The sequence below is a fragment of the Leopardus geoffroyi genome, chromosome B2 (assembly GCF_018350155.1).
Source record: "Leopardus geoffroyi isolate Oge1 chromosome B2, O.geoffroyi_Oge1_pat1.0, whole genome shotgun sequence".
Classification (NCBI taxonomy): domain Eukaryota; kingdom Metazoa; phylum Chordata; class Mammalia; order Carnivora; family Felidae; genus Leopardus; species Leopardus geoffroyi.
Genome location: NC_059332.1, coordinates 45,370,310 through 45,658,667, shown reverse-complemented (window position 1 = coordinate 45,658,667; position 288,358 = coordinate 45,370,310). Strand labels below are relative to the sequence as shown.

The 288,358-nt window shown below is 38.9% G+C and overlaps 3 protein-coding genes and 1 pseudogene across 7 annotated transcripts; 1 reads left to right on the top strand and 3 right to left on the bottom strand.

Annotated features, from left to right (window-relative positions):
* Positions 1 to 45,616: 45,616 nt before the first annotated feature.
* ADGRF4 (adhesion G protein-coupled receptor F4) lies at positions 45,617 to 69,202 on the bottom strand. 5 transcript variants are annotated; one of them, XM_045498478.1, is made up of 11 exons: positions 68,951 to 69,201; positions 67,757 to 68,047; positions 60,844 to 60,941; positions 59,598 to 59,652; positions 56,973 to 57,124; positions 55,924 to 56,175; positions 53,690 to 55,069; positions 51,463 to 51,535; positions 51,016 to 51,075; positions 49,926 to 49,982; positions 45,617 to 46,028 (listed from the first exon to the last, which is right to left on the bottom strand). In XM_045498478.1, the coding sequence occupies exons 3-10, from the start codon at positions 60,916 to 60,918 to the stop codon at positions 49,951 to 49,953; spliced, it is 2,079 nt and encodes a 692-aa protein (XP_045354434.1). In that variant the 5' UTR covers positions 60,919 to 60,941; positions 67,757 to 68,047; positions 68,951 to 69,201; the 3' UTR covers positions 45,617 to 46,028; positions 49,926 to 49,950. The 5 variants fall into 5 exon arrangements, with proteins under 5 accessions (XP_045354434.1, XP_045354436.1, XP_045354433.1 ...); XM_045498477.1 differs by having other exon boundaries at positions 45,618 to 46,028; positions 60,832 to 60,941; positions 68,008 to 68,047; positions 68,951 to 69,200; XM_045498476.1 differs by having other exon boundaries at positions 45,618 to 46,028; positions 60,832 to 60,941; positions 68,951 to 69,199.
* A 1,170-nt stretch (positions 69,203 to 70,372) lies between these two features.
* ADGRF2 (adhesion G protein-coupled receptor F2) lies at positions 70,373 to 112,893 on the bottom strand. Its single transcript, XM_045498475.1, has 10 exons — positions 112,666 to 112,893; positions 97,537 to 97,637; positions 92,715 to 92,754; positions 91,859 to 92,010; positions 88,928 to 89,161; positions 85,952 to 87,313; positions 80,229 to 80,270; positions 77,310 to 77,369; positions 74,792 to 74,868; positions 70,373 to 73,123 (listed from the first exon to the last, which is right to left on the bottom strand). The coding sequence occupies exons 2-9, from the start codon at positions 97,606 to 97,608 to the stop codon at positions 74,821 to 74,823; spliced, it is 2,010 nt and encodes a 669-aa protein (XP_045354431.1). The 5' UTR covers positions 97,609 to 97,637; positions 112,666 to 112,893; the 3' UTR covers positions 70,373 to 73,123; positions 74,792 to 74,820.
* Positions 112,894 to 147,130: 34,237 nt separating this feature from the next.
* LOC123608473 (CD2 associated protein) lies at positions 147,131 to 283,692 on the bottom strand. The gene is made up of 18 exons (XM_045498474.1): positions 283,213 to 283,692; positions 247,423 to 247,583; positions 230,243 to 230,396; positions 223,394 to 223,494; positions 220,036 to 220,156; positions 200,776 to 200,963; positions 198,361 to 198,439; positions 197,867 to 197,961; positions 195,645 to 195,749; positions 190,397 to 190,433; positions 188,286 to 188,348; positions 172,113 to 172,278; positions 171,576 to 171,718; positions 161,977 to 162,089; positions 161,165 to 161,266; positions 159,006 to 159,187; positions 154,338 to 154,401; positions 147,131 to 150,177 (listed from the first exon to the last, which is right to left on the bottom strand). The coding sequence occupies exons 1-18, from the start codon at positions 283,214 to 283,216 to the stop codon at positions 150,136 to 150,138; spliced, it is 1,920 nt and encodes a 639-aa protein (XP_045354430.1). The 5' UTR covers positions 283,217 to 283,692; the 3' UTR covers positions 147,131 to 150,135.
* Positions 255,673 to 258,022, top strand: LOC123608474 (annotated as a pseudogene).
* Positions 283,693 to 288,358: the final 4,666 nt, after the last annotated feature.

Genomic DNA, 288,358 nt, shown 5'->3' with positions numbered 1-288,358 from the left:
CAGCTAATCCCCTGTGCCCTTGCTGACCCCATGTTACTGTGTAATTCTTAAACAGAGAATGTTATGTTCATCATGTTTGTATGCTTCACACTTGCACCTTGCCTGCCTCCAAGGAAGCATTCCCCCCCCAAAAAAAGCATATTGAGTTAACAATAATAATAATTTAACATTTCATACTATGTAATACACCAGGGTCCTCATTTCCATTCAACCCGATCTCTAAACCTTCATTGCTGACATCTACATATTGTACGTACATTATAAACTCATGGTCGGAACTCAAGGACCTGAGTGGTTAGGTTTTATGTGAAGAATTTTACTCTAATTGCCTTCTGCTGATTCATCTAATGTGCAAAATGGAAGTTAGCATTTGGTGTGCGACAACTTCCTTAATTTACAACCGTAGACCCCGAGACAACTATTAGTATGATGTCATGGGGGAAGCATTCCTGGAAAGTGATGTTACTCATTCTCATCACCAATTTACATTTAAAGGTTGAAATCTCAAGCTCATCATTATAGATATACTTCCCAAGGCAATCACCTTGGGGTGTATTGACTTTGCCCTGTTCTCATTCATTCTCAAGTAATTCTTTTCTCCTAAATAAACTAATCACAGTCCAGAGGGACATTTACTTACTTTTATTGTGGCACTATTTTTTACATTAAAAACCTAAGATCCCATTAGCTATTTGGTCTCTGTTGGCTCTGAGACAAATTCCAATATGTGGGTAGGAGGGTGACTTCCCCCACCACGTCACCAAGCAATCCACCAGATACCGACAAGGTGCCTTACAATTCAAACCAATTCTGTTAGTATCTATCCAGAAACAGTATCAGATTCCACAGGTAACGGGTCGCTCCTACAAGACTGCTCCTCCCCCATTGCCCCCCTCAGCCTCAGAGGCCAGTTAAAAGCCAGGTTGTTATCTGCATGTGGGACCAACCCACAGCAAACTGGAAATCCCAACAAGGGGTAGTCCTCCTCAGGTTGGGTTAATTTGCTAGAGCCGCTCATAAAACTATGAGAGACATTTTACTTACTAGGTCATCGTTTTATCATAAAAGGAAATAACCGCCAGATGAAAGAGATGCGCCTGTGCAAGGTATGGGGCGAGGGCACGGAATTTCCATGCTCTCCCACAGCTCGCCACGCTCCCCAAATGTGCACGTGTTCACCAACCAGGAAACTCTCCAAATCCTGTCCTTTTGGAGTTTTGTGGAAGCTTCATGACATGGGCATGGTTGATTAAACACTGGTCATTCGCGGGGCGCCTGGGTGGTTCAGTCGGGTGAGCGTATGACTTCGGCTCAGGTCATGGTCTCACGGTGGGTGAGTTCGAGCCCCATGTCCGGCTCTGTGCTGACAACTCAGAGCCTGCTTCGGATTCTGTCTCCTCTCTCTGCCCCTCCCCACTTGTGCTCCGTCTCTCTGTCTCTCAAAAATAAATAAATGTAAAAAAAAAAAAAAATTTTTAAACACTGGTCATTAGGGGCCACTCTCCTCTCCTGAGGGGGGAGGGGGTTGAGACTGGTCACTCCACTGGCAACCAGCCCCAAACCCTAAGTCAAGTCCAAAAGCCACTTAGTTAACATTACAAAAGATATCTTTACTTGCTCTCATTACTTAGGAAATTCCAAGGTTTTTAGGAACTCTGAGCCACAAATAGGAATGAAGACCAAGTATATATTTCTTATTTTAAATCACAATCAGAGGTCACAATTACCATTTCAATGAGAATCCAGTTAAATGTAGCTCTGGGTCCTTTTCATACCAGTTTATCTGGTATTCTTTTGGAACTAAAATATAAATTATTAAAGGAACTATACCTTCTTATTAAATTTCTTTTTTTCTAGTTATTACTCTGAACTGTAGCGATCATTTTTATCACTCTTTTGCAAGCTCACCACCCTTCCAAAAAAAGGGTAACCCATAAATCCAACAGGAGATAAATGATTACACTATGGTACACCAATATCATGGAATACTGAGGGCTATTAATTGGTATTTATGAAAACAGGATACTTACATGAAGAAATGCTTCGGATGTAATATTATACATACAAATTAAGCTTTTCAAGCTTAATAAATGCTCATATGTCACAAATACATAAATGAAAGTTTGTGGAAGCAAATGTAAAAGGTTGATTCTAGGTGGTAAAATTATGGGTGTTTTTTTTTTTTTCTATTCGTGTTCTATTTTCCCAAATATCTTATACTCTCCTATTGATTTTTAAATCAAAGAAAATACTTGGTGCCCCGGTGGCTCAGTCGGTTAAGCTTCCGACTCTTGGTTTCAGCTCAGGTCATGACCTCACAGCTCGTGAGATTGAGCCCCGCACTGGGGAGCGGAGCCTGCTTGGGATTCTTTCTCTCCCTCTCTCTCTCTGCCTCTCCCATGCTCTCTCTCTCTCTCCCTCTCTCTCTCTCTCTCAAAAAATAAATAAATAAACTGAAAAAAATGTTTTAAAGAAAATGTTTTTTAAAATGAGGATGGAGATTTCAGATTATTATTCTGAGAAATCAGAAGAAAGTAATTTCTCCCAAAATGATTCCGATAATTCCCCAGTTCTTGCTGCATTGCTGTCTTCTGCTATATGGCCTCAAATGCGTTTTCCGGTTGATTCTCACCTCCTATTGAAAACCTATAGTGCAGTCACCAGGTATCTCACTGCTTGGTAATTACTGACCTGCTTTTGTGTCTCTAAGCTTTTGCACATATAGTTTGGTCTAGAATTCTTTCTACCGTTACCCTTATAATCCTACATGACATTCAAGAGCTACCTCCTTCATGAAACCCCTTCAGCTTGCCCAGCTGGAGATGTCTTTCCCCAGTCTTTATAACTTCCTGTTCATTGCCGCCTCTATGCCTCACTTTTTGCTTGCGCATTTTTCCTATGCCCTTCCCCATTTCTCCCACGTCGACCCTCGCACATCTATGCACTGATCGTGGGTAGTGAGTCTGTTCTGGGAGAAAGCCTGCTAGAAGAGTGACCCAGCAAGCTGACTTCTTTCTTAATGTGTATGATGGTCCTACTTTGTTGAGGAGTAATGTGCTTATTCCAGGTGGAGGAAAACAGGCTGAAGTTACTCGGAATGAAATCAGTAACAGCAAAACCCATATGATTGTCTCAGGCTCCGTTGTTCATGGGGGAAAATCCAGAGCCCAGGCTGTGAAGCAGGAGGAAGCTCGCCGGAGCCCTCCTTCTTTCCCTACCTCCCTCAGATTCTCAGGCTGCAAATTTCAGGAGCGTGTCGCCCTGATCTGCCAGTCTTGCTTCTTCTCACCAACGCTGCTCTTTACCTCCAATTCTCTGAGGACTCTTTCCAGTGTTCCATCACGATCTGCTCTGTTTCTATTGACCATTTCCAACTCCTCCCCTTCTGTCTGTCTCCAGCATTGATGACCGCCGCCATTTCTTCACCCCTGACAGTCTGCAGCAAAAAGTTTCCTCAGGTGATGCAACTCTTTCAGCCAGTTTTAAGTCATCAGGCTCTCAGTGGTTTTGTGCCCTCAAAAGGTAACCCTTAGCTTTGAACTTTGTGTCTGTTCCCTTGAGGGGCAGTTCTCAGGTCCCATAGAACCTGAATCTGGAAACATTCAAAATGACATTTCCTAACTGACTTCTTCTCAGAACCTGGACCAGTCTCCCAAATAAAATATATATCCCTTCACTCACACTTCCAGGAATCAGACCCAGTTCTTCCACAAGAACCCTTCCCCTCTCCTGCATGTATGCATCTTAATTCTTCTAGTTTCCAAGAACATGACCTGAGCCCAACGTGCCCTTTCTATGTTTCTCTCTTCTTCTCTCAAGCCCTCTGGGGTCCCAAGGAGAAATAAAATACCTGAGGTCCTGCTGTTACATTCTAGGGTTCTTGAAGCAGCAATGTAAATTTAGCCCTACAAATGTTCAAGGCCATCTGGAATATAGACAGCAATTGGGCTTCTAGAAGTTTGAGGCCGCTGTACATTGACAATATAAGAAATTAAAAAGGCAAATATTTGGAGTGGAAAAAAAAATCCCAACCCTTCCTGAAGTTTCCTAACATGTAGAAATCAATTATTTATTTGCTATTGAAATTAAGGACTAAATCATATTTTTAAAAGCTTACAGAAATGATGACACTGTATTCCAGGTACTTAGAGGTTCATTGTACTATTGTCTCTACTTTTTTCATATATTTAAAATTTTCTAGAATAAAACAGTTTATATATGTATATATATTCACATACACATATACCACATAACTACTTATTTAAGAAAATTGGACGTCAAAGAATCTATCACGATGAAATATGAGAAACAGAAAAAAATGTATGCATATGTATGTTCATCATAGCATTACTTCAAATAATAAAAAAGTAGAAAAAAATCTAATTGGGCACATTCATACTCTGCAATTACTAAGATATGTAGTAGCATATTATTTAATGAAACAAAAAAATATTTGATATATTGCTAAATTTAAATGAGTCAGATTATAAAAAGTATATATGGGATTCCATTTAGTCAAAAACCAAGATATGTATATAGCAGAGATAATGACTACATAGATAGATAGATAGTCAGCTCAGACTGTCATAACAAAATATTATAGACTGAGTGGGTAGCTTAAACAACAGAAATTGATTTTCCACAGTTTTGTGAGGCTGGAAATCTGAGATCAGGTTGTGCCAGCATGGTCAGGTTCTGGTGAGAATTCTCTTCCTGGCTTATAGGCAGCTGCCTTCCCACTGTGTCATCACATGACAGGAAGAGAGACAGAAAGCTCTCTGGTGTCTCCCTTAGAAGGGCACTAATCCCCTTATCACTTAATTACTTCCCAAAGGCCTCTGTCCAAATGCCATCACGTTGGGGATTAAGGCATCACATATATATTTTGGGTAGACACAAACATCTAGTCCTTGGAATACATGAATGTTAAAAGTAATTATCTGGAAGATGAATGACTTATTTTAATATTTTCTGAGTCTTCTACAGTGGCTACAACAAATAATGTATCCTTTATATAATCAAGAGGGAAAAAATCTATAGCAAGTGCTATTTTCTGTGGCTTAGAAAGGCTTTTGCTTCCAGCTATAAAGGTTTAACGTACAGAAAACCAAATCTCCTACTGAGAATAACTAGGGAAGTTTATCAAATACTAAAGAAGAAGAAGAAGAAGAAGAAGAAGAAGAAGAAGAAGAAAGAAAGAAGAAAACTCTGAATGCAAGTATCAAAATGCTATCCAGACAGCCAGGATTTTATAGGCAGAGATCAAACCTTCTTCAATGTTTTTCCCTTCAAGGTATTTGCTGGTTCATAAGTAATACAGGCAAAGAGACAGAAGCTGAGCAAAACTTGGATAATAGAAGAAAATCTGAGTAGACTTTCCAGTGGTTGGAAAGACATATTTCGAGCTCAGGGCTACCAATTCAATCAGAACTTGAGCAACCAAAATCCTATAGAGAGGAAAATCTCAGAAAAGTGAACTTGATATCTATGGTCAACAAAGAGTACTTGCTAAGAAGCTGATAATCTCAGCACAACCATTGGCAATCTCATTGTGCTGAGCAGATAAAAACTGGAGTTTACATCTGTGCTTCCTTGAAGAGATAAACAATCCGAGGCTTCAGAAGAACTGCATCCTAGAAATTAAGGTCTTTTAAAAAACTGAAATAAAACTTAGAATCAATTTAAGCCCTGGGTAAATTAAGATGATCTGCTTTTTGGAAGTAGAAAATAAGCATCCAGAACCTCTGGAAGAAAATAATCATCCAGAACCTCTACAACATTTCATACACAATAAAAAATCACCAGGCGTACATATGCAGAGAAAAGAAAAGCCATAGGATAGATGATAAAAATACAGGGATACAGGATATTGGAATTAATGAACAGAGTCATTTTAAAAAACAACAACTGTGATTACATGTTCAAAATTTAATAACAAGATAAAGAACCAGAGAACTGGAATCAATAAGAAGAGGTATAAAATGGGAAGTTCTAGAACTGAAAATATAATAACTGAAATTACAAATGCAATAGATAGGGGCGCCTGGGTGGCTCAGTAGGTTAAGCGGCTGCCTTCGGCTCAGGTCATGAGCTCACACTTTGTGGGTTTGAGCCCCACATCAGGCTCTCTGCTTTCTGCTCAGAGCCCGCTTGGGATCCTCTGTCCTCCTTTCTGTCTGCCCCTCCCTCACTTTTTCTCTCTCTCTCTCTCAAAAATAAGTAAATAAAAATTTATAAAAAAGAAATGCAATAAAGAGCAAATTAGATACTAACATTGCCTCAAATATTTAAAACTGACAGAATTAAAGGGAAAAAATAAAGTTTCCCAATCATAGTGAAAGATCTTAGCATACTCTCTATTTTTTTTTTAAAGGTATTTTTTTATTTTTTTTTTAATGTTTATTTTTGAGACAGAGAGAGACAGAGCATGAGCAGGGGAGGGGCAGAGAGAGAGGGAGACAAAGAATCTGAAGCAGGCTCCAGGCTCTGAGCTGTCAGCACAGAGCCCGACGTGGGGCTCGAACTCACAAACTGCAAGATCATGACCTGAGCCGAAGTCGGACACTTAACCGACTGAGCCACCCAGGGACCCCAGCATACTCTCTATTTTTGATAGAACATGCAAAAAAATATATAGAACAACTTAGAATTGTGCTGTCCAATTTATTAACCATGAGCCACCTGTGTCTATTGAACACTTGAAATGTGGCTAGTATAGGTATTTATCCAAAGGATACGGGTATGCTGTTTCAAAGGGGCGTATACACCCCAGTGTTTGTAGCAGCACTATCAACAATAGCTAAAGTATGGCAAGAGCCCAAATGTCCATCGATGGATGAATGGATAAAGAAGATGTGGTATATATATACAATGGAGTATTACTCGGCAATCAAAAAGAATGAAATCTTGCCATTTGCAAATATGTGGATGGAACTAGAAGGTATTATGCTAAGCAAAATTAGTCAAAGACAAATATCATATGACTTCACTCATATGAGGACTTTAAGACACAGAACAGATGAACACAAGGGAAGGGAAGCAAAAATAATATAAAAACAAGGAGGGGGACAAAACATAAGAGAAATATGGAGAACAAACAGAGGATTACTGGAGGGTTTGTGAGGGGGGGAGATGGGCTTAAATGGGTAAGAGGCATTAAGGAATCTACTCCTGAAATCATTGTTGCACTATATGCTAACTGACTTGGATGTAAATTGAAAAAAAGAAAGAAAGAAAGAAATGTGGCTAGTATAACTGAAGAATTGAATTTTTCATTTTATATATCATTTGAAATAATTTAATACAAGTTTTATAACCAAACGATGATAATTTTTGTTGTTGTTAAACACAATTGTGTTTTGGTAAAGCTGCATTTCACCTTTAACTGTTGCCTTAAGCAAGATATTATTGCCGTATATAGTAAATGTGTCAGGTGTTTGGTTCACTTCTAGTATAATACATGAAGATATTGATAGAGTTGGGGTCAATGAATTGGTTAAGTTCGAATGATGGTTTTCTGTAGGCCAATGTAACATTTTAATGTGTTTATTTGAATATTTGATGGAGACAGTAATAATTATTATAGATTGCATCAGTAATTAGTTCTAATGTAATTAAATTATTTTTTACTTTAAAAAAGTCAGCAAGAACAATTTTTTAATTTAAAATTAAGGCATCTTACAGGAGCATCTGGGTGGCTCAGTCAGTTAAGCATCTGACTGTGGCTCAGGTCATGATCTCGTGGTTCATGGGTTCAAGCCCCGCGTGGGGCTCTGTGCTGACAGCTCAGAGCCTGGAGCCTGCTTCCAATTCTGTGTCTCCCTCTCTCTCTGCTCCTCTCCCACTCATGCTCTCTCTGTCTCTCAAAAATGAACAAACATTAAAAAAAATTTTTTTAATAAATAAAATTAAGGCATCTCACAGATGCAGAAATGACTGTAGATGCAGAAACCAATGTTATAACTAATACAGTAATTTTTAAAAAATGGGAAAACAGATGCCGCAAATTTCACAATAAATGGCAATTTTAACTTTTTATGACAGAACAAAAGAAAAAAGCTGTTCGTTGGATTTAAAAGAATGTTTAAAGATAAAGTGAAGATATTAAGAGACATGTTCAGCATTATATAAGAAGTTCACTTTCAACAGTCAAAAAAGAATTGGCAAAATTAGCCACTTGAAATCAGAATTGAATGTCCAATAAAAAGTGTTAAACGATTTTTAATAGGAGCTAGACATGTAACTTTGTCCAGCTATCAAGCAGCTGAGATTTTGCACAAAATGGAAAATCACTTATAGAGAAATGAGAAAATTAAAATTTTAAATATGGAAATTTAGCTAGAAAGCTATTTACACAAAGTAAAAGATCTTTGATTAAGCCACCAAACCATTGCCCATAAAATACAAGACCATAAAATGCAAACACTTTTCTTTAGCTTTAGATGAGTGATACGACTCATATATAACAGACTCTGCCCAATTAATGTTTTGGGCATATATTGCCTCAAAGGACTTTCCAATTAAAAAAAAAAAAAAAGTTGGAAATTCTCAGCCTAAAATTCTGTACTGATGGCATAGATATCCTTTTTTCTTAAAATGTTTTTAAATGTTTTATTTATTTTTGAGAGAGAGAGAGAGACAGAAAGTGAGCCAGGGAGGAGCAGAGAGAGAGGGAGACAGTAGATCTGAAGCAGCTCTGCTCTGACAGAAGAAAATCCAATGTGGGGCTCGAACTCACTAACTGTGAGATCATGACCTGAGCCGAAGTTGAATGGTTCACTGACTGAGCTACCTGGTCACCCCAATATTCTGAAATCTTTTACATCTGTCAAAGAAAATTTTCAATTCAGTATTTAAAAATTAGTTTCTGCCACAGCAGATAGTGCTCCAGTAACTTTAGATCAAAAATCCATATTTATTGGAATTTTAAAGAAGAGATTCACGCTTTCTTCATTTATTCATTTTAATAGCATACATATTGAAAATATTTGTGCTCACCTTTCTGAAAGAGTCTCTATGATGCATACAAGTTGTTAAAATTGTTCAGTGTGTGTATATATATATATATATATATGCAAATGGTAGGATTCATTTATGACCTACTGAAAGAAATAAAAGACAGTGAATTTAATTATCTTGTGTTCTTTGCCAATGTTCATTGTGGAACACAAATGTTGATTGTATGATTAACTCTAATTCAAGATTTCCTTGAAACAAAAGGAATGCCTTTCAAATATCCCATAATCAAAGACAAAGATTTAGGAGTGTGATTTATATTTTCTCACTGATATCACACTGCATATGAATGAGCTAAATTTTCAGGTTTCAACGGAAGAAACAGCTTATTGTAATCTAGCTAAAAAAGGTATGATCATCTCTGTTAGTATCACAACTTTACATGATACAAGTCAATAATAGTTTTACACATTTTTCTAACATGAATTAACATATAGAAGTTTTAATTGTAATCAACACTGTTATATAAATTGGCTGCAAACACTAAAGAAAATTTGAATGATGCTTTCCTGGTGTTGATAAATTTTAAATTGCTTTTCAACTTTAGCAATATGCCTTTGAACTAATAGTAATATTATTGAGCTGTCACAAAAGTTAGTAAATTACTCATGAAACTTGAAAAGATATGGTTTTGAAAATTATATACTTTTACCTCAAAAGTTAAATCAAATATTCTAAAACAGAGAAGCCAGTTTTATTGAAATTAATATAAATATGAAAGAAAAATTATTTTTTGGCACTTAATCAAGATATTGAAAACTTTTAAGTTTGGCTAGAACAACCTAGATATGTGAGTCTGTATCCATTTATTAAACAGTAAATTTGTGAAATCTAAATAAGGATCAAAATCTAGCACTTGCATTGAAATGTGCTATGAATATCAATATACATCAAATTGGAGGATAAATATGAAAAAAATCTCATTAATTTTATACTAATTACACATTTAAATTATGATGTTTTGATTATATTACATTAAATAAAATATATAATTGAAATTAATTTCACCTATTATTTTGTTTTGCCATGTGCTTACTAGAAAATTTAAAATAAGAATTATAAAGAACTTATCAAACTCAACACCCAAAAAACAAACAACCCAGTTAAGAAATGGGCAGAAGACATGAATATACACTTTCCCAAAGAAGACATCCAGATGGCTAACAGACATAAAAAAATGTCCAGCATCACTCATCATTAGGGAAATACAAATCAAAACCATGATGAGATACCACCTCACATATCAGAATGACTAAAATTAACAACACAACACAAGAAGCAACAGGTGTTGGTGAGAATGTGGAAAAAGGGGAACCCTCTTGCACAATAGGTGGGAATGCAAACTGGTGCAGACACTCTGGAGAACAGTATGGAGGTTCCTCAAAAAACTAAAAATAGAACTACCCTACAACCCAGCAATTGCACTATTAGGTATTTACCCAAAGGGTGCAAAAATACAGATTTGAAGGGGTACATGCACCCCAATGTTTATAGCAGCATTATCAACAATAGCCAATTACGGAGAGAGCCCAAATGTCCACTGACTGATGAATAAAGAAGATGCGGTATATATACACATGTATATACACATGTATATATGTATATACATGTGTGTGTGTATATAATGAAATATTACACAACCATAAAAAAGAATGAAATCTTGCCATTTGCAATGACATGGATAGAGCTCTAATGTATTATGCTAAGCAAAATAAGTCAATCAGAGAAAGACAAATATCATATGATTTCACTTATATGTGGAATTAAAGAAACAGAACAGATGAACATATGGCAGGGGCAGAAGATAAGAAAAGGAAACAAACCACAATGGACTCTTAATGATAGGGAATAAACTGAGGATTGATGGAGGGAGGTGGGTGGGAGATAGGCTGCATGGGTGATGGGTATTAAGGAAGGCACTTGCTGTAATGAGCACTGGGTGTTGTATGTAAGTGATAAATCTCTGAATTCTGCTTCTGAAACCAATATTGCACTATGTTAACTAAAATAAAAAATTAAGAATTATACACGTGGGCCACATCATATTTCTATAAGGACTGTGCTAACATAGATTTGAATAGCAAGAATGACCAACTTCACCTAATTAACATGTATAGAAGACCGCATTCACCTGCAGAACCCACAGATTTTCACGTGCATTACTAAAATTTATCATACACTGAGCCCTCACGCTAGTCTCAATAATTTTCCAGAACTGGAATTACCGAAAGTATGTTCTAAAGCTTATGAGTAAACTTGCTGTACATTTATAATAGCGGAGGAAAAAAAGACAGAGAGAAAAATACCCAATGCCAATATAACGCTCAAGGAAACAAAAATATGCCAGGTGGACAAAGATTATGCCATCATTAAAATGGAAAGTATGAAGAGCATAATACAAAGTTACATATGAGAAATAAATTTTGCATAAGAACAGAACTCAGAGTAATACATATACCTACACATATGTAAACAGTATGTATTTTTCAAATAAATATTATACAAAAGGAACTTAAAGGGTGTTTTTGATATTTTTTAGGGAAATTGTTAAAGACTATTTTAAACAATTTTTTAAAACATGTTTTTGATTAGGTTGGAAAAATGGGATCTTACCTAATGGTATTCCTGAGTCACACAAAAGCTGAAAGACACTATAGCATCATGAGCAGCTATAATTTAAATGTTAAATGTTCCAATTAGACATTTTTTAAGTTCAACTTAATTTCTAATTGACACTGGTGAGACTTCTGAAATGATCATTCAGTATTAATCTACAAAAACCAGAACTTTCTACCCCTGGAATATAATAATGGGATTTGCTCTGTAATTAATGCATTCACAAAGTATCACGATTCATAAATAGATAAAATACATTTCCTTTAATTTCTGGGTCAATTGGTGGATAGTTGAAAGGGATTTTCTTTTTTTTTTTTTCCTTTTTTATTTCTTTTTTAAGAAAATAAAATAGACGCTACTTTTAGAGAAAAAAAAATGAACCATTCAGGTTCATTTGGGTTCAATACATGCAGAGATAGGATAGGAAACAAGCCATTATAGAAACTGACACTTTCCTTTATATTTGCACGTTCAGTACTTGTTTCACAAAGACCAAGAATGTGTGAATATTGTCCACCAGTTGGCTGATTTAGAAGAGCTGTGCTCTCCAAAGTCACTAGTAGCCTAAACTTTTAATTGGACGCTAAAAAAATATCACTTGCAGTAATCAGAAAGTTCAATGTTATAAGTAAAAAGGATAATAAGCAAGAAGCCATCAAAAAGCTATATTTATTTAAAGGGAAAAGATTAAATTGGCTTACTAGGGAGAGTAAAGTGAATGTCAGTAAACTTCCCCAGAGAACAGGCTCCCATTAACGCATTGGAAGAGTCTTTGTAGCAAGAACCAAAGAACACTTTTCTTCTTTCCCTGTGACTTCAGGATGGCAAAGAACATGGATTTCTCTGTTTTCTAAATTTCCCTCCAGCCGTCCTTGCTCTATTATCAATATTTTTCTAGCCTTATTTTTTTTTTTATGTATATGTTTCTTTTATTATCTTCTTTAGACTACCTCCAATCCTTTGTGGAATAGTATGGTCAATTAGTGAAGAAAAATTTCACAATAAGTGAGTTGAATATATATTAAATTTGCCTCTTTTCCTTACTGTCAAGAGCCTGTAAAATAAACTATTAGTTCTGCTTCTCAGGAAACATTGTTCATTTTTTTCTCTTCTTATCTTGACTTATAACTTATGTTACAAGTTTAGAAATATGGTGATCATCACCATTATGGCTGATGCCTCCTCTTGGATTCATTCATTCAATTCGTATTCACAAAGATAAGATTCTTAATTGGAAGGTAGGATGCCATGGAGAGTGCTGTTCTGTCCCGGGAGGGTGCCAGCACTATGGCCGACTGGCCCTATGCATATCCCTTACTCTTCACTCCTTTTGGGGGCTAAGCATTAGGTAAAGAGGCGAGGGTAGGGGTGGGGATCATTGAATAGGCAGTCCTCACAGGTAGACTTACAGAATTGGAAAATGTATGCAGAAGAGTTGGCAAAGAATGGAATGAAGATATGCTCACCAGCACATCACAACTGTGAATGTTGTGGACGTGGATGTGGAAAACTGAACCAGATTTCCAGTGAAAGAATGAAAAAAAAAAAAATCACAGGGGAGACAAGAATCATTGCTGTTGACTTTCAATCAGAAGATAATAAGTGGAGGGGCACCTGGGTGGCTCCGTGGGTTAAGCATCCGACTTCGGCTCAGGTCATGATCTTGCAGTTCAGAGTTTGAGCCCCTCCTCGGGCTCTGTGCTGACAGCTCAGAGTCTGGAGCCTGCTTCGGATTCTGTGTCTCCCTCTCTGCCCCTCCCCCACTCATGTGCACGTGCTCTCTCTCTCTCTCTCTCTGTCTTTCTCTCTCTCTCTCTCTTTCAAAAATAAATAAAAATTTTAAAAAATTTTTAAAAGAAGATAATTAGTGGAGATTGGTGTTCCGGTCAAGAATGCAGGAATGTCATATGAGTGTTGTGAATATTTTTTGTATATTCCTAATGTGTATATTCCTAATTTTGTATATCCCTAATTTGTAATTCCTAAATAATAATAGTGTTTCTGTTTATAAAATGGCCTGATCAGTGCTGCCTGGCATAATAGAAAGATCTAAAGGGACAACTCCGAACATCTTTCTGCCAGGGATGTGTGGGTGGCTCAGTCAGTTGAGTGTCCGACTCCTGATTTGGGCTCAGGTCGTGGTCTCATGATTCCTGAGTTTGGGCCTTGCATCAGGCTCTGCGTCGATGGTGTGGAGCCTGCTTGGGATTCTCAGTCTTTCCCTCTCTCTCTCTCCCTCTCTCTCTCTTTCTCTCTGTTTCTCCCAAAATAAATAAATAAACTTTAAAAAATAAGTATCATGTTTTTAAAAAATATCTCTGCTAATGGCATGTACCAGTTCCATTAATTACTATCTACTCCTCAACCAGGATATTGTAGACTTCTTTTCTCAGTGGTTCCAGGAAGAGCCAGAACACCTCTTTGCAGTGTGTCATGTCTTTCTTTATGCCCTCAAAATTGACTAAAAAAGCCACTTTGTAACCTCTCTTCGAAGGCATTTGTAAGTCTAGAATTAGTACAGTAATCCTGCATTCCTGAATCAGCGGATACCTGGGCCAAGTTATCATAGGACCAGCACTCTCATCCTTACCTTCTTGGATTTCCATACAACTTGCTATGAATTTGAACAACTCAGCATGGACTGTTTACCTGAAGAAAGCCCAGCAGACAAAAGATTTGACAACTGCATCAGGCTAATTGACAAGATGCCCCCACCTATGCTCATTCATTGAAAGGCACAAATGCTTCTCTTAAATCTTTGATGATCATCTTGATAGCCAATAACCCGGCTACAAACCATCCATTGAGAGGAGATCAGAAGTTACTTTTTGGGCTTCACATATGTATGCTGAATACTAGCTAGATTTTTTCCAAAGTGTAAAATATATCCTCATATCATTTATAATAGCAAGAGCAGTATAAATAAATGAATTAATATTAGCAAGAACAGCTTAATGCAAAGAGACATAATTATACCAAATCACAGGACCAGAGTCAGATATGAGACTGACGCCCTGCCTAACGCGCTAAGGAGGCACCTCGGAGTCACATATAAAACTTAGTAACTTCATCAGATCTGAAATGTTAAAGATCATCTTTCATGTGTTTTCTCTGAAACATACTAAAGTCATGGCCAACTACTAATTTTTGTCTTTAATGCTTTAAAGTAATAGAAGCGGGTGGGCTGTCCTTTAAGATCCCTGTAAGGTTTTTTTTTTAAACGATGCTCTATGAGGGACACCTGGGTGACTCAGTCGGTTGCGTGTGCAACTTCAGCTCAGGGCACGATCTCACATTTCATGAGTTCGAGCCCCACATTGGGCTCACTGCTATCAGCGCAGAGCCTGCTTCGGACCCTCTGTCCCCCTCTCTCTTTCTCCTCCCTCGCTAGCAAAAATAAATAAAATTTTTTTGGAAATGATACTCGATGAAAGGGAATAGCTATTTTCAGATATCTGTCCATTTTCATCCCATTATGGTTAAGCAGTGTGACTATTGGGTGTTGCGGGGTTCCCTATGTTCTGGATTGTTGAAGATCATTTGAAAACTCTTACCACGTCAAAATGCAGAATTTAAAAAAATTAAATACTCTATTCGACAGTCCAAAGAAGGTGAAAAGGCTACCATCTTAAAAATAAAATTGGAAAATATCCTAAAATAGGAAAGTTTGACTTGCGTTCTTGTTTGGTGGGCAGCGTGTACCCAAAATCGACTTTAAAAATATTTCCATTAACTTTTTATTAAAATAAGCATTCGAGGGAAGTTGATACGGCAGCTCTTTTCCTCAAAAGTAGTAACCTATTCCTTTTTGGAATAACATCATGTTTGGTCCATGTTAGTGTCCAGGACTCTTACTCAGTAAATCTTGGTGGTGACTTTGCCTAAAAGATCTTTAAGATTAAGGTCTGTGTATGTAATAAAATATGACCAAAGCCTACAGAAGTAAATTAAATTAATTTTACAGGTTCTCTTTCATGACAGAGAACAGCACTGGTTCTGTTATTTTTTAAATGAATAAATGATTTTTGATAGGTTTAATATTGCTTCCCTCAGTGCTGATTCCTTTTTTTTTTTTTTTAATTTTTTTAATGTTTACTTATTTTTGAGAGGGAGAGAGCAACCCAGAGAGGGGCAGACAGTGAGAGAGACACAGAGTCTGAAGCAGGCTCCAGGCTCTGAGTTGTCAGCATGGAGCCTGATGTGGGGCTCGAACCCACAAACCGAGAGATCGTGACCTGAGCTGAAGTCAGACGCTCAACTCTCTGAGCCACCCAGCTACCCCCTTCACCGCTGATCCCTAAAGAAAGAAACCATTCTTTATATTTGATGGACTGTTTTCAGAAAAATGTTAAATGTACAATAGTTGTCTAAAATTATATGTTTAGAAGGGAGTAGCTTAAATACTAGCTGTCAGAAGTCTGAAAAAGAGCAAAGAGGACCGACTGGGTCTGGAAAGCCAGGTCTGAAAATTGCTCATCACATTCTGAAGCTGTGAAGAAGAAATATTTCCACCCTGGATTACAAAATCCCATTTACAATTTTAAAATACACTTGAAACAAAGTGATAATAAATAAATAAATAAATAAATAAATAAATAAATAAATAAATAAAAATGTCACTCTATAGTTTGCATACTTACATGGACTTAAACCTTCACAGAAGTAGCTAATGGCATGAGAAGAATTATAAAACACTCTCTTGTTCCTGACCCGTGAAACCCACTGAAATCTGCTTTCTAGTGACTAACACATATTCTTACCAGAAGTTTAAATGTATGAAATTCTTGAAAGATAGATGATTTGCAAAGATAAACAGGCCAAAATACGTATTGACCCTGGCAGCCATGGATAGCTCCACTGTGCCCCTGTTACAGAGAAGCAGTGTGCCTGAACACTCTCTTGTTTCTTGACTGTGTTAGTATCACTGACATGACATAGGCTACTTTCATAGCAGTAATGATATTGTAGAATTAGCTACTAACTTCCTCTACCTTTTGACATTGATATCAGTAGGGGTTTTTTTTTCCCTTTATTGGGGTATGCAAAACATTGTACAAGTTTAAGCTATGCAACATGCAGCATACAACTTGATGTAGACATCATTCGTTTTTTGATTGAAGATAATGTAACCAAAATCAGATAAACAACCAAAACATGGTAATGAACTAGGAAATCAGACAGAGGTTCCACCTTCCAACCATGTGACTTTGGAGATGCTTTGTGATGTCACTAAATCTCAGTTTCCTCAGAAGGAATTCAATAAAGACATTCCCTTTCGCTTCACGTCTTCAACCACGCAAAACTCCTGACGAAAACTTTTTTGAACTAGCAGGACATGAAGATTAGTGCATTTGCCAGCAGTTCTGCAAACATGTTAGAATAGTCAAATGATGTTTTATCTTCCGTGATAGACTGAATTCTAACTTCCCGAAGATGCCCATGTTCTAATCCCAAGAACCTGTGGATATGTTCCTGGAGACTTTGCAGATGCCATCACTAAGATAAAGGATTTTGAGGTGGGAAAAGTATCCTGGATTAACCAGGCAGAACCAATGTAAACACAAGTCTTCTTAGAAGAGGGGGACAAGAGGATCTGAGAAAGAGAAGCTGTAGTGACAGAAGCAAATCAAAGACAGAAAGATCTGAAGACGCTGCACTCCAGCCATTGACGATGGAGGAAGGGGATGCCAAAGAAGGGCTTCAGGCAGCTCTAAGTGCTAGAAAAAGCAAGGAAACAATTTTCCCCTGGAGTATCCAGAAGGAAGGCAGCCCTGCTGACACTCTCATTTTAGGATTTCTAACATCCAAACTATAAGATCAGACATTTGTTTGATTTTAAGCCACTAAGTCCCTGGTAATTTGTTACAACAGCAATACATCTTTCAACATTAATTCCATTCAAGTAATTCTACACAGGATGATGCAACATTCTACACAGCTGATGAGGGAAACAAAGGGGGGAAAAAAAACATGTAGTTTAAATTAAATCCCCTTGGGGCACCTGGGTGGCTCAGTCTCCGACTTCAGCTCAGGTCATGATCTTGCAGTTCTCAAGTTCAAACCCTGCGTCAGGATCTGTGCTGACAGCTCAGAGCCTGGAACCTTCTTTGGATTCTGTGTCTCCCTCTCTCCCTGCCCCTCCCCTGGTCGTTCTCTCTCTCTCTCTCTCTCTCTCTCTCTCTCTCAAAATAAAATAAGAAACATTTTTTAAAAATTTAAATTAAATCCGCTTACAGCTTGCAGCCCACTGATAGATACCTGCAGCGGTAACATTCCTCAATGAGTTCACAGATGCCTTAATGCCTTAATGTTTACATTTCATTAAAAAATAGAAGCAACCTTATCTTGACAATAGCTACATTTTCAGGTTCCTGTAAGACCCTGCTTTCAGCATACAGAAATTCCTTGGAAACTAACATGATCTCTATCCCCACCCTCCATCCCTCCACTAACTTAAAAGTATATCATCAGTCCCTCCTCACAAGCCCAGTGCAGCTCCGTCTGCCCACGGGTCCTCCCGTGCTCTCATCAAGTCACGTTTTTGCACCAAAAATGTCTCAAGAATTCTTTCTTAGCCATTTGCTCACAAACCCCACTTCATAATTTCATCACTCGTGGTTAAGTTGTTGAAAGCAATTGGCAATATATGTCAACAGAGTGAAAATCTTTGCATTATTTGACTATTTGACCCAGGTGTACCACTTCTAGGCCCCACCCCAAAGAAATAATCATAAATTTGGAAATTTTCATCATGGCATTATTTATATTTTTTTTAAAAATGGAAGTAACATAAATATCCAATGATGGGGTGTGGTTACATAAATGATGTAGCTTGTAAATTGTATATGAAACATTATACAGCAATTTAAAATATATTCAAAGAGGGGCGCCTGGGTGGCGCAGTCGGTTGAGCGTCCGACTTCAGCCAGGTCACGATCTTGCACTCCGTGAGTTCGAGCCCCGCGTCAGGCTCTGGGCTGATGGCTCAGAGCCTGGAGCCTGTTTCCGATTCTGTGTCTCCCTCTCTCTCTGCCCCTCCCCCGTTCATGCTCTGTCTCTCTCTGTCCCAAAAATAAATAAACGTTGAAAAAAAAATTTAAAAAAAATAAATAAATAAAATATATTCAAAAAAATGCTAATGCCATAGGAAAATAATTATGGATTAATAAGAAACATAATAACAACACACAATTTTTATGAAGAGTACATCCTCACAGCATCTTTAAGGAAATATCTGAATAGGAATAAAATGACAATCAGTAGAAAATACAATAAAATGTAGAAAATACAATAAAATGTAGAAAACGGCTATCCTCTAGCTGAGTAATTTTTATTTTTTAAATAAATATCTTTGTTTATTTTCCAAATTTGCCATAATGAGCATGGATTACCTTTACAATTAGTAAAAATAAATGTAACATTATGTTGTCAACCCACGCCAGAATTCAATACGGAAACAGATGACTAATGAGAAAAGGACCCCCTGACATATAACAAAAGGAGCCAATCTGAAAGGAATCAAGGGGGTTCACTCCAACAGTAAACACGGGTCACAGACATCTCTCTGGAAAGAGGTCGTACACGTTCCTGACACCCCAGCTTCCACAGCTGTCATCTGCGGAATGGGCCTCTGGATTGCGGAGCTTCGGTAGCCAATAGGGCTTGCATTCGTGAGTCCCATTGGACTGTAATAAATAAAAAAGTGGTTCTAACTCCAGGCACGTGCAAGCACTTGCGGAAGCCATGCCTGTAGGGCTCAGTGTAGAAGCAGCAGGCAAAAACACCAATCTCCCAATCTTTCCCTGAATGAGGTTTGAATGAGGTTGATTTACAGGCTGCTGCCTGAGGGTCCACTTCTAATCTAGCACGCATCGTGGGGTTGGCCATGATTCTCTCCGGAGCCCAGAGGAGCCAGTGGACACGTCTACCACCTTGTCTACCACATTGTCTACCAACAATAAAACCAAGTTGCCAGTATCTCCCTTGAAGGAGCTTATTCACACACCTAGCACCCCAATTTCTACAACTGCTGCCCAAGGTACAGACCCCCAAATTACATAGCTCTGAGAGCCAATGGGGCTTCCATTTGATTCTTCCGGGTCTGTAGCAAACAGAGAAGCAGTTTCTCAATAAAAGAAGGAGCACCTCCTGTGGCTATACACCAGGGCCCAGCCCAGAAGAAGCAGGCAAAAACACGCATCTCCCAGTTGCTTTCCGGAAGCACCTTAACTATCTACTTTTCCAGCTGCTGCCTGAGGGTGTGGCATCTAATCAGCCTGCATTGAGGGGCTGATTGAGATCCTTCCCTTCGGAACACTGGCAGATCTTGACTTACTCCCAAATATGGGGAGCCACAAAGAACAAAGAATGTAGCTCGGACCATCACAAAAGTTTGAGAGACAACCAGGAACTCAGTCAGGGGTGACGGACAAGGTTCATCTCCTACATGAGACCAGTCTGTCAAGATTGAGAGAGGTGGCTGTTTTTGTCTAATGCTCAGAAACCGATGCAGTGAGTCAAGGAAAACACAGAAACAGGAGAATATGTTCCAAACAAAAGACCAAGGTAAATCTCCAGAGACTAATCTCAATGAAATGGAGATAAATGATTCACCCAATAGAGAATTCAAAATAGTGATCATAGAGATGTTCACCAAGGTCAGGAAAACAACGCATAAAAAAGTGATGATTTCCACAAAGAGAAAATATGAAAATGTACCAAACAGAAATCATAGAGATGAAGAATACAAGAAATGAACTGAAAAATCCAATAGAAGGGTTCAACAGCAGAGCAGATGAAGTGGAAGAAAGGTCCAGCAAATTTGAAAACAGGTCAATAGAATCCATCCAATCAAAGGAGGGGAAAAAAAGAATGAAAAAGAATGAAGATAGCTTAAGGGACTTATGGTACACCATCAAGAGGACCAATACAGGCATATGTCACAGAAAGAGAAGAGAGATGGGGGGGGGGGGGTGGGCAGAAAGCTGATTCAAACACATAATGGCTGAAACTTCCTTAACCTGAGGAAAGAAACAGACATCCAGATCCAGGAAGCACAGAGTTCCAAATAAGACGAATCTAAAGATACTCATAACGTAACGCATTATAATTAAACTGCCAAACGTTAAAGACAAAGAGAGATATTTATTTATTTATTTATTTATCTATTTATTTATTTATTTTTGAGAGAGAGAGGACAAACAAGGGAGAAGCAGAGAGAGAGGGAGACACAGAATCCAAAGCAGGCTCTAGGCTCTGAGCTATCAGCACAGAGCCCAACACAAGGCTCAAACTCAAGAACTGTGAGATCATGACCTGAGCCAGAGGGGGGGTGTATAAAAATGTAGAGCTTTTGTATGCTAAGTTGTTACCAGTTTAAAATAGACTGTTATAACCATAAGGTGTTTTATGTAGTCCTCATGGTAAGCACAAAGCAAAAACTTATCATACATATGCAAAAGATTAAAAAATTTAAAAATAAGTAATAAATAAATGAATAAATAAATAAATACTCTAAAGAGAAAGGAATCTAAGCATATGACTACAGAAGATAATCAAATCACCAAGGAAAATAGCAAGAAAGGAACAAAGGAACCAGAAAACAATTAACTAAATGACAATTGTGATTTCATACATATCAATAATTGCTTTAAATGTCAGTAGATTAAAGGGGGAAAAAAGAGAGAAAGAAGCAAATCATGAGAGACTCTTAAAGATAGAGAACATACTGAAGATAGGGGGATGGGCTAGATGGACGACGGGCATTAAAGAAGGCACTTGTTGTGATGAACACTGGGTGTTGTACGTCAGTGATGAATCGCTAAATTCTACTCCTGAAACCAATATTGCACTCTATGTGAACTAACTAGAATTTAAATAACAATTTGAAAAAAAAATAATGTTTTAAGAACAGAAATTAAAATATACAAAAGTGTCAATGGATTAAATTCTCCAGTCGAAAGACTTAGAGTGACTGAAATGATTAAAAACAAAAACAAAACAAAAAACAAAAAACAAGACCCAAATATACACCAATAAGAAATTTGCTTCAGTTTTATAGACACACATAGGCTTGAAGTGAAGGGATGGGAAAAGGTATTCTATGCAAATGGAAACCAAAACAAAGTAGAGGTAGCTATACTTCTACCAGACAAAATAGACTTTAAGCCAAAAAAGAGATCATGATATAATGATAAGGGGTCAATTCATCAACAGGATATAGCAATTGTAAACATTTATGCATCCAACATTGGAGCACCTAAGTACATAAAGCAAATGCGAATAGATTTGAAGGGACAAAGGGACAGCAATACAATAATCGTAGGGGACTTTGGTGCCCTACAGGGGCAATGAATAGATCATCCAGATAGAAAATCCAGAGGGAAACATTAGACTTTGGTCAAAGAAGAAATCAAAAGGGAAATTCAAAAAAATACCGTGAGACAAGTGAAAATAGAAACAGAGCATAACAAAACTTATAGGGTGCAGCAAAAGTAGTTCTAAGAAGTCTATAGTTACAAACACCTACAGTAAGAAGAATAATCTCAAATAAATAACATAACTTTAGAGGTAAAATAAAACAAAATGAAAGGAACCAAGAAATAATCTCCACATTAAGAATTACAAAATAATTTGAGGGCATCTGGAGCCTGCTTGGGATTCTCTCCCTCTCTCTCTCTCTTGCTCTCTCTCTCTCCCTCTGCCCTTCTCCCTTACTTGCGTGCTTTGCTCTCTCTCTAAAATTAAAAAAAAAAAAAAAGGACTTACAAAATATTTTTAAAACATAGTGGCACCTTATTAGTCAGGGGCCTAGATAATTGAAGACATTCAATTTATATTCTTACTACTTCAGAGATATTAATACGTTTATGGTGGAAATATTTGGATAATGTATTATGCATTTCTACCCATCATTAGATTAGGAGTAAAACAAATGATTTGTAGGATTATTTGATATTGGACACATCATTTGAGATTTTTGTATTTCTGATTCCTTACCTATAACCTTACAAATAAAACTTTATACTCTGGCTACCATTCAAGGTTTTTCTGAGAGCCAAATATATATTAAAGCATTTTCAAAACTGGAAATTACCATACAGAAATAAGGAATGTTAACTCTTAGCGGTGCCTGGGTGGCTCAGTCGGTTGGGTGTCTGATTTTGGCTCAGGTCATGATCTCCCAGTCCGTAGGTTCAAGCCCCACATCGAGCTCTGTGCTAACAGCTCAGAGATTGGAGCCTGTTTCAGATTCTGTGTCTCCCTCTCTCTCTGCCCCTCCCCTACTCATGCTCTGTCTCTCTCTCTGTCTCTCAAAAATAAATAAACGTTAAAAAAAAATTTTTTTTAAAGGGAATGTTAACCCTTATATCCTAGGTGATTCGGGGCTTTTGTAAATACCAACATTTTTTGGATACTGGCACGAACGACGTCTCATGAATTGTCTAACTGCTCAGTGCTTACTTGGTCTTCACTTCATAGGCCAACACACCATGGTTTTGTGAGTTCTAGAAGTCTTCTTTTTAGCATCTAGGCTCTGGTTATTAAATACATTTTAAAAAGGATCAAAATTAGTCTCAGCAAAGGACAGTAGGTTAGTTTTACTCATTTCACCAGGAATTACCTACAGCCATTGGACAGTGGGGAATGGTTCAGGCCTGGAGGATAGGTGATAGGCAGCAGGTAGGAGCTGAATACAGAGGATTGCATTTATATGTACGTGTGTGTATACACATACACCCTTCATTTTTGTTATCAACATTCTAACTATATTTCAAAGGGAGTGGTTGACTCTTCTTTAAAAGAGTACATGCTCTAGGGGCACCTGAGTGGCTCAGTCAGTTAAGTGTCCGACTCTTGATTTCAACTCAGGTCATGATCTTTCAGTTCATGAATTTGAGCCCCACATCGGGCTCTGCGCTGACAGTGTGGAGCCTGCTTGGGATTCTCTGTCTCCCTCTCTCCCTCTGCCCCTCCCGTGTGCGGGCTCTCTCTCTCTCAAAATAAACAAATAAGCATTTAAAAAAAAAGAATAAGTGTTCTATTTTCTGTATAATTAAAATTTGATTGCAAATTTTAAAATAGCCTATCCTGTATTCTGATGTCAGAGAAAAACGTAGGCTCCGATTTAGTGTCCTGTGAGACTCCTCTTTTCCACCCAAGTTCAGGTCTCTTGTGCTCGTATTTCTTCTACACAGGTGGACTCAGTTCTGAGAAGGGCAGCTATGAGAAATATAAAACTGTCACTGACTCCTTGGGAATATTTTATTTGCACTTTTCTGAGTCATTTTGATTCACACAGGTAAGAGTCAGGGTTTAAATTAGGCAATTTCTGGCTGGGCAAGGTATACTGTTCCTAAAATGGAACCTGGAGAACGGAGGTGTGACCGTAGTGTAAAATGACTCATCAGCAGCCACAATTAGACTTTCTCAATCGCCTGCCAAGTGCCCGACAGGCCTGGGCACACAGCCCCTGTTAAAGGCTCCCTTGACTTCTGGTAATCTTCTTCAGTTACTGAAAACTATTGATCCGGTTTCCACAAATCTCGATGTTAATCGGCTTGTCCTCAAGCATCCCCATGGACACCACAGACCAACTCGACCTGTTAAATAAGCCGAGTTGATTCCTATTAATATTTTCTCTCTTCTAAGTTAAGGGGTTAGACACCACCAACTGAGGCAACTTTTAATTTGTTCTAAAATAGGACAAACGTTGCCAGATGACCCATTCACATGAGTCCCTACATTTGACAGTGATTCAGCAGTATAATTGGCATTAAGAGAGATTGGCGGTACAGGGCAAGACCCAGATTGGGAAAAAAAAAAAAAAATCACAGGAGACACAAAATGGGCCATATGGGTTTTAAAATCAATGAATTTAAATCCCGATCGATCACTTTTTAGCTATTCGTGATGGTCTCTTACAATGGACGTATAAAATACAACTATTCAGTTCTCAATATATTCATCTTATGGATGCAGGAAGAAATTTCCGTTATGGCACATCAGCGTCTGGCTGCTGTGTATGTATTACCCGCATAATAATGATAAAATTAAAACTCAAAAATGCCTCCAGGAAAACGATACAAAGAATCAGAAATCAATCTCTGGGTTTTAGTTTTGTTTTCGGCTTTTGACGTGCTGATACTTTATGAAAGTCAGACTCTAGGAAAATAATAGAAGATAGATTTCAACAATATCCATTGTAGCCTGCGCCCCTCAGGACAACACTGGCTTTATATGCGATTCTTTCCATTGCTTTCTAACTGAGTCGGCTTCAAGGGCAGACAGGGTTACCCCTTTGTTGTGTTTCCTCCAGCATCCTGAACAGTGCTAGGCATGTAGAGGACCCTCAGCATCAATTGTCGAGAAGGAACTCAGAGTTCTCTCGTTCTCAGTACCTTTGAACACTTCCAATGACAGTAATGTAAATTTACTCCTTTCTGCAGATACCATCACTTGGGTGGGCCCTCTCTAAGGGAGCTTAACTCTGTCTCCTGACCTGTGGCTACTCAAACTTCATACTTTATTGTTGTGGAAACAAGGTGATGCCTTCAACCCTTAGTATTATGGGTAAAGAGAGTTGCAGTCGACATTACACCTGCTTCTCCAGGAATCTTCCAGGACATCAGTAAGGAGGCAGACCGAACAGACACCCTTGGGGTAATGGTGGAGTATGGGAGAACTGACATACTTGGTCTAAGAACATGCCTCCCTTCTACCTACCTACCCACCCCCATCATCAAGGAGAAAAAGGCAGTTCCAGACACCCACCTTCTCCAACCCTACATGGTGAAAGTCTCCCCCCAATCCCTCCCTTGGGTCCACACTGTTCACTTTATCTCTGTTTATGAGAATTGCCTCAAAATCCCCAAACCCCAAGGTCACCTCTCATCTCCCACACTAAAGTTCCATAAGGCTCTGTGTATCCCCAGTTCTGTCCATCTCTGTCGCTTCTGCTCTGATCCCAACATCTTTCCACCGTGCTGCCTAGATTCATGACAAGTCATAGAGAATAAATCCTCTCTCTTGTCATTCTCTTCTCCAATGTTTCCTCGCCTTTTCGTTCCAACACAAACCTGGTCCTCGGGGGGATATCCTGAGGTGCTGCTCCCTGCCGAAAACTCCAGTATTGGCTGCTTCCCCCAGACCTGGAAGGGAGTAAGTGTCCTCCTAGCCCATGCCCCAACCTCCATCGCTGCCTTCTGGCCACTTGCGTCTCTTCAATTCTGAATCTCACGGTCACCGCCATCTATTGATGCCATGTCATCCGTCATTGTTTTCCAAGGATTGGCTCGCTGTCTTGGTCCTAATCCCTAGTAACTTTAATTCACGTGTAGTAGAGAGGTCCTTTCCCTGGGTCACTCCCATGGCAGAGCCTAAGACCTCAGCATCACCATTATTTACAGAGCTGTACAACCTCAGGTGGGTATCTCTCATCTCTGTCCCCTGATGCTTTGTGTCAAGCATCCTTCCACCCCATTGACAACTATCATTAATTGATTCTTTTTTTTTTCTTTTTGAGAGAAGGAGTGCAAGTGGGAGAGAGGGGCAGAGGGAGAAAGAGAGAGAGAATCCCAAGCAGTCTCTGCACTGTCAGCGCAGAGCCTGACGTGGGGCCAAAACCCATGACCTTGGGATCATGACCTGAGCCAAAATCAAGAGTCAGACACTCAACCAACTGAGCCACCCAGGCACCCCCGATTCACTGATTCTTAAACCTCTTTAGTACTCCTCATCTTCTTGATGGTTTCACTCCCTTCCCTTCCAGGCTGACATGCCATAGTCCATCCTTGACCTGCACACTCTGCTCCCTTCTCCATCTCTCTCTTGCTCCCCGCATGCTTGGCAAGCCACAAATTTGATTAGAGCCCACTCACTGCCTTCTCTGCCCTCAACCTCTTTCAGCGTAGGACCATAAAAAGCAAGTAGCCCCTGTATGCTGCCTGGCAGCCAAAAGACACCCCACTCACTCTCCAAAATGAAAGCGCCGTGCATTCTCTCCTCCCAAATTCCCACACCTTCTTCCCCATCTTCCCTCTCATCCAATGACCTTTCTTCCTCTTTCTCTGAAAAACTTGAGGCAACCAGGAAAGAACTTACATAAAATCCTACCATCCCTGCTGCCCACCCTTCAGCATCTATAGTCAATGATGCTGCCTTTGTACTTGCTATCACATCTGCTACTATCTGAAGTCAACCCCAATCTCTACATACTGGATCACACCTATGAGAAGTGTTATATTTGCCACCCGCATTGATATTTCCCAAGTGCAAGAAGCTTCTGAGAGAACTCCCAGTGGACATTTCATAGCATTTTGGCAGACAGGAGATTTTACTATTATTCTTAATAGAGACAACAGATCGAGGAGAGCCAACACTTGTGTGAGCCTTGCACTGACCATGGGCAGCTGTAGTGGAAAGAACATTTGTTTAGAGTTTAAATGTTAGTGCTTAATCACCTTGGGAAATATTCCAGAGTCAGAACAACTTGAGCTTGAATCATAATTCTGCCACCAATTGGTTTTATGCTTTGGGAAAATTATGAAATAGCGAAGGTTTTTTTTCAGTGTCATGGACATGATTGCTCTGCCTCGTGTATTTTATGGAATGATGCATTGAATCACATAAAATGTGCCTTGTATGTATCCCTTTCATGTTGGGTTTCTTTTTCCTGTTTTGATTTGTTCATTTTTTTTAATATGGAAAACATTTACGTGGTTTAACTGCTACAAAAAATTATATCATTTCTGCACTGTGGGAGGCAAAAGAATGCTCACTCCCACACCTCTCACACACACCAGAAGATGTCCGTGTCTCAATCCTTGGAAACTGTGAATGTGGCACTTACACGGAGAAAAGGCATTACCCATGTGATTCAGCTTTTTTTTTTTTTTTTTTTGAGACAGAGAGAGAGCGAGAGCATGTTTGGTGGGGGGAGGGGCAGAGAGAGAGAGGGAGAGAGTGAATCTTAACCAGGTTCCATGCCCAGCACAAAGCCATACACAGGGCTCGATCTCACAAATGTGAGATCATGACCTGAGCCAAAAATCAAGAGTCAGAGGCTTAATGGACTAAACCACCCAGGTGCCTCCTGATGAAGGCTTTTGATACAGGGAGATCATCCTGCATTGTCTGAATGGACCCAAGGTAAACTAAAGGTCTTAAAAGTAAAAACACAAACAAACAAACAAACAAACAAAAAAAACTGCAGTGAGAAGGAGATATGACTACAAGAGAGAAGGTCAATGTGACTCCATGGGACAAAGACTTAACCCATCCTTGATGTCTCTGAAGATGAAAGAATGTCTGGGATGTGGGAGACTTGGGAAGTTGGAAAAGGCAAGGAAACGTATTCTCTCCTAGAGCCCCCAGGATGGACACAGCCCTGCTGACATCTTGATTTTAGCCCCTGGAAACCCATTTAAGAACCCTGGCCCCCAGAATTGTAATATAATAAATTTATGTTGTTTTAGGTAATTAAATATGTGGCAAATTTTTATAACAGCTACAGAAAAGGAATACACACGCCTGTTAAATTCAACCCATTCCTCACTGCCACCCCACCTATCAACCGTATTTCCTACTTTCTTCTTTATCTTTCCCATGGATATATTTTTTAAAAAACAAATATATATGTGTTTACTTTAAGTTTTCCTTCTTCCTTATACAAAGGACACTGAACTATATAGAAACTCTGCCCTTTGTTTTTTTTCACTTCTATATATTCTTGGGGGCTGTTTTCCCCTGCACAGTTGTCCAGGGAGAGGGTGTGCCGTAGTTCATTCAACCAGCCCTTTATTGATTAACATTTGGGTTGACTCCAATCTTTTGCTAATACAAATGGAGTTTCAATTAATAACTTGGTAGGTACGTTGTCTGATATTTGGGGAAGTGTTTCCGGGCACCTGAGTGGCTCAGTCAGTCGAGCTTCTGACACTTGATTTCAGCTCAGGTCATGATTCTCACATTTTGTGGATTCAAGCCCCATGTCAGGCTCCATACTGACAGTGAAGAGCCTGCTTGGGATTCTCTCTCCACCACCACCCCCCCACCGCCTCTCTCTGCCCCTCCTCCACTTGTGTTCTTTCTCTCTCAAAATAAATAAGCTTAGGAAAAAATATAGTTGAGGAGGTGCTTCGTCACACTAAATTCCTCGAAATGGTTCTACAGGGAAAACAGTAAACACACAAGTACTTTTGTCAAATATTGCCTGATCTTCCCCTACATCCAAGTAGAGGTCATACTATTTTTTATTGCAGCCAGCAATGCGTGAGAGTGCCCATTTCTTTACAGCACCACCAAGAACATGTGTTGTCAAACATTTGTATGTTTGCCAGTCTGATCTTTGGGAAATGGTATCTTAGTGTAGTTTTAATTTGCATTCCCCTAATTATGAGTGAAGGTAGGGCTCTTTTTCTTATGTTTAAGGACCCCAAGTTTCTTTATCTGTAAATTGTCTTTTTTTACATGTTTGTTTGCTTATTTTGAGAGAGAAAGAGTGTACAAGCATGTACAAGCAGGGAAGGGGCAGAGAGAGAGGGAGACAGAGAATCCCAAGCGGGCTCTGTGCTGGGCAAAGAGCCCAATGCGGGGCTTGAACTCAGGAACTGTGAGATCATGACCTAAGCCAAAATCAAGAGTCAGATGCTCACTGAGCCATCCAGGTGCCCCTATAAATTGTCTTCTTAAATATTTATCTCATGTCTTTATTTTTTCTTCCCAATTAAAAAAAAAAAAAAAGTCTTTACATATAATGGAAGTTAGCCTTGAACAGAACTATCTTCTATTCAGTGAAGTACAATTTCTTTAATAAATCATGTCCTTTTTATCTACCTTCTTCTGAATCTTTGATGCTCTTTTGTGTCATTAGAGACTTTTGTTCAATCGATTCCTTTTTTCCCTTCACCTCTAGGCATCAGGAGACTTGTCTCACCGCTATGTTTCTCTGTTTCCCCCAGACCAGGGCCTTCCTGAGATTACTGTTCCAAGTCACCTTCCAGACTCTTCCCTTTGGCTGACTCCCATTTCCCATTCTCTGCTCACTGGGCTTCAGGCTAGTTGACCCCTGCCCTTTGGGGTCAAATCTTAGTTGACACGATCTGTCCTCTTCTACCACTGACACCCACTGCCTGTTGGTCTCTTCTGTGCAAAGCCCTCTTAACCAACCCTTCTAATGCATGCTCTGGAAACGCCTTGCTGTTCTTGCATGAATATTTCCCTAGTGGTACATAAACTGAAGATTTGCAGTACTGTCTCTAATTATGTGATAAATGCGGGGTAAGAGGTGACTTCCTTTGGCCTCCTTGTAGATCTGTATGATTTGATGGTGGGAAGGGGATGTGAAAAGACATTGATATTTACACCAGCACAAACAAGACCTCTGTGTGTGTGTGTGTGTGTGTGTGTGTGTGTGTATTAAGATCTAAATAAGTGTGAGCAGTTATCATTAATTGTATTAAATAGAAAACACATGGAAATCTGAAGCGTCAGTATGGGGAAACCTGGATTGCTATGGGCAAAAACAAATAAAACTGGATTCCCACCTAACATCATATTGCTCAAGAGTGAACTACAGATCAGAGTTTCTTAACCTTGACACTATTGACAGCTGGGGCCAGGTAATTCTTTGTTGTAGAGGCCATCCTGTACCTCTAGATGCTAGTAGCACCCCCAACTCACACAAATCATGGCCATCAAAACGTCTCCAAGACCTTGTCGAATGTCTCCCATGAGGCAAAATCACACCCAGGGAAGAACCACTCTGAGAGGTGGAATAAATGCCTGAAGGTAAAAGAACACCTTTGTGATCTAGAGAGACAAAATAATTTCTTTAAACAAAACTTCAAAAGCACAAACGTAAAGCGGAACATTCATCAATTTCATAACATCACTCAGGTTACTTTGTTGGCCATTAGACTGTGCGGGGAAAAGAACCAAATCCGAAAGGACCATTTGAGGCAGTTCTTAAACTGAGGTATCCAAATTCACACAGCAGGCAAATGGTGGAAAGAGGATTCAGTGGTGGGAGCAGGTGTGTTGTCTGACTTCACACAGATGCTCTGCACCTCCACTTGCTCCTGGTTTCTGGAAAGTTAATATAAGGAAGGTTATAGGCTGGTGAAAAGACGAAGAGAATTAAGTCTGCTCAAATCCCGAAAGGTTTCCTTAGAATAGGTTAACATGGGGCGCCTGGGTGGCGCAGTCGGTTAAGCGTCCGACTTCAGCCAGGTCACGATCTCGCGGTCCGTGAGTTCGAGCCCCGCGTCGGGCTCTGGGCTGATGGCTCAGAGCCTGGAGCCGGTTTCCGATTCTGTGTCTCCCTCTCTCTCTGCCCCTCCCCCGTTCATGCTCTGTCTCTCTCTGTCCCAAAAATAAATAAAACGTTGAAAAAAAAAAAAATTAAAAAAAAAAAAAGAATAGGTTAACATGATTAAGTTCAGCCTCAAGACTCAGGGGTCTTTATAAAAGTTATAATAAAATTTTAATAAATTATAATAAAAGTTATAAAAGTTATAAATAATTTGAAAAATTATGATGGAAAGATCTGAGCATAATGTGACCGTGTATTTATACCAGCAGGAAGTGACCCACGGCCGATGGGAAAATTGGACTTTTGCAATGACTAGCAGAAAATCAGGTTAGAAGATAAGAGGGTTAAAGCTATGCTTTTGCAGTTGAGTCATATAATCTTTTTTTTTAATTGTTTATTTTTAAGAGAGAGAGCACAAGCAGGGGAGGAGCAGAGAGAGAGAGAGAAAGAGAGAAGGAGACAGAGAATCCGAAGCAGGCTCCAGGCTCCGAGCTGTCAGCCCAGAGCCCAACGTGGGGCTTGAACTCACACACCGTGAGATCATGACCTGAGCTGAAGTCGGATGCTTAACCGACTGAGCCACCCAGGCGCCCCGGTAGTTGAATCGTATAAAAATGGCACGAGGGAAGCAGCTCTTGGGACCATCTGAAAAGGGCCCGCTATCCGAGATATAGGTCCTGCTCAAATGCCACAGCTACCAACATGCCTCTCCAGCCTATAAGGACCTTCATGGAGCCTCAGCCAAAGACCTGCATGCCCTGTGGGAGGGTGGATTTGCCCTCCATCATCCTCTACTCTGCATGCCCCACCACCTTGCACTTTCCTTGTTGTAGTAAAAAACACACTTCATAAAATTTATTATCTTTTACCATTTTAATTTTTAACTAAGATTTTATTTATTTTTTTATTATTTAAATTATTTTAATGTTTATTTATTTATTTTTGAGAAAGAGAGAGCACAAGTGGGGAAGGGACAGAGAGGGAGAAGGAGACAGAGAATCCTAAGCAGACTCCAGGCTCTGAGCTGTCAGCATAGAGCCCGATGCGGATTTCGAACCCACAAACTGTGAGATCATGACCTGAGCTGAAGTCGCCTGCCTAAGTGACTGGGCCACCCAGGAGCCCCTAAGATTTTTTTTCTTCATGTTTATTTATTTTGAGATAGAGACAGCATGAGTTGGGGAGGGGCAGAGAGAGAGGGAGAGAGAGAATCCCGAGCAGACTCCACACTGTCAGCACAGAGCTGGATACGGGGCTCGAACCCATGAAACCATGAGATCATGACCTGTCTGAAACCAAGAGTCAAAGGCTTAACTGACTGAGCCACCCAGGTGCCGCATCTTAACCATTTTTAAATGTACAGTTCAGCAGGGTGAAGCATATTTACATTATCGTGAAACAAATCTCCAGAACTTTCTCATCTTGCAAAACTGAAACACCATGCCCGTTAAATAACAACTTCCTTTTCCCCCTCCCCCTAGCCCTGATGGGTGCTTCCAATTCTTTTCACATTCCCAGTAACACTAATGTTTCTGGGCGTTTTTAACAGGAGCCACCCTAGCAGGGTGGTTTTTAACTCAGCCATGCATGCTAATATGGGTCCAGATTTTCCCTATAAGAAAGGTTAAGGAGTGCTTTTGGGTGGAAACAATGCTATATTTTCACCATATTTTATATGAGTTTGGAAGAGTGTTAGTTGTCTATAACTAATATCGGGAGAGTCAAGGTCTGATAGACTTCATGGAGTAAGGTTTGAGTGAGAGAAAATTACCCCCAGCCATCTGCTGGCACCATCGCTGGCTAATGCTTCCTAGGAAGGTCTCAATAGGCTGCCTATTTTCTGTCACATGTCCTTGCAATAAAATGCAAGTTGAGGTCCTTTTTTCACTGTATTACTTGGCAATCCAATGAATCATTTCAACCTTTTTAAAATCATTTGACCAGAAACCACAGCTTAGTGCCATGCTTGGAGCACAACACTTGTATTCTCTTTAGGAAATAGCTATAAGCTGAGGTCATTTCAAATCATTTACTGCAAGATTTCAGCCACCAGGTGGCACCTAAGTGTTTTATTTTTTTAATTTATTAAAATCAATTGTCTGCATTGTTGGTTTGCCACATTTTAAACTCATTTAAATTCATTCATGACAATATAGTCATTATATAGTCATTATTTATGATTATATGGTTACAGCTACCATATTAGTTTTTTATTGTTGCTATAACAAATTACTACACATTTACTGATTTAAAACAATACAATGCAGGGGCGCCTGGGTGGCGCAGTCGGTTAAGCGTCCGACTTCAGCCAGGTCACGATCTCGCGGTCCGTGAGTTCGAGCCCCGCGTCGGGCTCTGGGCTGATGGCTCAGAACCTGGAGCCTGTTTCCGATTCTGTGTCTTCCTCTCTCTCTGCCCCTCCCCCGTTCATGCTCTGTCTCTTTGTGTCCCAAAAATAAATAAATGTTGAAAAAAAAAAAAAAAAACAATACAATGCATTATCTTACAGTTCTGCAGGTCGGAAGTCAAAAATGGGTCTCACTGCATTAAAATCAAAGTATCAGTGGGCTGCATTCCTTCTGGAGGCTCTAAGAGAGAATTCATTTCCTTGCCTTTTCCAGCTTTTAGAGGCTGCCTATACTCTTTGGCTTGCAGCCCCTTTTTCCATCTTCAAAGCCAGCAGTCAAGAATTTTCAGATCTCTGATTCTGACCTCCCCCTTCCACTTATGGGAACGCTTGTGAGGATCTGGATATTCCACCTGGATAATGCAAGATAATCTTCTTAGCTCACCTGGATTAGCAAATTTCATTCCATCTGCAACCTTAATTCCCCCTTGCCAGGTAACCTAACATAATCTCAGGTTTCAGGAAACAGAACATAGATCTCTTCAGGGTCCTTATTCTGCCTACCACAGTTACCATATGTTCTGAAATTTCTTTTTTTTTTTTAATTTTTTTTAATGTTTATTTATTTTTGAGACAGAGAAAGAGCATGAATGGGGGAGGGTCAGAGAGAGAGGGAGACACAGAATCCAAAGCAGGCTCCAGGCTCTGAGCTGTCAGCACAGAGCCCGATGCGGGGCTCGAACTCACAGATCATGAGATCATGACCTGAGCTGAAGTTGGACGCTTAACCGACGGAGCCACCCAGGTGCCCCATATGTTCTGAAATTTCTAATATGCCTTCATTTTTCATATTTTGCCCTGTCATGCTCAAGTCAAACAGTATGGTCCACATCTGACCATCAGATACCACATCTGAATACTCTGGAGTATTCAGAGGATCAATGGATAAATGGATGGGTGGATGGATGGATGGATGGATGGACAGATGGATAGATGGATGGATGCTTGGAAGGACATGCAGACAAGTGTAAGACAAGTGTAGTCAACGTTTTTTACACACACAAACGCGTTTTAACTTCATGACCTGTTCCCTTATCTCATTTGGACTTACAGACATGAATCATTACCATGGAGTCAAACATCAAATTCTTAGCTTTCAGTTGTGAAAAACCTAGTCTGTGGATAAAACAGAAAGATTTAAAATAGTACATGAAGAATTTATTTTCCAATTTCAAAATGGCTTTATTCCATCCACAGAGTAAATTAGGATTCTTCTGGGCCTGAGAGAGAGAAGAGATGGAGAAGAAGGAAAGTCATTCATTCTTATAAGATGTCTGAGTCCTAGGCCCTGAGGTTAAGTCCTAGATGGACAGATAGTGTGGAAAAAATCAAATGATAAGTTTGGGGGGTTCAAGAAAAGAAATACTTTGTCTATAGTCCCACCTGAAATCTTGGAAATTGAAGACTCACAAACATTCCCTCTGCTATCCTGGCAGAGAGTGTGGAGAAGACATGGCTATGAAGTTGTCAGAAGGGAGGGATAAAGCAACCTCTCTATGTTTCCCATGACTTCAGAGAGTCATGGGACAATAACTAAATCCTCTGCTCACAACTGAGGAAAGGGCATGGAAATTAGGAGAAGGAGAAGAGGAGAAAGAAAGTGGGACAAGCCATATGGCCAAGAACCAGATATATTCACGGAAGTCTCAGCAGATGCCAGCATGGAGGATGACTTATGCCCAAGGACCAGATGGTACACAATAGAAGCCAATATATGATAGAGCATGCCTAAGAGTTCAAGGTTTTCTTTCCATTGATGTATGAAGCTGATGGAAGTTTCTAGAACTTAAATGCAATCTCAGGAAGATAGGAATGGGGATGGGATAAGGAGAATATATCCTGAACTGATTGAAATTGACCTAGAGGGAATAGTTTACCTTAAATGGATATACATATATAAATATGGTTTATATGAAATATAAACTATATACAAATCATGTATAATATATAATAACATATATTTTTACTCAAGATGAGGCAATGCCCCAAAGGAAGATTAAATTGTGATTTTTAAAAAAGCTATTTCTGGTGCAGTTGAGTACGTGGGTTGAAACTAGATGTCTATTAGATGTGAATATGTATTAGATAGGTAGAAAAACATAACTATCAAGTCATATATCTCAATTTTTTGTTCAAAATTATGCAATCACATTGGCATGCTAAGTGAAAAATGATATACTGGAAAAACTTTGTACTAGTTAAAAAAAACCTGAATTTTGATCCTCAGTCACTATCCCCAGCCTTCTTTCTGTAGCCTTTACCCTCTTCTTCACTGAAAGAAATGATGATGTTTTTTCCATATTTCTACTGGTCAATAAATATCAGCCATGAAGTCAAGAAGTTACTTTGAGGAGTACATATCTAATGTCCATAAACCTGAAGATTTGAAGTATTCAGCCTTATACTCTATGAGTCTTAATCTTATATATTTCCACAATTGCCCCCACTAATACTTACCCAGGCTTATTTTTTCTTTAATTTTTTTTTATCTTTATTTATTTCTGAGACAGAGACAGAGCATGAGTGGGGGAGGGGCAGAAAGAGAAGGAGACACAGAATCAGAAGCAGGCTCCAGGCTCCAAGCTGTCAGCACAGAGTCAGATGTGGGGCTCGAACTCACAAACTGTGAGATCATGACCTGAGGCGAAGTGGGTCGCTCAACCGACTGAGCCACCCAGGCGCCCCCTTACCCAGGTTTAAAAAGAAAACAACAGGAGCACCTGGGTGTCTCAGTTGGTTAAGCGTCCAACTCTTGATTTCTGCTCAGGTCGTGATCTCATGGTTCGTGAGATCAAGCCCCGCATGGGGACACTGTCAGTGTGGAGCCTGCTTGGAATTCTCTCTCCCCCTCTCTTTCTGTCCCTCCCCCACTTGCTTGTGCTCTCTTTCTCTCTCTCTCTCAAAATAAATAAATAAATAAACTTTTTTCAAAAAGGAAGAAAAAACTAAAAAGCGAATATCAGGATTGCCATATAGAGTAAGGCATCAGCATTAATGCTCAACTAAAGACAATCTCAAGGAGAGTATTTACTAAGATAAATGATAGTGTGCCTTTCTCTGAAATGGGGGCTGGGTGCTACTTTGTAAGACCCCAGTAATTCTGACCTCTCCAGCCTAGTAATAAAGTGAGCATTGGATTTACCCAAAGTTAACCATTACTTGATTCTCTAGCCCCTGTGGGAACTATATAGGCCTCATAGCAGCATAGAGGGGACACTAAGGAGGTTCTCAAGGTATTATGGCAGTGTTGACTGCAAAAAAGAGAAGGCTTGAGAAAGCTTTTTAACAAATGCAGTCTCTCTCTCTCTCTCTCTCTCTCTCTTTCTCTCTGTCTCCCTCCCTCCCAGGACCCTCCCTCCCTTCCTCTCTCTCAAGCTTCTGAGGTGTTGTCTGTGAATAAAGGAATAAAAAATAAACACAAACTGGTGCTAACAAGTCTTCTGTGACCTCTGTGGAATAGAACGAAACCCTTACTAATAAATGAGTCATAGATAGAAGCTCTCCTATAGCTACACGGATCCAACTCTTAGCAACTCTGGATGCCACCCACTCCTAACGCTGGCTGACATCAGAGTGTAGGCCGCATAAGGGCCACTACTGAACAAGACTCAGTTCTAATATGGTAAAGACAACAGAAACTTGTGAAATCAGTCAAAGTGTACCCTATGACGCCCTAACTATGCTTCATTTGTTCAGATAATGAAATAATACGGAAACAGTAGGGCAAGAAAAAGAAATAAAAGATCTAAGTATTAGAAAAGAGGGAGGCTGTCTTTATTTGCATATAACTAGATTGCATATGCAGAAAAAAAAATCTAAAGATAAGCCATTAGAATATGTGAATACATTCAGCAAGGATTCTGGATATAAGAGTAATAAACAAAGATCAATTCTTTTCTTTCTACCTAACAGCAGTTATTTCTACTTAACAATTAGAAATTAATACCTCAAACTAACACCAACAATGTACAAAAAAGACCACACCAAATGCCTAAAAATAAATATAACAGAAAGATGCAAGACGCCTACACAGAATATTATAAAACATGTAGAGAATTTAAAGAAGACCCATGGGAGCTCCTGGGTGGCTCAGGCGGTTGAGCATCCTACTCTTGATTTCGGCTCAGGTCACGATCTCATGGTTCGTGGGTGCAAGCCCCACATCGGGCTCTGCACTGACAGTGCAGAACCTGCTTGGGATTCTGTCTCCTTCTCTCTCTGTCCCTCCACTGCTCTCTAGCTCTCTCTCTCTCAAAATGAATAAATAAATAAATAAATAAATAAATAAATAAAATATTAAAAAAAAAAAAAAAACTTATAAAGAAGATCCATGGACCAAAAGCCTAACATGGGAGGATGAACTCCGCTAATGAGTTACAAGGCACCATCTTGCAGAGCCACTAAGTCTCTCCCAGGTCAGTGGAAGTCCAACCAGAAGTCAGTCGGTTGTTTCCCTGTGAATCGACACACCGTACTTAGACCTGGGGTCGCACAAGATGAGGGTTACTAGTACGGCAAAGTCAGGCTGACCTGGGCTCTAAACCCAGCTCCACCCCTTCCTGCCTGTGTGATCCGGACCAAGTTACTTAACCTAGCTGAACCTTACCTTCCACATCTATAAAGTGGAGACAACGTCTCCCTCGTAGGGTTTCGAGAATAAAATGGGCCAATGTAGATAACATCTTTTGCAGAGTTATCCACTATTAGTATTTTCTAGTGAATTATCTCTTTCCTTTAGTACGCGATAAGCTCCTTGCAGGTGGAGACTGGGTTTGTTTTTCCCGCAATCATAAACACAGTGGAGATGCTCAGCAAGAGTTAAAGTAATAAATGTATTTGGAAATATTGAAATGGGAAATAGATGGCACTTCGAGCAAATACTGGGCAAGAAGGCGTTCCTGTGGAAGGTCAGGGAGGTTTCTGGGTAATGGGCAGAATTAGTGGTAAAGAACATCTGGAAACAGACATTGGCTATGGTCAGGAAGGAGCTAGAGGAAAAGAGAAGGTTGGAGAAGGTTTGGAACTAGGTGGAGACCCAGCTTTAGGTGGGCCTAAGGTCAGAGAAGTCTATCAACACAGGGCACAGGCTTGTTATTAGGCCTGCTACACTGTGCAAAGTAGGTCTCAGGAGAAATGTGGACCCCAGGTGCCACGACTGGGGCACATGGTCAAAAACAAAACAAAACAAAACAAAAAGACCTGTTTAGTTACTATTGAATCAGCTTGTTCACACAAGGCTTCTTTCCTCTGGATTAAGAACAAAATCAGTCCTAAAGCCTAAAGCCCGTCTGATCCTAAATTTTAAGATCAGGGGACCACAGCTAGGAGAAAACACCAAAGTCAAGTAGGTCCATCATGTACCAGAGAGCCTTGCTACCAACACTGATTAAGACATAAAATAATAGGGTCTTCTTCTGTTTTTCAAAAAAATCTATTGGGGAGAACTTGTTCTTTTTTTTTTTTTAATTTTTTTTTTTTTTAACGTTTATTTATTTTTGAGACAGAGAGAGACAGAGCATGAACGGGGGAGGGTCAGAGAGAGGGAGACACAGAATCTGAAACAGGCTCCAGGTTCTGAGCTGTCAGCACAGAGCCCGACGCGGGGCTCAAACTCACAGACCGTGAGATCATGACCCGAGCCGAAGTCAGCCGCTCAACCGACTGAGCCACCCAGGCGCCCCAAGAACTTGTTATTTTTAAGAACTTCTCTACCGAGCTCCGTTCTGGGACAGGGCTAGAAAGCAATAGCAGCTTGTGAGGTGGTAGGGATAAGGATTAGAAGGAAGAAAAAACTCTTTCTTGCAGTAGTCTGAGACCTCAGTAGAGAAAGCTAATGGGGAAGGAGAGGAAGCAAAGCTGGGCTGGACCCACAGGGAGTGAGCAGTCATCAGATTCCCAGAGTTCACAGGGGCTGGGTAACAGGTGCTTGACCTGGACCATGAGCCCTAAGGAGTCTAGGATACTACAGGGGGCAGCAGCCAAACATGCCTGGCAAGGATCATCAATCCCAAGTGGCTGACCAATGAAGCAGGGCTCCAGCCAGGACAGAGGAACTGTCCAGAGAGGAAGTCAGGGCTCTGGTCCTGCAAGGTGGACAAGAGAGTAGGGAACAGTCACGGCACGACAGATGTTCGGTAAACCTAACACCGCTGATCTAGGGGATAAAGGAAATAGAACAGGCTAAGACCCTCAGGATTTAGGACTCATCCTTGGCATACCTAACCCAGACTGATAGCTGCAAGTCCCATGCCCTAAGCCCCAGAGTGCATGATTCTCCGAGCGTGCTTTCCAAAATGGTTGGACTTAGCTTAGACGTGGGCACAGCTGAACTGAGAAGTAAAAGGCTTCAGTATCATAGCGACAGAGGCTGGAAGGCTGGGGCTGGAGCGGAGATCCTCTACAGACGGCGCAGGTCAGAGGTGACCCCACTGACCCCAGTGGTAGCAGAAGTAAGGAACCTGGAGCCTGCAGCTTGGGCCACCGTTCCAAGGTTGAAAGACAAATATTTGCTTATATTTGAGGCGCTTGTCTCCGAGTTCCTTTTAGGCATTGAGAGTCAAGATTAGAGGGGAAAGAAACCAAAGACCTGCGGCCTTGGGCCAGAAAAACAAAAGGTGTCTTGAGGCTCCCAGTAACATGGTCCAGCCCACTTCCCGGGTCTGGCTTCCCTGTGGGAATATTATTGCCCATTGAAGTGCTTGTGAGGAAGGGCGCTTGGGTGGCTCAGTCAGTTAAGAGTCTGACTTTGGCTCAGGTCATGATCTCGCGGTTCGTGAGTTCGAGCCCTGCGTCGGGCTCTGTGCTGACAGCTCGGAGCCTGGAGCCTGCTTTGGATTCTGTGTGTCCCTCTCTCTCTCTCTGCCCCTCCCCTGCTCACATTCTGTATCTCTCTCTCCCTCTCTCTCTCTCTCTCTTTGTCTCTCAAAAGTAAACATTAAAAAAATATGTTAAAAAAAAAGAAGTGCTCATGAGGAAGAGAAATAGCCAAAGCATTCCCCTTGCTTCTGAGCCTCTGACAACAGTCGGTCAAAGAAATGGAGATTTGGAATCACAGCCAACCTTCTTTCCTCTTTGTCCACAGTGACAGGTGAGGAAACAGATGAACAGGAAGGTTGACTTTTCTTAGGTCCCATGCTTCGTAGCACACGGGTGCTCTCAAGAGCTCATAGCAGGTTCGAGAGCCTGAGTTTTTCCTTGTTTGTCTTTAGTATATGGTCGCTCTAAAAATCAAGAAAAGCACTAGACTGCTTTCAAAGTGGCCTCACTCCTCGGGTAAGCAACCACATCCCAAAACACGTTGGGTGGCCACACTCAAGGTCAGGAGCCAGGCTTCCATGTTACAGGGTCCTAGAGCAGCCTGCAAGGTCATTGACTGGCAACTCTCTAATTATGGCTGAGGAACTTGAAATGTGTGGATCCCAGGTGACTTTGGCTGCCGTGGGCTTATTAAGAAAAAGTGACACTTCCTTTCAGAGGGCATGACCTATCATTAAATGCTAGAAAATTTTCCCCAATTCATTCCCTCAGTCTACCTTGCGGAAGGCTCAGACTGGCAAATACTTCAACTTCCTCTTCACAAAGAACAGCATTTGTGCATCAGTAACAACAGGAGACCGTGTGTGATGTCATTGATCACATGTCCGGGAACACAGCCGCTGAGATGGAGGTTCGCTTGCATGAAATTTATTGGGGAACGTTCACGGAAACACCCATGAGGGACTAAGGGGAGCTAGAGAGGGCAGAGAGAGGATCAAACTGTTGTGCAGTCACAACAGAGGCCTCTGCTGATCCCACAGGAAGTCTGGAGGTAGGTAGCCCTTCAAAACGTTCCCAGTTTAGGCAAGGGGGCTGGGCCATGCAGCATCACTCAGTCTTTAGATGCAAGCGGATTCCTGCATGACCTCCGGGGAGGCAGGGCACCCTTTGCAGGGCACCGTGAGAGAGGAACCTGGCTGCGAGCCATCAGCCAGCAACACGCCTGGCGGCTGGAGGAGCAAGTGTCTCTCTCAGTCCTGAAGGGAGAGTCCCAGCGGTGCACCGCGGCATCCACGACCAATGCTCCCTTCCAGAAGGTACACGGGCGACCCCTTTTCACAGCCAACCTTTTGCAGAATGGCCCCACATAGCCTTGGTCTCTACCCACTCCACTAGCTGCTCTGATACTCTTCCCCAAATCTTAGGATTAGATCTGTCTTAAGTAAAATCTGCCCCATTGTTGGCACTTTGTTATATTAATACTTCATTCTCCGTATGACACTATAACGATGGATACCTCTCGTTGACCATAGGCCCAAACCCATAGAATGTACAACACCAAGAGTGAACTTTAATGTAAGCTGGGAGCCTGGGGTGATTATGATGTGTCAATGTAAGTTCATCCGCTGTCACAAGTGTAGTGCTCAGGTTGGGGATGTCAGTAATGGGAGAGGCTGGCCATGTGTGTATGTGGGAAATCTCCACACCTTTCTCTCAATTGGGCTGTGAATTTAAAGTTGCTCTAAAAAATTATCTTTTTTTTTTTTTTTAATCTCTGGGCATGTGTATTAGTTTGCTAGGCGTGCCATGATACAATATCACAACATATATGAGGCTTAAACAACAGAAGTTTATTTTTTTCACTATTCTGGGGACTAGAAGTTTGGGATTAAGGTGTGGCAGGGTCCGTTTCTTCTGAGGCTTCTCTCCATGACTGGCAGTGGCCACCTTCTCTCTACATGTTCCCTTGGTCTTGCCTCTGTACTTATCTGTGTCCTAATGGTTTCTTCTCATAGGGACACCAGTCGTGTTCGTTTGGACCCACCTTTATGACCTCATTTTAACATAACCATCTCTAAAAAGACCCTATCTCCAAGCACGATCACAAACTGAGGAACTGGGGGTTAGGACCTCAACGTAAGAATTTTTAGGGGTGGGGCGCCTGGGTGGCTCAGTTGGTGAAGCGTCCAACTTGAACCCAGGTCATGATCTCACGGTTCGTGAGTTCAAGCCCCACGTCGGGCTCTGTGCTGACGGCTCAGAGCCTGGAGCCTGCTTCGGATTCTGTGTCTCCCTCTCTCTCTGCACCTCCCCTGCTCATGCTCCATCACTCCAAAAATAAACGAACATTTTAAAAAATGTTTAAAAAAAAGAATTTTGAGGGGACGCAACTGGCCCATAACAGCATGTGGGAAGGGCTCATACTTTTACTACCATCCTGTAGAGAAACTGAGCCCAGGCTATCAATAGCTCTGCACACAGCTCATGTTATCCATGAACTTCTTAACTGTAATGAAGTGTAAAGCTGCCTCTCCCTGAAGAGCCCTCAGTACATTCATTAGTTTTAGCACATGGAGTGCCCTTACCACTAATCTTCCACAAAGCTCGCTTTGAATTGTGGAATTAAGTGACTAAAATCATTCAAGGATGGACTTTATCTGGGTGGCTCAGCTGGTTGAACTTCCGACTTTGGCTCAGGTCATGATCTCATGGTTCCTGAGTTACAGCCCCACGTCGGGCTTCCTGCTGTCAGCACAGAGCCTGCTTCAGATCCTCTGTACCCCCCCACCCCTCCCCCACTCATGCTTGCTCTCTCTCAAAAATAAATACAACATTTTTAAAAATAAATAAATAAAAATTTTAAAACAAGCGGAATTTGTCTTCTCCATTACTCTGAAAATTATTGTTATCTCACACAGAATCCTTCACTCTCTTGCACCGGGCTCTGGATCTAGTTTTGATTTTTGTTCCTGAAGCAGATCACTTGCTCTGAAACCCTGCCCCATTCTTATCCTATGACTGGGCCAACCCACTAGAAAAGACGTTTGAAGCTCTCTTCCAGCTCTTGCTCTCGAGTCCAGTGAAAATCCTAGTATACAAGCCCTTGATTCCACTTCTCCAGTCCACACCCCCACCCCACCTGCTACACAAAGCCAAAAGCACCTTTGGAGAAAAGGCAATGTACTCACACTTCCATCCCCAGATGAATAGAAGGATGGGGAAGGGGAACTAACTTTTCTGAAGTTCAAGTCTCCCATCTGTTAAGACACTGAGGAAGGTACTTTCACAGACATCACCTTCTTCACTGTCCATGATACCATAAGGTATAGTTTAGATTACCACGACTTTAAGGATAAGCATTTTATGGAGACCCCTGAAGGCTAAATAACCTGCCCAAGTCACCCCTTAGATGTAGAAAGGACAGAATTGAAACATACATCTGGTTGTCTTCAACACCTGTCTTCTTTCCACTGGTCTACTCTGCGTATGTGTAAAGGGCATCCCAGAGCCCCAGTCCACACCTATTCTATCCAAAACTCCCCAGCCCAAAGGCTGAGATATTTACAGTCCTTACTCCCTGAAAGTCACAGCCCATGCCTGTGTCTGAACAAAGGTTCTATCCATGTCTTAAAACGTCTTCTGTACCTTGATTGTTTCCTGTTTAATGGGTTTCAACATCCTTCATGTGTTTTATCAGCTAAAATCTTTCCTGTGCTGGCTTCTCAGGTCCTGCCCTCAGAGCTCTTTAATCTTAGCAAGCCCCCTCCCATGGGAAGTTAAGGGAAAGGGACAGGATATGAGTTCCATTCTCTGGCTGCTTCTTTTAGTGCCACTCCTTGACCGACTATGTCCCAGAGATTCTGTATCTCTCTGGAAACCAAGGCCCCAGTCCCTAAACAGATTGCTACCTTTTGAGGAGCTGGGATGGCAAAGCAAACACCAAATAAAAGCCACCCCCTCTGTTTGTCATGCAAACTTTCAGGCACACTTCTAAATGAAATGAATGGGATATGGGAAGGTGGAAAGAGATGATAAAATATCACCTGGCCACATAATGAAGTTGAAAAATGGATTTCTTAATGGAAGTACAACCATTTAGTCACTGAGTTGTGTTCAAAGATGAGCATTACCAGGAGGGGAAAATTCCTAGGAGAAAATCTGCCTTTAAGCTGAGTTGCTCAGGGCTAAGATACTTCTGCCTAAGATTCTGCCTGGATGTTGGCATATTATATCCCGAATCTCACGTTTCCCATAAGTTCTGTGGGTCTTATTGCCAATTTTGCTTAGTGTGGTGATTTTTAGAAATGAATGTGTTCTGTTATTGCACAATTGGCTACTCGTACCACAGTTCCATTAACAAGATGGAGAGCTTGGGAAAATAGGGAAAAGAAAAGAGATTAAATGCTACTATCATGAGGAAATTATTAATTTGGCCTTGACACAATACCAAATAAATCTACCAAACTAAAGGCAATCATTGGGCTTGGAATTACATGAAGTTCTGGAATTTCTAAATCTCGGGGGGTTGAGAGAAGTAAGAAGTTGTTTCCATGATGGCTAGAGTCAAAAAGGAAATATGGTCAAAAAATTAATATTCAGGAAATTTGATAAATCTGGAAGTTAGGTTCATGCCCCTCATTATGAATAATTTATTTTAATTTCAGGAGAGGGGAACAATTTCCAAATGACTGAGATTTTTCATCACTAAAATAATTGCTGTTCGATTTGAAACCAGTCCCTGTCCCGGTTCCAAACTACCAACACTAAAGGCTCTGAAAGCAGGTCTGCAAAGAGGTACTTGTTTGGGTGTGTGTTGTGGAAAAACAATGACTTAACAGGCCTTTATGACTTCTGCTTTGGTCAAATTGCACTACTCATGTCCCCGTGGCCAGCTTCAGACCTATTGACTAGTTGACTGTTTAAAACCAAAATTGGCAATAGAAATATCACTGAGCATGTCTGAAAAACAGTAATGCTGTTTGCCAAGTTTTCCCGGGTTATCACCTTGTAAGCATATGGTAGGATTACATTCCCGGGTCTCCTGTGTGTCTGATCAAAGGGCTGAGGTCGATTGATAAAGGGGCTGATACCCAAGAATGTTGTGGTACACTGGGGCCATCTACCTTGAGTGAACTCACACATGAGCCAGCTGTGAAAAGTAAATGTTTTTATTTTTATTTGTAAAGTAACAACCAGAATCTGTTTTATGTATAGGGGTTTAAATACTCACACACACACACACACACACACACACACGCAAATAACAATACCTACAAGAATATTTTTTTTAAGTTTCACAAATGAGGAAACTAAAGCCCTAGCAGTTAAACTATTTTATTCAAGGCCTAAAATAGACTAAAATAATAAGCACGTTTAAAAGACCTTTTATTTTGCCTCTGTTGCCTATCTTTAGGAAACCTGCCATAACTTAACTGTTTCCAAAGTACTTCAGTATTTCTGCTGCCACCCCACCCCCAACACCCATGCCCACCCCCTACCCCTGAAACTGGATCTAACTCCCGTCCCCCAAAGTGCCCAGGATCCCTCCAGAGTGACAACGACAGGGCCTATGGAGCCACAGAGCAGGCCTTGGGAGTGAAAGCACACAATGTCCAGTAGAGCCCCAGGTGTGTCCAGCAGGTCAGAAAATGGCTCTTTGACTTAATCTTGCCAAGGCTGATCAAGAAGCCGGGCTCCTGCAAGTCATGGGCAGAGTCAGTGGTTCTACCTCCTTGAAGCCCCGTCACCAAATGGTATTCTTTTTCCTCAGCAAACATTTTCACCCTGACAGCTTAACTGTCACGCCTGGCAAGAAGAGAAAGTCTTCCGGGGAAGCACGGGTTGTCCCTGCATTCCAGTCTCCCTCTCCCAGACCTCAACTCTCAGTCCAAGACAGGGAACGTCCATGAGGAATGGAGCGGCCTAGGCAAAATGGTCAAAACTCGTGTTAACAGGAAGAACAACAGGCAATTACTGCTCATTCGAATCAGGAGTTATTCTGAGTCCTTAATATGTTAGCTCATTGAGTCCTGAAACCATCCTGGGAGGTATGTGTTATTACTAGCCTCATTTTACAGATGAGGATATGCACGGAGGCACGGACAATCTCCTCAAAGTCACACAGTAGGGAGGCTGTTCCTCCCCACTACCCCCCACCCCCACCAAGCTTCATTTTTTCTGCACCCTCTGTCTTCTCCATGCTGCTCCCTTAGCCCTAAACTTGGGGCTCGGTGCCCTTTCTTCCTCTCCAGCTATCTAAGCTTGGTCTCTGGAATGGCTGCTACTCTGAATGGACAACTTAACACAGAAAACGCTGTTGCTTTCCTCGGGGTATTTGTTCAGTCAGTCTCATTTCCCACTGCGGAATGAAGAGTTCCGCATCCTTTGAGGTGAATTCAGGCACAAACAAATATGTGGAAGAGATTTTACAGGAACCGAAGAGACTTCCTGGTGACCCAGGAATAACACTGGGTAAAAACAGGCTCCCTTTGGGTTGTAACAAAGGCCCGCCCTTCCTATGAACAGCAGAGGGCGCTGTGCAGCTGGCTTCACGGTAAGGCCGTCTTCTCCCTCCCTCCTCAGCCTCCAGGATGGGATTTCTCCAATTAGAATCTATACCTGAAGCAAACTGCCAGGTCTCCACACCTCTGCAGTCCTTCCCTGACCTCAAGACCTCCTGACAAAACTTTCCGGACCTTATTTCCAAGAGCAATCAAACCCGAGGTCACTGGGATATGAGGAACTGCCCCCCAGGCTCAGGGTCTCCAATCTTTGCAAGTCCCATTAAGACTTCCGGCCCCCTTTCTCAACAATGAAATCCTGCCCATCTCCTCAGACTGCATCATCCTTTGATTTTGTGTTCTGATCAAGGCCGGAAATACTACTCTTCTCCTTGTGATTGGGCCCTGCCTTGGGCTGCAACCTGACTTGCACTTACCAAACACCCTGCATTGCTGAGCTGTAACTCTGCCCTTAACCCGTGGCTGCAGGCCCTCTGTCTGCTGACAGAACTCCCTGGTTCTGCTGGGTTTCCATTCGCTTGCTGTAAATTTCCTGTCCCTGACCTCTAACTTGTTAGGCCCCTAAGATGGCCTGCCCCAGTGACAGCTACTGTTCCTGATCTTTCTGGTTTCACATCCATCCAGATCTAAAAGGCACAGCTCCAATTCCTGACAAAATTCAATAGGCACAGAGCCACCTGTGGAGGACACACTGAAAGAATGCGATCCTCGGTTCATCCCCCACTTCACAGGTTCAAAAACAGAAGTTGAAGGGGGAGCCTGCGTGGCTCGGTTAAGCACCCGACTTCAACTCAGCTCATGATGTCACAGCTAGTGAGTTCGAGCCCGCTGTCAGGCTCTGTGCGGACAGCTCAGAGCCTGGAGCCTGCTTCGGATTCTGGGTCTTCGTCTCTCTCTCTCTCTCTGCCCCTTCCCCACTTTCTCTCTCTCAAAACTAAAGAAGCATTAAAAGAAATATTTTTAAATAACAGAAGTTGAAGAATCATGTGTTGAAGAATCAAATGAGGATTTCTTTGGGGAGCTGTTAGTGCATTCCCATCTCCTTCCTACACTTCCCCCAAGTACCAGTGGAAGCTTTATGCACCTCCCCGATTCCAGGAAGTCGTGCAGCCCAGATCCTGGATTCTACCGGTTTTCTCCAGTTTTTACTATAGCCAACCAGGTATGCCCAACTGGCTAGATATTAGACTTCAACCATGCCTGTCTTCTCTAGGATGGTTAGAGTTAGTACCCCCCAGGAGGCAGAGCCTCCTCCCCTTGAGATATCTAATGAACTTCAGAAAACAGGTCAAACTGAGACCTTGATGGAAAGGTCAGCTTTTACAGGTCATCTGAATCACCTCTTGATTAGTGACTAATCAAGAATGTTATAGTCATGTTCCACTATGGAGGAGCTCTTTAGACTAGGAAATGGGCAGAGATGGGAGAGTTAACTTTTTTAAAACTCTACAATATCCCTCCTTCCCCCCTTTAAAGTTCTAATACAAAAACCCAAATGTGAGGAAGATTAATTAAGAATAGTATGGTGGTGTTTTCCTGGCCCCCCACACATGCCTGTCAACGTATATGACAAAGCCCTCTTTCTCTCCCTCCCTCTCCCGGGACCATGCACCAATGTCTCACAGCAGCGCAACGTGGGTTTGTGGGACCTGTAACATAGCAGGTCCCTTCATGATCCTACCAACTTAGAATGTCTTTGATGCCATGGGGTTGTTTCAGCTCTTTGCTTTGCCCCATTGTTCAATAGTCGGCTGTGACTCATAAAGAGAATGAAATGTAGAAGGAGATGTGCCTGCTGCCAGATGGTGTTTAAAAAAAAAATCTGAGACTCATCTATATCCATGTACAAGGGCCATGAAGACCTTACCAAGATTGATCACCCCTGCCCACACCCCGCCACTACCTCTCAGGCTTCTGGCTGCCATGCTGCAACTAATTGCCCTTCGTGGATGCCTAATATTTGTTTTCCTTCGATTTCACCTGTGGAGAAATATGTCTTATAGGTTGGCTGTTAGACAGCTAACTTGCTACAGTTCTACCCACACCCCCTTAGGGATGATTTTGGGCTCCAACTTCATTAGGGAGAGACAGGCTTGTTGCTTTGTGATTTCAATCAATTAAGGCTTCCTTCTAAACAATGAGGTTATTCTAAGTGTCACCACTCACTGACAAGATGAAATGAGGGTGTGTTGAGTGCTGTAGACAGTAAGGGTGTATGCTACATCAGTACAGATGCGATGATATCATCCTCTCACTGAGGAAAGAAAAGGACTCCTAAGATTTGGTCATATAAGAATACAAAAATAGTAGCTCAAAGTGATACATGCACCCCAATGTTTACAGCAGCATTATCTACAACAGCCAAATTACAGAAATAGCTCAAGTGTCCGTTGACTGATGAATGCATAAAAAAGAAGTCAGATAGATAGATAATGGATTACTCAGTCATAAAAAAGGAATGAAATTTTGCCATTTGCAATGACGCGGATGGAGCTAGAGAACATTATGCTAAGCAAAGTAAGTCAGAGAGAGACAAACACCATATGATTTCACTCATATGTGGAATTTAAGAAACAAAACAAATGAGCAAATGGGAGAAAGAGAGAGGGAAGCAAACCAAGAAACAGACTCTTTATTAGAGAGAACAAAATGAGGGTTACCAGAGGGACGGTGGGTGGAGGGATTGGCTAAATAGGCAATGGGGATTAAGGAGTGCACTTGTGATGACACTGGGTGTTGTAAGGAAGTGTTGAATCATTGTATTGTACACCTGAAACCAATATTACACTCTATGTTATCTAACTGGAATTTATTTTAATTTTTTTAATGTTTATTTATTTTTGAGAAAGAGAGAGAGCATGAGTGGGAGAGGGGCAGAAAGAGAGACACAGACTTTGAAGCAGGCTCCAGGCTCTGAGCTGTCAGCACAGAGCCCGATGGCCTGATGTGAAGCTTGAACTCGTGAACCGCAAGATCATAACGTGAGCCGAAGTCAGATGCTTAACTGACTGAGCCACCCAGGTGCCCCATGTTAACTAACTGGAATTTAAATTAAAACTTAAAAAAAAAAAAACGATATGGTCATGTAAACTGAGATGACATAGGTTTTAAATATGTGCATATTTTCATTTATGCACTGAGCAATGAAGAAGTTTTTAATCTCTGAAAGATATATCCTCCTGTTCCCTCCCCACCTCACTCCTACATCACATCGTCGGCAATAGTGTGCTCACAAGGAGCATTAAGGAGTTTGTCACAACTTGCAAGCAAAGCTTCTCCTTGAGTTTTTAATACTCACCTGTCATTTTCACCGATTCATTAATTTAGATCCATTGGTTGGGCTTAATGATGCATTCTAAATGGTGGGGGGGGAGAAGCAACACTGATGTCAGTGAATAAGGGCATTGACAAAATGTATTCATATTTATGTATATGCTTATCTAGAGATATAAATATGTAAAAATGGAAACAGGAAAAGAAGTACCCAAACTGACACAGCTACACAGAATTAAATTATCATATTTCACTGAACCTAACATTGTAAGCCACATCATTATTTTTTTATTCCACTAAGAAAAAGAAAGGAAAAAAATCTTACCAATTAAATCATGACATGCCACTGATTGTAAGACACAGTCCAATTTTAGAATTGTTAAAAGGTGAAGAAAATGCCTATCTTAGAATTGATGGACTATGGTACCAAAAGTCACACTCAGTAGTAACTGACTGTAAATGCTGACTCTCAATGTGTGCAGAAAACTTTTTGTTTGTTTATTAAGAAAGTAGCTCTTATTAAGAAACTGTTGGTTGAGTAAATGGCTTCTTTCTAACTAATATAACAATGATGGTAATTTTAGTTGGTACCTTACAAGACAGACAGCTTGGTCAAAAGTCATCTTCAAGATCAATATACATGTACTTCAGCCCAAGAATGTGGCTTACTGAAGAGTCTTGAGAAAGGAGCACGCTAACTCCCATGATTCTCTGGGAGACTTTGGGCAAATCTCATAAGTACACTGGGTCCTGGTTTCCTTACCTATGAAATGACTAGGTTGGACTAGAGTCTCATTTCTAACTCCTCTCTCATTTCCCAGTTCTAGTGTTTTATGAGTCTACGACCCTGGTTTCATGTTGTCCCATCTCAACGGTCCAGATGTCAAGTTGAAATACATCCAAGGTGGAAAATTCTCTTGAAAGGGATATTCTACTGACCTGAAGCTTTAGCAGGATACTCCAAATTTGTCAAGTGAAGAAATGAATGCTTGAATGCATGTCCTAATAATTCTCTGTGCTAACAAATCCTGAATAGTAAGCTACAATATTTGTCTCTTCATGACTCTGCTGAGGACACTGACCCTTAAGTATTGAGACTGAGAGGAAGGGCTTACCTCTACCGCCCTTGATCTCCCCTTCAGTGAAGACATCCTCATCCGCAAAGCATCTCTTATCTGAAGAAGCAAGGACAGTGAAGAAATGACAACATCCCCAAAACCCAGAACTTTGAGACCAATAACCCTGGCAGAAGCAACGTCAGAAGCACTATGCTTAGCCAATAGAAGCTGAGGTGTCATTATAATTGGATTTACGATTAAAGTTAAAATTCTGGTTATGGTTTTTATTCTTCTAGATACACTCATACACAACCTCCTGTTGACTTGATTAAATGCAGGAAAGGAAGGAGTATAGTTCTCTGTTTTCCTCCTCTGAGCTGATGCCTGAAGCACCCCCATAAAATTCACACCCAGGGACCAGGCTTTCTTCTCAAAGCTGCTTCATCCCCCTACTACCTGAGTCGTGTGAAAATGTTTACAGTGAGTGAAACAAATTCAAATTACCTTGTGGTCCATGATGGTTCCAAACAGCAAGATGAAGAATCCCTGTGGCAAAATTCAACCGAAGTATGAGGGACTGTGAGGCAGACAATATCCCAACTGTTATTTTAATATCACTCTTCTAGATATCTTCAAGGACAGTTATTGGGTACTAGAAACTTCAGCTTCTACTGATGCAGATAAAAATGCATTGGCAAGTATTCTCTGTGCTTGTACCTCAAAGAAAAAGGATCACCTTCATGTCTGTGCATGAGAGTTATTGATATTTACTTAGTGGCTACAGATGGAAGAAAGTATTTTCTACATTATTGTATCTGTTTACTTTCCAAACCTTAAGTAGCCGATCTTACTCATAATAACAGCAACATGACACAACATGACATGGAATCTTGTAGTTCACAGTGACAATCATGGAAGGTGTCTGAGAAATGAAACCTGTATTATAGTTTACTTTCAGTTGGAAGTAAAAGCCAAGACATAGCAGGGCCTCTGAGCTGGTGGAATAAGTTTATATATAAAAGAGAGAAAATTACAGAAATATAAAATGCCAGGGTCTGTTCAAGTTTAAATTCTTTGGTTTCCTATGAAGTCATAATAATCGATAGTCAATCTTTCTAAATGGTGGAAGTTGAACTTTAAGAAAATTCTGCATCCTTCCATGAGAGTGGAAGGAGCCTGGGTTTCTGAGGATAGTTTCATGGCAAAGAAAACTACTCAGAAGACTGAAATTTTTAAATGTGAGTCACAGGATAAGCTTGCTAAGAAAAGTTGGAGTGTATTTACCTAAAAGGTTTTCAGTGTTTTTCTTTTGAAAAAGAAACAGAATAAAACTTTCAGGGTTTAATTAAGTTGCAAAGTAAAAAATAAAATAAAATAAAACGAGATCATCAGTCACCAAAGTAACTTCAAGAGTTGGAGAGATTTACATGAGTCCAAGAGCTTTTGATTAAAAAAAAAAAAAGACGAAGAAACAAAAAACAAAAAAAAACCATAAGTCAAAGGTTTCTCCTTAAAAGCCATGCAAGGGAAAGAGTGGAATGTTCTCCACAGTTATTGAAGAACGTATGAGTAAGATATATAACTGATCTGAGCTGGCATTTCTTAAAAGCCTGCTTTCTGTTTTATATAACATTTTAAAATAGGGTAATAGGGACATGCTATAGGAATACATTGTTGCTTTACTAAGCAGTTATATTTATATATTTAAAGCAGTGGTTGGAAATTTTTTTTCTGTGAAAAACCAGGTAATGCATATTTTGAGCTCTACAGTTTCTGTTACAGCTAGCCAACTCTGCTATCGTAGCTCAAAAGCAGCCATAGGCAAAATGCAAACAAATGAGTATGGCTCTATTCCAGTAATACTATTTACAAAAACAGGCAGCAGGCCGTAGTTGGCCAAGCCCTGGTTAAAAGCCTAACTAAGGATATGAACTTGCCCAATTTGCTATTATTCGTAGGTATAAAAAGTGGTCTGGCTAGTGACGGCTTCCCAAAAGCACACGCACAGTAGTCACATAGAGTACAACAATTTTTAGAGGGATCATTTTGCCAAACCAAGTGTGGTTAAGGCAAGATAAAGACAATATAGAGGATTTTAGATTCATATCTTTATCTTACTAAGGAGAATGCCGAGGCCCAGAGAAAAGTGACATCTCTAAGATCAGGCAACATGTGCAAGATCCATTTCAGGGAATCACAGCCTACATTTATTTCACAGTGAAAGCAGGGAAGAGGTGTAAGAGCTCCTCACTGGTTAACATTCAAAGAGAATGGCAAGGGTTCTCTCTCCATAGTATGGAAAATGACTGTTTCACTGAATCCCTAAACTCCTTGAGAAAGGATAAAATAAACTGTGCTTGTTTTGAGGCATTATATGTGAGTGTAGACTCACACATCTTTGGCCAAAGACAAGTCTTTGATAAATGAAGGTAACCTTCTTCTGACATTGAAACGTTAGGAGGGATCAGGGAGGACGGAAGGAAGGAGATGCCCACCTAACCAGCCCGATCAGCTAAATCCAACTTGACAACCAATAGGGTAAGGGAGGCCACAGCCAAATGTCACTAAGACATGGAAAGAGTTAAAAAGAACATTTTGTATTCTATATTTTTAAATCATGGTCATAGCTTGTTGTATAGCCAGAATTAGAAATTATGAAATAAAAATATCTTATGAGTAAGACAATTAATAATAATAATTAGTAAAAATAAGTCTCCCTCTTGGAACTTACCTGGAAAGCATTGAGCAGGGCAAAGATTATATGGAATATCAAGGAAGTGCCTTCTATAAGTGTGGCTATTCCAAAACCCCAGGTCAGTCCCAGCAATGGGGTAAGGATGGCAACATTTTTGCTGATCCTCATAATTATGGCCAGATCCTGAGCCTTGGAACTGCCAATAGAGGGCCTCTGAGTGTTGACAGCAACAACCAAAACCACCACAAGGTTCACGGCCACAATGACCAAGGCTGGGATGGCAAATGCCAAAAGGGCTTTGGTGTTGTCCCAGTTAAGCCAGCAGGCGTCGGGTCTCATGTAGCCTTTCTCCGGGACTGTGATAGCAACTGTGGTGCCAGCAATGACCAACGGGCACCCGTAGCCAATGGCAAAGCCGATGGCCATCATGCGGGACTTCATCATCCTACGGAAAACAACCAATATCCCATAGACGATAAGCAGTGCTTTGAAGAACATCCAGAAAAACAGAGAGAGGTAGAAAAGGTGGCTGAAAAATGTCAGTGCAACACACCAGTTGGAGTCCTGGGCCTTTTTGTGAAAGTTAGAGTTTATGATGAACCACACGTTAGCAATCAGGAGCGACACGGCGATGTTGACGATGCACACGTGACGCATGTAGGATATCTCTGTCACAACCACCCGGGACCACACAGCGGCTTCAATGATCAGGCAAAGAATCAAGCTAAAGATGGAGATGCTGAGCCCAATGCAGGTGATGTAGTCCAGGACTTTGCTCTCAACAGATTTGGGGGACATCAAAATGGAAAAGGACATCACCATGCCGGTGTAGTTACACTGGCATTTTACTTTGTTCATGATCTCCAGCGTGGTTTCACACACATTTTCGTCCCACCTCCTTTTCCTGGAGTGCCAGCCAACACACTGGGCCCGGGCATTCTGGGATTTATTGATCTTCTCGAAGGTGAGTAAGACTTGCTTCAATCTTTCTGGTAAAATCACTGAAAGGACGAGACCATTTACAGGTCTAGGAAGACTCACATTCGGCAGGTGGACTTCTCTCAGTATGGCCCCCAAGGTGGGAAAAGCTATGCTAATGGCTTGGGATGCATTTGGTGGCAACTTCCACAGCTCTTGCCTGGGAATTTCTATCATTCCTATGATACCCTCTGTCATATTGTTCATGCTCGTGGAGAAGTTGAACTTTTTCTCTGAGGTATCATTGTTGATGTGAAACCCCTTTGTCTGAATGAAGAGTTCATCTGCAATGTTCTCAGAATCCTCGTGGATGTGGAGTTGCCTTGCAAACAGATTCATTGACTGCAAAAAATCCGAGCTGGTATTTTTGTCTGGAATGAAAGCCCAATTTGAAATGGCTGCTGTATCGAGGATGTGGTTGGCCACTTCGCTATAACTCTGCCATGGACAAAAGTGGAAATTTACACTAAGGATTTACACATTATTGTAGAAAGTCAATTTCTAAAATCTGAAACTTGTAAAGATCAAACGATCTGATCTTATTTAACAAATTTTTCTTCAAATTCCCTGTTTATTAGAATTTCATGCTAATAAGCCTGCAGAGAAGGCAAAAAAGTGAAACAATAATTAAACTCAAATAAAAGTCACAGGTATAGTTTACTTGCTTTATTATGTGCCCTGGGGCAGCATTTGTAAACTGCAGTCTCTATAACCCAAGATTCCCGTGAGATAGCAATGATTGTTTAATGGAGGGAATTGGGAATAGATTCTATAAAAACCTAAATTTCAGAAATACTGTGTGCCACATCCCGATATCCCCTACTCTTATAAAGAGGGCCAAACTTCGTTAACATATAAAAGGTTCTAAAAAGTCCCGCCATAAGGAAACCTGCTTAACTTTGTTTAACCCAGAATTCCTACATCTGCTATGTACAGAAATCTCCGTTAACATTTCTCGAAATAATTATGTTCTACAGAATGAAATTTGGGCAACACTAGAGTAGACACAGTCTTGTTCACAGCCATCCTTTTGTGACATTCCCTTGAAAATAATCTGTACAAAAACATGTATTAAAAATGTGCTAACTTCTCGAACACTTCCATAAACTAGAGTGAATTGATACACCAGGCTGAAATAAAATGCCCATCATTGTTATGGTTGCCGTGGTTGTCATACCTTGTACCCTGAAGAGTACACTTGAAACTGTTTAAATGCAAGATTTGTTTTAAAAAAAAAGAAGAAGAAAAAGAAGAAGACTGTCAGTTTTTTCAATGAAATGAACAAAAAATACCTTCATCTTCTCTGGGGTAACATTGTCGGACAAATCCATAGAAATATTTCTTAATAACTCCACTATAAATGCAATGTTTCCAGACGTGGCTTCTGATGATTTCACAACATCAATTATGCAGGCGTAATCAACTGGACAGTTCCTGCGGATTCCTTGGGCTACACTCTCCAGGGGCTCTGGAGCTCGGAAGTCAAGAACGTACAGAGGGACGGATGCTGCGGCTACGGAAAGGCGTAATGCACTATTGAAGTCCTGTTTTTAAAAATAAATAAATAAATAAATAAATAAATAAATAAATAAATAAAATAAAAATAAAAAAACAAAGTTGCTTTGTTCAAATGCTATTAAGAACCTAACATATATCAGAGTAAAGGAGCTAAAGGCACAATAAGCCACATGGGGAAAACAGAGAAGCAAGTGGTCCTGAAAAGTCGTTGGGATGCCGGAAAAGACCAAGAGGAAGGTGGAGTCACGCACAGATCAGAGGTTCCACCAAAATTGCCCCAGAGATCAGGATACTGACCTGTTGCTTCCAGGACAGTGATTTTAACTCGAGTATGATAACAAGACAGTTTTCTCCAGAGATGTGGAGAGATTCTAAAAACAAAATTTGCCTTTTTGATTTTTTTTAAGGGGGGGTCCCATGGAATTTAGGGGTGGGGTGGGGAATGGGTTTTTGGAGGTTGACAGGTCAAACAAAGAATTGCTAAAGTGTCATTTCAAGAAGTTTCAAGTTCACTAATTAGGAGAAAGTAAGCACAAATCCGTCTTTAGAGCTCACTCTTTAACCTGTAAGCATTCACCATTGTATGAATGAGTTTCAGATCTTATTTTTAGAAAAGATTCTGAGAGGGAGAAGAAGGGGGTGGGGGGGAAAGAGTACCGGAGAGTTTGGGTAAGGAAGGAGAAGAGACAAATTTCACCCACTGCACCATTTTCCCGAGTCCAGATGTGAGATTTATTGTCGTGCTGAACAGAACACATGAAGAATGCCTTTACCACATCCTGGGCTATGAGCCCCAGAAGCCAATAATATGCAAATGCATCACCTTAAAGAATGTTTCCACAGATAAGCTTGTACACGTTTCAGTTGATTTTTGCCACTTGTTTTGATGACATGTAAATCCTATTTCTCCGCGAAAGTGCTGAGCACAAGGCTGGCTGCAGTTGGAAGCAGTGAGGCAAGGTCCACGGCATTTCTCTGAAAAGGAAAGGGGAGGGGGCTACTCAGCATTTCTGCACTCTGACAGAGGCAGCTAACATTCCAGGGATTGGGGGATTGCTTTTCAGAGGAGGTGACATGGAACAGTGCCCTCAGCACCAAGTAAGGCTTGCCAGACGGACTGCAAAGCTGATGTCTAGGCAGAGAGAACAGCACATAGAAAGTAGAGATCACAGGTCATACAGAAAGGCTAGGTCAGAGCATCTGAGCAGGGTGTAGCAAGAGATAAGGATGGGAGAATTAAGCAGAGGTCAAGGCATGAAGGACCTTAAATTCTGTGCTAATATGGGGGTTACCAGAAAACATGATTGGAGTCGCTTTTGAAAGATAATTAAAGATAGTGTAGGCAGCCAAATTTTCTGTAAAGGGCCAGATAAAGTTGCCAGATAAAATACAGGAAACCCAGTTAAATATTGATTTTATTTTTCAGATACACTCGATTCTCATTATTTGCGGTAATTATGTTCTACTGCCACAAGCATCGAATGAGGGGAAATCAAGGCAGGTTCTTACGAGCTTCTCCTCGCAGCCTTTTCATCAACCAGTCAGTATATGGGCTTGTTTTGTGTGTTTCTATTTAAAGACACCTTATTTATGTTGTTGATTCATTAGCATTGAACTCATGGCCAATAGCACCATCACTCATAACAGCACAGGAACAAAGTTTAACTAACACATGCATTTACTCCTTAAGACACACGACAGGCTTCTTAGGAACACCAGAACTACCCTCAGGAGCCATTTTAAACTGCACCAATCACCAAAAACATCACCAACAAAAAGCACAAAAGGCAAAACATAGGGCACTACATACATCACAAAAAGAACACTTGTTTAGAGTAGGAGACCTGGAACAAGAAAGCAGAGAGCCACCTCGTTTGACTCGGAACTTGCACCTTAGCTAACTCAAATTATTTTTGTTTTTTCTGTCTGTGAATGATCCAGAAAGCATGGTGAGTAGAGATTGAGGAGTTACAAATGAATTTCAATGAGCAAGAGAATTTGCAAATACAGAATCCACAAACAACAGGGATCCACTGAAAGCATTCAGTTACACAATGAATAAGTTTTTAATATACACATGACCCATGCAATATCCTTCATTGTTTGTCCAACACGAAAGCTTAACGAGGCAGTCCATATTTTTAATTGCTAAATGACAACTGTGGCCAGAGAGTAAATATTTCCAGCCTTGGAGGCCATGTGGTCTCCGTCAAAACTACTTAACTCTGCCTTTGTGGCATGAAGGCGATCAAAGACAATACGTAAAATAAATGGGCATGGCTGTGTTCCAATATAACTTTATTTCTAAAACCTGGTGGCAGGCCTAATTTGGCCCTGGGGTAAAGTGGATTGACTTGAGGCAGGGAGCCCAAGAATGAAGTTGTTGAAGTAGTCCCAGGAAGAATTGCCTTAGGAGAGTGGTAGTGGAATGAAAAGAGGTAGATCATAATGAGAGCTGGTAAGGTGTTGAAATCAATAAGATGTAGTGAGTAATTGGCCGTGAGTCAAGGGATGCATCTATATTTGCGGCTGGGACAGCTCCGTGGTTGACTCCGTTCATGGAGAAAGGAAACAAGTAACTTTGCATTTTTCTTTACCATCTACCCAACTGCCTCTGGTTTGGCAAGTTATTTAAGCTGAGTGCTTCTCAATTTCTTTATCCAGACAATTGGAGGCAATGCCACAGTCTTGTTACAAACATTGAAGGAAATAGCATCCTGTCCAGCACTTAGAACGCTGTTGTCATAAATACTCAATGAAGGTTACCTATCTTTCTCTCTCTTTTCTCAATTCTGCATCTATGTAGAGATGTGTTTGGGCTAAAAATATAGTTGGCCATGTCTGTGGAGAATCCAGGTATCTCTACTATTTGGGGGAGAACCACATGTTTGCACTATCATAGCATGATTATCTCCATAGTTTATCTCTGACTTCTTGAGAGCAACCAGTCTCACCAACATGATACCTATCTTACATCACTTCAATAGACCTCTCAGAACCAGTGTTACATACATTTAAGCATTCTGAAAATATCTTTGTAGGAAGGAATGAATTCTGTCCTGTTCCTTCTTCTGCCTTGTGAGCTCATTAGTTCAAACACATTTCCCTTCGGGGTTTTAAAGTGAACACTTGCCTTCTACTCTAGAACACACGTGAATATTTGCTGAATTGCATCAGTGACTATGTCATAGATAATGTACAATTGTCAGCGAGTCTATCAATACTGGTAAACAATGAGAACTTGTTAGAGACTGTTATTCTAATTTTTTTTTAACATTTTATTTATTTTTGAGACAGAGAGAGACAGAGCATGAACAGGGGAGGGTCAGAGAGAGAGACTGTTATTCTAATTGAAAGCTCGTGGTCTGGGACATGCTTGGCGACAGCCAAGTCTTCCTTTACTCTGTCCAGTCTCCATATGGAAGAAGACTGTTCTGTAGACACATACCTTGTATCGTTCCAGTCTTGAGTTTCCCTTCAGGATGTTGATGTTTATCTCCATCCTGTAAAACATAAATTCCCAAAGGTCAGCTTTACTAGACTCTCCTCTCTCATCTCAACATAGAGGCTCCATGTGGATATGAAGTAAAAACATGTTCAGGACTAGGCCAGAAAACTGGCGTCCATGTATGACATCATGGGAACTTGCAGAGGGAAGCATAGAGGTGAGCACAGACAAAGAACAAACTATTTTCTGATGAGACTTAGAAGCTTGCCAGTGGTCACTTGGGCTCTGAAGGTCAGGTTAATGGACTGAATCCATATTTTGGAAAGCTTTTAAAAAAAAAAAAAACAATGAACATTACTCTTTTTTTTTTTTTTTTTTTTAGTTTATTTCTTTTGAGAGAGAGAGAAAGTGCAAATGGGGGAACAGCAGAGAGAGAGAGGGAGAGAGAAAGAATCCCAAGCAGGCTTAGCACTGTCAGCACAGGCCCAGTGCAGGGCTTGATCTCACAAACCATGAGATCAGGACCTGAGCTGAAATCAAGAGTCCAATGCTCAACCGACTGAGCCACCCAGCGGCCCCTGGAAAGTTGAAGTACCCAGGGAGAACACAGATGTAGCAATTGTAACACTAAGCTGGTCTCCATCTGTATTAACTGTAACTATGAAATGGAGCTCATATGACCCTCAAGATACCATTATATCCCCCAGAAAGGTAGAGATGAGCAGATGCTGAGAATAATCAGTAGGTGACAATAATAAAATCACAAACTCTTTTGCAGCTATAAAGGGCTATAAACATTATCTAAAAGAAAAAAAAAAAAAAAAAACACCCTGTAGGTTACAGATAAGGAAATTAAGACTCAGAGAAGGAAAGCAACTTGTGCAGCTAATGAGAAGGAAAGTTAAGGTCCGGAGCTGAATCAGTAGCTGCCAGGCTGGTACTTCCTCCTCCCAATGGCTGCCTGTCTACATTCTCTGGGGCTTGAAAAGTCATTTTCCTACTCTCCTATAGTTCCATGTCACACCCTGCAAATATACTGTTGCAAGGCCCAGCCACCTCTCAACGTTTCTTTGTTCCCTTTAAAACAAGAAACAAAACCAAAAAACTATTAGCAAGACTAAAACTATAGTCATTTGAACATTTATTTAAAATCACGTCCTGTATCATAAATTTAGCTATCTGGGAGAACTGACAGATTTCTCTACGGGACCACGTAAGAATGGATCAAACTTACTTTGATGCGCACCTTGGATCTATAGTGAGAACATTCTGTGGCCAGGAATAACATTAAACAGCAAAGCATCGTTTCCTGGGACTTCATTTTTCACACATTAGGATCTTCACCTGCAGGACAATGAAGGAGGATCCAGCTGAAGGTGATAAGGCTGAACAATGCAAAACTTAGCCGACTAACAAAACACTTGGTGACCCTACAGGGTACTCTGAGATATGCACACCAAAATGTCCTGCTCTAAGAAAGAACACCAATATCTACTTTCAAGTTAGCTAACATGTAAGAGAAAGAAAGAAAGAAAGAAAGAAAGAAAGAAAGAAAGAAAGAAAGAAAGAAAGAAAGAAAGAAAGAGGAGAAAGAAAAAGAGAAAGGAAGGAAGAAAAGAAAAAAAAGAAAGACTTTTTTTCAAATGTTAACTTTTCTACAAATAATACATGGGAATGATGGAAGCACCAGGAAAGATAACATGTTCACCAAGACATCGTTTCTGGTCATTTAATTGATAATTTTCTGCGATAGTAACATTTCTCAAGAACTTTTATTTCTTAGTCACTGTTCTGAGCGCTTCCTTTACTGTCTTCATTGTACCTGTGGAGAAGCTAAGGTACAAAGTGTTGAGCAGCTCTGAGCCAAGTTCATTCAGATAAAAAATGCTGGAGCCCAGAGTTCAACCCAGAGGGCGCAGCTGGAGAGCAGAGTCTCTCGGCAATGGTACCATTGACATTGTAGGCTGGATAGTTCTTTGTTTTGGGGCGGCTGTACTGTGAATTGTAGGATATATAGTAGCATCTCTGGCATCTACCCACCAGATGCCAGGAGCAGCCTCCTGTTTAGTAGTAACAGCCAAAAATGTCTCCGGATATCTCCAAATGTGCCCTGGGAGAGAAAATCACCCTCCGTGGAGAACAACTGTTCTACAGTGTACTGTCTCTCTAGGCATATGGAGTCAAGTAACTTAAAATGAAATGAATATACACTATTGTCTGCTACTGGAGCAAGCACGGAAACTCTCTCATAGATAGATCAACTACTACTCAGAGAAACTAGAAGCACTAGAAGATAACTCTCTGTTCTCTATGTCTGCTTCTTGCCTGTTTGTTCTTTTTTTTTAACATATCATTGACATGTAACATTACATTAATGGAAACGTATCATGATTTGATATTTGTATTTTTGCGACATGATAGGTAAGTCTAGTTAACATCTGTCACTACACATGGTTACAAATGTTTTTGTTGTGGTGAAGCCTTTTTCTTGATAGTCCCACCTTGCAAAGACAGATCTCCAAGAATGCATCTTTACAACAGTTGGAATTCATGGACATCATCATGACCATCACCATCATACTTATAGGCTAGTGGAAACTAAGACCATTTATTGGAAACAAAGTTCCCTAGAATGATTTTCCTGTTAGTACAAATGCAGCAAAGTGAAAATACCATGGGTCTTAGAGTCAGCATGAGTTAAGTTGTTATATTTATGCTATTGATGAACTATTTGACCTTCACGGATCCCATTTTCTTTCTCACTCATTTCATAAAATGTAGGGTGATTATTTATTCTACCAATGACCCTTTTTCAAGTGCCTCCTATTTGCCAGGCACTGTACCAGCCGCTGGGGTATGGAAATAAAGGTTGCTGTCATTTCCATTAAGGATGTCCAGTGGGGAATACAGACACGTCAAAGCAATAGTGAGAAGAGAGATCATCTACATGCTGCACATGAGGCAGAAACTGAGCCTCAGCAAACATAAATCCCTTTATGCTCCAATGGAGATGAACGAATTCTGATCCATCTAGGCCCACCAGGCAATCTGTAGCCAGGGAGCAAACAAAACTCAGTGATCAGGGATCAAACCCTTCCTAGGTGGAGTCGAGACTAAGATGGACTTTCACGACTCCAGTGAGCCTTTGCATGAGACGATGAGCCACAGGCATTTACAGGAAGGCTTCCAAATTATCTTTGAGTTTAAAATTCTTTGAGTTCCTAACCAATGAACATATAGGGAAAGTATTTTGACTTATACTGTCATCTTGCAGAGCAAGTCTGAGCAAGGGAAAGGAAACATGGCAGAATGACAGGCAAAGTGCGGTAATGGATTTGCATAGTAGTTGGGATATGTGTGTGGAATTCATGATCTTACAGGAGTGGTTGAAAGAAGTTCTCATGTATGCAGCAAATTGGTGGATTAATACACTAAGCAATTTGCAATATTAATATTGTTTAGGGTAGATTTTTAACTGTCATCACAAAAGGAAATACCAGAAGAACCAGAATAAGTTGTCTTAGAAGTATCCATATGTTTCACATATATACTTGTGGATTTCAAAATTTTTTTTATCCTGACACAATAAAAAAAAAAAAAAAGATCTTACATCATGACTCATTGTGTACAGACACATATATGTAGAGATGCCTACATAAAACTGAAAAATACATAACCTTTATATTTCAAAAACTTTTATGTAAAATTACTTATCCTTCCCATCTATGAGCAAGATACTCTGCTATGTCTGTGATTTTTATCTTGCATTCCACTCTACCTGACATTCTTTCAGGAATTGGTTGCCACCCACTAAATTGACTCCACAACCCTCTAATGGATTGTGACCTACAATCTTAGAAGCAGAAATACAGACTAAAAGATTCATTTTCATTATCAAATCGAAAATCGTTCACTTCTCCCACTGAAGTGGTCCCTTTGGTCTATTCTCTTTCCTATTTTTCACAATTCTGTCAAAATCTCCTTCCCAAGATGCATTCATCAGAGAAAAAAGATACCTACATTCAGGGTCAAATAATAGGACTGATGCTGAGAGTAAATGCAATTCTCTTCCACCTGGAGAGCATGGTTTGGAATGCACAGCAAAATGGGTGAAGGCAAGCCCACAGGAGGCCACTTATAAATAAGAACGCCTGCTATCTAAGGCTTCAGGAGGAAGATTTTACTGTGTACGGTTTTCAATATAAGAAGTTTGCTTTAAAGTTAATCTTGCTGGGAGAAAATCAGACATGTGGCACAATGATGTGATGTGATGTGATTTAGGAAGTCCAAAACTGTTTTCCCAACCAGTGCTAGGACTTCTAAGTCCACAGCTCCCAAAAGTGTTCAGAGAGGAAAGGATCCAATAGTCACGGCCTTTTCTGTAGATCATTATGCTCTATGTGGAACATTATGAAATAATGATACATTCATTTTTTTAAGAAAAAAATTACTAGCAGACAATCCATATGCAGTGTGAAATCACAAGCATGACCATAAGAAACATAAACTTTGAACTGAGCACAACTAGCTGTTTGGAGAGTTTTGGTTGATAAACTTGCTATTCCATCAACCATGTTCTTATAGTCTGATGTACGCAACCCATCTACCATTCTGTCTGATAATTGTATGGTAAATTTCCTTCAATTATGACAAATGGGAAGGGAGGGATGTTTAATAACGTTACCCAAGAGGAGTCACCGCATTCTTATTTTTGTCCATTTTGATTGGCAGGGATGGGTCGGATGGATAAATGTTTTCAAGTTAGTCCCAACTGGATTGTTTCTCTTCTCACCAGAAAGAGTAGAATGGGGTCCATCCTATCACAATTTGGATAGCCGAAGCCAAAATCCAGAGCATTCTGCACGGAACACTATGAGCCAGAGCTTTAGGGCTCTGAAAATGGAGACTTAAAAAATAAAAAGAAGCATTTCCAGAATAATTCATAATCCGAGGCTGATATTTCATAGGACAAAATGGAAAAAACATACTTTCTGAGATTCACCATTGCTAAAGACTTAAAGTGAACTTTGAGTTTTGCGTAATGCCAAGCTAAAAATTTTCTGCAAATGAAAAATACTTCTCCAATACCCAGCACAGTGTCTGCAGGTGATAAGTGACCTCTTGAAAGAATGAGGAAAAGAACAAGGACGCAAAATCTAAATATTAAATGTGACACGAGTGGACTGTCCAAAAGAACATCAGCAAAAACGTGGACAGTACCGAAAGAGGCAGCTTTCCAGTGTGAATCTATTCCAGGACAACTTGCCTGGCCCAAGGGTCTGCTAGTTCCTAGTGAAGAGAGCCTGGAGTCAATGCCAGGTCCTATACTACCTGGAGAATCCAGAGTTATTCTATCTCCAGTATGCTTAAATTACCTTCGTACCATTTATTGACTTCTGGTTTTACAGTGTGTTCAGTTTAACGGCAAAATCGTGTGTTTTCATAAAATCCCTGCCTCTTTAAACCCCTTGGGTATGGCGGCAGGAAAACACTTTGTTGGGAAGATCTGTCACTGGCTATTTACATCAAGATCCTAGTCCCTGGTGGGGGAACATAAAAATAGTGAGCAGTAACTCTGACAGAATAGCGCTATAACAACGCATATTTATGCCTAGGGTTGACACACATCATCCCCCGCTTGCCTGCCAAGTTCGTAGCAGGCACCAAAGTTGAATTTTAAAAGAATGGAAGAAAAAGCTGACGCTGAAGGCATTTTTATACACTGACTTAAGTGTTCTGTGATTTCAGGAAATCTGCCTGTTTTCTTCCTAGTAGGCAAACACTACAGAGTTTCGTGTCAATTGCGTTTGGCCGGGATACTGCGCCCTGAAGTGGTTTTCTGTGGAACGCGAGTCTCATAAAACACCAAGGGGTTCCATGGTCAAATGGTTTGGAGAACGTGCCAGCACCAGCACCCCCAACCCCTCACACATACATATATGCATGACACAGTTTCTGGGCATCCTTGTGGCAAAAAGACCTGTTTCATCCCTATTGGACCAAATTTACGCTATCGTCTAAAGTGCTCTGGGGGAATTTAAGGCTGCTGTTCAAGGACCATATGTCATCTTGGAACACATTAATTCACCCAGACTCAGGCTCCACGAGCATTTGTTGGGCGTCTACCACAGGCCAGTCCCTATGCTAATACCTTCATAGAAGGTCATTCACTGTGACCCAAAGTAGCGCAGCCAAGAGGAACAGACCTAGCCTTCAGTGAATCCTGAAAGAAGGAGGCGGTGGAGAGGTCATCTTCAACAGTGAAAAGAGTCAGAATTATCCTGAAACATAATGCTCCGGCTGGAGAGCTGAGGAAAGGCAGGCACAGATGGGGTGGGTGGCAGTCAGATGTTGGGGATGATCACAGGAAGAGGAAGGCAGACTCAGAAACGGATAATTAAAAAGAGGAGGAGAAAACAAGATGCAGAACTTGTGCCTGAGGCCTCCATGGTAATTAGGTAAATAAAGGGTTGTCTGATGCTTAGGAAGAAACAAGGCCTGCATCTTGTTCCCAAAGTGCCTGAAAGATGACCTATTTCAGAGGTGGAAGCAACAGCAGCCTGCACTGGCAGCTTCTCAGGTTCTAGAAAAGTAGCATCCCAAATTCCTCCCCTCTGCTTCCCCAACCTGCCTCTCTTTCCCTGTGCATCCTTATAAAAGCTTGAATTACCGGCTACCATCCACTTTTGTCTCTCACTTGAGAATAAACAGCAATTCTAGGCCACTGAATGGAAGCCAGACTCTCTGCTCTAACAGAGTGATCACTTCAAAGAGAGAGAGTGAGAATAGCCTTTGCTGGCCCCAGAGGCTGATGACAATGTAGCTAGCTAGACCCAGTAGTCCCAGTGGCTCAGTCACATCAATAGATGCCTCCCACACCACTGTGTGAGCTCGAGGCCCTGATGACAAGGGGTTAGCAGAGCACAACACTCGGTCCTCCCAGCCCCAGAGCCTGAGAGAAGTTAGCCTGCATTTGGCAGATTAGGACCAAAAAATCAGGTTGTCATTAGTCAGGAGGTGAACACAGAAGGATAACTTCTCTGTCCCCAGCACCCCTCGGACTGTGAGATGCATAATTGATACCCAATAAACATGTGTTGGATAAATGGATGGATCAGCGAATGACCCATGCAGAGAATGATGCCAATTTCTGAAGCTTTTGTTTAAAAATCACAAGGCAACTTCTCTATCTTAGATGGGAAGATAAGCATATTTGCAACTCTAGATGCTTTTGAAACCTGGTGATTTAAGTAGAAATGCTGCCGGGGTGCCTGGGTGGCTGAGTCGGTTAAGCATCTAACTTCGGTTCAGGTCATGATCTTGCGGTTCATGGGTTCGAGCCCCGCCTCAGGCTCTATGCAGACAGCACAGAGCCTGGAGCCTGCATCAGATTCTGTGTCTCCCTCTCTCTCTGCCCCTCCTTGCTCATGCTTGCTCTCTCTCTCTCAAAAATGAATACGCATTAAAAAAAACTTTTTTTAATTAAAAAAAAAAAGAAAGAAATGCTCCCAGCCTACCTCTTTGTTATACTACCTGGAACCTTATGTGACACAGGATGGTGAGGTCCCATCCAGGTGTAGCAAAGAACAACGTCCTGCCAGATTAGTGATGTCTACCACAGGCATGGCAGGCAACCATCCTTTCTGCCAGTCTCCACAGTCAGAACTCACAAAACACTTTCTTGAACAGACCTGGGGACCCCAGCTGTTCCGAAACACCGTCTCCTATCTGTCCCACCTCCCTTGTCCTAAGAGCTGAGTTTCTGAATGACTTGGAATTAAATAATACAATTAGTCTGCCTGGGTCCTAGGGCTTGTTTCTGATATGCGCTAGCATGGGGTGGGTTGTGGGGAATGACTCATGAAACGGAGGCACCCCACACCTGCCTGGACACGCCGTGCAAGGTCTAGCATCAGGACTCTCAAAGCAAATTAAGAAGGCACAGCCCGGGAATGGTAACCACAGTCAGCCAGGAAGGAACGCACTGAAAGCCGTGATCTCTCAAACCCCTCCACACAGAACACCCTAAGGTGAGCTGGGTGGGAATGTTTGCAAACGAAGTGGACCCTTTCCCAACGGGTTCCCCTCCGTGCACTTCACCCCAAGGTGAGAGGGAGGGCCTACCCACTTGTTGGCTAACCTTCCAGGCAGCAACTCACCTCACACTCCTTGGCCAATCCCTTTGATGGGAAGAACCAGTTCAGAAAGGTTAACTGAGGGTGAGGACCTTAGAGTCTGCTGACCCACATGTTGGGGTGTGTGTGTTTTGTTCCCCTCAGCTGAATTTCATAACCGTGCATCTCATCTACTGTGCTGGTGTAATTAGAACTCTGGTTATATAGTCAGATGGCTAAACAAGTTGTTTGCCCGTTCTTGATTTCAGCAATCAGATGGATTCAGTCACTCTTACCAGCTGTCCCTTGCCATGGAGGAGCTGTTTCATAAGGAGCCTTGGAGGAAAGAAAGATACAAAAGATCTATTAGAATCAGAAGCATCTTATCCCCGCCTGTTTTAGATGGCTTCCAGCCCATCTCTTTGTAGCCCAGTATCTTTTCTGAGAGTTGCAGTCTGGATTCAAATTCTGTTAAGTTTCAAGAATCACTTGATTTCAGAGTCCGGAAGGGATCTAGCATCTGGCCAACTATCTTGAGATTTATACGATTTTAAAGTAATTGACAGACGGGGCAATTGCTCTGTTCCAGGAAGAAAGTTCGCTGGAGTACTGCAACACACACAAAATAGCACCTTAGGATGCACACTTGAAAGGCCACACTTGTCCTCAGAATATAAGGAAGATAGGTCATCAAAGGTACTATAGACCACTCAAAACAAGGGTAGGTGCCTTTGCAAAGAGGTTTCAGCAGTAACTGAAGGAAATGTCTTAAGTTGGTATAAAGACAGCTTTATCAGCCCCATTAAAAGAAGAAACTACTAAAGAATGCTTAATTATATATTTATTTACACACACACACACACACACACACACACACAACTTTACAATGAGCCTAAAGGAAGGCAGTCGAAAGCTGGTTTGCTCATCCACTTTATCCAGCAAGGGACAATCAGAGAACAGAGAGTCTAATCGCCTGGTGCTTTGCATTTTCACTCCTAGGAGTGAGCAACTGGACCCTGACAAATGCCTTTTGAAAGAAAAACAAACACAAAAGAGATCTAGGAAATACTTTAACCTTGAGCTAGCCAACTTGTAAATAATGTTAGGGAAGTTTCCTGCAGCAATCAAGCATTCCAGACAATACCACCATAAATCACACATTTTCCCCATCCCGGAATACATGCCAAAACAATCCGGTCTTCGGTAGGAGAAAGATTTTGTTGTGACATGTGTACTCACCGCATCCAGGAAATCTAGCAGCCCAGCAGGGAAGTCGGCACTGAGCTCCCCACCGCTGTGCCCCACCATCATGCGTGCCTGCCTTTGCACCTCTCATGGTCCCCCCTTCAGTGGCTGTGATCTCTCTTCTCCATTTTTGAAAGGGAAATCCAAGAGGCCCCGGTGCAAACCAGCCACCTGTTGTGAGAAGCCTATCTGAGAAGTAAAACCGCCCGGGGTTTCAAGGCTTGTGTAAGTGTGTGATTCACTCCACAATGGGTGCATCAAGCACGCCTAAGAGAAATTACAGGTTTCTCTCGTCTGAAGCAAATCCATTAAAATGAGTCACTTGTTTGTGCTTTAATGCCTCATCTTTATCTCGGATGATCACATGAGGCTGTGTTGCATCTACTGCACTGGTGTAATTAGAACACAGGGGACAGAAGGCGAAGTTGTGCCACTCTCGTAGATGATTCTAGAAGGCTATCACATTTTTGCCTGTATTGATGGTGAACGTGGGGGAAAACTGGCTAGGAAATGGATGGGTAAATCATGATCTAATCCCTACCTTACACCAAAGAGATTTTTGTTTGACTTATTTATTTTTTAAATGTTTATTTACTTTTGAGAGAGAGAAAGACACAGAGTGCGAGTGGGGGAGGGTCAGAGAGAGAGGGAGACACAGAATCCAAAGAATCCAAAGGCACAGAGTCTGATGTGGGGTTCGAACTCACAAACGGTGAGATCAGACCTGAGCCAAAGTCGGACGCTTAACCAACTAAGCCACCCAGGCGCCCCTGTTTTACTTTTTTTTTTTTAATTTTTTTTTAACGTTTATTTATTTTTGAGACAGAGAGAGACAGAGCATGAACAGGGGGGGGGCAGAGAGAGAGGGAGACACAGAATCTGAAACAGACTCCAGGCTCTGAGCAGTCAGCACAGAGCCCGACTCGGGGCTCAAACTCATGGACCGTGAGATCATGACCTGAGCCGAAGTCAGACGCTTAACCGACCGAGACACCCAGGCGCCCCTGTTTTACTTTTTTAATAACCGGCCAACAGTTGTTACTGAGCCTCAGGCCACGGCCACGGGAAATTCAGACACAGAAGGTAGTCTCCACTTGAAGGAAATGTCACATGGTTTGACTTCCGACAGGATAGACAATTTGGCTTTTCTTCACCACCAAAACCCACACATCCCAATTCTAGTGCCTTCTATTTACATACCCTCTCAGCCAGAAAATCTAATGCGAACCTGCTTTTAAATATTATGGGGGAAATGTTGACAGTAAGGAGAAATAAGGGAAAGACAGTTTGGTTACATCTTTTTGCCATAGTGAAGATTAAGGAGGCCATGAAATAGGTGAAAATAGGTCATTTCTACCGAGGTTGCTAATTAAGCACCGGGTCATTGGGAATCAGAAAAGCCAGTATCATCAAACCTTTGGTTGTGCAATCAAAGGCCTTTATTGAACACGTTCTATGTGTAAGACGCTTTGCTCTGCACTTTGGGCGTGCAGAAGGGAGTAACATAGTGAGTAAATAAAGTGAGTAATGCCATCCCCCCAGGTTTACAGAATTATCTGAGAGAGAAAATATATGTACACCGAAAGGCTAAAAGTAAACAAACAATAAAACAATAAATACTAAATCTAAAGTGCACGGCACAGATTATAAATATTGTAGGAAATCAGGTGAGGACAACCAGCACTTCTGGCTGGACTCTTCAGGGAAGAGTTCACAGAGAAGGCAAAAAGTAAAGCAGAGCTCAGACATGGTGCACCCTCAATAGAAGCCCATGATGTATACTCTTTCTCAGTCAGGGGACTCTGTGTTACAACCACCACGGTAACACTGAATGAAAGAATAGTCTAATGGTAAGCTCGGCAGATTTTGCTGGCTGATACCCTCAATGTTGAACAGACCGAATCAAATGCTTCATTCTTTTATTGAGAAGTCAGTGAGCTAACTTCCATGAGACTGTCTATCTCCAGACTCATGCAAAGGGCCACAGTTGTGTGTTTGCTTGGGTTTGTGTGTGTTGTGTGTGTCCGTGAATTCACCGGTACTCTAATGAAATTAAACAGCTGACACTGTAATGGCCAAGTACTATTCTAAGTATTTTATCTACACTTATTCATTTAGTCTGTACAACACCCCTATGAGGTAGACTCTACTGTGTTCAATTTATGAATGAGAGAATCAAAATCTAAGGAATTTAAATAACTTTCCCAAGGATCACCATGTATCGAGTGTCTAACAATGAATCTGCCTTAGACACTCTTAGCACCAATCTGTCCTTGAGCCACCTGACCAAGCCCCTTGCTCCGTGAGGTGTGAGTAGGACATTGAAAATGTCTCCACTCAGGGTCTTCCAAAGTCAACCTAAACATGCGGTTCACTGACACCCTTCAGGAGGGGGCAGACCAGGTTGTGGGCTATAGGAGCGAAGGCACACGTTTTTTCAAGGGAGTTCCAAAAACTCCTGGAGTTTCTCTGTTAGCATCCATGGGCGCTTTCCTGGTTAAAAAGAATCCCAAGACAGAATATCTTCATTACGGCCGTCCCATCCTACGAAGTGAGCACCTTGGAGCAGAATGTGCTCTCATACTAGATGTGACCGTCAAGTGCTTAACACATAATACTGACGGAAGACCAATCTCTCTCTCTTGCTAGTGTTCAGAGTTCCCGTCTGCAAGATGAGGCCATTGGACTCCACCTTTTCTAAAGTTTATCCAGATTTCTAATTCTATAACTATCTAGTTTCATGAGCTTCTGTCCTCGCTTCAATACCTTGGCTCTGGGTAAGTCACGTTTCTTGGTACTGAGATCTTTGTGTTACGAAAACCAGGACTATGCCTGCCCCACTCCCTTCCCTTGGAGAGACTCTACAGAAATACCAGGAAATGTCAAATTAAAATTCCCTTCTGTCTTCATTTGGGAAAAATGCGATTATTGTCATAAGATAAGCCATGCCACTGGAAAGATGACTTATTCTGCAGGTTGGTGTATTTTTCTCCCTTTGGACTGACTTCTTTATTGTATTTTTTGTTTTTTTCAAGCTTCCTTACTTAGAGAAAGTTTTTTACAGTAAAAAAAGAAAGATGGAGAGAGACCCCTACTCATTCACAAGTGATTCTCATTTTCCCATTTGTAATATAACATCATTAACACTGGCTTTGTGGTAGGATAATTAGGGGCTACTCGCTGCTTCCTTTTCTTTTATCCACTCATGTTGGTCTCATGCATCAGCCTGGGTGCTTGCTTTATAAAGGAGCTTTCTTTTTCCCTCTGAAGGGGCTTCTATCTATCGTACTTCTCTCTTTGTTTGAATGTCAAATTTGATTACATACAACATTAAGAAGATGAGCAGCTCTCTACTTGAAATATGATGGTTCCTCTTCCTCATCACTGGTTTCAAAAAACCATATTGTTGGTGAGGGTTAATCTTACATCATCAGAGTTGACAGTGTCCCTCGGTGGCTCCATGTCTTCAGGTGACATGAGTCCAGAGCTGGGAGCCTGCAGACTTGGGTTTCTAGCTCTGGCTTGAGCCTTGATTAGCTGTGGTCCATCACTCCAGGCTCCAGGCTCCTTAACTTACAATGAGCATCTTTCTGGTTCAAAAGCTCTATGTTTTTCACTTGTCGCACGGCCAAGTTGCCTCTAAGCCCAAGCCAGGCTAACCGTGTAATCAATTTAAATTTGGACAGGTGGACTGTGCTGGCAGTTGGATTCCTTTCGTACAAAGAACCAGCCATGACCTACTTAGAGTCAGCCCAACTGTTGGTGGCTATTCATGAGGGCCCCTCCCTTGGCAACGCACAGAATCCAGCCAGGTGACATCCTAGGCCACCTTTGCCAAGATGAACCAGACTCTCTTCCTGAGGATAAACATGACCCAACAGCATGGAGCTGGAGGCTCCACAAGACCAAGGCTCTGCTGCGGCCCACTCTGTCTTTCTGTCCCGTTGTGGACGCCCGGCATGGCGTATATATACATTGATAGTTGGTGGGGAGAAATGTTCAGCATCACAGAGCAGCTTGGACAGAGGGGTCTTCCACCGTCCCCATACTTCACATCTTCCTCCATCAGCACCACAGCATGGGAGGCTTCCTTCATACTCCCCAGAGGCAAGAAGACAGGAGTAAGCACATTTTTCCTGGGGCTCTGCCATTCCCGGGATGTACGACCTTGTCAAGAACAGAAAACCACAACTTTAATGAACAGGTGGCAAGACCCAAAAGCCTCACAGCAACTACACTAAGGGCTCACTCTTTCTGGGACAATAAGCTCCTTTGGGTAGAGCCTCCTTGGCAAATGGAGAGTCTCTTTCTTTTAAGTCATTCTGGAATCCAGGGAACAGGCTGGTTTTCCACAGCCTACAAATGCTGAGTTACAAACCTTGTCTTTCTGTAAGCAGGACCGATTCCTTTCCTCTTGGAAAAGACCCCTTTCTTTGTACAAGGCCCTGGGCTGCCACCAAAGGTCTCAGCCACAGAGGCTCATGGGAGCCAGGAGGTATTGGGATGGGGGGAGGGGAGGGCCTCTGTCTATGTATCTGAATGCCTCTCTCTGCATCTGTCCTCATTTCTGTTGCTGTCACTCTATGTGTGTCTCTGAGTGAGCCTCAGTCTCTGCGTATGTTTCTGTTTCTTTCTGTGTTTTCTGGGTCTCTCTGTAACCGTTGGCTTCTCTCTGTATCTCTCTGACTCACCGCAAATGTGGGCATCCTGTTGTGGGTGTCTCCATCTCTCTGTCTGATCTTCTCTCTCTAGATCTATAGAGACCTGGACACAGAGGATTGGAAGACTTGCCTGCACATGTCCACATGTCTGGGTGGCTCTCTTACGACTCAGAGTCACCACGCCCCTCGGTGTCTCTGTACTTGTTTCCCCTGTGACTCCTGTCTCTCTGTTTCTACATCTCTGTCTCTCAGACATTACCTCAAAAGTGAATTAACTTCTGCATTATCCCTGAAGCCTCTCACAGGTGGTGTTTACGATAATTCCTTGATCTTTCAACACTAGGGAACGAGAGGGGCCACAGCAGGATGTGTGGGGATATTATTGATATCATGTCCTGGGGATGGGGAATTAGAGAGAGAAGAGAGGCAGCAGTCATGTAGAGCTGTGCAAATACCCCCCTTTAAATACACTCAGGATGGGGCGCCTGGGTGGCGCAGTCGGTTAAGCGTCCGACTTCAGCCAGGTCACGATCTCGCGGTCCGGGAGTTCGAGCCCCGCGTCAGGCTCTGGGCTGATGGCTCAGAGCCTGGAGCCTGTTTCCGATTCTGTGTCTCCCTCTCTCTCTGCCCCTCCCCTGTTCATGCTCTGTCTCTCTCTGTCCCAAAAATAAATAAACGTTGAAAAAATAAATAAATAAATAAATACACTCAGGCTAACTTACAACCATTCTCAGACACGCCTCACTGTTTTATAGTGACAACAAAAATTTCAGGAATGCAAGAATTAGAAGTGTGAATGTAACTCCAACCATAGCTAGAGAAGAATAGATTGTATAAGAAGAATCCTTTCAATCAAGAAAAAAAACATTCATGGGCACCTGGGTGGCTCAGTCGGTTAAGTGTCTGACTTCAGCTCAGGTCATGATCCAGAGGTTCATGAGTTCGAGCCCCGCATCGGGCTCTGTGCTGACAGCTCAGAGCCTGGAGCCTGCTTCGGATTCTGTGTCTCCCTCTCTCTCTCTGCCCCTTCCCCCTGCTCGCACTCTCTCTCTCTCAAAAATAAATAAACTTTAAAAAAACAAAATTTAAAAAAAAGAAACATTAAAAAAAGAAAAAGAAAAAACATTCTTAATTACAATGTCATGAATTTGGGAACCCCTTCCTTTGCACTCACCTCCCAAGTTAGGAGTACAGCCGGCTGTGTTAGCTTGGCCCTTTGGTGGGGTGACCAGAGAAATCAGTAGAAAGATTCTGTTGATGACAGAGGCATAATTGCATTTATCATTATTAGTCTGTTTTCAATTATCACAACTAGTCAAAGCACATCGAGAACTGTGACCCACAGCAATTTATTTCATCCCTTCACTCTAACCCCCTCCTTCTTTGTATTAGCACCACGTACAACACAGGAACAGGCCCGTGTGAGAGATCCCCCGGCTCCCACCTGGCCTGGCTCCCGGTCCTGAGGGGTCTCTAGTTTGGGAGAGAGATGGGGAGAAGGCAGCTGAGTGGCATGGAGAGACAGAGCAACACTAGAACACCTCCTAGCCCTCAAATAGCTTTTCTCAGCAGGCCTGCTGGAATCTTCTATGATACAGTCATCCTTTTATAATGTACCTGAGTCTAAAAGATCCTCGTGTTTTAGGTAAATGTTGCTTAAGATGTATCAGCTCTCTGGTGAAATGATTACTGCATGAGCGTGGACTAACTCACCACACCCGATATCAAAAGAACACATTTCTTATCCTGAGTTTGGGGAGCTGGGACTGATGCCCCGCAGACAGCTGTGACAGGGGAAAGAGTTCAGCCTGGCCTGTAGGAGATTGCTACACGGGGAGCAGAGGTCTGCAAAGCAGGAGAGAAGACAGACAATAAGCCCTACTTCCTCTGAGGAGGGCTGATAAAACCGACTTGGAACAGCCTACAGCTAGCGGGCAGGGGAAGGATTGTAAGACATTAGGATAAATTTACCAGGTTCCTAGACCAGTGGTTCATAGCCTTGGCAGCTCTTCGGAATCACTGGGAAACTTTAAAACAAACCAAAAAAAGTGACAGGCCCTACTCCCTGCTTTAAATTTTCTTGGACGTACGTGGTATTTTTTAAAAGTTCTCTAGATGTTTCTAAGGTGCAGCCAGCATTGAAAACCACTGACTCAAACAACCAATAAACTGGTAATAAAGTTCTGGGTATAATCCTGACTTGTATTTAAGTACAGACACAAAGAGAAGTGGGCCAGATGATCAGAGAGCAATTCACCCCTGTGGTGGCTGAATGGATCAGTACTAGAAATGCATAAGGAAAGGAACAGTGACAGACTGGAAGTGACTGGAAGAGCCAAGCCTCTCCTGAGAGCAGGGGACAGACCCAGTGAGGTGGTAGGGGGATACTTATGCCAGGCAGACTGATCGGGGAGGCAAATATGTACAATGCTAGGTAGGGTCTCAGCATCGGCTACGTTAGAACCACCTGGGGAGCTTGTAAAACTCCCAGACACATCGCAGACCGATCCAATTAGAATCTTCAGGCTCAGTGAGACTCAAGCAACATTTTTTGAAGCTTCCTAATTGATTCTGATCTTCGGGTCATGTTGAGAACCACTGCTTTGGGTAACTATTGACGTTTATTCTCAATAAAACTTAGCTTTTGAAAATTTCAGCTGGAAAAGATATAGAGAGGTCAACAATCTGCCAGGTTTGGAGACCAAGGACCAAGTTTAGGTAAGAGTAACAGGAAAGGAGACAGGAAAATAGAGGGAACAGAAAGGAGGGAAGATAAAAGGGGGCCTAAAGAGGAGAGAATAGAAAGGCAAAGGACATATGGGGGGCCAATGCTGCTACTCAGGGCCATGGGTACCAGGTCTACAGTGATGGGGCACCCCTCTCCATGCACATCTCCTGCAACCCAGTCCCCGCAGGGCGGTATAGATCCCATCCAATGTTGGCATGGGAAACTCTAGATTGCCTCTTCTCTTGTGACTCGGTATGTTCCCTGGGCCAACACGGATCCCCTCGTGCTGCCATTTAAACATTTTTTAGTTCTTCCTTCACTCAGAAGAGCTGAGGGAGCGAACCTTTGCATAACAATACATGATGTCTACACTGTAGGAAGTGAACATCAAGGAGAGGGCTTGTGGGCTACTAAACTGTAGAGCCTTCTCCACAACACCGCTGAGCAGCCCCAAACCTTCTCTTACAATTCTGGTAACCATGGCAGTCACCCTTCTTGAAAATCAAGCTATGAGGAAGTTCTTTGTGGAGGGTCAGAATTTGTTTCCCTGGACTTTCACACTGTGGATGTGGTTCAACCGATTGGAGTCATGGAGAACGAACAGCCTATCACGGGAAGCTGAGATTTTCCCTTCTCTCATTTCCCTGCCTCATCACAGGCTTGCTCTCCCGCTGCATGGGTCGCTGCATGGGTCGCGGTTTGTCCCTCCAGGCCCCCTCCCGACCCCCTGCCTGGCCACTCTCCTCTAAATGCATTTAAGTCTGCTTTCCTTTCTTTGGATGTGGTCCCACCACTCCGGAAAGAATCTGAACAGCTCAAAGAGGTGCTCCCTTGGCACTTCTGAAAAACCCATACCACAGAGCGTTAAGGTGCTTGGTTTATTAACAGTCCATACGCCAGAAATGCCAACACTGTTGTCATCCTGTCAAACACCTAAATGCAATAATGCACATGAAGGCTTTACCTCTGAGATTCTGGAGATCCATTTTGCAGAAGTTACTCGGCCCTTTAAAGCTTCTCTTATCTGGATAGAGAACAAAAGGGGTTAATAATTTAAAAAATTACGAGAGGCCATCACACGTGCTGGGGCCTGGCGAACACTCTGGCAAGGGAGGGCGTTACCAGCTGGGTCCTGTCGGTGGGTCATGGAGGGATCAGGAACTTGGAGGAGAGGTTCGGGAAAAGGTGGAGAGAGGGGGAAGCACAAGGAAGATGAGGCTGGCACAGGACACGCGTACTCAGGGGCCTTCAACATGAACCCAGTGAGTAAGAAACACATTTTGCCACGGGTTAGAGCAATCTTTGACTTAGCACTGGGAGTAGTTTTTTTGCAGCCCTTGAATAGTTGAACATTTCCCATAGCTGCCAGTTATGTAAACCCTGCTTTCTAGAGGTCAATCCAAAGCTAAAAAAAAAAAAAAAAAAAAAAGAATCTTATGCAACATGGCAAAAGCCCTTGGAACGGAGAATAATAAGAATAATAAATAACAATTCTGTTTTGTTTTTTAAATATATATTAAATAGATTTAACGTACATATAAATATGAAAAGTAAATCTATTTAATATATATTCAATACTGTATAATATATGATGATATATTCTTTATTAATACTAATGTCATATATAATATAAATTAACAGAATATTAATATAGCATATTAGTGTTAAATATATTTTGTTTCGTTAATTGTATTTTATTGTATATTTATATTTTGTCTTGAAAAAGCACTTTAAAGTCCTTTTCACACCTGCCATCTCATTTTATCCAAAAAACAGTCCTGTCAAATAGGTACTATTATTTCCATTTTATAACCGAGGATATTAAGTTCAGGAGATGAAGGGACACCCAAAGTCAGTTGACTGCTGAGAAGAGCCAAGACTTGAGTTCATGTCTCCTGACTCCAGACCAACCTGTCATTTTCCCTCAATCTCTCTGGCTGAACGCAGGCAGTGTCTTCTTGTTTTTACTCTATCTTCCCTTCTGCTTTACAAAATGCTACTCATCTTCCAAGGCCTTATAGTTCTGTCTTGACAGTTAATGGATGCCAAAGTCCTCCAGCTCAGAGTGACTTCACCCTTCGCAGAAAATGTGATATTCTTTGCCACACACAGGCTCCGGAGAGGAAGGAGCACCCCCCGGGGTTTGGGAGCTGTGCCCTCAAGTGTCCATGGGGATATGAGAAGACATACTGGAGGTTCTCTTTACAATTCTTTCTTTTTATGTTTCACAGTGTGCAAAATACATACTTTGTAAATTAATAATAAACACATCTGGGGACACATGCTCACTGTTTTTTACTGATGTAAAAATTTGACTACTGGCATATACAGCTTTGTATCAATTAATCATGTATGGTCCTGTGACATCTTTGAGTCTTTACCTATTATAATTTTAAATATAAGAGGTTTTGATCTTGATAGAAAGTTGTAGGTCTTAGAGTTCTTTGCACATCTCATAACACCTGGTAAATCAGTAAGTAAAAATGTTGCTGCTGATGCTTTGACAACAATACTAGTTGTGGTATTACGGTTAATAAAAAAAAAAACACAATCATACGGTATGCAACTGTGTACCACCTTAAATGCTTTCTGTGTTTTTTCACTTGCAAAATCACATTGGTTCTCTACCTCATCTAGCAGAAGAGGCAGGAAAATCATTATTATCTCTGCATTCTGTTTAGGGGATCTGGGTTCCTGAGAGTGAAGGACTCCCCAGTGTCTCAGAGATAGTACATAGAAAGACTGAAACACTAATACTCTGCAACCTCCAAATAATTTTTGTTAGGTTGATATGGTATCCTCATAACAAAATGAAAGGACCGGTGTGAACTGACCCTTTCACAAACCCCAGACATTAACTTAATAATAGAATAGCATAGATAAAAAATTAATTCATTAAACGCCCCTGCAGGGAAAGTGTTTGCATCTACATTTGAGACGGTGGCTTGCTTTTCTCACTCCAGGAGGCAGGGGGTGAAAGAGGGTGATCTTAGAAGGCTGAGTAACCATTTGATATTTTATTCATGTTTAGTCTTTATGTGTTTTCACCACTCACCACCTATACACACTCATCCGTATTTGGGAAATTCCCTTCTCTGGGTCCACCGCTCTATAAAGTAGAACTCACTGTCCCAACTTCCCTTGCAGCTAAGATGCAGCCATGTGACCTGGACTCAGCCAATCAGACATGTCAGTGCAAAGAAGCAGGTGCCAGGGGGCCCCAACAGGCAGAGTGAAGGTGACCTCCAAGACAACAGTAGCAGCAATTCTAGCTTACCATCTGCTACCTGACCTTGGCCTGGCAAGCTGTGCTATCTGGGCCCAGGAAAATGAGGAGGAACATTGGTTCCATGCTATGGATGGGGAACTGTGCCTGGGATGTAGCCTCCAAGGCTCTAAGCCAGAGGGACATCCCCAAAGATGATATTGTAAGATTTCACGAGTCCTCTTTCTGCTTCAACTTGTTAGAGTGGGTTTCTGTAGAGATCATGGGCAAGTTTAACCACTCTGAGTCTCAGTTTCCTCATCCATAAAATGGAATATAAGAATACCCAAGATTGTTTTAAGGACTAGAGGTAATGCACATAAAATGCTCAGCTCTGTAAGAGTTTGTAAGATAGATATTACTTCCATCATAAAAAAAGAGTGATGCCCTGTTTGAGTGTGTGCACAAATGACTGAAGTCAAAGATGCTCAGTAAGGGGTCTTTCCAAGTGAGGATTCCAGGGCCAAATACAGTTAATGCAAGAGGAGGAGGAGGAGGAGGAAGAAAATGGGGGGGGGGGGAGAAGAAGAAGAAGAAGAAGAAGAAGAAGAAGAAGAAGAAGAAAAAGGAGGAGGAGGAGGAGGAGGGGGAGGAGGGGGGGAGGAGGATTTACAATACCTTTGGATCCAGGATTGTTCCAAACACCAAGATGAAGAAGCCCTGAGAAAGACAGAAGAGGAAAGAAAAGCCATTTACAATAATAATAATAATAATAATAATAATAATAAATATTGGTATTTATCAGTCCTTTTCTAGTTTAAAAAACAAATGAAATAAAAACAATTTATTAAATCTTTGACTCTGTTAAGGCCACACGACCTGGGTTCATACACTCAATGAATATTCATTGAGCCTCTTCCACGTGCCAGCCACTGTTCTCGGCACTTGGGATACGTCACTAAACCCAACACACCAAGCTCTGTGATTCATACAAGAAGATTATGGGGATTTCTTTTTAAGTAGGGCAAACTAAAAGCATTTAGCATTGACCAGGAGCTCGCCAGAACATATATCTCACCAGAACACAATAGTCTGAGCAAGACTCAGAGGAGACGTTAGGCCATGGACAGCAGTTTTGCAGTCCTTGGACAAACTATAATGAAAGAAACTTCCATACAAACAAAGCAAAACAGCTATGCTCAGCCTCTGTTAACACTCTCAACTTCCTTCCCCCATCCACAACCAAAGAAAATTATAAAACTTGAAAAGAAAAATCAAGTACAGGGGTGCCTGGGTGGCTCAGTCAGTTAAGCATCCCATTCTTGATTTCAGCTCAGGTCATGATCTCACGGTTCGTGAGTTCAAATCCTGCATCAGGCTCTGTGCTGACAGTGCAGAGCCTGCTTGGGATTCTTTCTCTCCCTCTTTCTCTGCCCCTCCCCTGCTCTCTCTCTCTTTCTCTCTCTCTCTCTCAAAAGAAATAAGTAAACAAAAAATAAATAAATTTTAAGGAAAAGTCAAGTACATGGGCCCTAAGACATAAAACAGATTGAGCTTCTAAGCACATAACAGGTGCTCAGAAACAGGTGCTCCAAATATGACATAGAGGGAATTATAGCTCTCATATCCCTTACCATCCATTCAAAAAGAGACCCCATTAAAGTCAAAAGGAGGCTGTTCCTCTATCGTTACAGTCCATTTGAGTTGGCACAAAACCCCCCTGGAAGAAGGAAGAAAAAGTATTCATCCCATTTTTCAGACAAGTAGAAAGAAACTCAGAGATTCAACTTTCAAAATGTAACAGATAGCAACATTCATTAGATAGCTTCTCCTGAAGGCGTGGTTACTTGAGTCCTGGCCCACCTGAGAGGAGAAGTGAGATAATGACTTTGAGTAGCAAGGCATCCCTCTGTTAAGCTGCTTTCATCTCATAATCGAATGTGAACCCTTAGCTAAGCAGATGCCGATGAGGACACATGGGTTTAATATAAGTGGTGCCATAAAGATGTTGCAACTCAGTAGCAGCAATATCAAACCCACTGCTACCTCTATTTGTAAAAGCTTAGCTGACAGGTGGAGGATTTCACAGGGACCAGTGCTGACCACGAAGCTCATCCAATCCCCAAACATACTAAATCCACCTCTCCATTCAGCCAGTCCAGCAAGCACTCCAAAGCTTGGAGACCTTCTATCAGATTGCTTTTCTGTGTGACACTCTTAGCCTATAAGGTAACTATTGAAATCTGTCATTGTGTCTACCAAGAAAATGTCATCGCTAGCATGGTCATATAGGTGACAAAGCATCATTCGTATAAAGATGCCTGGAACAAATACAACCAGGTCTGGTTTTGGTACCGGGAATACATTTTAAATCAGAATCTCCATGAATTTTGCCCAGGAGTTAAATTTTTAAAATTTCTAGGAACTGTACGTTTAGCCCGTTTCTTCCAAAACATGCATTCCTTTGGCTAAAGGACGAAGAGGAATTTCTCTCCTTGTTAGATTTTCAATTTCTTGAGGCTAAACCAATTATATTCACATCTGCAACATTTAGCATAATGCTTGACACACAATAAGTACTCAGTAAATGTGTGTTTCTATTTGTGTGTGTGCATCTATATCTGTGTTTGTGTGTGTTTAACGGCTTTATTATGCAACCTGAATTTGTACACTCATAAATATGTAACAGGAACATATTCCAGTAGGATCACTTTTTATTGGTCCCACCTTGGGAAAAGTTACACGAAATATCATTCAGAAAATTTGGATAGATTATTAGTCAAAGGTTTAGTATCTGATTGATAAAATACACTGGTAGAAGCTTCTTTGCATTTCTTTTAGTAGATAAAGCTTAATTTGAGCAGATAAATGTCAAGGCGTTCCCCCATGTTTTAAAATATATGCTTTACTGCTATGGAAGGAATGTTCACATCCTCTCCGCCAAAATTTATATGTGAAATCCTAATGCCCAAAGTGGAGACATGCATTTGGAAGGTAATTAGGCCACGAGAGTGGGGCCCTCATGAAAGGGATTAGTGCGCTTACAAAAGAGACCCCAGAAAGTTCCCTTGCCCCTTCTGCTATGCGATGTTCTAGCAAGAAGATGGTATCGATCTATGAGGCAGGAAGCAAGCTCTCTCCGAACACCACATTTGTATGTGCCTTGATCTTGGACTTCCCAGCCTCCAGAACTGTGAGAAATAAATTTCTGTTGTTTGTAAGCCATCCAATCTACGGTATTTTTGTTACAGCGGCTCAAATGAACTGAGACATTTATTTTCTCTAGCCACAACAGCTATGAGGGGGTCCCCACCACTTACCCAACCTACAGTTACTGCTATGGAAGGCATACGAAAGGAACTGTATTTACAGTTGTATTCAGTAAATACAAGAGAGGATACCAACCAGAAGTTGTGGATTACAAGTGAGCAGTCAAATCAGCAATTGACTACATAATAATTATGATTATGGGGATGATTGAGCTTTAAAACCAATGGAGGTGCTCACACGGGGCTAGGACCAGGAAAGCTTCAGAAGAGTCTTTCTCCTACATCTTCTGGACCTCCCAGCATGTTTAGGAGTCTCTCTCCCCTCTCTGCTCCATCAGCCCCAGCTGCCCCTCATCTTGGCTCTTCCTAGGACTCTGCTTGTCCTGCTTCCTTCTGCTCACTTCATTGTGTCTCCCACCTCAACAGATCTGTGGCTCTCCTTTCTCTCCTCCGACACTGGGCATCTTCAGGATGCCCTGGTCCACGGGTCTGGTAAATAGCAATAACCAGCTCTCCTAATTTGAAGCACTTACCAGTCTCCATTTAAATACCCCCACCCTGGCTGATTTAAGTCTAGCAACATGACATCACTGAAGATGGAGTTAGAAAGGGATGGACACATCATGATACAGGGTTGTCACCGTACAGATACAGTAGATGCAAATACCCTCACAAGCATAGTAAAGTGTAGACAAATAATTAGGAAGTAATGCATTTGGAGGATGTAGGACCTTAAACAGAGCCGTTGTTTTATTTAATTAAAAGTTTATATATTTAATTTCTAATGATGTCCCTTTGCAAAATTCCTAAAAAGAGAAGTCATTTCTCTTGAGCCAGGACAAACCAGCTCCAGCACACCGGTGCCTAATGCCTACCCGTCCTCGTGCCCAGGGTCTACCCTTCACCCACATCCTGCCCTCAGCTTCTCACCTCCATCAGTACTGGCATTTGGATGACCTCCATCCCCCTTGCCAGGAGTCAAGACAGAAACTGAGTTGAAATTACAAGTTGATCCTGTCGTGACAGGTAAAGGAACTCATGGCACCGAAATACAAGTGCCCTGAGCCTAGTCCCAACAAAAATCACAGTAAAGATCTGCGCCCCCAACACTGGGTGACAAGGAAAGGGAAATGTTGAGGAGTAGATACATCAACTCCTTAAGGGTTCCTGACAAATAGCCATGGGATATACTGAACAGAAATTTAAGAACACTAGGTTGTTCTCCCAGCCCTATGCATGACTAGCCACATAAACATGGATAAGAGCTATACAAAAATTATAGGATACTATTCATACTTTCTATAGAAATGCATAAAAACAGAGATCCCAAAGACAAGGAACCATTATTATCATTATTATTAGCTTTGTTCTCCAAGGCATCAAAATGCTTATTATAAAATGAAATCACTGGGGGCCCCTGGGTGGCTCAGTCGGTTTAAGTGTCCGACTTAGGCTCAGATCATGATCTCACGGTTCGTGGGTTCAAGCCCTGCGTTGGGCTCTGTGCTGACAGCTCAGAGCCTGGACCTTGCTTCAGATTCTGTGTCTCCCTCTCTCTCTCTACCCCTCCCCGACTCGCACTCTGTGTCTCCCTCTCTCTCTGTTTCTCTTAAAAATAAACATTAAAAAAATTTTTTAGGGGCACCTCAGTGGCTCAGTCGGTTGAGCGTCTCACTTCAGCTCAGGTCATAATCTCACAGCTCATGAGTTCAAGCCCCGCATCAGGCCCTGCGCTGACAGCTCAGAGCCTGGACCCTGCTTCAGATTCTGTGTCTCCTTCTCCCTCTGCCCCTAACCCACTCACATTCTGTCTCTGTCTCTCTCAAAAATAAATAAACATAAAAAAAATTTTTTTAAATAAAAATAAAAAAAATTTAATGAAATTGTTTATACACAAATATTAAAAGAGAAAAAGGAGAAAATATTTGACCCAAAATCTCTATTATCCATTAGGTAAAACATTTATTTCCAAATAAGCATACACTCTTAAGAAAGGATTATTTTAAAGGTCTTTAGAAAGATAAAAGCTTTCTTATCAACTAGTTCCTATCTACATATTTAACATTCAGTGTAATAAATTTTGGCTCCTTAGTACCCTGTGACAGAAAAAAAAAAAAAAATGAAAAAAAATTCAGTCAAGTAGAGGATTATTGAATACGGCATACTATCCTGTCATATTTCTACATGGTAACCTGGTAAGATGCTACAATGTATTTTTAAGTGAAAAAGTAAGGTGCATAATAATGTATATTCTAACCCCTATATTATGTGAAAATATATTTGTATATAAGCATAAAAAATTTGGCAAAGATACCCGTGAAACTGTGAACATTGCTTAATTCATAGAGGTGAGAGAGGAGAAGAGAAACCATCTTTAATATCACTCTGTATGACTTGCCTCATTACAATAAGATGGTTTCCAATGGGAACCAGAAATTCTAAATGGAAAGAAATGCCATGAATGTGCACATTTTAATACCTCCAGTTAGGTACCTAGATTTGGGGGAAGTAGTGGTATTTAGTGTCTGAACAGTAGCAGCTCAGCCTACTGTAGTGCTATTCATGATCTTTAGGTGATTTTTGAACTTGATGCTTTCCACCCACTGTTTTATTTCAGTATTTCAGGCAGGCAGTGGTAATACCCATTTTATAAGTGAGAAAAATATGGCTCAGAAAACTTAATCAAATACCTCAAAAGAACGTTATATATTAGTAAATGAGAGAGTCAAGATTTGCATCCAGGCCTTTCTGGGGAAAAAAAAGTGTATTTCCTCACTTAATATTCTATTCCAAATCTATTGTCTTTTATAAAGAAATATGATTCTATGGGGCTCCTGGGTGGCTCAGTCGGCTGACTTTCCAACTCTTGGTTTTGCTCAGGTCATGATCTTCCGGTTCATGAGTTTGAGTCCCACATCAAGCTCTGCACTGACAATGTGGAGCCTGCTTGGGATTCTCTCTCTCTCTCCCTCTCTCTGCCTCTCCCCTGCTCGTGCTTGCTCTCTCTCAAAATAAATAAATAAATTTTTTAAAAAGACAGAAATAAAGAAATATGATTCCAAAAGCTCCCGATCACAAAACTTCTTCCTGAATTCTCTCACTTAGTACTTGGCCAGTAGCATCTAGACTTACCTGGAATGCATTGAGCACAGAGAAGATAATGTGGAAAGCAAGGTTGCTGTCATCAACGACCATGGCTATTCCAAATCCCCAGGTCAGTCCCAGCAGTGGTGTGAGGATGGCGATGTTCTTACTGATTCTCACAATGGCTCTCACCTCCTGGAACATGGAACTGCCAATGGCGGGTCGCTGGGTCTTGACAATCACGAGTGTGACTGTGACCAGGTTCACTACCACAATGGCCAGAGCTGGGACCACAAAGGCCAAGAGGGCCTTGGTCATGTCCCAGTTGAGCCAGCAGGCCTCAGGCCGTAGGTAGCCTTTGCTGGGCTCAGTGGCAGCAACTGTGATAGCAGCAATGACCAAGGGGCACCCGTAGCCAATTGAAAAGAGAGCTGCCACCAGGACTGACTTGGGCAGTGTATGGAAGACAATGAGGATTCCATAGAGGATAAGGAGTGCTTTGGCAAGCATCCAGAAAAACACAGAAAGGTAAAAGAAATGAACAAAAAATGTTGCTGCCACACACCCACTGTGATGTGTCACTGGACCGCTAAGAAAGGAAGCCACAAGGAACCACACATCAGCCATCAGCAAGGTGGCCGCAACATTAGCGATGCATATATGGCGTAAGTACGAGATCTCTGTCTTTGTCACTTGGCCCCAGACCAAGGCCTCAATGGACAAGCAAAGGATCAAGCTGCAAATAGAAATGCCCAGGCCTATGTACGTGATATAAGTCAGGATCGGGCTCTCCAAGATGTGGGGTGACATAAGAATGGAAAAAGAGGTAAACAACTTGCTTGGCCTACATTTGCAAACAGCTTGCTGGGAGTTTTCTTGAATTATTTGACAGGCCTGCTGGTCCCATCTGCTCTCCAAGGAGTGCCAGCCAACACACTGTGTCCTCTTCTCCTCTGACTTGTTGATCTTTTCAAAAATCAGTGAGATTCTTTTAAGTTCCTTGGGCAAAATGACAGATAAGACAAGCCCATTCACTGTGACGTTTTCCAAAAAACTGGCTTTTAAGATGGCCCCAAGAGTTGGAAATGCAATGCTGATGGCCTGAGAAGGAGCAGGCACCTTCCGAAGTTCATCTCTACTGATCAATACCTGCCCAGTGATCTCACTGCTGGTGTCATTAACTCTCATTGAAAAACTGAAATTCTTTCCAGTGTTGTCTGGGGATATGGCAGTGCCCATAGTATGAATGAAGACATCTGATATGTCAATCGGATATTTATTTATAAATAGCTTTCTGGCAAAGGAGTTGACTGAGTGTAGCAGGACACAGCTGCTATTTCTGTCCGGGATGAAGGTCCAGTTTGAGATGCTTTTGCTGTTAAGAATGTGGTTGGCCATGATGCTGTAACTCTGCCAAGGAAGAACCAGCATTAGTACTGAGCTGCTCTGGGCATCTGCCAGAACAGTCAAGAGTCACTTTCATCAAGTGTGGTCCTCCATCCAACAGCATAGATGTCCCCTGGGAACTTCTTAGAAATACGCAATCTCAGGGCCCACCCTAGACCCGATGAGTCATAATCAGCATCGTAATGAGATCCCCAGGGTACCCACACACCACCAAAATGTGAGCTGAGGGATAGAGCAAGGAGTGAGTTGCCCTCGTGTCACATATGCAATGTCTCCCTGTGAGGCAGCCAGGTGGGCAGCTCATGGACATCATCGGTCCCACTTCACATCTTGGTGAAGCCAGCAACTCGCTTACTCTGCTCAGCGTACCCATCATGCAATTAACATCTATTAAATCCCAACTGTGTGCAAGACCCTGTGCAGGAACATAGCGAATTGACAAGTAACCCCAGAGGCTGAACCTGCTTTTTGTCCTCTGCCTCAAAGATCAAAAATAAGGGGTGTCTGGGTGGCACAGTCAGTTAAGCAGCCGACTCTGGATTTTGGCTCAGGTCATGATCTCACAGTTTGTGAGATTGAGCCCCACGTCAAGCTTTATGCTGACAGCACAGAGCCTGCTCGGGATTCTCTTTCTTCCTCTCTTTGCCCTTTCCCCACTCGCATGCACTTTCTCTCTCAATAGAAGATAGATAGATAGATGATAGATAGATAGATAGATCGATAGATAGATAAAACTTTTAAAAAACACATTATTGAAAAGAAAAGAAAAGAAAAGAAAAGAAAAGAAAAGAAAAGAAAAAAAGGAAAGGAAAGGAGGAAGGAAAGGAAAGGAAAGGAAAGGAAAGGAAAGGGGAAGGAAAGGAAAGGAAAGGAAAGGAAAGGAAAGGACGAAGGAAAGGAAAGGAAAGGAAAGGAAAGGAAAGGAAGGAAAGGAAGGAAAGGAAAGGAGGAAGAAGGAAAGGAAAGAAAAGGAAAGGAAAGGAGAAAGGAAAGGAAAGGAAAGGAAAGGAAAGGAAAGGAAAGGAAAAGAAGGGAAGGGAAGGGAAGGGAAGAGAAGAGAAGAGAAGAGAAGAGAAGAGAAGAGAAGAGAAGAGAAGAGAAAAGAAAGGAAACGAAAAGAAAGGAATGGAAAGGAAAGGAAAGGAAAGGAAAGGAAAGGAAAGAAAAGAAAAGAAAAGAAGTCCAATTCCATTTCACACTTCTGCAGCACATATGTATGGCTGTTTTCTTTGCATTCAGTCATTTTCTATTTTAGCAATCTGTTCTTCTGACTCAAAAATAAAAGTAAGAAAAGTCTCTGCAAGAACCAGAATGGTTCTTAGAGGTTTCCAGTAGCTAAAATACACATTGGAAAGCTTATTCCGGTATCTGATTCAGTCCCCAATAAGTGCTGTCTCTAAATGCTTACTGATGGAGCATGTTCACTTTTCTATGTCTTTTGTTCCTTGTTCAGTGAACGTTTATTGAGCATTTATTGAACACTTATTGTTATGCTACGCATTACAGATACTGATGTGAAAGAGGTGGTCCTCGGACCCCAAAAAGCCCACCGAATATTCCAATCAACCTGCATTCCTTTCCACTGAGGTATCATTCTGCCAAATCAAGGCTACTCACCTTCATCTTCGCCACGTCAACATCTGTCGATAACACCGTGGATATGTTGTGTAAGAGCTGCACAATGACAGCGATGTTTCCCGGGATCCGGGGAGACTGCCGAATGTTCCTGATTACACAGGACAAATCCTTCGGACACGTTTGCATCAGCCTGTCTGTGATGGTCTCAGGCTTTCTGGCATACTCATCTACTTTTGTATTTCCTCCTAGTGGTTGGATCGAATATAAATTTGTCTAAGAAATGGCAAAAAGAAAGTTTTGATTATGTTACTTTTGTTTTGAAAATAAAAGCACCTTTACTAAAACTGAGGACAGCCTTATCACACAATTGTGTATCGCAGCGTGTTTTTCAATTTCACATCTTCAAAGTCACATCTGCTGTGGAATAACTTGCCCAATACCAAGGCACACGGACAGAAAATGAAAGTCCCAGCTTGCCAGCTGCCTGCTCCTTAATCCCCTCCCTCCAGAGAGTAAATGATATCTTTAGCATACCACTTCAGACCCCTTCTGTGTCTCTATATCGTATATATGTCCTGTGCACGTAGATACATTTCTAGTGTCATTTAAGCTTATTTTTACTATTCCTGAGGGGCAGAGCATGAGGCACGAGCGTATTTTAAAAAATGGAAATTCTGGGGCGCCTGGGTGGCGCAGTCGGTTAAGCGTCCGACCTCAGCCAGGTCACGATCTCGCGGTCCGTGAGTTCGAGCCCCGCGTAGGGCTCTGGGCTGATGGCTCAGAGCCTGGAGCCTGTTTCCGATTCTGTGTCTCCCTCTCTCTCTGCCCCTCCCCCATTCATGCTCTGTCTCTCTCTGTCCCCCAAAAAATAAATAAACGTTGAAAAAAAAAATTTTTTTAAATGGAAATTCTGAACTAGATTTAGATGAATCAACTGACACCAAGACAAAAGAATGACGGAAAATAATGATCAACAGTATCGCCTACAGATTCAGGCTCTGGGGCCCACACCTCCGCGCAGGAGTGGCAAACATGGCCCCCGACTGGCTGCCTGTTTTTTGTAAATAAAGTTTTATTGGGACCCAATCTGCTCATTTGTTTAAGTATTGTCTATGGCAGCTTTCATGCCACAACGGCAGGGTCAAATACTCGCAATAGAGACCCCATGACCCACAAGGACTAAAATATTAACTGTCTGGCCCTTGACATAAAAAAAAAAAAGAAAAACAAAAAACTGCCAGCCCTTACTTCAAAGGACCCCTTTCCGGCCTCCTCTAGCCTGGCCCTTCACAAGACAAAAAGTCTGCGTGGGCCTAGAGGATACGCCTACTCAGAACCCATGTCCCTGCATCTAGACACTCAAAGTCCCTGCTTAGCAACCCCAAGTCCACTTCCAGGGCCTGCATGGCCCTCCATCCAACAGCATAGACATCCCTTGGGAACTTCTTAGAAATGCTACCAAGGATGGACCAAGCCACCGGGGTGCTAGCCACTAGGCCCGACAGGTGGCACAGGGACCTCTGTTTCCAGGGTTATGAACAGGTGGCCTTGGCTTTCCACCACCCTACAGGTGCAGGATGGAATCTGGGATGAAAGGTCAGCAGAATATATTCTACTTAGTGGTCTGTAAGCTTGATTGAAAGCATTTAGATATTAAAATGTATGGTACGTGGCTTTCTGTGAGTATCTTTGCAAAGGTCCCTCAAATTAGGGGTGGGCCGGTGACAGACATCCTGGAGAGGGCAGCCTTTGAAGTCTGCTCATGGACTTCAGGTGAAGAATCCACTGGCACTCCCCGTGGCCACATGCAAAACCACCGAAGGGGGATGTTCCTAGATGCTAAAGCATTCGCTCTTCTGAAGGAATCAGGAGCTGAACTTCAGAAAAGGTAAAGCCTCTATGAGAAAAAGAGTACAAAAGGGACACCTGGGTGGCTCAGTCTATTAAGGGTCCAACCTCAGCTCAGGTCTGATCTCACCATTTGTGAGTTTGAGCCCCGGGTCGGGCTCTGTGCTGACGGCTCAGAGCCTGGAGCCTGCTTTGGATTCTGTGTCTCCCTCTGTGTCTCTCTCCCCCACTCATGCTGTCTCTCTCTCTCCCTCTCTCAAAAATAAATAAACATTAAAAAAAATTAAAAAACAAGAAAGAAGAGGAGTAAATGAAACACAAAGAGAACAAAAAGTATTTGTCCTGATTTTATCAAACATGTGATTTTTTAAATGTGTAATTACTTAAGTATATATGGAAATGTGCTCATTTGTTTGATGACCAAGTCCTTCCCTTTAGGTCAGCTTGCTTCTCATGCTTTACTGAGCACAGAAATCACCTGAGGTGATTGATACCATGAAAATTCAGATTCAACAGATCTGGGATGGGGTCTGAATTCTGCATATCTAAAAGTTCTCAGGGTTGCCCGTGCTTCTGGTCAGCGAAAGCTATGTTAAATATCACAGCTCCGTATTAAAAAGCTAAAAGCTGGAGTGCCTGGTGGCTCAGTCGGTTAAGCATCCGACTTCGGCTCAGGTCATGATCTCACGGTTCGTGATCTCGAGCCCCACATCTGCACTGTCAGTGCAGAGCCTGCTTGGGATTCTCTCTCCCTCTCTCTCTGCCCCCTTCCCACTTGCGCTATCTCTATCTCAACATAAATAAATAAAAATATTTTAAAAAGCTATGAGCAAAGATGGAGAAGTAGGCCATGATCCTTCCAGAAAGCCCCTCTAGCCCTGACCTCAGGATCAGGTTTCTTTGTGTCATGAAGCGTGTGGGAGACCAGAGCACAAACTTTAGATGCCCACAGTTAGGATCTTCCTCCTTGTGCAGGGAGAGAAGATGAGCGTGTGTTTATGTATTCACGTACAAACACACTCGCCTACCAGCCCTGCCTTGTGCTCTCCCTCTCTCTTATTGACCATGCAATGCATTGCTAATGTGGGGACTCCACTCTGTGTGCGAGAGAAAGGATATTACCTCAAAGATGTTGAAGGCATTAAGAGTCTGACAGGTTTCGGTGATCTTGTGCCATTTCTTCTGCCTGCATAAGAACCCCATATTTCCCTGTGAGTCTGGAGGGCAAGGTTGACTGCAGTGGGAATTGTCCACACAGACGCCATCGCATACACCTGGGGAAATAAAAGGTATCAGCATCAGATGGAGAGGCTGGGGCTCTGGGCTGCACGGGCCAATCACCAAGACGTCAGCACAGCGAGGGCACATAAGCCCTGCGGACATCGGGTGTGTTTTCTTTGCAAAGTGGGGGAGGATGGAAATAGATCAGTGATTGTCATATTATTTCGGTGGCAAACACCTATTGCTTCCAACAAAACATTACCCAGAACTCACACATATAAAGCAGATAAAAGTGGAACTATCCCAGTTGAAGTGAGAAGCAAGAGCCCGTGTTCAGTTCACTAGGTCTGTCACACTCCACAGCAACCCACTGGACACCTCCTGTAACCCCTCCAGCTTCCCAGAACACAGTATGGAAGCCACTGCGCTCAATGTTCTTGGAGAAAGCTCCCAGCTCCGGAATGAGTATGTTATCAACAAATTCTCACAGACCTGTTCCTAGCCACTGCTCCCATCTGAGTTGGCTCAATTGAAAGAGTTTATGGCAAAGAACTCTCAGGCCAGGATGGAGCAGAAGGTGCTGAGAGGAGAGGGGAGCAGGGGTCGAATGTACAATTTAATAGGAGAAAGATAAACAATCCACATGCCAGCCACCCAGGCGTCCCGTCTGCCATGCCAATAAACAGAGGGCTGAGCCTGGCTATTACAATAATAAACATAAAAACTTCCATTTGATTACTAACCGCTGCTGACATACCTTGTGGCCTGGGAGACATCTCCTTGCTTTTGTTAGCAACCTAGAAAGGGAAAATCAAAATTCACATGAAAATTAATTATTGATATGCCAGCCCAATGATTCATTCTAGTCACAGACTAACAGCCACATCGGACTCAGCCCTGATGCCAAGATGCCTCCAAAAGCTGAGACCATGAAGTAAGTCCCCAATGGCCCCATTCCTCATCAGCCTGGATGGCTTTCTCTCCCACTGCTACTCAGCAGGAGCAGTCCGGCAAGAAGGATCAACATTCTATCCAAGAAATGCACCAGGAGCAGAGGTGGGCTTACGTGGAGATTAATGAAGGTTATGCTGTAGAATTCCTTTTGTGTATGGGCCCCTTCCAAGCACTGAGAGAGGGTTTAGCAATGTGTTCACATGATCGTGTATTTTATTAAAATTTCAAAAGCAAAATAGCTTAACCACCATCTGTTCAGACCATTATTTTTTGCCACTTCACCTTTCCTTACTTCACACTCTCCCTCATTCTGGATAGCACTAGAGAATCTGGAGAAGTAGAAGTTGAGTTGGGGATACATCTAGTTTGAATTTAATAGCGTATATTTATGTAATTTGCAGTCATCAGCACATTACAAGGAGGACATCAACATATAAATGGTATTTACTTTAAGAGTAGTTACAATTAGTCACAGAACAAGAAAATTCTAAGTGTTCTGGACACTTCGCAGGTCATATATGAAAGAAACTCGTTAGATATTTTCCCAAAGCTGACAAAAGTCTTACATATTTACATGGCGTTACTAATAATGAAACGAGAAGCTGAAAGATATTCTTCTAAACCAGCAATAATAAAAAACAAATTGAATCAGCAATGCTAGAGTGAAAACTGAATAATTTTTCTATTTTCTGTCTAGAAAAAAATATTACAAAAGTATTGGCATGCAAGTATGCAGCTAAAAATGTAGAGACAAAAATGTGGGCAGTTCATTAATTAAAATATTGCTATTTTACTGGATTTATTACTGAATAATGCTGAGTAATTACCGAATCTAATTCTCTTCGGCATTTCTAAATTTGAAATTTGTTGCAATTACTTTCCTAAGTAGATTCTCACTTTTTACCCTCAATCTTGTATTTGTAATTTTGTACTCTTTTTCTTTAAAAAAAAAAATGTTTTTAATTTTATTTTGAGAGAGAGGGCGGGAGGGGCAGAGACAGACAGACAGAGAGAGAGAAAAATCCCAAGCAGGCTCCACACTGTCAGCACACAGCCAGACTCAGGGCTCAATCTCACAAACTGAGATCATGACGTGAGACGAAATCAAGAGTCAGACACTTAAGCAACTGAGCCATCCAGGAACCCCTGTATTCTTCTCCTTTTACAGAACTCTCTTCACATCTGCCTTCCCCCTATCCTGAGCATTTCCCACCCCTCCTGATTAAAAACCCTTCTCTAGCCCACCCATTCATCAGACTGGACCCCTCACTGAGCAGCAGTATCATATTGTGGTCGAAGGGTATACTCTTGGAGCAGACCGCCTGGGTCCAAATCCCAACACCTCTACTTGAGACCTTGAAAAAGTTCGTCTCTCTGGGCCTCAGGGTCCTCATCGATAAAGCAGGGCGAGAATGATACTATTAGAATTGTGTGATACCTCAGAGCACTTTAATGAAGAATAAATGAGACCAGCTATGGAAAACACTTAAAATGGGGCCTGGAATATCGTAAGTGGTATTTAAGATTTAGCTCCTGTTACTATTCTCTGAATATGAACTTACTATCTATTACATACAAAGCTCAAGTTCATCCCTTCCAAGAAGTCTTTCCAGTTTTAAATGGTACATCCTTCCCTCTCTGTCTCCTGTAGGATTTGTTGTCTACACCACTATACCTCTCATTCAATGCTTCACATATACTCACCTTCCTGCTTTTTACTCTCTAATCATTTTTATATATGCATATTATCTCCTCATTTAAATTGTATGTTCCTTAAGAACATGGATTTTGTATTGTGTTTTTTATACCCCCCTAAGATGCTAGTTCTGTGTCTTGTACATATATGTGTATATACATATTAGCTTGTATGTATATACTGACATACATGTGCGTGTGTGTGTACACGGGGAGAGAGAGAGAGAGAGAGACTGAAACTTCCTGTGTTTGTACCAGAAGTTTGCTCTCTAGTGGCTGGGGAGAGCCATGGTCCAATTCTCCAACTTGCATTCCAAGATCTAAACCACTAGGGAAGGAATTAGAAATTCAGTGACTCAACGGTGTGACTAACATGTAGAGGTCATGTCCCTCTCTCCTTCACTATATTGTTTCTCTCTGTTATCAGGAAGCAAGCCTGACACTTCCATTTTCTCTACCAAATAAGAATTTAAGAGAATCTGAATTGAGCATTTAGGGTCTGTCTAAAGTGAAGGGTATCACTGCGGACTCGTGAGTTATAATATCCTTCAAAGCACTGAGGCAAGCTGACTTCCCATTTTATGGTCTACAGATTCAAGCCTTATTTCATACCTGGGAGACTCAAAGGCTTTTGACCCCAACAAAAATAATAAAATGGCATTTTTTTTTTTTTAGTTTTGAAAGACCTTCTTATTTTATAAATAAAGAAAGCGCATCTTTGATAGATGAGGTGATTTACACAAAACCATGCAGGGGGCTCCTCTTAGAGTTGGAACTAGAACCCAGCTCTTCTCAATCCTACAACACTGTTCTTTCCACCAAGCCATCCCATATGCATGTGGAGAGAGCAGAGGAGGATGTAGGGTGTAGGGAGGTGATGCTCTAAACTCATCCTGAGAGGGTCATGGTCTCTAATACACCACAATAAAGCACTTAAAAGTGAAATTCCGGGGGCGCTTGGCTGGCTTGGTCAGTGGAGTGTGCAACTGTTGATTCTGAGGTTGTAAGTCCGAGCCCCACGCTGGGTGTAGAAATTACTTAATAAAGCCTTTAAAAAAAAAAAAAAAGTGAACGACTCCAGATAATACTTGGCCCATTATACAGACTCCAGTGAAGTCACATTATATTGATCAGATATGTGGGCAGAAGACCGTGGCATGCTATTTACAAAGAATTCTAGAAATTCTACCTTCTTAAGTGAAAGATCTGATTTACTTCTTCCCAGTGAATTTGCCAAAGTACATCCATATATGACTCCTGGTCATTTCATTTCTAGGGTGGCATCCTATATGAGCCACTTGAGCTTCAGATGTCCTCAATCTTCAGGAGCGCCTGGGTGGCTCAGGCGGTTAAGCATCCAGCTCTTGATTTCAGCTCAGGTCATGAACCCAGAGTCATGGGATTGAGCCCCGTGTCGGGCTCCTCTCTCTCTCTCTCTCTCTCTCTCTTTCAATCCCTCTTCCCCTCTTCTCCACTAGTGCTCTCTCTATCTACAAAAAGAAAAAAAAAAAAGGTCTACAATCTTCAACATAACAGTAGGAAAAAGACCCTTTGAAAACCTGTAATCTGCTCAACCTGAAAAGCTGCCTGAGTGCATAGACAGGTCAGGAGAGGGGTAGCACTCAGAAACTCAGCATCCAGCAACTTCTAAATTGAGAAGAAAAGGATGGAATGCTCATAACTTGATCCCCAATAACCAAGAAAACAAAGTCAATCTCCCAGGCTCTGCCTACTCTTTAAGTTCTGCCTTGTGGGAAAATATGGATGAGGAAATGAAGAAGGGGAAGAGAACCAAACTGTGGGGTCGTGATGTCTTCTGAAAGAGGTCTTTCAGAAAGAGTCTTTAGCCTCTCCCAGAAGCCAGACACTGGCTTCAGTGCTGGGGAAAAGGGAAGTCATGGAGAAAATTCCCATCCAGTGGCACACCACTCAGAAGATAAAGTAAATATCATTTGGAAATTCCCAGAAAGAATTTCCAAAGTCATTCTTTCCTAAGGAGGCTTTCGCTAAGAAGGCACTTATTAAAATGAAAGAACAAGAAACAGAATCTGAAGAAACCGGGGCCCTGGCCTTGGTCCTGTGGCTGGGTAGATATGGAACCTCAAGAAAATCACATTCCACACCATGGGCCTCAGTTTCCCTATCTGAATGTAAGAGATGGAACTCCTGTCCAGAACTTGTAGTCCAATAATAATACACTGTTCCTAAGAAGGTCAAAGTAGTCTTAGTCCTTCTCTCCCTCTCTCAATCGCTCAATGATTCTCCACACCTAATTTGAAGTAAGTAACTGTTAAGGACATTAAAATGATTTATGGTATGAGTGAAAATATTCTAGAGAGAGTCATAAAGCTCACTGCCCCACAAAATTTACAAATAGTACATTGCTACAAACCTTACTCCAGTTAAACCTTGATTAACCATTGGCTGTCAGAGTTCCTCATTTCTCCTTCCAGCCCATCCACTGTGTTCACTATCACGATTCTCATTCTGGGTGGGACAATGCCTCATTGAGCCAGACCATTCCTAGGGCCTGCCCACTAAATGCCATTAAGTATCTCCCAGTCATTGTGACATCCCTCACCGCCCCCACACTTTCAAGTGCCTCTACGGAAGTAGCACTGTCCAGTGGTGAGCAATGAAAAGTCATCACTGTCAAAGGATATGAAAAAAAAAAAAAAAGAGTTTATCACCCTTAAGTCATTTGAGCCTCATTGCATCTCAGAAACTTGTAGAAAAAAATCAAAAGAAAAATTGTCTGAGGCTATGAGCTAAAACAGGTTTTGATTACCCATAGCTGTAAGTTCTTCTGGCTGGACCACTATCTTCTCCCTACACTTGAGCACAGGTAACTACGAGCTGCCTGACAGATGGGTTTTCATTTCCATTTGCTCTCTCCCTACCAGTTCCTTCTCCCACCTCCCTTTGCTTACCTGGCATAATGTCCTGCAGGATTCTGTGGGCAAAAGAAACACTAAGCAGTAGAGCAAAAGCATGTGAGTCATCGTCTTCCACACCGCTGCCTTTCTTGCTTCTATAAAAATAAATGAAAAAGCAAAGTGTCTCCAATCTGAAGCTTTCAAAGTCTCTCACTGCAGTCAGCCCGTAAGTCTGGGTTCTGTCCTGAGTTCTGTCAACTCAGACTTCTCTGCCCCAGAGGTGGTGTCCCTGTGGCCTCCCATGGACCTCACCAGGAGGCTGCAGGTGTGAGCGGCTGGTGCCAGGAAGCACAGGCAACCTGACACCTGAGGTAGAAATCCTTCCAAAGGAAGCTGCCTGCTGGGGTGTAATGAATAATAGCCCGTGTTCAGGGATCCAGAAGGATGGTTCACTCCCTGGGTTAGGCAGGCCTGAGAAACGTGTGGGTGGCTGTGGTGGAAGCTGAGTTGGGGTGCCTATGTGCAAAGTCAGCCCAGAGACATCTTTCGAAGGAGAGTAAGCACCAGGCTTGGCCTATTATCTCATTCCCACCCAACTGGATTTTCGTAGGTAGGTAGCAAACTTCCCAAACTGATCTTAGACAAGTCCTGCTACTGTTATTTCTGCCAAAATTGATCTCAAAACTAAAATGATTTGTTGGCACCTAGAATAGCGCTAGAAACATGGTGGTGCCCACAATATACTCATTGAGGAAAGAGGAAAGAAGAGAGGAAGGCAAGGTGGGCAAGAAACACTGATGATTTATATCAGATCTGTGCTCTATCAGATCTGATCTATAACAGATCTCTATTTTTTAATAGTAAATTTTAATAATTTTAATATTTTGCATTTTGGGTGAAATCCTCTTTGAAATGTATTTGATATTTCTTTGCTTTTAGACGGCAGGGTTCAGAAGACTTGGACGTCATCAAGAATGGCCGGGAGCTTTTGCAATGGCTGATATTTGCTCTTTGACCGTTTTTAGCCAGAAAGGAATAGCTTTTATCCTATTTGTGCATAATTCTACAGCAAATAAGGCCATTATTTTAAAGACTAGGCAAAATGTCTTTTTAGCCATATTTCCTATGTTGAAATACTAACCTAACTGAAATTCCACTGAAATCCAAAGGTTATTTACAATATTCTACATTGCCTGCTGCAGCCTCTTTCAGTGGTTTTCTAATTGTGAGGCTAACGACCAACCTATTTCTACCTATGTGCAGTCTCTTTGTTTACTAGAAATGGAATCCTGGCCTCTTGAAAAGGAAAAAAAAGTCACCATTCTGCATTTAGCTGTATTCAGATACTGCATTTCCATATATATATATTTTTTGTTTGTATTGTAAAAAATTCACATAATGGAGCGACTAGGTGGCTCAGTCAGCTAAGCGTCCACCTCTTGATTTCAGCTCAGGTCATGATCTCATGGTTCGTGAGGTTGAGCCCCACGTCGGGCTCTGAGCTGACAATGTGGATGCTGCTTGGGGTTCTCTGTCTCCCTCTCTCTCTGCCCCTCCCCTGCTCACTCCCTATCTCTCTCTCTCTCTTTCAAAAATAAATAAATAGTTTTTAAAAATTCACATAATAAACAACGTTGTGATATAAAAAGAAAAAAAAGGCTTTCTGCTGAAGGTCCCTAGTTCTTTAAGCACAAGGATTATGTTGTTGCTCATCAGTTTTAAGTATATTTAGTTGCAACCCACATGGGCATACAATTTCAAATAAATTTCAGCCACATTGGGGGCGCCTGGGTGGCTCAGTCGGTTGAACTTCCGACTTCCGCCCAGGTCACAATCTCACCATCTGTGAGTTCGAGCCCCGCGTCGGGCTCTGTGCTGACAGCTCAGAGCCTGGAGCCTGCTTCAGATTCTGTGTCTCCCTCTCTCTCTCTCTGCCCCTCCCCCACTCATGCTCTGTCTCTGTCTCAAAAATAAAATAAAACATTAAAAAAAATTTTTTTTTTTAAATTTCAGCCACGTTGGCATCCTTTTTTCCCAAGTCTTCCAAATGGATAACAATTCAGTATGAAAATCATCAGTCTTGCCACAATGATCACCAATGCAGTTACTGCTTTGGGTAAAATCATCAAAATTTTAAAAAAAATTAAAAGCCACTGATGAATTTGTTAACATAATTTTCATAAAATCAGAACATGAGTCCATGTTTTTCTGATTTACACAAATTTAATTTCATTTTTTTAATGTTCATTTTATTTTTGAGAGAGAGTGAGACAGAGCATGAACATGCGAGAGGCAGAGAGAGAGGGAAACACAGAAACGGAAGCAGGCTCCAGTCTCCAAGCTGTCAGCACAGACCCCAACGTGGGGCTCAAAATCACAAACCTTGAGATCATGTTGGACGCTTAACTGACTGAGCCATCCAGTTGCCCCTATTTTACTTCATTTTAAATAGGCTCCGTGCCTAATGTGTGGCTTGAACTCACAACCCTGAGATCAAGAATCACATGCTTGGGGTACCTGCGTGGCTCAGATGGTTAAGCATCCAACTTCAGCTCAGGTCATGATCTCACAGTTCGTGAGTTCTAGCCCCACATCAGGCTCTATGCTGACAGCTCAGAGCCTGGTGCCTAGAGCCTGCTTCAGATTCTGTGTCTCATTCTCTCTCTGCCCCTCCCCCACTTGTGCTCTGTCTCCCTCTGTCTTTCAAAAATAAATAAGTGTAAAAAAAAAGAAAAGAAAAGAATCGCATGCTTTACTAACTAAGCCAGTCAGGTGCCCCTTCATTGGTTTTATATTAAAATTCTCATTATACAGAATGTTTTCTCTTTAACTAAAACTACTTTTTAAAAAGATTTAAAGAATGATAGAAGACAACAAACTTTCACTGTTCTGCCCAAACACTCAAATAGATTTTTTTTAAGGGCTGGGAAGAAGTTGAATAACTAGATAAGTTCAACAAAACAATATGAAAACTACTGTTTGCTTAAAATATTAAGGTGTTATATTGAAAAAAGATCCTTATTTTAGGGTCCCATTGTTTTAAATTTTAAACATAGCTGTTTTAGTTGTATCAATATGCATTTTGATTATTAATAAAATTATTTTTATGCATGGCAAAATGAGCACTTTGTGCTATATGTGGTAATGCCCTTCACAGACCTTACAGTATGGACTTTTTTGATAGTTATTCTGCTATTAAAATTTTGGAGCCCAGAATTTTCTAACAACTTCTTTGCTATCTGGGACTAGCTTGCCATGGAAGGACTGGAGACCACAACTCTGGAATGCTATCTTTGCCCAAGTTTCAACAACAGTGGAACTCTAAGTACATTCTGAACTTTTTCTTAATTCTTATACTTAGAAGAAACAGTTTCTAAAGTTGGCTTTTTTGGCATTTTGCTTAAACACGGCTCTTTAAGTAAAGTGGACTTCAATACAATCAATTTTCTTCCAGACTTGTTGATATTAAGCCATAGTCATTAGCTCTTTTTCCAATACTGTGAAAGCAAAAAGTTTGAAAGAAGACAAAAGTATAGGGGCAAAACAGCAGCAAGAATCCAATCTTTGGACCCCCACCGCCTCCCACCTTCTTCCGATTTCCTTCTGAAAAGCTTTTGGTTTCTAATGGTTCAGACCTCCTTCCACCAGCTCAGCCTCACTCACACCTTTCTGAAATGCAAGGGTAGCAGCGGGGAGGGGTGGGGGGGATGTAATTCTTCCCTCTAAAACAAATGTTTGTAAATGTTACTTTCGTGTAGCCCAAGCCAAACAATTTGCCACAGACATTGACTTCAGAGGAGGCTTATCTCTCAAGAACATACAACCTGAGAAAACAGTCATCTCATGCCATTCACACCAAAAAAAAAAAAAAAAAAAAGGCAATTACATCAGCACTGACATTTCACAAGGTAAAACGTGCCAAATACAAAATGTTACTTTTTTTTTTTTTTATTGTTTAGTTAAGAAACCACTTCCCTTCTCCTTTATAAAGGAGGAGGAGGAGGAGGAGAACAGTAAAGGTACTGGTAACTTGGCTAGATCTGCAAAGAGATAGTATTTCCAAAACATCCAAACTAGAAGATGTTTTCCCATTCTCTGCTGTCTGCTTTCGAAATCTGAAAAAGGTGCCTAAGATGTTTAATGTATGTGTTTATTCAGCAGACAGAAAATGAGCTCCTCGTTTGCAAGCAATGTCCTAACAGCTCGAAATTAAACAACCACAAAGATAACTTCTTTCCCTGTCTCCTCACTACCTTGGGGAAGCCACAGGCTAATGAGGCTTCTGAAACATCTCCAAGGGTTTGGGAACTTGGATGGGCTTTGTTCCCAGAAGTCCTGCAGACTCTAGGAGTCAAAGCTAGTCAAACAGGCATGACAGCAAGGATTCCAAGGTTCCAAATTTCACAAAAAGATTCTCATCTTTGCTAACAATTTAATTTCGAAATATCTCTTCATATCTCTATGTCAAATTCTTCCAGCCCAAAGCCACACATTGGCAACAGGCACAGGTCACTAATGAAAGACAAAGCAGGCAGGAAGAGCAGGTGAGCTGCACGCTGGGACATGTTCTCTGTGTGGCTCCATCAGAAGCAAACATTTGCTTAATTTAAACGCACACACATCAGCGAGGGAGACCAGAGCTATTTTATAATAGCTTGATTAGGGAGTAACAAATCTTGATTAGGAAAAAAACAAAGGTATACTGGAATACGAATCGTGGCAATCACGAACAAAAGGAAACAGAAGTCCAGACAGGACTTTATCAGCCACTCAGGAGTATTTCAATCACCAGCTGTCAGCCAACAGTCTGCAGCTATTACTTGCATAATTAGGTTTTGCAGTGAGTTGCTGAGGCTTCCAGTGATATCTGCAAAATGCTGTCAAAGCTCCCAAACAGCCTGGGAATACACTTTGGATGATCTCAGGGGTGGATGATCCCATTGCGTCTGTCATTTAGCCATCCCACTGTCTTACCTCCTAGTCACTCACCAATCCCACCCGTCCTGCCTGAATCAGACATCACGGAAGGGAAGAGGAGAATAAAACAAATAGTCGCTGTCTGTTTACTCTGTGTCTGGCACCATGTCTGCCTTGACTCTTTTATTATTACTATTATTATTTTATTTATTTTTGAGAGAGAGCGCGCACGCACAGCAGAGAGAAAGGGAGACAGAGAATCTCAAACAGGCTCCAAGCTGTCAGCACAGAGCCCTACACGGGGTTCAAACCCAGCGACTGGGAGATCATGACCTGAGCCGAAATCAAGAGCCTAACACCCAACCGACTAAGCTACCAAGGTGCTACTGCATTAACTCTTTTAATGTCATCAAGTAGTTCTGTGACATTGAAGTGACTTCATGTTTTTACAAAAGTAAGGGGCTAAAAGTTGACCCTGCCTAACCTCACAGGTACTAAGTGGCACACTTGGGATTTGAACCCAGGTCTGTGATTTTTTTTTTTTTTTTTGATATGTCATATGGCTTTTCTAATAGAAGAAAGAGTTGATCTTTGTATGGGGTTAATTCTCTCAGAACATTTTCACAGGTAACTTTCATCTTGCCATCATAAAATTTTATGAGCTAGGCAGAGAAGTTATCATTTTCCTTTTTATCAAAGAAGAAATTGTCCAGATACCAAGTAGCTTCCCCACAGTGGCACCCCAAGTTATTGGAAGACCCTGACTCTTTTCACCCCGATCCAGGCTCTTTTAACTACATCATTCTGTCCTTTCCTCCTTCTTGTCATGAAGATATAAAAAGGCTGACCATCATCTCTAGCAAAAATAATAATAATAAATTGATTGATTGATTGATTGATTAGATAGAAAGATAGATAAATGAGAGAGATCTAGGTTTAAATGACCTTAAATAAACTTAAAAATTAAATAGAATTGCCTTCAGAATTCCTTCTGTCCTTTTCCTGAGTCATGTCCCATGCTGTGCCCAAATGCTCAGGCTCTTGCTTTCAGCTGCAGTCTAGAAGCTCCCTCCTTTGACAAAACTCCTCACTCTGAAGCAACCTTTCTCACATCAAGGCCCTCTTTCCTAGGTCTTAAGAAATTCATTTGACTGACAAGAAGGAACAGTTAACTAATCAGATAAGCTGACTCCCAGTGAAGTGAAAATGAATACCAGTGGTGATGTGATTTAGTCATCCCAGGTAAGTATACATTTTAACAGGGTTTTTCTAGAGGTAACCTCTCCCACAGAAGGAAATAAAGGCAGGGACCCAGGTCAGTAGGCCAGATTCTTGGGAGTAAGGATGGCTCTCCATGCCCCAAACCAAACCCACAGAGCTACATACTCACATGTTTACATGAGCCCTCAGGTTTCTCCTGAAACCCAATTTTTTTTAAAACTTTAAATCATTTTCATTGGTTTCCCCAAACCTTGGCCAGCTTCTCTAAACCTTTTTTGAACTGGCTGCTTTCCTCCTTAGGCATGTAGGTTTCAAGCAGTGCTAAGTAATGGATGATTACTCATACCTGAAAGATAAATAGTAAACAGGGATGAAGGTGTGCAGAGGGCATCGATGTCAGGCACTTGGTATAGGTGTGCCCTGAGAATCAGCTCCCTCATGAGTCACCACAAAACCAAGGAGAGGATTTATCTAATAGTCAGAGGCTGCCAGGATGAGTTAAAGAGATCATACAAGTATACAAAATTTGGAAAGGAATGCTGAAAAACCTGGTAAACCCAAATCATTGTAGGACTACAACACTTCTGGGACCCTAGCATATAGAAAGAGCTGGTACGGCAAAAAGCATGGTATGCAAATTTGCTGATGGCACTTGTACATACAGTAGCAGAAAAAGAATATGGGAACAGTATCAATGCCAAACAATAATGAAGGGAATAGGAAATTATGATAAATCTGTATAAAGGCAAGTATAATATTTTGTCAAAACACTGGAAGGACACCAAAGTATTAGCAACTACCAAAAAAAAATTGATCGAATAATTTTCCACATACTCCATTCTTTATTTTCCACAAATAATTAGATTTATAATTGGGGAAAAATAAACTCTTTAGCATTGTGGCAGAAAGAGCATGAAGTAGGTTGAAAGTCAGAAGATCTGTGTTCTTCCTCCAATTCTGTCATGATTCATGTTCTGAAATTTGGCCAGATCTTGACTTCTCTGAGCCTCATTTCTTCATTCATTCAGAAAACATTTATCTTGGGTCTGTTTCATGCAAATAAACTTGAGGATCCAGAGACAGTTATGAAGGAAGACAAACAAGACAAGGTCTTTGGGAATCGGAAGTCTAACTAAGGAAGATGGAAAATATAAAGGGTATACAGTAATGCTATAAGTATTCCCTCTGAGGTCTACAAAATATACTTTACAAACCTATGGCAAAAAGTCATAAGCTCTCCCTCCAGGGACTTTGCGGAGCATCACAAACAAGGTGGCATTTGGTGTGGATCTTGCCAGGAGGTGAGGAAGAACAGTATTCCAGACAGAGAAATAGTAGGTCCAAAGCAGGAAGCATGAAACAGCCAGGCATGTTTGGAGATGACTGGGAAGGTCACAAAGTTGAAACAACAGGTGTGTGATGGAAAAGCAATATATGTAGCTCATCAGCTCTGATGCTCTGATGCCAAAATGAGGTGGGTTATGTGCCACAGGAAAGCAATGGGATTCTTCCATGGACAATGAGGAACCATCAAATCCTTTAGTGACAGCATCAGAAGTCATTTAAGAAAATTATTCTGCCAACAGTGTAGAGGGTAGGAAAGAAGGCAGAGATGAGGGCCAGGAAGCCAGTGGGGAGGCCGTTCCTTAATCCAGGAGACCAATCATAAAGCCAGGACCATGGCAACGGCATTCGGATGGATTCAAAAAGAACCCAATGACCAAAAGAGCAAGAAGAAGGGATGAAGAAGTGACTACTATTAAAACTTAGGTTTAGAAGAGTAAGCAAAAGTTTAGGAAAGAAAGCATTCGTGAAAAAGGTAGTAGAGAAAAACGTGAGGTGGATGTTTCTAGACTAAGCATCCGGGTGGGTTGGGGTGACCTTAATCAAGAGAGGAAGTACAGAAGGAGAAGCAAGTCTGGAAGACAAGAGAAACAAAAGAGATAGCTGAGCTAATATTCAGGTAGTACATACCTGGAAAAATATGTCTCAAGAGTTATGTATTTCCATTAATGTGAATTTGCTCCCAAAGCACTTCTATCAGCTTTCAGCTTTCAGGAGTCATCAGCATTTTTTTTCTATAAAAGCCACACTACTGTCATGGCTGTGGACCACATGGAGCCATAAATGCTTTATCCTTCTGCAAAAGCCTCCCAGAGCTGTATCATCACAAGAGTGAAGGCTCAGAAGTGAACAAGCCCAGCATAAAAGTGCGTAATAACTAATCGTTATAAAACAACTCTTAGATGATTAAGAAGCATAAGTCTCATCACCTAAGAATGATTTCTGAACTATGGATGTCAATAAAAGCATTAAATTTGAATTTTGTACAATATAAACCCTCATAATTATGCTCCTTGATGAGTAATAATTCCATTTTCTTTTCGCAAAATGAGAATATTAAAGTGAGAAATTAAAAAAAATTTTTTTTAACGTTTATTTATTTTTGAGACAGAGAGAGAGACAGAGCGTGAACGGGGGAGGGGCAGAGAGAGAGGGAGACACGGAATCGGAAGCAAGCTCCAGGCTCTGAGCCATCAGCCCAGAGCCTGACGCGGGGCTCGAACTCACAGACCGCGAGATCGTGACCTGGCTGAAGTCGGACGCTTAACCGACTGCGCCACCCAGGCGCCCCATAAAGTGAGAAATTTTAAAGAACATTCTTACTCTGATCAACATGGTAGTGGAGGGATTAAAAATGTGGATTTCTTGACTCAGTGCCTTAATAATTACATTAAAATATGCACACTCATTCAACCAGAGATATTTTTCATTAGATCACAGGTTGGAGTTTTAGATTATTTTTTTTATTTACTTATTTTTGAATGTTTTTATTTCTTTTTGAGAGAGAGGGAGGGAGGGAGAGAGAGGGAGAGGGAGACAGGATGTGAGTGGGGAGGGGCAGAGAGAGAGGGAGACACAGAATCCGAAGCGGGCTCCAGGCTCCGAGCTGTCAGCACAGACCTTGAACTCCTGAACTACAAGAACCTGAGCTGAAGTTGGCACTTAACCGACTGAGCCACCCAGGAGCCCCTCTGATTACTATTTCAAACTGAAAATTGTCATTTCAGATGAAAAAGGTCCGTGCTTTTTTTTGGTGCTCTTTACGTGTCTCACGTTTGACATTTGGTACCCTCTCATTTATATTACATGTATTTGAAAGTAATTATCTAGGGGCGCCTGGGTGGCTCAGTTGGTTAAGCGGCCGACTTCGGCTCAGGTCATGATCTCGCGGTCAGTGAGTTCTAGCCCCGCGTCGGGCTCTGTGCTGACAGAGCCTGGAGCCTGCTTCGGATTCTGTGTCTCCCTCTCTCTGACCCTCCCCAGTTCATGCTCTGTCTCTCCCTGTCTCAAAAATAAATAAACGTTAAAATAAATAAATAAATAAATAAAGTAATTATCTATAACTCATATGTATGGAAGAGTCATGAATTATTCTTTTCTAACATAAATAGAAAAAGAAAAATGTCCTTGAGTAGATCTTCAAAAACTATAAAACAGTAATAAAACAGTAAAAAAAAACAAAAAAACAAAAAAACACTAAGAAACCTGAAAGGGTATTTCCATCCTGTTTAGTTCTACATATTGGACAAAAAAATCTTTCTGGGGCACCTGGGTGGCTCAGTTGGTTAAGCGTCCAACTTCAGCTCAGGTCATGATCTCACAGTTCATGATTTCCAGCCCTGCATCGGGCTCTATACTGACAGCCTAGAGCCTGCTTCAGGCTCTATGTCTCCTTTTCTCCCTGTCCCTACCCCACTCACACTCTGTCTCTCTCTCTCTCTCTCTTAAAAATAAACATTAAAAAATTTTTTAAAAAATCCTTCCACTTGTGGTTCCTTAGATTTTACTTTCTTTCTTGTGTTACATGCCTTTTCTCTATATTCACTTCATTTCTTGCTGGAATGTATCTTTTTAAACTTCCTTTTTTTTTTTTTTTTTTAAGTTTATTTATTTATGTTGAGAGAGAGAGAGAGCCAGCAGGGGAGGGGCAGAGAGATGGAGAGAGAGAACCCAAGCAGGCTCTGGGGCTGTCAGACCCACAAAGTGTGAGATCACGACCTGAGCCAAAGTCAAGAGTCTGACGTTCAACCGACTGAGTCACCCTGGCACCCCTTTTTAAACTTCCTTTGATGAAGATGTCTGCATTGCAAACTTTCTTAAACTTTGAATGTCTAAAAATATTCTTACTTTATTCTCATTTTGGATGATTCAATGAATGAGTAATGATCAAAGCATCAGTGTTTCCTTTTTTTAAATGTTTATTTACTTTTGACAGAGGGGAGAAGGAGGGGCAGAGAGAGAGGAAGACAGAGGATCTGAAATGGGCTCTGTGCTGACAGAGAGCCCGACGTGGGGCTTAGGCTCACAAACTGCGAGATCATAACCTTAGCCGAAGTCAGATGCTTAACCAACTGAGCCATCCAGGCGCCCTAAGGCAGCAGTGTTTCTATTCAAAGGGTGATTTGTTTCTAATTTGGTTCTTGGACAGAAAGAGACTTGCACCAAGTAAGTTTTGAAATGGCTTTCATGGAGGAGATCCCACAAAAAAGACAGCAGGCAAAAAGAACCAAGGCACAGGGAGCTCAGGTGAATGAGGCAGAGCGTCTCAGGCACAGCCAGCATTTTGGAGGAAAGCAAGATCTTCTGGATAAATCCATCGGGGAGGAGTCAGCACTTTCTATATTTAGGACAAGCACACCATGACCGTGATGACCATGTGTAGCAGGCACACAGTTAGCAATCATGAAACCAGGCTGGCACGGGGGTAACTACGTTTTGCACTATAATTGAATGTAATCAGCACCGGAGCCCCATTTGAACCAATGATGGAAAATTTGCCCATACAAGATCAACTCATTGATTTTCAGTTTAAACTAGGTCTCTTTTGAGCAATTCAACATTTGCTCCTTCTTTTCCTCTTCCTTTCTCCCCAGGGATGAGAAAGCCTCCAGCTTTCTCCAGCCATGCTACTGTCTGCTGCTCTGGACAAGCACGGCTGGTCTTTGGGTCTCGGTGTTCAGCCTGCACATCTGTGCCCCACTGTTTTCTCTGGCAGCCAGGTCCACAGAGATCACACTGATTATTTTCTCAATGTTCAAAAACTACCCAGATCAGGTCCGGTCTTTGCAACTTCCCAGGGACACAGGGAACTGCTCCTCTCTCTCCCTGCTCTGATTCAGAACACAATCTTTCTCTCCCCTAAGGTCCAGTTCTTGCTCGAAGAAGCCCAGTCTTCTTTTTGGAATCAGCTGGAAGCAGGACACCATTCAGCCATTTTGCATTGGCTTTGTGCATCTCGTGCTTTCCTTCATCAGTTATTCTCCCTCCCCAACCCCCACGCCCCAGAGCACAGAGACTCCCTGGACATTGGCAACCCAGTTCCCCTGGAGGTGACAGGACCTTCCATGGGTACTCAGGGGCAAGGAGCACTAAATGCTGAGATACCCAGCATTAGGGACCGTCACAAAACATCTGCACGACAAAGCTTGCACAGAAGTGATGGTGCCACTCTCTTTCCAGCTATGAGACAATCCAAGACTGCTTAAGACTTTCAAAATTCTTGCCAGACTCTTCAAGAGGGAACCCCTTCAAAGACAAGGCTGAGATAGAAATTGCTGCAAGACAATTGCAGGGTGACTCAGAGACTGCTAACCGATTTAGAGAATTTCTGTATGGAAACATGAAATCTTAAAGACCAGATGTGTTCTGGGGGAAAATGTATGCTTGCCACAACTGGAACATTGTGCCCAAGAAGGGGCCTTTAATGGTATTTACTCATACGCGTTGTCTAATGCATAGTAACTTATAAGGCCTGCTTTGATATGGACAGAGTTTTCATTTTGTTGTTAAATAGATTTAATTTGTACTTTCCTATACAAAACTTTCAAAAGAACAGAATCATTCTCCATCATTCCATTCTTTTAAAACAATGACATATAATTTGAAAAATACCAACAATAGCAAATAATGGCTTTGACTTCTCGACAGTCAGGTGTTCTTGAATATAGCCTTTCAGAACTCAATGCACATTTCTTTTGGAGGAATACACTGGATACCTATTATGATTATTGTTATTAATAATTTGCCTAGCCGTCCCCACAGCACTCACATATGTCTGGAAACTGCTTATGTCATTCATGTTTACTGTTCATGCAGCCATTTTGAAGATGGGCCAGGCCAGAGCTGAGGCTGTCTGGGCCAACAGGGACTTTCAGGCTTCGATAAGAGGAAGGGAATGGGAGTCACTCATTTCTAGAGAAGCTGAAAAAGAAAGCCACCCATAGCAGTAATTTCTGACTTTGGTTGCACATTCCCAAAAGAACTTTTTAAAAAATTGCCAATTTCGGGGCGCCTGGGTGGCGCAGTCGGTTAAGTGTCCGACTTCAGCCAGGTCACGATCTCGCGGTCCGTGAGTTCGAGCCCCGCGTCAGGCTCTGGGCTGATGGCTCAGGGCCTGGAGCCTGTTTCCGATTCTGTGTCTCCCTCTCTCTGCCCCTCCCCCGTTCATGCTCTGTCTCTCTCTGTCCCAAAAATAAATAAACGTTGAAAAAAAAAAAATTTAAAAAAAAAAAAAAAAAAATTGCCAATTTCTAGACTCCAGTCTAGACCCATTGAATCAGAACTTCTGGCAGTAAGGCTCAGCACTAATATTTCTCCAAAACTATTTATTTTATTTTGAATAATTTCGTTACTACTGGAAAGTTGAAAGAATTATACAGTGAACACTAATATACCCCTTCACTTAGATTACATTAATTATTAATATTCAGAATGAGTGAGTTTTTAAAAACTCCCCAGCTGATACTAATATACAGAAATGAGATCACCGCCCCCCCCACCCCCCCGCCCAGCGATCTGTAATTGCGAAGAATCCAACTACAAAAAAGGACAGTACAAAATGAAGCAGATACACCAAGAAGGAAAAAGATTTTAAAACAAGAGAGTCCTGGTAATGCTCAGAATTTTGTATTTCATGCCCTGGGTTCCACGAGATACCCTAGTATCTTTATAATAAAATCACCTTTGGGACTTAAAGTAGTATGATTTAGGAGCTTGTTCAGTGCAATCAAAAAATTCAAGAATAATATGCAAAGGCAGTATGATTCTACAGACTCGCCCCTAACTAAAAATGAAACCAGAGTTTATTGACTTGAGAGATCAAATACATTAAAACACATACATGCATGCATGCACGCACGCACACATGCACTTAAGTCATGAATTCCCGAGATAATGGAATCACAGATAATGCCACATGCTAACCTAGGGTTCTGTGGAAGAACCCACTGGTGTTCTAAAGCAGATTGTTTTTCCACTGGTGAATTAAGTCCCGTCTTGTACAATGCAGACACAGTACCAAAGGGGGGGAGGGGGGTGGTGGCTGTGGGAGTACCCTGCCCCAATGGTGGGAACTAAGTATTCTATCAGTGAGGTGGTTCAGAACCACCAGAACATGCTGATAATAAAAGGGAGACTGAATTTTAGTTGGTTTTATTATTTTTTTAAGACACAGTTAGAAATATTATTCTCCATAGATATTGCAACCCATTATCTCCTGGACCCAGAACCACTTCCACCCCAGACCGTGCCTCTGCTCCCTGGTCCAATTTTAAATATTTATTTACTTTTGAGAGAGAGAGAGAGCGCACAAGCAGGGGAGGGGCAGAGAGAGAGGGAGACAGAGGATCCAAAGTGGGCTCTGCGCTGACAGCAGAGAGCCTGATGTGGGACTCGAACCCACGAATCGCGAGATTCACGAGCTGAGCCAAAGTCAGTGGTTCAACTGACTGAGCTACCCAGGTGCCCCATTCATGATCACGTTTTAGAAAGACCAAGCTGTCACCAGGCTTTGAGCTGTTCCTCCGCCCCCCACCCCCCCCAATCTCAATACATTTGAATAAGAGTTGTGGTTTGTATTACAGATGTTCATTCATTTTGCAAAAAAAACAAGGATGCTGTAACTGTATATCATGCAAATACAGGGTTTGGACTAGTGCCATTTTAGGATACTAGCCCTACAGGCATAACGTACAAGTTTTGCAGTCTTTTAAGGCTAATTATTTGCCCTGCAATGTACTTGAAATCATTTCTCTGAGCTACAAATAAGTTGATGTTTCCAAACTAGAAGAATAAAAACAAACTCTGAAAGAGATTTAACGCAGTTAACCAGAGATAGTGTGAGATGAATTCAAGCCTCACTCTTTCATCTGTGTGTTTACTGTAGAAACACACACTTTGTCAAAATTCAACAGATAGGAGTTTTTAAGCAAAACTAAACTCTCAAAATTCACATTCAAGAAATAGCGATAAAGAATCCTTCTGAAAAAGGCAGGAAGAGCTAAGCAGCCACCACAGTAATTTACAACAGGATGTGAAAGTCAATGGAAACAGAGGGGTTTGGGCATCCCCTGCCCACTGTGGAGATTGATGCAATGCAGAAGAGCTTATGAGCTGAGAGAAATGTCCCCAAAGTTTACAGGCCCCCTGAGAAAGTCTGATCTGAGGAAAGTAAGATTCAGGATCAAATTCTCAATGCCATAGGTTAGTCGTTGGAAGTGCAGGATCTTTTTTGTAAAAAGTGTAAAAATACTCCTGTTTTCAGAGAGACTTTGAAAGCTGGTGATATCCAGTAATAAGTAAAATTATAGAGAAAACATCACAAAGGTTGATGAGGGGAAATAATGATTTAATAAATAGTGAATTCGCTTCTCTTATTTGCACTTAATCATTTTGAGGCCATTAGAAAATAAAATGATGTCTTCAAAGAATCCAATTTCCTGGACTCTGATACTTGGATGGAATCAGAGGAGCAGAGGGTAATAAAAACAAAATATTGTCTTACCGGACTGGAGCTCTAAATGAATTATGTCAATTGCCTTCAAATGATCAAATTCCTTTTTAATACTTATTCACCGTGTATGTTATTAATTAAATCCCAAATTACAAAGCCTCCAAAGTGTAGAATCATAATGCATGGCTCATCTCTGAAATCCTCTCCGAAGGAAGTCACTGGAGGGAGAAGGAGGACGTGGGAGTACTCACTGTGGCTAGCCAACAGCAAAGTCACCGGCACATTTGCCCCACTCCGTGGCAGCTGAAGACACAGGTGTCAATGGCTCTCCTCCATTGTATCTGGCAACAAATCAGCAGGCTCCTGTACCTCTGACCAGTCAATTTAGCCCCGAATGGCGGATACTCAAGCTGAGGCATTCAGGCTGGGCCCTGCCCTAGTGCCAGCCCCAAATACAGGGGCCCCACAGCCCGACAGACGAGTCCTGCATAGGAGTAGCTCCTGCAGTGGGAGGGGCACAGTACCGGAGAATGGATGAGTCACACACTAGATGATACACTCACAGACTCTCACAATAAGCAAAGGCTTCCCTTTTTGGCAATGGATCCAGGACTACAGTGGTGGCTCAGGATCCTTCGTTCTTGACTATAGCTATTGACATCCTTACGAATCTGCCTCAGCCTGAAAATGGGGAATGGAAAACACAAGTATCTATGCCTGGAGCTCTGTCTTTGGCTGACTTTCTGGTCACTAGGGTTATGGGACTATGGGTCTCTGCTTGTTTCTGGTTGTCCCTAGATCCAGGCACAAGGTAGCACTGCAGTTCCTAACCTCTCTGTGGGTCGATGGGGTCATGCATGTTTTTGGCCATGGTGACCAGCAATTCAAAATGGTAGCCTGGGTCACTGAATGACTGTGAAAAGCAGAGGGCCTTGCTGACCTCTGATGGGCATGAGCAAAAGTTACTCCTCATTGTTCTTAGTCACTGAAATTTGGGAGCCATTTGTTACCTCAGCATAACCCAGCTTCTATTCACTGACACAAGGACCAAGGTATTTGGAAGGCAACATGGGCAGTGATGTATCTTTCTAACTTCAAAACACTCTAATTTTTTTCTCTTTTTCAGCATTCATGGGCTTTCTAGCTCTCCCAAGCTTGTGTTTCAAAAACCACACTTATGTTTATTTACAGAGTGGCATTTTTCAAAACCCTAAGAATTTCTTATAGTGTTGTGGAGACATCCCTTATTTTTAATCCCAGCAGCAAAGTCACCGGCACATTTGCCCCATGTTTGCTTCCTGGCTAGTTCTTGATCTTCTAGGGCATGGCAAGAGATTTGAGAATCCCCTTTGAGACTGAAATCCACTCGAGTCCATCCATCGAATGGGAAAATCCAGCATTTTTGTTGTGTATATACAATGTGCCCAATGTGGAAAATCCAGCATTTTTGTTGTGTATATACAATGTGCCCAATGTGCCATATAGTGGTGGATATATTGCCTTACATGAATATGACCCCTGATGTCTCAGGGCTCACGGTCTAGTTTGGAAGAGAAGAGACCTACACGTGAAAGTGGACAAGGCCTTCTCTGCTGAGAGCTGAAGCAGTTAGTCCAGTGCAGGGTAAAGTTGATGGAGGCTGGGGGTCAGGGCCGCTTCCTGGAGCATGCAGGGCTGGGCCAGGGCACATCCATTCATATGGATGAGCAAAGTTTGGGCAGCAGGAAAGAATGAGGCTTGTTCACAGTTCATTTGCTCAGCAAACTTTTATTGAGCCCCTACTAGAGACCAGGAATGTAAAGGCTAGAAGTGTTCCCAGAGATCATCCAAGCCCAACCTCACACTGCACACTGAGAAACCAACTCGGCTCTTCCTACCTGGAGCTCTTACCTTTTTAAAAGGTAAGTCCTGGCCTAAACTAAATAAAGCAGCACTCACAAGCATGCCTCCAGCCTCATCACCAGTCATGCCCTGCCTCACGTGTTGCACGCTGGTAATGCCTTACTGTTTTCATCATGTTTCAAGGGTCCAGGCCTCTGGGCATACTGTGTCCCATGCTTAGGACAACTTACCCACTTCTGTTCACTGGCTAACTCCTCGTCCCGAGTGAGGATTCAAACTCACTGTCTCTTTCTTGAGCAAGTCTCCTCCAGAGCCTGAGGTGAAATGAGTACGTTTCCTTCTGCGTACATCTTTATGGCTAATTTTGCGATGGTGGAATCTGAACCTTCCCCTCTGAAGTCATCTTCATCAGAGTTGCAACCTAGCCTGTCTTGTTCATCTTGCTCTAGCTGCCAAATTGGTTCACATCCCTTTTCCGTTCTATTAGCCTCTTCTGCAGCCTGAAAGGCATCCGGCTATCCCCACCCACAGCTTCACCTGGATGACTCACTCCTCACTCTCATCCCCAGTCTCCTCCACTGCTGGACCTTCCAGGACCAACTAGCCCGGCCCGGTTCCCTGCTTCACACCGCTGTGATCCGTGACACACAAGACCGGCACCACCTCATCATTTAGGTTTCAGTTCAAATATCATCTCCTCGGAGAAGCACTCCCTGATTTGGCGGTCATTATTTACCCGTACAAGGCCGTTCTGTCCTTTTCCTTGCCCAAAACCCACATCTGATGACTCATGATTATTTTCAATCAACTGTGCCAATACGGGTCCCCTTTGCTAGTCACCGAATCAAATGTGGGCAGGTGACTGTGTTCAGTGAGTTTCAGGGGAAAGTCCACTGGGAGATGACAGAGTTCTAGGAAGAAGTTTCTCCTGATAAAATGAGGGAGCTACTGTAGGAGGGAAAAAAGCTATCTTTTCTCCTTTCCCCCACCTCCTTCTCTCTCTGGTTTTGGGAGCCATAAGAAGATGTGATGTCTGCAGCTATGGCAGTCATCTTGAAAACACGAGGCTGAAGAAAATGAGGAAAATACCAACATGCTAAGGAGTGGAAATGAATGGAAAAAAGCCTTGATCCTTAATGACTCCACTAAATTACTGAAATCAATAGCATCTGCCTTTTTTAAATAGTTAAGGCTCCTAAGTCTTATGCCACTGTTAGGTTTTCTATCACTCATAGCCAAAGTAGTTTAACTGATACTCCTAACTCCCTATCTTAAGTAGTACCCCAATCATTCTCTATTATATTCCATTTATTTTTCTAGTATATATCACTAGTCAAAATTATCGTGCTTATTGGGATGCTATCAGTTAATTGTCTTCCCCCACTAGAAGGTAAGGACCCCGGGGGCAGGAACCTTGTCAATTTTATCACTGCTATATTTCCGGCACCAAGAATGGTGCCTGGCACTTTGTAGGAGCTCAAAAAATATGTGTTACCCAAGTGATTAGATGAATGAATACCTCCGGGGACAACTCTGTTTCTTCTCTGTCTCTTATAGCAGACTGTGAGCTCCTTTAGATCAGAAATCCAGATTGATTGATTGATTGATTTATAATACATTTTTTCTATTTTTATGTTTTGAGAGAGAGAGAGAGAGCATGAGTGGGGGAGAGGGGCAGAAGGAGGGGGAGGGAGAGAGAGAGAGAGAGAGAGAGAGAGAGAGAGAGAGAATCTTAAGCAGGTTCCATGTTCAGGATGGAACCCAGCGTCGGGCTTGATCCCACAACCCTGGGATCATGATCTGAGCTGAAATCGAGAGGCAGATACTGAACCAACTGAGCTACTCAGGCACCCCAGATTCTATTCCCCCCCCCCCCAAAACAGACTGCTTGAAATACAGCAGGTAATTAATAAACATTTAACGAATAGTGACATGTACTCTCTAGACCCTTCTTAGTAACCACACTCCAGTTAGGATACAACTGGTGAGTTTCCAATATGGGACACTTTGGTAAAGGAAATCTGGACCATTGTTTCATGATAGTTAATCTTACAAGAAAATTTTATGATAACGTCTTAACCCAGCAAAATATCTTAGGGATTGGCCTCGTAGACCAAACTTCCAGATGAAATACTTCCAATAATGAAGAGCAGATCACCTGAGGAACCAGTGCTCACTGTGACATTTCAATTACATTATTCCCCGAGTGAGCTCAAATAGGCTTCTTTGCAACTGACAGCTATTGACAACTGTCATGCTGTTATCTATTTATGTTGTCTGTGAAACCCAACCCCAAAAGAAATGCCTTTTCCATGTCTGCACACAAGCAGATGAACCTGGCAGGGATAAAACTGTCATATGTCACTGACTCTAAGATGCCACTGATTCTAAGATTCCCATTATTTTATGACCCACTAAGAAAAAGCAAAGCTGATGATGAAACTCTAAACAATGATATAAGTCTATGGAAGTGTCAGCCGAGAGAAGGAGGCAAAACTGAAAAAGAGCAAAGACCTTTATTTGTGGCCTCAGAATTGCACTTGGGGTGGAGCACAGATTCCAGAGTAACCGGAAAAGTGCCCCACTCTTGTGGGAAAAGGAAGGGGGGGGTTATGAGAGAGAAGGATAGGGTAATTATACGGGTTAAATACAGAAAGGGGAAAAAATTAATTTGGTTCCAGCCAGTTGACCCACTTTTGATTACTGTGTTATTATTTTATTGGTGCCATCAAACAAAACTGTCCCTGGCATGTATTAATTAAATGTACTGTCCTCATATGATCACAGCACCAGTTGCTTTGTTGAAACTTTATGAGCAACTGCTTGTGGAACAGGTGCTGTTTCCGGCCCAGTTCAAGAGTCCATTGGTCAGAAAGGAAGACGGGGTTTCAAAATGGAGTCTCTCCTGTCCTGAAACTCTATACAATCCCATAATACCCCCTTTCAATGAAGATTTTTTTCTTAGAAAATGATCAGAGATTGGGGCGCCTGGTTAAGCGCCGACTTCAGCCAGGTCACGATCTCGCGGTCCGTGAGTTCGAGCCCCGCGTTGGGCTCTGGGCTGATGGCTCAGAGCCTGGAGCCTGTTTCTGATTCTGTGTCTCCCTCTCTCTCTGCCCCTCCCCCGTTCATGCTCTGTCTCTCTCTGTCCCAAAAATAAATATAAATGTTGAAAAAAAAAAAGAAAATGATCAGAGATCAACATTGTTCCCTCCTGGCCAGAGTCTGTTCTGTTCTGGACCTTAGGTAAGAAGCCTGTTGCATCTCTCATTACCCACTCAGTCTTGGTCTTGAAAACAGCTCAGTTTTGTGAAACAGTTTGTCTCATTTTAGGAGGTGGTCCCGCAGGTAGGCTTCCAAAGTTAGGCCTTTCCTGTACAAGTAATCAGGTAACTAACAAGAGGCATTTCTCTGGAAACAAAAGAAAAACAAAGTTTAATGCTTGGAGCAAATGATAAAACCCAGTGTCTGAGTCGTGAGCACCACCAGTAGGAGATTTCTAGTGTTGGGCTTGGAGCATCTTCAGATGCAGTGAGGGCTGTCACTGTGGTCTGACAGGCATGCCTGGTCTTCAGTTTGAATGTCTCTGGTGATCTTTTGTATAAACATGGGCCGTTTCGGCAATTTCTCTGAAGTTTACCTCAAGTCACCTAGCTTCTGTTTGCAGAGCTTCTGGAAAGAGGGAAGTTTCTGTTCTCAATGATTCCAGCTCAAAAGAATGGGAGAAAATTGGAGACCTTGGCTTGGAGAGTCATAACCGGATATTTGAGGAAACCAAAGAATTCAGGATCCAGCCCAGTTTTAGAGGCAAACAACAAAACCCTCAAAGACGATCAAAACCAGAATCTAACATCCATAAAGGTGTGTTACTGAAACATGATTTTTCTCTCTAAAATCACCCTCATTACTACCAAAGATAGCCAAAATAAGACTGCTTTGTTTGTAAGTCTGGTTTCAACAAACTTGGCCTGATTATTTACTTAAGCACAGCAAGAATAGTGATTGACCATATAGGTTCTTCTAAATTAGCTTTGCTAGAACTTTTCATAAAGAATTTCAGATTGAACTTTGAACAGCCTCTCAAGGATAGTAAGTCAAGCCAAATATTTGCCATCAGACTCATCTGCAATACCTATAGATTTGGGTGACTCTTCCCGAGGTCCCCCCAAATATCCTGAGGTTCTTGAGCCTGCCAGGAAGTGACCTTCTTTACTTATCTGGTGAGACTCCCAGAAACCCTATAGGCAAAGTATCAGGCAGATTTTTTGAAGGGGTTCTATGGGCTTCATGCTTCATAAAGTCAACCTTAGTTCCTTAAAGCTGTATGGTCATATCTGAGTCTATGCATGCCTCTCTCAAATATGACATTCCAGGAGTACCTGGGTGGCTCAGTCGGTTGAGCATCTGACTTCGGCTCAGATCTCATGAGATCTTCATGATCTCATGGGCGGTGAGTTCAAGCCCGTGTTAGGCTCTGTGCTGACAGCTCAGAGCCTGGAGCCTGCTTTGGATTCTGTCTCCCTCTCTCTCTGCCCCTCCCCCACTCATGCTTTGTCTTTCTCTCTCTCTCTCAAAAATAAATATTAAACAAAAAAAATTTTAATGACATTCCAAAGTCTTGGTAATATGACCAATGTTGCTAATGGAGTCATGTTACAAGGAGAACCGATTCTTTATTTTTCTTCCAAGATTTTATTTAAATACAAGTTAGTTAACATACAATGTAGCATTTGTTTTAGGAGTAGAAATTTAGTGATACATCACTTACATCTAACATCCAGTGCTCATCCCAACAAATGCCCACCTTAATGCCCATCACCCATTTAGCACCTCTCCTCCAGCAGCCCTCAGTTTGTTCTCTGTATTTAAGAGGCTCTCATGGTTTGCTTCCCTCTCTGTTTTTATCTTATTTGATTTTTTCCTTTCCTTCACCTGTGTTCATCTGTTTTGTTTCTTAAAATCCATGTATGAGTGAAATCACACATTTGTCTTTCTCTGAGTGACTTCTTTCACTTAGCATAATATACTCTAGTTCCATTCACGTCATTGCAAATGGCAAGATTTCATTCTTTTTGATTGCCAAGTAATACTCCATTGTGTGTGTATATATATATATATATATATATATATATATATATATATATAAATATACCACATCTTCTTTATCCATTCATCAGTCAGTGGACATTTGGGCTCTTTCCATAGTTTGGCTATTGCTGATAATGCTGCCCCTTTGAATCAGTATTTTTTTATCCTTTGGGTAAATACCTAGTAGTGCAATTGCTGGGTTAACACAGATAAATCAGAGAAGAGGGAAAAAAAACTAATTTGGGGCTGTCCAGTTGGCTCCCTTCTGATTACTATCTCATTGTTATATATGGTAGCTCCATCTTTCATTATCACATACGGTAGCTCTATCTTTAACTTTCTGAGGAAACTCCAAACTGTTTTCCAGAGTGGCTGCACCAGTTTGCATTCCCACCATCAGTGAAGAGAACAGATTCTTACTGAACTTATGCAAATAATTATAACTGCCCTGAAAGTAAAAATACTCACTGAGTTTTCAAATCCTAGAGGGATCAGGTAGGGAGAAAAAGAGAAATGTCTTATGTTTGTTTACAAAGGAATATTTTACCAAATTTCTGTAAGTCGTAGATAGCTTAAGAGAAAACATTTGCTAAAATCTAGAAGAGCAAACGTTAGGGAACCAGCAAGGTTTCAAGCAAAAGTCACAGAAATTATAACTACCCTCCTCAGTCCATTCAGCCCCTGTCATTAATTCTTGTTCTGTTGGAATCTAGTTGTACCACTAGTTTCAGAAATTCTCCATTTAGTTTTCTGATCTTAAAGGTATTAGAAGCCTGTATTTGTCCAAAGTTTTTTCCAAGAATCTCCTTGAAAACGGAACACTTTTGCAAGAGCATCAGGGTAAGACAGTAACTGCAAATGACAAAAGACTCAAAAATGGTCATGGTTACAGATCCAATGAGAGTTCACTGTAATGCAAATGAGAAGGAAATATGGTAATTTCTGTGACACACAACACTTCAATAATTAGAATTAACAAGTGGTAACATTATACCAAATATATCAAAAATTTAGGAATTTCATGTAATTTCTAGAACAGCGATATTAATAGCATTCACCTATACAGTATAATCTAAAAAGGTTTATCTTCATTTATCTGACAATGCTTTCCAGGTAATTTAACATACCAAATAAATAAGCCTAATTAGTTAAAAAGACTTCATTTAGAACTTGAATTTGGGGAATTTTGTTAAAAATATCAGAAGATTTTAAAGCACATGCCTAAACAGGATCACAGATCAATGCAAAACTTAATAATTATCCATCTAGCCAAGGTGACAATAGAAAATTCTAAAGGCAAGGGGCTCCTGGGTGGCTCAGTTGGTTAAGCATCTGACTTTGGCTCAGGTCATGATCTCATGGTTCATGAGTTTGACCCCCCACATCGGGCTCTACTTTGACAGCTCAGAGCCTGGAGCCTGCTTCGAATTCTGTGTCTCCCTCTCTCTCTGCCCCTCCCCGACTTGTGCTCTGTCTCTCTCTGTCTCTCAAAAATAAATCAACATTAAAAAACAAAACTTTTTTTTACAAAAAGCAAATTCTAAAGGCAAATACTGAAGGTCACATAGTTGTTAGTAAAACTTCACTTTTTATTTTTATTTTTTTGAGAGATAAATAGAGAGCAAATTGGGGAGAAGCAGAGAGAGGGAGTCAGAAGCCCAAGCAGGCTCCGCACCATCAGCACAGAGTCTGATACGGGGCTTGAACTCACGAACACAAGATCATGACTTGATTAGAAGTCAATAGTCCGACACTTAACTGGCTGAGCCACATAGGCGCCCCAAAACTTCTTTTAGTATTAAGATTCAGTTTTCATTCCCAAAGACCTGATCAAGACAAAACACGGTAACTTTGTTTTTCTAGGCAGATTACATTAAAAATGAAGAAAAATCTGTGTTAGCAATTTCTTACTAAGGGCAGACCAATAATCTAAGAAAATTTTGTCATTCTAACAGAGAAAAATGAAGTTTTAATCTTGCACCACTGTACTTTTGATATCAAGAAAACCAAAACAGCTCCTTCATTACAATCTTCGTCAGTGATAACCATGCATAAAATTCTTTCCCAAAGATGCCTTTTCAACGAACTTTCCACAACTTTTTTTTTTTTCCATTCAGATTTTGTCTGTGTGTTTTCTCTTAAAACAACCAGCCTCACTTTAGGATAAAATTACTCTTTTTCCTCAGCAAAAAACGCATCTCCATTGCTCCTACTTTTCTTTTTTTTTTATTTTTTTTTTCCAACGTTTTTATTTATTTTTTGGGGGAAAGAGAGAGACAGAGCATGAACGGGGGAGGGGCAGAGAGAGAGGGAGACACAGAATCGGAAACAGGCTCCAGGCTCTGAGCCATCAGCCCAGAGCCTGATGCGGGGCTCAAACTCACGGACCGCGAGATCGTGACCTGGCTGAAGTCGGACGCTTAACCGACTGTGCCACCCAGGCGCCCCTGCTCTTACTTTTCTTACCAAAAAGTACACATCTCATTCTCTCTCCATACAAAGATGGTTCTCTCATCATTTCTAGTAGTTTTATTATATTTTTTAGAATTTTTAACTCTTATAAACCTTAATTACTAACAAAAGCTAAGAAGTAAGCAATTGTTATACCAGCCTTCTTTATATTGGCAAATTTATGAATACATTTCACAATTTTTAGAAAAAAAGGCCTTCTTATAGTACATTTCTCAACATGGCATAAAACATGCTTATTAATTGAGTTTCTCTGTAATAGAAAGTGAAAAGGAGATAAACCCATGGTTAGGAATGTTGCAGTATTTCATCATCTTTGGAAATAACCTAAATATTTAAGGATTATCCATCACGTAATTTAACCTGGCAAAACTAAGCTTTTAAAGTTACCAAAAAATTATTTGGAGAAACTTTTAAGCAGCACAAAAGTTGCTGAAAAATTGTTATAAACTTTTATCTTACTTATATCTATCTAATTCATTTATTCTCAGTAATTATTCTCAGATTAGTTAGGAAAATTTCATGAGACATTAAACAGTTAACCATCACCTGTAAGTTATCTTTCTTGCTGACAAATTCTGTAACAGAGATAACATGAGCTTATTTGACTTTGGGTAAACCTAAGTAGAATAAAAAGTAATGTGGGAAACAAAGGCAAAAGAAAAAAATTAAATTTCCTTGCAATTTACATCCCATTGACAAGTCCTTGAGACAGGCAGAGTGGACCTTCCTCTAGAAGTTCAGCTGCCTCCATGAGGAACTTTGCTAAGGGCAAAAGGCAATCTTAGCCTGATCCCCCAGGATTCTCTGAGTCTACTTTATTATTATTTTTTTAAGTTTATTTATTTTGAGAGAGAGAGAGAGAAGGAGAAAGAGAGTGAGCAGGGGTGGGGCAGAGAGAAGGGCAGACAGAATCCCAGGTAGGCTCTGTGCTGTCAGCTCAGAGCCCATTGTGGAGCTTGATCTCAGGAATCTTGAGATCATGACCTGAGCCAAAATCAAGAGTCAGACACTTAACCGACTGAGCCACCAGGCACCCCATAGTCTACTTTAAACATATAGAAATTCCTTTGTAAACTTCCTTTATCTCAAACCCCCAATCTGTATGTTGGCAGACATACTCCAAGCATATGGCCCCCTGATATACATCTGAAGGGCCTCATGACTGAGGTTTTGCTAAACAGTAACAAACGACCCTTTCCTAACAATAGCTAGCCGCCTCAGGGCCCTGGAAATCTTGTTTCCAAAATATCTTGGAGGTGTATGCCATCCCTAACCCCCTCCCAACTTGAAGGTATATAATCAGTCGCCTGTCACAACCCCAGTGCAGCATTCTCTGCCTGAGGGTCCTGTCCATGTGCTCTAATAAAACCATCTTTTTGTACCGAAGACTTCTCAAGAATTCTTTCTTGGCCGGCAGCTCTGAACCCCAACATTTCCACGTGAAAAAGTATTATAATGCTGACAACTCTAAAAACACGCCAGTGTCAATTCAACCAACAAACTTCAATTCGCTTTTATTTATTAAAGGTTAATCCAGATCACATGAATTTGAAACTCACTTGGGTTGGTCTCTATTCTAATTTTGAGAATTTAATTTATACAAGTGCTTAACTTTCTTTAAGCTAATTAACAGAGCTCTTTTACAAGCTAATTTTGGCAATACCATCCAGAGGTAGAAAACAGCGCACATCCACATACAGACAGACACAAACAAAAAGCTTATAGCTATTTTGTCACCTTTTTAGCCACGAGACCGGGACAATGATGCAGAACTCACTAGTTTGTTTATAAAACAACAGTTGGATCCAAAGTATTTTTCTGGCAGACAGAATAAGTTAACATTACCTGTTCAGATGGCTAAAGCTTTTTTTTCTGCTAATATCTGTGGAGAAGAGACACTTAGGTTTTGTATTATCCTTGACAAGTAACCTTATAGAAGCTGTGGGCTAATTTGGGCAGGGATGCTGTATTTTTAAAAGGTCTCTTTTTTCCCTTTTGTATTTTTTTTTTCTTCAGTGTTAGGACTAGGGGATGATCTAGGTAAGGGTTCCCAGCGGGGTTACAAGACTTTTGAGACAAATGGGGGAGGTTTGGGATTGGTGAAAAGTATAGGTTGAAGGCCTTTGAATTATTTCTGGGATTGTATCTCTAGTTTTGCCAGGATTTGTAAGACAAGGACATTTTTAATCCTTTGAGGAATTGAGTTGCAATTTAAATAATACCATAAGTTGATCTATTCATCTGACTACATTATAATCAATTTCTTTCTTTCCCTCTAGGTACATAGTTCTAATTTTAATTTAGGGGAGAAGGCTTTTAAAAATTTCTACTGGGGCTCCTGGGTGGCTCAGTCGGTTAAGCGTTGGACTTCAGTTCAGGTCATGATCTCATGGTTGGTGGGTTTGAGCCCCACATCAGGCTCTGTGTTGACAGCTCGGAGCCTGGAGCCTGCTTTGGATTCTGTGTCTCCCTCTCTCTCCCTCTGTCCCTCCCCCACTTGCCCTCTCTCTCAAAAATAAATAAACATTAAAAAAATTTTCTATCAAGCTCTGAATATCAGCTTCCACTCTGGCCAACTTTTGACTACAGAGCTTTTTTTTTTTTTTTTTAATCCTTGTTGATTTTCAGTCAAGACAAACAGTAAATATTTCAGTATTTGAATATGAAAGTATTCAATAAATAAGTACCCACTGTCTGGAAGACAGGTTGCCAAAGAGGGTGCAAAGGGTGCTACCTTCCCAAGATCCAGAATCACCCCCAAAGATAGCCAGAAGAAAGAACTGGCAACCTGCATGTTCAGGCAGGCAGACAAAATGAGACAAGTAGGAAGGCCACGGTTATTTCTCTTGAGCCCACAGGGTCTTGAGTGCCTTTGATGTGGTTTGAAGTTTGGATCCATGAGCCAATGGCCAAGAAAGAATGCTTGAGACCTTTTCGGTGCAAAAAGGTGGTTTTATTAAAGCACAAGGACAGGACCCTGGGCAGAAAGAGCTGCACTGGGATTGTGAGAAGCAATTGACTATATACTTGGGAGTTGGGGCAGGTAAAGACAAAGGAAGTTCCCTGTAGGATTTTCATGTGCTACAGAAGAATCCCTGGATCCTGGAGGCCTAGCCATTGTCAAGGTAAGGTTGTTTTTCCCTCTAGCAAGGCACTAACGTTAAAATAATTGGGAGTTCCTAGAGGAATGTCATAGTCTGCATGCCTCAAGTATTTGTCAATGGGCTGCAGGTTATAAGGAAGTGTAGTTTTATCTACATGTCCTTTTGTCTCTTTGTTCTCCACATCATTCCCTCCAGAACAGTTTTGACCCTTAAGTGTTTAAGGTTGCCGAAGGTGGAAGGTCTTCTTTTCTGTAACTTCTTCCTGCTGGATAGGGCATAGAGAGGTCCCTACCTATGGGTCAACATTGGTGTGTTGTGGAATTTACATATAGGAGTTACGGAAGGCAGAGGCAGCCAACCCAAGGTAGACGACATATACGAACCTCCTCAAGTAGAAAGGATGATCTGTCAGCTAGAAGTTATGACAGTGAAGGAGTCTTGTCACCAGGCAGGGAGATAGCAGAAAAGACAATGAAATAAGGTTACTATTATTAAGAGAAAGAGAAGCCTGAATACATGACCTTTGACAGTTGGCCAAAATTTTCCTCCAGTCCATGAGCTTAACAATCACTAAAGGAAAGCGGGAGATCATGTAAAGCACCAATTTCAGTATCCATGTCTTTTAGCAATCCTGTTACATTTTTGCGTTATCTGGGATATATACACCCTTCTGTGTTTAGGATAGCACATTTTCCACCTTGTGCGGCAGTTAAAACACGTAATGCTACTTTGAGAGGCCTTTGAGGCCTTAATGGTGTTAGCCATCAGATACCCTGTTTGGTTTAGCAAGCAATCAGGTAATTAACAAGAGGCACTTTTATAGAAACAAAATAAAAAATATATAGGTTAATAGTTGGAGCAAATTATAAACCCAGTGTTTGGGTCTCAAATGCTACCAGTGAGAAGATTTCTAGGTGTCAGGCTTGAAGCATCCTCGTTTGGAGTGGGAACAGGCAGCGGGAATCAGAAGGGCTTTTCTGTTTTGTAATTCAAATGTTTCTGGTGATCCTTTTGAATGGCCCATTGTAAGAAGGAATTGTCAGTATAAACAGGGGAAAGGAGAATGAAAAAGAAAGGTACAGCTGGTGAGGGAGCCAAAGGCAAGCCTGGAGTAAAGCACAAGCTAACAACCCAACTGGTAAACACCCCCAGGTGGGATATGTGTGCATTCCTCAGGCACTCCTGGCTACCCAAGAACAGAGGAAAGGGAAAAACAAATGGTTAACTGATGGAGATCACAGTCATGCCGGACAGGAGTCTCCATCAGTTTACAAATGTCTTAGTGAATTACAAGGAAAAGGCAATCTCCAGAAACCTATAGACTCAGTTTCCTGGAGCCCTAACAGCACCGTCCCCTCCACAGTGATGTGGGGAACAAAGGCAAAAGAAAATGTAGATAGGTAAAATTAAATCTCTTTATAACCTGCAGCCCATTGACAAATAACTTGAGGCTGGCAGAGTAAAATGTTTCTCCAGGAACTCCCTACTGTCTTAATGTTAATGTTTTGCTAGAGGGGAAAAATAACTTTAGGTCAACAATAGTAAGGCCTCCAGTATCTTGTGAGTCCTGTTTAGCATATTACAGTCCTTTTGGAAACCTCCTTCTTTCCTTACCCACCTCCCAAAACCATAGTATATAACCAGTCACTCCTCACAACCCCAGTGCAACTCTTTCTGCCCAGCCATCTTGTCCCCGTGCTTTAATAAAATCATCTTTTTGCATCAAAGACAGCTCAAGAATTCTTTCTTGGCTGGCGGCTCTGGACCCCACTACCATTCCAAAACCACATAACAACCATCATTTTAATCTGAAGACAAGTTTGAGGTCTTCCATGGGTTCTTAGGAATAAGAAGGTACGTTAGCTGGCACACTGGATTCCTTTGAGGAAGGTACAGATTTAATTCTTGATATATGAGTCCATGAGGAATATCCTTCTAATGTTACGGTTATGGGAGTACATAATGTGACTTGATAGGGGCCTTTTCATTTGGAATTAAATCCCCTGCTTTACTAGACTTCCAATTCTTTAAATAAACAATTTCTCTTGGGTTTATAGGCTGTAGGTTGCTAATAACTGTTAGATCAAGTTTAGAGGGGATATGATTTTGCATATTCATTTAGAGAGCCTCAAGTGAGTAATTTAATAAAGCACTATATTCTTTATCTAGTGATTGGTCTACAGTGGGAAAAGACTTTTCATATACAATTATTGGGGGGACTCTCCCATTTTCTAGTTGTTCATGGGTTCTTTTGATTACACCCACAGAATAATAAGCAAGAAGACTGTCTATACATGAGCTATTTCTCTGAAGTTTACGTCAAGTTGTCCAGCATCAGTTTTTTAATACTTTTAAGAAAAAGGCAGTTTTCATTATTAGTGACTTTAACTCAAGAGAATGGAAGGACTCTCCTTAGTTGGAGAGTCATAGCCAAATATGTGAGGAAACCAGAAGAATTCAGGATCTGATCTAGTTATAATAAGTAGTATTAACATATAATATCTACAAAGATGTGTTATTGAAACATAATTTTTCTCTACAATTACCCTCATTTCCAGAGATAGCCAAATCAAGACTAAGACTGGTTATTTCTGTGACAGCTAACACTTCAGTAATTACAATGGTAAGTGATAATTTTATTACAAAAACGTCTTAAAGCTTTAGGAATTATATATATACTTGAACAGCTATAGCATTTACTCAACCAATACAATCTAAGGCTAATTATTTGTTGACAATGCTTTCCAAATAACTTATACCAATAAACAAGCCTAATTGGTCATAAAGTCTTCATTTACATTTAAATCTTGGGGAAGTTTGTTTAAAAACCTCAAAGTTACAGAGCACAGGCCTGAATAGGATTACAGATCATCGTAAAACTTAAAACTTCTTTATTTAACCAATGTGACAACAAGAGATTCCAAAGGTAAATATGTAGGGTTAAATAGTGGTTAGCAAAACTTAGCACCTTTCATACTGAGACATTTTATTTTATTTTATTTTTTAATTTTTTTTTAACGTTTATTTATTTTTGAGACAGGGAGAGACACAGCATGAACAGGGGAGGGTCAGAGAGAGGGAGACACAGAATCTGAAACAGGCTCCAGGCTCTGAGCTGTCAGCACAGAGCCCGACTCCGGGCTAGAACTCACGGACCGTGAGATCATGACCTAAGCCCAAGTCGGCCGCTTAACCGACTGAGCCACCCAGGCACCCCCATACTGAGACATTTTAACTAAGTAATCAAAGATCTGATAAAGACAAAACACAGAAACTGGTTTTCCAGGCAAACAAAAGAGAAAAAAAAACCCTTGTTTATATTTTCTTATCAAGAGCAGACCAGCAGTCCAAGAAAACTTTTTTTTTTTTTTTTTTAACAGAGAGAAACGCAGCATTTTAATCTCATACCCATGTGCTTTTAAAATCCATTCATTTCAGGGTGCCTGGGTGGCTCAGTCGGTTAAGTGTCCAACTCTTGATTTTGACTCAGGTCATGATCTCACAGTTCATGAGTTCGAGCCCCACATCCAGCTCTGCACTGGGCCCTACGCTGACAGTGCAGACCCTGCTTGAGATTTTCTCTCTTTCTCTCTGCCTCTCCTCAGCTCATTCATGCTCTCTCTCTCTCTCTCTTTCGCAAAACAAATAAATATACTTTAAATAAAATCCATTCACTTCAACTATAGTCCTGACCACATATTAAATTCCTTTCCAAAGATTTCCCTTCATAAGCCTTCTACAACTTCTTTATTCAGCGTTACTTCTCTTCTTTCCATCAGTCTTAACTACATTTAGCAGAGGAATTTTTACTCTTAGAAACCTTAGTCTCCAGTGAAAACTAATTGTGAGCTCACCAATTGTGAGCTGTTACACCAGGATTCTTTTCATGGCAAGTTTATGAATCTATGATTAACCACAACGCATGTTTTCCAACAGACCCAAATATTCTTAGTTTCTCTGCAATGAGAAGGGAGAGTGAAAACCTACATTCAGTAATCAATGCTTTAGTATTTTGTCTCATTTGGAAAAGGCCTAGATGTCCAATGAAATCAATCTAATTTATCATCCAAACAAAAACTTTAAAGTTTCAAGTTACCAAAGACTTTGAAAGCTATCTTAACAATTACCCATGAAAACTTTGAGACTGACAAAATTAGCCATCATCTTTTTGCTGACAAATTGCAACAGAGATAACATGAGTTTATTTGACCTTCAGTAAACCTAGATAGAATAAGTTTCACATTTAATGCTGATAACTCTAAAGACAGACATGTCTATCTGAATTAAACCAACAAACAAATTATTTTATTTATTTATTATTTTTTTTTTCAACATTTATTTATTTTTGGGACAGAGAGAGACAGAGCATGAACGGGGGAGGGGCAGAGAGAGAGGGAGACACAGAGTCGGAAACAGGCTCCAGGCTCTGAGCCATCAGCCCAGAGCCCGACGCGGGGCTCGAACTCACGGACCGCGAGATCGTGACCTGGCTGAAGTCGGACGCTTAACCGACTGCGCCACCCAGGCGCCCCAAACGAATTATTTTAAATACCAAATATGCTCCACCTGGATCTTCTTTTAAGAGTCAGTTTGTTCCCCATTGTCCAGTTTTGCCTGGGGCACTGCTGAGGAAATCTGAAGTGGGTGGTTCAAGTCCAGGGAGGGGTGCTCTTTGGTCTTCAACAGTGAGGAGAGGAGGAGGAGCCAGTGATGCTGGAGGCACCAAGGATGGTACAGAAGCCAGTTATGCAGGCCCTGCCCAAGGTGGTGCAGAAACAGGAGGAAGGGGAGAGGGAGGCAGAAGAGGTGAGGTGCCCCCAGGGAGGCTGGAGGCAGATAAAAGTCCAGAGGGCTGAGAAAGAGGTCTCCTGGTTCTAGAGCTCATTAGCTTGGACAGATGAAAAGACATATGTTTTTTCCACCAAGAAGTGGAATTAGGCAGTCCATGTCTGGCCAGAGAAGATGGGGAACTTCGCCAAAACAAGGACTCTCGGCAGCTGCTTGGGAATATTCCTTAAAGTCCCCATCCCAAGGTAGACTAACCAGAAACAGTAGGCTCCAATTCTCATAGCCATTAACTAGGGAAATGAATGAGGGAGAAGCCCTCACATACAGCTGGAATAACCTGGATCTGTTAGAAGGAGCAGTGAGAGAGAGTCAGCGTCCCCTTTGTTAGGAGTGGCCTGGTTTCCTCTAGAAACCTGGGTTTATTCAGAGAAGGACTGTTTGTTTTGTTTTGGTTTGGTTTTAGATGTTTTATTTATTTTCGAGAGAGAGAACACAAGCGGGGAAGGGCAGAGAGAGAGGAGGACAGAGAATCTGAAGCAGGTTCCGTACTGACAGCAGTGAGCCTGATGTGGGGCTCAAACTCATGAACTGTGAGATCGTGACTTGAGCTAAAACCTGCAGCCCATTAACAAATACTTGAGGCAGGCAGAGACAAATGTTCTCCAGGAACTCCCTACTGTCTTAATGCTAATGCTTTTCTAGAGGGAAAAACAACCTAAGCTTGACAACAGCTAAGCCTCCAGTATCCTGTGAGTCTTCTTTAACATATGAAAATCTCACTGGAAACTGGGTGGACTTTACCCCACCCAACTCCACAGTGTATAACCAATCTCTTCTCATGGTCCCAGGGCAGCTCTTTCTGCCCTTGGGTCCTGTCCCTGTGCTTTAATATCACCTTTTTGTACCAAAGATGTCTTCAAGAATTCTTTCTTGGTCATCAGCTCTGGACCCCACGAACCCTGCTGTCACCCCCAAAAACTTCATCAGGAAGACTGTTTAGACAATTATCATCCAATATATCAGGAAGGGGTTTACTAGCCAAACACATTCTGCAAGAGGCCTTTAGGTCAGGTTGCTGATTTAGGGCCATGAAGTCCTAGACACAGGGTACCTCCGTTCATTTGCCCTGTTTCCTACAGAAGAGATCTAACTGATAGATCATATTGAAGTTTAATGTTCCATTAATGGGCCGCTTTTTCTCTTCTCCTAAGGAGTACTGAGACCATGCAATGTTACAGAAGATCAGTCCTTTCTTAAATTTTGCAATCCGGATTGTTTACAGTTGGTTAAAAGGCATCCCAAGCGAGAATCCTTGGGGACTGAAGAAGATCCCATGCTTCTAGAAAAGTAGAGAAGGTCCATTACCAAACCCCCACCCCCGATTGTCAGGTGGCTCCCCACACAGGTTATGTCAGAGGTTCCTGGTGTCAAGGCAACTGGAGGTGTCCCTCGAACAAAAGCGCTGTGATCACCAACCTTCCTGTCATAAAGGCCCTGTAGGAGGATACTAAAGCCCCCCTTCCCCATCTAGTTTACAAATTCGTGCCGGTGAATAGACCAAAATACCGTGCCATGCCTTGCCTTGCTCTGAAGGCTGTGCTGTGAAGAACCTGCCATTTTTAGCCCAGAGAAAACAGTAAAAAGGTTTTACAAGGGGATATTACCCAATTTTGTAATTTAAGTAGTTAGTAGGGGACACTGACAGCAAACAGTAAAGACAGAAATCCATCATGGTCTAGAGATATTCCAACACATGTAGTCTTTTACAGCCAACTTCCCTAGGAAACCATCCAAGGTTGGGTTTTAATTCACTCAGGTACTGGTTTCGGCCAGCTCCAGGTGGAGGTCTCACTGCCAGAAGCGGCTAGAACAGAGATGTGTAGGGGATCACATTAGACCATTAGGGGGAAACCTCACACGGGAAGCTTAAGATCGGCAGCCATCCTGGGGACTTAGGTGGCTGTCCCATACCCAAGAAAGACAACTTTGTTTAAGGACAGAAATGAAGGGCATCAGGTTTATGGGTCTTATTACCATTCTGACCAGGATACTAACTTCCAGGCAGATAACAGGCTTTCTCCTCATGGTAGAGTAGCCAAGGGCTAGAGGATGGCAGCCTGAGCAATCGAATGAAAGCATTCCAGTAAGACCATACTCTGTTAAGATAATTGGAAGTTCCTGGAGGAATGTCATAGTCTGCCTGCCTCAAGTATTTGTCAATGGGCTGCAGGTTATAAGGAAATTCAATTTTATCTACATTTCCTTTTGCCTTTGTTCTCCACATCAACTTCAGCTCAAAATAGCCCACATACCAAGGTGGCACATTTGGGAGAGACTTACGGACTCCTTCCATCCTGCCTTAGAAACTTTAAAGAAGTTTCACAATCTAGAAGGTAAGTTGAACTTTCCGTGCACTGATCTGTTATTTCCAAAAGCATTTCCTCCTTTTTTTTTTAAATTTAAATTTTAGCTAACATACTCATTTCCTCCTTTTGAGAGAAGGAAATATGTGCCTGATAAATTTCAAAACAAAAATTAAGAATTTAAGGTTTCTAAGAGTTATATTCTAATAAATATAATTAAACTAGTAGAAATAATAAGGGAAACATCCCCGTATGCAAAGAGAATAAGATGTTTATTTTGGGGAAAAGGAAACTGAAAAAAAATAAAAGCCTTTATCTGGGGTCTCAGAATTGCACTTAGAGGAGCAGAGATTCCGGAGTAACCAGAAAAGTGCCCCATGTGGGGAACACAAGCAGTGTTTATGAGAGAAGGATAGGGTGATTACATGAGTTAGATAAAGAAGAGAAGAGGGAAAAAAATGGCTAATTTGATCCACTTCTGATTACTATCTTACTGATTATTTTATTGGTGTCATCAAAACTGTCCCTGGTATCTATTGATTAACTCTGATGCCAGTTGCCTTGTTGAAACTTTATGAGCAACTGCTTGTGGGACAGGTGCTGCATCCGGCCCAGATCAAGAGTCCATTGGTCGGAAAGGAAAATGGGGTTTCAAAATGGAGTCTCTCATGTCCTGAAACTATACAATCCCATAGAACAATACTAGACTATATCTCAATTTCAGAGGTGTGTCTTAGAATTGATAAAATATAAAATACGGTAGTTTTACTTTAAAATAATGAATACAGAATCCCACAGCTGCTCCACACAGAGGATGCATCCTGTTATGATTCACTGGCAAGCTCTTTTTTTGCAGGATCCTGCGTGACTGATGACAATAAATTTGCTCTCTTCAAACCACTGACGTAACTTCTCCCCACCTTTCGTGTGACCAACCATACCTCACATTTCACAGAGAAAAATAGAAACCATCAGATGAGAACTCTATCCACGTCTCACCTCCAACCCCACAAGGCCCCCTGCAGGTACCCCCCACGTTCTCCTCCTTCCCTCCTGTCATGTTAGAGGAAGTATCTGTCTCCTGGTCAAAATTTGTCCTCCCCAAGATTTCTATCCCTTCTCCTCAGGGCTTTGTCAAGGATGGCATTTCTTTAGATTTCCCATTTCCTGCATCATCAATGTCTCCTTCTACAATGATCATCCCATTAACACTCAAATATGTTCAAGTGGTATCTTCTTTCCTAAAACAAAACAACAGCCCCTCTTTGTTGCTTCTGCCCCAGGTTTTCCTTCCTAGCTATCTTTCTCCTGAAAACTGTGTCATGGCTGTCTCCACTTCCCAGCCTTCCAATCTCCCTCAATCCGGTTTTCTCCTCCATGCCACCACAGCCAATGTAGAAAGGTCACCAGTGTTCTCCATCTTAATAAATCAACATATCAACTGTTCTCCTCTTGCTTGATCTGGCAGCCCTCAACTTGGTTGACCACTTCTTCCTTTTTTTTTTTTAACACTTAAAAAAAAAATCTTTATTTAGGTAAATGTGGTAAAAAAAATATATTTTAAAATTTACCACATTGCCCATTTTTGCCATTGAATAGTGTTAAGTATATTCACATTTTTATGCAATAGGTCTCCAGGACTTTTTCATCTTATAAAACTAAAACTGTACCCACTGAACAATAACACCTCATTTCCTCCTCCCTCCAGCCCCTGGTAACCACTATTCTACTCTCTGTTTCTAGGATTTCGACTTGGCAGGATATCTCATACACTGTAGAATCATACATTATTTGTCTTTTTGTGACTGGCTTACTTCCCTCAGAAGAATGTCCTCATGGTTTATCCAAATTGTAAGCATTTGTCAGAATATCCTTCCTTTTGAGGGCTGAGTAATATTCCATTGTGTGTACATACCACATATTTATCCGTTTGTCCACCAATGGACATTTGGGTTGCTGAAACACCTACGTAAATCCATATGCTTCTCACCGTCCTATTTCCTCTCTGGTGCCTTCTCTGCTGACCTCTAAGTGTGGGTTTCCCAAGCCCTCTCCCTCATCCCTTGACTCACTCCACTCTCCTTTCTCTCCTCCTCCATCCTTCCCTGGAACAGCTCATCCACTTCCACGGCCTAGATCCGCAGGCCACGTCTCTCCTCAGCTCCACATTCGCCTGTCAGCAAGTCCTATGATTTCTTCCTCAAAATACATCTTCAATCTGTCCATTTCTCTCTATATCCATCCAGTCTATATCCAGGTCCTCTTTTCCCCTTGCCTACACTAATACAAACACTTTCGTACTGTCTCCCTGATTTTACCCTTGCCCCCTTCCAATCTGCCTTTCAAAAATCTTCTCAAACATATGCTCGATCATACCATTGCCCGGATTGAAACGTATTAAAAAAAATTTTTTTTTAATGTTTATTTATTTTTTAGAGAGGGAGAAAGAGAGATAGAGCATGAGCAGGGGAGGGGCAGTGAGAGAGGGAGACATGGAATCCGAAGCAGGCTCTGTGCTCTGAGCTGTCAGCACAGAGCCCGACGTGGGGCTCGAACTCACGAACTGTGAGATCATGACCTGAGCCAAAGTCAGACACTTAGCCGACTGAGCCACCCAGGCGCCCCAAACCTATTTTCATTGTACTTAGAATAAGGTCTGTGCACCTCATGTACCCTCCAAGGCCAAGTTGACCTGGGACCTGCCTGCCTCTCCAGCCCCACCTTGGGCCTCTCTTCCTCTTATCCACTCTGATCTAGACATAAGGGCCCAGTGGTAGAAATGCTCCAGACATATCAAGCTGTTTTCCACCTCTGGGCCATTGTGTATCCTGTTTCTTCTGCCTAGGACCACTGTTCCATGCCTCATTCTCCCCACACACTGGTCCTGCTGCCTTCTTCAGTGCGCGTGTGCACACACACACACACACACACACACGCACATGCACGCTCCACATTCTTAGGACTGGTTATTTCTCTGCTTCAGCATGCACCTGGGAGCAAGCCTTAAGGAGGCTCTCTCAGGGAAGTCTTGGGTGACTCTGAGAGTGAGAACCTCCTTAAACTGTGTCATGTCCAAGGCCCCTCTCCTGCTTCACCTCAGTCCAGCCTGGCTCCTCTCTCAGGTCTTCACTCCGGTAAGCCTCTCACAAAGGCCTTCTTTGCCCGTTCTCTCTAAATAGGAGCCTCCATCCATCTATCCAGCTCCCCGTAATCCTGAATCACTGCACCATTTGTTTCTCTCGGTTCATTTATTCCAAGTTAAAATTATCTACATAATTCTTTATTTGGAGGTTGCCTGCTTATCCTACACTTCCACAGGAAAACCAGAGCTCTACACACACAGTAAGTTTTTGGTTTTGAATGCATTTAATACCCACCATTACTTCAGCCATCCTCGAAAGAACACTGCTTCGAATCCTATCAGTCTCTGGTCACCTTCTTCTGCCTTCTGGGGGTAAAGGAGAGGGTAGAAGGGAGAAGGGTAAGAGGTGCCACAGGACGGATATGGGAAATACAGTCTCTGTAAGCTCTTCGAATTTCCAAGGGTGAAAAAAATTCAAGGATTTCCAAGATGCTGGAAGAATCCAAAGAGATCTTGACATTTAACCCAATATTCAAAATTTCAAGGCCATTTGGTATGATACAGTTGGCCTCATTTCTGACACTATACAATAAAGTTTCATACAGGAGAGCAACACTTCACTTTAGACATGTCAACTGCCCAAATGACTACCAATGTATTGCTCGAACAAAGCTGATCAAAGTGATCAGCTGAACAAAGCTGATCAAAGCTGATCAAAGCTGAACAAAGTGAGACTCACAGTCTCACTGTTGTATGTAGTGAGAGTATACCAGTTTGGTAGATTTAGTTGGTTTCTGAAGAGGGAAGTCAAGCGAGGATATTTATAGGGTTTTCAGGCCTTGAAAACTGGAGAACTGGCTGGGATTGGGCAGTCTACACTATAAAGGCTTGGCTGGGTAGGAACGACACAGCAGAGGTCTCCAGCAAGTCTCGATGAACAAGCTGCTGCGGTCGATACTGAGCTATTCTACGCGGTTCGGAGCTTATCTTCCAGGAGAAAATATTTCCTGGAGAGCAAGTACCTGAGCTATTTTTGCTTATTTGTGTGAGTGTTATTTCACACTGGGACAGGAAAGAATGTTTAGTTCCAATATTGTTTCACACAGGAAAGTACTTGGTTTGAAATCTCAGCCATCAGGAAAGCTTATTTGTCAAGTTCTAAACCTCACCCTCACAAATTTAATTTGCATTCATTCCCAGTTCTTCGCCCACCCCTCACTGTTCTTCAACTCCATTGTTTAAGTGGTCAATAACCTCATTTATCATCTTAACCACTAAATGGGCTTTTAGGCTCAAATTTGATCAGTAGGAGATCCTATTATTTTTCTCTTACAGTGTCATTATCTACCACAAAATTAACCATCACTGGCTAACTTGACGAGTCAGGTTGCTGGAAGGGACTGTAATGGTGAACGACTCCCATGGGGGGATGCTTTTCCTTTTCGTTGTATTCATCAGTTCACCTCCCGGCCCCCTCCTTGCTTTCCTTTTTAAAAGACTGGTTCTTTCAGCTGATTTCCTGTATTGTGTAATATTTAATGGCGGCTCCAGTTCTGGTTCATTTCCAGATGTATCTTGCAATGCCGTCATCAAGTGTAGTGTAGATGCTGCTGGTCTTGCTTGGGGTCCAGTGGGTCTGGGGCTCAGCAGAAGGCTTCCAGAAGCCTCTGCTTCCCTGCCTTTTCAGGGGCTGCTGGACTCATGGGTAGACACTGCCGACTTGTGGATTACAGAACCCCTCCCTAAGATTAAACAAAGGTAACTCTGAAGAAGAGTTACACCCAACAGTTCATATAGGTGGCATCAAGGGCAAGAAAGGGTAACACTAAACACGCCACTTTTAACGTGCATACGTTAGAGTTTTAACAGCCCTTACAATTCAAGTTTCTAATTTTTCACTTGAAGAAACAGATCCAGAGGTGTGATAAAATCTACTCAAGATCCCTGAGATGGTGAACACAAGGGCAGGTTAGATTGCAGACCTCAACCCCTACCTCCTAGTTCAAGAGTAGAAAAGAACTGTTGAGGGATTCTCAAAGCGTACAGACCCACGGCACCCGGGCTTGATTCTCTAAAAGGCACATTTATGCCTACTCCATCACCAACCAGCTATGTGAACTTGGCCAATTATTTAATCTTTCCTTCCCTCGGTTTTCTCATCTGTAAATGGGGGTGTGGCAGACTCCTATCTGTCCACCCAATATTTATACTCCCTTTTCCTTACTAACAAGCTCCGATCTTTTTCAGAGTCACCGTGTGCTCTGTTAGAATACACACATTCCAACAGACCCTTGCCACTAGGGCTGCAGATGTGACCAAGTTCTGGTCAATGAGATATTAACTGAAGCCACTGCATGATGCTTTAGGAAAATTTCCTGTTCTTTTGTACTAAAAGAAAGTGAAGGGGGGGGGCGGTGCCGGGAAGGGGGACAGACTCAGCAGGCACATGAAAGCAGGTATTCCCCCTTTCTACCTGGGATTCAGACGCAATACCTATGCTGTAAAATTAACAATGAAAGCCACAGGCTAAGGATGGCAGAACAGAAACAGGAGAAGCTGTGGTTCTTCACGACTTCCTTGAGCATTCTGCACAAGTTCTGGGCTGACTGCCTCCTGATTTGTGACATTATGAGAAAAACTTACACTGCACCTCAGTTTGTTTGTTTTACATGCAGCCCCAAATGGGATTTGATAATATTACCTGCCTCATAGGATTGCTTGAGTGAATCCATTTAAAATCACTTCAGTAATTTTTTTAATGTTTTATTTATTTTTGAGAGACCGCAAGCCAGGGAGGGACAGAGAGAGGCGGGGGGGGGGGGGGGGGGCGGGTAGTGCGCGGAGGGCAGAGGATCCAAAGCAGGCTCTTCCCTGACAGCAGGGAGCCCCATTTGGGGCTTGAACTATCAAACCTTGAGATCATGACCTGAGCCTAAGTAGGACGCTCAATGACTGAGACACCCAGGCGCCCCTAAAATCACTTCAAAGAGTACCTGGCATTTCACAAGTCGTTATATGTGTTAGCTATCTTTACTACGACCCCTACTGCTTCAGTTACTACCCTTATTACCACTATCTCTTCCACCACTGGTACTGCTTCGGTGTAAGCTTGGAGCGTACTTGCCTTGTAGGGGCAAGTAAAACAGAAGAGCAAAACAGAAGAAAAAAGCTGGAAAAGTACAAATCACACTGGGATGTGCTTTAAAGCTCAGGCCATCGGAGTTCTATGCACCAGCTTGTGAAGCTAATCTGCCTTCTTTCAGATCTAGTGGAACAGAAAGGCAGGGGTTCTAGCAGACTATTAGCCTTAGGAACTCAACGTTGCATGATAAAGAGCTCATCCTAATAAGAAAAAAAAGCTCCCCTGAGATGGAAAAGCCTCATCTGGGGCAACGCACCAGGGTCCGGAGGGGGTTCCACTAGAGCAGAGCATGAATGAACTTAACATTCTCTCATTAGATCTTCTCTAGCCTCACTCTCCTCTCTCCTTCACCCTGGGCGTGTACTAATGGGTTTGTATCAATGTCATCTCCAGCTATAGCTACCATAGAGTTTATTACCAAGGGTAAACTCGGGATAGGGGCTCAGCCCACTTGGAGCCCATGCAGAGTGATGCTGTTAAGAGAGATGTAGGGAGTATAAATTGGTACAACTCATTTAAAGGACTCTGGCCACATACATTAAAAGCATTAAACGTGTTTATACCATTAACTAAGCTGGTAATGCCACTTCTAGGTCTTTTTAAAAAAAATTTTTTTAATGTTTATTTTTGAGAGAAAGAGAGAGGGAGGGAGAGCACTTGCGCATGCACGAGCACGAGCGGGGGGAGGGGCAAAGAGAGAGGGAGACACAGAATCTGAAGCAGGTTCGAGGCTCCAAGGTATCAATGCAGAGCCCAACGTGGGGCCAAACTCACAGACTACAAGATCATGACCTGAGCCAAAGTCGGACACTTAATCAACTGAGCCACCCAGGTGTCCCTAGGTCCTTTTTTAAGAGATATATCCAAATATTCACGTAAAAGAAGGTTTATCACAGCCTTATAATAGTGCAAAACAGAAACCTATGTAAATGTCCAACAATCAAACAGTAAGTAATATTATATAGTATAACCATATGATGGAATAACACACAGCATGTAAATTCATGTTTTGAGCAATATTAAATGATGTGGGGGAAAAAAATAACAAAATGTCAAGTAATAAAATATCCAAAAATATATCCCCCGGTCATGGGCAACTATTTTTAAAAAGTTAAAATATTTGTAATTATTCTCTCTTTTCTGGTACCTGGGCTTGTGGGAAATTTTTTAGACTCTCATATTTTCCAAGTTTTTACAATGCATATATTTTCTAAGTTTAAAAAGGCGCAAAACAAAAACCTTCCCCAGTCGGAATTCAGCTCCGAAAACTACAAGCAGTTCTTGGTATTCCAAGTACGGAGGGTTTTAACCTAAAGAATTTGAGAAGCTTCCACATCTGTCAGAAGGGAGGCGGGGTTAGCAATAGGAAGCTGTCACCCAAAAGTGTCAGCCCGCAGCTGCAAAGTTGCTTTGCAGCCCGTGAGTGTCAAGAGCCCCCCAGAAGTCACAGAGCCTACGCGGACTCACCTTGCCCTGGAGACAGAAGGGGCAGGAGGGAAAAGCGCCTGGAAGGACGCGGCGCCCCCTGAGGGCGTCCAAGGACCGCGCTGTTTCACGTGACGCCCAGGCGGCAGCGGCTCACGTGTGCGTGGGGCCCACAGGCTCCGCCTCTCGCTCTGAAGCCTCCCCCCCCTTTCACCTGCGGCCCCAGCGGCCATCAGGCCACACCTTAAAGTAAAGGCCATACGGAGACGCAAAAGAGGAAAGTGTGTGTGTAATACCAAGCAACGCAACGACAACAAAAGTTTCAAAAGTGGTAACACCATGACAGTTTCCACTTACCTCGAACTTCCCACTTGGGGCACCAGAGTGCTGGGGGTGTACCGGGGGAGGAGCTCCTGGGGGTCTCGAGAAAAGTGGTGTCCAGCCAGTCCAGCTGTCTGTTACACGTGAAACAGCACGTAAAGGGTTCTTTGTTCTGTTCCATGTTGTTTTTGTACCAAGGGATTTGTACAGCACCCTGCAGTCTCGAGTCTGACTGAACTCTGTGAGCAACTCACTGCTCAAACTCTGGGGATGGCTTTTTGAAATACATCCCCTAGAAACATACTTTTCTCTCACATGCGAACTGAATCGTTCCCCTGAGGCCTTTCCAGCTGCTCCAAAAAGAAGAGAAAGGCGAATGCCTTAGCGCAGAGAGGAGGAGGCTGGGTTATAGGAACATTTCAGTCTGACAGGAAGCAGAGAGCCTGTGGCAGGCAGAATAATGGGGTCTCTTCCCCACACCATAGATGTCCGCCTGTGAATACATCGCCTTGTGTGGCAAACAGGATTTTGCAGATGTGATTACGTTAGGACCTTTCAAGGGGGAGGTTAGCCTGGATTATCCAGGTGAGCCCAATGCAATCACAAAGGGTCTTGGAAGTGGAAGGAGATGGAAGGGTCAGGGTCAGAGGGAGATGTGACCACACAAAAGGGTGGAGAGATGCAGTGTGAGCCCCCGCCCCCCCCCAAAACATTGCTGGTTACGAAGACAGAGAAAGGGAGTCTGGAGTCAAGAAGTGTGGGCAGCCTGTGGAAATGAGAAAGGGTGGGGAAGGAATTACTCCCCCAGAGCCTCCAGAAACCAACCTGGCCCTGTCAACACCTTGATTTAGCCCAGTAAGACTTCTGATCTCCAGCACGTAAGACAGTACCTTCTGTTGCTTATGCCACTAGTTTGAGTTTGTGGTGATCCCGGAAGCCATGGGATTGACTACAGAGCCCTTCTGCTTCTGGGACAGGAGGGGCCTGGAAGACAGAGCAAGAGCAGGGCAAGGAGATGAGATTAAGTATCTTCTCAGGTCTACACTCACCTGGGAAGGAAAGGGCAGAGGGAAGCAAGCGGCTCAGAAATACACAGCTACACTTGAGGAGACCCAAGAACAAGGATGAAAGCCCTATTTCCCCCAACATGTCACAGGGAGTTTCAAACTAACCAAGGGGTCTCCCGAGGTGCCCAGCATGTTGCTTAACGTTGAGTCAAGATACAAACAGTAGAAGGAAAGGAAAGCGTGTAGTAAGACAGGTGTTATGTGACCATCTGTTTTCCCCTGCCTGGGTATAACTTTACCTGGAAATCTGTGGATGCCATAGTTAGGGGAAGCTTCGAGAACTGTTAGAAAATTGGCATGGGATGAGGCAACGTTCAGAGACTCATTACTGGAGATTTTGGTGGGAACCAAGCGCATTATCAGTGTGATGCCATGAGAAACTAGCCAGGACGAGCAGCACCTCAGTGGACACGGGATCAGTGAAGATACTGCCCTGGGAGGGGAGGGGATGGACAGTGATGGCTCAAAGGACAGAGCACAGACCTGAGGTCTTGTCTCCTCCTGCTGCCAAGAAGATGTATCTAATTCCCCTCAACACAGACACCACACTAAGAGCAAAGGCTCTTGGGTCGGGGTAAACAGCTTGAGAAGAACTTTCATTACTACTTTATAGTTTTAGTAATGTAAGCCATAGAGGATTTGTTGCCTTTGAATGACAAATTTTGTCTTTTCTCCTACCATCAGCGGGAGCAAGGGCTTTTTAGATCAAGATGAAATCAATAAGCACAAAACATTTTTGCACTACACATACATTGACACATGCCAGAAGGTAAACACACCTTATTTTATTTCATTCTTCATTTCCTTCCTTCCCAACATGGGGCAGGTGACATTCTTGGTGAGGTTAAGGAAATGGCTTTCTACATCTGAATACTTTTGTGTCCCACGTTGTTTTTGTCACACTCCGGAACCTTTATCACTTTAAGCATCATAGATAACCTCTAGTTTTGCCACTTGCTCAAAATGACCATCTAAGCCTTGGACCTTTGTTTCCCGCCTGATATTCGTGGAAGCTTTCTTCTCCCGGAAGCACACTGCCGATGGCTGGCTGTTCTTCTACTGGTTAGGGGAAGGGGCTACGTGATGTTCTCTCAGTTCTGCCCTCCTGCACCCTCCTGACCATGTCCTTTCTGCGGTGCTATTCTCTGCTTCTGTGACCCTGTAGTCACGTCAGCACCATGAAATGGACATTTTCATTCCTTTTTGGAGAGAGAAGTCATTTTAGGCTTAGAGTTTGAGCTGAAAATAGATTTGCATTTTCAGGCACAGTCACGGCACCACAGAGCCTCCATCGACCACCTGCTCCGGGCTGTCGTGCCAGACTCCAACTCTATGGCAATTATACTAGGCCTCTGGGGTCTTCACGAAGCCCACAGCACACGCTCATGATTTTGTGAGCTTGTTACAGAAGTGACCATGGAGATTTGTTCCCTTTGGCCTGGTGGGTACGGGTACACATTGCAGGACCAAATGGAGATACGGGAGCAGCTCCCAAGAAGCAGGGGCTGACAGTGACAAATCACATGTGTGAGAAAGGCTGAAGACCCCCTATAGCAACCTGGGAACTGGAGCCTTCATGGTACCAACATCCAACAGGAACGACAAACAAGAGAAAGAGGTTTTGTTGCTGCCGTTGTGATAGGGTCGTTCTCGCAGGGGAAAAACAAATACAAAGCACTCAGAGCCCCCTTCCTCTCCCTTCTTGGAGTCTATGAGGCTGTTTTAGCAGTAATTTCTTTTTTAAGTCTCCTAAGAGATCAGGGAAGAGACGAGATTTGAGTGATTGGCCATGTTCACACAGCTACTAATTTTTAAAGCCCGTTTTCAAAACCCGATCTCTCAAGATTCCAAGGCCTCAGGTCCTTTCACTCCATCTTGTGGAAACCAGCAGAAGTGGCTAGGCCAAGAAAGTATGGTGCTGGGCCCCACTTCTGCATGAATTCAATGGGCTGGAGCCCAAGGATTTCATTTGCAGCTTCTACAAGTCTGAGTGGTTTACTCAAGACACCAAAGAAGCTGAGCTTTATTAGGCTGCCATCTAGTGGGCATCTCTTTATGAAAGCTAAGTAGGATTTTTTCCTTCCCCACGTCTGCTGAAAAGCCATGAAAATCACTGAAGTTTGCAAAGATGTACACCAAGAAACAAAGAATCTTCCCTATAATCTTATGTGTTACCGTATCACACAGAGAAATCTAAACGGACTATGGGATCATAGTCTGATTGAAAAATTTGATACTCAAAGGATTACAAAGAATGAACTAAAAATAGAAGAATTTCTCAATTCAGGCTCCTTCCTTCCTATACATTATCTATGTAGGGCTAGCACACCATCAAGAGCACAGGCTTCGAAACCTGTCTGGGTTTACCTCCATCCCTTGTTAACTGAGCACCCTTGGCCAAGTTGCTTAACCTCTCAAGCCTGTTTACTCATTTGTGAAGGATAATAGTACCTATCACATAAAATTGTTGAGATATATAGATAGGTAAAGATGTCACTTGCAACAGTGCTTGGAACATGGTAAGCACAACACAAACATTAGCTATTAGTATTTGACATGATGCCTATTTTTATAGTAAAGATAAGTTTGCTATTACCCTTAGGGTGTTAAACGGACCACCAAAAGCCAAGTACAAAATGTGTTAAAAGCATTTCAAGAGCTCAGTGCGGACAAGCCTTGGAAGCATGGCTATTTTATATCAATTGGCATGATAGTGGTTAGTCCTGAGAAGCTATTTCAACTTGAATCCTTGAATAGTCAAAGACAGAAAAGGCAGGAGGAGAGGGGAAAGACACGGGGAGAGAAGAGAAGCCACATCCTCTTTGTCGATTTTGTCATTTATCGATTCATCCACTAAACACTGATGAAGTACCAGAGGCCAGGGACAACACCAGGTAATTTTAGGTCAGCAGTACTTGAAGTGTGGTCCAGGAGGTCAAAACTTTCACAATAATACTAAAATGCTAGTTGCTTTTTTCGCTGTTGACATCTGCACTGATGGTATAAATGCTATCGTGGGTAGAACTGTTGCTGTTTCCGTGAATCAAGGCAGTGGCATCTAACGGCCATATTCTCTGCAGCCACACTCCCAGTAAATGCTTGGCCCTGCCCTGCCTGTCAGCATGATCCTTGCCCTTTTCACTCACTTCATACAATGCATGAAGATGGATACATTACCTGATACCAAATCTTTCCAAGTGAGATCGGTCATGGTGATTAGGCTTAAAGTTATGTTGGATTAATAAAATGAACTGAGGAATTTTCCATTTTCTAAAGCTGTAATTTAAAGCAGTTAAAACAGCTATGATTTCACTTTGGCTTTGCTGCCTTTTTTAGTGGTAGAGCTTTAATTACATATCCTATTTATTTATGGTATGATTAGCCAGTTAAAAATATTGATTTCTTTTTGGGTCAATATTCATTATCCTAAAGTTCCAGAACAACAAAAATGGGTCTTGGTGTTCTCCAACTTACTCCATGTTCTCCCTGGGACACCGGGATTTCTACTTGCAGGATCAAGCCTGTGTTTTAGGACCATTTGTTTTACACATTTGAATATAGCACATGCATCTAAAAAGGCACTTGTGTGTGGTGTGTCTGATTACTCACCTTTGAATGGCGTCAGGGACTTGCTGACTAGCACCGGGAGGAGCGCAAGGGAGAGAACCACGTTAATTCGGTCTGTTACGTAAAACACCCTCTCATCAGGGCTGTTTTCTTTCCTAAGAGCACGTCTCCCTCCCCCTGGTTTTCAGCCTTCAAATTAATAGTTGTAGTTAGCTGGCTTCTTTCCGCTGCCATTCTGCTGTATCGGATTTGGGCCTAAGATAATCAGATAAATATTTCAGAGGAATCTGTGTCGGACACAAGGCCTGTGGAGGCTTATGTATGTCAGATTTCACGCTGTCCCTCCTCCTTTGTCAAATCTCAAACCATTTGGGAGGTTTTTTGTTTTTGTTTTCTAATGTTTATTTTTATTGTTTTGGGAGAGACAGAGACAGAGACAGCAAGTTGGGGAGGGGGACACAGAATCCAAAGCAGGCTCCAGGCTCTGAGCTGTCAGCACAGAGCCCCATGTGGGACTGGAACTCTTGAACTGCAAGATCATGACCTGAGCCAAAGTCAGCTGCTTAAGTCCCAGGCGCCCCTGGGAGGTAATTTATTATAAATTGTGATGGTTTCCTTATTGGAGAGTGACTTTTTAAGTCTCTTTTTTAATCTATTAAATCTAATTTTCAACCTACTTGTTTTTAGTTTCAAGGGAGATGAATAAAAATGTCATTACTCTGTCATATATTGTATTTGCATTATGTTCAGTTAATGTTTGAGGAATATTCCTAAAAACACACTATATACCATGAAATGTTAAAAAGTGATTTCCTTATTGAAGACTTAAGTTACACAGTACACTTAAAAAATGAGTTTTACTTTTAATAACTTTATTCACACATCTTTTTTAGGAACTGAAATGGCTAATAAAAACCACTTGTAACCCGATAGGAAAGAATACCACCCAATAGTTGCAAAATGAAAACCACAACACCTTCTGTGATAGAAAAGATTATTGGCTCTATACAAAAAAATATCGATACCTATTTCTAAATTTATTTTCCTATATACAACAAGCATATTCACAATAAAGGTGTTAGTCACAAAAGAAAAGGAATAGTGGTTAGGATTCAAAAACAAATTTTAACATCAAGACCCAGTCTATTCTCTAAATCTTAATTGGCAAGTAATAACACCAAATAGATCCATTTCAGTTAAACTAAACTGCTCTCTGCATTTATTTCCTAGAATAAGACTAAATGTGCAATTGTGTCTTCATATAAAACCATATGCACAGGCATCGGATTGTCCAACCCCTTCAATGTCCCTTCAAATACAAAAATTCTATTACACAAAAAATTAAAAAAAAAATAAAATTCTGTAATCCAAAACTTCACCATCCTGTGCTTGTAAAGCTTAAATTATGCCCAGTGTTTATAAAGGCCAGTAAAAAGCATGTAGTTTTCAAACTAAAATTTTAACTGAAATGACTTGCCACAGTTTTTTTCTATGGGACTTCATTGTGGTGTCTTATTCCTTTTCGAGGATTCAAATCTTCCAGCGGATTCTAAAAAGCTAGAGTCATGTGCGTGGTGTAGTTTCAGCAAGAGGACATCGGCCTTGATGTCTTCAGGACTCTTCTTTTTTTATTTTTACTAGGACTTCCAGTTATGAGTTCAGAAGACCAAAAACATTTATGAGCAAATTTATGCTTAAGGAATCCAGCAGTGGATGGATAGCTGGGACTAGAATGCTTTAAAATCCTTCTGGATTGTTTCTTTCTCTTTATGGTCTATTAAGATTTGTTCTTTCAAATCAGCTTTTTCCAGATAACAGACTTAACTAAGAGAGCAGTGCTTCTTGTTTCAAACAAACAAACAAAAAATTCCGAATTTTAAAAATCTGTCTGAGTCAGTAATTCAATTTGGGCAAAGTAGTCTCCCTTGGGTCAATCCCCGCCCTGGTGGTCAGGAAGGCAGAATCTGTAGGATGGGAGCAGTTTCATTTCAATATAATGCAAATGTAAGGAGTTATCTTTCCCCAAGAAAAAGGGATGCTGGACTCAAAAACAGCACAGGATGGGTAAGTACTATGCCTCCTTTCTTTTAATCTTAGCTGTCTAATTTTCATCATGCATATCACTGTTAAATGCTGTTGAGAAGAGTACAATACAAGCTTCCACTTTTTTTTTTTTAATCTACTCAATGCCAAGTATTCTCTAACATACTTTAGATAAATCATTTCAAATTCTCCCAATAAACCTGTGAGGTAGAAATTACTATCTCACAGTTTCACGGGAAAAACAGAACCACAAAGATTCAGTAAAAGTCAAATAGGTCTAGAACTTCTAATGCTTCCATTTTACCATTTGTGTGGTTTCTTGTATTGGAAAACTCAACCTAATAGAATTTCCATCATATTGTGCAATAAACATATGCTGATGTCAATGAAAAATAACCAATAAAGACCGACACAACTGGCAATACTATTCTTTATTGTCTTTCTCTTTGAGGGAGTAGCATGCTTTTTTACAGCACCTGTAAACAAGTCAGTGAAGTATACTATTTTGAGTTTCCCCACATATATATTATTTTTATTTTTTTGGAATGTTAGAATACCACAACACCAACTGCATTACATTATAGTTACTGAAGGCAAGTCAGGCTAAAACAAGGGTAAAATTTTATGGCTAAAAATATTCATAGCAGCAACTCTTAAAAGATGATTTTATTAAATCAAGTCATTGCACTTGGTCATTTTATTGCTACAGCAAAACAAGGCCATTAAATTTTTAACGCTTCTCATTTCTGATTTTAACTGATTGTCTCATTCTGCTCATACATTTCAAGTTTAAATGCAAGCATAAAATATTTACCAACAAATCAAGAGAGCACTTGGGTTTTTTTTTTTTTTTTTCTGTGATCACAGTAAGAAGCATAAAAAAGAGAACCCTCTGTTCGATGAGGCCCATTCTCTCTTCCTATCTTCAGACTTAAATTTTGTGAAGAGGTAACAGCTTTATAGTAAGACCAAACCACTAAAGTTTAGTGGTCACACACAAGCACACACACACACAATACTCCTAATATTGAAATACAAGTAGGAAAATTAGTAGTATTATGCGCTTCAAATAGCAAACCTGAAAAATACATTCACTAATAATTTGGCAATGACAGACTCCATGCTGTTTATCTCTAGTCTGTCATTTATACTCACTCAGGAAAAACAATGATTTATTGCCAAATAAAGGCTATTATCATTACATACCATTTTGTGATATGAACTTTATGAATAAAAATACTAAAATCCCCATGACAAGAGCAAACACTGGTAAATTGCTAGACTGAAGTAATCATTTTTTCCCTTTGAGTTTGGCTTTCTTTTCTTTACTATTTGGTCAATGGCAATAAAATAGAGACACAATAATTTTCTAAAAGAGAGACAGTATTTTAATTTTCTATTCTGACTGAGGAGTATACAAAGCAAATACTCTAAATGTATTTCGGCATTCATGACCATCTTCATTTTATGCACTAGTGAGAAAATGACCAAGAAAAACTTTAAGGATGACCTGAAATCTACTGGAAACTTCCTTCAGCCCATTATTAGGGTGAGGAGGGGTCACTTAATAGATTTTCCAGTCAGAAAGCTGGAGAATGATTTCTAGGATACAATGTTTTTATTTCTACCTAAGGACTTTCATTAAAAGAAAATAAAATCTAATTTTTTAGCAACAAGGAAATCATTCATTTGACAAGTCATTTAAAAACATTAGAACAGGAGTAAACAATTTTGTTCAGTAGTGACCGCATCAGAAAAGCCCAAGGACTTCAAAGAGTTAAAATGTACATACTCAATGCACAATCAATGCACAATCAGGTTTTCCCAAAAGCACTAATGTAAGTTGTGAATTTAACATTAAGTAATTACTGGAATTTCTATTATTTTCGACTTCAGTTTTCTTTCATATGAGACAACATGGCAAAATTTCATTTAACACAAGATTTCAGTATATAAAATTAAAACTTAAAGGCAAAATCTTGGTTTGGTGGTTTAAAATAACACAAAATGGAAGCATGATAGGTGGTATTCAAAATCTCAAAGTGTTTGTTGTGTAATAAAGCTGAAAATCAATTTTTTTTCAAATGAAAAGTCAATTTTTCTATTTTTAATATGAACCGACATATTTTAAGACATATTACCTATAGACGTAACATTTTAAAACATTCAGCTGTTCATAAGCGACTCTGAAGAAACTACAAATTCATCCATCTTGCATTCAAAATGCATTCTGAATATGGTCAACTACATTTGGTTTTAAATAAGCTGTACTGTTACAGCTTAATATAATAATAATAATCTATTAACACTCTTTATAAAGTTGGTACCTTTATAAATGACAACCTAAACTATCCCCACCAGTTAGTTTGGTCTTTTAGGTAAGTTACACTTCGTAAAACCTGAGCATTTACATGATGACAATTTGTCAAAGTATGAAACCTCACACTGAAGTTCTGAATGTTCTTAGTTTTGTTCTCCTTGTGTTATCATTATTAAAAATCAGAGGGAGAAGCATGAAGAAGTAAATCACAAGATCATGAAATGAGTAATATCTGAGCCTGTAAAATAAGCAGGAAAGGACAGCAGTAAGGCTGGTGTTTGCATATTAGATGTGCTGTAGTTTCTAGGCACAAGTTAAGGGTTAAATTGACATTTTTAGTTCCTTAGACCTAATGATTTTTTAAAATATAGCTCATATTTTCCCAAATATAGTTAACAATCCATTTTAACTAAATTCCTTTTATGAATCCTATAGTGCAAGCAATATAAAATATTCTAAAAGTTGAAATTATTTTGATTATTTCATTAGTTATTACTATATGCATGGGTGAGTAATCTGGTTTATATCTAGGAAACTCCTATTTCATCACCCAGAGTATAAACAGCACTGCAAACAAACAGGCACAACAGTGTATCCTGGGTAAGAAGCTAAAAGTAAAAAAAATATATATACAAAGTTTATATCCCTTACATATTATGGGAAAAGTAGTGGCTATAGTTACTATAAAGCTAATTTGTCCCTCTCAAATAGTATATTTTACAGATTATTTGTAAAGATATCCCCATATTTATAGTATAGATCTCTTTAAAAATAATACTACAAGTTTCAATAAAAAAAACGATTGTGAACTTTCCTTTTTATACAGATTCAGTAGTATTTTCAAGCAAACTAAAAAAAAAAAAAAAAAAAGTTTGCAATTCCAGCACATGAGAATTAAGGCCTCTTTTTTTTCATATTGGCAAAACAAAATATATATAAAAAAAATCCACCCTCTCCCTACTTTTCTACAGATTATAGTTCAAATACTCATATTTATCAGGATATCAGCATTTGTTATTTTTAAGTAACAAGTCAGGTGAAGTTCATAGTGTTGCTTCTGAATCCCTGGAACATTAAGAACATGGGCCCATGCCATTTCAAGAAGACAGGACTGCTTTTTTCAGCTTCTCTATTTCCACCTAAAATACAAAATGTTAAGTTGATAATAGATAACATATCTTTAGTAAACTTTACTGTATTCTGTCATTAAGATCCAATCATACTTTCAAGCTTCCAGATTTTGATTTCCATTCTAAGATCCAATTTCTAATGGTGTGATCAGTACAGGACAAGTTTAATAGAAGGTCACATCACAGTGCAAGTTCCTAAATGGCAGGAAACACCAAAAAGGAACTACAGTTGTTTCAGCCAGAACAATGTTAAGTAATGTGAGTCTCTGAAAGAACTGTAAGAAAATTAACCCTCCAAAGAACAAGAGAATCCTTGAAACCAAATTAAGAAATGTACAAGTACCTGTAATTAAACAAAGGGGGGCCATATAGAACTACAAAAATAATAATAATAAAGGACCAATTTAGTTCTATGTTTATCACTTACTACCTATGTGATATTGGTAAATCACTAACCTCACTTGGTCTCAATTTCCTTATCTATAAACAGTACGTTCTAGATTAAATTATTATTTAAAACACAGGAATATACCTAAGATTCAGTCAATGTGTTGGAAATATTTTCACCTATAGGCAGAAGGCATCCTTCACTTAACTGAAATTCACAATTTAAGAAACTTAAGAGAATTAGGAAAATTCATTACATGTTCACAACTGAGAACAGAATTATTTAATTCTGACACATAACAGCTAACAGAGTTGAGCACAAGATTCAATACCATGCCAACAGCTCCACACTAGCAAGTGGTATGGAACTTGTATAGATAGGGTCTCAGACTCTGACACCTACAATTTTCTAATCCTCCCAATTACATAAGGTGCTGATGATCTCTGACCTTTCACTGCATGCAAGAATATTTAGGCCTTACCTTCTCTTGATAGCATTATCCCTGTCCACAACATTGCATACAAATAACACATTCTATGGCTAACCTCTGACAAATAATTTATTATTAAATGATAAGCATTTTGTCATGGTCAAAATGTATTATTTCCATATGTTCACAATCTCCTAAGGGATTCTAACTACTCAAGAATGGTTTGTTCGTTCCAGGCTCTGAACTGTCAGCACAGAACCTGACGCGGGGCTCGAACTCATGAACCATGAGATCAAGACCTGAGCCAAAGTCGGATGCTTAACTGACTGAGCCACCCAGACGCCCCTCAAGCAGATATTTTTATTGCTAGAGTTTCTCTTCTAGCACTTATGTTCCTTGTTCACCTTTAGTTTTTTTATCATCCCTCAGGATAATTTAATACCATATGTTAACTTCATAGTTCAAAGTACTACTTTTAATCTTTGGGAAATAAAATTTCTCCTCTAAAGGTATGATCTTAAAACTCTAATGTCTTATTAAGTGTGCTTTTATAAATACAAGAGTCAAACTTTCCCCATTAGGAAAAAAAAAAATTATAACACAAATCAGTGTGAGGCTAAGTAACAGCTGATTTTGCTTAAAAATCGAATCAAATGAAAGTCTTCAAAACAGAAATATTTCATTGGACTCTTTTCATGATTTTTATGACAAATTAAATCATATATACAAATTTAACACTGTATTAGTTTCCTCTTGCTTGTTACCTTATTTTCATATATGTATGCAGGAAATATTTGTGTATGTAAGAAATACATATGTGTATGTAGGAAAGATGAGGAATAAAAATCAAGAAACTTTTTTTTAAATGTGTTATTTTGGGAGAAAGAAAAAGTGCGGGGGGCGGGGGGGGTGGATGGGCAGAGAGAAAAGGAGACAGAGAACCCTAAGCAGGCTCCATGATCAGTGCAGAGCTCAATGTGAGGGCTCAAATCTCATAACTATGAGATCATGACCTGAGCTGAAATCAAGAGTCAGACGTTTAACCAACTGAGCCACCCAGGTGCCTCAAGAAACTTTTTATTATTTTTGAATTTCTACTATGTTACACACTGGTAATTACTGGGAATTTAAGACATTTTTAACATGTATTCTTTAATTTGAAAAAAATTTATTAGCTATCTAATATGCATAAAGCACTGTGCTCAGAGCTATGGACAAAGATGAAAGAGATTTCCCTGGAACAGTCTTACAGTCTACTAGATGGGCAAAATAAGTCCTTAATGTCACAGTGATAAGATGCAAAATTATTACTTATTTATCCTTTTCAAAACTAAAGAACATGAATGTGGAAAAAGACAAAATTACTTTGAATCAGAGGATGACTGGTACTAACTAATGAAGGTGACTTGTTGGGGAGCTTTGAGAATCTGTAGAACTTATGCATGAGAAGATGACACAAAAGGAAAATCCAAGAAAATACAATAAGAGCAAAAATTCAGACAAATTAACTGTGAGGGGCAACTGAAGATCAATCAGCGAACAAGAAAAGACAGATAAACTAGGACCAGGATATAAAAGACCTCATATGCTAAGTTGAGAAGTCTGAATTTCATTCACCAAGTAATAGAAAGTTCTTCAAAGTACTGAGCAAGAAAGATTAATTTGAGATAAGAATGAGAGAAACTTAAACAGCTAAAGAGAAGATAAAGAGCAAGGGAAAAAGACAAACACTAGAAACAAAGAGATAAAGGTGAGGGAGTCAAGCTAGCAGGCCTGAACGGGAATGGCTTTAGAACAGAAGTACCATGTCTCAAGACCTGAAAGTCAATGAAACCATCAACAGAAACAGAAAATCAGAAGATGATGAGTGTCAAAGGGGACATGAAGAGTTCTAAGTTCACAGTGGAACATCCAGGGAGACTAGCAGCTGTAAACAGCACAGAAGGTGGGAAAAGATGAATTAGATTCAGAAGGGAGAGGCGCAGAGCTAATCACGATAGATACTCTGTGGGCACAGGTAGGAAAAGAGAGCAGATACAGAAAGGAGGGCCGGGGCCGTTCTGAAGGAACATTTTACCTTGGTTGTTTCTGTTTTGCAATAAATGAACTTCAAACGAAAAGTGAAAACCACAGCAGATCAAGAGGGCAGCTGGACCTGAAAGGGGGCTTTTGCTTTTTTGGAAAAGGGGAAAAATAGAATACTTTCATAGGAAAAGGGAAAGTGCCAATAAAATGGGTATGTCCAATATAAGAGTAAAAATGGAGTCTGGTAATCTGCCAAATACCTTCACATGTATTAACAACTAAAGCTAAAAGGAGGTTAAACAGTATAACTCAAGTTCAAACAGTATAACTTAATCCCTAAAAGCAAAGTTTCTGAAGTCTGGCTGTTTCTTCTACAGATTTCAGCTCCACTGCTGACTTAAATCACTCTAAACCCTAGTTTCCTCACCCTTAAAACAGGAACAATAATCCTTACAAGTTGATATGTGTCCATTAATAATGTACAGAAGGTGTCAACCTAATTGACACATAGTTTAGACCTGAAAGTCACAACTGTAAGTCAGAAGAGGAGCTCAAGTTTTTCTTAGCAAGTCCCATGTTCTGTTTCACAATGTTAACAAGAGAAATAGGTAAAAACAGGGAAGCGTATGAAATACTCAAATACAGAATGGGAAGAGCCTTTGAAAAAAGGCAGAATAGGCTTTCTTTGAAATATGCAGAAAAGAAGTATACAAATGAAGACCAAAGTCAGTGAGGATGGAAAAAAAGTTAAGATAAAATGATAAAATGATAAGATAAGATGAAATTGTCGGTCATCAGCACAGAGTGAAGATGTTAACATTATGGTTATGAAGTGAACTCTCAGTGAAGAAATCAAAGTCAACAAATCTAGAGCCATCCCATTATCACCCCTACCCCCCTCCACCCTTGCCTCCAGGCAAAAAATAAAAAATTGAAACATTTAAAAAGAAAGAAAAGAAAGGGGAAAAAAAAGGTAACTGTGTAAAAAAGAGAGAAATGGCTCAAGAAAGCAATGTTGAGTTCAAAAGATCTAGAACTACACACTTACGAGGCAAGAATCATGTTTGTTTTATTTAAGAATATATATACCTTATGCCTCATGCACTGCCTAAGAGAGTTAGTGCTCAAAAGTATTTGCTGAATGAATGAACGGAATGTGACAGGGAGTCAACAAGAGATTAATTAAATGGCTATCAAGCAGCAGGGAGTGTCCAACTTAAGATAGCATAATTTGTAGTGAAATCAATCACCTAGCTGGGATGGTGATTTATGCTGACTAGTTTATTTATGCTGACTACTATCTCAATGTTAGGAGAAATGAATTACCTCTAGATTACTTCTCATTGCCTTCTCTTCTTCCAAATCCTTTCGTAGTTTTTCCAGTTCTTTCCTAAAAACAATTTATTACTGTTAAGTCTTTCATTTAAACAATATATTTGACTAACAGGATATGTTACCTGACAGACCAAAACATGGGGGAAAACTTTTTTAAAGAAAATAGCCGTACTGATTGAGAAAAACTTCAAATTCTCTAGTTGGAATGGTTCAACCCAACACTTAAAAGCTCAGCAATACCATGGCAAACCTATCTGCAATAAAGCAATTTTTTTAAGTGAATACAGAGCAGCTCATGATAAAATAAAGAAATAATAACTGGCCTTTAGAAGCAGTTTTCCATGTTCAGTTATCATGCATTTCCCAGGCTGGACAAAACCCAAGTGATTTGGTAATGTCAAAACATGTCACAGTACAAGGCAAATGATTTAACACGATTACCTGTACATTTCTCTTTCTGTATTTTTTCAAATGAAACATTACATTAAAATTACCAAACCAATAAAAAAACATTAGCCAACAATCCTTCCTCCTTAACTCATGTTTTCATTTTTCTGTGTTTCCTTCTTTTTCTATAGTCATTTTCCCTCCACAGCTGTAAGTATATACTCCATATTGTGTCTTTTCACAAAGTATTTAAAAATACTTCCGTGCTGCTAAAATTATCATATTTCTGATAACTATTGCTTGACACTCAAATATCCAAGTTTTTTTGTTTGGTTACTTGGGTTTTGGGGAGATGGAAAGAATAGGAATTTTATTTAACATCATTAATATACCAGATATATCAAATTTCTAAATCAAAAAGTATGGACAAGTACAGACATTTTCAGCCCCTTGAAAATGATCTTCAAGAGTATTATAGAAATATGAGCTTGAGAAACACATGAAAATGCTAAGAAAGAATATGTAAGAAAGGAAGTTTTCAATTATATAGTTTTAAACTAGTTTCTTCTGTGGTTTTAATGATTATAAAACTATATTGAGAGTTTCTACTGTTTCAGCTGACTATAATTTTTTAAATATTTAACTCAAACTTATCTACAGTTTATTTTGGTATATGATAGAAAATGAACTTTGTATTTCAAAATGTTATCACTAAATTAAATAATGCTTCCTTTTTCTAATTATTCTATTATTCTGAGTTTATTATACATTTAATTGATATCTAAATGAAGATCTATTCCTAAAATATTTATCCTGCTCTGTTTATCTATATTTGTAATAGCGTTACATCATTCTATTTGCTCTTTGATCTGATAATTTAGTACCACTCTCACATTTTTATTGTTCTTTTTAAAAACACATTTATAATATAAAATTTTTATGTAACATTGTTTCCTTTTTACAGGAGCAGATCAAACTATGTATCTTGTTCTGTAACTTTTCAACTAAAGAAAGAAATTACTAATATATTTGTCAATCTTTCCATGTCAATATCATTTAAAATTTTTAAATGATTTGTTCCAAACATTTTAGATTTTAATACTGAATGCATAAAGACTCTGGATGTATTTGTAAGCTACAAAGATATAATCATAAAACAAAAACCCTGGAACTCCAAGTCAGCTTAAGAAATAAGTTATTATTACCAGTACCTCTGATACTCAGTGTCCCTCAAATCTATTTCCCCCTCTCCTTCATAGGAAAAGTTTTAGAGTATTTATTATTTCTTTTCTAATTTTACCACATATATGAATATATCTTGAAACAACACACTTACTGTTTGATTTCAAACTTTACATAAATACTGTAGCATGTCGCTCTCTGACTTGCCTTCTCCACCCTCAACCTTTTTGAGATTAATTACATGTTGACATATGTAGTCGTAATCCATTTATTTTTTATTGCTGTACACTGTATAGTATTTTGTTGTATCAACATACCAGTATGTATTTATCCATTATCCTGTGATGCCTGTATTTTTCAGATTAAAAAATCTGCTATCCATTTCATTTTCCCAGAGGAAACAAGACTTTGAAAACATTTGCCCTTTGGAAAGACTTCTAAAATATCTGATATTTATGTTTTAAAATATATATAAATCATAAAGATTTTGTTCATCCAATAGCTAATTTAAGAACACCTACAGGCAGGGCACCTGGGTGGCTCAGTCAGTTAAGCATCCGACTTGGGCTCAGGTCTCCCAGTCTCTCTGTGCTGACAGCTCAGAGCTTCCAACATGTTTCGGATTCTGTGTCTCCCTTCCTCCCTCCCTCCCTCTCTCTCTCTCTCAAAAATAAACGGACATTAAGAAAACCCTACAGGCAATTTGTAAACTTAATGATTAGTTCATTAAAAATAGCATACTTGGGGGCGCCTGGGTGGCGCAGTCGGTTAAGCGTCCGACTTCAGCCAGGTCACGATCTCGCGGTCCGGGAGTTCGAGCCCCGCGTCAGGCTCTGGGCTGATGGCTCAGAGCCTGGAGCCTGTTTCCGATTCTGTGTCTCCCTCTCTCTCTGCCCCTCCCCCGTTCATGCTCTGTCTCTCTCTGTCCCCCAAAAAATAAATAAACGTTGAAAAAAAAAATTTATAAAAAAAAAAAAAAATAGCATACTTGGTATCAAAAATGTAAATGGCAAAATCAACAAATTAGGAGAGTTCTCTAACTCATACATGGGTGGTATTCAATAAATACTTACTAGATGAATGAACTTACGATTTATACTGTGTATATTGTGGAATCTGTGAAAAAAATCTGCAGGACTCAGATAAACTGAAGGATTCAAGAAAAGGCCTATCATGTGTCAAATTATAAACACACTCTCTCTAATATATATACACATAAGTACGTTTATTTAAGTAGTCATTCAAGGTAAATTTTTTTGTTTCTACCTAAAGAGACATTTGTAAAAGTGCTCTGCAACTATAAATACGTCATACTGTTAATCTCAATATTGTTTTTAATAAACAACCCAATGCAAATGAGAATTGAGGGAGAAATGGTAAATTCAGCTCAGAGGTCACATGGTTTCTGGCAATGACTTTTTTTTTAATGTTTATTTTATTTTTGAGAGAGAGAGAAAGAATGGGCGCCACGCACACACACACACACACACACACACACGAGCAGGAGAGGGGCGGAGGGGGGGCAGACAGAGGATCTGAAGTACGCTCCGTGCTGGGAGCAGACAGCCCAATGCAGGGGGACTTGAACTCACAAACCAAGAGATCATGACCTGAGCCGAAGTCAGACACTCAACTTAATGAGCCACCCAGGCGCCCCTCTGGCAATGACTTTTATTCCAGATTTCAGATTCCATCAAATACTTTTAGAGGCTACAGGGGAAGCTGAGATAGGGGAAGAGAACCTGAGCCCACAGCCTCAGTTCAGTTAGATCAGCTGATCTCTGATTCGTTTTACCTACTGGTCCTTTGCAGAATTATGTTTAAAATGTTAACAAGTTTTAAAATTCAAATAATAATGGTTATAGAAAATATCTCTAAACCAACAGAAAATGGATTTGAGTTGTAGCTCTGCTTTTTAAGAACTGTGTAATCTTGGGGCGCCTGGGTGGCTCAGTCGGTTAAGCGGCCGACTTCGGCTCAGGTCATGATCTCGCCGTCCGTGAGCTCAAGCCCCGTGTCGGGCTCTGTGCTGACAGCTCAGAGCCCGGAGCCTGTTTCAGATTCAGATCCCCTCTCTCTGACCCTCCCCTGTTCATGCTCTCTCTCTCCCTGTCTCAAAAATAAATAAAACGTTAAAAAAAAAAAAAAAAAGAATTAAGAACTGTGTAATCCTAGGTAAAGAGCTTTATCTCTCTGAACCTTTCTCTCTTTAGTTAAAAGAAGAGAGGGGGCTATCAGAGGTGACCTTTTACATTTATTTTGGCTCTAGATGGTCCCTAACTTTCACTTAGGATCTCATCATATGCCATTACCAAAAGTTTCAGAGTTAAGAGAACAGCCTTAGAAATTACCTAAACACAACCCATTGGTTTTATTTAAATATCAATCTCAACCCTAGCAGAGACAGTGATCCAGTTCCTCTGAAAAGTAAATCTACATATAGATACACTCCAGATCTAAAATACAATTGGTGGGGCGCCTGGGTGGTGCAGTCGGTTAAGCGTCCGACTTCAGCCAGGTCACGATCTCGCGGTCCGTGAGTTCGAGCCCCGCGTCGGGCTCTGGGCTGATGGCTCGGAACCTGGAGCCTGTTTCTGATTCTGTGTCTCCCTCTCTCTCTGCCCCTCCCCCGTTCATGCTCTGTCTCTCTCTGTCCCCAAAATAAATAAATGTTGAAAAAAAAAAAAATTAAAAAAATAAAAAAATAAAAAAATAAAATAAAATACAATTGGTGTGGGGATGAGCATTGGGTGTTGTATGGAAACCAATTTGACAATAAATTTCATATTTAAAAATAAAATAAAATAAAATAAAATAGGACTTTTCCTAATATTTTTGAGACTAATTAACTCCTTTGTTTGACCAGAAAATTTGTACCCTTAAATTATACCTACATATTATACCTTTTCTACAATCAAGCTACAAGAACAAATTTTCAAATTCAAGATTTTTGCAGAGTACTATTAATGAAAATTTCACTGAAAATATACTTGCTTATACCAGAAATTTGGCAGATTACATCTCTGCTTGACATGAAAGAATTCTTTACATACGTGTAAGTAGTATTGAAAGAAAACAAGGGCTACTTACCCATGATCCCTTTTTAGCGCTTCTACAATGCACAGCAATTCAATAATCTGAGCTCTAAGTTCATCCAAGGGATTTTTTTTCCCATCATCTGATTCTACTTTAGCTTTGATTTCCAATGGAGTTAAAAAAGCAGCTGTATTTGGTTTAGAAGCACTTGAAGGTGTTGAAGGGTACACAGATGGCTGAAAACATAATAGCAAATGTTAATTTATTGTATTTATATTTATAAAACTTTCATAAAAATTTTTATAGCAAGGAGATAATTAAAATAATACTTCAAGATAAATGATAAACTTGAAAACTCAAAAATCAGTTTGATAATATTCACAACTGGTAAAACCACCAAACAACCAAAGAATAAACCTGCAATCATTAGGGGTTTATGTGAGAAATGTCAAGGGCTTTATCAATAAAAAGAACAAAAAAGTGGAAAAGAGGGGCGCCTAGGTGGCGCAGTCAGTTAAGCGTCCGACTTCAGCCAGGTCGCAATCTCGCGGTTCGTGAGTTCGAGCCCCGCGTCGGGCTCTGGGCTGATGGCTCAGAGCCTGGAGCCTGTTTCCGACTCTGTGTCTCCCTCTCTCTCTGCCCCTCCCCCGTTCATGCTCTGTCTCTCTCTGTCCCAAAAATAAATAAACGTTGAAAAAAAAAAAATTAAAAAAAAAAAAAAAGTGGAAAAGAAAAGAAAAATCTATTAGATTTATCTTACGAATGGTTTTCCCAGTGGCGTATCTAGAGACAAGAATATATCAGCATTTCTAAGGTGCTGTGGGTTCTTTTTTTTAATGTTTACTTACTTTGAGAGAGCAAGAGAACACGCATACACACACGAACAGGGTTGGGTAGAAAGAGGGAGGGTGAGAGAGAGAATCCTAAGCGGGCTCCATGCAGTCATGTCAGTGCAGAACTCGACACAGGGCTCAATCCCATGAAACATGAGATCACGAACTGAGTCAAAATCAAGAGTTGGATGCTTAACGGCCTGAGCCGTCTTGGTGCCCTGTGCCCCATTAGGGTGTTGTTTTGATCCTCCATATTACATATCCTAAGAGGTTCACTTAAAAGTAATTATGAACAATTTAGCAAGGCATTAACATCAATCCACGGCCTGATGCTCTTGCAGTATTTCACTAAAGTAACACGAAATAGAATTTCAGTCTAATGATGACAGTTGAGAGAATCAGATTAAATGTATCTGATAAATTTTAGCAGTAGCCAAATGCCCGGGAATGAATTTAAGGAGGAAACATGAACTTAAATGTAAGATGTGTATAGGACGTGATAATACTATCTTACATAAAAATGACAAGAGTTTAGAAGAGTCTTAACACCATGTAATAAATGGAAGAATCCATGTATTCTGCCATTATTCCAGGATATATTCAGTGCTCATTATGGTGCCAAACAACAAACTAGGTTAGGAATAAACAAGTGATGGCCTCTGGAACACAGAGTGTATGTTTAATGGGAAAATGAAACAGATGGGCACGCCTGGGTGGCTCAGTCAGTTAAGCATCTGAATTAGGTTCAGGACATGACTTCGCGGTCTGTGAGTTCCAGCCCTGCATCGGGCTCTGTGCTGACAGCTCAGAGCCTGGAGCCTGCCTGGGATTCTGGGTCTCTCTCTCTCTCTCTCTCTCTGTCTCTGCACCTCCCCTGCTTACACTCTTTCTAAAATAAATAAACATTAAAAAAAAAAAAAAAAGAAAATGAAACGGATGAGCTATGCCTTAAAAAATAGTATGAAGTATTTAACATTTATATTACTCATTTACAATAAGGTCCTCTACAAAATGAGCTACAGAGGATAGTGTGACTTTCATAACTCAATTTTTTAGCAGGAATTATTTTATTTCTTGGTAGAAACAACTTTTTTCTTAAAGACAATTTAAGGGATGCCTGGGTGGTTCAGTTGGTTAAGCATCTGACTCCTGGTTTCAGCTCAGGTCATGATCTCATGGTCCATGAGTTCGAGCCCCGTTTGGGATTATCTCTCTCTTCCTCTCTCTCTGCCCCTCCCTAGTTGTGCTTTCTACCAAAAATAAAGAAAGAAAGGAAAGAAAGGAAAGAAGAAAGAAGAAAAGATACTTTAAATTCCACAATTTTGCTATTCACAAAGAATCCTACAAATTATATAAATCTTGGGCCACAATTCGGCTCACCTTTGGAGAGTAGCATGAATCCTTTTTAAATTCAGATGGCTTTAAGTTGGCACTATCTTCTTCTTTTGGTAACTTCAAGATTTTTTCTGGGCTTTGAGTTGGCTAAATGATTTTTTTAAATCAAGAAACAGAAAATACCAAAAAGGAAAAGGCAATAAACATTTGGATAATAAACTAAGTAACTATTATCACTGTTTTTAGCAGTAGCAGCTACTATTCCAGATATTCCATCATTGTTAACAGGATAGTACGTAATTTCAAGCTGAACAACAAACTTGCATGTCTTCAAGGTAAAAATAGCCTGCCTCTTAGCAACAAAAATTTTCTCTACTTAAGTAATTTAAAAGCACTGTAACGCTTACGAGCTAGTGTATTAAGGCACTACCAGTATCCCAGGCAAAGTCCAGAAAGCATAAAAAGAAGCCACACATTTTGATACCAGCATTAATACTACCAAAAAACCACTGACTATCGCACAGGAAAAAAATGTTCTCATTCCTTCCTAAAGTGAATAGGTACCACTCAATTCTAATTATTGTTGTTAGATGGGTAGATTACACAGATACTCTGACCTCTTTTGACACTGTGCTTTTGTGGTTATGGTCTCAGGACAATTCTTTATTCCTGATTCTGTTACCTTCCATTCCAAGTCTCTCTGCAATGAACATAATCTCATTATCTCCCTAAATATAACCAACCATTTGCCACTTAAGTATCACAGCTATCTTCCTGATTTTTAAACTTTGGTGGAGGCATAAATCCTCCCTCATTCTTAGAAACTTTTGTGTTTTACAACAGCAAGTGTAACTCACGGAATGTCCACCATTGAAGCGGCCAGGTAACCTTCTTCCAGGCATTTTCGGCCTATTTGCAGTGAGATGTAGCAAGTTTTCTGAGGAAGCTATGTCATCAAAATTTAGAAGATCTGGAGAATAAAATTAAACACATCTACTAAGAGATAACTACATTTTAAAAGATAAAAAAGAATGTTTCTGGATTTTTAACAAACTATACATTAAAAAGAGTACCACTAGGACTCACAAGTTAACCTGTGCTTTTCATATGCATTTGGAAAACAACACTCACCCTTAGAAACAAACATCCTCTTTACTGAATACATTTTAGAAGACTTTATTAACAACATAGAGTTCCTGTTTCTAATAGAGACTTAGATTTCAACAAAAGTTCTTAGTGAAACATATAAATCTGAACCGAAAATTGTGGTATCATAAAAAAGCTTGTAATCTTAAGTCTTGCTTGTTTAAAAAATAAAAAAAGCATAATCTACTTCTTCAACTCATAATTGATTACAATATATCAGAAACTCAACACATAAAATTTGTTTTAAATTTCAAGTAGTATCCTAATATTCAAATTTTAAGGACTCAACTGTATGTTTCCAATTGCATTTCTCAATGTAAAGTGAAAGCATAATGAGTCTTTATATGTGTGTGTGTGTGTGTGTGTCTGTGTGTGCACAGTATGTTGTAGCTGGGATTCAAACTGTTCATAGTTCACTGCACTTTTGCTTAGACATTACCATGTTTAGGAACTATAAGATAAGTTACAAATCTAAGGCAAATTGGGTATCAAGGAAAAACGCTACAAGGATGGTTCACATGTTTCCCCACCATCGGAGGCTGGTCAACTTTTGATTCAGTAACTTAGGTTTAAAGCCTATGTAATTCGTATCTCTGAAACAATGGTATATAGTATCTTCCCTTTTTCTAGATGATCTTTTAGAAAACCCTGATGAAAGAGGTGATCTTTAATTCTGAAGCCTAGAAATCTGTAAGTGATCCAAGTATCCTAAGGATAACTCCAGACATTTCCATTGTCAATGTAATCTTCCTTTATCCTAGACTCCAAACTAAGGCTATCAATCACAGTCAAGATAACTGATATGCCAACAGCTATCTTTGGTTTAGAAGACAGAAAAAATTCTGTATATTACCATTGCCTGGATATTTATAATGTTTTCTGTCGAATATTTAAATATCCAAACTCAGTGATTTGTTATTTCTTAACAGACATCTACAAATAGTTACTATTACTCCCCTCAAAGCTTATTCATCAATTTTCATATTCAAAGTAATTAATTTAGAAAAAAATTTTAAGGGTTAACAAAGGTATCACTGTTTGACAGTATGCATTTTATAACAAATTTAAGTATCTGTTGATCTGTTAATTCTTTTCCATTTTCACATTCTGTATTACTTTGTGTGTTCTATCTTCTATCTAGTCATGAGGTTAATACATCACAAGAGGCAATCAAAGGAGTTTAATTTTGGTCTTGAGTCTTGATAATTGTTCATATGTACTTATAAAATATAATAAACCATAATAAGAGACACAGTGGCTTTAATGGCAAATGCATTATATAATGTGAAAGACCTTGAGTTTAAATATATTTTTAAATATTTCACTTTATTTGTAAATTTCATAAAGAAAACCAATATTTAAAAGATGTTAAAAACTTGCTATGGTTTGAAGGGTTAAAAAATGCTGAGGGGTGCCTGGTTGAGCATTCCAACCGACTTCGGCTAGGTCATGATCTTACAGTTCATGAGTTCCAGCCCTGCATCGGGCTTGCTGCTATCAGCACAGAGACCGCTTTGGATCCTCTGTCTCCCCTACCCCCCCTACCCCCTCTCCAACTCCTATGCTCTCTCTTTCTCTCTTTCAAAAATAAACATTAAAAAAACTGCTGATACATGTGAGTATTGACAACCGACACAAAAATCTAGAAAAGTACAATCCAATAATTTTGGCATGTGAAGATTATTTTCAAATGCATATTTAAGCAACTTGCAGAAAGAAAAAGAAACAAACAGAAAAACATAGGAATGAAGAGAAATGAAACTGAAAGGATAAATAAAAGGTAGATCTATAAAATTATAGACCATGCTCATGTAAAAATGCCTTCCATATGTCCAGTTGGGGCTACAACACCAAGACAAATAATTTTACTATTCTAAAACTCTCTCAGGTCCTCCATTTAAGCCATCAGGTTAGTAAAATAGTGCACATTTTGGACTCATGATCTACTTGAACACATTTAAATTTGCCTAAGAGTGATGAGTAGATTTATACTGTACACATGGCATGAAAGGCATGAGAGTCACTTAACTCTTGCAATTACATTGCCACTCTGCCAGCCATTTACATTTCTACCTATTGTCTAAGAAGACATGGAATTTTAAAAAGTCAAAGTGAAATATCAAATTTTGGGAGAAAATAAATGGACTTTTACAGTTTTCAGTTACAAAAAAAACTTTTATCAAAAGAATATCTTACACTAATCAGGAAAATTTTTCCAACATCAGTTTTATTTTCAAATGGAAAACCAAAAGGGTTAGAATAGACAGACAAACATGTACACTTTTAGTACAATTACAAAGAAAAATCAATGTGCACCACCTATTTATATTGAATATATTGTTTTGATTTCTTTTATAAATTGTCATCTTACCAAAATGGAGAAAGGTAGGATAATTTCCTGACACGTAAGAAGGGAAACATGGCAAACAGGCTAGGAAACAAAATCTGGAAAGAAAAGTCAAGGATAGGAATGTCTAGAAAAAAGACTAAACCAAAAAAATTATTTTACAAAGCAGGAAAAAAGAACAGCTATAGAATGAATAGAACCATTTAAATGTTTAGCATATACCTACTGCAGTTTATCTAAACTTACATAAGATGTGTGGTAGATTTTAGATTTATTGTCTTTTCAAAAGAAAAAACGATGACTAGTATTAATTTCAATACACCATTAAGTAGAAAGAAGCCTTTTTAAAATTACTCACTGAACACCAACACAGCTTCGAAAAGGAGTTTTAGTAAAAAATTAGAGGTGAGAGTAATAAATTGATAGTTAACATATCAACAACTCATTAATATAGTTAGAACTAAAATTAAACTACCTTTCAGTCAAGTTTTAGTCTTTAGCGTATGACAGTAATTACAATGAAAAAGGCAATTTTAATTCTCTGGTATAATAAAAGAAAAATAGGACAAACAGTATTTTTAAATATCACTATAAAAATACAACTTATGCAACATTTAAAATCACATAATACATAAATGAAACTTCAATTATGCTTTATATGATACTCTCTATAAACATCAAGAAAATTATTATAAGAAAATAATTTTTATCTCTGCTCTTATTCTCCAGGTAAGTTCCACATTTTTGGGTGTGTTTTGTTTTTGTATATAGACTCATTTTTTTATAGTGTGTACCACTCAACAAGTGGGCATCTTATTAGAAAAATTCCACCTTGAATTCTTTCTGGAAGAAATATATGAATAAATATTGGGAAAGCAATCAAACAAAAATAGATCAATTATCAAGCAAAACTAAGGAGAAAGAATATTTCACCATTTAACAATGTAATGCTTTGGCATCAAATAATGTTATACATCTCTACAACTTCCTTTTAACCCAAGAATTTACCACAGAAAGTCAAAAAGCATAAAATACTCCACTATAAGCATACTTCATTAGCTATGCTTTCTCACTGTAATAGGTATGTTACCACTAAATTTACGATCTTCTATTTTAAGACTAATTTTTAAATCAATGTTATGTCCCAGAAAGCTTACTACTTTAGAAATATTTAGACCATGTGAACTTTATAATTAACCAGTGGTAGCAGTGAGATTATTCTGAACTAATTTTTGATGAAGTGCTTGAAAAAGAGGGGAAAAATTAAAACATGGTTCTAACAACTATGCAATTTATGGTACTACCTTATAATATGTGAGAATATATACTGAAGGACATTTATTTTTAAAATAGTTTACAAATGGCTTCATATACAGGAAAGTCATATCTGAGAGGAGTGTTACGGATTTACATCCTCTACAGATGAGAGCAGAAACAGGAAACAGGATTAACAGAGGAAAGGAAAAGAATGGAAATAACACTTTATAACAACTTCCACATCACATATTCTAGTAGATACATTGGACCAATTGTTATTTAAGCCAAAAAACAGATTAAGAAACAAGACCATGATCAATGAGCTGATAATTTAAAACCCCCATATTTGGGGCGCCTGGGTGGCGCAGTGGGTTAAGCGTCAGCCTGACTTCAGCCAGGTCACGATCTCGCGGTCCGTGAGTTCGAGCCCCGCGTCAGGCTCTGGGCTGAGGGCTCAGAGCCTGGAGCCTGTTTCCGATTTTGTGTCTCCCTCTCTCTCTGCCCCTCCCCGTTCATGCTCTGTCTCTCTCTGTCCCAAAAATAAATAAACGTTGGAAAAAAAAAAAAAAAAATTAAAACCCCCATATTTAATAGCAAAGTCAGTGTCCTTATTACTATATCATCACCTGAAATTATTTTATGTAATAATGAGATTCTAAGAAGATCTTCATGTATGTTTTAAACTTTCTGAAACATGTGAAAGGTCAAGTTTCACATACCATTTTAAAGATATGAAACCTCAAACTGAGCCAAAAATATAAATTGAAATATATCTAAACCTACTGCCAAATCTGAAGTTATCTGATGCAGAGCAGTATTTTTTTTAAGGTGTCAATACCTCAAAAAAAGGATTTCAAACCCTTTTATGCTACAAATACTAAAAACACAACATTCCAATAAAAAAAGGCAATGAGGAACAGCCGGAGTTGAAGTTTGAAACATGAGCTGTATGTTATCAGCAGCCAGGCCTTTTGTCTTAGAATAGTACTTGTGACTAAAATAATACCTGGGTATACTTGCTCAGTAAATATTTTCTATGTAATATAAACAAAATTTCCAAAATTTACAGGCATATCTCATTTTACTGCACTGTGCAGATACTACATTTTTTTACAAATTGAAGGTTGGTGGTGGCCCTGTGTTGAGCAAGTGTATCGGTGTCATTTTTCCAACAGTATTTCCTGAGTTTCCATGTCATATTTTAGTAATTCTCGCACTATTTCAAACTTTCTCATTACTATTGTATTTGTTATGGTGATCTGTGATCAGTGATCTTTGGTATTACTATTTTAACTGTAATGAACTGTGCCTACATAAGATGTTGAACTGAATCCGTAAGTGGTGTGTGTGTTCTGACTGCTCCATGGAGAAGCTGTTTCCCACCTCTCTCCCTCTCTTTGAGCTTCGCTATTCTCTGAGACACCGAAATGGGGCAATTAATAACCCTACAGGCCTCCAAGTGTTGGAGTAAAATGAAGAGTCACACATATCTTTCAGTCAAAAGCTAGAAATCATTAAGCCAAGTGAGGAAAGCATGCAGAAAGACGAGACAGGCCAAAAGCTAGGCCAATTATGCCACCTAGCCAAACTGCAAACGCAAAGGAAAAGTTCATGAAGGAAATTAAGTGTTACTCTAATGAATACATAAATGAGAAGAAAGCAAACAGACTTATTGCTGATAGGGAGAAAGTTTTAGTGATCTGGATAGAATATCAAATCAGCCACAACATTCCCTTAAACCAAAGCCTAGTCCAGAGCAAGGCCCTAATTCTTCAATTCTGGGAAGGTTGAGAGGGGTGAGAAAACAGCAGGAAAAAAGTCCTGAAGCTAGCAGAAGTTGGTTCCTGAGGTTTAAGGAAAGAAGCCGTCTCCATGAAAAAAGACTGCAGGCAAAGCAGCAAGTGCTGAGGTAGAAGCTGCAGCAAATTATACAGAAGATGTAGCTAATTAATGAAGGTGGTTCACTAAACAACAGATTTTCAATGTAGATGGAACGGCCTTGTATTGGGAGAAGATGCCATTTGGAACTTTCATAGCTAGAGAGGAGAAATCAACGTCTGGGCTCAAAGCTTTAAAGGACAGGCTGACACACTTGTTGGGGCTAATGCAGCTTGTGACTTGAAGTTGAAGTCAGGGCTCATTTACCATTTTGAAATTCCTCAGGCCCTTAAGAATTATGCTAAATCTGGGTTGGCTAGTTGGCTCAGTCAGATAAGGGCCCGACTCTTTGAGTTCAGCTCAGGTCAGGACTTTGCAGTTCGTGGGATGGAGCCCAATGACGGGCTCTGCACTGACAGAACACAGCCTGCTAGGGACTGACTGACTCCCTCCCTCCCTCCCTCTCTCTCTCTCTGCCCTTCCCCTGCATGTGTGGGCTCTCTCTCTCTCAACATAAATAAACTGAAAAAAAAAAAAATTATGCTAAATCTGTGCTCTATAAATGAAACAAAAAAAGGACAGCAACACATTTATTTACAACATGGTTTACTGAATATTTTAATCCCACTGTTGAGACCTGCCCAGAAAAAAAGATTCTTTTCAAAGTGTTACTGCTCATTGACAATGTACCTTGTTACTTCCCCAAGAGCTATGATGGAGATGTACAACAAGATTAATGCTGATTTCATGCCTGCTAATATAACATCCATTCTGTAGCCCAAGGATCAAGGACTAATTCTGAATTTCTTCCAACTTTCAAGTCTTATTATCTAAGGAAAAGGCTTCATAAGACTATAGCTGCCATGGATGGTGATTCCTCTGATGGCTTTAGACAAAATAAATTAAAAACCTTCTGGAAAGGATTTATGATTCTAGATGCCAATAATAACATTCAGGATTCATGGGAGAGGTAAAAATACCAGCATTAACAGGAGTTTGGAAGATGTTGATTCCAAGTCTCATGGATTAGTACTTTGAGGGGTTCAAGATTTCAGAGGAGGAAGTAACTGCAGATGTGGTGGAAACAGCAAAAGAACTAGAATCAAGTGGAGTCTGAAGATGGAACTGAATTGCTGCAAATCCATGATAAAACTTCATTCATGAGCAAAGAAAATGGTTTTCTGAGGTGGAAACTATTCCTGGTGAAGATGCTATGAAAATTATTGAAACAACAAGAAAACATACAGAATAGCAGATAAACTTAGTTGATAAAGCAGAGGCAGGGTTTGAGAGGACAGACTCCAATTTGGAAAAAAGTTCTACTGTAGGTAAAATGCCATCAAACAGCATCACATGCTACAAAGAAACTGTTCATGAAAGGGAGAGTCAATCGCTGTAGGAAACTTCACTGTTGTCTTATTATAGAAATTGCCACAGCCACCTCAACCCCCATCAGCCACCACCCTGATCAGTCAGCGGACATCAACATCAAGGCAGGACCCTCCACCAGCAAAAAGGTTGTAACTTGCTCAACGCTCAGATGATGGTTAGCATTTTTTAGCTAAAGTATTTTTTGGTTAAAGTATACACATTTTTTTAGTCATACTGCATTGCACACTTAATAGACTACAGTATAGTGTAAACCTAACTTTCAAAGGCACTGGGAAACTAAAAAATTCATCCAATTTGCTTTACTGCAATATTCGTTGTATTGCATGGTCTGGAATGGAACCATCAATATCTCTGTGGTGTGTCTGTGTATTTTCTGAACTTAACTGGGTGTTAGGTGTAGTACCAAAGGCAGCCTGATCGTGGGAGGAATGAAGTACAACAGTTTAGAAGTCAGATGTTAGTTTTCTGTCCTTACATATGTCTTGGCTCCTCTAACTTACTTCCTTATTCATTTGAAGAAAAAAAAAATTAGGAATTTGCAAACCCTCTTTCACAAAGCCTCTTTGTTTTTTAATGAAGAGTAAATAATGGCTATGGATAAAAGAAAAAATTTGGACCAAAAGCAATAAAAAAAAAATTAAACTATATAACCACCAACAGTTTGACATTACTACATGTGTTATTTCTAATAAAAATGTAGCAAAGGAAACAAAGCTTGCTGGTGATTATATATAGAAAAGTTTTTTAAAAGACGAAAATTTATCTTAATTTACTTAACTTTTTAATAATTTCCATAACCTTGAAACAACTAAATAAAGCAAATAGTCAAGAATGTTATAAAGCAACAGAAAAATACAGAAAATACAGGCTCTAAATATTACTCTTTCAGCTCCTGAAGAGACTCCTCAAAATGTAAGGCTTCTGTGATAAAGATTGCAGAAAACTGCAGAATTTCAAAAGACGATACAAATGGATTCTTTTATATAAAAATTTAATTTAAAAGTGTGCACACTTAATCTTTTTTGCTGAAATATTATTTTTGAAAACATATTTCTAGTAACATTTTAAATCAAAGAGAAAACAGTAAAAGCTGATAGAGTTATTTTTTTACTACTGACTTCAATAAAAAATAAAGGATATTTTTTTAAAACCTGTTACAAAGAGGATTTTTATTTTTGTTTGTATTTCACCAACGGTAAACAATTTTTACCAGATAAAACACACTAAATATATTTGAGTGAATATCTCTAAAGTATAATCAACATCTCACCACTTTCCAGAAATTATTAATGAATATGGTTTCAGTCAGAGCAGGCAGGAGCCGAATATAGAATGAAAGGATCTTTATAAAACGTTCAAATTAAAAAAACTGAAGGAGGCCATGCACAGGTCAGAGCTTTTACACTGGCAAATGACAATATGGAAAAATAATAAGATCACCTACAATTTTCAAAAGGTAGTAAGCAGCATATCTTACAATATAGTGACAAAATCTAAGCGTAATTGACCTTTAAGTCTGAATGTATTTATGAAATGTTAACATGAAGGCTAAAAAATATATTAAGACATTAAAACTTTTATAAGAATATCATGAGCACTTTAGGGGATTTAAAGAATTCTCTTCTGATTTACACGATCTTGGACATGTACTGTGTCCAATAGTTTGATTACTTTAGACACAAAATAGCATCTGCCTTTTGGAATAACTATAAAGATACAATAAGAATATAAATGAGAAAGTGCTTGGAAAATGTAAAAGAACTAAAAATAAATGCAAAGTACTACATAATAACTATTACCACAAATGATTGTGCAATGTTTTAATACTGAGACCTTTATCAAAACTTCTGTGTTCCAAGTTTTCCATTTTACAACTAAGAGGTATAAAAGACCAGGAGACAAAACTGATGGGTTGAAAAAATCTGTCCTAAAACTTAAGGAACAACATTTAGCTAAGGAAGTAAAGCCTGCTGATACACGCACACACGCATACACGCAGATATAAAAAGCGTATTTTCCTAAACTGGAAACAAAAGTACCTTGAGATAAAGTGAAGAAGTAAAAATAATCTTCAATGTAATCTAGTGTTGGCATTAAAAATCAATGTGATCTCTTTATTCTTAATTTTTCAAACTAAAATGTATTCCTATCTGCCTAAGTTAGATAGTACAGACATTCCATCATGAGGGGACAGAATGATAAATGGATTATCTTTTAATCCATTTCTCAGTCCTTATGTGAATCAAGTATTTTTGCCCATTTACCTTCTTTTAGTTTTATTTTTCTATTCCAGCTTCATAGATTTTAAATAAATTTTAATTAAGTTCCACTATATCTATGCAGATATAAAATGCATGCACAAATTTCTTAAATAGTTTCTGAAAATTGTATTGGCAACTTTTTTTAAATGCACCACCTTTCTACATGTTAACTTACCTGTTTCTTTAGAGCTCCTAATTGTAAATGAATCTAGGTCTACTGATTTGGGTCTAAGTGGTAACTGTTCAGAATCTAGCTTTGGTTTTGATACTGGCTCAGTTTCAAATTTTGACGAAATGGTAGAAACTTCCCCATTAATCCTGAAATGAGAAAATCAAAACATATGTAGAAATCACTTGTATATGAATCATAACCATTTTTTTAAATTATGAATTAATGACACTAAGGATATTATAGCATAATAGTGATTTTTCTCTTTGTTCCACAATATTATTTCCATAAACATAAATCTCCACATTAAGACTAATCACAATAAAATCAGAAATGTAAAAACAGCCTCATCTGTGTGTATTCACCTAGTATGAATATAAAGTTAACAGTTAACAGAGAACCATCACAGTCTATAGAAAAAATCCGGAAAAAAAATACTTTAGAAATGATTTTGAGATTAAGAAAAGCAGGTAATCAATAAACTTGAGATAAAGTAAATTAGTAAAAATAATCAGGTATAACTTAAAATTAGGTAAAACTTACTTGGCTGTGGGAGGTGGTGGAGGAACTGGTTTTTCAGGTCGCTTTGGGTACACGGTTCCAGGAGATCTCAATAAATTATTGGCTTTGGTGGGTGGAGTGGGCTTCTTGGGTGGGACCTGCGGAGCAGCTGGCTTAGAAGGTTTCTGCTCCAAGACTGATTTTTCATCTGATTATTTAAAAATATTTAATAAGTTATTAACAATAAAAATTATTTAGGTTTTTCTATTTCCTAAACTTAATGTCAGGCTGGAAACATGTGAAATAGAAAGAGACATTATTTGTATAAGTGTACACTGTTTTAAAGTTATAACTTAGTAAGATTAAATACCTAAAAGAGCTTATTTTGGGGGCACTTTGGTGGCTCAGTCAGTTGAGCATCCAACTCTTGATTTCAGTTCAGGTCATGATCTCACAGTGGCAGGATGGATCTGTGGGGCTCCATGTTGAGCATGGAGCCTACTTGGGATTCTCTCCCTCCCATTCCCTCTGCCCCTCCCCTGCTTGCACTCTCAAAGGAAAAAAAAAATTTAAGTTTAGTTTGGTAAGAAGGGGGACCACTAGTAAGCTTCTGAGAAACAAATAATGCCCGGTTTTTCCTGTCTTCCCAGCATCCTTTGTTTTTAGGGGTGGTATACTACTCAATACAATCACATGATTTTACTTGAAGCAGAAAGTAATATTATCTTATTCAAATCCAGACCACTTTCTGAAAGTGAAGTATAGGAAACCAGTGACATTTAACATACTTATTTAAAAGTGATCACAATGACAAAGAATGTTAACAGGATAGCTTGATTAGACACAGGAGAGAAAATTACAGGCTTGTACTTATAACCCTCATAATTGTACTAGGAATGCATCACAATTTCATTTTTTTCCAGTTTATTAACACCCTTAAAAATCCTATGAAGTAGATAAGAAAATATGCTGGAAATAAACAACACAGGGAACAGTTTTATGCCATGTTAATAAAAATAATTTTATCACCAAAAAGGCATGATACTATATATAATGACATACTTGATTCCTGATCTTTCAGGTACTAAGAACAAGTATTAAAATTGACACGTGACTCTTAAATTCCAGAGAACAAACTGGTGGTTGCCAGAGGGTAAGTGGGTGGAGGCGTGGGCAAAAGAGGTTAATTTTTTAATTGACACAGGTGCATACATACTAGATATTCATGATAACACAGGAGTCGGCAAAAACGTGTCTAACACATATAATGCAAAAAGAAGAAACTCTTCTGTGCCATACTGAGTAATTTTCAAAATTTACATGGTCTTTGTAAAGAATATCACAGGACCACAAAGAATTTCACGAGATTTCATACCAATAGGAAACTGCTGATTATGAATCTTGAATACTGCAAGCCACAGGTAAACCCCCTCATTCAAAATAAGAGATTTAATTTAATAATAATGAAAATACAAACTACCATTGTTTCAGTTTTACTATTTATAGTTTCCTTGGATCATTTGAAAATACAGCTTAGTCTATTAAAACCACGATCATCATTTGGTACAAAAATCCAATTTTAAATGGCCTCAAAACAAACAATGCATCATATAATTACATCATAATTATACCACCCAATCCTAACTATAAACCAACATAGCCATCTGTATCAGTTGAAACAGTCAATCAAATTTCTAGAAAATATTAAGAAAGATGTTTTATATAAAATATCAGGAAAAATACTGAAGGTCAAATAGAAGTTCACTGATTAACTGAACATACTTCTTTTAACAGATACATAAATAACAGCTTGAAATCAATTAAACTGTGTAGTCTATTCTAAAACAAAAGAATACATTTAATATTCATGGAAATCAAAGGTGACAAAACTAAGATTCATCATTCCTGGTACAGCCATGACTAAATCAACTACAGTATGCTGATTTATCATATAAGATGTCAATGTACGAGGTTTTATTTAGTTTTATTGAGGTGGAATTTATATAACATAAAATTAACCATTTTAAAGCGAAAAATTCAGTGCCAGTTAGTACATTCACAATGTTATGTAACAACCACCTTTCTCAAGTTCCAAAACTCATCACTCCAAAAGAAAAGTCTGGTTCCCATTATTCAGTTACTCCCCATTTGCTCCTCTACCCATCCCCTGGCAATCACCAACCTCCTTCTGTCTCTACAGATTTATGTATTCTGGGCATTTCGAATACAAGGACTCATCCAGTATGTAACCTTCTGTATATGGCTCATTTCCCATAGCACAGTGTTTTCAAGGTCCATTCTCAATGTAGTATGTATCATCATTTCATTCTTTTTTGTGACTGAGTAATAACCACTATATGCATACAGCACAACCCATTCATCTGTTGAAGGATATCCGGGTTTCTTCCACCTCTTGGCCATTATGAACATTTGCATGCAAATATTTGAGTATCTGTATTCCATTCTTTTGGGTAAGTATCTAGGAGCAATGGCCGGATCATATAGTAAATCCATGTTTAACTTTATGAAGAACTACCAAACTGTTTTTCACAGCAGCTGCAAGATTTTACATTCACATCAGGAGTGTTATGAGGGGTCCAACTGCTCCATGTCCGTGTTAACACTTGTTATTTCCATTTTTATTATTAATACAACAATCCTAGTGAGTGTGAAGCAGTAGCTCATTGTCATTTTGGTTTGCAATTCCCTAATAATTAATGATGTTGAATATCTTGTCATGTACTTATTAGTCATTTGTGTATCTCCTTTGGAAAAATGCCTATTTCAGTCCTTTGCCCATTTTTGGATTAGGCTGTCTTTTTGCTGAGTTGTAACGACTCTTTATATATCATAATACCAAACCCATTATATATTCCTGATATCAAATATAGGATTTATGCAAATATTTCCTCCCATTCTGTGGTAAATCTTTCACTTTCTTCATAATGTCCCTTCAGTGCACAAAAGTCCTTAATTTTAATGAATTACAATTTAGCTTTTTCTTTTTTAAAATTAATTACTTTTTAAATTTATATCCAAGTTAGTTAGCATGTAGTACAACGATTTCAGGAGTAGATTCCAATGATTCATCCCCTATGTATAATCCCCAGTGTTCATCCCAACAAGTATCTTCCTTAATGCCCCTTACCCATTTAGCCCATCCCCGTTCCCACAACCCCTCCAGCAACCTTCTGTTCTCTATATTTAAGAGTCTTATGTTTTTATATTATTTTTGCCTCCCTTCCCTTATGTTCATCTGTTTTGTACCTTAAATCCTCATGAGTGAAGTCATACGATACCTGTCTTTCTCTGATTAGTTTCGCTTAACATAATACCCTCTAGTTCCATCCATGTGGTTGCAAATGACAAGATCTCACTCTTTTTGATTGCCGAGTAATACTCCATTGTATATATATACCACTAGCTTTTTTTTTTCTTTTGTTGTCTGGGCTTTTGGTGTCATATCTAAGAATCCAATGCCAAGCCCAAGGCGATCAAGATTTAGCCCTATGTTTTCTTCTAAGAGCTTTAGTTTTGTACCTCACAATTTAGGTGAAGGATCTATTTTCAGTCAAATTTTATATGTGGTATGAAGCAGGGGTTCAATTTCATTCTTTTGTATGTGGATATCCAACTGTGCACAGCAGAATTTTAGTTTAAGTAGAAATTCACCAAAAACAAGAAGAAATTTAAGAAAAAAAAGTCTTATGTTATTTCTTCAAATGCCCAAAGGAATATGTAAGATACAGATATTATAATTTAAGACAGAGAAAAGAATTATCATAAGAGTATAATTTTATTGAAAACAGCTAAAATATACGGCAGCTAAAAAAATGCCATCAAAATAAATGAAAAATTCCACATCTTATTACAGAATACAAAAATATATTATTAACACTGTATGTAGTAAATTAATCCATCTGTTAATTCAGATGAGGCTTAGTTCCCTCCTGCATGAGTAAGAATAGATAAAATTCTCAAAAAACTAAAAACAGAAATACCATATGATCTAATAATTCCACTACTATTTACCTAAAGAAAATAAAAATACTAAAAGATAATATGCATCCCGGTTCATAACAGCATTATTTACAACAGTCAAGATACAGAAGCCAGTTAAGTGTCCATCAACAGACAAATGGATAAGGAAGATGTGGTAGGGTGTGTGTGTGTGTGTGTGCGCATATGTATACATTCCATTAAAGAAACAGTTTCCTACTCCAAGTGCATAGAGATACTAGCTTATGGTATCTTGCAAAATATTTGTGGCACCACCATCCACACAGAACTGCCTTTTTTAATGCATACTGTAAAGTAGGTAGAAGTTACTAGGTAAGGTATAAGGTATTTATATGGTAGGTTTAAGATGTAAGTTTCACTTACTGAAGAATGCCCTTTACCACTTCTCCATAGTTGCAACTTTGGTCATAAGGCAGGTACCTATCAATCTATTTCTGGATTCAAATTTAGGTAAAATGAGAGGTAGAGGTTAAGACTTACTTCTTATATGGATATCAGTATCACTCATTTAATTCATCTTTTCGCTACTACAATGGCAACTTTGCTTATAAATCACAAGGACTTAAAGTCCTTCTAAATGCTTCTTGTTACCCTGACTACTTTGTCAGCTATTACTATAATTAGACCAGCTTTCTTTTGACTGGCATTTGTCTGCCATATTTTTGTCTACTCTTTTAATTTAATCATTCCTGAATTCTTATCATTAAGATATGTCTCTTGTTAGCAGAATATGGTTGGATTTTTTTTTTTTTGAGTCTAACAATTTTTCTTTTAACTGGAATGTTTAGTCCAGTTATATTTTCTGTAATTACTTAGTATTTATTTTTTCTTGCTTGGTCTGTTTCATTTTCTCTCCTTGCTTTTTTGTATTTTCATTATTCTATGTTCTCCCATTACCTTTTTATACATTATTTTATTTTTTTGTAACTGCCTAGAGATTACAGCACATATCCTTGAAGTCATATATAAATTTTTCTACTGGCCCTAACACTTTAACTCCATTTACACCCCTGCTGCCTTGTTGCATTTTTATTTCTATAAATGCCCAGAAAGGATTATTAACATTTTATACAGTAAATATTTAGATTTACCTATCTATTTAAGCATTTTTTAAAGTGTATTTATTTTGAAAGACGTAGAGCGAGGGAACGCACACGCGTGCACACGGGAGAGGGGCAGAGAGAGGAGACAGAGAGTCCCAAGCAGGCTCTGTGCTGCCAGCTCACTGCCCGACACAGGGCCTGAACTCATGAATCATGAGATCTTGACCTGAGCTGGAAATCAAGAGGTGGAAGCTTAACCAACTGAGCTACCCAAGCATCCCTATTTAAGCTTTTCTGTTGCTCTTGATTTCTGGATCTCCCAGTTGGTATTTGGAATCATTTCCATTCTGCCTGAATAACATCCTTTAAAACTGCCTAAAGTACTGGCATGCCAGTGATAAATTCTTTCAGATTTGACTGGCCTAAAAATGTCTTACTTCATCTTTTTTTCCCGAAGATATTTTCATTGGCAATATAATTATAGGTTAGCAGTTATTTCCTTTAACACTTTGGTGACATGATTCCATGGTCTTTCAGCTTCAAACTTTTCCAATGAGAAGCAACTGTCACTCTTATTTTTGTTACTCTAAAATTAAATGTGTCTTATTCTCTGGCTGTTTTCAATATTATTTTTTGCTTATAGCAGCATGACTAATAGTGAGTATATGGAGTAGTTTTCTTTGTATATATCCAGACTGGGCTCCACAATATTTCTTGGTTCTGTAGCTTTTTGCTTCATCATTTTTGGAAGACTGGAAACCATTATACCTTCAAATAAGGTTTCTAGTCCCTTCTCTCTCCTCCCCATCTGGATCTTCAATTACATGTACATTAAACCTTTTCATTCTATTCTATATGTCTATTAAGATCTTTTCTATATTTTCCATCTTTCTTCCCACCATAAGCTTCAATTCAGAAATTTTCTTTTGAAAACACATACACATATATATTAACATATACCCACACACATATATTATATACAGTTGACCCTGAACAACATGTTTGAACTGTGCAGGCCTACCTATATACAGATTTTTTAAATACAGTCCAGTACTATAAAGGTATTTCTTCTCCCTTATGATTTTAACATTTTTTTTCTACTTTACTGTGAGAATACAGTACATATTATATATAACGTACAAAATATGTGTTGATCGATTGCTGTTATCAGTAAAACTTCTGGTGAACAGTAGGCTATTGGTTAAGTTTTTGTTGAGTCAAATTTGTATGTACAGTGGGCCAGTGCCCCAACCCCTGCATTGTTCAAGGGTCCACTGTATATTTTATAGTTACACAAATTCATTTACACTTACATGGTTTTTAGTTATGCCAAAATTATCAATCACATCTTTTATTATTTTGAACACAAATTAGGCATAGATACTTTATAGCCTGTGTCTGATATTTCAAATACCTAGAACACTGTGGACCAGGTTTATTTTCTGTTTCTAGTCATGTGTCGTATCTCCAAGTATGTCTGGTTATTTCTCTATGAGTAAGAGACATAAAACATTTGTGTGAAAATATACAAAGATAATTTAAAATTCTAGATGATGTCTTCTTCTCCAGGGAATAAGGGTTTACTTTGCTTCAGGCAGCGAGGCGAAGCCACGGTAAAATCCCAGAGCACCTTCTCTTCCAATCAGACTGAGACAATCAGCACGTGGGCTTCAGTGCTTTTGAGAGCTAGTTCTACTTCCATTTCACAGTTCTTATTAAACGGAGTCTTTTTTGGAACCCAATTAAAGTTCAAGAGTCTACTAATGTATCTCTTTTTCTGTGGGCCCTAAACTCCAATTTTTGTCTTCTCAAACCCAAAAATACATTGAAAGTTCTTTTCATAGTCTCAGCTAGCACTTTCAGAAATGGCAAATGCCTCAAAAGGAAACACAGGCTCAAATGCCAGACTCACTTTCCTGGGCTCCCCTCCTCTCCTACATCTTGACCCTGTAATTTCTTGTACCCTTCATAGCTCTCCTATGTCTAGTATATATGTATATATTTCACACAACCTTTCCAGTTATTCTCACTCAGATCATTCTCTGCCTGTCTCTATGATCACTCATCAGTTTTCTTCAAGAGTTCCAGTTCATCTAACAATTTCTTAAATGTACATATTCTAAGACTCTAAGCTAAACTCTTCCTATTCTGATTTTAAGCAACCTTCTTGAACAACCTTACCTGTATCCATAAATTTAACTAGCTAACTTCCAAGACAGCACCTTACAAATAAATGCTTAATACAAACTCTCAACAAGATTCATCCCATATTTCCTATATTCATATCAAATCGTGTATCAAAAGCTGAACTCGTGTATTTTCTCCTAGAAACTGTCTTTATTTTATTTTATAAATCATATCTCATTTTCCCATCCTCACAACCGTTAGGATCTAATTAGTCAACAAGATGTACTACTATAAACCTAAACCACCTCCCTTATGGGAGAGGCTGAATATATCTCTCCCATAGTAGCTGATTCACTCAAATCTATCCTACCTTCATACGATCACACCAAGCTATTAAATAGACAGCATTCTTTTTACATTCATCTGGAATTGAACATGTACCCCAAATTGGTCCAAGAAACTGAAGAGGACTTACTTTCCACAGGTGTGGAGAGGTTTTCCTCTTTCCTATTAAATGGACAAAATATCAAGTTGCCCTGATTGTCACAGTCAGCATTCCTGTGACCTCAAGGGAAACCAATCTGAAGACAAGGTAGACACTAAAGATGGCAAATGGAGAGAGATATAATCCAGGTCCATAATGAAATTATTCAATGGAGGGTCATAAGACTCCTACTTCTAGACTTCCAATTATATGAGACTGTTTCCCTATTGTTTCAGTTTGAATAAAGATTTTTATTCTTTGCTCTGAAACCATTCCAATTTCCTTTTTATCCATACCATCACCAAACCCATTCAAATAGCACTAAAACAGTTTCAGAAAAACCTATCTGAACATGTCACACCAGTTTTTAAAAGGCTTCCAATTACATAGTAATTATTGTATTAAATATCTCTTATTCATTATATGTTTTGCAAGAAACTACAGAACCAATGTCAAATAAGATTCAGACACACACACACACTACACCTTTGCCCCATAGGGTTTAGTGGTTTAGTCAAGCGTGGGAAAAAGACAATATACAAAAAATACCTAATGTACATGTAACATACAATAATGAGAAATAACTACTTTTAGACAGAGTAATAAAGAAAAGACTAATGTCAAAGAGGTGACATTAAGATGGCTGTTTTAAGCTGGAATCTGAAAAAATGAGAAGGAATCACGTATGGAAAGAATCTGAAGGAGTGCAAGATAAAGATGAGATGCCAGGAAAAGGATACTATACCATGTAACTGGGAGGGCAGAAAACTGATATTCTATGAATGTTATACACTGGGGGACCCGACCACAAACAGTTAACAAGAGAAAACTCAATAGGGAGCCAGATCACTCAAAATCTGGTAGCCTATACTAAGGCTAATGTAGTCAAGAAAGTCTGCTTTTGGGAAGAAAACACTGTAGGCTAGAGTTTTTTCCCAAATGCAACAGAAAATGTTCAAATATATTAAGTTCATGTGCCATGCATCATAATGACCAACACATATTTATATGAAACATGTGCATATACCCTTTATTTCCATGATATAAATTCTGAAATCCTTATCACTACTTTAAATCCTTTTTGGTGCAAGGCAACATATAAACAGATAGTTAAATACAACTCTTTGCCATAGCATTTAAAGGCCTTTTATGAACTACATAAGCGGTTCTTAGTTTTGTCTTCAGATTAGAATCCTGAGAAGAGCTTTAAAAATACTACTACCTTAGGGGCGCCTGGGTGGCGCAGTCGGTTAAGCGTCCGACTTCAGCCAGGTCGGGATCTAGTGGTCCGTGAGTTCGAGCCCCGCGTCAGGCTCTGGGCTGATGGCTCAGAGCCTGGAGCCTGTTTCCGATTCTGTGTCTCCCTCTCTCTCTGCCCCTCCCCCATTCATGCTCTGTCTCTCTCTGTCCCAAAAATAAATAAACGTTGAAAAATAAATAAATAAATAAATAAAAAATAAAAATACTACTACCTGAGGGCGTCTAGGTGGCTCAGTCAGTTGAGTGACCGACTTTGGCTGAGGTCACAATCTCGCTGTTTGTGAGTTCGAGCTCCACACAGGGCTCACTGCTGTCAACCTGTCAGTGCAGATCTTCTGTCCTCCTCTCTGCCCCTCCCCTGCCAGTGCTCCCCGGCAAAATAAATAAATATTTAAAAAAAAATACTACTATCTGAGTTCTACCTTATAAAAATTCTGGAGAGGATCCTTAGTATCAGCATATTTTTAAAAGACACCCAGGTAATTCTAATATGCCACCAAGACCAAAAACAACTGTACCACACTACATTTCTAGCTAATTTCTAGCTTCCTAAGTTACCTATAGCCATTTCTTGAATATGCTTTCTCTCATTCTTTTCACATTCTTTCTGTGGTCTGGAACCACCTTCTCTTTTCCAGTCAACACATTATGCTCATTTTCTAAGTCTCTGAATAATTACAATCTCCTCATTACCATGCACATGTTAACTATTCAACTAGAATTATTAGAGTATCACTTAAAATAGAAAAAAAAAAAATTAAATCCTAGTGATTAACAGAAGCCAGTTGCCTCATACGAACATATTTATTGGTTTTATGTTATTGAATATTTGACATTTATTAAAAGTCTGTCCCATGTGTGGGTTAAGTATAATAAAGAATATTTGCAACTTCTTAAGAGGTCAAGATTATTTTTAGGTTCAAACAGGAGTGATATATTACAGATACCAAAATATTCTTTGTAGAACATTAGAGATAAGCACTATTTCCTTTTTGGTAAGCATACTAAATATATAATACAATAGAGTTCTACCACAGGTCTCTCAACTCAAGAGTCTGTACTACAGACTGCATCACAGATAAAAAGGCATGCATTTGTGTTCAGGGTCTCCAATAATAACTGCCGCTAAATGAGTCAAACACACAGATCTTGATTTTAATTCCATACTAAATTGTATTACACCAAAATTCCAGAGCACATACTAATTGAAAAGTATATTTTGAATACTGATTTCCAAATCACTCTGTAATATGAAGAATACTATCCATAGCCAGCACATGAATAGAAAACTACACATTTTTATCACATTTCAATTCCATTAAGTTTTTACTCTGCATTCCTTTTACTGGCTCATAGGAAGAAGAGAACACTCCTAAGCAAACAAGACCTCCAGACTTACAGGCAATATGTTCAATTATGTACCAAGGCCAATTTTGCCAGCTTGGAATTCAACGTAAGGCAAAAATACCAAGAATGAGGAGAAAAAAATAAACAAAACATGTTCTACCACTAGGCCCTCCATAAAAGAAATTCGTTAAAATATAAGTACGGGGTGCCTGGGTGGCTCAGTCGGTTAAGCACCCGACTTCAGCTCAGGTCATGACCTCACGGTTCGTGGGCTCGAGCCCCGCATCGGGCTCTGTCCTAACAGCTCCGAGCCTGGAGTCTGCTTCAGATTCTCTGTCTCCCTCTCTCTCTGCCCCTCCCTTGCTCACGCTCTGTCTTCCTTTCTCTCAAAAATAAATAAACGTTAAAAAAAAAAACACATATAAAATACACACACACACACATACACAGACACACATATAGGTAGAAAATATGAAATACAAACAAATGAAAGTACAAACAGCAATGAATATGGACAAATCCAAACACTGACTGGGAATCAGCAGAATGCAGATGATGGTTAAGCCATGAGCTTTATATATCTGACTGTCCGAAGAATCAAAAATAAAACAAAAATCCAACTCTGATAGTCTTTATTAATTTTTAGTTCAGCAATTGAGCAAATGAATTAATTAATGATGCTACTGGACCTTTGTGTGGGAACCAGCAGCAGTCACGCAACCTTCTGCAAGAGAAAATCTTACATAGTAAAGTACAACTGTTTCCAAAAGATAGGGTAAGATTCACAATTCAATCTACTGGGGTTCAGAGTCCCAGAAATCGGCCAACTAGACCCTGAAAATCTGTAGTCTCGTGTATTAGCAATGAATTCCTAGCATGTGACTACATTTCCCCAGCAACAATAACTTGTCTCCCTTAATGTCAGATACAGAGACAAAAAAACTCAAGAGGAACATCTACCAGCACAACTCTCCCTTCCTATTCTGCTAATTAGGAAACAATACTGCCAATATTAACATATTGGTGTTTACTTCCTGCCTGGAGGTGTGTGCCATCTGGTTATGTTCTGCTTATGAACTGAATGAAAAATAACAAACCCGGTCTTAACACCTGCAGGTATAGAAACTCTAGAGAAAAATGCTCCTCAAGCAAGTGAGCGCAGGTTCACTGCCTCTACCAGTAAGTGTTGAATGGCTGGACTTTAGCCCATTATGCCCTTCCTATGGATGTGACTGAGGCTACCAAGAAGAACATGTACATAAAGGTAAACACTTAAATGACTTACAAGCCTAATAGATCTCCTACACATTTATATGCCTCACTGCCTGGCACTCCAAAATAAACATTAGTTGCTCCCTTCCTTTCATACATAGTGCATACCAAGAACAAGTCATTGAGAATGGAGTGGGTTACTGAGAGGTATGTCCAAGAAACGTTTTCCAAACAGCAGGAGGAAAAACTTCTGCTTCAAAAGTGTTGATATTATTATTCTAATGAAGCATAATATGGCCAGCATTCAGGTATCTCTGAGAAATTAGGGGGCAGAAAACTGCTAAGCATGTTTGAGAAAATCTACATGTTGGCACGGGCAGGAAATAGTCAAGATTTAAACTCCATTCTTTTTTTAAATTTCTTTTTAATGTTTATTTTTGAGAGAGAGAGAGAGACAGAGCACGAGCAGGGGATGGGCAGAAAGAGAGGGAGACAGAATCCAAAGCAGGCTCCAGGTTCCGAGCTGTCAGCACAGAGCCTGACGTGGGGCTCGAACCCATGAATCATGAGATCATGACCAGAACTGAAGTTGGACACAACCAACTGAGCTACCCAGGTGCCCCTATAATAGCTGTTTTAATGTCCTTGCTATTTCCATCATCTCTTGCCATTTCTGGGTCTGTTTCATTGACTAATTCTTCTAGTTACAGGTTGCTATTATCCTGCTCCTTTCCATGCCTAATAATTTTTTATCAGATAATGGACACTATATATTTTTCAAAAAATTTTTTTTAACGTTTATTTATTTTTGAGACAGGGAGAGACAGAGCATGAATGGGGGAGGGTCAGAGAAAGAGGGAGACACAGAATCCAAAACAGTCTCCAGGCTCTGAGCTGTCAGCACAGAGCCCGACGTGGGGCTCAAACTCACAGACCGCGAGATAATGACTTGAGCTGAAGTCGGATGCTTAACCGACTGAGCCACCCAGGCGCCCCAGACACTATATATTTAACACTCTCAGGTGTTATACTCTTCCAAATTGTATAGAATCCTGTTCAGGAAATAGTTCAATCTGCTTCCAAGGTAAATGTGAAGACAACTTTAGTCTAAGGTGATATAATCTTTTATGGACTCCATCCTACACTTTATGAAGTCTTTCCCCTGTGGCTTGTGGGAACATGAACTATTAGTGAGTTCCAAAAACTGCTTCACCAAATGCTTTCTAGTAGTTATTTCTCTACCTGTGGAAGTTTCCTTTCATGTGTATATAATTCACAGTACTCAGCCAAAGCCTCATGGTAAGCTGTGCTGAGATCTCAGAATGTTCTCTGTGCAGTTCCCTCTATTCTGGCACTCTGCCCCACAAACTGTAGCTGCTTTGACCTCCCTAAACTCCTTTTCTCCTGTTTCCTCAGCTCTAGAGGAAAACCAGACTCTGTTTGGCTTCTTCCTTTCTACTGCCTATAAACTGCTTCTAGACAATAAGCTGGGATAATGTTAGGACTTGCCTTACTGGCTCAGTGATAACTTCCTTCAGTGGTAACAGTCCTAAATGATCTATTGTCCAATACCTGAAACCACTATTTCATCTATTTTGTCCAGTCTTCTAGTTGTTCAACTAGGAGGGCAAATTCAGTCCTTGTTACTTCACCAAGCCAGGTTTTTGAGCAGATAAATGATCTAAAAATGGATCACCTTCCATTTTGTTAATGGGATCCACACAACTGATTTCAGGGAATATGGGAAGTCATTACTACATTTTAATAAAATCCCTACCTACTTGATGGAGGAGACTATAAAAGGAATATCATAATGTAGGTAATGAAGCCAACAACATAGTTCTTACATTTAGTTCTCAGTATCTTTGTAAAATGAGTCTTTCATGTAGGACCGGTATTATAACCAGGCACCAAAATAAACCAATCCAATGCTCAGACCTAACAATAGCCATATTACATCTGAAATTAAAAAATACTTTTACTAAGTTGTTTTTGCATGACAAATAAAACATCCTCAAACATAAAGAAAAAAAGAATCTAAAAACTTCCCATGCTGAGCACAGATAATGAGAAAGAGATAAAGCTATGAAAATACATGGCATATTCAGGGACAAGAATGTGGTTACTGTATTTAGTGAATGAAAAGGGTAGAAGATAATACCAAAATTGTAATTTGGGGGGGGTCAGTTCCCAATAACAACAAAAGCTGGCTCAGATAAGGATCAACAGAAGCTTTTATTCATTATTGATGGGAATGCAAAATGGCACAATTTGGAAGATGATGTGACAGTTTCTTATACAACTAAACATACTTTTAACATATGATCCGGCAATCATACTCCTTGGTTATTACTGCCCAGGTGAACTAAAAGCTTATGTCCACCAAATACCTGGACAAGGATGTTTAATTATATATAGCATCTTTATTCATAACTGACAAAAGTTTGGAAGCAACCAAGATGCCCTTCAGTAGGTAAATATGGATAAGCTGTGCTATAGATAGATAATGGAATATTAATCAGCACTAAAAGAAAATGAGCTATTAAGTCATGAAGACATGGAGAAAACTTAAACACATATTAAAGTGAAAAAGCTACATACTGTATGATTCCAACCATATGACATTCTGCAAAACTATGGAGACAATAAAAAGATTAATGGTTACCAGGGGCTGAGGGAAGGGAGGGATGAAATAACAGAGCAAAAAAGATTCTTAGAATAATAAGACCTATTCTGTTAGACACTGTATTACACATTTGTCAAATTATACATTTGCCCAAACTCATAAAATGTACAACTCAGGAATGAACCCTAATATAAACTATGGACTTGAGGTGATAATGTGTTAGTGGAGGTACACTCTGGTGCAGGATGTTGATAGTGGGGGAGGCAGTACAAGTGTGGGGCAAGGAGTGTATGGGAACTCTGTGTAGTTACTGCTCAATTTTGTTGTGAATCTAAAACTGTTCTAGAAAATAGTTTATTAAAAAATGAATCTGGCAAAAATATGAAATAGAAGCCAGACAAGGGACTAAAGTGAGAGAAATCAGTTAAGAGAATACAGGAACACTGCAGGCAACACACAAGGATAGGCAGAAACAATATTGGCAGTAGAAACAGAAGCATTCTAAAATAGTATTCCAGGTTTTGCTTGTACAGTCAACAACGCAAGGGTTAGGCGTACCAATACCCTACACAGCTGAACACAGTTACCTGAATATAACTTTTGACTCCCCAAAACGTAACTGAAAGCCTACTGTTGAATAAATGGCCTTACCAATAACATAAACAGTCAATTAACACATATTTTATATGCTATGTGCATTATATACTCTATTCTTATAATACATTAAGCTTAAGAAAAAGTTATTAATAAAATCATAAGAAAAGTACATTTACAGTGCTGTATCCTATTTATCGAAAAAAATTCACGTACCAATGGATCTGTGCAGTTCTAACCCATGCTGCTCAAGGGTCAACTGTATATATAACCTAAAATACTAGATATAACCATTGCAGATCTTTCTGTACACAAAAAGAAATAGTTATTTTCTCCAAATTAATAATAACAAAACAAAATGATGTTTTTAACAAAATAGATATAGTACCTTGGAATACTTTCCAAGTTTATATGACAAATACAGACAGTGAAAATTAAATAATACATAACAAATCACTTCCATGTTAGAACTGACTTTTAAAAAAGATCTTTTTTAACATTCATTTATTTTTGAGAGACAGAGAGCATGAGCAGAGGAGGGGAAGAAATAGAGGGAGACACAGAATCCAAAGCAGGCTCCAGGCTCTGAGCAAGCTGTCCACACAGAGGGAGATCATGACCTGAGCCGAAGTTGGATGCTCAATCGACTGAGCCACCCAGGCACCCCATAACTCACTCTTATACCTAAGAATTTTTTAAAATTTATTTTAATTGAGACTCCAAAAAAGATAAAGTATAACTATTTAATGCTTACTTTTGTTATTTTTTGAAAAAACAAATAATAATAATAATAATATAATGAAATACTATAACCTTACTGAAGTAATGGTTTAACTTTTTAATGAATGTAAATTGGTATCAGTTTGAATAAAACCTTAATTTCCTATCACTCTTGATAAAGTACTTCCTCCCAGAAAACTCCAAATAAATACTGAACAGTTGTTAAAAATCAGTGTAAATCTGACAAATGGATAAAGAAGATGTGGTTTATATACACAATGGAATACTACCTGGCAATGAGAAAGAATGAAATCCTGCCATTTGCAGCAACGTGGATGGAACTGGAGGGTATCATGCTAAGTGAAATAAGTCAGTATTTGACTTAGTATTTTACGCTAAGTGAAGTAAGTCAGAGAAAGATACCATATGTTTTCACTCATATGTGGATCCTGAGAAACTTAACAGAAGACCATGGGGGAGGGGAAGAGGGGGGAAAAAAGTTACAGAGAGGGAAGTAGGCAAACCATAAGAGACTCTTAAATACTGAGAACAAACTGAGGGTTGATGGGGGGTGGGAGGGAGGGGTGGGTGGGTGATGGGTATTGAGGAGGGCACCTGTTGGGATGAGCACTGGGTATTGTATGGAAACCAATTTGACAATAAATTATATTTAATAATAAAAAAAAATCAGTGTAAATCAATCAATGTGGAGAGATATTATTATTTACAATGACAAATCCAAAGAAGAATTATTTTTCTGAAAGTGGAAGAATTACCCTTACCTTTTTCTTCTGGCTTTATAGGAAAATACTTCTTTTCTGTAGCTATTAGCTCAGGCTTTGGAGCTAAGGAAAAAAGCCAAAATTAGTACTTAAAAAAATTAGTTTCAAAGCACAAAAACAATTATACTACTAAGCAGAAAAGGTCAGTTTAAAAATAACATCAGAGGAAAACATGACTTAACAGAAACAACAATGTACCATAATCACTAGGCTAACTATCTAATCCTGCACCTACCACCATTACATGGCTGAGTAGTAACTCTGGTCTCAGTTCCTTCTTTGCCAAATGAAGGTGTTCATACCCTCTACAACACCACTCTCCAGTAGAACTTTTCCATGATGATGGAAATATTCTATTTTTGTGTTATCCAATACTGAGTGTGGAGACTTGAAATACTACTACTGTGACTGGGGAATTCAATATTTTATTTGATTTAACTTTAATTAAATTTTGAAAGCCCCAATATGACTAGTGAATAAAAAGCCTAGAACACCAACTTCCGTAAAAATTACTTTTAACTTATGCTTTCCTTGCTCTGGGATTAAGTCAGCAAATACAAAGATGAAAACTTGGAGTAGGAAAGGACCTGTATTATTTCTTAAAAGAGCAAATCTTTCAAGAAAATAATTGTACTTCACTTATAAAAATAAAAAATTAGGGGCTAGGGACACCTAGGTGGTTCAGTTAAATGTGGACTCTTGATTTGGGCTCAGGTCATGATCTTCTCCTGGTTGTGAGATGAAATTCCGCATCGGGTTCCATGCTGACAGCTCAGAGCCTGCTTGGGATTCTCTCTTTCCATCTCTCTGCCCCTTCCCCCCACCCCCTTGAAAGAAGAGAAGAGAAGAGAAGAGAAGAGAAGAGAAGAGAAGAGAAGAGAAGAGAAGAGAAGAGAAGAGGAGAGGAGAGAAAAAGAAAACAAAAAACTAGAAAGTAACAGAAGAGGAGAGAAAAGAAAAAGAGAAACAAAAAGAGAAAGAAAAAGAGAAAGAGAAAGAGAAAGAACAAGAACAAGAACAAGAACAAGAACAAGAACAAGAACAAGAACAAGAAAAAGAAAAAGAAAAAGAAAGAAAGAAAAAGAGAAGAAAAGAAAAAAAAGAAAAAAAGGAGAAGAAATGAAATTAGGATCTAAAACTTAGAGAAATAGACAAAGGGCCAGATTATGAAACCGTAACTCTGGAAAATTCTTCTAAGTATACCATAATATATTCAACTGCTTAAAAAAATAAAAATAAACTCTTCGAGTTTGTTTAACCCTTCAGCATACTCTCTCAAGAAATACAAATAATTAGTATTTATATGAGACATTAACAAATGAATTTAATGTGAAAAAGTGGAATAACTAGTCAGGTCAATATATTAAGTACTCTATTCTTTTAATTTTTAAAAATTATTTTTGTTTTTGAGAGACAGAATATGAGTGGGGGAAGGGTAGAGAGAGGGGGAGACACAGAATCCAAAGTAGGCTCCATGCTCTTAGCTGTCAGCACAGAGCCCAACATGGGGCTTGAACCTACAAACTGCAAGATCATGACCTGAGCAGAAGTTGGACGCTTAACCAACTGACCCACACAGGTGCCCCTGAAGTATACTATTCTAAATGCATTTAAACTTGGTCAATTTTCTTAATTAGAAATGACAGGGGCACATGGGTGGCTCAAATTGTCCCTCTCTTGATTTCGGCTCAGGTCATGATCTCACGGTTCGTGGGTTCGAGCCCCACATCAAGCTCTGCACAGTGCAGAGCCTGCTTGGGATTCTCTATCTCTCCCTCTTTCTCTCTGGCCCTCCCCTGCTTGCTCTCTTTCTCTCTTTCAAGACTAATAAACTTAAACTGTGTGTGGGGGGAGGGGGGAGAATATGACAAATCATAACTAAAGTATACAAATTATTTTTAACATCCTATTGTATACAATTTATACTTAAAAAAAATACAGGCTTAATGCATGTGAACACTCAATTTTTATGTATTTCTAGAATCTGTATATATTACATCATATTTGGTTTTTGCTCATATAAATAAATGGTTTACTTAAAACCCAATTTCACCATTTTATAACTTGAAAATATGAAAAACAGCAAAGTGAATAATGTGTTTCCTACATACCTGGACCCTTAGCAGGAGGTGGTGGTTTCTTTGGTTTCTATTAAAATAACAATGGTAAAAACATGTGAATACTTACATCTTACATATGCTTAAAATAACTTCTGATCGTTAATAATCTAAATTATATGAGTATCTGTTATAAAATAGTAAGATCTTAACAACCAAAAGGCCACTGACAAAAAATTTATTCTATTAGAACAAATGCCTTCTTGATCAAAATTCAAATATGTCAAAACTTACCAGTTGATAATGATAAATCTAAAAAATCTTAATGATAATCAGGGGCGCCTGGGTGGCTCAGACGACTAAGCATCCAACTTTGGCTCAGGTCATGATCTCACAATTTGTGAGTTCAAGCCCCATGTCAGGCTCCCTCCTTTCGGCACGGAGCCTGTTTTGGATGCTCTGACTCCCTCTCTGCTCCTCCCCTACTCTTTCTCTCTCTCTCTCAAATAAAGAAGCATTAAAAAATCATAATGATAATCAAAAATATTCATTATTGCCTCCCCTACTTTAAGATTCCAAGGCACAATTTTACCTCTCTTTAACAGCTGAGTACTGGGGAAAAGGAGAGAGAAGAGACTGTTTTTAAAACAAACAACAACAAAAAAGTCACCTAATAAATAGATCTAGCTTATACTCTTGATTCTTCAGAACCCTCAAAGAGAAGATTCAAGGAAAAAGCCTGTTTTTCTTCAATTTATTCAAATTTGTTGGGTTTAGCATTTATTCATTTTTAAGACTTAATGACATCAAAAACTTGAGACATGTGAATCAGGTTTTCCCAAATTAAAATTAACTGATAGTGCTGTATGAACATCAAATAAGCCCTCCCAAATAATGTGTTCCTTGGGTATAAAAATAAAGCACCTGGAAGGCTGAATACTGAATGAAATCGAGCAAAAGAAGGGCCTCAGACAGCATTAACCCATAGAGTAACCTCTAGTGATTCACTTAACTACATAAAGACTGCAAAATTTGGAAATTTCAACACTGGCTTAAATAAAATCCAGCAGACCATCTTGCTCTCAGTGTCTGCTCTCCAACTCCATTAGAAAAGGAGCAAGGAGGAGGCAGTCCAAGATGATGGAATAGGAAGACTCTGAACTGACCTTCTCTCGTGGACACGATAAAACTACACCTACATACAGAGCAATTCTTCCTCAAAAATTGAGGGTGGACTGAACAGCTTCTGCACAACAAACAACAGAGGGACCACACAGAGAACAGTAGGAGACAAGGTAACAACACAAACCACACCCCAGATGTAAGGACTTGCAGTAGGGGGTATCCTTGAGGGTCCCAAGCAGACACACCTGCCCTGGGGCACAGAAACAAAAGAGCAATTTAAAGGGCAACTAGACTATAAGTGAAGACCATAGAGCTTCTGCCAAATGGTGGAAGGAACTGCTAGAACTCTCTCCAGGGTTGGAGATGCCTGAAATTGCCACTATTTCTTTCCCAACGCTCTACTTTGACAGTGCCAATGAAAGCAGAGTCCAGGCACTCTTGCTGGCCTATTAAAACTGCCCCAGCAAGTCCCAGGCCCCTAACCCAGATGAGCTTTCCCACCAAGACAGTCTATTGCCTTTGCCAGCCCCAGCTCTAGCCATCCCCACAAGGTGGCCCTGGAAGCTCCAGCATACCCCAGGCCTGCACACAACAGCTCAAGCCCTCCTGCCCATGTGGCCCTGGCACAGAGTACATTGAAATGCCTGGTCCCATGTCCACACCAGCTCAAGTCATACACCAACGAGCCCGCGCCAGCTCTAGCCGCAGCCATCCTGCCCATGTGACCCATTGTAGCAAGCCCCAGGGCAACCCTAGCTTACGCCTACTCCAGCTCCAGCTGCCCAACCAAATCCTGTTGGCATACACAGTAAACAAAGGAGACACTGCTACATAAGGCCACTCCTTCAAGACCAAGAGTTAGCTGTTCTGCCAAATTTACAGACACAAATGCAGAAAGACAAACAACATAAGGAAACAGAATGTTCAAAGCAAGAGAACAACATAAAACCTCAGAAAAAAAAAACCCTAATAGAGGTAATTAATTTACTTGATAAGCAATTCAAAGTAATGGTCATAAAGATGCTTGCTCAACTTAGAAGAATGAAAAAATACAGTAAGAACCTTAACAAAGCGGTAGAAAATATAAGAAGGTACCAAAAAGCAGTCAGAGCTGAAAATTTCAATAACTGAACTAAGAAATACACTAGAGGACATCAACAGATTAGAGCATACAGAAGAATGTATCACCTGAATGGAAGATAGAATAGTGGAAATCACCCAATCAGAACAGCAAAAGAAGAAAGAATTTTTAAAAAATGAGAATAGTTTAAGAGACTTCAGAAATGACAATAATTGTACTAACATTCACATTGTAGGGGTTTCATTAGGATAAAAATAAGAGACAGAAAATCTGTTTGAAGAAATAATGGCTACAAACATCCTTAACCTAGTAAAGGAAAGACATCCATGTCCAGGAAGTACAGAGAGTTCCAAACAAGATGAAACCAAAGAGAGCCACACAAAGATATATTATAATTAAAATGGCAAAAGTTAGGGGCGCCTGTGTGGCTCAGTCAGTTAAGTGTCCAACTTCAGTTCAGGCCATGAACTGACAGTACGGAGACTGGAGCCTTCTTCAGTCTCTGCCTCCCTCTCTCTCTGCCTCCCTCTCTCTCTGCCTCTCTCTCTCTCTCTCTCTCTCTCTCTCAAAAACAAACAGTAAAAAAAAAAAAAAAATTAATAACAAATAAATTCCAAAGACTAAAATCATAACAAGTATCTTTGCCAACCCCAACGGTATGAAATTAGAAATTAACTGCAAGAAGAAACCTGGAAAAGCACAAACATATGGAGACTAAACAATGCTACTAAACAATCAATGGGTCAACAAAGAAATCAAAGAGAAAATAAAAAACTATGTTGAAACAAATGAAAAATAGAAACACAACTTTCAAACCTATAGAACACATCAAAAGCAGTTCTAACAGACAAGTTTATAGCAATCTCAAGAAATATGAAAATTCCCAAATAAACAGTATTAATTTACATGTAAAGAAACTAGAAAAAGAACAAAACCCCAAGTTAGGAGAACAAAGACCAAAGCAGAAATAAAATGAAACAGAGATTGAAAAACAGACAAGATCAATGAAATTAAAAGCAGATTACTGAAAAGATAAACAAAATCAATAAACCTCTAGTCAAAATCATTAAGAAAAAAAGACAGGGCCCAAATAAATAAATTAAACACGAGAAGCTATAACTGACACGATAAAAATATAAAGGATCCTAAGAAATTAGTACAATTACGTGCCAACAAATTGGCAAACACAGAAGAAATGGATAATCATGATAACCACATAAAAAGTATTATTCTAGAAATGTATCCATTTCTTCTGGGTTCCAAGACTTGATTACAAAAAAATAATAAATAGACTGATTACAAATAATAAAATTCAATCAGTAATTTTAAAACTCCCAGAAACAAAGGTCCAGGACCAGAGAGCTTCACAGATGAATTCTACCAACATTTAAAGAGTTAGTAACTATCCTTCTCAAATTATTCCAAAAAAATCGAAGAAGAAGGAATGCTTCCAAACTCATTTTACAAGGCCAGCATTACCCTGATATCAAAACCAGTCAGATATCACACACACAAAAAGAAAATTACAGGCAATATCCCTGGTGAATATAGATGTAAAAATCGCCAACAAAATATTAGCAAAATGAATTGAACAATATGTCAAAAGGATCATATACCATGATCACGTGGGATTTATTTCAGGGATGCAAGAATGACTCAACATTTGCAAATCAATCAACATAACACACCATTTTAACAAAATGAAGGATAAAAATCATATGATCATCTTAACAGATGCAGAAAGACCGTTTAAAAAAATACAATATCCATTTATAAAAACTCTCTCAACAAAGTGGGTATAGAAGGAATGTACATCAAAATCATAAAGTCCATATATGACAAACCCACAGTTAACATCATACTCAATGGTGAAAAGCTAAAAGGCTTTCCTCTAGGATCAGGAATAAGACAAGGACTCCCCCATGCTTATTCAACATAGTACTAGAAACCTTGGCCATAGCAATTAGGCAAGAAAAAGAAAAGCATCCAAATTGGAAAGGAAGAAGTAAAACTGTTCACTACTGGAAGATAATATATTATATATAGATGATGTATACATACACAATGGAATACTCCTCAGCCATTAAAAGAATGAAATCTTACCATTTATGACAACACAGATGGACCTACACAATAATATACTAAGTGAAATAAGTCAGACAGTAATGACAATACTGTATGATTTCACTTATATGTGGAATCTAAAAAACAAGACAAATGAATAAACAAAACAGAAATGGACTCCCATAGACATAGGAAACAAACTCCTGGTTACCGTAAGGGAGAAGGTGAAATAGGGAGCAGATAAAATAAGATTAAGGGGAGTAAGAAGTACAAACTTCCAGTTATAAAATAATTAAGTCATGGGGCTGTAATGAACAACATAGAGAATATCGTCAATAATGTTATAATAACTTTGTATGGTGATAGATGATAAGTAGACTTATCACGGGTGCCATTTTGTAGTATATAAAAATATCTAAACCTTATGATCTACAATACCTAAAACCAATAGGACACTGTATGTAATTATACTTCAGTCAATCAATCAATCCTCAATTAGATCCATTCTTCCATGGGGGAAAAAGGGATCAAGTTGCAGAAAAGCAAAAAATCACTGATGAATGACTCGGCCTCACTTTATTCACTGTAAGAAGTGAGACAGAGGTCTTAAGTCTTGTAAGAAAGCAAAGACTGCTTCTTACCCTCCCAAAAATGCACTACAGAGTAATATAGTAAGATTAACAGTTCCTAAAAATAAGATTTTCAACAAAAGTACAATTAAAGTACAAATTCTTCCAGGCAAGTATTAATTTGTCTAACTAGTATGAGAGACTTTTTTCTTTAAATTACAATAAAGTAATGAAGTCTAAGGTTACTTTTCAATATAGTCAGTGGGGAAAGAAAACCTGAAATAAAGCACAGAACTGAAATATTCTTTTGTTTTACTACAGCTCAAATCAATTTTACCTGAATATATAAACTGGAAACCGCCTCATAAAGTTGTTCAGTAATAATGCAAACAAAACTGTTTGTAAAGAAATACGGGCCAAAGGTTCATTAAACAGTTATCATCATTGAAAAACAAAAGCTTACTGGGAAGTCTTTATCCAGTTCATTTATCTGAATAGCAAAATTATCTGGAAATACTCCTTCTCTCCCATTAAGTTCACCCTTCCACCAGCCAGTTTCTCCAGTCTCCTATAATGCAAATGAAGAATCAAATAATTACATTCATTTTATATTATTTAAATATATTTACTTATTAAACATTATATAAACTTATTTATATAAATACTATAAACTATACACAAGTATTATATTTAAAATTGAAATATAATAATATAACATTCACAATGCAAAATATTATATAATATTAATAATAGGTGTTATCTTTAAATAAGAAAAAAGTTCACAACAAAATATAAAAATACTGAATTCCATTATTTTTACAAGAAAAAAAAAGGGTTGGGGAGCCTGGGTGGGTCAGTTGGTTGAACATTTGACTGTGGCTCAGATCATGATATCACAGTCTGTGGGCTCGAGCTCAGAGCCTGGAGCCTGCTTCAGATTCTATGTCTCCTTCCCACCCCTCCCCAACTCCCACTCACATTCTGTTTCTCTCTCTCAAAAATAAACATTAAAAAAAAATTTTTTTTTTAAGAAAAAGAAAAAAAAAAGTTAAACAGATCATAAGGTCCTCCTAAAAAGCAAATATTACCCATACATTACTTCCAGCAGTAGTTATAAAATTGGGATTTTCTTTTTTTAATGAGTCAAAAATTTTAGGGGCACCTGGGTGGCTCAGTTGGTTAAGCGTCAACTTTGCCTCAGGTCATGATCTCATGGCTTGTGAGTTCGAGTCTTGCATTGGGCTCTGTGCTGACAGCTCAGAGCCTGGAGCCTGCTTCAGATTCTGTGTGTCCCTCTCTCTCTGTCCCTCCCCACTCATGCTCTATGTCTCTCTCTCTCAAAAATGAATAAACTTTAAAAAATAAATAAAAAACAAATGAGTCAAATAATTTTAAAATTTGGTTTATGAGGATAAAAGGTTTTCAGCGAAGAGAAAGGACAAAGTGCTGAGAAGAGGGTGGACAGAGAATATGACTTTCTAACCTGTATCTTACTTAACATTCTTAACACTTTATATACCAAAACACAATCATATTGTTCATTTCTCTAGAAATTAACAAGTTATTCTACAATTCCTTCTAAATACCACCTGGCCATGAGAAATAAGTTGCAACCAGTCCAAAACTGTATGGATATTAAAAATTACATATACTAAACCATCCGATAACAAAGTCAATTTAAGACAAGGGAAAATTTTTCAGAAATGGTGCTATACGGTCATTAACAAAAACTGTATTTTATTTATAGTTTTCTTCTATTACGGATAGTTACAGGGGCACCTGTGTGGCTGAGTCAGTTGAGCATCTGACTTCAGCTCAGGTCATGATCATGCGGTTTGTGAGTTTGAGCGCCACATCAGGCTCACTGCTGTCAGTGCAGAGCCCCCTCTCTCTGCCACTCCCTCACTTGCACTCTCTCAAAAATAAAACAATAACAACAACAAAAAATAGTTAAAGGTTTCTGCCCAGACCCAAATACTCCTGGGTTTTCTTTTTCTTTTTCCATAATTCATTCTAAGTTATAAAACTACTTAACTCTTTGAAATAGCTGCATCATTTTCCAAACACAGTATGGTCTCATTAACGTCTACAATATTGATGGAATTCTGTTTCCCTATTCATTTTTTTTTTAATTTTTAAAGTTTATTTTTGAGAGAAAGAGAGAGAGGGAGACAGAGTGTGGGTGTGAGGGAAGGGCAGAGAGAGAGAGAGAGGAAGAACATAATCCCAACCATACTCCCCTGTTGTCAGTGTAGAGCCAGATGCAGAGCTCTATCCGATCCCATGAACTGTGAGATCATGACCTGAGCTGAAATCAAGAGTCAGACACTTAAACGACTGAGCCATCCAGGGGCCCCATTCTTTTTCTTGTTATATTATAAACGATACAAAAAACATTAGATGCAAAAAAAATGTAATGGGGTAAACTAGGAAGTGAGAACAGAAACTTAGAGGAGCTGGGGCTAGAGAAAAAATATAACAGGATGGCAAAAGTAATCCCCAAAACATCAATTATTATACAAACAGATAATAAAAATCTACTCAAAAAAAAACTTTCTGAGAATTTACTATGTGTCATGTTCACAGAAACAAGACAAAATCCCAGCTCCTCCAGAGCTTACATTGTAGGGGAATAGAAGAATGAATAAATTAAATAATTCACCAAACACCTGACAAGTATCTTACCTTACTTATCAAGTGGATTATCTCTCCCTCTTTAAAAGAAAGCTCATCTTCATTAGTACCTTCATAGGCAAATAATGTTCTACAATATTCCTTAGCTAAAATAAAGAAAGCAAATAATGCAGATTAAATAAATTGGTTCTTTTAACAATACTTATTAAGCCTCTACTTTGTGTTAAAAAAAAGTACACTAGAAGCTGTTAAAGATGAATTTAATAATGTCGGCCGACACTATATACTGAATTAAGTAACAATTTCATTAATTCATACTTTCAAATAGTTCCTAGTGCTAATATGTTCTTAGGCGCTGGTTCTAACTGTAGGGAGATACATCAGTGGACAAAGCACACTGAACTCTTTGACCCTGCAGTGCTTACCTCTAGTAGGATCGAATACTCTGATCAAGCAGTACAGTGTTGATATACAGTTTCAAAAAATCTAATAATACATTTGAGCATGCTTCTTTCCCAACATGAAAATTTTATTCACAAATTTACCTTTAATTTTACTTTCCGTGTCTGTTTTTGTTATCTCCACACTCTGAGTTTTGGATCCTACTGACTGTATAATTAAGGGCTAGAAAAGAAAAGGACGGTATCAACTATTTTAAGTGAGAATTAAGATTAATAGTATTAAACAAAATTTTCATTTGCAGTAAGCCAGCCTTCCCTAATGGTACTTATAGCCAGGTTAGTAATGTGACTGAAAAGACAGAGATAACAAAACTACTGAAATGATAGCTCAGAACTTCAAATTTTTAAATCTTCCTATCTTAAGAATAATACACATTCTGATACCCATAATACCCATAAGTGTCACTTAATTTTAAACCTCCAAAATAAATAAAAATAATAGCACCTGAAAATGTACTGAGTAGGAACTCCTTAGCTAAACACTTTACATACCTTATAACTTAATCCTCTGAATAATCTGTATAAAGTAAGCATTATTATTCGTTCCTCTTACAGACTAGGAAGCAGTTAAGAAACCTGCCCACTGTAACAGTAATTTAGTAGTGGAGCCTGGATTTGAACCGAGGAAGTCTGACTCTAGAAAGTGGGCTTTTAAACCACAGCACTAAACTTCCCTAGGATGAGATAGAGAAAAAAAAAAAAAAAGGTCCTTATACTTCATTGCTGCTATCTGAATGAAAACACCTAGGTAATGTTACAACCCTTACAACTATAGTCAGTAGAAAATTTTACGTTGTAACTGACTAAAGTAAGTCCTTCATACTAGTGTTTTCCTTGACTTCTCTCCCCAGAAAGAACATTACTTTTGACCTTAGCTTTCATTAGTTAAAAATCTAAATATACTACAAACTTACCTATCACTGTGTGTTGTTTCTCTTTTAAGATACTCACTTTAATTTTTCACAAGTCTAACCATCATTTCTTCTAATCTGATATCAATCACCTACAAATATAGCAAATGTGCTCTCTATCAATTCCTGGATCAGTGATCAAAAGCAAGGCTTGCAAGGCTCTCAAATAGGGTGATATTTGAGAGGACTCTCACTAACAGTTACTCTTGAGTAGTGAACATTGTAAGTGGCAACTGAAAGAGTATTAGTGTAATCATTAACTAAACAAAATTATTCGTTATGAATCATAAGCTTTAAAGTTAGAAAGGAGCCCCAGATTATCTAATGTCCTTCATAATGCAAATGGTGCTTCTCCAGCATCCCTGGCTATTATATGGCTGGCTATATAGCACCATTCCAAAAACCACAAGAATTCCAACCTTTACCTTGAATCAAGGTATCAAAACCAAGAACCAATTAGGCCCCATAATCTTACTGCCAGACAGTCTCAGAGCTAGGAGAGGGTAGGGTAGAAAGTACAAGTTCTCTTTCCTGAACCCAAATCATTATTACATGAAAATATATGTAGCAAACTGGGAAAGAAAAAATATGTGGAAACTAACCATTTTAGAAGAAAACTTGAGAATATATTTCACCAACCAAATCAGTCTAATTAGTGAAATATAGCGGAACTAGGTAAGTAAATACTGAAATACTTTCAACTCTTAAAACTTAAATACAGACATACAACTGAGAACTAAAATGAAACAATGCCCTAAAAGTCAACAGGAAAACCTCCTAACTGAAGTACTCAATCTGTACCTCTAAGGTGTGAACCTCAAAAAACAGCCTTGAAATTCATGTTCTAAAAATTGTAGCTCTTTTCCCCCAAAACAAAACGTTACTAGTTTATTTCAAAATCTGTTACTAAAGGGGTGCCTGCATGGCTTGGTTAGAGGATCGTATGGCTCTTGATGTCGGGGTTGTGAATTAAAACCCAACACCTGGTGGGAGATTACTCAAATAAATAAAACAAAAAAAAAAAATCTTTGAAACCTATTATTAGATGTTATAATTTATGGTACATTCATTTTGATTTATTTCATAATGCCATCAAAATGCTAATGAAAAACAAAGTTCTCCATACATTTAGAGGAGAAGCAAATTTCACCACTGCCAACAATCCAGAGGAGAGTTAAGTAGTGCCTAATTAACTCAATACCTCATTGTGAATCCATTTTAAAATGACCCATTTTAGGCCTATTTCAAATTTAAAGAAAAAGTATGTAATTTTAGCTTTAGAAGGCAAAAAACAAAACAAAACAAAACAAAACAAAAAAACTCCTGCCCTTTCCATTTTTACCTATGGTAACTAAAAACTTAGAAAAGTTGGTATTAATACCAATAAACACTCTCATTTTATTTTATAAGAATCAAACATAAACATTAATCAGTGTAATGCTGAAAAGTTTCTCACAGTCGTCTCAATCATAACCAATTATTAACAATCTCAAAAAAGGGTGTGTAACAGAGTTGCAAACTGACTTACACCTTAAAAAGTGCTTCATGAGAGAGTTAAGTAGAGTTAATCTAAGTTCACCATTATTACCTTTTCTGTTTTCTTTTCTTCTGCTTCACTGCCAGATGTTCTTGTTCTCAGTTTCACAGAGCCTTCTTTAAAAATGTCTCCAAATCCAATTCCTCGAATTTTCTTTGGCTGTGTGACTGATCCCAGTGCAGCCTCATTCCCACTGCCCAGAGACGCTGAGGGTGAGGTAGGCCCAGCGAAAACATTTTCTGAAAGAATAATTTGCTTTTGAAGAATGCAGAATTACAAAGATCGTGATATTTCCTTCCCATATTGTTTACATCCTATGCCTAATTAAAAATGATAAAATAAAGTTAAATGACAGAGTACTAAAATATCCAAAAAAGTAAGATTCGCTTATACTGCATTTTTTGGATACTGTTTAAGATGGTATCAAGTTTAGGTATATTCAATTAGTAAAATGCTAATTAAGAAATGTAGGGGGCGCCTGGGTGGCTCCGTTGGTTGAGCACCTGACTTCAGCTCAGGCTGTGAGCTCACGCTTCAGCTGGTGAGTTCAAGCCCTGCACAGGTTCGCTGCTGTCAGGCTGTCAGCGTAAAGCCTGGTTCTGGTTCAGACCCTCTGTCTCCCTCTCGGCCCCTCCCCCACTTGCACTCTCCTAAAAATAGACAAATATTTTTTAAATTTTTTTTTTTTCAACGTTTATTTATTTTTGGGACAGAGAGAGACAGAGCATGAACGGGGGAGGGGCAGAGGGAGAGGGAGACACAGAATCGGAAACAGGTTCCAGGCTCTGAGCCATCAGCCCAGAGCCTGACGCGGGGCTCGAACTCACGGACCGCGAGATCGTGACCTGGCTGAAGTCGGATGCTTAACCGACTGCGCCACCCAGGCGCCCCAATTTTTTAAAAAAAAAGATTAAATGCTTGATAGGATTCAGTATTTTGTGTGAAGACTTTTGATAATGAATTCAAATTTCTTCATATGCTACTCAGACTTTGTATTACTTCTATTTGTTGAGAAGTTGTACTATTCAAGGAATTTGTACATCTAAGTTATCAAATTCATGAGTATATTTTTTCATTATCGCTTTAATGTCTGATCTGTGGTGACATTCACATCTGGTTATTAATCAGACAGTAATATTTTCTTTTTTCTTCAGTCATTAGACCTTTATCAATTTTGTATCTTTTCAAAAAACTCAACTGTTGAACTTGATCTTCTTGAATGTTGGCTTGTTTTTTATTTCATAGTTTCTTGCTCTCATTTCCTGCTCCAAATTATTTCAGGTTTACTTTGCTCTTCTTTTATTGATTTCAGATAAAAACTTAGATCACGGACATTAGTTTTTTCTTTTCTAGTATTAGCATTGAAAGCAATAAATTTCTCCATAGGTGCTGTTTTACCTGCATTCCACAAATTTTGATTGTTCCCATTTTTTTCATTTGAAAAACCAGTTTTTCCCTCACAATTTCTTCTTTGACCCACAGGTTACTTACAAATATTGTTTAGTTTCCAAGTAACTGAGGATTTCCCAAACATCTATTACTAAAATAATTCCATTGTATTCACAAAACCTACTTCATAGGACTTGAAATCTTTTAAGTTTTCTGAGACTTCTTTGATGCCCAAACATTAAGGGTGTATCTGGTAATATTCCATGTACTCTTCAAAGGAATGTGTATTCTCTTACCAGGTTAACTATCCATAAACGTCAGTTAGATCCACTTATTTGATTATTCGAGTTTTCTACATCATCACTAATTTCTATCAATTAATGAGAGAAGCATGTTCAAATCTATGTGTGGATTTGCCTGTTTCAGTTCTGGCAGTCTCTGTCTCACGTACTTTGAAGTTCTGGTATTAGATTACACATATAGGGGTGCCTGGGTGGCTTAGTCAGTTAAGCATCTGACTCTTGATTTCGGCTCAGGTCACGATTTCACAGTTGTGAGATCGAGTCCCCATCAGGCTCTGCACTGAGTATGGAACCTGCTTGGGATTCTCTCTCCCCCCACCTTTCCCTTCCCCTCCCCTGCTCTCTCTCAAAATAAATAAACATTTTTTTTTTAAATAATGCAGTTTTAGAATTGTTACATAATTTTTATGAATTGACTCTACCATTATGAAATGTTTCTTTTTATCCCTGGTAATATATTTTTTTCCTGAAATATACTTTGACATTAATGTAACCATTCTAGATTTCCTATGCTTTGCACAGAATTCCCTTTTTCTTCTTTCGTTTAACCAGTACCTTAATATTTCAAGTGAGCTTTTGGTAGGAAGCATATTAAGCATATTATGCAGTCAACTGCCTTTTCAATTAGAGTTTTTAGAGAACTTAATTTTCATGTAATCACTGATGTTTAAATCCATTATCTTGCTATTTGTTTTCTATTTACCCAGTTGATCTTTGTTCCTTTCTCTCTCTTTTTGTTTTGGGGTTTTTGTTTTTGTTTTTTGCTTTAACAATAGACTTTTATTTTTTTCATTTTGGGAGTTTAGAAGCCAGATCAGTGCTGGCATGTTGGGTTCTGGTGAGATCTCTCTTCCTGACTTACAGATGGCTGCCTTCTCACTGTGCCCTCATATGGCCTTTCCTCAGTATGTGCACATAGAGACAGTGGGCTCTGTTGTCTCCTTTCTTATTTTTTTTTTTTTTAATTTTTTTTTTTCAACGTTTATTTATTTTTGGGACAGAGAGAGACAGAGCACGAACGGGGGAGGGGCAGAGAGAGAGGGAGACACAGAATCGGAAACAGGCTCCAGGCTCTGAGCCATCAGCCCAGAGCCTGACGCGGGGCTCGAACTCACGGACCGCGAGATGGTGACCTGGCTGAAGTCGGACGCTTAACCGACTGCGCCACCCAGGCGCCCCGTCTCCTTTCTTATTAAGATATAATTGACATATAACACTATATTAGTTTTAGGTGTACAAATAATGATTCCGTACATGTATGTGTGTGTGTGTGTGTGTGTGTGTGTGTGTGTGTATAGTGAAACGATCACCAGTCTTAATTAACATCTATCACCATACAGTTATAAATTTTTTTTCTTATAACGAAAATTTTCAACATCTTCTCTCCTATGAATTTTCAAATATACAATTTTATTAACTACAGTCACCATACTCTGCATTACATCCCCAGAACTTATTTTTATATATAATAAATTTATAAATTTATATATATATGTTTATATATAATTGGAAGTTTGTGCCTTTTGACCACCTTCACCCATTCTGCCCATCCTATACCCCTTGCTTCTGGCAACCACCAATGTTTTCTGTATCTCTAAGTTTAGTGTGTTTTTAGATTCTACATCTAAGTGAGATCATACAGTATGTGTCTTCATCTGTCTGACTTATTTCATTTGTAAGTCATCCATGACTTATTTCGCTTATAAGTTTTATCCATGTTGATGCAAACGGTAACATTTCTTTATATTCTGTGGCTGAATAATATTCCATTGTGTATATATAACATTTTCTTTTTTTAATTTAATGTTGTAGTTTTTTGTTTTTTGTTTTTGTTTTTGTTTTTTTTTTTGATAGCACACACGAGAGTGTGTGCACAAGAGTGCGTAAGTAGGAGAGGAGTAGAGAAAGAAGGAGAGAGAGACTTCCAAGATCAGCACAGGGCTTGATCTCACAAACTGCAAGATCATGGCCAGAGTTGAAAACCGACAGTCAGATGCTCAACTGACTGAGCCACCCAGGTGTCCCATAATACATTTTCTTTATCCATTATGTAAATAATGCTGTGATGAACACAAGGGTGCAGATATCTTTTCAAGTTAGTGTATTACTCTTCTTTAGGTAAATGACTGTAAGTGGGATTGCTGGATCACATGGTAGTTTTAAGTTTTTGAGGAACCTCCATACTGTCATAGTGGCTGTGCCAATTCCCACCAACAGTGCAGGTCGCTTCCCTTTTGTCCACATCGTCACAAACACTTCTGGTCTTTTTGATAACAGCCATCTGAACAGATGTGAGGTGATATTTCATTGTGGTTTCGGTTTGTACTCCTCTTAATATTAGTGATGTTGAGCATCTTTTCATGTATATATTGGGCATCTGTACATCATCTTTGAAAAAATACCTATTCAGATCCTCTGCCCATTTTTAATGGTTTTTAGTTGGATAAGCTCTCTCTCTCTCTCTCTCTCTCTCTCTCTCTCTATATATATATATATACACACACATGTATATATATATATATATATATATATATATATATATATGGAGATTAATGTCTTCTAAGATAAATGATTTGCAATTATTTTCTCCCATTCCATAAGCTGCCTTTTCATTCCGTTGATGGGTTCCTTTGCTGTGAAGAAGATTTTAAGACGGATGTAGTCCCATTTGTTCATTTTTGCTTTTGTTGCCTTTGCTTTTGGAGTCAAGTCCAAAAACTCATCTCCAAGACTGATGTCAAAGAGCTTACCACCTAGGTTTTCTTCTAGGAGGTTTATGGTTTCAGGTATTTGTTGAAGTCCTTAATCCATTTTGAGCTGATTTTCATGTCTTTTTTTTTTAAGTAATTTTTACCACTTCATTTTATTATTTATTAGCTATTCCTCATTGTTTTACTTTCTTAGGGGTTGCTCTAGCTTTATAATATGCCATCTTTCACCCAACAAAATCTACATTCAAATAACACTATACCACTTCACATACAATGGGCACATTTCCATTTCATCTCTTCTGTGTTTAGAACTACTATTGTCATACATACATACCTATATTTTACTTCTACATGTTTCCCATGATATATTATTTTGTTTTAAATAGTCAATTATCTTTTAAAGAAATTTAAAAATGGGAAACTTTTATGCTTATCCACATATTTACCTCTATTTTTGTCACTCTTCATTCTGCTTATATAGATACAAGTTCTCATCTAGTATCATTTTACTTTTTTCCTGGACAATTTGCTTTAATTCTTCTTTAGGATGCATTCTGCTGGTAATGAATTCTCTATTATTCTTTGGCTGAAAACTTTTTTTAAAACAGGTTCCACGCTTGCCCAGTGCACAGCCCAACACAGGGCTTGAACTCAGGACCCTGAGATCAAGACCTGAGCTGAGAGTAAGAGGAAGACACATAACCGACTGAGCCACCCCAGGTGTCCCAGGCTGAAAACTTTTTTACCTCACCTTTATTCTGAAGAGTATTTTCACAAAAATAGGACTCTAGGTTGACCACTTTTCTTCTTCCAACACTTCAAAGATCTCATTCCATTACCTTCCACCATACTTAGTTTCTGATGATAATCTGTGGATTTTTATCTTTTTTATTTTTAAGTTTATTTTTAGAGAGAGAAAGAGAGAGCGGACTTCTGTGTGACACAGGGAGAGAGAGAATCCTAGGCAGGCTCCTTGCTGTCAGCGCAGAACCCAACACAGGGCTCTATCTCATGAACTGCGAGATCATAACCTGAGCGGAAATCAAAAGTTGGATGCTCAACCAACTGAACCACCTTTCTGTGGATTTTTATCTTAATTCTTCTCTACTTGAAGTGCCTTTTTCCTCTAATTCCTGAAATTTTCCACTTCACTGTTTATTTTTAGCACTTAATTATGATGTGCTTTTACCAGCCCTGGATTGTATGGTTACCCTTTTTGAATTTGTGGATTTATAGTTTGCATCAAATTGGACATATTTTAATATCTTTCTTCAAATATTTTTCCTGACCACCTTTTCTCTCCTCTTTTTCTGTAACTCTAGCTATGTATGTTAGACTCTTCAAAATTATCCCAAGTTTTTTGCAGTCTTTATGCTCTTTGTGCTTCACTTGGGATGCAGTCTACTACTACATTCTCAAGTTCGATCATTTTTTCTTCGTGCTCTACTGGCAAAATTCCACAAGAAGGAATTCATTTCAGACATTGTGTATTTTGTCTCTAGTAGTCAGTTCCATTTGGTTCTTTTTTTATATTTTCTACTTCCTTCCTCATTAAGCTCACACTTTCGATTACCTCCTTGAGCATACTGAGCATTTTTTTTATAGTTATTTTAACATTCTTGTTGCCAACTCCATCATTTGTGGTCCACTTTCTATCAATCAATTTTTCCTCCAAATTGTCACATTTTGCTACTTCTTAGACATATAGCTGGTATTTCATTTTATTCAATGTCAGTGAGTGCTAGATCTTGTTCTAATCCTTTAAAAGCCACTGGTTCTCAACCTGGGGTGCTTCTGTACCCCAAGAGATACGTAGCAGTGTCTGGAGACAATTTTAGTTATTATACCTGAAGAGTGCAACTAATATTCAGCAGGTACAGATCAGAGATGTTTATAAACATTCTACAATGCACTGAATAGACCCCAAAAGCAGAGCTATCCTGCCCAAACGTCATTAGGGACAAAGTTAAGAAACCCTATATTAAAGAAAACTGATCTTTTTCCAGCAAACAGGTAAGTATCTGCATACCAGTGTGAAGCTTTTTCAGGGTAGACCTAGAACAGCTGCTATTTGAAAACCCATCTACTCTCACTTCACCCTTCCACTGAGTTACCCATGTATTCAATGAAGTCTCTCAAAACCAAATGGAGAGAATTCAAAAATTTTTGACCTTATTTAAGTTCTGGGAATTATTCATGTTAATCCCCAGTAATTACTATTCTTCACAAACTGTTCACGTCTAACCTCATGAGGCCGCACCCCATACAATGACAGATTGGTATTCAGCCAAATACTCAAGGTAACTCTGTAATCACATTGCTAGAGCACTTTCACTTTCACTTTCTCTCTCCCTCTCTCTCCCTCTCTCCAGGTAATCAGTTCCACAATTCTAACTATCTTGGCTTGGTTGAACTCTAATCTCTAACTCCTCAACAAAACTGACAACCTTCTGTTGAATTTCACTCTTCCTGCACTACAGTCCAAGTATTACCTCCTGGTAGAAATTCAGGACAATGATAGGGTTTTCCTTATTTGCCCTTTTCTCAAGTATCTCATTCCTATGCTGCCTATACTCTGAAAATACTTGTGTTTTTTTTGTTGTTGTTGTTGTTTTTGTTTTGTTTTGTTTTGTTTTGAGAGCGAGAGAGAGAGAAGAGAAAGCACACATGTGAAAAGGGAAGAGTGGCAGAGGGACAGGAGGTGGAGGGGGAGAGAGACAGAGAGGGGGGAGAGAGCAGGGAAGGAGAATCTTAAGCAGGTTCCATGCTCAGGACTAAGCCCAATGCGGGGCTCAATCTCATGACCTTGGAATCATGACCTAAGCCGAAATCAAGAGTTGGATGCTCAACCAACTGAGCCATCCAGGCGCCCCTGAAAGTACTTGTTTTCAATAATTTGTTCAATTTCCCAGTTTTTAAGGTGGGAAAGTAATTCCACACTATCTTACTCCCTCACTGCTAGAACTGTGGTCTAAATATTGTCATATACAGCTTCAATAACCAGCCTATCAGACAAAACAATATTCAGACAGAATAGTATGAGGTACCTACTGAGAGGCCTTTTAAAGTGAAACAATCTATGGTATTAATAAACCATACTCTGATAAATGCAACTTCATCAAATGATTTTAAGGTGCAATTTTCAGTTTTTAGAATTATGACCAAAAATGAAAATTTTCTTTTAGATTTAGTGACTGTAAACTTTACTGGAGTCCTTAAAGCATGTCATTAAAATAAATGCCTAGATATTAAAAGTATCTAGTACTAATAGATAGGCTGATTGCTTTCACCTCATTGAAAATTGTCAAAACTACTATATTATTAAATCAATGGTTGGAAGGCAGTATAGTATAGAGATAAAGCACATGAACTTTAGAGTCACCTATTTTTCTTTAATGTTTATTTATTTTTGAGAGACACAGACAGAGCATGAATGGAGGAGGGTCAGAGAGAGGGAGACACAGAATCTGAAACAGGCTCCAGGCTCCGAGCTGTCAGCACAGAGCCCGACGCGGGGCTCGAACTCACGACCGTGAGATCATGACCTGAGCCGAAGTCAGATGTTTAACCTAATGAGTCACCCAGAAGCCCCACAGAGTCAAACCTGCCTAATTCATATCACCTCCTCTACTATATGTGCCCAGTGTCTTCACCTGTAAAACAAGACTCTTCATAAGACTGCTATGAGGATTAAACTGATTCCTATGAAGTGCTCAACAGTGTCTGGCTCAGTGGCTCTTATTTTTAATGAGTTTAAAGATGTATTACTGAGCACCATTCAAGTTAAGAGACAGCATGATAACACAGAAAAACAAAAGGGAAAACATCTTAAACACAACAAGGAAGAATGGGAGGAGAAGGGGAGAGGAGAAAGGAAGAAAGGTATATGGAGAAGGGGGTTGGGTGTGAACAGGAGGTTTTATAATCAGAGAAAACAGAAATCTTACCAAATGCCTATATACTTCATCTGTCAGACTGTCCTTGAACTGCTAAGCTTGTAGAAAAATTGTATCTACATTTCATGTGTGCCACTGTCAGAAAACGTAACAAGCAAGTAAGTCTTCCTATTAAGCCTAAAACTCTCTCTTCCTTTTGTATTAAATCTCTATAGCAAAAGCCACTTAATGGCTTATACCTCCAAATAAAGTGACTTAAAATAACCAAAAGTCCTAAAATATAATTGTTGGGGTAAAAAAAGGAATCTTTATGTGAGCTGTACTGAGTGCTAAAGAAAAGTAAAACAAAGTAGAAACTTGATGAAAATACAAAGCATTTGATAGAAGCAATCCAAGTTCACTTTTTTTTTTTTTTTTTTTTTTTTTTTAGAGAGAGAGCATGTGAATGGGGAAGAGGGACAGAGGGAGAGAGGGAGAATCTTAGGCAGCCACCACACCCAGCATGGAGCCTGACATGGGGCTCAATCCCACAACCCTGGGATCATGAGCTACAGAGAAATCAAGAGTTAGACGCTAAACCGACAGAGTCACCCGGGTCCCCCGGCTCACTATTACACATTAAATGGGGAACTAATGTAGAGCATCTTAAAGTAAAACACGTAAACCAAGTAGGACTTAGAATCTAAAGTTGCTAGCATAAATTCCCCCTTTTTACTCCAAAGAATATCTTTCAGCATTATTCAAAGATTTTAAAAATAATCCTACATTTCCTAAGAAAATGTTGTGTGTGTTTTAAATAGTTAAAATCTGTATCTTAGTTCCTAAAGAGAATCTTCAGAAACAGCATCTGGCTATACAAAGACTCACAATGTATTACCAGTAAAAGTATCAAACCCCCACAACAATTTTCCTTACAAAGCTGTTCACTGGGAGTTGTTCAAGGTGAATGCCAATGTGGGAATACAAACACCAAAGCAAGTGCGCACCACCTTAAACCCTGAAGGCCAAGCTGCAGACCACCAAATTTCCCTCCACCATCTTTGGCACTTCCAGCATATACCCCATTCCACAAGCATCCCGTGCACTAGCAACAAGCACTATCTTCTTTTCCAGAGCCCAAATAATCAAATGAAACCTCTGCTGACTCCTTCTAAGAGAATGAACCCTCCCTACCCATAAGAAATCAGAACTTCTAAAGAACAACCCATCAGGGTTTCTTAACCATTTCGTGTCATGCATGCATCTAGTAGCCCAGTCAAACCCAGAGGAATGTGTGGCTCAAAACATTGAACTGGGAGGACCCTTTTAGTTTCCTCAAAATTCTGACCTCTCCTTTTTAGCATCTCTCCTCTTTCATAGAAAAAAAACAAAAAACAAAAAAACTCAGACATCTCTCCTTCAGTGTCCCGGCACTAACGCTGGTGTCTCTCCAATCAATTGAGACTAATCATGATACCTACGGTGGGAATCTCACTTCCTCTACCTTCTGGGCAAATCCTGTTCTGGTGATCAATCCCATTCTTCTGAATTTTGCATCTTCAACTCCTCCCTCTCCACTTGTTCTTTGCCACTGAATATATGTTGTTCTCAACTGCTGCACTGCTTTATACTTACTCTCTCCACTGCTTCCCCGCCCAATCATCTTTCTTTACTGCCCTTAGGCAGGTCATGAATGATCTCTTTGTCCCTAAATCCAAGATTACATTTTATTTATCTTACTTATCTTACTTAACCTCACAAGCAGCATCAGACAATACTGCCTATGTCCTCCCTGAAAAACTCTCCCCTTGACTACTGCACACTCATGGGTTTCCTCCTGGCTCTCTCTCTCTCTCTCTCTGTGCCTTCTTGGTCTTCTTTTTAGTAATTCTATCTCAGCTAATACCATGAATGTTGCTATATAGGATTCGATCCAAGGCTCTTTTCTTAACTCTAGACAGTCTCTCTAGGTGATCTCATCTAACTCCAAAGCTTCTGCAAAGGCTGTGCAACAGGAATGTTCCTTACATCTTTAAAACTGTAAGGAGACCAACATGAACAAAGGGGCGAGTTAAATAGGAGACAAAGAGAGGTAGGGGGAGGCATATGTAGATGCCCAGTCACAGGGCTTTGTAGCCAATTTAAAAAGACTCTGGCTTTACTTTAAGTAAAATATGTACCTACTAGAAGGTGAGCACATTAACATTCAGGAGGCAGGTAACAGCAAGTAACAGCCTACTGCAATTGTACAGCAAAAAATAACTTATACCAGAGTAGGAGCAGTATTTAGCAGGTGGCAAAATCAGCTAATGAATGTGAGATTAAAAGAGTTAAAGATGAATCCAACTCTTTGGTTTAAATAAAAGAAAAATGGAGTTGCCATTAATTCAGATGAGGAAGACAGTATAGATCAAATTTAGGTGCAAGGAAAAGAAGAGATGATCACTTTGACCACCTTAAGTTTGAGATGCCTATTAGACATCTAAAGGGAGATTTTCATAGGCTTAAGGCAGGGAGGAGACTCACACACAGTAGAAAATACCAGAAGCTATAGTCACTGGCTTTATAGAATAAGGGGGGATATTGAAATCAAGTCCTACTTAGCAAATTAAGTGGAATGTAAAAGATTACAAAGGACATCTAACAAAAATGGTTAAGTATATTTGACAAAATGAAAAAGGAGTCATTTCATTTTATAAAAATGGAAACATAACACTTCCATAGAGAAGCAAAGCTTTTCCTGAAATTGATTATCAGAAGACACTTATCTTGAGACTTTATAAAGAAATCAGCAAGTAATAGAATAGATTATAAACTTACCACATTCCTATAAAAAATGTAATAGTGACTTTCTTATATCTTTTATTCTACAGTTCTTCAATGAAAACTGAGGACATAAAAATAAACTGCCCATGACCTGCCTACACTGTCTTGAGTCAGGATTATCTTCTTAACATTAATAGCTGGAGTTCAACTGGCCAAACCAAGAAGACCATCCCATATATTTTAGTTTATTAAAGAGAACAGCTTTACTAAATGTAAAGGGCTATAAGAAGAAACCACATAAACTAATCAAATGTGCTGGATATGGCTTTTCAATACTATAAGCAAAAAATAACATTTTGTAATGTAGAGTCAACTATAATTCTTATAACAGCTACTATAAACACAACATACATACCAAATAAGTAAAACAATAAAAAGACTGTAATAATACCAATTACAGAGTACATTACATTTCGTTAGGACATAGGAATAGTGGATCAATTCTTCTAATCATAATGCATAAGATGGAACTCTTAAATCAGAACTTAAAAGAACTATATTCTTTTATCACTAGAGGTTTCTAAAGTCCTTATAAAGCACACACTCCTTGGCATTCAAATCAATATGGAAAAACTTTCTGTCCTAAAAGTTAGAGTTTTTTAAAAAATGGAATTATAGTGTACTTCAACCACTGACTTCCCACCCCATAATCACAAAGCTCCACATTTAGAATGTGATGTTATTTTAAAGGGGTTAAGCAAGCAAGGAAGTACATTTTTAGCAGATAAAATTCTGCAAAATTACTAAAATTCAAACAAGGCTGAATAGTGCAAGAAAGTACCCAAAGTACTTATAAAGAATTATAAATACAAAATATAAAATATAATAAAAATTTAAATTGTCCATCTTTTGCTGGTGGCCCTATATGGACGTAAACTTTTGCACATATTTTAAGGGCTGAGTTTCCATGGCATCATACACATCATTTCACCATAAGCTTTAATTTGTAACAAATTTTAATGTTAAAAATAAATATCAGAAAATCCAGTTACCTATGAAACATAAGAAACAATAACACACGTAAGAAGTAATTCAGGGGATAGTGTTAAGTAACAACTGTACCACTAAATTTAAGCCAGATGCTTTCAGTATTTGTTTGTTCTCTAATGGTTTTTACACATCCTTAAAACGTAAGTCCTGACTTTAGAATACCAAGTATTCTCAAATAAGTGTAACATAAAATATCTGTTTTCTATGACTCTTCTATATCTTCCATCTCATTGATTTTCTATCTTTCAATGTAATCAACATCTGCACTGAAACAGATTTCAGCATCCCAACCCCACCGCACTCCAACTCCTAGCAATAAAAACTGCTCTGCTTAACACAACTTTATCAGGTCACTATTCAAATACAATTGACTCCACATTTTAAAAAAATTTTTTTGAATGTTTATTTATTTTTCAAAGAGACAGAGCGCGCATTAGCGGGAGAGGGGCAGAGAGAGAGGGAGACACAGAATCCAAAGCAGGCTCCAGGCTCTGAGCTGTCAGCACACAGCCCGATGTGGGGCTCGAACTTACAACTTGTGAGATCATGACCTGAGCCGAAGTCGGACGCTCAACCGCCTGATCCCACCCAGGTGTCCCACAGACTCCACATTTTTTTAAACAGGCAAATTAAAGGAAAGAATGAGGTAAAGAAGTGAAAATAAAACAGTGTGGTAAGAAAAGTACTAACATCCATTATGCTTCAAAACTTGCCGGGTACTATGCCAAGTTTTCTCTATACACATAATCTGAAAAATGAGGACATGCTTAAATGAGATACTGATTAAATAAAGGACACTAGACAGACATTGACCAAAAGACAAGTTTTTAAAGGATTCAATTATTTGTTGCTTTAATTCATACAGTTTAGAGTACAGCCTTAGAGAAATTTAGAATCTTAAAAAGTTCATTGCAAAGTTAAGGAGAAAAAATACATCCAAAGAACACTTAGAAATGGGAGGCAACCTAAAAATGGAAATTTGCACCTTTCACAAGGCTACTGGCCATCACCATTTCGTACTAAATACCCATGAAGTTAGTGTTCTTTTCATTAATTTTTTATTACGTGTACAAAGCTAAAAAGTACACTTCAACACCTTTAAAAGCCCGATGAGTCTTTGTTTTTAGTTTATTTACTTTTTGAGAGAGACAGAGAGAGAGAGAGAGAGAGAGAGAGAGAGAGAGAGAGAATCCCAAGCAGGCTTCACACTGTCAATGAAGAGCCCAATGCGAAGCTCGAACCCACAAACGGTGAGATCATGACCTGAGCCGAAATCAAGAGTTGGACGCTTAACCGACTGAGCCACTCAGGCACCCCAAAAGGCAGTGAGTATTAAATAAGGGATTCTAGGGGCGCCTGGGTGGCGCAGTCGGTTAAGCGTCCGACTTCACCCAGGTCACGATCTCGCGGTCCGTGAGTTCGAGCCCCGCGTCGGGCTCTGGGCTGATGGCTCAGAGCCTGGAGCCTGTTTCCGATTCTGTGTCTCCCTCTCTCTCTGCCCCTCCCCCATTCATGCTCTGTCTCTCTCTGTCCCAAAAATAAATAAACGTTGAAAAAAAAATTAAAAAAAAATAAATAAATAAATAAGGGATTCTAAAAAGATAATCAATGATAGTATATGTGGCGGATTGTATTCTTATTTACATTTGGCGTCTCAGCTTGTAGAAAAATTTATATATCCCTGCTCTGTTTGACTTAGACATGACCATGGCTGTCCAATACAGTATTAGTGGAAGCAATATGTGTAAGCTTTAAAAGCCATGCTCTTTTTTCCCTGCCTTTGCAAGCATTAAGCCATATGTCAAAGAGCAGACTCCATCAGTTTAAGTCCCTACCTAACTATGTCTTTAAGCTTCTATGATTTTTAGGTTGTTTTCACTGCAGCATATTCTGAAAAACATATTATGCTACAGTTTATTTAAGAAAGACGGGAATAGACAAATACATGTTTTCCTGTGTACCTGCATAAACACACACTGGGAGGATACCAAGAAAGTACAAATGCTTGCTATACAGAGCAGATGAGAAAAACCAGGTGGATGGAGACAAGTATTATAATGAACTTTTTTTTTTTTTTTTTTTTTAAAAGAACATATAGGGGAGTGTGGGTGGCTCATTCAGTGAAGCATCCAACTTCAGCTCAGGTCATTATCTCACGGTTCATGGGTTCAAGCCCCACACTGGGCTCTCTGCTGTCAGCACAAAGCCTGCTTCAGATCCTCTGTCCCCAGCCCCCTCTCTGTCCCAACCCACTTATGCATGCATACTCTCTCTCAAAAATAAAAATTTTTAAAAGAAAAAGGTTTTTATATTATAATGTACATTTTTATGTACTAATTTTTGATATTTTTTTTCTATTTTTGAGAGAGAGAGAGTGCACAGGGAGGAGCAGAGAGAAGAGGGGGACAGAGGATCCAAAGCAGGACCTGCACTGAGAGCAGAAGAGCCCAATGTGGGGCTTGAACTCACAAACCATGAGATCATGACCTGAGCTGAAGACAGACGCTCAACTGGCTGAGTCACCCAGATGCCCTTACATACTAATTTTTGAACCAAGAGAATATATCATCTAGTCATATATATATATATATATGTATATATATATATATATATATGTGTGTGTGTGTATATATATACGTATGTGTGTATATGTGAACTATGTACCACATGAACTAATATGTAAAATTTTATTCATATCATTGTATGTATACTTTCCAGAGAGTGTACAGCTTTCATGTGCTTCTCAAAAGTGAACCAAGAAACATGAAGAAAGCAATACTCTTGCCTAGAGGCAATAATCACCCTCAAATGCTGACTGATCAACCCCTGATTTTAAAAGCACAGTGCTCTATGCAAGTAGGCTAACCAACTGTAGCAGAGATTCATCTACTTTCCCTAGAAAAAACCAGTACCATTATCTTCTGTTCCGGAAAACAGATGACATCATCAACTGGAATGAGGGCTACCTGCTCCATATATAAATTATGGAGTTTTATTTATACTATTTTTCCTCAAAGGGCTGGCACTATAAAAAGGCACATAAGTGACATGAGATAAAATATAATACTCTGGAGTAAAAATTAAGCAGCTCATAAGCTATTCATTTTTTGGACCCTTCTATAGTCTCTGCCCATAAATAGCTGCCTATAAATAGCTGACAGCTTGGGGCGCCTGGGTGGCTCAGTCGGTTAAACGTCCGACTTCAGCTCAGGTCACGATCTCACGGTCTGTGAGTTCGAGCACCGCGTCGGGCTCTGAGCTGATGGCTCAGAGCCTGGAGCGTGCTTCCGATTCTGTGTCTCCCTCTCTCTCTGCCCCTCCCCCGTTCATGCTCTGTCTCTCTCTGTCTCAAAAATAAACATTAAAAAAAAAATTTTTTTTAAATAATAATAATAAAAAAAATAATAAAAAAAGAAAAAAAGAAAAAATAAATAGCTGACAGCCTGCTGGAGACGAAAGTCATAAACATGTACAATGGTCATGGGTGCCATGATAAAAGTGTGCATAGACTAGTCAAATGCACTTCAACAAGGGTGTTATGATCACTCAATGGGAAAAGAACTGCCTCTCTGTAACAGTGCCCCAATCAGTGTTAAAGGTTAATTGCTTCAAGTTTTGCACTCCTTGCTTGCTAACCTAAGTCCCTTGATTTGCAGTAGAACTAACTTACTTTGAGATTTGCAGACCACTGACCTTGAGGAGTGAAGGGACCAGAATATAAGGCCTAACTACATTCAAAAACAATTGCTGCTGCTGCCAGCAAGTCTGTTCAGGGTCATGTCCACATATGACTATACTGGCTGGGCACCTGCTTCTCCTGCAGGTTGCATCCCCGCCCCTCACTTTTTTCCATGCCTTCCCCTTTAAAACTGTCCAGCTTTGCCTGGATGGGGAAGATGGTCTTTGAGACATTAATCCACCACCATCTTCCCAGGTTGCCAACTTCCTGAAAAAGCAACCTTTTCTTTCCCACCATCACTTGTCTCCTGAGTATTAATTTTCGAGCAGTGATCAACCAAAGCAGAGTTTGAACGGATCCTCTGTCCAGTAACATCTTCAACAAATACTGCTAGGAAAATTAGATATCCACATACAAAATAATGAAGTTGGACCTTTGTCTGAAAACCATACACAAAAATTTACTCAAAATGAATAATGACCTAAACGTAAAACCAAAACCTATAAAATTCCTAGAAGAAAATACAGGGGGAAAGTTTCATAACACTGGATTTGGCAATGACTTCTTAAATATGATACCAAAAGCACAAGCAACAAAAGAAAAAATAGACTACCTACATTAAACTTAAAAACTTTTCTACAACAAAGAAAATAGTCAACAGAATGGGAGAAAATAACTGTACATCATATATCTGATAAAGAATTAATGTCCATAATAAAGAATTCCTACAACTATAAAAAATAATAATAATAACCTGATTAAAAAACAGACAAGGAACTTGAACAGATACTTCTCCAAAGATGATACACAATGGTCGACAAGCATATAAAGATACTCAACATCAGTAATCATCAAAGAAAAGCAAATCAAACTCACAATGAGATAACATCTCATACCCATTAGGATAGCTAATATCAAAAAACAGAAAGTGTTGCTAAGGATATGGACAAATTAGAACCCTTTACACTGTTGGTGGAAGTGTAAAATGGGGCAAACACTATAGAAAATTATATTTAGCACTTCTTTAAGAGATTAAAAAAAGAACTATATATAATCCAGCAATCCCACTTCTGGGTATGTATCTGAATTGAAAACAGGTCTCAAATATCTTTATGCCCATGTTTTAGCAGCATTATTCACAACTGCCAAGAGGTGGAAACAATTCACACATCCATGAATGGATGAACAGCTACACAAAATGCAGTACATACATACAACAGAATATTATTCAACAAATGAACTTTATGCTAAAAAATGATCAAAATGATAAGTTCCATGTTTTTTACAACCATTTTTCAAAAAAAAAAAAAGTCCATATAGAGGAAAACAAGGGCAAGAATGATTAGAAGGAAAAACACAGAAGTTTAGAACATAACATCTTCTAAAAAAGTTGCAGTCAGAGCTACATACTACATTTGCTTTTGTTGTTGTTGTTGTTGTTTTAAGACAGCACACAAGCAGGAGAGGGGCAGAGAGAGGAGGAGGAAGAAAATTTTAAGCAGGCTCCACCCCCAGGGCAAAGCCTGGCTCAGGGCACAACACTGGGCTCAATGTCATGACCTGAGCTGAAATCAAGAGTCAAACCTTTAATCAAATGAGCTACCCAGGTGCCCCTAAGCTGCATATTTTATTTCTAATATTTCCTGGAACATTTCTGAGAGGATGAAAACCTACAAAGTAAGTGACAAACAATATATTCTGTTTAGAACTATGTTTCACTAGTACCTCTTATACTCAGATCATTTTACTCCAGACTAAAATGCACTAAAATTTGAGTTCATATCTTGTCTCATCACCCAGAGGCCTGGACCTTAAGCTTCTGGACTGCAGAGGGGCTTCTGTGCCCTCACAAAACCAAACTAGCACTTAGCACACAAGAAGCTTAAGAAACATTCACTGATTAAACTGGCCTCTACCGCTTCCTAAGGTCATATATTTTATTCTAAAAGTAAGATTAGAGTTAAAACTACTACTGATTTTTTTAAAAAATTTTTAATGTTTATTTTTGAGAAAGAGAGAGAGATAAGAGTACAAGAGGGGAAGTTGCAAAGAGAGAGAGACACAGAATCCAAAGCAGGCTCCAGGCTCTGAGCTGTCAGCACAGAGCCCAACATGGGGCTTGAACTCACGGACTGTGAGATCATGAACTGAGCCGAAGTCAGATGTCTAACTGATGGAGGCACCCAGGCGCTCCTATTAAAACTGAGCAGAAATAAAAGTTCTTTAGAGAAGAATGTCAAGTAATAAACAAAGATGGGATGGTGGAGTTAGAAAATCATCATTTTGCAACTATCGAAGTAATAACTAATTCAGGCAAAATTTATCCATGGATGCTTAAACTGTTGGGAGAAGTTTGATGAGGAAACAGGATATTTACAAAGTCTCCAAGTATCTCCCCACAAGACACTTACCAATTATAAAGGAAAAAAAAGTACATTTACTGGCAACACAACTTGAACCAAGGAATCAAATTTCACATCACCAAAAATAAAGCACACAGACATCATGTGCCTTCTGATACAATGCAATGAGATAGCATCATTTTGTAATTCTGTCAATAAAATACACCCTAAAACTAATGATGAGGAATCCGGAGAAAAGCCCAAACTGGGATCTACTATATAAAATATCCAGCTTAAACTCTTCAAAATCGTCAAGAAAAAAGTAGAGAAAAGCTGGGAAACAATTCTCAAGAAAGAAACTTGAGAAACAAATTCCCTCCATGCTTTTCCAGAAATAGGAGAAAAAAATAGTTATATAAAGCATTACTAGAACAATTAAATCTGTATATGAACTATGGATTAAATGATATTGTCAAATTGAATACTGTCAATATTTAATGTCTTAATTTTGATAAGTATATTAAACCTCACTACATATACTGTTCCATACAGAAAAAGAGCTACTTATCCCTGCATTACGACTTATGAATTTAATTTCTCTTAAAAAAAAAAAAAAAAAAAAAAGAACTAATTCCACAGCAATTCTTAAAAATAAAAATAATAAAAATAATTTAAATTTAGCTTGGGATAAAATGCTCTTGATCATAGTTTTACATGGTGAGCAAATTTAAGAGAAATTTGCAGGTGAGTCTATAAATGATGGCAATCACAAAATAATTAAATGACATTCTGGCTGCACAAAAAAATGTAATTATCTCAATATGGAAAAACACAAAAGCAAGTTTTTTTTCAATTCCTAAAATCTCTGAAGTAGACAAGCCATTTGCAAACTCAAATCAAAACACTATATCAGTACATCTTAAGTGGGAAATAATCAGAAAACATAAGGACTATCAATTCATAATCAGGGTACTAAACATTTAGTTTGGGTTGAAACAAACATCAGAGAAGGAAAAATATTAAAGTATTTGCCTAGGAATTTAGTTCATTTTAAGTCCCTGTCATAAGCTGCTTCATAAAAGTAGAAAACCTGAAGCTCAGAGTTCAACACAAGAACAGAGTTTCAAATAATACAGAATAAACACTAGATCATATATAATTTTATTTAAATCTATTCAAAATTTTTAAACAATCTACCTGAATCCTCCTGGGCTTCATGAGTTTCACCATCATCTGTTACCTCTAATTCTTTCACAAAATTTGAGGGAAACAGTCCCAACTTGTTGTTCAGGGTTCCACTCCACCATCCTTCTTCTACCTGAAAGAGTTCACAACTCAAAAATGATAAAAATTTCCCACTATGGGAAAATTAAGCTACATAAGTGAGCACAAAGTTAATGATGCAAAATAATCCCTTTAAATCTGTTAAGGAAATACAATGGGGAAAATATATTTTTAGTAAATTAAATCTAAATGGATTAGATTGATCATATATAGGATTAGTCATATCGATAGTATTTTACAACATTTACAACGAGAATTTGTAATCAAGTGCAATGTATGACATAAATAATTGTTATGAAAATATCAGATAACCAAGAATAAGGTATTAATAGCAGGAAGTAGATAGCTCTTTCCTGGAATGTCACTTCTTTTAAACCCAACTAAGTCTCAATTTGTAATCATTTCAATATTTATAGTCTATTTCATATATTATTTAAGTACATGAAGATTTTTTATTTGGAAAAAGCTTGATGAATATAATTTCCCTTTTAAGTGACTCTTAACCCAAGTAAGAAAAAGAATCACTTATTTTTAAAATCCAGATACTAGGCTCTTCAAAACATTCCCCCCCACCTCAACCAGAAATATCTTCCGGAACCAAACTCTTTAGAAAAATATTTACATTCACTAATCACAAGGTTACTCAGTTTCATGAAGTTATTTAATAATATTTAATAACTGCTTTAAGATGTAGAACTTCTAAAAAAAATTTAAGAGTAAACTATTCATTCTAAAAATTCACTTAACAGCAGTACCTGAAATATCATAGGTAGAAAAGGCTCTTTATTCTGTTTAAAATATGTTTTAAGTGTTTTTCACCTCAGAATTACAAAGCAAACTTTAATAAGGTATTCATCCAGCAGGCACTCACTAGATATAACACCTTGGTGTTAACTATTAGGGAAAGACTGGTATTTGCATATGAGAAATCTCTGCCCTTGAGTGAAATAACCTAAAGAAAACAAACACTAAGCAGGTAGTTACAATACAATGCGTGCTGTAACAAAGCTATGAACAAAATGCTGAAAAAGCACAAGAGAAAGGCTCAAAATATTTTTTAAAAGGCTCCCCTAAAATGAAATGACAAAAGAGCTAGACATTAAAGGCTGAGTAAGAGTTTTCTAGGTACAAAGCAAATGAAAAATACAGTGACATAAAAATAAAGGACTTATTTCTAGACTATATACAGCTGAGATACAAGATGGCTAGAACACAAGCTGTCTGAGGAAGAAATGGAGGGCGGTTAAGAGTGAAGAGTTCAGAATTTTTTTTAGCAGATTTAAAGAGACTCCAAAGTTTTGAGAGTTCTTCAAACCATGGTGATGGAGATATGTAGACCAAATGGCAACTAAGAGAGAAGCAACAGAAAACGTATTATCTACACCTGCAATCACAAATTGGCAGCAAGGGAGTAGTTAGGGTAAATAACCTTATAATTCCCATAAATTAAGGAATTCTCAAAAGGCAGGATAGCACAGCAATGAAGAATAGTAAGATTCTGCTCTGCTGCATGCCGTGTGTATGGGCATGGGCAAAAATAGCTGAAACAAGATCTCCTAGCCTGCATGCTCATCAACAAGGTAATCGGGACACCCCTCCACCAAGAAGTGGTGGTCTTTGTCCCCACCGCCTTCACCTTGCTGACTTCTGACATGTTTGTAGCCAAAAGAATAGGGTGAAAGTGACACTACCACTTCCAAGGTCTGATTATAAAAGGTCTCTAAAGGAAGTAACATAGTAACAAAATTAGGTTAAGAAAGATCATTAAAACAAGTAACAGCACTTTTAATTTACACACTGTATTTACTGCCATAGAATTTGTATGTATGAATAAAAATCAAAACATGTAGGCATTCTAAAATGTTTATTTTTATTCTTAGCTACTTTGATTACATCAATCTTTAGCTTAAAATTCAACATGTTCACTGAAATACTTACACTCAGAGCCCTGAAATGCCATGCAATAAGTCCAAGTATCCTAAGGCCCCAATACAGTGAGAAAGCCAAGCCAAATGGAGAAGCTACATAATGGCTCTCCAGAGACAGTCTTCAAGTCTTCTAGGTACCAATCACATTAGTAAAGGAGCCTTCCTAACATTCTACCAGCACCTAAACTCTGAGTCTTTCGACTTGAAGCCCCACACATCATGGAACACAGACAAGCCATCCCAGCTGTGCCCTATCTGAATTCTTGACTCACATAATATCCATGACCTAATAAAACAGTTGTTCTTTGCTACAAACTTCGGGATAGCATGATATGCATCAACAGTAACTAGAACAGTTAATCACTTATCTTCTATGACTCAAACTCTTCATTTATAAAGTAGAAATAAAAATTCCTGTCTCCTCAGGCTGTTAAGAAATTTAAAGAAAATAATAAATGTGAAACACTTAGCATAATGCTTCAGACACATAGGTTCAATAAAAATTATTATTGCCACCTGATAGAAATAAAACAGAATTGTCTTTTGTATAAATACATTGGAATTTAATATAAACATTAAGGGATAAATTACATGATGTTATGATATAAAATCAATCCTTATACATGATATACATGACTATACATGATATCAAAAGATACACTTTGAAAATGGGATCTTCAGCTGCCAAATAAAACTTTTAATATTCCTTTAATATTCCTTTAATTCCTTTAATATCCCTTGGTTAACATCTGAATATGATAATTCAAATAAGGCAGACCTTTTAAAGAGATTCTACTTTTGTATCCCTCTGCTATGCAGAAGGTAAAATTGATTCTATTTTATTGCTTTGTGCCTAAAGTGAATTCAGAATCAAAGAAAATGTTTATTTTTATTCTCAGCTACTTACATTACATTAATCTTTAGCTTAAAAATTTTTTATTCCTGAAGTCAATACATACAAATACAGTAAGTACACAAGACCAGGTGTAGTAAGAATGAATAAAGCTTGGTTGATGGGGGGTGGGAGGGAGGGGAGGGTGGGTGATGGGTATTGAGGAGGGCACCTTTTGGGATGAGCACTGGGTGTTGTATGGAAACCAATTTGACAATAAATTTCATATATTGAAAAAAAAAAAAAATGAATAAAGCTTTATTCCAAAGGATAAGACAACCTTACATAAGTCATTAAAGAACCATTTTAAAACATGTTAAAATGTGTATAAAAAGCAATGAAACGCGTAAAAAAGTTCTAATGAAAACTTAATATTCTTACAAGTCAGTTTTCTAATACCTAGAGCATCAATTACAATTGCTGGTTCGTCTCTAACATAGGTTTTCCTTACCTCTTCATTAATATCAATAATATCTCCCACTTTCAGCTCCAGTTCATCCTCATTTTGTGGAAGGTACTCAAAGAGAACTTTACATTGACGCTTCTTGGTCTCTAAAGGAAGTAAATTAGTAACAAAATTAGGTTGAGAAAGATCATTAAAACAAATAACAGCACTTTTATTTACACAGTCTATTTACTGCCATATGTATGTATGAGTTTGTATATGTATGAATAAAAATCAAAACATGTAAGCATTCTAAGCAGCTAACCACAATCAGTTCTGGCTGGCTTTTCACCTTGCCCCCACACTACAACCTACTCATGCCAAAATAAATTCAAACCAACTACAAATAAGGTAACAAGGCTCCTAACCATGAAATCTATTTATACATGTGATCCCCAACTAGACAAAAGTAAAACAGCCAATGCCAATTGTGAGACTAAAAACACATACAATAAAAGACACTGTCGGCAAAACAAATTTTATCATAGCTAAGCTATCCTCCAAGACAGTAATTTTCAGACGACTTCCTGATCGAAGTCTAGGAATACTCAAAATGCGCTAATTTAAAAGTGTCTGTGTTAAAAAGACACAAAATGAATAAATCCAAAATGTATCTTATCTTCTTTAACAGCTCTACTTTCCAACAGATAAAAATCAAATTCACATAGGTAAAGATAACAGTAATTTTACTTTAACTTTTCAAACGAACTTCATTTATTTAGACAAATAATGTTAACTTATAACCATGCAGTTTGAGGTTCTCAACTTCTTTCAAACTCTAAGAATTGAGAACTCAGACTCACTCCCATCTTTAAAATTTAATCATTAAAGTACCTATGGATAGATGACCAGGTATCACCGATAAAAGGATTACTTCCTGCTGTTCAAATCCTCTATGTTCCTCAGACCAGCAGCAACAGTATCACTTCAAAACTTTTAGAAATGCAGGCTCCACCTCGGACCTACCTGTTCTGGACTGAATTGTGTCCTTGACTGTACTGGGAGGCAGGACCTTTAGGGAGGTAATTACAGTCAACTAACATAAAAATGGAGCCCTAATCCCCACACACACTTAATTGTGCATGTGTGCACGTGCGCACACATATACAGGAGGCTGTGTGAGGATGCGGGGTCGGGGCGAAAAAGCAAGACCTGCAAGTCTGGAAAAGAGGCCTCACCAGAATCCAACTCTGACAGCACCTTGATTTTAGACTTCTAGCCTCTGGAACTGCAAGAAAATAATATTGCTTCTGTTGTTTAAGCCATCTAGTTGGGGATATTTTGTTATGACAGCCCCAGCAGGCTGAATCAGAAACTGTACTTTAAGATCTCCTAGGTGATTCTCAATCTTGCACTCAATGATCTAATTATACTGATTTCTAATTGCTTGAAAATGACAAGCCCTATTCCTTTTGAGACTTAAATACACTGCTTCTTTTAAAAAAATTAATGTCGGGGCGCCTGGGTGGCGCAGTCGGTTGAGCGTCCGACTTCAGCCAGGTCACGATCTCGCGGTCCGTGAGTTCGAGCCCCGCGTCGGGCTCTGGGCTGATGGCTCAGAGCCTGGAGCCTGTTTCCGATTCTGTGTCTCCCTCTCTCTCTGCCCCTCCCCCATTCATGCTCTGTCTCTCTCTGTCCCCAAAAAAATAAACGTTGAAAAAAAATTAATGTCTATTTATTTGGGGGCGGGGGGTGGGGGATGAGGGGCAGAGAGAGAGGGAAACAGAATCCAAAGCAGGCTCCAGGCTCTGAACTGTCAGCACAGATCCCAACATAGGGCTGAAACCCACGAAACAAGAGATCATGACCTGGGCCAAAGTCAGACATTTAACCGACTGAGCCACCCATGCATCCCTAAATATACGGTTTCTTTTGCCAAGGACACTTCACTTTCATCCACAAAGTCCACCTTTCGCTGTCTTCAACTCATCTTCAGGTCTCAACTTAGAAAAAACTTCTTCCAAAACAGCTTTCTGGATTAGGTACTCTTCCCTTGTGCTTATAAACCTAACACCGTTTACTTCTACAACCTACCTGTTACTAACAAATCTGTTTCCTTTTCAATCTATCATAATGATTTATTTTCTTGTGTGTACTCCCTGTAGTCTGTAGGCCAAAGATAAATGGGCACTGAGTTTGTTAAATGCTCTCTCCCCAGCACCCAGCATAGTGCTTATGCTAGGCCCATTATTTACATACACACACACACACACACACATATATGAACAATTATCTAGGCCTAACCATACGGCATCAATGCCAAGAAATATGCCAAGGGTATCAACATTCCATCAGCCCTTTACCGCCAACAATCCTAAGATTTTTTCTTAATAATTTAAATGCACACTTAAAGAACTAACAGAATTTAGGAAACAGGAAGCAATTAGTAATAAAATATAAATACATAATGAGATGGCAAATATTTAGTGCAAGCTACAAATATCCCCAAAATTAATAAAGGATAGGTTTGGAGTGGAGCAAATGTGGAAGAATTCAAAGAAGAAATGGTAACAGAGTTACACAATTAAACATGAACACAATACAATAAGGTGGAAAAGATGTAGCAGACGTTCTAGACAAAAGTTTTCCCAATGAGTTGATAATACAAGGAATACAAGGATTCTAAGGAGATAGTTGTTGCCGACAAGAGACTCCTGAGAAGTAGTCTAAATAGATACAACTTAACTACATCAAATCATGTCAAAACAAGTCCAAATAAACTTTTTTATATAGTTAAAAAAAAAAAAAAAAAAAAAAAAGATGCCATGGTCTAAAAGAAGTAACACTAGAACTCAGAAGACTTGGGTTCCAGTATAGCTGTCATTACCTTGTTATTTGACCTAAGTTCTCTGGGAATCAATGTCCTGAACTACGAAGTAAAAGAGCTGGACTAGATTAACTATGACAGTTACTTGAGCTCTGACATTTATGAATCTATGAAATTGTTCATCAAGACAAAAAATAAATCCAACTGAACCTCCAAAACAATAAAAGAAGCATATTGCATGCAATCAACACCACGAAAGAGGTGCAAAACAGACATGACAATCAAGCAGCAGGATTTAGAGTCTCCAAATAAGAAACAGTTATACCTCAGTAACTGTTTCTCCTACTTCATTAAGGAATTAATAATATCTGATTTTAAAACTGTTTTACAATAGAAGGAACCAAAACAAAAAACAACAACAAAAAAAACACTGACCATACTTTTATAAGTAACCTAGAGTTTATAGTAAAATTTTTCAAATGTCACTTTCATCACATCTCAGAGTTCATTTTTAAGTAGTAATTTAATAGTGGTTTTTATACATACCATAAGAAAACTTCTCATCTCTTATACTATAGATAAATATAGTCCATAAATACTTCTGGAAGTTAAAGTGAGCTTGAGAAAATGAGTCCATAAATGTGTTCTCTGTCATTAGCACTTCATAGATGAAGGGAAAATGATCTACATTCCTGAAAAGAAATTCTCTTCTGCTCAGGGTCCACTTCAAAGAAAATCCTTTCTATCATTTTGGTGATCTTAGGCCTTTAAAAAAAACGTAGCTTGCTTCTTTTTAATGAGTATTAGTATTTTTTAAATTATTTAAAGTGGATAGAGTATTAATTAGCCCCCCTGCTCCCAAGCAAATCAATTAACTTTGAGGATCCTAGTTATATCTTAACCAGAAACTCTGAGTTTGTGGCACACCTGGGTGGCTCAGTCAGTTGAGCATCCGACCTGACTTCAGCTCAGGTCATGATCTCACTGTTCGTGAGTTCAAGCCCCGCACTGGGGCACAGCTTGGAACTTGGAGCCTGCTTTGAATTCTGTCTCCCTTTGTCTCTGCCCCTCCCCCACTCACACTCTGTCTCTCTCTCTCTCTCTCTCAAAAATAAACAAACATTGGGGCGCCTGGGTGGCTCGGTTGGTTAAGCGGCTGACTTAGGCTCAGGTCATGATCTCGCGGTCTGTGAGTTCGAGCCCCGCGTCGGGCTCTATGCTGACTGCTCAGAGCCTGGAGCCTGTTTCCGATTCTGTGTCTCCCTCTCTCTCTGCCCCTCCCCCGTTCATGCTCTGTTTCTCTCTGTCCCAAAAATAAATAAACGTTGAAAAAAAAAATTTTTTTTTTTTAAATTAATTTAACATCAAACTTAAGAATATAAAATATTCATAGTACAATTATTCTTTCAACCTTTCTAGAAGATTTCAAAAGAAAACAGAAAGTTAGAACACGCTATCCTATTTATCTGATAAGATGCAGCTGGAGAGGAGTCAGATGAGCCTTTTTCCCCTTTTGAGTCAGAATATTTTAATATCAAAGAGAAGAGCCTGAGCTAACATGCTCATATTTTTTTTAATGTATGCTGTAAAAATGTATAGACAATGACCATATCTTGATGGTATTCAGAATTTTCATTATTTTCTTTAGCACTGACTCAGAATCAGGAGGCAAACTATTTGCTAGCAACTATTTTCTAGTAATGAAACACTAATGTTTGGCATTCTGGTCAACTAATTTTTCATGCAGCAAGATCATTTCTGTAGTTATCAATCTCAATGTATCTTTTACATTCAAAGTAATTATTAACTAGATAAAAAAATCACTTTTGCAGCACTAATAATGAATACAAAGTTACAAGCAATGATGTCTTCCCTCACGTATAGCAAGAGTAGATTCACATATGGCATCAATTTTTTTTCCAAATGCAAAGTGAAATATCTACTCAATCTTTAACTGAACAGAATACAGAGTTGTGATGCTGAAAGATGGCAATTATTTATTTGCTAAGTAATATTACTCTACAATCATTATCTCTGTGCCTGATTTTACAAGGGCTTCAGCAGCAATGGGACTAGTATGTGTTTTTGCTATAAGATGTGTAAACTTGTTCTCTTCTGTAACTTTAGCAACTTAGAATAATTGTCCTGGAAAACATTGTTCTGTGCTCACTGTAGAAAAACCTGTTTGTTTCACCACAGTTATTATGGTTAACTTATACACAACAGCAAAAGTTTCAATGGCTTTATGACTAGACTTCATTAAAAAACTGACACTTTTTTGGCTTTGGAAACTACAGAAAAATAGCTAACAACTCCAGCTTCCAGATACTTAACCCCACAGGATGTATCCGAAATTCTCCTTTTTAGTTGCTTATACATTTAATACACATGCAGATTTCACTTGCCTTGGCACACAGAGATTAAAATTGAACATTCACACTGCAGTGATTATTATCAACCTTTACAATGGTTTTGTGGGGTTTTTAAAATTATTAATAATATTGGTTAGTAGTATCCACTACTATTTAACATTACAATAAACCACCTTTTGAGTAACTGGTCTATTTTGTGAATTAAGGATAAGATACAAACAGTAACCAAAAAAAATTAGATTTAAAAAAAAAAAAAAAAAAAAAAACATTAGCTTGCTTTTCCTGGAAAAGCAATCAAAGCAAAAGCAACCTGCATCCTGTTTTACATGTTAGCACCAAATGACCAATTTAGTCCTTGTAGCACATGCACTTAAAAACAAGTTATGGAGCATCCTTAGGAAAAAGTCTAAGTCTCCTGGCACCAGCTACATAACAGGTTTTCTTTTACAAGAAAAATAATTATGACCAGTGTTCTTGAGGAAAGTAAAATGTAGTGTGTCTTTTCCTACTAGGAGACCAAATGAATAAAATGATCATAACCTTGAAGCCCTTGGTCTAGCCTCTACTTAAGAAAACTGTCCTTTCTTTTAGCTCAGCAAAGCTAAAAGTGGTAAATTGATTTTACAATCGAGGTCATAAGTAACTCTTCCATGGGCCTAAAAATTCTCCTGTGCACAGAAATTCTATATACAGTTTCACCTGTAGGATATGAACACACTCTCTGTAATTTGTCCCCATGTCTCTAAAGAAACAGAGTCTGAACATCCAGGACAATTAGAAGTACTGAACCTGTCCACCTTCAGGCAGTAGGCTGAAAGCAGTACAGGCAGTACCTAAATACTGGTTGCACACATTTGGTGGGAAACAAAAACACACAGCATTCTTCTGTCCTAGAAGAATTCTTCTGTCCTTGTCTTCTGTCAAGAAATCTTTTTCATTTTTATGAAAATGTGTTTTCATTTTATGAAAATAATCTATTCAATCTCTCAAGGGGCTTCAGATCGTACTATGTTAAAATACTATCTGCTCCCATAATGTTGTATTTTGTACACATTTAATGTTGAATACTTTTTTTAATGAGTCTTTCCCAATACTGTAAGCATTCTGAAAACAGCAATACAATCTATGTTATTTACCACTTTCTCACCAGAAGCAAAATAAAATTCAAGAGTTTAAATGATCTAAGGTCACAGGATGGACTCAAACTCATGTCTGATTTCAAATGGGGTGCTCTCCCTCTATACTAAAATGTTCTAACATATTTATAGAATACCAAATTTTTAAAGGGCGCTCTGCTGGGCCAATGACCTTGGAAAACTGAGTATATGTTCAGATGTCTGACCACTGGAGAAAACATACTATCAAAATTCTTGCATCTACACTGCTTAAAATGAACAAACATTAAACATCCCATTAAATAAATGGTATTAATATAAATTTAAGGCAAAGCATTAACTATTCAACAGTCTGTAAGGCTAATAAGAAAACAAAGCCTAATATTTTAATTTATAATTCCTATTAATAGTCGTCAGCAGTTCATGCTCAATTATCTTATGAAAAATGACTATAGGGCCAGTAACTTAAATGTGAATATGTACGAAGTTTCTGCAGTCGGCCACAAAAGGTTAAGCTAATTTTTCTTTTCATAACTTCTAAACAGTTATAAAACATCCTTTATTTTGAATTATTTAAACAGGAAAGAAATTATTTACATACTCTTCTTAATGTTTTTGGTCTGTGGATGTGGCTGAATTCCTCCAGCTGGAAGTCCGTATGTACTTATCCGTTGTACAAGACTTGCTACATTCCCATGTCTTTCCCGTTTAATGGGCAAATTGTCATCCTTGGATTCTGGCTCTCTCTTAATTTCCTATAACAGGGGAAGAGTAAACAGGCAAATTAAGTTGTATTTTATCAAATTAAATCCTCAAATGTAAAATACCCAAAAAAACCAGGTATGGTGGTTATTATACAAAACATGATAGCAACAGTCTTCAACATTTTTCTCTCCCCCACATCTCTAAAAAACGCAACACACTTTGGTAACAGTGACTCATTATGAGTTTAAGTCTTCTCAGAACTAGAGAAAGAGGTAAAGAAAGGCTAAGATACCACCTCCACCCCAAGATACAAAGAAACTCTGAGATACATAAACAAACAATAAAAAAAACAATAATTTCTAAGTCAGGTTGGGCAAACTTTTTCTAGAAGAGGCCAGATAGTAAAATATTTTAGGATTTATGAGCCATATAATTTGCTGGAAAAATGAACTGTGCCATTTGTAGTGGAAAAACAGTTATATACTTACATGAATAAGCATAGCTATGCTCCAACAAAATTTTATTTATAGACACTAAAATTTCAATTTCATATAATTTTCATATGATGTTAAATATTGTTCATCTGATTTCTTCCAACTATTTATGAATTCTTAACTAGCATTCTCAGCTCATGGGCATTATAAAAACAGGCAGTTAGATGTGGCCTGTGGGCTGTAGTTTGATGAACCCTGCTCTAAGTCATAGGTATAACAGAAGATATGCAAGCAGATTATATATACTGAAAAAATATATTTTGTATTTTTCTGAAAAACAAAACCAAATTCTATAAAATTTTACACTCAGTAGAGTTACTTTCCTGTTTTTCCTACGAAAATGGAAAATCTTAAGAAATGCAGGTCCATCAAGAATGGCAAATATTTTCATGGTTCTGAAACATTCAGATCAAACCAAGCTCTCAAATTATGGAACCATTCCTCACTTAACATTACAATTTTTAATCTCCCCATCAAATACTATAACGAAGAGCATACCACACTCATTATGCACACTGTCTTTTTGTTGGCCAGTTTTGCATTGATATTACCTATTTTCTAAGAGATTTTTCTCATTTGTAGGACGAAATTAAAAGGTTTTCTGAATTTGTCAATACTTGATACTCTTCTTAAGTGAGGACACTTTTTCACTGGATTTCCTGGAATCGTTTTCAAAATCAGGAAAGTAAGTGAAGCTGGTGGAAAATAGATGCTACTATGTTAACATGTGTTTTATTTACTGGCTGATTAGGTAAAAGGAAGTAAAGGGCAGAAGAAGGAAGAAACACTGGAAACTTTACTAACACTTCATAGGTGGTCAGAAAAATTTGTAGTCTGATGAACCCTGCTCTACATCATAGTTCTAACAGAAAATATGCAAAGTATGAAATTAAAAGAAGACATACAAAAGGGAAGTCGTGCCACATTCAGTAATTAAAAACCCAATTATCATAAGGTTATCAATTCTCCCTAAAATTGATGTAATAATGTAATGCAATAAAATAGGCCAACAAAAATAATAAATAAATAAGAATGCAACTACACTGATTTATTTGCTTCACAGATAAAGAATAAGAAGTAGCAAATTAAATGGAGATAAGAAACATAAACAAATGGGAGATAAGAAATATAAGCAAATGAGAAGGAGCTAAAAAGGTTGGAAAGGATATAGTTATTCTTCATCTATTAAAATAATCAGATATTTAACTCTGACTGCACTAACCAAAAACAACTTAAAAGATGATCAACAAAATTCACAAACCACTTCTTCATGCTGTATCTTTATTAATAATTTGGTTATCTAATCATTGCCAGTGCATGATCATAATCTGAAAAAAGTAAGCAATTAACTTCTATATCACAGAATTAAGTAAAAGTCACAAAAAATGACACAAATTAAAGGGCAAAAACTTATTCTTATTTCTCAAATGAAAGAGGTTACCCTAAGCAGAGTGAGTTCTGCTTATGCTAATTAAAATTTAAGGAATACACAATATTTTTAATTTGACATTCAGAATTTCCAAAAGTGTTATATAGAACTAGTACCTCCAACTCTATGAAACATAAATCAGAAGATACAGAAAAGTGATTTTTACTAAAGATTTAAGAATATAAGCAGGATTAAATATTTACCATATGCCCACTGTTTTAGCTTTGACTGCATCAACATTAGACCCGCACTTGAAAAATGAGATTTCCAACCTAATAAAAATGGTTTGCCCCATTCCTATAGTATTTATTGTTTTTAGAATATAAATGATAGTGTATAAGGAATAATCCAGAAGGAACTACATCAAATCATTAGATTTTCATTTTTCTTATGACCAAATTAAGTTGTATAGTAACAAAAAACCTTTAAGTCCAAACTGAAAGGACCAACAGGAGAAAATCTCCTTAATATGAAATCAGTATGTACCTTCTGAGTGCCATCATATCAAAATCATGAAGGAAAACAACAATAACAGATATAACAGGACTATTTTGAAAGTTTCTAAGTCTATTCTCTCTCCCAAATATGCTCTTCTCCACATAATTATTGTCTCTCCAACCTGGACAAAGGGCCTTCCTATTGCCAACTATCCCTCCCCCATTTGGAAAAGGCAAAAGTAGGAAAAGAGAGGAAAAGTTACATACATCCATTTTCAGTGGCTACTCCTTTTCTTTCCTACTCCTTTCTTTTCTCCATCAGAAGAATGTTAATGACAGCCAAGTGAAGCAGAGTGGGAAAAACACTAAATAAATATCTCAGACATACCACACTGAAATGGACTGAAAATACCCCAACAATTTATAATAGTCACATTTTTCACACTAGTTACATGGATTTAAATATGTTATTTGTGCTTTCAGTCCTAGGTTGAAGGGATTTTAGGATAAGAACTGCCAATAATGAGGGCTATAGTATCTATGACTCAAAAGACATCAGGCCTACTGAAGGAAGATCCTTCTCCCAAAGCTGCTAGACTCCTTGAGGCCACAGATGACATTATCAAGTAGACAATAAGTGCTGATCCAAATAGCCAGGTCAGGAGATATCCCAGAAACCCAGGTTCTGGCACTCAAACTTTCCTGATTTAAATTATTTCTACAACTTGAGGGGCGCCTGTGTGGCTCAGTCAGTTAAGCATCTGATTTCAGCTTGGGTCATGATCTCACAGTTCATGAATTCAAGCCCTGAATCAGGCTCTGTGCTGACACTCAGAGCCTGGAGCCTGCTTTGGATTCTGGTCTCCCCCTCTCTCTGCCCCTCCCTAGCTTGTACTCTGTCTCTCTCTCAAAAATAAACATTAAAAATAATTTTTTTAAATAAATTATTTCTAACGATTTGAAATACCGTAGCAGGAACAAAATTTATTATTTCTCCTTAAGGGGAAAAATTAGAATTTAACTTCCCAGGTAAGTCCCAGGTGAACATTAACATAGTTTATATAATAATGTTTTGAATTTAAATTTATGGTGTAAAATATAGTATACAAATGGGGAAGAGAATACAAATAATTCAGTTAAAAACATAGGTAACAGTCTATAAGGTATCTACCAGATTCTGAAAAGTGGAAGGAGATTGGGGGAGGGCTGTAAGGAAAGAAATGTACTTTTCACAACAGCCACTTCTATATTCCTTGAATTTTGTTTCAACATGTATTATTTCAGTGATTTTTTTAAATAAAAAATTTGGTGTGCTCAGAAATAACAGTGCTACAAGTCAAATTGTCCTAGGGCATTTAGAGAAAGATCTTAGTTGTATGAGCACACATTACTAAATACACATCTTGGGGCGCCTGGGTGGCTCAGTCGGTTGAGCGTCCGACTTCAGCTCAGGTCACGATCTCGCGGTCCGTGAGTTCGAGCCCCGCGTCGGGCTCTGGGCTGATGGCTCAGAGCCTGGAGCCTGCTTCCGATTCTGTGTCTCCCTCTCTCTCTGCCCCTCCCCCGTTCATGCTCTGTCTCTCTCTGTCTCAAAAATAAATAAACGTTAAAAAAAATTTAAATAAATAAATAAATAAATAAATAAATAAATAAATACACATCTTAACACATCTTTTCTAGCATTACCTGTACTGAACTCTTTAACTCAGTGAATACAGTCTCCATGGTAGGATTCAGAATATTATCAAAAATATTCCAAGTCACAGAACAAACTGTTCTTAATCAATGTGTATAATGTTGTACAGTATGTAATAAAATATGTATTATGATGTATCATAAGTGACTACACACAACTTTGACATTTTATCTACTGTTTTCATTGTAATTCCCAGAAAGGAAGTAGAGTTGTCTTCCATTTAGTATTCTGATACCTAATGTGTTTCAAATAGTGAAAGTAAATCAAACACAAAATTTTCTCCTGATACAAAGCCAGTTTCCTGAACTACTCTATCAAAGTCACCAATACGTCTTCTAAAACTTGAAAACATTGCTAAGGTTTATCTAAAAGAACTAACAGTGTTCATAAAATAAATGATTCAAAAAAATTAAGGTCACATAAAATCATATTGCCATTTCCTGAATTAAAAAAATAATTCTTCTTATAAGAACAGTGGAGTATCAACAGATTTAAAAACGAAATCAGCATTCTTCCAGAAAAAGGATGTGATAAAGTTTTGTTCTGAGACAGCAAGAGAGAGTGCACAAGCGTGAGCAGGGAACAGGCAGAGAGAGAGGAAGACAGAGAATCAAGGTAAAGCTTGAACTCACAACCATGAGATCATGACCTGAGCTGAAATCAATAGCCAGACACTTAATGGACTGAGCCACCCAGGCACCCCAAAAGCTGCGATATTTAAAAAGCAAGAAATCACTAAGACTCATCCAAACTAGTCACAGATCACCATCTTATTCCCCATATTGCTAGTTTTTCTTTAAAAGTAACTTTTTAAAAAGATTTTAAATATACTTAAAGATTTAATGTCTACTTAACCACCTAATCAATGGAATATAGAAATAAAATAAGGGGCGCCTGGGTGGCTCAGTCGGTTAAGCGTCCGACTTCGGCTCAGGTCGTGATCTCACACTCCGTGAGTTCGAGCCCCGCATCGGGCTCTGTGCTGACAGCTCGGAGCCTGGAGCCTGCTTCAGATTCTGTCTCCCTCTCTCTCTGCCCCTCCCGCACTCGCACTCTGTCTGCTCTCTCTCAAAAATGAATAAACGTTAAAAAAAAAAGAAATAAACATTTTTAATGAGAGGTAAGTTGTCAAACTGCCTAAGTTTAAAAAAAAAAAAAAGGATTCAATGATTTTAACCTTTTTGTGAATGAGGAAAAAAAGGCTAGAAATTTAAGTCAAAATAAAGAAAAAATATCCAAAAGATTTTTAGTAACTTGTCAGCTTCCTGAAAATATTTAAGTGTTAATAACTTGTTTCCTTGTTCTTTATTATATAAAAAGTCTGAAACACTTTACCAAGCTCTGAGAACTCTTCAAAAGGGATCAAAATTTCATTTTACATTTAAAAAGGCAAGGAACAGCAATTCCTTTACCAGCACCTGAGACCTCTTCTGTGAATATATATATTTATTTTCTAAAGTAAAAATATGTAACAATATCATATAATAAACTATAATACCATCAGTATAAAGCTCACAAGAAAGCTCTATCAAAGCTCACAAATTAACATCCCTTATACACCAAACACTGTACAACTAATAAAAGTATTTCTGTTAACTTCTTTTAATACCTTATTTCACTGATATTTCTCTACTTTTAAGAAAAACTAGCTATTATTAAATTTTTTTTTACATTTATTTTTGACAGAGAAAGAGAGAGAGAGAGAGAGAGAGAGAGAGAGAAAACGAACCAGTGGGGGAGGGGCAGAGAGAGAAGGAGACACAGAATCTGAAGCAAGCTCCAAGCTCCGAGCCTGACGTGGGGCTCGAACTCACAAACTGTAAGATCATGACCTGAGCCGGAAAGTCGGATGCTTAACCGACTGAACCACCCAGCCGCCCCAAGAAAAACTAGCTATTATTAAACCATTTCTAAAAGAAACTCTATGTAGTGAGTTTTTAGACTTTAAGGATATGCATTACAATCTATTAAGTGCATAACCATCTATCTGATGCTTACCAGAGGGGAAGGAAGTGGGGAGATGGGTGAAATAGGTGATGGGGATTAAGGAGTGCACTTGGCGTGATGAGCACAGGGTGATATATGGAAGAGTTGAATTACTATATTGTACATCTGAAACTAATATAACACTGTATGTTAACTAACTGGAATTAAAATAAGTACTTTTAAAAACTGCATTACCAACTAGATTTCCCTTACGTAAAGATAGGACAGATGTACTTTTCCTTCTTTTTCCCACTAGATAAAATGTTAAAAACTCTAGACATTACATATTAAAAATAAATAGATAAAAATAATCTGGAGGCACCTAGGTGGCTCACTAGATTAAGCATCAGACTCTTGATTTCAGCTCAGGTAAGATCTCACAGTTAGTGAGTTCAAGTCCCGTATAGGGCTTTGTGCTGACAGCGCGGGAGCCTGCTTGGGGTTCTCTCTCTCCCCTCCCACACTCTCTCTCTAAAGCAATAAATAACTTAAAAATACAGATAAAAATATTCTGAAAAGTGAAGAAAAGAAGACAGGTCAGCCAAGAGAGCCCAGGTTCCTTAGAACCTGGTTAGTGAGTTCACGAGGTTTCTTTTTGCCTCATATATTCTAGACTAAGTACTGGAGAAGATGACAACCTGTTAATGCCAATGAGGTGGGGGGTGGGAGGGGTGAGGGTGGGGGGTGGGGTGCTCCAAGAAAAGCTGGGGTCTCTCCAACCAGAGGACCAAGAAAAGGGTAGCCTAGCAAGACAGAAAACTCCTAGCCGATAAAATCACTCTACTACAGTCAAGTAACACAGGGGGAAAAAAACCCAAAAAACAAAACTGTAGCCCCCTCCCCACCCATGGCAGCCAAAGCTAAGTAGGGAACCTAGACTTCCTTCCACCCTCACCAGGCTATAACCAGACACCCCAATCACAACCACTACCCCACTCACCCAGCCAGGGTGGTATCAGAGAAGGCCAAGTGGAGAGCCAAGACTCCCTTCCCCACTGGAGAGGGCGGGGAATGAGTCAAGTCTCCTCTCCTCCCACTGCCAGTGGAGGCCACAAGGCAGTACTAATGAGGCACACCTGCCCTTCAGTCAAGGATTCAATGGAGGCCAAGTGGAGCCTGAACTCCTACCCGACCCAGTAGTAACCAGGAGCTCCTATCTCTCCAAGTGTCAATGGAGACAGAGTGGGAAACTGGACTGGAGGCAGCTCTTTTTTTTTTCCACAGCACAGGTTCTCTAAGAAAAATAAAGTTTCAATATAGATCCAAGGTCCTCAACCAACATTATTATTTTTTTCTGTATTTATACTGCCAATACTTCTACCAAGACTTGAACACAAATCCTCAACTTCTAATAACAAGTCCTGACAAATGTCTGCTTTCTCTCCTTTCTCAGTATCTGAAACAACTTTCCAAAGGCATTTCATTTGAGCCCCCTCATCTTCTTAGAACTAACTTTTCCATTCCAAAGGACTTAAAAAATAAATAAATAATAATAATAATAATAATAATAATAATTTCCTCCAGATCACTCTTCTAAATATAAGACTTTAGTTCCCCAGACAAGACCTATCAAAATTAGTTTTACCCGAAGGAGCTAGAGCTTACACAAATCCTAACACACTAAAAGCTTTTTTACTGTCTAGCTTCTCACACAGCTGGCCCACTTTTAAACAGACTTGATCTGTTCCACCACATCCAACACCAAGACTACAGATTTGGTTTAGGGAAACAGGCTAATCAGGCTAACTTCTTATCTCATATTTTCCCAATTACTTTCTTCTTTATTTTTGTCCTTCCTTAAAAACCACTGGCTTTTCTTAAAGAGAAATTAGAAAAGTTCTTATTTACCTATTTTAACATTTAACAGTAGCTGGTATAGTACAGGCACGGGGGGGGGGGGAGGGGAACCTATTTATTGACTAAATTAACAACATAGGTGATTTTCTTCTCTGATTTTCCCTGTATGAAAAGGAAGTTCCTGAGCAAAATATAACAAGATGAAATAATAAATCCATTTCATATCTACATGCAAAGTACAGACACCCAAAATCTAATTCCTACCAACAACTCAAACAGGTGGGATTCCCCACCTTTACACAGTAAGAAATGCATGCTCTAGAGTGAAACATCTTTAAGGAAGAACATGCAAGAGGCATATGTATGGGTACGGGGGAGGTGGGGATAGGAAGTCAAACAGAGGTCTATACATCCTGACTCCAAAGGCCACGTTCCTTTCCTAATGCCACGCTATCTTCTTGACATAGCTCTCGTAGAGGAGTTGGCAACCACATCTATCACAGTAAGTCTACTTTCTTCTAATATCAAGATCCTCCTCAAAAGGAATTCATTCCTTATCTCCTCTACACCTTTCTGGGTTTTTCTGACCAAATAACCTCAGAGAGGCTATCCTACAACATCCAAATTAAAGTATCAAATGCCATTTTCCACCTCCCATCACTCACTTTTTCTCTTTCAAAGCACTAATGACTATCAAAAATTATCATCTTATTCATTTATATTTTTTTACATTTGTCTGTTTTCCTCCCACCACTAAAAATAAATTCACAAAGAGAAGGGAACTTACCTGTTTTATCCACTACCGTGTCCCTAGCAGCTAAACAAAGTCCTAACACACAGAAAGAGCCTCAGTAAGAATTTGGACAAATGAACAGATCACAAACAGAAAAGAATACGATGGAGAGGCAGGGTACGCGGAGGCTATACTGCAGTACTGCCACTGATCTTACTAAAACATACCTCAAAAGAGAGTACCTGGGAAACTGGGTTTCTTAACAGAGATACTAAAGAGGCTCGTGATCTAAAAGGAATTGAAAACCCTGCTACACAAGTGCTGCAGAAACAGACATGTGGTTGATGAAAACTACAGGCTTCAAATACAGCTGAGAAGTATCCCCTACTTGGTGCTAAAGTTGCTGCTGATCTTACTTGCAACAGAGAAAGAAAGCTCTTATTTTACTTAATTAAACATAACTCACTAGCTGGACTACGATCTGTATGAAAGCATGTATTCCTTGTGTTATGCCACCACGGAGATTGTAATGCTGTTACTACAATGTAAGCTATCCCATTCTTACTGATACACTGGGCCTTCTACTTTCTTAACTTGTATAATTAAACCTTGTTTTTCAGCACAATTTCCAGGAATGGAGGCAGTAGGAGAACAAGAATGAAACTCTGATTTCATTTTATAAAGTTACCTACAGAAAACTGTACATGAGCATTGAGAGTCGGCTTCATTTTCTAAATATCTTATTATTTTTACATTTTTTTGCATATTTTCATTCCATCTTTAGTCTTTGAAATGCCCTCACATCAAATCTCAAGTTTAGTTTTGGGGGGAAAAAGTTTATTTCCATAAAACTGCATTCTGAGGAAGCAGTTTGATTTTTCTTTTCAAGAGTCAATTCTAAAGGTTATCAAAAGCACTTAATTTTGTCATTCTAACCTCTTTCAACTATGCTGATGCTACTGGAGAATTTCAACGGCTAAGATTCATATCACTTTGTCCTTAGATTCTTAAAAGCAGGGAATGTTACAAAATGTAATAACCAGCACCTACTACATAAAATACATTTCTCATCTAAAAACAGGCTGGTATTTGCCTGTCACAGAGCTACCTACTACCAAGCCCGTGGCCTACTGACTATCACCGGTATGATTTTGGGCATGAATAACATATTCCCTAATTTTCAAAGATGTCAGAATAAAGTGAGAAAATGGATGGGAACATGCAAAGTCTTAACATGAATAAAAGGTATTATGTCTATTAGCTATCCATTTGCTTCCACTCTCACTGGACCACTTTCACTACACTTTATAGCTTCAACTTTTTCCTCTTTAATAAAATCTTTCCTTCTCACTAAGATTAATCCATTAAAGCATTCTATCTTCCTTCTCCTGTCTCCAAAACCTGTGATTTCCCTAGTATCTTTCAAATAGTCTTAATACCATTAAAAAAAAATTTTTTTTAATGTTTATTTATTTTTGAGAGAGTGAGAGAGAGACAGAACAGGATTGGGATGGGGCAGAGAGAGAGGGCGACACAGAATCCCAAGCAGGCTCCAAGCTCTGATCTGTCAGCACAGAGCCCAACCTGGGGCTCAAACTCAAAAACCGTGAGATCGTGACCTGAGCTGAAGTCAAACACTTAACTGACTGAGCCACCCAAGCGCCTCAATTAGTCTTAATACCTTTAAATGACACTCAAAATGCACTGTACCACTGGCTTCAATCCATACTTTTGGCCTTAAATCCCATTATACACACTCCCATAGAAAAACTTGCATTCAGCCAAAATAGTCCATTATTTTTACCGCAAAACATTTTGCGCCTTTGACAGACATAGAGCACACTAATTATTCATCTAACTTCCTATCTTTAAAGACCAACTCAAGTGTTACTTCCAAAATCTCTGAAAAATATTTTCTCCAAGATCCTTTAGCACCTATTATCTTTACGACATATCTGACATTCAGCCAAAAAGGCACAGCAATTTTTCCACCTGTTTTCATGCTGTTACCTCCCCCAATAAAGTAAGTTGTGGGAACTCTTCTCACCACACTCCAAAATACTTCATAGTCAATCACTAAGCATTTATTTAATGGAGTATTTACTTTGTTTCATCTCAGTTACAGCAGAGTGCCAAATATCACAAAAAACAACACTGACACTGAATCTCAAAGTTTACATGAACAAACAAATCAGACACTTGAGTCTAAGCTTTAGTCTAAAACACTGAAGTTGAGAATGTGGAAAGATCTGATAAACTAGCAAGTTTCTTCCCAATTTTGGCTCAATTCTTAAACACTACAAATCCATAAGGAAAGAGTAGACTATTCAACATTTTTTAATGTGGAAAAAAATTTAATTAGTGCCTAAATCACAGCTGTACAAAAAATAAAGCAAGACTGATTAATGATTTATGCTGAAAATCAAAACTTTAAAACTAAAGAAAACTTAGAAGATTAATGTCTTTAAACCTTCCCTGCTCCCAAGTCATACTAAGACAAGTCACAAAAAGCACTTTTTTGTGCAGCCACTCTGGAAACCAGTATGGAGGTTCCTCAAAAAAAACTAAAAATAGAACTACCCTACGACCCAGCAATTGCACTACTAGGCATTTATCCACGGGATACAGGTGTGCTGTTTCGAAGGGACACATGCACCCCCATGTTTATAGCAGCACTATCAACAATAACCAAAGTATGGAAAGAGCCCAAATGTCCACTGATGGATGAATGGATAAAGAAGACGTGATACACACACACACACACACACACACAATGGAGCAATACTTAGCAATCAAAAAGAATAAAATTTTGCCATTTGCAACTACGTGGATGGAACTGGAGGGTATTATGCTAAGTGAAATTAGTCAGAGAAAGACAAAAATCCTATGACTTCACTCATATGAGGACTTTAAGAGACAAAACAGATGAACATAAGGGAAGGGAAATAAAAATAATATAAAAACAGGGAGGGGGACAAAACAGAAGAGACTCATAAATAGGGAGAACAAACTGAGGGGTATTGGAGGGGTTGTGGGAGGGGGGATGGGCTAGGTGGGTAAAGGGCACTAAGGAAACTACTCCTGAAATCACTGTTGCACTATATGCTAATCTGGATGTAAATTAAAAAAAAAATTAAAATTAAATTCTCATTAAAAAAAAAAGAATCTACTCCTGAAATCATTGTTGCACTATATGCTAATTTGGGTGTAAATTTTTAAAAAATTAAATAACAAAAAGATAAAGAAAATAAAAGCACTTATGAAAGAGAAAAAGACACATAAGCAGAAGGAAGTCAAAGGCCTAGTATTCACAGTAGGGAATTCACAGTAAGAATTCACAGTATTCACAGTAAGAAGTACTACAAATCAATGAGAATGAGCAAGAACTCAATGGAAAAATGGAGAGAAATATCTGAACAGGCTAGACACAGGAAAAGAAATTTAAGTGGCCAGTAAATGTGAAAAGATATCTAACTTCCCTTGTAATCACAAATATGAAACACTGTAACACGTGGATACTACTATAGATCTATAAGATTAAAAAGAAAATAAAAGATCTGATGGTATCAAATGTTTATAGGAACATGGAAGAAAGGTACTCTTATACTACTGGTAGGAATTTAAATATAATGGTATAATTATTTAGTGAGAAACTGTACAATGTCTAAAACAGTGAAATATGGGCATACCCTACGATGCAGCAAATTCTCAGCAATGTATATAACCTACAAAAGGATATTCACCACAGCACTGTTTTCAATAGCTAAAAAAAAAGAAAAAGAAAATAGTTCTAAATATTTATAAAATGTGGTAAAGACCTAGAATGGAATACTATGTAACTGTTAAAAAGGAATCTCTACTATAAAACTACACATGTATTCCTAAACATCTAACCTCCGGGGGGTGGGGGGAATCACACACTAAACTACTGATTCTGTGAAATCAAACACACGAAAAATACCAGTGATTATGAAGGAAGGAAGGAAAGAAAAGAAAGGAAAAGAGAAAAGAAAAGAAAAGAAAAGAAAAGAAAAGAAAAGAAAAGAAAAGAAAAGAAAAAGGAAAAGAAAAGAAAAAGGAAAAGAAGAAGAAGAAAAAGAAAAAAAAAAGGAAAAAAAAGAAAAAGAGAAAGAAAAAAAGAAAAAAAAAGAGAAAAAGGAAAGGACAAAGACAAGAAAAAAAAAAAGAAAAAGAAAAAGAAAAAGAAAAAGAAAAAGAAAAAGAAAAAGAAAAAGAAAAAGAAAGTAGGATTTGGGGCATACCATTTAAACCTATACAAGTTTGGAACCTGAGCACTAAAAATGAAAGTAAAAATAAATAACAATAACTGAAACCTTGGAAAATGGGTAATAACTTAAGACTGCCCAAACAGTCATGACAAATGGATTCCTCTATAGCTATTAAAAATGCATTGGGGGCGCCTGGGTGGCTCAGTTGGTTAAGCGTCCGACTTCAGCTCAGGTCACGATCTCGCGGTCCGGTCCGTGAGTTCGAGCCCCGCGTCGGGTTCTGGGCTGATGGCTCAGAGCCTGGAGCCTGTTTCCGATTCTGTGTCTCCCTCTCTCTCTGCCCCTCTCCCGTTCATGCTCTGTCTCTCTTTGTCTCAAAAATAAATAAAACGTTAAAAAAAAAAAATGCATTGGGCGCCTATGGGTAGCTTAGTCACTTAAGTCTGACTCTTGGTTTCCCATATCCCCTTCATTGTTTCTCCTATGCACATCTTGCATAACCATATTACACTTGTCAAAACTAAACCAATGACTTTATGAAGATTTCATCAGCTTTTTCACTAATACCCATTTTTTGTTCCAGATTCCAACCCAAGATACCACGATATATTTGATCACATGTCGTGTTAGGCTCATCTAGTAAACATCAGTTTCTCAGCCTTTACTTGGTTTTCATGACCTTGAAATTTTCTTTAAGCGCTGGTCAGATATTTTGTAGTCTGTCTTCAATTTGGGTTTGATGCTTTTCCTCATGCTTAGACTGGGATTATGGGTTTGGGGGAAGAATAAGTATCACAGAGGTAAAGAGGATACATGATATCAACATATCACTGATGATATTAGCTTTTTTTTTTTCAACGTTTATTTATTTTTTTGGGGACAGAGAGAGACAGAGCATGAACGGGGGAGGGGCAGAGAGAGAGGGAGACACAGAATCGGAAACAGGCTCCAGGCTCTGAGCCATCAGCCCAGAGCCTGACGCGGGGCTCGAACTCACGGACCGCGAGATCGTGACCTGGCTGAAGTCGGACGCTTAACCGACTGCGCCACCCAGGCGCCCCTGATGATATTAGCTTTTAACAGTTGGTTATGGTAGTATTTGCCAGTTTTCTCCACTGTAAAGTTACTATTTTTCTTTTCCACCTATTTTTCATTCCGGCCCATCCTACAGGATGTTTTTGAGGGGAGGGGATGGAGGGAAAGGAAGTATCTACAAATATTTGAAATAATTCTCTGAGATTTATTCCTTCTTTTCCATTCACTTATTTACTCAACCACTTATCTATATCAGCACGGGCTTACGTATATTTATGCTCCTCTTTGGGTAATTATCAAGTATTAGGTTGTTCTGTTGCTTAAATTAGTCCAGCTCTGGACACTGGAAGCTGAGCCTGGAAAGTCTTTAGATTGGCTCTAATGCTGCTTTCACATGGGCCATCATTTTGTGGGGGGTTTTTTGAGCACTTCTCTACCTCTGAGCACTTCTCTACCTTCTGGCACTACATACAAGATGGTCTGGGGTCATCATGTATTTTCCTTGCTCCAGCCCTAGAATCAGCTATTTGTCTAAGGAGCCCTGCTTCTTTTATTGGAGAATAAGATTCAGAAAGTGAAATCTGGTAACTGGGGATAGTTGCTGCTACTGGTATGTCACTGTTTCTAGGCCCTCTCAGTGGAAACAGCTGAGAAATATATGGACGTGCATTAACCCAAGTGTTAACACACACATAGTTTCTGTATGTGTTGATACATATTTTAAACTGAACATGAGTTCATACTTATGTCTCCCATTCTAATTTGGTATCCTGTGGTTACTTTTTAATCACAGATTATGCTTCCCTCCATTATTTAGCATACTCAAACTGCATCCTCCATTCTCAGGCAGTGCGTTAAACTCTAGTTCTAGTGTTCATTGTCATGAAACAAAAAGTAAAATATATTTCAAAATGGAGTCCTATGATAGTCCTCTCCCCTACTGGGACAATACATCAGCACACAATTAAGAGAACTATACAGGGGCGCCTGGGTGGCTCAGTCGGTTGAGCATCCAAGTCTCGATTTTGGCTCAGGTCATGATCCCAGAGTCATGGGATTAATCCATGCTAAGCATGGAACCTGCTTCGGATTCTCTCTCTCTCATTCTCTCTCTCTCTCTCCCCCCCCCCCCCGCCCCTCTCTCCAGATCATGCTCTCTAAAATAAAATGAAAAAAAAAATTTTTAAAGCTATATTAATACTTAACATTTCATGTATTTTTCTTTAGTGTTCTATTACTTCAACATACTTTCTCTAAAAAGCCACTTTCCTGGTGCAGCCACTCTGGAAAACAGTATGGAGGTTCCTCAAAAAAACTAAAAATAGAACTACCCTATGACCCAGCAATTGCACTACTAGGCATTTAATCACGGGATACAGGTGTGCTGTTTCAAAGGGGCACATTCACCCCAATGTTTATAGCAGCACTATCAACAATAGCCAAAGTATGGAAAGAGCCCAAATGTCCATCAATGGATGAATGGATAAAGAAGATATGTGTGTACACACACACGCACGCACACACACACACACAATGGAGTATTACTTAGCAACCAAAAAGAATGAAATCTTGCCATTTGCAACTATGTGGATGGAACTAGAGAGTATTACGCTAAGCAAAATTAATCAGTTAGAGAAAGACAAATATCATATGACTTCACTCATGTGAGGACTTTAAGACACAGAACAGATGAACACAAGGGAAGGGAAGCAAAAATAATATAAAAACAGGGAGCGGAACAAAACATAACATATGGAGAACAAACAGAGGGTTACTCTGTTGAGGGAAGGGGGGATGAGGGAAGGGGGGATGGGCTAAATGGGTAAGGGGCACTAAGGAATCTACTCCTGAAATCATTGTTACACTATATGCTAACTTTGATGTAAATTTAAAAAAAAAAATTTTTAATTAAAAAAAAAAAAAAGCCACTTCCTTTTTTTAAAGAGACACAGAGAAAGAGAGAGAGGTGAGAGAGCAATGTCATGGCTTACCATATACTGACTATAAATATGCCATTTTAAGGATAAGAAAACAGATAAATTATGTGGTTTGAACTACATCAAATGACCAGCAAGGGACAAATCTAGAACTTGACCATATTTAAATCCATTTATTCTATTCAATTACCAAGGTATCTGCATTACACTCCATTTTAGGTTATAAGAAATAAGTCAATTTATTAAACAAAAAAATAAAAACAAAAGCAATCTTCCCCTATTACAAGTTCAAATCCCTACTATAGCCTTTCTCAGTTGTTTCAAGAGATAAGATGTATTTAGGTAGCATATAGTTAGTTCACCTTCTCTGAAATCAATTAGCATTACAGTATGAGTTCATATTTAGATGTAAAACCACAACTGAATACAAATCTATTCAGGGAACAAATATTATCTAAATATCCACAGTGTCCAGGTATTCATAACAATTACTATATAAGGTGGACAAAAAAATGAGACACATTCTAGCCTTCCCAGAAGAACTCAGAATCAATCTAAAGAGGCCAGTAGTAAGTAAGCATAAGAAAACTAATAGAAGTACCAAGGCAATTATAAGTGAAGCATAAATATACAGACATTCTTTACTTTTTTTTTTCCTTCCCTAAACTAGTGAGAACTCTGTCTGCAAAAGACTTAAGAATCTTGATTGTTTCCTGGGGGAAGTGACTGAATATTCACTAACAAAGGGATGTTTGGTAGTTAGTTGGAAACACACTCCTACTTTGATCAGTAACTGCTGCAGGGCTGACACTTAAAATAGGAACCTAAGATATTTGCAAAGGGGCTGCAAAATCAACAAGATACAATTAGACTTAAGTAAATGATCCTGGATTTCAGTTCAGATTCTCGATCTTAGCTAGCCAACATTGGGTAAACCATTTAACCTCTCATCTGTAATGTCACCATATTTAAAAATGGGGTCATCACCCACCCCACTTTCTTTATAAGGCTTGAAGGCTCAAATGAGAATGTACACAGCAAAACTACCTTGTAAATTACAAAGTGCTACCCTAACACAAAGTATTATTCATTTTTATAAAAAGACAGGTAAATAGATACATATATACATACATAAACACATGTGCACATACATACACATAGTGTTATTATCCACCAAGGCACCAAACAACTGTAGAGTAAAAATTCACTTTCAACATTTTAGTTTTTAAAATACATGTATTTCTTAAAGTTAAAGATCAAATCCTATGAGGCAACAGCTAAAAATTTAGGTGAGAGTACTTACCTTAACAAAATTATCAGGAAACATTCCTCTTCTCCCATTTAATTCTCCTTCTAGCCATCCTTCCTCCTGCAGTTTTTTCACATTCCTGATGATTTCACCAACTCGAATAGTTAATTCATCATCATGTACAGCATCATAGTCATACTCCACGATATAGTCAACTAAAAAAAGAAAAATAAACGTCTAAAATTTAATTCATGAAATATAATTAACCATATTAATAAACTTAAAATTAAGGAACCTGTTTAACGACAACATTACAAAGATAGCATCAAGGCTTCCTTCAATGATTTTAAATATTTGGCTACATCTGCAAATTTCTCAAATGCCTTAGTATAAAGTACAGTACAAATTTTAAGTAGAAGCCTGAATACAATGTATAATTCATATCATCAGGTGTTCTTATGGTCAGATGTATACATTGTTTGCAATAGACAATCTCTAGAGTGGTCCCTATGACACCCACCCAATCTCTTGATATTCGTGTCCTTGTGCAATTCCCTCTCCTTGACTGTGGACATGACTTATGACTGACTTCTAACCAACAGAATATGACAAAGATGATGGATTGTATATAATGATGTAAGATTACAATGTCTATCTTGCTAGGAATCTCTCACCTTTGCTGGCTTTGAAGATGCAAGCTGTTTTGCTATGAGCTGACCTATGGAGAAACTGATGAAGGTCTCTGGCTAACAGCCAGCAAAAAACTGAGGCTATCAGTCCCAGAGCCTAGAGAGAACTAAATGATGCCAACAACCAGGTGAGCTTGGAAGCAGATCCTCCCCCAGTAGAGAACCCAGACCTGGCCAACACCTTGATGGCAGCCTTGCAGAGTACCTAATTAGTCACTCCCAGACTTACTGAAACACAAAAATTGTGAGATCATATATGTGTATTGTTTTAAGCTGCTAAGTTTATGGCAACATTGTTACTAAACAATAGAAAATGAATACACCCTTAAGTAAAGATTAATAAGGATCTATTTTACCACCTTTAAGTATAGAATTTTAGATTACAGGACATCATATATGCATACTATTAATATTTTACAGGGTTCAATACAAGAAAAGCTATAACAGATTTCATATTCAAGATGATAGACTAGGTATACCTCCATTCATCTTTTTCTCCTACTATGATTTTTAAAAAGCACACACACACACACAGAGCTACAACCAAAAAAAAGGGGGGGGGGGGAAGGATTATGGGCAGACACTGATTCCCTCCTCCTTTTTCCCTTCTTATCGAACCCTGATTTTGATCAGGTATTTTGAGACCCTGTACTTTCACAAATGAGGTTTCTCTCAGTCCCAGGGGTTAAGTCTTTACTAGTTTAGACCAGTACTTTTCAAATACTAATGTACAATAATCAAGTCATCTTGTTGACTTGCAGAGATTATCTGGTTGACTCCTACTTAAATGCAGATTCTGAAAAGGCCCCAGATATCAAATGCTGCTGGTCAAAGAGGCAAAGGTCTAAAGATAAGTTTATTTAGAGTAATTTCTCTCTCTCTCTCTCTCTCTCTCTCTCTCTCTCTCACACACACACACACACACACAGACTGTTTTTCAAATACACATGTGACAGATGGACTCTAACCAGTAAGATATGAGCAGGGGTTCTGGGAAAGTTTTATCCAACCTTAAAAACAAAGAAAATAAGGAAAAATAAGTCCTTCTGAAGACTTTGGATGTTCGTCAATGAGAATGTAATGCCCAAAACTGCCATAACTATTTAAGACAAGAAAAAGAGCAAGAGATTGTTTCAATCCCTTCTTAAGAAAAAGTTTAGGATGAAAGAGAAAAAAAAAAGAAAATGACCTGGATCTTTGCTAGAACAATCAAACTGCCAAATTAACCAACCCCTATGCTACAATACCTTTAGTTTTCTTGTTATAGCAGGGTTTTTTTTAACTGTTAAGAAAAATTTTTTTTAATTTAATTTAATTTAATTTTTTGAGAGAGAGACAGAGCACGAGCAGGGGAGGGGCAGGGAGAGTGGGAGTTACAGAATCTGAAGCAGGCTCCCTAAGAACTGTCAGCACAGAGCCTGACGAGGGGCTCGAACCCACGAACCATGAGATCATGACCTGAGCCCAAGTGGGATGCTCAACTGACTGAACCACCCAGGTGCCCCAACTGTTAAGTAAATTTCAGATGGGATTTCTATTTACAGCTGAAAACATCCCAACCTGAGAAGAAAGCCAGAAAGAAATTTTTCAAACTTATGAAAATGGATCCATAACTAACAAAGCCACGAACAGAAAGTCCAGAGAACTTCAGGAAACTATAACTGAGATACCACACTGCCCTGCAGAATCCCATAAAGGCTAAAAATTCAGAAAAGGAAAGCTCATGAGAAACGCAGGAATGAAAATAGGGAATTATCTTTACATGGAAGAGCTAACACCCACTGTCAACAACAAAAGCTCTAAGACAATAATGCTAAGTAGGCAGGCATTTTTCTCTGAAGGCCAAAAACTAAAGGATTAATCTCCATCCTCCAACTCCCCAGCTGCTCCCCCACCCCGCCCCCCCCCCCCACACACACATACGGTTTGGGGAAACTAGTAAAGCTCCTATAGATGAGTGCTCATTCTTAGAGAAAGGACTACTGATTCCCAGAATTTAAGTCTCCACAGCAAAGCTCAGCTCCCTGCCTGATAATTCTAAACTAAAGCTGTAAGTCCTACCTACATAAATAGTCCCCCCAGCTTGTTATTTATTATTTATTCATAAATATGAACAAATAATAGTTAATTGTGAAAAACCATAATAAAATGAAAAATTACTCCTGGATGAAACATATACCCACCTCCCCCCTTTCAACTCTCCAAAACAATTTAGTCCTAAAGTCATTAGATATAGAAGAGTACAGTGGGAGAAAGGGGGAAAAGCCCGGATGGGGGGTGTCTGGTATGAGAATCAAAGACCAAAAAATGTAAAAAAGTAAAAGGTATCCAAAACTGGGGTAGGGGTAGAGGCAGGGCCAGAATATGGTAAGGAGAGCATCCACATAAGGGGATTTTCCTAGTATAGCATATCAGCACTCTAAAGCAAGGTGAGGAGGGCATCTATACAAAGGCAACTTGACAAGGTGTATCAGAGCCCAAGCACAGTGGAGAGGGCATCCAAGCTGAGGAGTAGTTTGGTGAGGAATATCAAAGGCCAAATGGTATTGGAGATGAGGGGCGGGAGGGCAGATTTCCATGCAGAGGTATAGAAGGGTAAAGCAACCTAAAATGAAGACTAACAGCCCAAGCAGAACAGGGTGTCCATGCAAGGGTGAGGGTGAAGAGTGACAGCAGGGATGAAGACTGGCTAAATCCAGGGGACTGATTAAATAAGTAAATATATTAAGGATAATGGAAGTCAAGTTTCTCTATCTCAGAGAAGGGAATTGCAAACATAAGGGAGAAAAAGCTAGGTTCAATCCTGTAATGCTAAATGAGAAATATCACCATGTACTTATGGTTTTCAATACACAAACACACACATGAAACACATACACATAAACACACCAGCTGTCCTCTTAAAAAACCAGCAAAGTCCAATAGCAATGTGCAACCTAATGTACAGATCCTGTAAACACCACTTTCACTTAAAAAGAACTAGGAATCCTTGGGAAGACAGGCAATTCCGCCTCTGAAGCAGGAAAAGTACAAGATAAGCCAGAAGTACAGTATTGTGCCACAAAGCAAGGAAGTTAAAGAAAGATAAGGTGATGCCAAAGGACAGAAAGAATATCAAAAAGGCTCTTATTGGCCAAACCAGGACAATCTGAGCATCAGAATAAACGATGACAGTAACAGAACATATCCAGTTGAATAAAGAAACCAGAGTCCATACATATATAAATAAATGTTAATTATTTAAGTCTATGGTTGGATTGCGATTAAGTAGATCCTGGTTTGTAGAAAATACACACTAAAATATTCAGGATAAAGGCATCAGTCAGGGAGAAATTTTTTGTACTGTACTTATTTCTACAACTTATCATTTCAAAATAAAAAAATGTAAACATGTACAAATTTGTATCCTCAAGAGATGTAACAAAGTTCATAAAGTCAGCACCAAATGCTATGAAAAAAAATGAGAAAATAAAAAAGGTTTGGAAATTTGTGTCTTTCAGCATGTCTCATTAATTTTTAAGTTTATTTTTTATTTTTGAGAGAGAAAGAGAGCAAGTGGGGGAGGGGCAGAGAACAAGGGAGATAGAATCCCAAGCAGGCTTCACACTGTCAGCACAGAGCCCAATGCATGCGGGGCTCAAACTCAGGAACCCTGAGATCATGACCTGAGCTGAAACCAAGAGTTGGATGCTCAATGGACTGAGCCACCCAGGTGCCCCATTAATTTTTTTTTTTTTCTTTTGGAGAAGTGAAGACAAAATCCAAGGAAGTTTTCCAGAAAAGGTAAAGCAAAAAGACATAAGGAAAATATAAAAAATAAAAGACAGATGATCAATCCAGACAATTCAACATCCAAATAACAGTTCTAGAAAAAAAGACAGAAAATAGAGAACTGACAATGAAATAATACAAGAAAATACTCCAAAGCTTAAAGGAAACAAATCTGCAAAAATAAAGAGATTTGTGAAAATCCAGCACAATAACAAAAAGTAAGTACTCACATCTAGATGAAATTTCGTAAAAAAGATAAAAAATATCCTAGAAGGGTGTCTGAAAGGAAATAGAGTTAGTCTACAAAAGAATGAGAATCATCAGAAGACTTCTCATTAAGGACACCAGATTCTACAGGAAAAATAAAAAGGCAAGGCCACTTAAGTATTAAAGGAAAATGAATTCCACGGTCAGCCAAATCAGCAGACAAGGGTGTTACATTTTCACACAGGCAAGGAAAAGGAAATTAACTCCTACATATAACCTTACATGATGTTATCCAGTAAAATTAAAAAAAAAAAAAAAAAAAAAAGGAAACAAAAGAGAAGAAGACATGAAATCCAAGAAATAGTGGAGCCAATCCCAGAGAGTAAGAAAAGTGCTAAGATAGCAACCGTGCAACAAATATAAGGAACAGTCTAGACTAAGCAGGAGACAAAAAGTTCTAGGAGGAATTTCAGAGCAAGAAGGAATGAAGAACAGACTGTGTATTAATTAACTGTACATTTTTAAAACCTAATAATGCACGTGGTAATCACTAAGATAATAAGTAAAAAATGCCAAACAAAAAATAGTGGACTTGCAGTTTCGGCTCCAACATGTGAAAAACTTGGATGGTATCACTCCCACCCTTACAACAAGAAAAAAGCTAAGCAAACTGAAAGTCAGTGGCTTTTCTTGGGCCCACCATAGAACTGAGGACACAAGGCAAACTGCCAGCTCAAGATATGGAGAGGCAAAGCCAAGAACTACTGGATCACCTCAAACACAAACAACTGGAACCATAAACTGATAGGAACATTATATGAGTTTCCCAGGGCTGTCATAACAATCACAAACTAGGTGACTTAAAACAATAGAAGTTTATTCTTTCACATTTATAGCTCTGGAGGCCAGAGTACAAAATCAAGTTATCAACAGGGTTGGATCTTTCTGAAGACTCAGAGAAAGAATTGCTTCACACTTGTGTCTTGGCTTCTGGAGGCTGCCAGAAATCTCTGGCATTCCTTAGCTTGCATAATTCCAACCTCTGCCTCCATCTGCACATGACCTTGCCCTTCTGTGTGTCTCAAATCTCCCTCCTCTAACTCTTAATAAGAACACCACTCACTGGATTTATGGTCAATCCTAAATCCAAGACCATACAACCTTAAGATCCTTAGTTATGTCTGCAAAGACTTCATTGCCAAATAATGCCACATTATTGTACCAGGGCTTAGAACCTGGACATATCATTTTGGAGGCAAAAAGTTAATCCACTACAAACACTTAAATGGTATTTTTTCCCCTGCTTTATATTTTATTTATTTTTAAAATTTAAATCCAAGTTAGTTAACATATAGTATAATAATATCAGGAATAAATTTTAGTGATTCATTACATACATACAACACCCAGTGCTCATCATAACAAGTGTCCTCCTTAACGCCCCCCCAACACCCCACCAGCAACCATCAGTTTGTTCTGTATTTTAGAGTCTCTGTATTCTCTGTATTCTCCCTCTCTGTTGTTACATTATTTTGCTTTCCTTCTCTTTTGTTCATGTTTTGTATGTTAAATTCCACATGAGTAAAGTCATCTACTTGTCTTTCTATGATTTATTTCACTTAGCATAATACATCCCAGTTCCATCCACATTGTTGTAAATGGCAAAATTTCATTTTTTTTGATTGCCAAGTAATATTCCATTGTATGTATGTGTGTGTGTGTGTATGTGTGTGCATCTTCTTTATCCATTCATCAGTCAACGGACTTAAATGGTATTTTTGAGAAAACTTCTGGGAACCACAGTCTTAGGGGAGTCACCCATTTTTGTGGGGTTTACTTCCAGGAACATCACCAGATTCTCAGAGTGAAGAGCCCATAAAGATCTCCTTGTGCTTCCAGCAAGGAAGAAGGTCAAAGAAGTCAGTGTGAAACAGAAAACAGAGCATTCACCCTAACAAAGACTTAATCTCCACAGAAAAGACTTTATCCACCTGTGGAAAGGTCATTTCTCTGATTCTGGTCCCCTCTTAACCTTTCTGTCTCACAGGAGGGATGGGGGACAGTGTGGGGGGGAGGGACCTAAGAAAGACCTATCAAGATCACAGTCCCAGGCCACAAACCCACAAAAAGTATGAGATTTAATTATAAGATTATAGGATGCTTTCTCTCCTCTACATCTTACCACCACACCAGGGGGGGGCTCCAATACAGTAAGTTAATTACTGCTGAAAGAGTTACTGCCTGGTGCAGATTCCATCTGAGGAGTTGTTAGGAAAGCACAAAGACAGCCAGGGAGACAAAAATGGACACTAAAGAAATAAGCCTCTGGTACCTATACCTACAGCAAATATTAAACACAATACAACTCTAGGACAGATTAATTTAAAATCTCACACTAATGATCTGTTTATCTCAGTTCCTATTTCCTAACATATAATGTCAAACTTTTCAACAAAAAATTATACATCATGCTTTTAAAAGGCAAGAAAAAACAAAGACAAAGCAAGCATCAGAGCCAGACTCAAATATAACACTTATTTTGGAATCAAATAGGGAATTTAAAATAACTATGATTAATAATGTTAAGGATGATAATGGGGGAAAAGGCGGGGGGGACAAGAAGCAAGAACAGATGGGAAAAGTAAGCAGACGGAAATTCTAAAATCAAAAGGAAATGAAAAAACTAAAAATCACTAACAGAAATAAAGGATGCCAGGTAGCATGTCACTGCTCCAGGAAATGAGGGGTCAGTGCTAAAAGGGAAAAGTGGGCACCGTGGCAACTGTGGTGTCTTGGAGGGGATCCACAATGGCAACCCATAAGCAGGAAGTTCCAAGCAAAGGTAGGATACACTGGCAGCAGCCACTGAGATGCTGGCCAGTGGGCTGGCAACCTAAACTGAAGGGACAAGTGGCATGCTCAGCATCCACACCCCTGAGCCCTTGCCTCAGTTTCCTGAACTTCAGGCTCCCTTCCACTGGACCTCCATGCCCAGGATCAGCAACTTTTTCAAACCTCTCCTCCCCTATCCTTGCCTCCTTCAGCCCCTGGAGCTCCGTGAGAAGCAGGGACCGGAAACTTCCAGCACTGAGATATGGCCCTGAGGGGTTGACAGGCAGCAAAAAGGTCCCCAGTGCCCAGGAGAGAATTATATTGGGGGAAGGGGACTGGGCAAAAGGACACAAGCTCTCTGTACCTCTCCCCACCTCTTCCCTCTGCCACTGCCCGTTCTGTGCAAGTAGCCCTCCTAAGCACCAGGGCCGTGGAAATGTCCTGGTAATCACCACTAATGGAAGCTGCCGGCACTGCCATCTAGGCCTCAGAGAAAGCAGTCAGCTTTATCCTGAAATGGTATGCACAGCACAGAGGCAGAAGTACTCCCAGGGCTCCTGACAGCTCCACAGCAAGGGCAACAGGCAGAGGGGCACTCCTTGCCCCAACTCAAAGACGCCACCTCCAATGAATGAGAGCTTTCTGTCAGAGCTGCATCGGTGCTGTATCTGTTTGATTTCATGGGCTCTGTTTCAGCCTTGAAGATCAACAAAATTAAAAGAGCAACACTGAATGAACTGATGGAGTATGTTTCAACTAACTGTGAAGTAATTTGTTGAATCAGTGTATTGTGATAAAAGTAAAAATGATCACTGCTAACATCTTCTATACTCTTCCTCCAAGTGATAATCTAGATTTTGATCCAGAAAAGGATGAACTCGAGGCCTCTTGGCTTCACATACAATTGGTGTCTGCCTTAAGATTTTTGGAGTTCTGATTTTCTAGCCTAGCATTACAAAGTGATGTATTGGCCAGAAATTTGTAAAACAGTTCCTGGACTTTTCAACAGTGAAGATACCTAACAGAATAGGACTTCCTGAAGACTGTTCTACACTGAATTTATCGGAAATTTCTTGGATTATGAGCATTCAAAAGAAAACAAATTAACAACATTTTCCTCAGGTTTATGTATGATACACATTTCAAGGGTGTTGCTGAACTCCTTAAAATATTAGTAGTATTATCAATGGCTTTAGGCAATTACCACTGAAAACAGAACATATTTCTAATGATGGCTCTTATTCTTAACCACACTGCAAAAGGATTAGCTTTGTCTCATGCTCAGCTAGCCTACTGTGTTGTATACTTTCTGAAGAAAAGATACAACACTAACATAACCAGTGATTATAGGATTGCTGAAATTCTGGCCAAAAACATGCAGTCAGAAAGAGGTGATGTTTTCAGAAGAAACTGAAGAAATCTTAGATGTCACTGAACCAACACAGTCCAAAAGAAGTGAAGAGCCCTTTGTAAGCAGATATCCAAGTATGTACCCAGTTCTCAGTTTTAGGTTGGAGAAAGGGTACCATCCTGCTGTAATAATGAATACATTCTTAGTTTGAGGAAAATATTAACAAAATGCTGACAACTGCATTTCGCAGTTTGTAAAAAATCTCCATTGAACACTGGAATTCGACAACTGTAGCATTCGTATACAACATGCTGAAATCCCTAATGGACATAAAAATGCTTTTCAACAACCTTACTAGCTCCGAAGATGAAAGACAAAAAGAGAAAAAAAAAGAAACTGGAACACAAAGAATTGTGGGCAAAAATTACAGAAGCTAAAGCTAAAGAAAAGCTTGAGAAAAGCAGAACAGTGTTTACAACATGCAAAGTATTCTCAGTAACACAAGTGACAAATTAAAAACAGAAAAGAGAAGAAAATCAAAAAGCCTACCATCACCATTGGACAGGTACAGTTTTAGACACCATTTTGAAATATGTAAAAATTTTGAAACAAAATAAACCTCATCAGTATAATTAAAAGGCCAGGGTTTTTTTCCCAGCAAATGTAAATGAAAAAAATTTGTGGACTAAACATAGCTCTGTGCTACGCCATGGTCGCAGTACATCGTAACCTTTGTCTAATCACTGATTTATTGTGTCACTTCTCAAGTTAAGAGATAATTAGGAGAGTGGTAAGAATTGTGACGAATTTTATTGTGTTGCACATAGATACAGTGGTGTGTTCTGTATATTTCTCCTTTTTATAGTACGCTCTACATAATGTTATAGACCCTAGTTAGTTACAGCCTACGAAAAAGAGTATTTCCTAAAATAAAACTCAAATATAATTCTTACCCATCTCTTCATTTCTTCTAGAAATATGATGAGGATAATTACCCACCCTACACCTTCCTTCACTACAGATAATACTTTTGGTCTAAAATCTAAGCAAAAACATAAATCTCCAAGTGTTTTGAAGCACAAAACATAAATAAAAGCTGGGAAAGTAAACAAAACAAAACAAAAATGATAGAGGATGCCATTGATGGGCTCATCACCAGACTAGACACCACCAAGGATGGAACCAGCAAACATGAAAATATGTCATTTGAAACTTCCCAAACCAAAATGTAAAGAGAAAAAAATAATATAAAAAAATAAAACAATGGGGCGCCTGGGTGGCTCAGTCAGTTAAGCATCTGACTTCGGCTCAGGTCATGATTTTGCGGTTCCTGAGTTCGAGCCCCACCTTGGGCTCTGTGCTGACAGCTCAGAGTCCGGAGCCTGCGTTGGATTCTGTGTCTCCCTCTCTCTCTGCCCCTCTGCAACTAGTACATGCATGTTCACACGCTCTCTCTCTCTCTCTCTCAAGAATAAAGATTCAAAAATTTTTAATAAAAAAATAAAGCAAAATAGAACAGAAATCCAAGAAGTGTGCAACAATTTCGAAAGATAAAATATATGCATAACTGGAGTGCTAGAAAAGAAAGATAATGGAGAATTTTCCAAAATTATTATCATACACCAAACCACATACATGGGAAGTTCAGAGAATACAAAGCAGGATAAATGTGGGAAAATCTACACCTAAGCATACCATATGCAAACGCAGAAAACCAAACACAAATTCTTGAAAGAAGCCATAAGAAAAAAAAAAAAAAAAAAAACTTACGTATAGAAGAACAAGGATAAGAACTATAGCAGACTGAAAAGAGAGTGGAGTAGGGGCACCTGGGTTGCTCAGTCAAGTTAAGTGTCCGACTTTGACTTATGTCATGATCTCATGGTTTGTGGGTTCGAGCCCCGCATCAGGTTCCGCACTAACAGTGTGCAACCTGCTTAGGATTCTCTCTCTCCCCCTCTCTCTCTGATTTCCTCCACTCTTGCTTTCTCTCTCACTCAAAAATAAATATATAAACTTAGGGAAAAAAAAGAGTGGAGAACACAAAAGTATTAAAAGAAAAAACCTTCCAACTTAGAATTCTTAGAAGGAAGTTTACAGAGATAAAGGTCAACCTTAAGAAACAAGAAAAATCTGAAGTAAATACTTTAATTTTATATCTAAAGGAAGTAGAAAAGTACAAACAAAGCTCAAAGTTAAAAGGAAAAAAGAAAATAACAAATCAGAGCAGAAATAAATGATAGATATTTTTAAAAAAATAAAAAAGATCAATGAATCCAAGAGCTGCTTTTTGATAAGCAAAATTGATAAACCTTTGGCCAAACTCATCAAGAAAAAAAGAGAACTCAAGTAAATAAAACCAGAAATGAAAGAAGTAACAACCAAGACCACAGATTTATAAAAGACTACTACAGAAATTTATATGCCAACAAATTGGCCGACTTAGGAGATATGCATAAATACCTACACACATACATTCTTCCAATATTGAATCAGGAAAAAATAGAAAATCTGAAAAGACTGATGAGAAGTAATAAAATTAAATTGGTAATCAAAAAAACTCCCAATAAACAAAAGTCCAAGACCAGATGCCTTCACAGTTGAATTCTACCAAACATTTAAAGAAGAGTTAATACCTATTCTTCTCAAACTATTTAAAAAAATGAAGGAAAGCTTACAGCACTACCCTAATACTAGAACCAATAACACTATGAAAAAAGAAAACTACAGGTTAATTGTATCTGATGAAAACAGAGGCAGATATACTCAACAAAATATTAGCAAATTTCACTCAAAAATACATTAGAAGAATCATTCACCATGATCAAATGGGATTTATTCCAGAGATGCAAGGATGGTCCAGTACCCAAATATCAAATCAATATGACACATCACATCAACAAAATAAAAGATAAAATCCCATATGACCATCTCAATAGATGCAGAAAAAGCATCTGACAAAATTCAACATCCATTCATGATAAAAACTCTCAACAAAATGGGTCTGGAGGGAACACACTTCAACATAAAAAAGCCATATATAATGAACCCATAGCTAATGTCATACTCAATGGTGAAAAACTGAGAGCTTTTCCTCTAAGATTAGGAACAAGACAAAGGTACCTACTCTTGCCACTTTTATTCAAAACAGTACTGGAAATCCTAGCTATAGCAATCAGGCAAGAAAAAGGAATAAAAGAAAGGTATCAAATGGGTACAGAAGAAGTAAAACTGTCACTATTTCCAGTTGACATAACCCTATATATATGGAAAACTCTAAAGATTCCACCAAAAAGACTTGAGAAAAACTGAATTCAGTAAAGTTGCAGGACACAAAATAAATATCCAGAAATTGGCTGCATTTCTATATACTAAAAACAAAACAGCAGAAAGAGAAATTAAGAAAACAATCCCATTTACAATTACACCAAAAAGAATAGAATACCTAGGAATAAATTTAACCAAGAAGGTGACTAACCTATAATGTGATAATTATAAGACACTGAAGAAAAGAAACTACAGATGGCACAAATGGAAAAGTTATAATGATGAATTAATCTACAAAATGATGAAATATGATGAATTAATCTACAAAAATGCAGGCAAGAAAGTACAGTGGAGCAAAGAGTCTCTTCTATAAATGCTGTTGGGAAAAATGGACTGCTACACACAAAAGAATAAAACTCGACCACTTTCTTACAATGTATAGAAAAATAACTCAAAGTGGTTTAAACACTTAAATAGAACTGAAACCAGAATATTCCTTAAAAAAAAAAAAAAAAAAAAAAACAGGCAGTAGTCTCTTTGACACTGGCCCTGATAACATATTTATGGGTAGGTCTCCTCAGGCAAGGGAAATAAAAAACAAACAAACTATTTGGACTACCAAAGTAAAAAGCTTCTGCACAGCAAAGGAAGCCATCAACAAAATGAAAATGCAACCTCCTGGATGAGAAGAGATATTTGCACATGATTTATCCAACAAGAGGGTTAACAGCCAAAATATATAAACAACTCTTACAACTCAACACCAAAAAAACAAAGAATCCAGTTTTGAAAATGGACAGAACACCTAAAGAGACATTTTTATAAAGTCATATAGATGGCCAACTGACACATGAAAAAAATGCTCAAAATAACAAAATATCAAGGAAATATAAATCAAAACCACAGTGTTAAAAAAAATGTGTTATAACCTCTCATTAGTCAGAGCAGCTAGAATCAAAAAGACAAGAAATACCAAATGTTGATGAGGATATGGAGAAAAAAATCCTCATGCACTTCTGGTGGGATTGTAAATTGGTGATACTGTAAAAAAGAACAGTATGGAGGTTCCTCAAAAAATTAAAAATAAGAAAGAATATACGATCTAGTAATTTCACTACTGAATATTTACTCAAAGAAAGCAAAAGCACTAATTCAAAAAGACATACGCAGCCCGTGTTCATTACAGCATTATTTACAATAGCCAAGATATGGAAGCAACCTGTGTCCATTGATAGATGAATGGATAAAGAAGATGTGGTGTGTGTGTGTGTATACGTATATGCATATGTGTATAAACAAAGAGACAGATAACGGCGTGTTACTCAGCCATAAAAAAAAGAATGAGATCTTTCCATTTACATTAACAAGGATAGACCTGGAATTATGCTAAAATGGAGATAAGTCAAAGAAACAGAAATACCAATGATTTCACTTATTTATAAGTGGAATCTTTAAAAAAAAAAAAAGAAAAATCCAGAAAGACTGTAAATACAGAGAATTGCCAGCTGCCAGAGGGGAGAAAGATGGGAGATGGGCAAAACAGGCGAGGGGAGTAAGAGGTACAAACCCCCAGTTATAAAATAAATATGTTACAGAGATGAAAAATATAGGAAATACGGTTGGTAATACTGTAATAACATTGTATGGTGACAGATGGCAACTACACTTACCACTGTGAGAACTGCATAATACATAGAATTGCCAAATCACTATGTCATGCACCTGAAACTAATATAACACTGCATATCAACCATTATTAAATATTTTTTCTTAATAAAAAGAGTGAAGGAAAAGGAATAAATGGAAGTAAAACAAAATGCTTTTTTCTTACTCTTAACTAATCTAAAAGATAACTGTTTAAAATAATAATTTACTGATTATTGCACATCGATAGGCTAATATAAGTGACAGCAACTTCATAAAGAACAAAGGAAGAGTTAGGAATACTCTATGGTATTTGCATTACATGTGAAGTTGTGCAGTGCTATTTTAAGGTGAACTCAGGGGGCGCCTGGGTGGCTCAGTTGGTTAAGTAACCGATCCTTGATTCTGGCTCAGGTCATGATCTCATGGTTTGTGGGATCCAGCCCATGTCAGGCTCCGTGTTATCAGCACAAAGCCTGCTTGGGATTCTTTCTCTCTCTTTCTCTCTCTCTTTCTTTCTCTCTCTCTCTCTCTCTCTCTCTCTCTTTCTCTCTCTCTCTCTCTCATTCTGTCCCTGTCTCTCTCTCAAAATAAATAAACTTTAAAAAATAAATAAATAAACGTGAACTCAGACTGGTTATAAATATATATAGCAAACTTTAAGGCAAATACCTAAAAAAATTCTAAGTATAATTCATAGGCTAGGAGAAAACATAAAATCTGAAATCATAAAATGTACAACTAAAGGAAATAGGAAATAAAAACAGAGAAAATAGAAAAATAGGGAAAAATCAATGACACCAAAATTGATCATTTTAAAAGGTCAATAAAATTAATAAATTTCTAGGAAGAATGATTAAGAAAAAGAAAGAGAAGACCCAAATTACCATTATCAAGAATAAAAAGAGACACCATCACTAAAGATTTATACTCATTAAAAACAATAATAATAAGGAAAACTGTAAACAACATACACATGTAGAAAACCTGAAAGTTTTGGGGCTCCTGGGTATCTCAGTCAGTTAAGTGTCAAACTTCGACTCAGGTCATGATCTCACCATTTTTGAGTCTGAGCCCCGTGTTGGGCTCTTACTGACAACTCAGAGTCTGGAGCCTGCTTCAGATTCTGTGTCTCCGTCTCTCTCTGCCCCTTCCCCGCTCATGCTCTACCTCCATCTCTCAAAAACTGAATAAATGTTAAATTTTTTTTTTATTTTAAAAAAACATTAAGCCTCAAAGTTTTGGTGCTTTGGTAGTTTCAGATAAGCTGAATAACTACTTTTAAAATTTTTTAAGTTTGTAGTTGGAAACACTCTAGAAAAAGAAATCTCCAGACCCAGATGGTTTTCCTGGCAAATTCTACCAAATATTTAATGATGAACTCTCCCAACTGTACACAATGAGATAAGTAAAAAATATTTATCACAATGGCTAAAATAAAAAATTCTAAAAAGGATGTGAAGCCATTGGAAATCTAGAATATTGCTGGTAGCAATACCAAAAAAAAAAAAAAAGTACAGACACCGGTAAAGAGTTTGGCAGTTTCTTATAAAGTTAAACATACACATTTCCATATGACTCACCAATCCCACTCCCAGTTACATATACTCTGGAGAAGTAAAATACATGTTCACATAAAAACCTCTACACAAATGTTTATAGCAGCTCTATCCATAAGTGCTACAAACCAGGAAAAGAAAAACAAACACCCTTCAATGGACAAATGGATAGAAAATTGTGGTATAGTCATGTAATGAAATACTACTCAGCAACAAAAATGAACTATTGATACAGTAACTTGAACAAATCTTAAGAGCATTACATTAAATCCGGCCAATTTCAAAAGGTTACATATTGTACAAACCAATTATATGAAATTTTCAAAAAGATAAATCTATGAAGAACAGCTGGTTGCCACAGGAGGGAGAAGAGATGGTCACTACAAAATCAACAGAACTGCACACATCCAAAAAAGTCCATTTTCCTGTATGTCAATTCTAATAAATAACAGGATAACTATGTACAAATATAATCTGTCTTTTGTAATGCTATAAAGAGCAAGAGTCTAGTAATTCTGACATCAGTGAGGATAACGGTAATGTAGTCCTAGAAAAATGTTCGTGATAAATGAAAGGTATACTATTAAGTGGCATGTATCATACAATCTTATTTTTTCCAAAAACGAAAAAAAAGGGGGGGGGGAGGATTAAAAAATTTGAATATAGAAATCCATAAACAAAAATGTTAATAGTTATTTCTGAGTGGTGAGACAACTTGGATTTTTATTTTCTTTCACTTTCTAAATTGCCCAAATACCTGACTTTTAAAAAAACTAATTAATACTACAGCCAGAATAATAAGGCTACTGTATTAAAAAGAAACAGAACAAAATGACATATATTCACACTACCATCAAGATAAAAAAGTTTCAAATATACAATTTCCCTTTTGTATAAAACACACACATTGGTTTATATACCACAAAAAAAAGTTTGCAAAGATACATATCACAATGACAGGTAATAACTTTGGGTAAGTTTTCCCCCTCATTTGCATTATTTGCAATTTTCTTATTTTTCTATTAAAAATCCAAATTATGTAGCTTGAAGAGCAAAATTTTAATCATAAAAATACACACAAAAACCTTAGGCAATGCATGTCAAACAACAGGTGACTAGTTAAATCAAATACAGTAAAACCATACAAAGGAATAAGACTCAATTAGAGACGATATAGTTTAGGAAAATTTGAACAATGAAATTTCAAATAAGGCAAGAGACCAAGCTACATGTAAACTATAAACCAAATCTGTGAAATATATTTATTTTTTAAGACCTGAAATACATCAAAATAATCACTCCGGAGTTTACAGATCTTTTTTCTTCTTCTTTATTCTCTCTGTATTTTCTAAACCTCCTAAAATGAACAGTTTCTACAATCAGAAAATATGTTACTAATGTTGGTATCTCAATATACTGGATTTACAGAATGTTGGTGTGGCAGAACCCCAATTATGCAACAGTGTTCCTTATTATGAGAACTTTTCTGGTTAGGGCTTCATCCCAAGGTGATACAGGAGGGTATCTGAGGTTATGACCCCCGGTACACATCAAAACCTTTCACCTAGTAAGTAGTAGAGCCAGTTAGAACCAACCGGGACATGTTTCAATCCTGAAGGGATCATTAAAACACAGTAAATTCCATCCACCCTACTCCAATAGAATTCCAGAATTTAGTTATTACCAAGACTAAACTCGATACAAAAAGGTTAATATTAATCTTCCAACATCACTTCACTATCTTAAAAACCACAAATTCTATAGTACAAGTCATATGAAACAAGAAATGTTCCTGACTTCCAAATGCTCTGTTTTTCAAGTTCTTGGCTATTTATTTACTCAGTTAATAGTTCTACCTGCTCTTAGCCATCTACTTAATTATAATGCCTATATTTGGACATGAAAATTGTTAAGCTTCCTTAGTAATATTCTTGTATATAATACACACATATAAACATACACAATGTTTTTCAAAATACTATAGAAGTAAGTCATGAAGTATATGGGCAAAAAAATATGTTTCAGTGAATGTCAGCAATACAATGAACGCCTCTTTAAATTATGTTGTATACTCTAAATTATTTGTGCCATCTTGCAGAATTACAGAGTTGACTTTCAAATATTTTATCCACTTTAACAAAGTCTCTACTCAAAAGTCAAACTTTCAACAGTTCACATCTTTTCCAATAAATTCACTTATTGCTTAAAAATTAGTTTGTTGTGAAAGTTCTTTTTATACATGTTAAAGTAGCATTCTATTTTTAATTTTTTCAAATAATCAAAATACAACCAAAAACACTAACTTCTCATTTATCAGAGCTAAATAAACCATATCCTCCTAATGTCAGTAAAATTCAAAATAAATTCATCTTAGATCTTTGGGGATACTTTTGCCAATATATAAAGAGCCATCCTAACCCCAAAGACTTAAGTTATGATTATTTAACTAACCAATGAAAAACAGTAGCACTTGTATGGTTGATTAGCTCACCCAGCTATCCACTTCTAAAACATCTCAAAAGATTAAATACCTCAACGAAGCCTATCAGGATGAGCAATGAAAAATAAATTGGAGCCACAAGAGATTACAGAATACACAAAGAGATTTGTCAATTCAACACTCTAGAAAGAGATGCTGCAGAGTTGGGGCCAGACACAGAGGCCCAGAGGCATGTGAGAACCTACGACACTAGGCTGGTTCTTCGTTAGGCTATAAAGTTCCAAGCCTAAAAAAATAAATAAATAAACAGAGTTGCAAGCCTAAAAATCTCACTTACATGGATAAATTTTTATTAAACACACACACACACACACACACACACACACACACACACACACACAAATTACTCAGGGGATTAAAAAAAAATCAACAGCTTCATAATCCAGGAATAAAATCTGAAAGTAGCCTAAAAAATGTCCTCAAAAACAGTTCTCCAAAACAGATGATTTACAAAACTTCACTATCTTAAAATAATTTATTCACTAAAATAATGTATTCATTATTTATTCATAACTTATTATTTAAACACAATTTAAATGATATTAAGACCAAAATTTGCACCCACAAATGTACCATCTCAAACACATAAGTTTCTGTATAAAATGCCAATACAGGGAATTCAAATACATAATTAGCCACCACAATAAGCAGGGGATAGAGGTTTAATCTTGGAAAATCTGGGGCACCTGGCTGGTTCAGTGAGTAGAGCGTACAACTCTTGCTCTCAGGGTCATAAGTTCAAGCCCCACAATGGGCATAACGCTTACTCTAAAAACAATAATAGGGGCTCCTGGGTGGCTCAGTCGGTTAAGCATCTGATTTCAGCTCAGGTCACGATCTCACGGCTCATGAGTTCAAGCCCCACGTCAGGCTCTGTGCTGACAACTCAGATTCTATGTCTCCCTCTCTCTCTGCCCCTCCCCTGCTCATGCACACCCACACTCTCTCTCTCTCTCTCTCAAAAATAAATAAACATTTAAAAAGTTTTTTAATAATAATTAATAAATGAATGTCTTGGAAAATCTCACTTATCATATAGATAAAATACCACATGATCCACAGGTTCTAAATAGCATTCAACAAACTTCAGTCTTACTGTAATTTGTGTGAACTCAATCCCTCTTGTCGCAGTAAAAAGCTTCTAACATGAGGTCTTAAGCTCAAGCTTTGCCCTAGAAAACTTAAGCCTTGGGGCTAAATTACCAATTCAGTTTCTCTCAGGATAACTAGATTTATAACATGCAAGTTCAAAACTAATCTATATTAGGGCAATGATTCTCAACCAAGATGAATTTGCCCAACAGCTGGCAAAGTCTGGAGACACTTTTGGTTATGGCTCAGGCAATGCTACTGGCATCTCATGGTTAGGGGCAAGGGATACCACTAAGTACCCATCAATGCACAGGACAGCCCTTCACAACAAATTGACTTCTGGCCCAAAACTACTAAGGTTGAAAGCTCCATATAAGGGGAAATATGCAATATACATATTTTCATTTCATACCATATCTGGTGGGTTCCAGTTGAGTTATTAAAAAAACAAAAACAAAAACAAAAAACACCTCAGGGCACCTGGCTAGCTCACTCAGAACATGTAACTCTTATTTTTTTTAAGTTTATTTATTTATTTTGAAATGGGCGGGGCGGGGGGAGAAAATCCCAAGCGGGATCTGTGCTGTCATAGCAAACCCTGATGCAGGGATCAAACTCATGAACCATGAGATCACGACCTGAGCCAAAACCAAGAGTCAGACGCTTAACCAACTGAGCAATACAGGTGCCCCAAGAGGTATAACTCTTATTTTTTTTTTTTCCCCAAGAGGTGTAACTCTTGATCTCAGGGTTATAGGTTTAAGCCCCACGTCAGGTGTAAATATTACTAAAAACTTATACTAAAAAAAAAAAAAAAAGAAAAAAACAGGGTGCCTGGGTGCCAACTCTTTATTTCCTCTCAGGTCATGACCTCATGGTTCCTGAGCTCCAGCTCTGCATCAGGCTCTGCACTGAGCATAGAGCCTGCTAGAGATTCTCTCTTCCTCTCTCTCTACCCCTCCCCTGTGCATGTGAGTGCACTCTTTCTCTCAAAATAAATAAACTTTGAAAAAAAAACAACAACAGAATTCTTTCACACATACACACACAGAAGAAGGAAGGAGGAAGAGGAATGCAAAGGAGGGAGGGAAGGAAATGGAAGTATCAAAACTGGTGAGGAGACATTTCTAAACTTAGAGCAAACAAAACAATCAAAATTTAAAGCAAGCAAATTGGAAACTAGGAATAATATCTGCAGCAAACCAAAGAATTAAAGGCATTTGAAAGAACCAAAAAGAAAAATAATACAACCAAGATTGAAAAACAAGCAAAACTGTAGTATTTAAAATGAAGTACAGCCACTAAGAATTTAAGAATATATATATATATATAAATTTTTTTTTTCCCCTTAACAACTTGGCTGCAGGTAGGGGCAGTGTTTACTGGTAGTATTTTTTAAGGAGTCTACAATTTTATCTTCTAATAGTGATTTAAAAAATAAATAAATAAAAATAGTGATTTTTTAAAAACAAAAGAATGCCTGAAAATCAAAGTTAAAAATCTTAAAATCCAGAATTTTTAAAAAATTATACACAAAATATTGATGGTAATATTATAAGTTTGCCAACTATTCTGCCCTAATATTTATTCTTCTGATAATGAAAAGTCACTTCATAAAAAAATAATATAAACAATTTATACAAATTCTAAACAGGTTTGAACTGTATGGGCATTCACTAGGGAATATGTACTTTGGTTCTGATCAATACAGTATAGATAAATATTACAATATCTAATTAGGTCTGTCAAATTAAGTATACTCTATGTCACATCACTGGTTATATTATACATTTGAGCTTTAACCTTTGTTTACTATAGCAAAGGACAAAATACAAGAAGTTGTACAGATATTAACAAAAAAAAAAAATTCCACTGTAAATTCAGAAACAATTATAAGCTTTACTCCAAAGAAGCAGTAATATGATAGAAATACTTTATACCTCTTATTTAAATAATTAAGATAAAAAATAAAAAATATTTTTTGGGGGCCCCAGGGTGGCTCAGTCAGTTAAGCATCCGACTTCAGCTCAGGTTATGATCTCACAGTTCATGAGTTCAAACCCCACATCAGGGTCTGTGCTGACAGTGCAGAGCCTGGAGCCTGTTTAGGATTCTGTGTCTCCCTCCCTCTGTCCCTCCCCCCTCCCCCCTCTCTCAAAAATAAACATTTTGAAAAATTTTTTTAAATAAAAATAAAAAATATTTTTACTTTTTATTTTCAGTAATAAATATTTCTTGCCAAAACCAAAAATCTTTACCAGGAACTTATTTCCAGGGCTATTTTTACATAAATGGAGAAATGCAACTTTGATGAGCATTGCTTAATGTTACTTGACATTTCATTATTCAGGTTCCCTAAAGTTACCCAGTCAAAATAGTAATGAAAAGCACGGTAAGCCCTAAAGTCCTTTTAGCCATATAATATCAGAATTTCTGTGCTCTCCTCAAATTAAAAGAGAACTGATAAACATGCTTTACTTTCAACAGAAATAAGTAAATCACTGGTAGTGATTTGTGCCTAATCTAAAGATATCATACACAAAATGCAACCCTCCTTTTTGTATTTCAAATAGAGTGCAAAAGTCTGCATAGTACCAAGTGCTCTTATTCAGAGTATTCAGAGAATAGAGTATGTAGTATAAGAAAATTTTTACACAGTATTACATTCCTTTTAATATCACTAAGTCAGATCCATAGGTGACAAATACCTACAAAAATAATCTAAGTTTAAAAAACAAAAGGATTTTAATCACATAAAGACTTAGTTCAAAGCAAAAATATTACCATGCACATGTAATTAATGCCTCCTAAGAACAAATATACAAAATACATCTGAAAAGCAAACAAGGTGGAAAATTCTATTAAATATTCCTCATCTAGGGGCATCTGGGTGGCTCAGTTGGTTAAGTACCCAACTCTTGATTTCCCCTTAGGTCATGATCTCAAGCTCCTGAGATCAAGGCTAATGAAAGGCTCAACACTAAGTGCAGCCTGCTTAAGATTCTCTCTTTCCTCCTCTGCCCCTCTCCTTCACTTGCACATACATGCACTCTCTCTCTAAAATAAAAATAAATAAGTAAATAAAAATAATTGTTTATATAGTCCTCATTCAGATTTTTATTTCCACTATTAATTTTGAAAAAACAGTAGAAATTAGTTTCAGGCACATTTCAAGCCACATTAAAAACATACCATGTATTTGTCATAAAGTTTTATAGAATTCATCAAAAAATCTTATGATAATCTACTGGATACATAAGTAAAAGACCAAAGTGTAACACACAGCTGAAATTTAAAATCTTTTAAGAGAAAATAGTTACCCAAATACATGTACCAAATACCAAATACATGTGGATAATACCAATCCACAATTTTAGGGTAATAAATATTTAAATTTGTTTTCTTACACCACATTGGAATAGTCATTTCAATCCGCATCACTTGCGCTGTGTAGCTCAATTTTCTCCCTCAATGTTTTAAGAAATAATTAAGAGGACATGCTTTAAAATCAGAACAATGCAAGTTCACGCCAGCCTTCTCCACATCCTGTCTCTGACCTTGGGTGAGTAACAATCTCTTTAACTTCAATTTCTGATTTTGGAAAATGGAAACAATGATGTTTAATCCCAGAACGTTCCAATGGAAATTAAATACTGGATAAAATGCCTAGCATTTAAAGCATTCAAAGCATTCCTTAAATGCTAATAATTAGCCAATATACCAGTTAAAAAGAAATTTTAGCTTACCAAAAAATGGAAAATTGCTATAAAAGACAATTTCACTCTCAAGACTTTAAAAATGTAATGAAGTTATGTAAACAACTGCAAGAACCTATAAGAATAATCAGAATCATGAAAAAATCTAAAGTTATCATTTGAATTTCTCCATGTTTCCAAGCATACACCAAAAGTAAATACGTGCATTAAAAAATAACTTAAATTCATATATTCAAAGAGGTGTTACCTTCAAGCTACCAAAAAAACATTATCTGGCCAGGGTTGAGAGCAGGGACTTTGTTTCACTTATCTTTGTATTCCCAAGCCCTATCACAGTGCCTGATATATCAAATGTACATAGCTATTTGTAGCACTGAAATGGAAAATACTAAATTGCCTAGATTTTTAAATTATTCTTTCAACACAAATATAATGATACTCCATACTCATTCAGCAAATATTTGAGGGGCTGCTACTGGAAGGTTCCCATTTGTTCCAGGTACCTGAATACATCTAATGAAGAAAGAAAATTAAAAAAAAAAAAAAAAAAAGTAGCAGCTCTGCACTCCTGGAATTTATATTCCAAAACTTTGTACACCCTATTATTTACATTCTAAAAAGGTAAGTAAGCAATAAACATGTAAATAAGGAAATTACAAAGTCAGTCACAATGTGTTAAGAATGGAGGATTAAAAAAAAAAAAAAAGTAGGGCAGGATATGGAAGATCTAAATGCCTGTTATCTATAACCCTAAAGACACCTCTCAGAGGAAGAGTTAGGAATTAGTTCCACATTTTTTAGTGGTTAAGAGTAGCACAAGCACTGGAATACAGACACTTGCCTGGATTCAGTAGTAATTACCTACTACTTCTATGCTTCTTTCCTAATCTACAGAATGAGAAAAATAACAGAACCCAAAAACATATAGATTTGTTGTGAGAATTAAATTAAATAATGCTTGTAAAGTGCTTAAAACCATGCCTTAAACAGAAGTACTTAATAAATATTCACTAAATGTTAACAGCCATTACAATATACTGCAATCTCCCCATTAATTGTTAAACAACCCAGGGCAAGGATCTTGTCCACCTTTTTATTTTGAACGCTTCTGTCAGTGCTGGTATACAAGACCTCAAAAAATATCTAATTTAAACCAAAGTATTTACTGACAAGACAGAATTATAATTATTATTGTTCTGGGCAAAAGCAATTAGTGTGGGATAGCACTGATTACAAAGAACCAGAAATGTTAAAAGGTGGAAAAGAAATCATAGAATAGCCATTTAAGAGTCTCCTTGAGAACTTTTTTCAGAATGCACTGAAAATCCAATAAAAAATATAGATCCTGTACCAAAAACAATTCCATTACAAAGGTTCATGCAAAATTTTACATGTTTAAAACTGATCAGGCTCCTGACATGTATTCCCATATCAACTGGGAACATATTATATCACCAATTATTATTTCTGTTATTCTTTCATGGTCTTGACCAACAGTATTCATGTATTTGTGAAATACCACTCTTAAATCTTATCTCCAAAGTTAAGCATTATAAAATGAAAGAACTGCTAATTACTAGGCCAAACTATACTTTCAAATAACAATCCAAATGTGGCTGCAAAGCTTCAATTTCTCTATTATACCAGTAGGCCAAGTGCCAAAAACCGTATTTCATTTAGAAAGCAGAATGAGGGGCCCCTGGGTGGCTCAGTCAGTTGGGTGTCCGACTTCGGCTCAGGTCATGATCTCATGGCTCCTGAGTTAGAGCCTGCGTCGGGCTCTGTGCTGACAGCTCAGAGCCTGGAGCCTGTTTTGGATTCCATGTCTCCCACTCTCTCTGCTCCTCCCCCATTAATGCTCTGTCTCTCTCAAAAATAAACATCAAAAAAATTAAAAACAAAACAAAAGAAAGCAGAATAAAACAAACTTCAGGCCTATTACATGCAATCTACTAAACTAAGTCTTTTTTCCATGAGAAAATATATTTGTTATCTAATTACAACAGATTATCACTCATATCTAATATAAAATTAATCAGGTAAGACCAAAAGTGGTTTATCATTAAGAAACTCTAAAAGAGTACAATTCCTTATGTGATAATTTGTAATTGTATAATAATTTTAAAATATTTTTATACTTTCATTAGATTCACAACAAACCTAAAGGCTTACATCCTAAAACTGTACTGTTCAGCTGATAACACCTGACACATGAGACTACTGGGCACTTGAATTGTGGCTAATCCAAATTAACGTGTTATATTAATGTAAAATACACAACAGATCTCAAAGACAGGAAAAAAATGTAAACTATCTCATTAATAACTTTTTATACTGAATATATACTGAAATAACTATTTACCTTAAGCCAACATAGCCAAAATATTAAAATTAATTTCATCTGTTCCTCTTTATTTTTTAACACATTAGGAAACTTTTAATTATATATGTAATTTATCAGGTTAGTATGCCTCAAAGAACGTATGTACACTTGCTTCACAACACTCATTTAAGATGGTATAATTTTATAGTTCAATCAACACTGTCCAAGTTATTTTATTTATGTTTAGAGAGAGAGTGTGCAAGCAGAGAAGAGGGACAGGGGAGAGACAGAGAATCTTAAGCAGGCTCCATACTCAGCATGGAGCCCAAGGTGGGGCTTGATCCCACAACCCTGGGATCCTGAGCCAAAATCAAGAGTTGAACGCTCCACCAACTGAGCCACCCAGGTGCCCTGTTCAAGTTATTTTAAACAAATTTTGAGCAAATTAAGCCTTTATGCCTACATTTGTTTAACATGTGAAGACTCATATAGAAATGTCTCTGATTTACAAAACAGATAATCTTCCCTTTATTTACTAGGAGAATGTAACATCAATGCAACACAGATGCCCACCTGACAAGATGCTTAATACCTGACATTTCTGATTTCTCTATTAAAATGAGTCATATAGAAAGGATTAAAGAGAGATTTTTTGTTTTTTTGTTTTTTTTTTAAGATTTTAAGTAATCTCTATACCCAACAGTGGGGCTCATACTCACTGGAGATCAATAATTGCACACCACCAACTGAGCCAGCCAGGCACCCCTAAAGGGTTTATTTCTAAAAGACAAGTTAGACCTCATACCAACTTGAAACAGTAGCTCCACTAGTCAGATTTTGTTAGTCTGGTTTAGATGGACATACTTCAATATACCATACTTAAATTTGTATTATTCTTTAGACTGGCTGGATCCCTCTCCCCTTTATTCCAAATTAAAGTATTGCTGAATCATAGATTTAGTGGATACACAGCAGACTCATAATTTTCTGCCAGTTATTAAAGGTGATAAATTTTTTTAGTAAAATAAAAGTGATGAGGCAAGTATGGTCATTCATTACATATGAAATGAAGAAAATAGCAAAGGAGTTTTTATTCAGGCTTTAAACTATGACGTTCTAGCTATAAATTCAATTGGGTTTTATAAAATATAAAGAATATAAGAAATTCAGGAAATGTTTATGGGAAAGGGGTTACCTTGGGATCTAAAATATCACCTTTACGCTTCCATTTGACATTCATTCTGAAAATTCTAAACTTTTATTTTCATCATTTAAGGCAAATTTTTTTAACTGCTTCATATAATGTGTTTGCTAAGAATGGTCTAACTAATAGTTAAGTAAAAATGGAGTCTCCATCTTATTTACACACACACACACACACACTCCAAAACAGTAAGGCAAAATGAAAAGAGGGAAACCTGCTGCAGCAGAGAAGGAATTTTGAAATCTAACAAAACTTTGATATTAGGAGAACACATTGCTAAATAACTTGAAGTTTGTTGTTTCTACTCTAAAGAATAAGGAAAAAAAAAAAAAAGGCATGTAGGAGAGAATACATTTGAAAGATCAACTTCAATGTTTCCTGAAAACATTATACTCTAGCCAAGACTATAGGTCTCAATTTTACAAATATACTAACTTCTACACTTAAAATCCAAGCAAACAATTTGGCACTTGATTATTACAATAATCATGATAAATGCTCTAGAAATTTCACTCATAGTAAATTTCGGGCCTCAGTACTAGGGCACTGATAGATACTAACAATGTTAAGGCAGTTTTAATTTTTCAAGTAAAAGAATCTTAAAGGTATCAGTTAAAATGAAGACATGCTTCACTCTGAAGACTCAGCACCAGGAGTAGAAAAAAAAAAATTAGCTTGGCTACTGCCAAGTCCTTACTATGTCACTGGTCAAACTAATGAGAGATGAACAAATCCCACTTGCCTTCCAACTGATCTTCCTTATGCTTCTCTATTTACGTTTTAACATTTCTGACATCGGAATACATCTTAACGAACTACACTACTTCTCCTGTTTAGATTTGTAATGATTCACATGTTAAATTTTATTCCTATTATGTTAAGTCTTATTCCTATCATAACATTATAAGCCATCTCAAAACATTCATGACACTCATCAACCAGGAGGGAGGAAGAGGCAGGAGCATTTATTTATGTTAGAATCTCCAGAGGCTATGAATTTTTTTTCTTTTTTTTTTTTTTTTAGTCTAGGGGATTCTAATAATATGCCCAATCCGTAACACTGCTATAAACTACCTGAGGCACCAAAATATATATCTGTCCTACTCTCCCTAGTGCATCGCATGACATCAATTACAATCCTCACATTAAGGCAAATACTTCTTGATTAAGCTTTCACATACAGCTCCTTTCCTTGACCATAAGACCTTGCAACACAGCATGTCTCTTAATGTTGGTGGTAACTACTTGTTACTGTTACCATACTAAAGTATCTTCCTACTAGAAACTCCCAGTGATGAGATGCCACACAGTCACTCTCTTGGAATTAATTACCGGGACACCGAATCATTAAAAAGAACCTGAGCTACATGACACTAAAACAGATACTAGAATTTAGGATCCCATATGAGTCATCTCTGTCTTTGTAAATTGAGAAAGAGAATGGGATCATGATGGGAAATTTAAGAACAGATACAAATTGTGAAAGATTATAAAATCCAAGTCTCCTAGAGGTACTGAAAAGGACTGACACAGTATAAATAGGTTCTAGCAAAGAAAGCATCTATAACACTGCCATATCTGTAACAGATCAACATCTTAAGCTGGATCTCAATTTAGAACAATGAATTTTTTAAAAAGCAGTTTCTTTTTAGAGTAAAAGTTTCCCTAAGTGCAAAAAACTAGTAAATATACTTTCGATTGAAGAAACCAGTTAAGAAAGCAGAACATCCAGATACCTGAGACCTTCAGAAACAAACAAAAATCCAAAATACAAAAAAGAAACAATGTCAAATTTAGTCCAAAATGCCTACTTCACTTGGAGCTAAAACCAGAGTTCTGACTGAAAAACAAAGTAAAATAGACTCTTGAAAACAGGTTTGAACTACTCAGGTCCATTTACACAGAGTTTCTTTTCTTTTCTTTTCTTTTTTTTTTTTTTTAATAAATACACTATAATATTGCAAATGTATTCTCTCTCCCTTCTTTTTTAAATAAGCTCTAACCCAAAGTGTAGCTTGAACTCATGACCCCAAGATCAAGAGTCACATGCTCTACCAACTGAGCCAGCCAGGTGCCCCCACATTTGACTTTCTTTCTCTGGCTTACTTTATTGTAAGACTACAGTAAATAATACATGTAACATACAAAATATGTGTTAATCCACTGTTTATCGGTAAGGCTTCTGGCCAAAAGTAGGCTATTAGCTACGTTTTGGGGGAGTCAAAGTTATACTCAATTTTCAACTTTAGAGATGGGGGGGGCGCTCAGTACCCCTTACCAGAGGTGTTCAAGGGTCAACTGTATTATAACACAGTCTTGGGTCAGAGAAGCCCTAGTAGTATTATGAAAGGAATTTTATCTGCCTAACAATGGTAATAAATGACTCTGTGTCTAAACATCTAACATTAACTTAAAAAAAGCGGGAGGAAAGGGAGGGAGAGTATGGTGGGAGCAGTGAAAAGGGCTACAAATCAAACAAAAATCAATACCAAAAACAAACAAACAAGTCTTTCTAATAAATAGCCTAACTTTAATTCAGTGAAAGAAACCAAGAAACCAATAATTAGTGGTACTTTCAAATTTCTTCTTACTTGCCTGTTTAATATTACATATTGGTAGTTACAACTACTCAACTTGTTAAGGATTGTGTTCTTGTTTCTGAAACAGAAGGGTAAACTGAAACTGTTATCTGCTTTGCATTGGGGTGAAAAACAGCAAAGAAAAGGCAGATACATCAAATCCCTAGGACCAAGTAAAGAGAAAGAAGACCAAGAAGACCAAGTAAAGAGAAAGACTGTGACCAGGAAATATTCTCTCAAGTATTTAGATAGAGAATCTCACATCACCCCATTATCCAAGGCCACTTACAGATCCAGGAACTAATGCAGGCTACTAATATACTCTCAAGACAGAAAACATATAACATCTATAGCTTAGGAGCTCAGTATTACTGCTTGGCTCATCCTACACAATTCCAATAACCAAGTTTGGTTTTGTTCCTGGGAAAAAAATCCCTGCCTTGTCTCTCATAAAAATCTAGACGCTATCTGATTTTGTTTCCCTGTGGCTAGGACTTCAAAGACTACTGCCAAACCCCATTTCCTCCCTTTTCCCACAAGATGTCAGTCTGAACCTCTACCTAGTGCCTGCTACCAACCAACATCCCACTCCCACACCAAGCTGGGCCACTCTATTTATCTATACACACCGCCTTTTACATATCGCTCATGCCGACAGGCTGACTACAGACGTTTATGGATCTCTATCCAGATTCCCCACACCAGTATTTTGGCCTCTCTTCCATGTAGAAAGACCTATATATCTTGATTTAGGTCAATCTACCTAGTAGTTAGATATCAAATCCTACAGATAAGCAAGTCACAGATCCATCATAACAATTACCTAATCTGCCTAATTTCAATCACAACAACGTATTAGATTTTATTTGCCCTTTCTCTTCTGAACACAAACTGAACAATTTCAGATCTTTAATACCTTGCTTCACCAGTTTACCTAGGAAGCAGAACTGCAGCTTTGTTCTCTTCTCACCCGAATCAAGAATCATTACACCCTTCTTTGCCTACATTCAAGCCCTTCCCATGACAGCACTTTTCATATGCACGAGAAAATTAAACATTTACCATACTTAAAATACATTTTATGTTTTTATTTTAATTCTAGTTAGTTAACAGTATCATATGTTTCAGGTGTACAATACAGTGATTCAACACTTCCATACAATGTCTGGTGTTCATCATAACAAGTGTGTTTCTTTAATCCCCATAGCCTATTTCACCCATCCCTACCCACCTCCCCTCTGGCAACCATCAGTTTGTTCTCTATAATTAAGAGTCTGTTTCTTGCTTTGTCCCTCTTATTTTTTCCCTTTGCTTATTTGTTTCTTAAATGCCATATATGAGTGAAATCATATGGTTTTTGTCTTTCTCTGACTTATTTCACTTAGCATTATACTCTGTAGCTCTATCCATGTCACTGCAAATGGCAAGATTTCATCTTTTTACGGCTTAATAATATTCCATTATAATATTCCACACATATGTGTACACACACGCACACACATATACACACACCACATCTTCTTTATCCATTCATCAGCTAATGGACATTTGGGCTGTATCCACATCCTGGCTATTATGAATAATGCTGCTATAAACATAGGGTGCATGCATCCCTTTGAATTAGTATTCTTGTATTCTCTGGGTAAACACCTAATAGTACAAATGCTGGATCATAAGATAGTTCTACTTTTAACCTTTTGAACTGTTTTCCAGAGTGACTGCACCAGTTTGCATTCCCACCAACAGTGCACGAGTGCTCCTTTTTCGCCACATCCTTGCCAACACCTGTTGTTTCTTGTGTTGATGATTTTAGCCATTCTGACAGGTATGAGGTGATACCTCACTGCAGTTTTGATTTGCATTCACCTGATCGTAAGTGATGGTGAGAATCTGTTCATGTGCCTACTGGCTATCTGTATGTCTTCTTTGGAAGAAATGTCTATTCATGTCTTCTGCCCACTTGTCAACTGGATTATTCATTTTTGGGGTGATGAGTTGTAGAAGTTCTTTATATATTTTGGATACTAACCCTTTATCAGATATATTATTTGCAAATATCTTCTCCAATTCTTAGGCTGCCTTTAGGTCTGGTTAACTGTTTCCTTTGCTGTGCAGAAGCTTTTTATTTTGATGTAGCCCCAACAGTTTAGTTTTGCTTTTGTTTCTCTTGCCTCAGGAGACATATCTGGGAAGAATTTGCTATGGCCAATGTCAAAGAAGTTACTGCCTATGTTCTTTTCTAGGATTTTTATGGTTTTAGGTCTCACATTTAGGTCTTTTAACCATTCTGAATTTATTTCTGTGTATAGTGTGAGAAAGTGGTCCAGTTTCATTTTTTTGCAGGTTGCTGTCCACTTTTCCCAACACCATTTGAAGAGACTTTTTCCTACTGGATATCCTTTCCTTCTTTGTCAAAGGTTAATTGACCATATAATTGTAGATTTATTTCTGGATTTTCTATTCTGCTCCAGTGATCTACGTGTCTATTTTTGTGCCAGTACCATACTGTTTTGATTATTACAGCTTTAAAATATAACTTGAAGCCCAAAATTGTAATGACTCGAGCTTTGCTTTTCCTTTTCAAGATTGCTTTTGGCTATTCAGGGTCTTTTGTAGTTCCATACATACTTTAGGACTGTTTGTTCTAATTCTGTGAAAAATGCTGTTGGTATTTGGATAGGGATTGTATTAAATGTGTAGACTGCTTTGGGTACAGGCAATTTAACAATATTTGTTCTTCCAATCCATGAGTGTGAAATGTCTTTCCATTTCTTTATGTCATCTTCAATTTCTTTCACTAGGTTCTTATAGTTTTCAGGCTACAGGTCTTTCATCTCTTTGGTTAGGTTCATTCCTAGGGATCTTTTTATTTTGGGTGTAATTATAAATGGGACTGTTTTCTTATTTTCTCTTTTTGCTGCTTCATTACTGGTATATAAAAATGCAACAGATTTCTGTACATTGATTTTGTATCCTGTGACTTTTACAGACCTGGATGCCTTTTATTTCTTTTCATTGTGTGACTATTGTGGCTATGATTTCTAGTACTATGCTGAATGAAAGTGGTGAGAGTGGACATCCTTCCTTGTCTTGTGCCTGACCTTAGGGGAAAAGCTCTCAATGTTTCCCCATTAAGGATAATGTTAGCTGTGGTTTTTCATAGATGGCTTTTATTACGTTCAAGTATGTTCCCTCTAAACCTGCTTTGTTGAGAGTTTTTATCAGGAATAGATGTTGTACTTTGTCAAATGCTTTTCCTGCATCTATTGAAATAATAATATGGTTCTTATCCTTTCTTTTATTTATGTGATAGAGCACATGGCTCAATTTGCAATTAAAATACATTTAATAGAGAAGGATATTCCGTGACAAATAAGAGGAGGAAAAAAAAATCACAGATCTGGATTACGTGTAAATAAAAACTTGGATTTATTTTTGATTGGCAAGTGGAATGCACTTCATGTTTTATAACTTTGTTTTTAACTCAAATGCCTTAAAATTTAGATCTTATTAAGTTAATGTGACATCGTTTTACTTTGCCAATCCCCAATTTAGGAAAATATATGACAATGTGAGTATCAATATCAATGTGAATTTAAAATATCAATGTGAATTTCCACCCTTAATGGGATTTTTTGGAACTATAGCTATTAAAAGTTTGAAACACTTAGAAAAATCTAATCACAAGTACTTACTAGTTAAGGAATACAACTTATTACTAGTTTTGCTAGTGATCGAACTTCGAAACAAAAAAGCTCTAATATTCCCATTTCATCCTCTGGATTAGTTTAATTAAAGTAAATCCTGAGACTGAAAGGTGAGCCTTTAGCAGGCAATTTCCATTTGCCACTACTTATCTGCATAAATCAAGATTTTCTCCAAACAGCGCAACAAAATAAGGAAATAAATCACTCTATTATAAAAGTGCATTTATCATCTCTAAACCAACTGCGTATTCCCGTCCATTAAAACTGCCTCATTATTTAAACATGTTGAATAATCATATATGACCTTAAAAAAATAATTTAAACTAAGAAGTTCAGAACCTTACCTAAAAGTAACAGAAATTCAATCCTTAAAATCCACTTAATTTTTCAAAAATAAAAATTCACACATAGTAACTAACACTTTATGCCACTTGCTTTCTGTCTTACTCCCCCTCTAAGATGCAGATCTGTACTTCTGGAGTAAGAAAAGTAAAGTTTTACCTTTCTATTTCTCTAAACTCTCCCCAAATTCTTTCACAGAGAATACCTCAAATTTCTTTATGTTAAGTATTCTTCCATATTTAATAAATGTAGAAACTAAACACATAAAAGCTTAACATAAAATTCAAAGAAACTACTAGTCTCTCCTACTATTCATCCCATATACTTTCTCCTGAACTACTAAACTTACTCCCAATAATGGACTTTTTCAAAGTATAATCAACACTGGAAAAAAAAAACCCGTAAATTCCTACATAAATTTTATAAAGACGTATTACACCAAATTAAACTTCTGAAAAAAATTAATTTCTGCATTACTACAAAATCATCTATCTTATCTCACTCTTCCTTTAAATGCAATACGCACCTTTTAACAAAGGTCAAAAATTGAGAACTGTCTTTATAAACTGGTACAAGAATTAGGGAAATCATTTGAAAATGAAAATAACAAGAATCAGCACTGGCTCTGTTCCAAACACTTTACAAGTATTAGTTCATCCAATCCCCATTACCATCTGCAAGGTTATTTTTACCCCATTTTTAGAGTAAGAAACTGAAGCACAGACAGGTTAAGTAACTTGCTCAGTTACAACAGCTAAAAGGTGGAAGAGCCAGGATTTGACCTTAAGCTGTCCCAGCGGAGAGCCATGCTCTTTAATTCTCTAGCTATACTACCTAAATAGTACAGATGGTAGGAACCGTCACTTAATGCGTATCCAATTTATTTCAAAACAATGAAATCAGAGATTTTTCATTTTGTGATACATCAGGTAAAATAATATATAAAAATACATAGAGTATTTTAAGCTACCATCTTAAATCATAAGGAATAAAGACTGCTGATAACAAAACCAAACAAATGAGGTTTATATTATAAAGGAAACTCCTTTTAAATGATTTGGATAACTTTAATATGAATTTTTACATGACTGATAAATTTAAAGTACACGTTCATACGGAAATGTCTAACAAATACCTTTTAAAAATTAACTACAAATGCCCCCAAGTAATCAACCTGCAAAACACATTCTGAGTAGTCGAAAGCACACAAATATCACACTTTACCTAGATAATGCAGCAACTTGCCTAACCAGAACACAGCAGAGAAGTCACTAAGAAAAAGTCTCTGGATAATTAGTAACTCCAAAGCCAAAGTTCTGACATTAATTTTCCTGAGGAGAACATCTCACACACTAAGGGTAGACTTATTTTTCCTTTATGCAGAATTACATATTTGAATATGATTCCCACTTTTGTAGAAAAGTTAGAGAACTGAGGGTGAAGAGGGCACAGTAACAAGCACATCCAATAGCAAAGCAGAAAAATATGTATTTAAATAACTTCAAAATGCAAAGGAATCTGATCAAAAGTCCTGTATACAATCCAGCAGATCCTCAAGGCATCACAGTAACTGATGGTCACAAATGATGACCCTTGGTCATCAAGAGGTTTAATTACACTCTGCACCCTATTTAAGACAAAAAAGAATTACCTATTTTAGTATAAATTTCATCCAAATCGGTTTCAGTGGTTTTATAATTTGACGCTTAAAGGAATAAACCCTCAAAAACTCAGTTACACTCAACTAATTTATTGGAAATAATCTCATTTGTAAGTTCCAAACAGCAAAGGTTTTACTCTTTGGAGGTTTAAGAGCACTTTCTGTACAAAAGTTACCTGAAAGAACATAAAAGGAGAAAGTGTAGCAAAATACAGAAGAGCTAAGGGAGGACCTGTAAACACTATGCTTAAAGCATTCCGACAAAACAATGTGTGGGCAGAAGGTGCCACATCAGCAGTAGTCCTGCTTCTAAATCATTTGTTAGTTACATGAATTATTAATTTCGGTTAACAGTGTGTTGATATGAAGAGTACCAACTCTCAACTACAAAAAAAGGATAGAATCCTCCTGATTTACTCTATAAATCCAAAATTGGGATTATTCTTATAGAACATGCTTATGCTTTTTGGGGGCACAAATGTATACTTTATAATGGCACACATTTATAACAGTACAGACACTTCTTTTAAATTGCTTTTAATTTTTAAAGGATTGAGAGAGTGCCTACCCCACACCGAAATTTGTTATCAAAAGAATTGTTATACTTAACAAAACTCCCTTTCAAACTAGGCTGCAACACAGTCTGCTTCTGCTAGCTTCTAACAAAACTTTAAAGCACACAGTAAATAACATATAAGGCCGTGTACTTTTCTCTCCTCTCGCAAGGAAGTCTAACTCCAAACAGGAAACAGCTTCTCAAAGGGTTCAACACTGAAACCTCATCAAACCCCTAACCCAGTCCTCAGGATGAGATTTAATATTTAAGTGCCAATACACTTGCCTACGTGAAAACAAAGTAAATAAGTCAAGTTTCCCTGTCCTTGAGGCATCCCTTGCAAGTTTCAGCGGAGGGAAAAATTACCTCTCGAAACAACAACAAACGGAAAACCTAGTAAAAGGCCGATCTATACAAAGCCTCGCTGAAGATAAAGAAGCTAAAAGTGCTACTTTGTCAAGTTTTTCCATCACCCTCCCCCATCCAACCAGAATGGGGGAGGGAAAGAGAAGGCTGGGGCAGGGAGGGAAGTTCGGCCCGAGGTTAGCCGGGCAGTGGGCGAGGAGAGGGGAGCCGGTGCCCCCGCCCCCCAACCCCTCACCTTTCCCCAAAGCAGGATGAAGCGGGGAGGGGAGCGCAGGAGAAAGCACCCATGAGCCCTCCAACCAATTCCTCCGCGAGAAGAGCAAGGTGGAAGGCAGGGCGAGGAGGGGCGACGGGGAGGGTGCGGTGCGGTTGCGAAGGGGCTGACCCCGTCTCCTCCCCGCGGACACGAAGAAGGGGAACCGCCTGCCCGAATTGGGGAGGTGCAGTCGGGCGGCGGGAAGCGCCCTCGAGTCTCTTACCCATGCTGGGGGCTCCCGCGGGGAGAAGCCCGGCGCCCGCTGCTCCTCCTCCAGCCGATCGCGCGGCCGCACTTGCGGCGGGAGGCGGGCCCCGCGCTGCGCTCCTTCCCTCCTGAGCTCAGGCGGGGCGAAGTGGCGCCTCCATCCGCCCGCGGCGTTCCCCGGACAGTCCCGTCGGCGCGGCCCGCGAGCAGGAGACGGCGGCGGCTCCTCGCGCCGGGCCTCCGCCAAAGCCGCCGCGGCGGGAGGGCCCTCCCCCGCCCGCCCAGACGGCGGCTTTCCCAGCCCGGTTCGCTCCCGCAGCAGAGGTGGGACTAGCCGGTTCGTCCTGGCCGCTGCCTCCAACCCGGAGCCCGCCTCCCGCGGTTCCCCTCAGCAACCGCTGTTCTAGAACGCGACACCGAAGACTGAGGTTGAGACCCGACTGAGGCCGGGAAGGTGCCGGGAGCTGCACCCGGGAGGAAGGAAATCTCGCGAGAGCCCCCTCGTTCTCCCTGCCCCGCCCCCTCCGCGGCCGGGCTCACCACCCGGCACCCCAGCTGGTGCCAGGTGCGGTGACGTCAGGGCCGGGGAGTCGCGAGCCGCCCGCGTCCAGGTGCAGTGGGCTGAAGAGGAAGGAATCCGGAAGAGCTGTGGCTACTCCTCCGCCTTGAAGTTCGGCACAGCTGGGACGGCCGTTTTGTATGGTTTGTCGCCCCAGATGGATACGAAGTTTTTGCCCATAGGCAGAGTGAGCCTGTGTTGCCCCACTTTCCGCGGGAGCGATGCGGTCGGTGTTGCTCGGTGCAGAGTAGCAGGCTCTGGGGGACTTACCCAGAAAAGAGTCGTCGATAGACAGAAACTGAGGCAGAGAGACAGAGACCTCTTGCTTTCAACCTTCAGAGGCCCAGTTGCTACTGGGACCCCCGTAGTTTACCTCGCAAAGTTCCTAACGAATCACAAGCGTTTGTTCTTCGGGAAACCAAACCAAAACAAAACCCTAGGCACACACAAAAAAACATGTTTTACAGAAATAAGTGATTGGTTCATTTAGCCTCTGTCTGCTGACTACAAGGTCGAAATCCCTTTACCTGATCAGGGAGAGAAATAGTCATGATTTGAAATACTGCTCGGCATTTTTTCTAGCCTCAGTATGAGGAAGGACATAGGATTGCTGTAATTAAACATAAGCATTTCTTAGAAGAGTTGGAAACAAGTATTATTCAGCCAACAAGTATAATTTCCCACTGTTCAAGTAGACCCAATTCCAGACAGATGTGAGAGAGCAACATTTGTTAAATGCCAACTACTGTGCCTAGTGCTTTTTAAAGAAATTATATCATTTAATTCTTAAAACTATCAATTGTAGGAATTACGATTCTGGACACAACTCCCTTGCCCTTTGGAATCAAGCAGACTTGGGGTTCTGAAACTTAGCACAGTTCTTTACTTTTTTGTGGGACCTTGGGTAAATTAACTAAACCTGGCTGAACTTCAGTTCCTTGAATCTGTTGAAAGAAATCTGTATCCTGCAAAGCACAGTGTCACTTAGTAGCAACCTTCTAAATATTTATTCCCACTATCTCATACAGACCTGCTTTTGCCTTCAATTTTTTTTTTTTTTTTTTTTTTTTTTTTGGCTTCCCAAAATGTTGCATATGATACCTCTGTAATAAGAATTCGGAGTCACAATCAGAGGCTGAAAAGGAGAAAAGAAAAAAAATGTTAATATGCATACCTAAATGAGATGTACATGTTTAGCATAATTGATATACCATAAAATATTTAGTACAATTTGGTGATTCAACATATATACATTATTAAGTGAACACCAGGATAAATTAAGCTACTATCTCTCACCATACAAAGTTATTACAATATTAACTGTATTCTCTATGTTGTACATTGCATCCCCGTGTATTTTTTTTAGGTTTATTTATTTATTTTGAGAAAGAGTGCACGTGTGCATGCGCAAGCCAGGAAGAGGCAGAGAGAGCAAGAGTGAGAGAGAGAGAGAGAGAGAGAGAGAATCCCAACTGGGCTCTCACTGAAACCCATGAACTTTGAGATCATGACCTGAGCTGAAATCAAGAGTTGGACGCTTACCCGACTGAGCCACCCAAGTGCCCCTTATTTATTTTTTAACTGGAAGTTTGTACCTTTTATTCCCCCTCCTCTACTTCACCCACCCTCCTAGCTCTTTCCTTCTGGCAACCACCACATTGTTCTCTGCTTTGTTTTGTTTTGTTTTAGATTCCACATGTAAGTGAAATCATACAGTATTTGTCTTTCTCTGACTTATTTCACTTAGCATAATACCCTCTACGTCCATTCATTTTGTCACAGATGGTAAGATTTCATTCTTTTTATGGCTGAGTACTACCCCATTGTACATATATATACATATATATGTATATACATATATACACACACACACCACATCTTCTTTATTCATTCATGTGTTAATAGATGTTGTACAGATTGTATCTGTATCTTGACTTTTGTAAATAATGCTGCAATGTACATAGAGACAAAATATCTTTCGAATTAGTATCTTTGTTTTCTTCAGATAAATACCCAGAAGTGGAATTGCTGGATCACATAGTAGTTCTATTTTTAAATTTTTTGTCAGGAACCTCCATACTGTTCTCCATAGTGGCTATACCACTTTGCATTCCACTAATAGTGCACAAAGTTTCCTTTTTCTCCACATTCTCCTTAACACAAGTTACTTCCTTTCCTTCCTTCTTTTTTCCTTTTGATACTAGCCATTAAGACAGGTATAAGGTGAAATCTCATTGTGGTTTTGATTTACTTCTCCCTAATGGTCACTGATGTTGCATATCTCATCATGTACCTGTTGGCCATCTGTATTTGGTGTTTTTTGGAGAAATGTCTATTTAAGTCCTCTGCCCATTTCTTACTTGATTACGTTGGGTTTTTTGGTTATTATTGAGTTGTGTCTGTTCTTTGATACATTTTGAATATTAACCCATTATCAATTACATCATTTGTAAATATCTTCTCCCATACACCAGGTTGATTTTTCACCATGTTGATGGTTTTCTTTGCTGTGCAATTTTTTTTTTTTTAGTTTTGTACAGTCTCATTTGTTTGCTTTTGTTGCACTGGCCAGAAGAGATAAATCCTAAACAGATAATTGCTAAGACTGGTGTCCAAGAGCTTGCTGCATGGTTGTTCTAGGAGTTGTATGGCCTCCAGCCTTAACATTTAGGTCTTTAATCCATTTGAATTTATTTTTGTATGTGGCATAAGAAAGTAGTCCAGGTTCAGGGGCACCTGGGTGGTTCAGTGGGTTAAGCGTCCGACTTTGGCTCAGGTCATGATCTCATGGTTCATGAGTTCAAGCCCTGCATCGGGCTCTACTCTGACAGCTCAGAGCCTGGAGCCTGCTTCGGATTCTGTGTCTCCCTCTTTCTCTGTCCCTCCCCCACTTGTGCTCTGTCTCTCACTCTCTCTCTCTCAAAAATAAATCAACATTAAAAAAAATTAAAAAAAAAAAAGAAAGTAGTCCAGGTTCATTCTTTTTGTGTATTTTTCCAGTTTTCCCAACACCATTTATTATTAAAAAAACTCTTTTCCCCAATAGTATATTCTTCCCTCGTTAGTCAAAGATTGATTGACTATATACACATGGTTTATTCCTGGACCCTCTGTTCTCTGTTCTATTGATCTAAAGGTCTATTTTTGTGTGGATAACATACTGTTTTGATTACTAGAGATTTACAGTATAGTTAGAAATCTGGAAGTGTCATAATGCCAGCTTTGTTCTTTTTTCTCGAGATTGCTTTGCTTATTTTAGGTCCTTTGTGTTCCCATATAAGTTTTAAGATTGTTTGCTGCCAACTTTTGCATCTGTGTTCATCAGACATATGGGCCTGTAGTTTTCTCATTTGAAGTTTCTGGTGTCAGGATAATACTGGACACATAGAATGAGTTTGAAAGTCTTCATTCTTCTTTATTTTTTGGAATACTTTGAGAAGGATAGGTATTAACGCTTTTTTAATGTTTGGTAAAATTCACCTGTTAAGCTATCTGGTCCTAGGCTTTTTTTTTGTTGGGAGTTTCCTTTTTTTTTTTTTTTTTTTTTACTGATTCAATTTTATTAGTAGTAATCAGTCTGTTCAGATTTTCTATTTCTTTTTAATTCAGTCTTGGGACGTTGTGTGTTTCTAGGAATTTATCTATATCTCCTAGGTTGTTTCATTTGTTGACATGTAATTTTTGTGGAAGTCTCTTATGATCCTGTATTTCTGTGGTATCTGTTGTACTTCTCCTCTTTCATTTCCAATTTTCTTTATTTAGGCATTTTTTTTTCTTTTTTTTTTTTTTTTTTAATTTTTAATGTTGATTTATTTTTGAGAGAGAGAGAGAAGAGAGACAGAATGCGAGCCAGGGAAGGGCAGAGAGAGGGAGACACAGAATCCCTCTGTGGGATTCTAAAGCAGGCTCTAGGCTCTGAGCTGTCAGCCCCGAGCCCGACATGGGGCTCAAACGCACAGACCATGAGATCATGACCTGAGCTGAAGCTGGACACTTAACTGACTGAGCCACCCAGGTGCCCTAGCCCTCTCTTTTTTCTTGATGAGTGTAACTAAAGGTATACTAATTTTATCTATTTTTGTTAAAGAACCAGCTCTTATTTTCATTGATTTCTTTATGTATTTTTTAATCTCTATTTCATTTACTTCTGCTCTAGCCTTTATTATTTCCTTCCTACTACTGACTTGGGTTTTGTTCCTTTTTTCTAGTTTCTTTAGGTATAAAGTTGTTCATTTGGGAATTTTCTTGTTTGTTGAGCTAGGCCTTTGTCACTATGAACTTCCCTTTCAGAGCTGCTTTTGTTATGTCCCATAGATTTTAGCTGTTGTGGTTCCATTTTCATTTGTCTCAAGGTATCTTTTTATTCCCTTTTTGATTTCTTCCTTGACCCATTCATTATTTTGTAGAAGGTCGTTTAGCCTCCAAGAGTTTGTGTTTTTTCCATGTTCTTCTTCTAATTGATTTCTACTTTCCTTCTACTATGGTTAGAAAAGATGCTCGATCCATTTTAAATCTTCTTAAATGTATTAAGATTTGTTCTGTGGCCTAACATGTGATCTCTCCCAGAGAATGTTCTGTGTGCACTTGAAAAGAATGTGTATTC

Coding starts and splice junctions, on each gene's coding strand:
- ADGRF4 (XM_045498477.1), bottom strand. CDS start 60,918: ATGAAGTCCCAGGAAACGATGCTTTGCTGTTTAATGTTATTCCTGGCC. Junction 59,653..60,831: donor GATCCAAGGTGCGCATCAAA/GTAAGTTTGATC, acceptor TATGTTTTACAG/GATGGAGATAAACATCAACA. Junction 56,176..56,972: donor CTGTGGAAACATTCTTTAAG/GTGATGCATTTG, acceptor TTTTAAAAACAG/GACTTCAATAGTGCATTACG.
- LOC123608473 (XM_045498474.1), bottom strand. Junction 220,157..223,393: donor TTATTGATATTAATGAAGAG/GTAAGGAAAACC, acceptor GAACTCTTTCAG/GTAGAAGAAGGATGGTGGAG. Junction 198,440..200,775: donor AAGAAAAGAAAACAGAAAAG/GTAATAATGGTG, acceptor TTTCTTTTCTAG/CCCTTAATTATACAGTCAGT.
- ADGRF2 (XM_045498475.1), bottom strand. CDS start 97,608: ATGACTCACATGCTTTTGCTCTACTGCTTAGTGTTTCTTTTGCCCACA. Junction 92,011..92,714: donor GATGTCTCCCAGGCCACAAG/GTATGTCAGCAG, acceptor TTATTTCCCCAG/GTGTATGCGATGGCGTCTGT. Junction 89,162..91,858: donor ATGCCTTCAACATCTTTGAG/GTAATATCCTTT, acceptor GCCATTTCTTAG/ACAAATTTATATTCGATCCA.